General features: G+C 46.9%; 13 protein-coding genes and 2 long non-coding RNA genes across 29 annotated transcripts in view; 10 read left to right on the forward strand and 5 right to left on the reverse strand.

The window, feature by feature from the left end:
* The first annotated feature begins 3,109 nt into the window (after positions 1–3,109).
* On the forward strand, positions 3,110–4,575 carry sox32 (SRY-box transcription factor 32). The gene is made up of 2 exons (XM_029145513.2): positions 3,110–3,779; positions 3,935–4,575. Exons 1-2 carry the CDS (start codon positions 3,425–3,427, stop codon positions 4,573–4,575), a joined length of 996 nt encoding a protein of 331 aa, XP_029001346.2. The 5' UTR covers positions 3,110–3,424.
* A 14,049-nt stretch (positions 4,576–18,624) lies between these two features.
* On the forward strand, positions 18,625–20,845 carry sox17 (SRY-box transcription factor 17). The gene is given in 3 exon segments (XM_029149212.3): positions 18,625–19,231; positions 19,586–20,122; positions 20,125–20,845. Coding segments are annotated over 3 exon segments (1,197 nt in total). The 5' UTR covers positions 18,625–18,933; the 3' UTR covers positions 20,487–20,845.
* Positions 20,846–28,707: 7,862 nt separating this feature from the next.
* Positions 28,708–46,163, forward strand: LOC114852855 (oxygen-regulated protein 1-like). The gene is made up of 4 exons (XM_055508447.1): positions 28,708–29,817; positions 37,546–38,188; positions 38,575–38,731; positions 39,078–46,163. The coding sequence occupies exons 2-4, from the start codon at positions 37,556–37,558 to the stop codon at positions 45,320–45,322; spliced, it is 7,035 nt and encodes a 2,344-aa protein (XP_055364422.1). The 5' UTR covers positions 28,708–29,817; positions 37,546–37,555; the 3' UTR covers positions 45,323–46,163.
* Positions 46,164–46,711: 548 nt separating this feature from the next.
* LOC114853557 (titin homolog) lies at positions 46,712–58,392 on the reverse strand. The gene is made up of 11 exons (XM_029147072.3): positions 58,330–58,392; positions 57,733–57,783; positions 49,958–57,644; positions 49,768–49,870; positions 49,471–49,552; positions 49,280–49,388; positions 48,951–49,082; positions 48,607–48,696; positions 48,352–48,495; positions 48,093–48,277; positions 46,712–48,009 (listed from the first exon to the last, which is right to left on the reverse strand). The coding sequence occupies exons 2-11, from the start codon at positions 57,762–57,764 to the stop codon at positions 47,841–47,843; spliced, it is 8,733 nt and encodes a 2,910-aa protein (XP_029002905.1). The 5' UTR covers positions 57,765–57,783; positions 58,330–58,392; the 3' UTR covers positions 46,712–47,840.
* A 537-nt stretch (positions 58,393–58,929) lies between these two features.
* Positions 58,930–70,676, reverse strand: vps41 (VPS41 subunit of HOPS complex). The gene is made up of 28 exons (XM_029148604.3): positions 70,507–70,676; positions 70,123–70,161; positions 67,581–67,688; positions 66,078–66,155; positions 65,593–65,667; positions 64,592–64,654; positions 64,438–64,503; positions 63,140–63,259; positions 62,910–63,056; positions 62,755–62,821; positions 62,576–62,664; positions 62,305–62,434; positions 62,078–62,193; positions 61,863–61,981; positions 61,674–61,755; positions 61,471–61,563; positions 61,245–61,372; positions 60,945–61,089; positions 60,793–60,834; positions 60,655–60,705; positions 60,422–60,559; positions 60,271–60,325; positions 60,051–60,191; positions 59,820–59,956; positions 59,631–59,730; positions 59,492–59,536; positions 59,333–59,412; positions 58,930–59,258 (listed from the first exon to the last, which is right to left on the reverse strand). Exons 1-28 carry the CDS (start codon positions 70,522–70,524, stop codon positions 59,178–59,180), a joined length of 2,553 nt encoding a protein of 850 aa, XP_029004437.1. The 5' UTR covers positions 70,525–70,676; the 3' UTR covers positions 58,930–59,177.
* A 44-nt stretch (positions 70,677–70,720) lies between these two features.
* Positions 70,721–131,766, forward strand: pou6f2 (POU class 6 homeobox 2). Of its 4 annotated transcripts, none has more exons than XM_029148259.3 (11): positions 70,721–70,773; positions 71,668–71,769; positions 76,701–76,888; positions 89,204–89,301; positions 93,405–93,624; positions 106,710–107,017; positions 117,658–117,789; positions 121,997–122,206; positions 123,866–124,019; positions 126,314–126,482; positions 129,295–131,766. In XM_029148259.3, the coding sequence occupies exons 3-11, from the start codon at positions 76,717–76,719 to the stop codon at positions 129,800–129,802; spliced, it is 1,971 nt and encodes a 656-aa protein (XP_029004092.1). In that variant the 5' UTR covers positions 70,721–70,773; positions 71,668–71,769; positions 76,701–76,716; the 3' UTR covers positions 129,803–131,766. The 4 variants fall into 4 exon arrangements, with proteins under 4 accessions (XP_029004092.1, XP_055364208.1, XP_029004093.1 ...); XM_055508233.1 differs by having other exon boundaries at positions 129,403–131,766; XM_029148260.3 differs by having other exon boundaries at positions 70,749–70,805.
* A 6,719-nt stretch (positions 131,767–138,485) lies between these two features.
* On the forward strand, positions 138,486–139,755 carry otulina (OTU deubiquitinase with linear linkage specificity a). Its single transcript, XM_029149472.2, has 3 exons — positions 138,486–138,704; positions 138,850–138,971; positions 139,169–139,755. Exons 1-3 carry the CDS (start codon positions 138,591–138,593, stop codon positions 139,575–139,577), a joined length of 645 nt encoding a protein of 214 aa, XP_029005305.1. The 5' UTR covers positions 138,486–138,590; the 3' UTR covers positions 139,578–139,755.
* A 215-nt stretch (positions 139,756–139,970) lies between these two features.
* On the forward strand, positions 139,971–148,636 carry LOC114853599 (uncharacterized). Its single transcript, XM_029147164.3, has 11 exons — positions 139,971–140,307; positions 141,020–141,296; positions 141,910–142,539; positions 143,114–143,308; positions 143,553–143,804; positions 143,891–143,976; positions 144,058–144,164; positions 144,278–144,421; positions 144,694–144,825; positions 145,571–145,840; positions 146,592–148,636. The coding sequence occupies exons 2-11, from the start codon at positions 141,148–141,150 to the stop codon at positions 146,799–146,801; spliced, it is 2,175 nt and encodes a 724-aa protein (XP_029002997.1). The 5' UTR covers positions 139,971–140,307; positions 141,020–141,147; the 3' UTR covers positions 146,802–148,636.
* Positions 148,637–149,041: 405 nt separating this feature from the next.
* Positions 149,042–159,318, reverse strand: ankha (ANKH inorganic pyrophosphate transport regulator a). 2 transcript variants are annotated; one of them, XM_055508151.1, is made up of 12 exons: positions 159,099–159,318; positions 154,507–154,723; positions 154,204–154,322; positions 153,959–154,042; positions 153,707–153,877; positions 153,491–153,625; positions 152,917–153,009; positions 152,739–152,831; positions 151,283–151,412; positions 151,077–151,200; positions 150,861–150,960; positions 149,042–150,210 (listed from the first exon to the last, which is right to left on the reverse strand). In XM_055508151.1, exons 1-12 carry the CDS (start codon positions 159,117–159,119, stop codon positions 150,085–150,087), a joined length of 1,413 nt encoding a protein of 470 aa, XP_055364126.1. In that variant the 5' UTR covers positions 159,120–159,318; the 3' UTR covers positions 149,042–150,084. The 2 variants fall into 2 exon arrangements, with proteins under 2 accessions (XP_055364126.1, XP_029002998.1); XM_029147165.3 differs by lacking the exon at positions 159,099–159,318 and adding an exon at positions 155,633–156,446.
* Positions 159,319–162,386: 3,068 nt separating this feature from the next.
* Positions 162,387–165,712, forward strand: myca (MYC proto-oncogene, bHLH transcription factor a). 4 transcript variants are annotated; one of them, XM_029149027.3, is made up of 4 exons: positions 162,400–162,530; positions 163,010–163,307; positions 163,660–164,353; positions 164,711–165,712. In XM_029149027.3, exons 3-4 carry the CDS (start codon positions 163,693–163,695, stop codon positions 165,331–165,333), a joined length of 1,284 nt encoding a protein of 427 aa, XP_029004860.1. In that variant the 5' UTR covers positions 162,400–162,530; positions 163,010–163,307; positions 163,660–163,692; the 3' UTR covers positions 165,334–165,712. The 4 variants fall into 4 exon arrangements, with proteins under 4 accessions (XP_055364410.1, XP_029004858.1, XP_029004860.1 ...); XM_029149026.3 differs by lacking the exon at positions 162,400–162,530 and adding an exon at positions 162,636–162,879; XM_055508435.1 differs by lacking the exon at positions 163,010–163,307 and having other exon boundaries at positions 162,387–162,530; positions 164,714–165,712.
* A 1,017-nt stretch (positions 165,713–166,729) lies between these two features.
* On the forward strand, positions 166,730–196,029 carry LOC114854318 (uncharacterized). 2 transcript variants are annotated; one of them, XR_008694559.1, is made up of 3 exons: positions 166,730–166,884; positions 192,355–194,078; positions 194,555–196,029. It is a non-coding gene; the product is annotated as an uncharacterized LOC114854318 (long non-coding RNA). The 2 variants fall into 2 exon arrangements; XR_003785758.3 differs by having other exon boundaries at positions 192,355–196,029.
* A 19,467-nt stretch (positions 196,030–215,496) lies between these two features.
* LOC114854363 (uncharacterized) lies at positions 215,497–217,043 on the forward strand. The gene is made up of 3 exons (XR_003785766.3): positions 215,497–216,453; positions 216,719–216,820; positions 216,908–217,043. It is a non-coding gene; the product is annotated as an uncharacterized LOC114854363 (long non-coding RNA).
* A 3,939-nt stretch (positions 217,044–220,982) lies between these two features.
* Positions 220,983–241,797, reverse strand: fam49bb (family with sequence similarity 49 member Bb). 2 transcript variants are annotated; one of them, XM_029149461.3, is made up of 12 exons: positions 241,466–241,796; positions 236,061–236,149; positions 229,190–229,272; positions 228,181–228,302; positions 227,838–227,943; positions 225,471–225,610; positions 224,131–224,208; positions 222,734–222,850; positions 222,568–222,647; positions 222,358–222,484; positions 222,211–222,281; positions 220,983–221,748 (listed from the first exon to the last, which is right to left on the reverse strand). In XM_029149461.3, the coding sequence occupies exons 3-12, from the start codon at positions 229,260–229,262 to the stop codon at positions 221,685–221,687; spliced, it is 978 nt and encodes a 325-aa protein (XP_029005294.1). In that variant the 5' UTR covers positions 229,263–229,272; positions 236,061–236,149; positions 241,466–241,796; the 3' UTR covers positions 220,983–221,684. The 2 variants fall into 2 exon arrangements, with proteins under 2 accessions (XP_029005294.1, XP_029005295.1); XM_029149462.3 differs by lacking the exon at positions 236,061–236,149 and having other exon boundaries at positions 241,466–241,797.
* A 744-nt stretch (positions 241,798–242,541) lies between these two features.
* On the forward strand, positions 242,542–244,648 carry eef1a1l3 (eukaryotic translation elongation factor 1 alpha 1, like 3). Its single transcript, XM_029149460.3, has 7 exons — positions 242,542–242,810; positions 242,881–243,060; positions 243,129–243,425; positions 243,491–243,641; positions 243,747–244,003; positions 244,077–244,311; positions 244,391–244,648. The coding sequence occupies exons 1-7, from the start codon at positions 242,667–242,669 to the stop codon at positions 244,498–244,500; spliced, it is 1,374 nt and encodes a 457-aa protein (XP_029005293.1). The 5' UTR covers positions 242,542–242,666; the 3' UTR covers positions 244,501–244,648.
* A 273-nt stretch (positions 244,649–244,921) lies between these two features.
* Positions 244,922–252,917, reverse strand: part of asap1b (ArfGAP with SH3 domain, ankyrin repeat and PH domain 1b) — a 34,192-nt gene continuing 26,196 nt past the window's right edge. For 2 of the 6 annotated variants that reach the window (XM_029149455.3, XM_029149454.3), the window contains 11 exons: positions 252,318–252,403; positions 251,403–251,518; positions 251,243–251,310; positions 250,736–250,843; positions 250,073–250,301; positions 248,070–248,231; positions 247,370–247,448; positions 247,225–247,289; positions 246,602–247,149; positions 246,280–246,402; positions 244,922–246,210 (listed from right to left, as the gene is read on the reverse strand). In XM_029149455.3, the coding sequence (XP_029005288.1) occupies positions 246,136–246,210; positions 246,280–246,402; positions 246,602–247,149; positions 247,225–247,289; positions 247,370–247,448; positions 248,070–248,231; positions 250,073–250,301; positions 250,736–250,843; positions 251,243–251,310; positions 251,403–251,518; positions 252,318–252,403 (1,659 nt within the window). In that variant the 3' untranslated portion in view covers positions 244,922–246,135. Of the gene's footprint in view, positions 246,211–246,279; positions 246,403–246,601; positions 247,150–247,224; positions 247,290–247,369; positions 247,449–248,069; positions 248,232–248,810; positions 248,880–250,072; positions 250,302–250,735; positions 250,844–251,242; positions 251,311–251,402; positions 251,519–252,317; positions 252,404–252,917 lie in introns of all 6 variants that reach the window. The other 4 variants (XM_029149458.3, XM_029149457.3, XM_029149459.3 and 1 more) reach the window with 3 other exon arrangements.

The raw sequence follows: 252,917 nt of genomic DNA on the forward strand, positions 1-252,917 counted from the left end.
TTAAATAATAGGTGAAACTGCAGAAGAAGATTGATCATCATCATTCTTTACACTTTCTTCCGGTGATTCATTTTAAAAAGTGCAAATCCTGCGTTTGCTCTCCAGGCCGCACTGTACACAGCCGGCGAGTCTGAGTCTGGCCTGTGTTTGAAGTCTGGCTGAGCGCGGCTGCTTATCTCCGCTCAGAGGTGGGGGCATCATTGTGTTCCGCTAATGAGGCTACATTAAGCCTGTCTACACCAGGGGGTATGTAATCCCCTCAGCTGGCCTGATGTGGGGCCGGGCAGGGCGCTGTTTGCACGGGGAGTGTGGAGGCTAGCACTCGCGGCCCTGCAGGCCTCTGCTCAAACACGCGATTAGGGCGCTGGGGATGGAGGCGGGGGCTCAGAACGCTGCATAGAATGCTGTCTGAGTCCCGACAGGGTATATCTTGATGCTGGCCTGCTGTGCCCACACAATGCTCAACAATGCAATACGGACCCTCACAGCAAAGCTCGAGGTCACAGGAGGCAAGAGCGTTATATCCGCTTCGCACCTTTCGCCAGGAACAATGCAGCTCTTTATGGATGAGCCACTGTGAGGAAACTGGAGAGATGGCGCCGGAGGCCGGTTGGAATACAGTGCTTCATTACCAGAGAGTCAAGGCACTAACCCAGTGATCAGCGACGTCCCGTTAAGAGTCTCCTGCAGCATCCAACGTAAAAATCCCCAGCAATGACAGAGCCAGGTGTGCGACAGCGATGAGACGCGAAAAACCATCCACCACCAGGAAAACCCGCTGTATGAGACCAGTGGCAAAAGGCTCCAGAGTTCCACCCACGGCTCCACACGGTCCACGCTTTGGCAGGATGCACTCCTCTACCTGTGCCAGCTCGCTCATCACTGATGAAGTGAAGGAGGAGAGGAGTGTCCCATATATGAGTTCTGTCCAATACAATGACACATTGTGGTGCAGAGAACAATCCCCATTCAGAGGGGATCGCGTCCACTCAGCTGCAGCTCTGTGTTTGGCTTGGAGACAATGCGGTGATGCCCTACTGTCACCTCACAGATTAGAACCAGCAATAAGACAGAATGGAGGACAAGCTACTTGTAGCACAAACTGTTCAGATCGATAAAAAAAAAACGCAACCACAAAGGCCTGCCGCTAAAACCACACGGTCCAAACTCTAAATCCAGACTTGAACCCCTCCCTCACGCTAAACAACAACAGCAAACACTGTCTAATATTGAGTCGACTCAATCCACAGAGGTGAGCCCGGTCGAAACCAGCAGTTATTGTATTCACGCTGCGTCCCTTCGGGGTAATTGTTTAAATCCATTAGCGCTCTTCACAGCGCGTTGCAGCGCGCGTCCCGTTTGACACCGCGGATGTGGATTCCAGCTATAATTCTGACAACCTGCGAAGAGAAACGACACCACGCACCCCCCACCCCGCAAGTACAAACAACCCACAGACCGCTGTGGATCTAAATGAATAACTCTGCTTTAATGTAAAGGGCGAAGACGCCGTTTCTTTTTGGTTTTTTTGGCTTTTTGGTGATTTCTGGAGACTTTTGATGCTATCTTCTTCTCAAAGGCGCATGCCAGCTCATCGGTTTCGACTGGTACAAAGGGAGATGAGGCTTAAAAGCACGCCTTAATCACTTCTGCTATCGAATTCACCGTATTGCTCACTGGCGGACGGTATCATCCCATTAAAGTCTGATTAATTGGAGGTAAAGTCCAAAGTCCTCGCAGCAACAAGTTCTGGGTGAATAAAGTTGGGACGTGTGTGAGGCCTTTAAAGTGAGAGAGCGTGTTTTCCGCAAGTTTCCTCCGTTTCTTAAATTGCACAGAAACCTTTAGCTGACAGCAACGTGTCCCGGCCCCCTTGTGTATTAACCCCTCTCTGTTTAGACCGTATTGTATTATGCACTATTTACAATTTAAAGTGAAGTGGCTCGTCTGCCGGGGACAAAGCAGGGCAGGTGCAGGCTCGGTCCGTCCGTGGATTGCAGACTCAGCATTGCCGCTGTCTGCCTAATGGAATCTATTGTTTGAATAATGTTTGTCATCAATGCCAGAAATAGATCTTCATTGAAACCCTGAATCAGCTGTAATGAAGCCCTGTTGTATTAAACGGGCGTCACGTGCTTGAAATAACGTGGGAAAATTTGCTTTTTTGCAGTTTAAATATTTAAATACACATCAGTGTTATTTGGCACCACGTTTATTGGAAATATTTTGTTGTGTTCGTTGCTGTGGCTACAGTTTTAATTTGCATTATTAGGTGCATCAAGACTCAAGACTTTTTTATTTAATTTAATGCTTTAAATTAGTTTGATTTTATTTTTTTATTACTCGAGATAACTTAACAGATTAAAGACAAGCTCGACATTTATAAATTGAAGGCTAGAACTTTGCCGACTGCAGCATCCTGCTAGTTTCTATGGGTCTGTGTCTGCTGGAGTTTTGCCTGATTTCAATACACTTTAAACTCTTTGATTCAGCGCCAACGTCAGTGGCCGCTTCCCTGTACGGAATTTATAGTCATTTTCCTCAAACAACGACAATTTATAAATATGACAAAGCAAAAGCTGATGTATTTCTTTTTGCGTGAAGATGAACTCATCATGCACCTTGTACACACTTATCAGGTTTTGGGTCGAGCAAATATTTGTGCGCTGTAATCGCGTAATAAACGCGCCTTGATCATGTTTGTTCCAGTCCTGTAAAATGTACTTTGATAGAGACAGTGGACGGCGATAACGGCTGAAAGCCTCACGGTAATTAGTAACCAGCCCAGCCTCCTTCAGACTTTGATGTTCACCCATCAATACTGCCTTTCAGGTCCTATTGATTGGATTCCATTTCTCTCCCGTGGATAAATATGTAATTACATTTTCTTAATAGGTCTCGAACAGGGAAAATGTTTCCTCCTTAACTATTTCCCTGCAAATAAACATGCACGAAACTGTAGCAGATTTAAGATTTATAAAAAAAAAATACTTTTACAAACAAAATAAGTGTTGTCAAAACGTTTCATGCAAACGATGATTCAAGGATGAATTAAATCCAAAATCAATTTTTGCCGAAGCGAAACAAACAAATTTTTTTTTTTTTTCAAAATGACCTAATGACATTTTTATTCAGTTTATATTTGTATATAATTTGGTAAAATGGGTGAAAAATAAACGTGTAATTGCGCTGATCTTGCATTAATTCGATAGGTCTTGAATGTGTCAGTTGTTCAGGAGTAGTTTTAATATATTGAGGTTTATTCCAGACGTCCGTGCAAAGTTTCGTGGCGGTGGTTCGGGGCGTCTCACGGGCCTATCGCCGACCCGAGAAAACACCTTGAATTCACACCTTAAATCCACACCTCCTGACCTCCTATTGGCGGATCCGCTACATATATCCGTCACTCTGCGTCACTGGGTCGATGACAGCGGCCTTCGGCAGAGGCTACACAGCATCTCTAAAGGTGACTATGCGTTTCAGCGACGACCCCGCTCTTTTCCAGCTGTGCGCAGACAACATGTTCGACAACGAAGGCCCCGTTTGCGCAGACGTGGAGCAGCTCGCCGACATGCGCTCGCCGAGCTCCGGGCCCTCCAGTCCGCTGTCCGTGAACTCAGACTCCAGCTGCACCAGTCCCGAGGGCAAGTCCGGTGGCTCCGCACAGCAGAGAGTGCGGCGGCCCCTGAACGCCTTCATCATCTGGACCAAAGAAGAGCGCAGGCGGCTGGCTCAGCTCAACCCAGACCTGGAGAACACGGACCTGAGCAAAATACTCGGTAAGACAGTGAAAACAGTGAAAATGTTCATTCAAATTGTGTGGTTTAGTGTCCCGAGCAGAGGGATTCTAATCTCCGCAGATGAGAGCACAGATTAGATTTCATGGCATTGCTTGGTTTTGCTACAGATTAATAACCCCATTGTGTTCCACCAGGAAAAACGTGGAAGGCCATGTCCTTGGCTGAGAAGCGTCCATACATGCAGGAGGCGGAGCGCCTGAGGGTCCAGCACACCATCGACTATCCCAACTACAAGTACAGGCCGCGCAGGCGGAAGCAGCTGAAGAGGAGCTCCAGGGCCCCGACCCCCGAGGCGCCCCACCCCTCCCTCCAGCATTACCCCGTGCCCTACAACCTCACGTACCTGCTCCAGAACCAGCAGCACGCCTTCCAGGGCAATTACCCCGGCCCCGCGCCCTGCTTCGCCCCAGCGCACGGCGGCTACCCACACACGCCCGCGTTCCCGGACGCGGCAGCGGACCCCTTCTCCAACAAGCCCATGACGTACCCAACCCCCCCCACGCGCCCCGAGGAGGCCCCGCTGTACTACAGCAGCCAGCACAGACACGCGCCCCTCGATTTCCCAGCAGGTCCCCCCTTGGAGCAGGAGGAGTCCCGGGTGTACAGGAGCCCACTGGGCCCCGCGGGGCCCTCACTAGAGTTTTACCTAGAGCAGATACAGCTGGATATGCTGTATGACCTCGACCGCAGCGAGTTCGAACAGTACCTGGGTCCTGCTCAGCACAGGCCTGAGTCAGTGGATCCCAGCAGCTACAGCGAAGAACACTCACTGTAGTAAATGACCACAGAGTGGAAGTATTTATTTAAATCAATTCAGTGTATCACTGGATTACGTTGACTGAAAATGTTCAAAAGTCCTGTTTCTTGAAACCTGTTTTTGATGAAATAATAAGAAGACTCTATCAATAAATATGTTTATTCAAATTCTATTTTCCATCATTATTCTTATTATCAAGGCTAAAGAAAGAAGAAACAGATTCAAATCTAAAGCATTTTCTCTCTCTGATCTAAAAAAACATTGGTTAAAATCCCTGCAACACATCTGTAAAACATCTGGCTCTTTCATTTCCCATAATGCAACATATAGTACATATAAATTATAAGGGCTCCGTCTAAAAGCTAAAAGGTCTTTTACATTAAACAATGCTGCAGCTTTACTACCCACCCTTTGGCAGAAGCCAAAGTGTTGACACACTGTTTTATCTCCATCCACACGTCTTTCTTGGCTCACAGAGGGAAGTAGGGTGGGCGCCAGGGGCATAAACTTCCCAACTTCCTGTTTCATTTTAAAACATTTCACAAAGGCTCTAAAAATATGCCCAAAAATCGACATATCTCCAAATTCATTCGACTTTGGCTGCCAAATGTTTACCCATTTAGAGAAATGTTTACTTCCCTGCTTGGAAGTTTCTGTGTCAGTCTCTAGGCTGAACTTGGTAAAAGACCTGAGACGGTGCAAGGCCTAATTTATAGAAATACACTGACCTCTGTTTGTGTCTCATACACAGAAAACGATACACTCACATGATAAATAAATTATTCTCCTCACAGTTTAACGTGTATAATAATTTATCTTGATTTTGAAATAAAATAAATTACTACATCAAAAAAGTAATAGCAACAATAAACAGTCTTTAGTAATAGATTGTTTGTTTATTCCACTTAAAACCAATACCACAAGTTGAAAACAGTTTCATTAAACATTAGACAGAAATGAGCCTGCGGAGGGAAATGTTCTAACTCAGTGGAAACCTGATCTTGAAGCCTAAGGAGGAAATGATGAGTAGGGCAGCTGAGGGAATGACCTTCAGAGAGCACAGGGGCTGATTAGGAAAGTAAAGAAGTGTCACCTGAATCAGCGGAAGAAATCTGACGTCAGTCCAAATCCCTGGGCAATATTACAAAACACGGTGCAACGTGAAATGCAGAAAATGCAGCAAAACATTTGGTCCAAAACAAATTTCCTCTGTTCTTATTTTCCTCTTTTATTAATGTGAAATCGAACCTTTAGTTAAACTTGTTGTTTCTCAAACCTTTGCCCCTTTGCAACAGTTAATGACCAGTTGCAGGAACTTCCTGAAGGAAAAACACTGGATGATATCAGTGTTTCAGGTGAAAGTATCGTCAACAATAAACACGATGGATGCGGCTGCCGGACAAGTCGGGAATGCAAACACATAAAACCATCACAAAAAACTAGAAAATTATATTTTACATAAAAACATAAAAATATTTTACATTTGCCTGCTCTGTTTGGCTCCAAGAAGAAAAGCAGCATTGACCTGTTTATTCAGAGCTTCTACTTAAATTTTGATTTGCTTTGAGTATAAATATATAAATCTTTTTATAGGATACAAGAAATGTAACAGTTTCTGTTGTTTAATATTGTTGTTTAGTATTAATACTAAGTCTTAAATATATCTGTGATTACAGCTGAAATGTGTAAATATGCCAGTTATGTTGACACGCGAATAGCTGGAGTTTATATTGAAGCTAAAAATAGCTCGGCCTTCATGAACTCATCTCGATCTGCAGATTGTGTGAGCTATAATTAGACTTTTCTTGTCTTCGCTCCTGCATGAAGGTCATCAATAGTTTCCTGTCCTGAGTGCAGTTTGGGTAAATCTGAAGCTGCTGCCTGCAGATAATGCTCATCCGAGTATTATCCTGCAGGGACGTCTGCTCTGTCTGGAGCTGAGGAGGAAGCTCAAACAGGAAGAGCCCTGAAGTGGGATACTCCACAAGTCCTTATTCGAAATTCTTGTCCTCCGAAGCTGGAAAATGTAAATCCATAACTTTCAGGCGCGAGCTCAGACTCAGAGATTCTGGCTGAATTAAACACGTCTGTCTGATCACTTCATTAGTCAGTCAGTCTAATCAATCACTAATTGGGTCTATGAGATTACTATAACCTCATCAGAGCAGTTTCTACTGCATGTCTCACAGCTTTACATCCTCAGTAGCTGAGCTGCTACAGATAAGATCAGGACCACAGCTCAACACAATACGAAGCTACTATTGTTTGGCATAGCTGAAATTTGTTTTGTTAAATGCTAGAAAGAAATTAAAATCTACCTATGAAGGTGTGTAAAAGCAGGTGTAAGCCAGCAAAAATGAAAGTTTATTCCTACTTCTGTCTGTGTGCGTGTGTGTGTGCGTGCGAGCGCATATGTGTGTGTGTGTGTGTGCGTGCGTGCGTGTGTGTGTGCTTGTGTGTGTGTGTGTGTGTGTGTGTGTGTGCGCGTGTGTGTGTGTGCGAGCATGTGTGTGTGCGAGCATGTGTGTGTGTGTGTGTGTGTGTGTGTGTGTGTGTGTGTGTGTGTGTGTGTGTGTGTGTGTGTGTGTGTGTCTGTGTCTGTGTTTACTATGATCGCAGCCCAGAGACAGACAGTCGTGACCGTGACATGGGGAGAAGATGCTGGGAGGATACAACAGTCTGTCAGAGTGTGTGGGCGAGAGGCCAACGCCTGTTAGTGGACGCTCAGGTCTGAGTGGGCAGAAGTTCGTCTCTTCCTGTTTATCAAACGTCTCATTTACGATAACGTGGAGTTCTCAGGTCTAAGTCTGAGACACCTTCGTCACAGTGTGAATGTGGTGTTGTTCTGTCTAATTGCCATCAGATCATTTCATGCGGAAATCACGTCACAGCAGCTTCCTCAGTGTCTCCTGCTGCTGTGACTCAGTCTGAGTCTGTTCATGACTCTGCGTACGTGTTGGCACATATGGCTGCAGTGCGTAAATGACCATTCCAGATGCGGCGCACAGATAGGTGTGGTATTAAAAATAGGAGCGTCTTGATCAGTGCATTTCCTTTATCGTTTTTCATTTTCCGTTTTTTGAACATGGCCTTGTGTTTATTGGAGGACAACAACAGAGTCCTGGAATAAACACAGCTCGGCTATTGCTTTTAATGCTATTCTAATGATTTTCTTTGCCTTCGTCAAGGATTTTAAATTGTCCCCGTGTTTTAAATTCGCCACATAAATATAGCTGTGTCAACATGTGCAGACGTGACAGGCCTGATACATACTGTCCCTAATCTATTATTGGAACGTGTCCGCTCAGCCGAGGGATTTAGCAAATAAGCCACATGTTTTTACAGCTGTTAAACAGTTTAAGTTGAGAGAACTGTACTTCATCTTACAGTTTAGTATGTATATATCTATATATATGTGTTAGGATTAAGGTAGATACGACATACAGATAGGGTATATGTATGTGTTTGTGTGAACAAGCTGCAGGAGACTGCAGAGAAAACGTGGAACTGGAAGGTGTTGCTGTCTTTTGTATACGTAATGTGATGTACAGGGGACGTGACAGCGTTTGCATACAATGACAGCGGCAGCAGCGTCCATCCACCACCTCAGCGTTCTTCTGTTGTGTGGTGAAGACACGTTACCTTCATCACCTCTGCTGTGCAGCTCTCCAGGCTCCTCTGCAGGTGGAGGGGAGCGTGCGTGACGCAGACCGGTCACAACCAGAATATTGGGATGTGCAGCAAAAATCACAGTGGGAAACACATCGACAGATAATTAACATGATGCAAACGTGACCTGTGAAAAAGCATAAGTTGACCTTTTGGACAGAATGGAAGATGCAAATTTCTAAATTGTCAGGTTAGCCTGAAACACTGGCTGAGATGAAAGCAGATGCAGGTAGCGCTTGTGTGATTGGCAGGTTGTTGTTGAGGCTGTGGGGGTGTTGAGGAAGGTTGGACCCACTCTCAGGACGTAGCCTCACTTCCCCCGCTCAGAGGCTCTCGGGAGGAGCCGTGCGCCTTTTAACTTTTTTTTTTTTTTATTTGCGCTGTGTTTGTAAAGGCCACATTCCCTGAGCCTGGCTGCGACTCGTGTTATTCTTCCTGTGCTGTTTGCCCCACTCGCAGCTGGAAGGACAGGAAAAGCGATCTGGAAAACTAGTTCACGTATGTCATCGGTGATTATGGGAGGGGCCCGGCGCTGGCAGGCTCGCGCCTGGGCCCACGGAGCTGGGCAGTGCTGTCCCACGGGGACGAGGCTGGGCTCCTCACTCAAGGCCTCGCTTCTGCTTCCATTAAGGAACTGTGCGTCCCCATAGTCCTGTCAGCACTTTTCCTGTGGAGAAACTGCAAAGGAAGCTCCACCAGGGCACAAACCTCCACAACTTTCAGTTTCTTTCTTTTACCGTTGGACTGGACTTGGACTGAACACAAAAAAAAAATTCTAATGCACAAACTAGAAAACAAGCACCAGTGCAAATATCACTATGTGGGATCGTCTATCTCAGTTACCAGTTAACTCATTCAGATCTTTGAAACATGCTGACACAAGCCTTCGAGTAAACCTGACCCTTCTGCTATCAACAATTATACACTTCACTTTTAACCATGATATTAATCAGACCACATTGTTTGTTGAAGAAAGGTCAAATCAATTATCAGATCGATGTAACTTCTGGCCCGAGACACTGTCCAATATTCTAATGTCAAACCCTCCCTTCATTGCTTCCTCTTTCCTCTGCTGCCACTTTCCCAGGCAGAGGACCTGGAAGAGCAATCTACGGGGATCAGGAATGACAAGGCAGTCCGGCCTCCCATTGTATGTGAGCGTTTACTCAGCATGGGAGAGCAAGGACAGTGAGGCTACAAGAATACAATGGGCTCATATTTATTTACTGCTTAGTGGCAGCCAGGGACCCCCCACCCCCCACCTCCCTCCAATATCTGATAGTTTTACAGTATGAGACCTAATAAAGACCTCAGAGGGCAAGTAGAGGCTAGACTCACTGGCTCTGTCCTCAGCTGAAGGATTCAGATAACACTATTTTCTTATTACATCATAGTTACACAGACACTGTAACTGGTGCTCAATGTGAATATTACAAAAGTTGACAGTATATTTAGAATTTGAATTTATACCGTGTTTGCAAAACCTTTTAAATGTATTATATGTCATCATTTGAGGAAAGTGGATTATATTGAAAACCACCTTAGTTTTTCTTTAAATATGTCAGTGCATATACACAAGCTTTTATGTGTAATAAAGCGTTGCATTTTTTATTGAAACCCCTATTTTCCGTGCATAAAGTGAGCGCTGGGGCCTCCGGGTCTGCGTGCAGTGCCGCGGAGCTCCAGTGGAGGGCTCCTGTCAGGCTGCGGGTCCATGTGGGACTTTATGAAGCATCTGTGAAACACATGATGCACAGGCTTTGATAAATAAACTTGTGTTCAGTGCATTTCCTTCAAAACTCCCCTCGTACTGGAAATAATGCAGCACATGAGCTTAAAGCTTCCAGTTCCTTGGTCTAAAGGTCAAACGCCACCGTTGTTGTTTTAAAACACATCCTGACAGTAGCTTGACCATCGATCACACCCGTCTGTGTTCTAATCTGCCTGAAAAACGCCTGGAACCAAGCGAGCCATCTGACCTACATGACCGAAACCCCCGAGCCTGAAAAAAAATTAATTTTCCCAGATGCATTATGAGAGCGTGAGTCGATGCCTCGATGCCTGGCGGGCGTAATTGTGAGAGCAGGGGTGAAGCTGAGTGGCCCTGATGCCTCCCACCGTCCCCCGCTCCAATCCCTGAGTTCCAGAGATTAACTCTGACACTGGATTAAAATCTCAAAATAGAGAAATCCTTTTTAGATGAAGGGACTGATTAAAAAGGGGGGGGGGGGGGGGGGGACGAATGTGCGGTGCTGAGCCGCTCATATTCTTACCTGGCGTTCTCAGGCCGGAGCTGACAGCAAACAACTGCTTTAAACCAGACTGTTGATACAGATGAGCTGCATTTCTACAAGATTACACAATAAGAACTGTGACTGTTGAAATATTTTATTTCAAGGTGATGTAAACATAGTTGCAAACTAAGGGAAATGCACTTTTTTTGCTTTTATGCTGCACAAGCTCCTGCTCATGCACAGATACTTTCCTGAGCAGCACTTGCTGTAAGCTTTCTGTCCGTGTTTTACTAATATTTCTGCACAGACAGAAGCCTGATCCTCAACATTATCATAATCGTGTGCTTTGTACTTCTTGCGGGAAGCAGGTGCACGTTAGCGTGGCCTTTCAGACCAAATTTAGTCATCCACTCACTTCCCCCCTGGACCCCAGGTTCCGTCTGTGCTTCCCAGCAGAGCTTCGGCCCTGCCCCCCTCCCGCTTGTGTGCATGTAACTCAGCCCTGCATGCAGAGACCTCAACATATAACACAGTAAGGCTGTTCCAGATCTTGTGCTTTGTCTACTCGGCCCTCCTGCATCTCTCTCTGCCCCGATCCTCCTTCTCCACAGCTCCCCTCTCTCCTTCCAGGCCTAAGCTCTCTTCCTTCCTGCCCCTCTCGCAGCTTCCTGCTCCGGCTCTTATCACTCCACAAAACGTGACACAGTCTCAGGCCAGTCACACCAGCGCTAACCCCTGCAGCCCCCCCTTTTCCTTGGCCATCGCAGCCATAAATGGAAGTATCCTGGCCCCGCTGAGGTGTGGGTGCCGGCAGGGGCGGACTGAAGCCTCTGTCTCCCACCTGGGCCAAATCTGTTAATGGACTTATTTATTATAAACAATATAAACTCTACTTCACAGCCTGCAGAGGAACAATAAATCTGAAGTGGCCCGGCGTGTTTTTATTTATGTATTTATTTATCTGAGAGGAAGCCGTGGGCACAGTGGGACAATATCAACCCATTCTCCTCTGAGGGGCTTTCCTCTGGGCGGAGGAAATCATCTGCTTTGATTTGTTCTGTAAATCTGAGCCTTATAATGCAGCGATCGCGCAGCCAGGGCTGCCCTGGGCAGTTTGTGGTCAAATTTGCATGGTCATGTGCGATCTGCAGGTTTAAAATGTGCGTGTCACGGCTAAACGCAGCATGTTAATGAGCGTCGGCATGTTGTGTGTACAGTCGTTCTGCCAGATGTGCGCCTGCTCAGCCACGATAGAGGCCGTGTTATTGTGGGGCCATCTGATAAGGCCCCGTGCGCCACAGCCGGCAGCGATAACGCGCCTTAGCGGGTGCTGAGCCCGCGGGGCCGGACCTGCCGCCGCAAAGAATGCAACAATTGCTGCAAAGTTCAAAGTCCACACCACGGACGCGGGTCAGAATATGTGGATGGCGTTTTTCAGCTGCACATCCAACCTCGCGGGTCCCCATTGTTCGGCCCGCTGCAGCGTGTCAGCGAAGGTAGCCGGCTTTTGTGTAGATGCAGTTAGTGATGATATCAGGAGGGATTTTCCCCCAAGTTTCCTGATATGAGCTTTTCCCATGGCATCACATGTTTGATCACAAGTGGGACGATGATTATTGACAAGCCATTAGAAGCTTAAAATTACAATCACATATATTGATTGATGTAGATATAGTTATCCATCAACAATTAGTTACAGTCTTCATGTGGATTCATGGAACATTTAGGATGTGTTATATGACAAATACATAGCATGAACCCTACTACTTATTTCAAAAGCTCTGAATTCACTGGTAGGAGACTTAAATTCATGGATGTTTGGATGTCTGTGTCATGTTTGCATGCAGCAGGCACATTATTGACCACCTGACAAACGTGCTGCACATGACATTTACCCCTTTAGTTCTCGTTGCGCTTTGCTTATGCTAAAGCGGATTAACTGTAAAATCACTGTTACTTGTTTTGCAGATAAACATGAATGCATGTGGACTCGTTCTCCAGTCCACCCATACAGTATGTGCATATGCATATACACACACGCAGCAGCCGACGTTTCCAAGACGCCAACACCTGGGATCTAATCATTGAGATCCTGCAAACGGCTCCTGTTCTACCTGCAGCTGAGGGGAGGGTTTAACCTCAGCTAGAAGTCAGTAGATATTGACGATCTAGACCATTGTGTGTAAATGACAGAGGAGATAATCACCGTCAGGTGAACTCAGCCACGGAGAGGTCTAGTCAAACACAGCAACTCCTTAAAGTGTAGATAAGCCACATATGTAAGATAATGTATCCATGAACTGATCTTGTGGCTTACGTTTCACTACAACGTGGCCAATAGTTGTCAAAAGATTTATTTTAGTCATGTATTTTTGGAACAGTTGGCTCATGAAAAGGAAACTTAAAAAAAAGGTGAAAGCAAACTTTCACACCTGAGGTTGATTCTTATTCCACCTGGCGCCACCTTTACCCTGACAACCACTCATCTGCCTGATAATTTGATGACATTGTTTCACGGGAGACGCGCGTGAGAGAGGCGCTGGCGTTGTTTTTGTCGTTCCGAAGAAACTGCGCGACAGAAACGAGGTAAACGTGATTAAAGGTGCTCCTTCCTATCAGCGCCGCTCGTTTCTGCCCAACGTTAGTATAAAGGGAACAACGTGGGGAGGAAGCACTCACACACACAGTGCATTTCCTCCATAAAACCACAGCTGTGTGAAAACAACACGAGGTGCATTCCTCGGCCATTTCTCTCGCTTTAGCACAATACGGGACCGCGGCGTCTGCGGAGGGACGTCGCTCGTAATGCAACTGCCCCGGACCCGATTAAAAGCCGGTGTTTGTGCCAGCGAAACGCATGTGGAGGAGCTGGCGACGGCAGGAAGGCCGTATAACGGCGTGACGTCACCCGTGGCCAGTGTGGAGATCAAAGTTGATGTGGGAAAACAGTTGTAAGGAGCTTCGAACCACAGCGCGTTAAAAGAGAAGTTGCAGCACTTATGTGGAAGTTCCAGCTCTGACTTTTGGAGTGTTTGTTCTGTAATGTCCAGACGTGACAGAGCACTATTCCACTGCGAGACAACCCTTCGAAAAGCCCCATACCGGCATATCTTGTGATTTCGGTTCCACCACAGCTCAGGATGAGCCTCTGGATCTTTTGCCTCTTATCTTCTGCAGCTTCCTTGCTCACCTGTATTGATCCAGATTCTTGCCACCGATCACACGCACTGCTATTGATCGTCGCGGACGCGACTGTTAGCACCCTCGGGGGCATCTCCGCTTTACGCTTTAGCGCCTCGATAAGCCAAAGGCCACACATGAAAGGCTTCTGAGTGTTTGAGCGACTGCTTAATCAATTCACACCCTGATTGTCATATACAAAGGCCTCACTGTCTCTCTTGTGTTTCCAAAATCCCAGTCTGGATGGTCTGATCAGTAATTAACTCAGCGGTCGTCTGGAAGGAATCAAGTCATTTCCATTTATGTGGCAGTGAAAGTGCAGCTGCTTCAACCTGCATCATCGAGTCGCTGCAAAACAGATTAGCTGAAATGAGCGGCTTCTTCGGGCGGAGGGGTCAAATGCAGGTCAAGTTGTGAAGAAAACAGTAACTTTAACATCGTCTGTTACATATTTTCCCAACAAGCCCATGAAGCGGTTCATTAATTTGCAATCTCGCACTACACAATACAATAAATACTTGGCTCTTGTGCATGACTTGTTTTTTTAAATTTTCATGTTCATACTTATGTGTCAAGGGCAAAAGGGAAAGAAAGCCCTAAAATAGACGAGCCTTATCAGTTTGGGAATGGACATCGCACCAGTGGAAACAATGCCGTGGCCAAGATGGGAGCTGGGCCTGACCCCAATAACGCGACGGGCCTGTCAGGGAACCTGCGGAGCAGGAAGCCCACCGTACCCCTGCCTTCATGGATAAAGTCATAAAAATGATAAACACGGGTCTCAATTAGCCTCCGTCTGGACAATGTGCAGCGTGCCGTTGGGGTCAGCCCAGCGAAAGTGAGGAGATTAAAGAGTGAGACCTCCCTGTTCGCTTCGCGGAGGAAACCCGCTAACGACGACGCATCGCTCAATCAAGACGTTCTATAAACGGCTCATGAAGCGCGTCTGGGTCTGCGTGTCCCCGTGATGAACTGGAGGCCGATTGACCTTTGACCTACTACACCTACCACAATTAGTTGTGGCTTTATGACCAACACTTGTTTCCACACAACAATTCAACCATTTTAAAATCAACTTGCTTCTGACAATTTGAGGGGGCGTCTCAGAGGAGCGACGCTATGAATCATACTGTATCTCATAATTGTCGTCACCGTGACGTCTCAGTCGCCTCGGTGAAATTACAGCACCATGGACGTCCTCAGGAAAAAGACTCTGATTATTTTAGTTGTTGCTTCCTCTTTATTGTTGGCTGACCCCTGGCAGCGCGCGAACCCTGAGGTCGCTGCAACTCGCGGCGAGGCTCCCAAACATCCTCGTGTTAGTGCGACTAAAGGCACATCGGAGGTTTGTCCCGGCTTCTGGCTTCGGTTTAGTAAAACAGACGCACAGAGAGGACGGGACGGGGAGATAAGGCGGATGTGCTCATCCACGGGCCGAGCGGCAGAGGCAAACAAGGAACGGCGCTATCGCGGGTGCATCAGGTGGAGGCGGGGGTCAGGATGCCGCCGCGGGGGGCGGCGGGGCCGAGGTATCGCAGTGTCCTCCCGTGGAGCGAAGCGGCCAATAAACATAACAGGGCACGGCAGATTCCCACCTGATTCCCAGAAGATCTCTGACAGATTGACGCCTCCAGAACAATGAGATGAGAGCGCAGACGGCTTCCTCTGTCTCTGAGGCAGACAACATCTCGGTGCGACCCTTTTCTGCGGGACCGGGGTGTGTGCTCTCAGGCAGGAAAACTTTCCCAGCAACCCTTGGAGGGAGGAGGAAAAAGAGATGTTTACCGCCAGTGACACGTTAAAGAATGTGTGTGTGTGTGTGTGTGTGTGTGTGTGTGTGTGTGTGTGTGTGTGTGTGTGTGTGTGTGTGTGTGTGTGTGTGTGTGTGTGTGTGTGTGTGTGTGTGTGCGCGTCTCTGAGTAGCTCGTAGGTTTTGAAAGGTTCCACCCTCCTTTTTCAAGTATTGTCAGAATTTCAAGTCCCTAATTTTCGTGACCAAAGACTCTCGCACAGCAGCCCTGGAAACAACGCAAGCCGCCGTAGACTCTCACATCCCTCCAGCCAACCTAAGCTAAGCGTCTTAACCTGAGGATGATCTCTCACATCTTCAATCTCCCACACATGGGGTGATTTTCAGGTTACTGAAGTCCGTCCCCTGCAAAACCGCCCTCCAATGAGTGAAACTTTTCATTGAGACTTTTTATAGAGCAGGTTTCTGCGGCGCGTGACTGACAGCAGGCAGCACAGAACCGGCTCATTATGAATTCACTTGTGACACTAATGTTCACACTCCAAACCATCCAGCTGTAGGAAAATGTGTCATGTCTAATTGTAGCATCTCCGGCACACCTGCCACGTGCTCTCCTCTGTCACAGCCTCATCGAAACAATTAGTCAAATAAATAATGGATATTTATGAAAAAAGCTCTTCCAATAGGTGATATCTTGATTGTCTGACCCCATAGTGTTCCAGTGTAACGCATGGTTTAATGGCTATCTTAAGGTCGTGAATGCTTTAAACATGAGCAGCTAATTATCAGTATTGTTTAAGCTCGTAGCTCTTTGTCCTGTCCAGGCCTGTGCAGCTCCACCGGCTCAGGGGATTAGCGCAGAGTGCTAACACATATACACCTTCCGCCCCTGTGATTTAAACTAACATCGCTGCCTCGCCGCTCGGCACAAAGGAGCCGGCGAAAGCATTGTGCGATTCCCAGGAATGCCACCCACGGCAGAGAGTGGCGACCAGCGGCTCGAGCGCGTTTCAGAACTCGGTCGGAAGGCGGACAGTTTGTGCTGCTACGCCAAGGACAGGAAGTGCTTGCAGAGGGACAGGAAGTGCTCACCGCTGCAGTAGCCGAGGCTGGAACTGAGATAATGCCATTGTGTAAGCAAGCCAAGTGACCTCTCCCTGAGCACAGAGTCCAGAGGCTGGCGTCGAGAGCCCTGGCCCCCACCCAGCCCCAGACTCCCCAGGCACGGGGTGGAGGGACAGGGGGGGGGGGGGGGGGGGGGGCGCGTCACCTCCCCTCACCCCCCCACCGCCGCCGCCTCCATCGCTTCGCATTGACTCTGAACCTCACCTTGTAGAGGAAATGTGGCTGCGACTCCAGACTTTATGACTTCTCCCATCAAAAGCCAGGGTTTTTCACTCCCACACGGCAGGAGAGGGAGCGAGCGAGGCGGCCGGGGCACACTCATACCCACGCCCATGTCAACACACGCACACACACGCACGCACACAAACACTAACACACACACACACGCATGCACGCACGCACACACACGCATGCACGCACGCACACACACACACACACACGCACACGCACGCACACAAACACACACACACACGCATGCACGCACGCACACACACACACGCATGCACGCACGCACACACACACACACACACACACACGCACACGCACGCACACAAACACTAACACACACACACACACACACACACACGCACACACACACACACACGCACACACACACACACACGCACACACACACACACGCATGCACGCACGCACACACACACTCAAACACACACATACACACACACACACACACGCACACACACACACACGCATGCACGCACGCACACACACACTCAAACACACACATACACACACACACACACACACACACACACGCACACACACATGCACGCACACACACACACACACACGCACGCTCGCATGCACGCAGCATGCACACACACACACACACACAGAAACACAAACACACACACACACACGCGGGGCCTCTCTTTCTCCAGTCTTAGCATTGGAGGGGGAAAACCCTATCAGGTCATCGGCGTTAAAATAGACAATGACAGTATTATGGTCCAGATCCTGTCCCGTGCACCGCTCGCCCGGACCCCCATCCCCAACACTCTCCCACCAACCCCTGGAGGGTCACCCAGCGTGCGCCGCTGTCCCCCACTGGCGTAGGCGCAGGGCACCAAAGGGTTGCATAAGCATCGCTCGTATTTCTGTCAAGAGCGAGCGCCGACCGCAGCGAGACGGGAACGGTCAGAGAAAAGACGGAGCCGACAGCCCGAGGTCTGCAGGCTCTGATAAGAGCCTCCGCAGCTCGCGGGTGATGTTTGGATTCCTGGCCACAAACAGGGGCTTCGCTCTCTACTACACAAACAGTCTGGACGTTTGAGGTGTCACAGGTTGCTTCAACCTTTTACAGGTACAGCATGAACAAGAAAACAAAACATGTTCCAACAGCATTTATTTGCATACAATTGGACCTTATTACCTTAATTACGTTTTCTAAATGCAAATCAAAACGCTGAATAGATAAAAGGACGCAAATACTTCCCAATCTTCTCAAATATGTAATATTTAAATATTTGGCCTATTTCTATATATGCCTTAATTAAATCAGAGGTTTTCATTTAGAGTCCTGAATTCAATCGGCTTCCATTTAATCATGCAGTTTAATTTTGTTTATTGACATCCCAGACCAGTTCTACATCAGGAGAAACTGCGTTGACATTTGAAGGAGACAAAAGCGCAGCAGTGTCACAGCAGAGTTTTCGCGTTCGAGGCCTCATCCGTCTAAAACTTTGATTATTTTAAGCTTCTTCTACTCCTGTCTATGTCCCCTTTTGGAAATTTAAATCCTCAATTAACGCCCTTTGTCCCGCGCATCTCATTAAGCAAGTTTCCATCAACGAGACGCCCGTGCGTAAAAGTTGCAAACGAGGGCGCGTGAACCTGAAACTGGAGTATGAGGAGGTAATTACCGACCCAATACACACACTGGGGATCTAGTGTATTGGTGTCTGAACATCACTGATTACCGCAGCGGCAGAAATTAAAAGCCGCTGAGAAAAAAACCGCCGCTTTCACTTGTATGTGTTTAATTTAATTTAACACAAAAGACATAAAACACACAATCTTCATCTTCGCTCCCTCCTCGGAGGCTCTCGAAGCGCCAAACAAGGCTGGAGGCGGGTACTCCAACTTTTTTACACCTTGTAGTAGCGGGCACTCCCACCACATGGCGATTGGCTGTCTGTGAGTTTATAGCGCCGCACCGTTCACCAGCCACCGCTGAATAGTCGCTGTAGTTCAGTGTGCGCGGCTCCTGGAAGTGTTTAATGGATGTGACTAATTGTTTTCCCTTCCAGCTTGAGGACCACAAACATTTGAAATCGCCTCGATAAGTTCTTTCTTTTTTTTTTTTTTTTTATCTGTTCGTAGCCCGTTATCAGCAGCAGCGCGTCGTCGCCTCTGCGCGCTGCCCCGTGGCTCTCCGACCCTCCCAGCTGGACAGAGATGAGCAGTCCCGATGCGGGTTACGCCAGCGACGATCAGACCCAGGCAAGGTGCGCGATGTCAGTCATGATGCCTGGAATGGGACACTGCCAGTGGGCCGACCCCCTCAGCCCTCTGGGGGAATCCAAGGTGAAGAGCGAGCCGTGCGCGTCCGGCTCCGGGAGCCAGAACCGCGGGAAGAGCGAGCCGCGCATCCGACGGCCCATGAACGCGTTCATGGTGTGGGCCAAGGATGAGCGCAAGAGACTGGCCCAGCAGAACCCGGACCTCCACAACGCGGAGCTGAGCAAAATGCTGGGTGAGTCCTGCTGCCGTTTTAATTCGACCCACAGCTGTGCTTCTACATTCAGTTTTGTGATTAAATTATTATTATTATTATTGTTATTGTTATTATTATTATTATTATTATTATTATTATTATTATTATTATTATTATTATTATTATTATTATTATTATCACCCAGACAAGTGATTGTTGGTGCAGCAGGTGATGCTATTAAAAGTTGCTGTGTCTGAGTCGAGCTTCAGATGTAACCTCAAAAATCTGTCCCAGCCCCCTGAAATGGCAACAGGCTATTTTCGTGTGCACAACCAGGCCGCTCGCAGGATCTGCTGACGTATCGCTGATGTGCGCTCTCCTCTTGACCCGCAGGGAAATCGTGGAAGGCTCTTCCTGTCACGGAAAAGCAGCCCTTCGTGGAGGAGGCCGAGCGGCTGCGGGTTCAGCACATGCAGGACCACCCCAACTACAAATACCGTCCCCGGCGGCGGAAGCAGGTGAAGAGGATTAAGAGGCTGGACTCTGGATTTCTGGTCCACGGCGGCGTGTCCGAGCACCGCGCCGCCTCCATGCCGGGCGACGGCCTGGGCCTGGGCTACCACGAGCACGGCTTCCAGCTGCCCCCGCAGCCGCTCACTCACTACAGGGACGCTCAGGGCCTCGGGGGGCCGCCTTACGAGCCCTACAGCCTGCCCACGCCCGACACCTCCCCCCTCGACGCCGTGGAGTCCGACTCCATGTTCTTCCCTCCCCACTCGCAGGACGACTGCCACATGATGCCCGCGTACCCGTACCACTCCCAGGGCGCGGCGCCAGAGTACCAGCCCCACGAGCCCCTCTCCAGCCACCACGGCAACGCCATCCTGCACCGGCACCCCGCCTCGGCCCCGGAGCCGGCGGCCCCCGCCCCCCCTCCTACATGGGGTGCCCCAACCCCCTGTCCGTGTACTACGCGCAGCACTGCGGGCCCGGCCAGGCCAAGCGGCACGCCGGCGGCGCGGGCCAGCTCTCGCCGCCGCCCGACTCCCACCCCCCCCACCCCCACCCCCACCCCCCCGGCGACAGCGTGGAGCAGATGCACCACGCCGAGCTGCTGGCCGAGGTGGACCGCAACGAGTTCGAGCAGTACCTGGGCTCCTCGGCGCGCGCGGACCTGCCCGGCCTGTCGTACGGGCCGCACGAGGCCGGCATGCAGGGACCCGAGAGCCTCATCTCGTCGGTGCTGTCCGACGCCAGCACGGCTGTGTATTACTGTAGCTACAACAACTCCTAACCTCCTGCCTCGCCTGTCATCCTGCTGCAAGGACTCGTGACCTCGCCTCAAACCTCTGTAGCTAAATTTGAACTTTTTAAATATTTTTATAAATGTTGTTTGCCAATTACAGAGACGGCCCGTGAGATTCCAAAATAAAGCTCTGAAGGAGACATAGTACTGTATCTGTGTTAGGAACAGTTAATGAAGCCACTGAATATATTAACACAAACACTGGTTTTAACTTCCTCTCTTGCAGGGACATGAATTAATTTTGTGAAAATAAATATTGTACAGTCACTATTTTAACATTTGTGTATAGACCGAAGGTGTTTTTATATTTTTTGCACTTTTTGAAAAATAAAATCTTTTGCAATTACTTTCTTCTTCCTCTCTTGTGTTTATTTGTCTCATTCAACCCCCGTCTCTCTCTCTCTCTGTGTTTCCACTTCCACTCGGAGCTGAGCGGCTCCCAGCGGCACCAGTTGCTCACCTGGAAGTGGGGCGGCAGAGGGCCGTGACCCGGCTTCCTGGCCCGCACAGAGTGGATTTAATCAGCATCTGCATTACACACGGCGCCGTGTTTTCTCAGCATGGGAGCAGAGTTTATGGTCCGGATGTCCTGTCTGTAAATGATTTAGTATCTTCTGATTAATGTTGGGGGCCTTTCAAATTTACACGGTTCACCACATCACTTAAACACAGTTTTTACCTCCATCCTAAAAAACATATATACGGAGCTTTCTTTCTCTGGGTATCAAGTAAAACCTTGAGCACAACTCAACATATAGTTGAACAAGAGTCGTGTTTTATCAAAGGGGGTTTTCCCTAATTTAAAGGAAGGGGTTCCTCTCTGTCAGGTCAGCCACCCTGACCTTGTGATCCATTTTTAGTACTTTCACAGGAAACGTAGCAGAGGTGTATAAATGTCCATGCTTTGTTCACGCTGGATGTTTGGAAATATTCTGTAAAGTAGAAGAGATAGAGGTTGGACTTCTAATTATTTAGTCAGCTTTTCCCACGCTTATAAAACTGATGTCAGCCATTACTAAAGTTGGAAACTCGTTACAGTTAATATCTGATGTGTGTAGATTATTGCTACATCTCCTAACGTGCTCCAGGCGTATTTTCCTTCAGGGAGGATCTGCTGTAATTGGTGTGAATGTGTTTAAACTGCGTCTGCAGCTGAGTGGCAGGTTTATCCTCCTTGTTGTTACGGCTAATAGGTGCATAACAAGAGGCTCAGGCCATGATCCCTGAGGCAGCAGCAGACTGGGTGGGGGGTCACCTGCCTGGACGCACACCGTGATATTATCTGGGCTAATTGATGAGGAAGCGCTCGCTGAGGAGTTTACACATTTTAAAGTTGATCTCAGTAACTGGAAGTGAGCGTTTTGCTGTTACAGAGCGTGTTTCTGCTGAACTCATAGTATCATCTAAATAAAAAGTGCAATAATAAGATAAATATAACAAGGATTCAGAAATAGTTTGCAAAAGGAGACTGAAAACTGAATAATTAAAAAGTATAAATGCATAAAAATCATGGTTTGGTGCAAAAAGCAAAATGACAATATCACACTTCAAAAAGTATTAGTCAGGACAATTTAAACCTCAAAACTATCACAAACAATGAAATTTATGATATTAAATGAACAATCATTATTTTTGATTTGGCAGCATATACTTTACAATCAGTTTTATTTTAACAGAGCTTCAGAGGACCTCAGATGTGAGTCCTGTAGAGTGACGATCATAGTGACACTCCATTAATCAAAGCTTTAACCGCTCATCACCTGCCGCAACAGTGGCGGAAGCGTCATCGCATGGGACGGAGGAAGGCGAACGACAAACGCAGGCTAGTTCTTGAAGAAAGGACCTGCGACTCTTCCCCTTTAAGCCCAGTGTGTGTGTGTTCGCTCGTCCCGAGGCCTCGTGGAGGCTGCAGAGAGGCTCTGAGAGATTACAGCAGGGAGGTCGGCCACATTAACAGAGCGGCGCTTAATCGTGGCACTGCTCTAATCTGGTCTCAGGTAGCTGCCTTTCACAAACACTGGTCAGACTGGTCCACAAAACGCTCTGATGACAACGAGGACGTTACTAAGTGAACAACACTGGCCTCGTCTCCAGTTACAACACACTCATGAAGAGCTCTAACATGAAACCACCAAATCAGCATCTGTGCATGCACACACACAAATACACACACACACACACACACACACACACACACACACACACACACACACACACACACACACACACACACCCTCCCTGACAAGGTGAAGCGTCCCATGTCCAGCCTCAGACTGACAGAGAGGCTGCGAGGGCCCAAACTGATTAAGTCATTGATAGTAGATTGCAAATACTGCATGTGAGACAGCTGCAGGAGAGGGTGTGTCCCTCGTCTAAAGCGGGGCTGCTGGCTCATAATCCCAGGCATATGCTGTCCCTCTCTGGCCCGATCGCTTTTATGGTCTCTGCCTGTCACACCACCGTCCAGTTGTGTTCCCACTATATATAGTGCGGCAGATCCAGTCCATCTCCACTCAGCGCCGAGCCGCAACGCTTCATTTTTCGTCTGATTCCAGCTCTGTCACACGCGGCGGTTATATATAGCCGTCGCGTGCGCCGATAAATCTAACAGGTAGAATATCAAGTGTTGTGTCAAAATTCACAGGGCGTCTGCACAAATGCTTGCATTGCATACGTTATCGTAGGTAGGATGTTAATCCCCTGACACCTTCAGGCAAGGAGCTCGGTTCGCGTACCATTTCATGCATTGATGCAAATAGTTTGACTTTAAATTTAGATCTTGCACCTGAATGAAGTGTTTCATCAGTGAAACATGGACAACAGGTTTACTGCTGAATTATGTGATCGTTTATTAAGTTTTAATTTAAGGCAGTGAAATAATTCAGTTTAAATAACACAACATTTACGGTGCTGCATGTAGCAAATATATGGGAATAATAACTGTGTAATACAGGACTGTGGCAGTGGAGGACAAACAGCAGCCGGCTCTGCTTTTACAGTGGCCTTTAGCACCAGAGAACATTTTTCAAGCCGCTAACACATTTGTTTCACGCTCAGGAATTGAGTCAGGGAGCTGAATCAACTCCACGCCTCTCCTGATCAGCTTCCCTCTCTCCATTCTTTTGTCTGAATCCCCCTGTGGCATCCAGGACAATTTTTAGCTCGTGTCCAGGCGGGTAGTGAGTATAAGATGACTGTATCAGCAGTCAGCTTCCTCTCCGCCGTGTTTTTCTAAGGAAGGCTGAGGAGCGTGCGTGAGTCCGGCCGCACTTTATCCTCCTTAAATCTAGCGTCCCCTCGGTCTCACGCGGGCCCCGGCCCTCGGTTGTGAGCAGCGCTGCTTAATTAATACTGTGGGAGGAAACATGAACACTGTGACTAAACGACATCAGTGACGGTGACTAACTAAACAGCAAATGAGTCGAAATGAGTCAAAAGCTCGACGAAGGAGACGTGTCGTTCATTTTAGTTGATCTTGTAGTTGAAGCTGTTTGATTATTTGGCAAAAAACAAAAAGAAATCCACAAAACAAATTAAAAAAAAGGTTGGGAAACAGAAAAACATACCTAAAACTAATAGACACACAAAGCTGAGATGGTTCAGTTCAATCTAAGCAGCGAGTAAATTTTTCTAAATGGTTGAAAGCGAGCTGTTGATATTTCAGACAGCTCAGCTGGATAATCTACGGTGGCCCATGTCCAAACATGAGCCTGGTCCAATTCTTCAAACTCTGTCCTTCATCACAGACGCTGAGATAAATGTGGACCATTGTCTGCGCTTTGTCTCTTTGTGGATCTCTCAATCCACCTGCTGCCACTTCCTCGTCGCGGTGACTTCTGTTTGCTCCATCCATGAAAGATTGGCTGGGAACATCCTCTGTCCGACAGGAAGCCGCGCTCTGCGAAGATCACACCGCTCACGCCACTTTTGGAATCGACTTCCTACAAAATAAAAACACGTGAAAAAAGTCGGTTCTAAATGCAGGTGGGCGAAGGGCAGAGTGTCACGACCCGTGTCCGCCGCCTTTGTTGTCTGCTCGTATTGTGTGAATACGAGAAATCTGGATCTAAGCAGCCGAAGCAGCATAAATAGTTGCTGTCCATTTATATGAATATTAGATTAATTACCTTCAGTCAGGATCCATATTTATTTAATCGGCTTTATTTATAATTGGAGTAATCATTGTGGAAGATCCCAAACGCTCCTGTGTTTGTGTTGTTGCTCACTAAGTTCCTCCAACCTGTGGCAGAGCGGCTACAGGAACCCGTCTGCTGTGGGATATTTTTAGAGAAATGTTTAAATCCAGCAAAAGTACAATCAGAACAACGTCTAGACACTGTTTGGTATTTTTGTTTTTCAATAACACAACCAGTCCGAAACCTGTCTCTTATACAGGAAGAGCATTTGTGCTCGCGTTGTGGGATTATGAACTTCAAACAAAAATCAAACAGGTTTCCACTGAAACAGCAAACAGTGGGCTTCCAGTTCCCCGGGGTCCCTCCCTCTCCTGCGGCTCCGCGGCTCTGTCCTGTCACACTGGTTTGCAGCTCAGACATCACATCACGCTTCCACACAGCTTTTCTAAAAGTCGACTTCTGATTTCATGTTCTGTGGCCTTTGAATCGGCCTGGAGCGGCTGAGTGAGCTGTGGTGTGGGCTGCTGCCACCAGGGGTCAGCTGTGCACAGGCCTACAGGAAACTGGGAAGGAAGACCCACTGACTGCTGGTTAACAGTAAAACACTTAACACACTAAATAACTTACACTGTTGATCTAGAGTAAAACATGAATCCTTCACTTTATTTGACTTACAGTATGTTCTGCCTTATTGCTGCGAATATCTATTCTCACTTAACTTGTAATTGAGTTGTATGTGTAACTTGTTACCTTTTGGCACTTGGTGTTGTTGCAGCGCATAGTGAAGGAAGGTGAGGGCACGTGAGCCCGCGGGGAGTCCCGTTCGGATCCAGGTGAGGTGGAGCGGCCCATAATCCCTCACAGACGTCCTGCTGTGGACACGCACATACGGGTATTTTGAGCTGCAGCTCTGTGTTTCTCGTGACACTGGTACGACACCATCTGTTATTAATACATCACAGAATCAGTATAAATACATCACTAATATATATATATATATATATATATATATATATATATATATTAGGTTGGTGTATTGCTGCTTCTGTGAGGCTGTACTTGGTGATGTCACCTACTGTTGATCCTCAGGCTTGTCCTCGATTCCCCTGAAAGCTAAAGCATCACAGACATGTGTTTCTATGTTTACTGTTTGTTTTGTTGCAGTTTGCTTGCTCTGCCAGATGCACTATTGCTGTATTACTGGCTAAACCACATAATTAAATTGCAGGTTGTAACAACAAATAATTTAAACTAATTTAAACTCCAAGGACTTGGAAAAGCTGAGAAGAATAGGCTGGAAATTAAAAATGCATCTGTTGTTAATTATGTATTATATATTATTTAAATGTTGGTTAACAGTCAAATGTTGAGCAGCTTTTCATCACATAATTACTGTTGATTAAACAAGTTTAACAAATAAAAAAAAGCTTATATATAATAATATAAAAATCTGTACTTCACTTTAAAATCTGTGACTCTCATAATATAATGAGAAAAAAGTAAAGTAAATAATTTACAAAATGAAATATGTCATATAAACCACTTAATATGAACTGCCAACTTTTTTTCCAATGAGCCACATTAGAAGTCAGCGTAGGTACTTTCCACCCGTGCACATTTCCCGTACTGAGTCATGTACAATAGACACTATCTGCATTTAAATTGATGGAGGTGGTGACCTGCCTGTGAACCCTGGACATCAGTAACACTGATCTTTAACGGCCCACGGAGACGAGTCAAACAGTGGGCGACTCAGACTCACCACATCCTTTTGTTGTCGGGTGGAGAGAACGTCAAGGCCAACTCAATAAGTCTTTATCTGGGCTTTGGCGTGTGTATTTAAGTGTGTGTGAGCGAAGGCGGCCGCCGCGAGTGTGGAGAAACGACGGCTACGTGCACATTCCTGTGTGCCCGCTGGTGCTGGTGTGCATTCGGGGGTCAGGATGCCGGCGCTCCACGCGGCGAGGCCGCCTGTCTCGCTCTCTCCACTCCACCGGGCTCAGCCGCTGACCCTTAATCAGTGGAAGGCTGTGTGATGCGAGCGCAGACGGATAAATCACTCCTCACCCCAGGCTGCTATCTGCGTCGCGCGCAGCCAGGTTGTCCCGTCAGCCGACTGGCGCTCCGCCCGGGCCCTCCAAAGCTAACAGCCATGTGGTACTGGGCCTTTGGGTGAGGAGGACCCGCCGGCCTCTGGGGACTAATGCTCCGCATTCTGTGCATATCAGTGTTTATATTGCTGCCGAGAGGCTCGGCTGTTGACGTACAGTACAATATCCCCACAGTACACACACGCAACCTCAGGCTGCAGTTTAGTTTTTCTTTTGGTTCCTTTATTCTCACATTCACATTCATTTTAGAAATGTTCTGTATATTGTTTGTGTTTATGATGTGAATTTAAAGGTTCATTCCTGCTAGAGAGACTAAAATGTATTACAATCTGGAGAGACTAAAATTTATTACAGAAAGTGTTTGGGTGCTGAAGTCAGTGAAGTGGTCAGCGGGAGCATTTGGTTTTATCTTAAATGAATAAAATTATTAAAGGATTTGCTTTATTTCTTTTTTAAATGTGTTGAGATTTGGTGTTTTTCAAAATAAATACTAAGTACTGCTGACACAATAAGTAATTAAATACTACTAAATCAATGTTTTGGACTCAATTTAAAAATACGATACGACACAGTTTGTTTAATAACGTTTCATTCAATGCTTTGTTTGTGTGTGTGTGTGTGTGTGTGTGTGTGTGTGTGTGTGTGTGTGTGTGTGTGTGTGTGTGTGTGTGTGTGTGTGTTTTGACATCTTGACAATTAAAGCCAGCAGGAAAAGATTAAGACAAATAAAACATTGCGAAAACCTGCAGCGCCTGATTGTAGTTACCAAGAATTGTGCCCAGTGTGAGCGCCGTCTAATTGAATAATGGTCATATCAGCGAACGAGTGGGAGTGCGGAGTGATTTACTGCACCGAGGAGCGCGCTTATCTCTGCCTCTGTCCCATGCAGGAAACACTGGGATGTCACCAGGCAGATTAAAAGTTTGGCACAGCTGATCCAAAGCGCTCAAAATGGCCGGGTGAGGACCTCTGTGGAGGGGAGGGGACGGGTCGCAGCCTGACCTTACGAGTCCTGTTTGGCAGGGACTCATTCAAAACTCGGGAATTCCACTGGAAGTTAGTGCACGGGAGGAAAAAACGATGTAACATCACGGAGCTTGAATGGAATTTTGAATAGTCAGGCCGTATTTTTAAAGGGCGAAGTGGACTGCTCCCAGTGGGAAACTGGAACGTGAATGAACCTGGATGTTGTGCGTATTTGGACATTTCTGGGCTTTGGCTCCAGTGAAAGGTTCAAACAGATCATCTGCAGCCGCATCACATGTAACAGCGGTAGGCATGCACTTTAAGAGGCGACTAGAGACCGTGGCTGGACATCAGAGCAAGCGCTCTCCGTTTCCACGGCGCTGGGCTCTGGCCGACTGGAGACGCTGCCTCTGGAGCGGAGGGCGACACGCGGCCCGCAGAGAGGTGCTCGCTGGGAACACAAGCGGACAGATCTGAATGAGCAGCTGCACGGAGGACGCCGGGCCAAATATAGAAAGGGGACGAGGGCCAAAGCATATCACACATTTTTTCCCATTAACAGCATAGGTTTGAATCTAACTTGGCGCCAATTAGGTGCAGTGGAGGGTGTAAAAATAGAGCGAGGCAGAGGAACGCAGAGACAGATATTTCTGTCATGGCGGCGTGTGATTTCACGTGTAATCATGTGAAGGGAAAATGACAGGGTTCGTATCGGCAGCTGACGTGGACGCCTGTGTGACAAATGGAGCTTGGGACATTTGCGGTTGTTACCTGTCACTGCTTGGAGCGCAGGCGCTCAGCTCGGGCCCGTTGGAGCCGCCTGCCCCCGTCGCTGGGCCCGGCCGGGCCCTTATCTCCCCGGCGGAGGCCTGGAATGAGAGGCATGCAGGCTTCGGGCCTACCTGTTTACTCGGAGGGCTTCCTCCGCTGACGCCCCCCCCCCCCCCCCCCCCCCCCACCCCCGGCTTCCTTTGAAGGATTTTTCACATTTTTGCGCTCGCTGTTGTTTTGGGAGCGGGTCATGGGAGCCTCCTGCAGCATTCCTGGATCTGCCTCTGCTCCAGCTCAGCGGGAATTCTTTCCTACAGCACATTATGTATTGTCTGCTCCGCGCACACCTGAGGTGTTTTTTTATAGCACTGACCCGAACAGTAACATCACTTTATCCTTTTACACGGAGCAGAAACCCGATCGCTGCTGCAGGGCCCTTTGTTTCATTCAGCTCAGCTCCAGGTTTACTGTGGAATGAAGTCATCGCTGGTCGACTGATCCCCTCCACTACAGGAATAGACTCACTTCAGTCCAGTTTTGGTCACTGTTACGCAACTCGTGATGGTTCGTGGTTGAGTTAGCTAATACCTCCAGTAATATGGTTTAGCCTAACTGGACTAACCACTGGGCTCTAAACACCTAAATACAAGACATGACACTGTTCAATCACCGTGTGTGTTCACTCTTAACACAAATCTTTATAATTGCAAGACTTTGTTCAATAAATGCTAATTAGAAACTCTGATTTCTCTTCGTTAAGAGACAGGAACAGGTCACTGGTTTCACTGAGAACAAGCCTCTCCAGCGCTCCTGCGAAAGGCAAGCCCCTTAATCCCTATTATCTAAAGAGGTCCACAGCACGATTACAACCTCGCACGAATATTATAGCTGGACACGGGTTCACCATCTGCTGGACAGAGGCCTGCACGCGTTCCAGTTCGTGGAACCGCCGGCAGGTGCAACAGTGAGCGCTCACCTTTGTGTCTCTACTAAGAGCAAACTGTGGATTCAGTAGAATTTTATCTTAACAACAAAAAAAAGATTGTGATTGAGGAAGAATCAGGGATAAAATATTAAAGCTGCAGCCTATATTTCTGTCCAACGGGCTCATTAGTGCGGCGCTGTGTTCGACACACCTTTCTGAAGAGGATTTTCCGAGCCCCGCGCTTGTGGCGGAGATTAGCGCTGAGCAAAGATTAAGCAAATTAACGGCGATGTGTCTACTGAAATAAACAGTTGCTGTGCACTTAGTTCAGCGGCAGCGATGATGTAGAGGAGGGAAATTCATTCAAAATTCATGGATCCTGTTCACACCTGCTCATGATGCCATCGTAGGTGAGTTTGCTTTGAAATCCTTCTTCCTGTTAATAGATGTGTTTCCTTATTTCGCCTATTTTTATCAGATAAAGTATTCTATTACAACTGCAACATTAGTGTCACGGAACGGCAGATGAACGGACCCACATGCACAGCGAGGACTCGGTAGACAGTGGATACGATTAAAGAAGTATTTAATGACAGAATCCAGGTCACAAAACGGTCCAGGTCATTCACAGGAAGGCACAGATTAATAACACCACAGGGGTTAGGCGAATTCGGGTCCGAGGACAGGCGGGAGTCAAAACCAGAAAGGGCTCAGATCACAGGAACAGAATCGGCGGGCGTAGACAGGTCCAGAAACGAGCAGAGTTCAGTAACAGAGTGACTTACGAGAGTGGTCAGGATCAGACGAGAAGCAAAGATCAAAAACGTAACAGGGTCGATAACGGGGTAAGCTGAACAAGACGAATGCTGGAGCGTGAGAACAATGAATCAGTAAACAACGATCTGGCGGAGAACTGATGTGACAGGTGGTGGTAAAATACACGGAGTAGATCACTGATACAAAACAGGTGAGTGTAATGAGGACCGGGAGTGAAGCGGGAACTGCTGTGGTGTGATGAGAAACGGAAGTGCTTACAAAATAAAACCGGAAACTGGGATCAAAAACAGAAGAGTCCTTTCAAAATAAAACCAAGAACGAAAACCTGACAGTACCCCTCCCTCTAGGGCGTCTTCCACGGCGCCCACGGAAGCCCCCCTCCCCAAACCAGGGCGGGCGGAGGGCGGTCTCAGGAGGAGGGACCGAATCCCCCTCCCGCAAGGCAAACAAGCAGGGTGGGCGGAGGGAGGACTGGAGGAGGGTCAAAACGAGAGTCCAGGGGTCCCTCACGAGGGTGGTGGCAGGAGAGTCCACCACGACGGCTGGCGAGGTCCGGGAGAGCAGAGCTGAGCCCAGCCCCCTCCCCGACGGAGATGCTCCGGGGATCCCAGTATCGCGGCGGACGACGATGGCAGAGACCGCGCCATCGTCGCGGCAGGAGGGGACGTACCCCAGGCGAACGGCCGTGGCGGTGGCGGAGTCGAGGCGGACGGCGCCGGAGGAGGCAGCGCCATCCAATCACCAGGAGAAGCCGAGGGCGAGGCCACCAGTCCGGCAGCCGAGACCAGGACGAGGCAGGAACCAGCGGCGTCCTCCTTGGACCACCGCGACGAGGAACCGATGCAGGTGCGGCCAGAGCCGGGCCGCCAGGAACCGATGCAGGTGCGGCCAGAGCCGGGCCGCCAGGAACCGATGCAGGTGCAGCGGGGGCTGCGACGGGAACGACCCCCTCCTGGAGGTCCGCCGGGACTGCGACGGGCGCGACCCCCTCCTGGAGGTCCGCCGGTACTGCGACGGGCGCGACCCCCTCCTGGGGGTCGACAGGAACTACGGCGGGCGCGACCCCCTCCTGGGGGTCGACACGAACTACGGCGGGCGCGACCCCCTCCTGGAGGTCCGCCGGGACTGCGACGGGAACGACCCCCTCCTGGAGGTCCGCCGGGACTGCGACGGGCGCGACCCCCTCCTGGAGGTCCGCCGGGACTGCGACGGGCGCGACCCCCTCCTGGAGGTCCGGACTGGGCGCGACCCCCTCCTGGGGGTCGACAGGAACTACGGCGGGCGCGACCCCCTCCTGGGGGTCGACAGGAACTGCGACGGGCGCGACCCCCTCCTGGAGGTCCGCCGGGACTGCGACGGGCGCGACCCCCTCCTGGAGGTCCGCCGGGACTGCGACGGGCGCGACCCCCTCCTGGGGTCGACAGGACTACGGCGGGCGCGACCCCCTCCTGGGGGTCGACAGGAACTACGGCGGGCGCGACCCCCTCCTGGAGGTCGCAGGACTGCGACGGGCGCGACCCCCTCCTGGGGGTCCGCCGGACTGCGGCGGGCGCGACCCCCTCCTGGGGTCCGCCGGGACTGCGGCGGCGCGACCCCCTCCTGGGGGTCGCCGGACTGCGGCGGGCGCGACCCCCTCCTGGGGGTCCGCCGGGACTGCGCGGGCGCGACCCCCTCCTGGGGGTCCGCCGGGACTGCGGCGGGCGCGACCCCCTCCTGGGGTCGAGGAACTGCGGCGGGCGCGACCCCCTCCTGGGGGTCGACACGACTACGGCGGGCGCGACCCCCTCCTGGAGGTCCGCCGGGACTGCGACGGGCGACCCCCTCCTGGAGGTCCGCCGGGACTGCGGCGGGCGCGACCCCTCCTGGAGGTCGCGGGACTGCGACGGCGCGACCCCCTCCTGGAGGTCGCGGGACTGCGACGGGCGCGCCCCCTCCTGGAGGTCGACGGACTGCGGCGGGCGCGACCCCTCCTGGGGGTCGACAGGGGACTGCGACTGGCGCGACCCCCTCCTGGAGGTCGCGGGACTGCGACGGCGCGACCCCCTCCTGGAGGTCGCGGGGACTGCGGCTGGCGCGACCCCTCCTGGAGGTCGACGGAACTACGCGGGCGCGACCCCTCCTGGGGTCGACAGGGGAACTACGGCGGGCGCGACCCCCTCCTGGAGGTCGCGGGACTGCGACTGGCGCGACCCCTCCTGGGGGTCGCAGGACTACGACGGCGCGACCCCTCCTGGAGGGTCGCGGGACTGCAGCGGCGCGACCCCCTCCTGGAGGGCGCGGGACTGCGCTGGCGCGACCCCTCCTGGAGGGCGCGGGGACTGCAGCTGGCGCGACCCCCCTGGAGGTGCGCGGGACTGCAGCTGGCCGACCTCCTCCTGGAGGTGCGCGGGACTGCGCTGGCGCGACCTCCTCCTGGAGGTGCGCGGGGACTGCGCTGGGCCCCTCCTCCTGGAGGTGCGCGGGGACTGCGGCTGGCGCGGCCTCCTCCTGGAGGTGCGCGGGACTGCGGCTGGCGCGGCCTCCTCCTGGAGGTGCGCGGGACTGCGGCTGCGCGGCCTCCTCCTGGAGGTGCCGGGGACTGCGGCTGGCGCGGCCCTCCTCCTGGAGGTGCGCGGGGACTGCGGCTGGCGCGACCTCCTCCTGGAGGTGCGCGGGGACTGCAGCTGGCGCGACCTCCTCCTGGAGGTGCGCGGGGACTGCAGCTGGCGCGACCTCCTCCTGGATGTGCGCGGGGACTGCAGCTGGCGCGACCTCCTCCTGGAGGTGCGCGGGGACTGCAGCTGGCGCGACCTCCTCCTGGAGGTGCGCGGGGACTGCAGCTGGCGCGACCTCCTCCTGGAGGTGCGCGGGGACTGCAGCTGGCGCGACCTCCTCCTGGAGGTGCGCGGGGACTGCAGCTGGCGCGACCTCCCTCCTCTGGAGGTGCGCGGGGACTGCAGCTGGCGCGACCTCCTCCTGGAGGTGCGCGGGGACTGCAGCTGGCGCGACCTCCTCCTGGAGGTGCGCGGGGACTGCAGCTGGCGCGACCTCCTCCTGGAGGTGCGCGGGGACTGCAGCTGGCGCGACCTCCTCCTGGAGGTGCGCGGGGACTGCAGCTGGCGCGACCTCCTCCTGGAGGTGCGCGGGGACTGCAGCTGGCGCGACCTCCTCCTGGAGGTGCGCGGGGACTGCAGCTGGCGCCGCCTCCTCCTGGAGGCCGGCGGGCGCTGCGGCTCCGAGGGTGACAGGAACTGGAACGGCCGCAACATGGCCGACAGGGACAGGAACAGGGACTGGAACGGCCGCAACATGGCCGACAGGGACAGGAACAGGGACTGGAACGGCCGCAACTTGGCCGACAGGGACTGGAGCGGCCGCAACTTGGCCGACAGGGACTGGAGCGGCCGCAACTTGGCCGACAGGGACTGGAGCGGCCGCAACTTGGCCGACAGGGACTGGAGCGGCATCTACTTGGCCGACAGGGACTGGAGCGGCATCTACTTGGCCGACAGGGACTGGAGCGGCATCTACTTGGCCGACAGGGACTGGAGCGGCATCTACTTGGCCGACAGGGACTGGAGCGGCATCTACTTGGCCGACAGGGACTGGAGCGGCATCTACTTGGCCGACAGGGACTGGAGCGGCATCTACTTGGCCGACAGGGACTGGAACGGCATCTACTTGGCCGACAGGGACTGGAACGGCATCTACTTGGCCGACAGGGACTGGAACGGCATCTACTTGGCCGACAGGGACTGGAACGGCATCTACTTGGCCGACAGGGACTGGAACGGCATCTACTTGGCCGACAGGGACTGGAACGGCATCTACTTGGCCGACAGGGACTGGAACGGCATCTACTTGGCCGACAGGGACTGGAACGGCATCTACTTGGCCGACAGGGACGGGAACGGCATCTACTTGGCCGACAGGGACGGGAACGGCATCTACTTGGCCGACAGGGACGGGAACGGCATCTACTTGGCCGACAGGGACGGGAACGGCATCTACTCTGGAGCTGGCATGGCTACTTGCCGCTGCCGAGCTCGACGGAGCAGACGTCGGGCCTGATCGGGTGTGCATAGCACCTGTACGACAGGTGGTGCCCTCTGGTTGGGACACGACCTGCGCGTGACCGGACTGAACTGGAACCTGGACAGGAACGTGACCCGACTGAACTGGAACCTGGACAGGAACGTGACCCGACTGAACTGGAACCTGGACAGGAACGTGACCCGACTGAACTGGAACCTGGACAGGAACGTGACCCGACTGAACTGGAACCTGGACAGGAACGTGACCCGACTGAACTGGAACCTGGACAGGAACGTGACCCGACTGAACTGGAACCTGGACAGGAACGTGACCCGACTGAACTGGAACCTGGACAGGAACGTGACCCGACTGAACTGGAACCTGGACAGGAACGTGACCCGACTGAACTGGAGACTGGACAGCTCGCGGCTGGACTGGAGACTGGACAGCTCGCGGCTGGACTGGAGACTGGACAGCTCGCGGCTGGACTGGAGACTGGACAGCTCGCGGCTGGACTGGAGACTGAACAGCTCGCGACTGGACTGGAGACTGAACAGCTCGCGACTGGACTGGAGACTGAACAGCTCGCGACTGGACTGGAGACTGAACAGCTCGCGACTGGACTGGAGACTGAACAGCTCGCGACTGGACTGGAGACTGAACAGCTCGCGACTGGACTGGAGACTGAACAGCTCGCGACTGGACTGGAGACTGAACAGCTCGCGACTGGACTGGAGACTGAACAGCTCGCGACTGGACTGGAGACTGAACAGCTCGCGACTGGACTGGAGACTGAACAGCTCGCGACTGGACTGGAGACTGAACTGGGCTCGGCTGGACTGGAGACTGAACTGGGCTCGGCTGGACTGGAGACTGAACTGGGCTCGGCTGGACTGGAGACTGAACTGGGCTCGGCTGGACTGGAGACTGAACTGGGCTCGGCTGGACTGGAGACTGAACTGGGCTCGGCTGGACTGGAGACTGAACAGCTCGCGGCTGGACTGGAGACTGAACAGCTCGCGGCTGGACTGGAGACTGAACAGCTCGCGACTGGACTGGAGACTGAACAGCTCGCGACTGGACTGGAGACTGAACAGCTCGCGACTGGACTGGAGACTGAACAGCTCGCGGCTGGGCTGGAGACTGAACTGGGCTCGGCTGGGCTGGAGACTGAACTGGGCTCGGCTGGGCTGGAGACTGAACTGGGCTCGGCTGGGCTGGAGACTGAACTGGGCTCGGCTGGGCTGGAGACTGAACTGGGCTCGACTGAACTGGGCTCGACTGAACTGGGCTCGACTGAACTGGAGACTGAACTGGAGACTGAACTGGAGACTGAACTGGAGACTGAACTGGGCTCGACTGGACTGGAGACTGAACTGGGCTCGACTGGACTGGAACGTGGACTAGACTCGACTGAACTGAGACCTGAACTGGGCTCGACTGGACTGGGCTCGACTGGACTGGGGCTGGAACCTGAACGTGACAGGGCTGCACTAGAGCGTGAGCGTGGCGAGGCTGAACGGCGACTGGAGCCTGAGCGGAGCATGACTGAACTGGGGACTGGGCAAAACACGACTGAGCTGGGGACTGGGCAAAACACGACTGAGCTGGGGACTGAACAGCTCGCGTCTGAACTGGAGACGGGGGACCGCATGAATGCAGGGAATCCTCCCAGCGGAACAAACATGGAGCTGGGCAGGTTGATGCAGACACAACGGTCCGACGGGGCGGGGAGAAGGAAACCGAAACCTTCGGCGGTGCGACCGGCGCTGGCGTGGTGCGGAGCGCGTCGCTTAGTTCATCAGACCTAGCGCACAGTCGCTCATAGAGGCGACGAACACTGGGGCGCTCTAACACACTGTCATCGTCCTCCAGCGTCAATATCGCCACCTCCACGGCGCTGCGCTGGTTCTTCGGGGTAACCGCCCGTCGGTAATCCTCCGCGAGGATCTTAAAATAAACTCGTAGCTCGCTAGGTAGCTCGGCACAGGTGAACTCCATGCTCCCTCGGGTGGATTATACTCGCCGTTAAAAAAAAGGAGCGAGAAAAACAGTCACTGACCTGACCGGAGGCTGAGTGCTGGCTGGGTCCAAGTCTGGCCAGATCGTTCTGTCACGGAACGGCAGATGAACGGACCCACATGCACAGCGAGGACTCGGTAGACAGTGGATACGATTAAAGAAGTATTTAATGACAGAATCCAGGTCACAAAACGGTCCAGGTCATTCACAGGGAGGCACAGATTAATAACACCACAGGGGTTAGGCGAATTCGGGTCCGAGGACAGGCGGGAGTCAAAACCAGAAAGGGCTCAGATCACAGGAACAGAATCGGCGGGCGTAGACAGGTCCAGAAACGAGCAGAGTTCAGTAACAGAGTGACTTACGAGAGTGGTCAGGATCAGACGAGAAGCAAAGATCAAAAACGTAACAGGGTCGATAACGGGGTAAGCTGAACAAGACGAATGCTGGAGCGTGAGAACAATGAATCAGTAAACAACGATCTGGCGGAGAACTGATGTGACAGGTGGTGGTAAAATACACGGAGTAGATCACTGATACAAAACAGGTGAGTGTAATGAGGACCGGGAGTGAAGCGGGAACTGCTGTGGTGTGATGAGAAACGGAAGTGCTTACAAAATAAAACCGGAAACTGGGATCAAAAACAGAAGAGTCCTTTCAAAATAAAACCAAGAACGAAAACCTGACAATTAGGACCAGTTATGCTCTAGTTTTATCATCAATATGTTAATACAAATAAGCGTCTCTTTTATTTACTTACTAGCACTGTACTATTACAGTAACTGTAGTAGCTCTCTCTATATATATATAACTTTAAAGCTAGGGGCCACAACTGTGACATTTTCAGGTTTCACATTCAGTTAAGTCAGTTTGAAATCTGTGAAAATCTTCTGGAAGTTCTTGCCATTAAATAAATAACCTTTATTAACTAAAACGTAGTTTGTGATGCAGAAAGTGAGTGTTTTTTTAAATGAACCTTATATTTTTCTGTATAAAAAGCTAAACACTGACATGTGGTGTAGCTATTCTTTCCATACGCCACACAAAACTAATCAACTCTGCACAAACAAAGCTCTTCGTGCTGCTGTGCCGTTAAAACCCAGGTGATTGATTCATTCACGTGGCAGCTTTAAAGTCAGGTCAGGCCACCTGACGTTACCACGGTCAAATACAGTAAACAGCATATGTTCACATGATGTCACTGTTTACACATGATTCACAGTAAGTCGTTCTAAGTGTGCTGTTATTTGTCACTTGGCTGTTGAGCAAACTGAAGGTGAAGCGAGTATTTTAACCCTTTCTTGCCCCCCCCCCCCCCCCCGAAGCTGGTCAGTGATGATGAACGAGACGGGGCTCCGGCGGCTCCTCCCTGACCAGTCGTCAGGGAGCGGCCACACCGTTGGCACCTCGCGCCACCCGGGCATCACGGACCCCATCCTGTCCAAGCGTGTGTGCTTCTACAAGAGCGGGGACCCTCAGTTCAACGGGCTGCGCATGGTCATCAACAAGCGCACCTTCAAGACGTTTGACGCGCTCCTGGACAGCCTCTCTAAAAAGGTGCCCCTGCCGTTCGGCGTGAGGAACATCACCACCCCGCGGGGGGTCCACGCCGTCTACACGCTGGACGAACTGGAGGACGGGAAGTCCTACATCTGCTCCGACAGGCGCAAGGTGAAGCCTATCAACCTGGCAGTGGCCAGGAAGAAGCTGCCGCCCTGGTACCACGCCAGGCCCGTCAGCTCCCGGCGCCGCACCGTGCAGCAGGCCCGCTTCCACGCCCACAAGCAGGAGGCGGCGGCCGTGCGCACGCCCAAGAGGCTGCTGGTGTTCCGCAACGGGGACCCGGCAGCAAAGCAGACCGTGGTGCTGCACCGGAGGACGGCGCCCACGTTTGAGTCGGTCCTGCAGCACATCTCACAGCTGATCCAGTTCCACGTGGTGAAACTACACACGGTTGATGGCAGACGTGTGAGTGATTTAACACAACGCAGTCGCTTCAGAAAAGCAGACGCTACATGACGACAAACTCCAAAGGCACAGTTTACACAATCCTTTCATCTGCATTCATACTGGTTGTGTGTGTTTATACCATATTAGCAATAAGGAAAGAATGAACTAAAACATCCTCTGTAGAAACAATAATAAACACAAACAAAGTGTTAAGCTTCTTGCCAGCCACCCTAATACCCAGCAAGGCATTCTGGGATACTGTTGTGAGGCTTCAGGTCAAGGCTCTGTTGTAAATTTAGAGCCTGACGCTTTTGCAAGGAGTCATTTTAGGATTTTAATTCAAACTTGATGCAGGTTTGAGGTTATTTTTATAGAAACGCATTAAAATGCCGTGTCTGCCGCAGGTTGACAGCCTTCCGGGCCTGATTCTATGCTCCGGGGCCGTGGTGGCTGCAGGCAGGGAACCTTTCAGGCCCGCGGACTATAACGCACAGAAATCGCCGGGCCCGACGCGGCTGCCGACCAATCGGATGGGTCTCAGACGACTGAAGGCTTCAAATCGTGAGTTCAAAGGTCACTTAAGGTTTTCTGACAGAGCATTATGCAATAATTTCACAGGGGGCCATTCATAGTGGTAGAGTGTGACGTGCACAGTGCGCCTGCACTAATCCACCTGGTCCCACTGGATGAAGCCAGGGAAAGTGCTGACACAGTGATATCACACGTAATGCTGCAGATGACCTATATACACTGTCTGCATGGCTGCATTGTCTCTAAGCTCTGACTTCAACTTTCTTCTCTTTCTTCTTCCCTCATGCTTCTTCCATCCTCTTCAATCCTCACCTGGAATCCACGGATTTTTTTTTCATTAAACATTCTGTATTTTTCTGACTGACTGACTGCAAAGGTAAAAAGAAGTCCCTGTCAAACCTCCTAAAGATGAGGCACTTCTCGCCTTCGTCTGAGAGGTACATTGTGAATCGGATCCGTAACTCTATCGCCGAAAGTTCCGGCAACATACTCAGCAACCCCACCAACTCGGACGAGCTGGAGTCGGCTCATGTGCTGGAGTCGGTGGCGGAAACCGAGGAGGAGCCTGGAGCGGACGCTCTGCTGCCCACCGAGGACGACATTGAGAAGTCCTTCCGGGTGAACCAGGACGGCAGCATGACGGTGGAGATGAGGGTGCGGTTGACACTTAAAGAAGAGGAGACCATCCACTGGACGACCACCCTGACAAGGTCGAGTGCAGCCGGTCAACCTAATGACGCCTGTCTGCCCGAGCAAGAGGCAGAGCTGGAGGCACAAACCCCCCTCGCCTCCGTAGACGCGGCCACAGAGGACAGGAACAACAACAACAATGACGACGACGACGACCCGACATCGCTGAGCAATGGAGTCCTTCACGACAGCAGCAATGAGGAGGATCGCGTCAAAGCACAGAAAGATGCAGGATCCCCGATGAGAGCTCCCACACCAGGACGCGAACAAATCAGACGGCAGCAAACGCCTGTGGAGAGCATCAAATCGGTGACGGGCCGGAGGATTCAGGAAGGTGTGGTTGGCTCCTACTCCTACAGAGAAACAATGGAGAACGGGGCCACGACAGAGCAATACTGCGTGCTCAAACAGAGCACCACTAGGCCAGTACCCAAACCCAGGAGGCTTGGTTCTGTGGACGCCAACCCGGAAAACAGCAGGGACGTGTCCTCATTCAGATCAGCCGAGATCCTCCAGATTCAATCCGGTCACGAGGAGATCACGGAATCTGTTTTACACATATATGAGCAGCAGAGCTGCCAGGATAATTTCCTTGCAAACATTTGTGCACGGGGAGTGTCTGCTGCTGCTGTTCCTTTTGATAGACCGGCTACTTCAGACACTGGACACCTTTCCTCAAAGAGCGAGTTTCAACCTGAGTTCAGGAGACCCCGAACAGCATCAGAGTCCATGAGTAACTGGAGAGCAGAGAGCCTGTCATCAGATTTCACTCCACCCTCCCTGACTGGAACAACACAAAGAACAAACAGGCAACAACCACTGCCCAGAACCACAAAAGGAAATGATGTGGCAGTAAAAGGCAGTAAAGATAAGAGGGCATTTATAAAAGCTAAAGTTGTCAACAAACGTGTGCGTCCAGTGATGCCATCAGGCAAACGGCAAAAAGAGAAACGCACAAAGGTGAAAACCTTCTCCAGCGCTGGATTCATCAGGAGGATTTATGGGAAAAAACCTAAATCAGCAAAAAGAAGGCCCAAAAAGAAACTGACACACGGAGCAGGTGATGGTGTTGGTACAAAAAGCTCACAAACGTTGGGGGACAGAGTCAAAAGCAGCTTCAACGGCCCAGACGTACCTCAAGAAAAAAATACGAGGGACCCAAGTTCTCCAGAGACGAGTCAGATGAATGTGAGCCAACAAAAAGGAAAACTGACACGACAGGCGTCACTGCACCAGGAGAAAGAGATCCAAAATGAGCCACTTCCTGGATTCAACTCCTCCAGTTGTGTTGCTAATGAATATGTAGAGGAATGGCTGAAGAGGTCTCATCCTCACCCCACGGCTTGTTCAGAGGAAGCACTGACTCCTCTCCAGCTGGAGAACAGTAATGATGGCGGGTTAAAGGCAGAGGAGGCGAAATCAGAAATCAGACAATCGGTGTTAGAGAGCTTTCAGGGAACGTCTGTTAAACTGAGGGTCCAGTCCTTTGAAAACAAATCAGGTCAGCTAATGGAGGAGCACAGTCACGTTGACAGTACGAATACAGAAAACTGCACCAGTGTAGAAGGAATTAAACCCATCTCAAATGACATCTGTTCTGTGGAAATGAACCCAAGTCCAGTGGAAATCTCAGCTCCGCCCAGTTCACCAGACTTACCGCTACCGCCACCTCCGGAGCTGCTTGAAGACGGGGACCCTTCAGACAGCGAATGCTGCAGCAGGGACGTATCACCAGTGCTCAGCAGCCCATTATGCCAGCTCTCATCAGTGAGCAGTCATTTGCCATATGATCATCCTGCATCTGACAAGGCCGCCTCCCCCAGCGACCACACAACACCAATTACATCCAGTCACACTGAGAAAACTCCATCACTCCAAGAACCTCCATTACCGAGAACCCCATCCATTAAAAGGGCCCCTTTGGTCAGTAATCTGTCTCTTGAAAGAAAAATGTCTTTGAGAAAGGCGTGTCTGGATAAATATGCCTCATGTAGCGAGACAAGCACATCTTGTAGTTCGATGAACACACGATGTGATAAAGCGCTGCCAAATGGTAACGGCAGCAAAATTGTCCAGGAGGAGACACAAAAACGAGCAGTGGATGTGATGAGCAGCCTGTCATGTTGCACTTCTGAACCTCCTACTACATCAACATCAGATGAGAGAATGTCATCGGCCAGTATTTCATCAAATGAAACTCCAACACAGAAAAACCCTTCATCTAAAGAAACCAAAACACCACTGTCACAGCAGAAAGAGGCACCGTCACCTCAGACCACGGTTAAGAAAGTAAAACTCATGGAAAGTCCATCAACAATGAGGAAATCACAAACCAAAAAATTACCATCTGATCCTTCTCCAAAATCCTCATCATTACATAATCAGCCTCCTCATAAAACAGTGTCTCCAAATGTAATGCGAAAACATGCCACGGCCAATGGCAGCCTGCCGATGTATAGGCCCAAACTCCAAAAGAGGCAGTCTCCATATTCTCAGTCTCTGGACCTGGCATCTCCACCTGTCAGGAGCAAAACAATGAGAAAGACCATGTCCAGGAATCTGTCCTCAGATGATGCGTCTGAGGCTCCAAACAAGGCAGTAAGAAAAGCGTCAACCCAGCGAAAGTCAGCAAACGCAGCGGCTGAACTAGACAAGACACCGACCTGCGAGAACGACCCACTGGACGCGGGTGATAGGACCAATCCAACCCAAGGATGCCCTCTGGCCAATACACTAGCATTAAACTCAGACGAGGCAAACATGAAGCCCGTCCTCGACAAGATCTGCTACTCAATTAAGTCAATCAGACAAGTCACGCAGAACAAACGCCTCTCCTGTTTGGAAAAGTCCAACAGCATGCCTGACTTCTCCTCTCACGTAGCCTCTACGTTTGGCTCATCATCCAAAGTCCTCCTTGCTTTCTTGTCCGTCATGACCCTGAAGGAATGCCTCACTAACTTCAACATGGACGAGCTCAATGCAAACAACGTCAGCTGTGCCGAGGCCTTAAAAATGATCGACTCCCTCCGAGAAATCGCCTGCATCGAGGACTCGCAGAAGCTGAAGTGCAGTCTGACGGATTTACAGCAGTCTGCTTCCAAGCAGCTCCTGCGCAGTTGGAAGGGTTTTCAGGTGTTAAGCGACAAATGCAAGAGTCGCAGCTCGACACCGAACTGTTCAGAGCATGGACTGGTGGTGGAGGCTAGCCTAGAAAAGGACTGTGGTGTCGAAGAAAATGTCATCAACGAAATAATGGACAACCTCGACATACCTGAGAGGCTGAAGGAGGAGCTGGTTTCGTTATCAGCCGGATTTAAGAATGAAAGTGAGAAAGAGGGAAACATGTCTGTCAGGATTCTCAAAAAGCTCTCATTAAATGATGACAGAGACTCATCCACAGAAGATCCTGCTCCTACCAAGGATGTTAACCCAGATGAGACAGCTAATGTTGACGTCAGGTCCATTATTAAAAGATTTGCAGAAATCAACCAAGCAAAAGATACTGATGTGGTGAGTGTGTCAGCAAACCCGGAAACAGCAAAAAATCAAGCAGCTGAGAAGGCAACTAAAGACAGAGATGATGAAAATGTTTCAGCTGAATGTCAAACACATGAAGTCAATGAGAGAGAGACACCAAAAGAAGAGGAAGAGTCACCAGAGGGAGAAAATAAGGAAGTCACAAAATTATGTATGGATGTAGTGAAAGGTCACGTTGAAGACAAACTAAATGAAGGTAGAGAAATGACAGAGAAACAAGACGTGGACAAGATGTGTAGTGAAGAGAGGATGAATATCCCTGAAAAGGAGCTTAACTACAATGATGAAGGTTTAGAGGAGGAAGATATAATAGATTTAGAAGACCAGGGCAGCTGTAAGGACGGTGTATCAGGCTCAGACGCCTCCAAGCAGCAGAGTTTAGAAGAACCTGAGCTGGAAGGTGAGGACAAACATCAGGAGAGCAGCGAGGGAGACTTGTCAAACCTGGACAGTAACTCTGAGGAGGAGAACAAGCGATCGAGCTCCAACTACTACGTGGAGCTGGATTTCAGCAGGAAGGAAACCACCTCCAGTCCAGACAGCCGTGCTTTGTCTGACCTTCAAAGTCCATTCAACCAAGAGACGGAGCCGGAGGTCCAGAAACCATGTATTGGACCGAACCTCAGTGTTGAGGAAAGCACGGAATACTCAGATGAGCTGTGTTCTTTAGAGGAAGAGCAGGGAGGTGTTGAACATAAAGAGTCAAAGGTCACGACTGAGGAGAGTCTGTCTGTCCTTGAGGAAGAGCAGGAGTGTGTAGAGATGGAGGAAGACCCTGATGATCTGGTTTCTCATGAGGAAGAGTGTGAACCTTGGACAGAGGAGTACAAGTTTGACCGAGGCCACAGTCATAATGTTGTAGGTGAAGAACTGAGCGTGTTGATAGAAAATCAGGCTTTACACACTGAAAAAGAAAAGAGTGGCCTGATGGGATCAAAGGGTTATTTTAATGCAGAGGAGGACAGTGGGAACGACCACAGCAGCTGTGGAGACCAGGAAGCGGAGCAGCCGAAGGACAAACACCAACAAACGAGCAGTTCGGTCGAAGAAGAACTGAGCTACTATGACAAAGAGTCCGGCTCAGAGGAGGAACGTGACAATACACGCAAAACTGCAGAGGAGAGCTGCAAGAAGTCGCCTGTGATGAGGACAGAGTCCCACGCTACACAAGCTGAAAGAGCCGTGGACCAACACCAGTGTGATCAGACTCTATCCCAGTCTGTTGCAGAGAGAGTGAGTCTTCTAGAAAAGCAGGTGGCGGAAGCCCAGCAGAGAACAACATCTGCAGCTCCACGCTCATTACACAGACCTGCACATCTGGAGACAGATGCTGAGGACTGGCCTTCAGCGTCGCCCGCGTCGCAGCCGGCTCTCTGCTCCCAGTCGGCCCCTCAGTCATCGTTAGCATTCCGCTACGACTCCAGCGGCACAGTAACCGCAGAACCTGACGGGAACAGGGTCCGATCCATCAGGGAAATGTTCCTGGCAAAGAGTGCGGCGGACATTCAGCCGGCGAGCAGACGGTTCCCGAGCCCAAATCCAGCAGAACTGTCTGAGTTGAGAGCACAGACTTCAGGCAGCGGCGGCTACCAGTCTCAGACGTCCAGTGACGTGTCCAGTGGTGAAGACGATTCCGCCAGGAAATCTATCACCAAGGGCTTCGTGAGGAGAACAATTGAGAGACTTTATGGCAAGAAAAGCCCAAACCCCGATGAGGAAGCGGGGGAAAGGTCTCTGTCGGAGCCAAAGCAGAAGAAGAAGGAACATTCAAGCATTTTCTCTCCCTTTCACTCGGCTCGATCTAAAGCAGGGTCTGAGCTGTCCTACTTCAGCTCCGTCACTGCTCTGGACACCTTAAGCGAAGCCACGAGGTGCATCGCTTTCAACGCCCAGGTGGGACCCGGAGACGGGGACCGGTGGCTCCTCAGTGAGAACACGCTGATCAGAAAATCTGTGTCAGATCCCGTGGGAATCCACAAAACCTCAAGCTCCGCAAAAGGCGAGGGGACGTGCAAGGATACGGTCGAGGACACCCCGTATTCACTCTTCAGCACCAAGCCGGAGCAGGAGGACAAAAAGGCTTTGTCGAGGAAGTGCACCTACTTTTCAATGCCTCACGCCAGCGACTCGGACGCGTGTCAGGACGAACAGGGCGCCGTGAACGATGGCGGCGCCGCAGACGCGAAGGACAAACCAGAGGACGCCAAGGCGAGGGCCGAGAGGAACACCGTGCTGCCCGATTTCAAGTTGGTGGACAACAAGGTGCACCCGCTGGCCGAGGTGGTGGTGGTGCAGCCCGGGAAGGGTCAGGCCGTGGTCAACAGGCGGCTTCAGGAGCCTGACGTGTTGGACCTGCTGTACAACTTCTGTGGCCAGCATTGCCCCATTCTGTAGGAACCGTAGCCTCGTCTGTGAACTCCGTCTCCTGCAGCATCCGATCCTGTCTTTGGTGCCTATAAGCAGATGTTGCCATAGCTTTGGCATCAATCACATGTCCACTCACTTGCACTAACTGTCAAGTGTGCACCTGCAAATGCACAAGCCAGTGGATTAACCTTCATATATCTATGTGAAGAGAGTGTGATACTGCTTGTTGATCCTCCTCCTTGCTCCTTGTGATACAGTGACTGTACGATGTTGTTTTTGCCATGAGACCTTCAGAGCAGCTCTTTTGTCCTTATAGGTGGCCTGTAAACAGAACAAGCACCTCGGGCATTACTGTAATCTTGTTTTAAAACTCTTAAAACAGATCACGTCCCTGCAGATGTCAGGCAACCAGGCCAACACCCCCCCCCCATCCCCCCACAGGACTGAGTATAAGGATCAGTCTGGTGGTGCTGGTGTTAGGTCCAAACGCTGGTACATGTACATGACATTTATTGGTTTTCACTACTAATCGTAGCTTTACTTGTTTGTTTTAGAGTAAATGTTTTTATGGTTTACAATGTAGCGTGGGTGGATTAGGGGACATGCGTACTGGGCTGATTGGACCGAGCCTTCTAAAAGATGACTGTAAATAGATATGATTATTAGGCAGATACACAGAATGAACCCACAAAATGTTCAGAGTTAAAGATGAACCAAAATCAGACACGGAATTCAAGCAAATGCAAAATGATCACAGAGCTAAATAAATGCCCAGAAACGCATGTTCTCTAAAGCCGCCCATGCATCGTGGCAGCTGTTACAACCTTTCTTTCTGTAAAAACATGTGCAAGAATAAATGTGTGTATTTACAACACCTGGATTTTTTTGTGTTCAACTGTACCACCTCAAATCTGCAACATACTAGACAAGAAAAACCAGTGGAGAGCAAGACGATCCTGGTGTCGGTGAGGGTCAGAAGGCCGGGGTGAAATGTGTTGAGGACACCTTAGGAAGCTCAGCTCAGTCGTTTCCTCCCGCTGATCCGTATCAGATCTGCGTGGAGGAGCAGAGGCCTCTGTTTTCTCACTCGGCCCGAGGAAGTATCTGTGTTGTTCTAAGCTCATTTTGTTTGTCAGAAGTTGCCACTGAGCTGGTTTGTGTTGTGACAGGAGCGTCGGGGAATTCACTAAGAGGAGAGCGTTCAGATCTGCACCGGTCAAGACAAAACATGACAGAGAGCTCCTCAACACTTTCCTCTGATGAAGCTCATTTGTGCTGATGTGACATTTGCTAGATTAATGCTGTCATAGCTCCAGCTCGCTCACATTGGCCACTAGATGGTGCTGGTTATCAATACAGCATCCAGTAAACAGGCTTAAAACAATCACAGCTTTAAACATAAAACTGAGAAAGCAACACGTTTTCAGTCGTTTATTTAAATAAATATTTACATAACTTCGTATAAATCAAATTCCTTACTCAACACATCTGCCTAAATGTGACTGCTTTAACAAGAAGTAAATTATGGGTGGATAACAATGACACTTTAAGTTGGTATGTTGAGACAGAGGTCCATTTCAACCCCTCATGCTGATATCAGAGCAAATATTCCTGTTTGCAGTCAAAGGCTGCACCTGGTCGACATTTACCAACACTTAAATACCATTTAACACCTGAGCTGAAGATCTTGCTCGTGTTTCTTTATAACTTTATAGTATTCATACATCTACAGGATAATTTGATATACACTTTAATTTGTTGTTACTAAAGAGGATGTTCTACAGTAAATCAACAAGGAGCCAAACTCTGCTCTGGACATATGGCTAAAAAGAAAACAAATCAACATTTTAAGTCATTATTATTCATTCAGGCACAAAAAAAGCATTTAATATTAAAATACATCACACATACAGTTTAGGCTATAATGCCCTGCTAAATGGTGTACAGTATATGGCTCAGCCTGAAAACTGAACAGTCCAGGTGACATGAGTGAAGAAAACCAGAGCTCATATCTGAAATGAGTTCCCTAAAAAATCACCAGGTTGAGATGATTGCCTCGAAACGTTACAGTAAAACGTGACCAGCGCCCGATCGAGCTCAGTGCAGCTGTGACCTCCACGCGTACATGACCATGAAAACCCTTCATAGACACAGATCAGGCGTGAAAACACTGAAGCAGAAACATAAGACGAACCCTAAAATGTTTATTGAATGCAGCTGAATCAACTCGGGAACTCAAAAACAAAGAAAAGCTGTTTTCTATTGCTGTCAGGTCATGCATGTAAACTCTATACTTCTAATAAAACCAAGTGTTTACTTAAAAATGTATAAAGAAAATACTCTTCTTTTTTCAAAATACTATGCAGGGATTAAAGGGTGAATTAATCATTTTTTCAACAACACCTTGTTGTTTTCATCCTGAGATTTAAACCAATGTTTATCCTCTCTTAGGAGTAATTTACAGTTTTTTGTATAGTTACGTAGTGAGGACTGTGTCAGTGGGTCCACTTGTTCGGGGACGTCTTGGTTAAATCCAGTTGGACCGTCATACTGTACCAGTTTTGGGCTGGGACGTGCGACTGCCACTCACAAAGTTATAAACCAAAAACTGAGAAGTGCCGAAATAATGCGTGGCAAAGAGTTTCCCATCAGGAGTGGGATCAGAGAACGCGATCTCATCTTTGCTCAGGTACGAGCCATAGATGAAGTTGTTCCTGTTGCCCAAAACAAAAATACACGTTAGGCTCATTTTTGGGTGACGTGTGATCAAACTGTTGCCGCCTGTAGACGTACTGACCTGAGGCACTCCAGCATGCGGGTGGCGATGCCCTGGCGTCTCATGGTGTTGACCACCCAGACGCGGCTGATGCCACAGATGGCTGGTTCTGGTGTGGTGGAGCAGCACCAGGCTCTCTGGCGCTCAAACATCACCTTTTCACGCTCGGAACCTTCCGGCAGGGGCTCCTCGATCACCCTGTACCCCTATGAGCAAACGGGGACGAGTCAGTACAGTCGGACGAAAGCGGGGGTGATGACATCATCAGGCCGTCTCTCACCTCCTGGATGTGCTCTGCTATTAGGCATCCCGTCACTTTCTTGTCGCTGGAGATGAAGAGAAAGGTTTTGGTCTTGGAGGGGGACTTGGTCTCCACCTGCTGGAAGCCTAGGTCATTGTCCACCATCTCCCTGATCTCCTCCACCTGAGGAACAAACATGCTGATGTTTACACTAATACTAAGCCTGGAGCCCACATATTGGGGCTTTAATTTGATATGTAATGTAAGTGTAGGTTACAGGGACTGTGAACGCACCTTCTTCAGAGCATATTTAGGATCATCAGGCAGGACCAGAATGATTTTGCCGTCATGAAACTCAGATAGGATCCTCTCTTTCTTCCATCCCTAAAAAAAGCGAAAAAAAAAAAAAAAAAAAAAAAAACAACAAACAAGGTTTGAGCATTTGTTAAACAACAACAAATGTTTTTATCCATCGCTCTGCTCGTGAGTCATATTCTTCACTCTCTACTGGTAGTACCCCCGAGTAGTACTACTTTAAACATGATTATGTGTGTTTCTTTGTCTCGCTGCAGGGATGCACTCATGAGTCAACACAGACAGCAACACGACACCAGCAGTTTAAGGAAACATCCTCTCACCACGTATCTGACGGCGCTGACGAACTGATTGTGGAAGAGTAAATGCTGAGATTCATCCTCAGGGTTGGCAGCAGAGTAGAGCATCCCACACACACTGCAGGCCACTGCGCCAAAATGCTTTTGTCCCGCATCCTACGAGACACAAGAAAACAGCCCGTTCTCACGCCTCAACACGCTGTTCAAATATAGTCACACTTATTTAAGGAATCGAACAGACATAACCTCACTCTGTAGTGTCTATTCACAAGGCTGATGTCTGCACACATTAAACAAAGCCTATGGTAACAGTATATGTATCTGGTCTGAGCCTAAAGGAAGGAGTTACTTACAATAATGGTCTGTGTGGAATCTTTGTCAGCCTCCTTTAGTTTCTTGACTTCTCTTTGAAGACATGCATCAGAGAGAGGAGTTCCACTGTCTTGTGGTTTAGCTGCTCCGCTGTGATACCAACACACACCAGCTCAGTTTGCATCAAAACGAAAAGTACAACATATCAGATTACTTAAGAGAAACCTCTTACTCCTGACAAGCGTCATCCAGTGTCTTCTCGTCTTTCTTGGATAAATCGGTCTTGCTCTCCAGTGATGGCTCAGCATCGCTCACTGGAAACAAACGTTTCGTCTTTACACACAAATACTAAATCAAGTCATTTGTGAACTAAAAATACACTTTGCACTATATAAAAATTTATTTTAGCTACAGTGTCATCAAAACAGGAACTCAACTAAAGAATCTGAAGATAGAACAAGCTCTGCATTTAGAAACGTGACAACTTGAAGGAAACTTAACATCAAGCAAACTGCAAACAAACACATGCCTGCAGGCTTTTCTTCACGTTGCTGCGTGTCGTCAGGTGCTGTCAGGCTGCTTATGGAGGGAAGCGAAGGGGTGGGAGCTGACGGAGGTGGATCAGCTGTATCCTGAAGAGGAAAGCAAAGAGATAAGATTCGGTTTGATTCAATTAGACTCAATGTGACCGATGATGTCGTGTGCTGTATTTATGTTACCTTGCGTTTCCCATCTTCTAGTGAAGCCTCTTCAGCCTTGGGAGCACCAGACTTGGTGTCAGCTGCGGTCGGTGCAGCCTGCTGGGAGGTCGTGGGAGCAGATGGCTTTGGCTGAGCGGCACCAGCAGCGGCAGGTTTGGACTGACATGGAGCTGAAGCAGCCTTCGACTGCGGCGTCGCGATAGGCGGCTTTAACAGAGGTTTGGCCGATGCCGCTGCTGCTGCGGCGGCCTTTGGCTGGGGCGCTGCTGCAGCGGCGTGCTTTGATTGTGGATTGGTGGAAGAGGCGGGTTTTAACTGGGCTGCAGCTGTAACAGTGGGCTTTGACTGACCTGAGATCTGTCCAGCAGGTGTGGACTGGGCTTTCTGTGGTAACGAGGCGGTGGGTTTGGATGGGTGGGTGAGTCTGGACTGAGCGGAGGGCTGGGGCTGAAGGGGCTGTGCTGGCTGCACGGGCCGGGACTGAGGACTGGGCTTCGCTGGAGCCACTGGCAACGGGTCGTCATCCAGTTCAAAGTCATCGAAGGAATATTTGGGCCGGGGTCTGTATGGCTTGTACTCAACAGGTTTGGGCTTCTGAGCATTGAGCCCGTTGGGCATGGGAGGAGGATTTGCTGGAAGACTCCTCTTGGATGCTGATCTGGTCACTTTTGGGGCAGGACCTGCAGCAGTTGCTGCTTTAGGGGTCGTTGCCTTAGAAGCGGCTGCCTTCTCAGCGGCCGCTTTCTCAGCCTGAGCCTTGCTCTGCCGCGTTACCCTGCGGGTTTCAGTACCGGGAGACTCCGGTTTAGACGCTTCAGGTTCAGGTTGCGTGGGCTCTGACTTTACGTTTTCCGGAGCAACGGGTTCGGTTTTCACGGGCTCCACCTGGACGGGTTCAGCGGTGGGTGTCTCAGCCGTGGGAGCCTCGGCCTTAGGCGTAGCAGGCGCCCTCTCGGTGGCAGGACTGGGTGGAGACGCTTTGGGTGGAGAAGCTGCAGGCGGAGGAGGCGCCGTCGCCGTGGAGCCCGCTAAGAATGAGGAGGCGGCGGAGAACGGCGCCTGCCAGTCCATGTCTGAGAACATCTGGTTCACTTGGTCAGACTTCAGCTTCTTGACACGAGCCCAGGACATCTTCTCCCTCTGCAGCTCAACCTGTCTCAGTCTCTGATATCTAGTCAGCTTCTTCTTCTCGTGGGTTTTCAGCGGCACTGACACCTGAGAGATGAAGAAGCGTCTTTTCGGAGGCTCTGGAGCAGCTTTGGGCTCAGCTGAGGCTGCCGTTGAGGGCTGGGGGTCCGGGGCGGTGGATGGCGCCTCTGTGGGCGTCACTGAAGCGGGCCGCTGCTCTGGCCCGGCGGGGGGGTCCAGCTTGGCATCCTCGGCCTCCTGCTTGGTATCAGGTGGATCCTCCTTCTTGCTGGCTTCACCCTCGGCGGCGGCCGCTGTTGCCGCTGCGGCTGCAGCTGCTGCAGCTGCCGCCGCCTGCTTCTCCTCCTCGATCCTCTTCAGCAACATGCTGTCCGTGGCGATGTCCTCCGCGATCTCCTGACACAGCGCTAAGAGGTTCAGCTGCTGTCTGTTGGCCGTCCTCTTCGACTCCGCCGCCTTTTGCTCGGCCAGAGCCGCCAGACGAGCTTTGGTCCTGGCCTGCGTGTTCATTTCTTGCTTCTTGGGTTTTTCGGCCTCCTCTGCTACGACAACCTCCCGACCGATCTGCATGTCCTCCATAATCTGCACCTCCTGGACGTCCAGGCTGGTTTCCGTCTCCATCGCCACGGCAACAGGGTTCTCCTCTGCGACCTGGGCATGAGAGGCCGCCACATCCGCCACGTCAGACGACGGCTGCTGAGCGTCCTCCCCTGTTGATGTGTCTGTCGTGACTTGGCTCCCACTGCCCTCATCTCCACTTTTCTCTGTTGCTTCTCTGACCTCCTCTTCTGACTCAGCGAGAACAGTCTGTTCAGGTTGTTGGAAACCATTTAAGAGCTTTTGATTTTCCACCTCACCTTCTAAAGCACTTTCTGAATTCGCTTCCCCTAAAAGCGAGCACGACAGCCCAGACTCAGTAGCCGCTTGGGTGACAATATCAAACTGAATTTCACCCGGAGCCACCGGTTCCAGAGCCGCCGGTTCCAGAGCCGCCGGTTCCAGAGCCGCCGGTTCCAGAGCCGCCGGTTCCAGAGCCGCCGGTTCCAGAGCCGCCGGTTCCGGAGCCGCCGGTGTCGGAGCCGCCGGTGCCGGAGCCACGTGCTCCTTGGACGCCGAGGCTGCCGGCATCGTGACGCCTCCTGCGTCCTCCTGCGCCGCCTCAGAAGGCTCGGCGGCCCCGGTGCATCCTGGGAGGCCACTCCTTCCACTGTCTTGGGTTGCTGCTTGTCCCCGGCCATCTGGCACGCTGCAGTCATCGCTGGCGACGGCGGGTGCCGTTTGTCTCCCATCCGCAGCGTCGTCATTCTGCTCCGACGCAGGAGGGAGAGAAGCGTCTGCCACGCTGATGGCCTGAACTTCCATTTCACGCGGTTCTTGAAGGCCCTCCTTCACATGCCCCTCGCTGTCACGGGCGCTAGTTTCCGTGCTTTCTTCGCAGGAAGCTTCTTTCATTTCGTGGGTATCTGCGCTCTGTATGTCCAATACAGAAACACCGTCGTGCTTCTCAGACATTTCAAAGGCATCCCTATTATCAGGACTCTCTGGACTACTAATGGGCTCATACACTATCTGGACGTCCTTAGGCTCAGACACCGTCTCCATCTGCTCCTCCGGTGCCTGAACAACATCCGTGTCACTTGGTTGTTCACAAACAAAAACAGGGACTTCTTTGCCTCCACTTATTTCACTATTAGTAACGCTTTCATCAACCTTATCACTACAAATGGCTGCAGCCTCTTTTTTGGCCTCATTAGTCATTTGCCTTCTTGTTTCCGCATCCCAATCAGAATCTACTGTTTCTATTGATCCCCTTATTAGATCCATATCCTCTACTTCTTCGGAGCCTGTCTCGGCCACACATTTGTTGTTTTCCAGACTAGTCATCGGAGTTGTTTCATGAATTACATTTGAGTCAGCACTGTGTTGTTCACAAACATCTTCCATCTTGTGATTCAGCTGTTTGGCTGTTGCTGTTTCTTCAGTTGTTTGATTTACAGCTGGGGCAGTGGCTGTGTCTTCGTTTTCCTCCGCATCCCAACAACTCGTAGTGGCCTGAGCTCTCTGAACATCGGCGGCCATGTTGAGTTCACCTTTCTCCTGGCCTTTCTGAATTTGTATTTCCATTACAGAGTCCGGATCACAAATCTCCTCTTGCGTTACAGCTGTTTCCGCATCAATGTTCATCTGAGTCTCAGCAGCACTGACAGATTGAGTCATAGCTGATTCCATGTTTTCATTATTCTCAGTACAAGCCAAGACTGCAGCTCTTTGAAGTTCAGTGCCTTTGTTACGTTCAGGAACCTCCTGGTTCTCCTGGTTTTGTATTTCCATCATAGATCCTGGGTCACAACTGTTCTCTGGTGTTGCTGTTTTTTCTAGTTCTTTTTCTATTTGTGACTCAGTGTGTTCAAGGTACTGAGAATCAATCTCCTCATTTTCTTTCTCTTCAGTACCAGTAACAACTGCATCCTTTTGAAGTTCAGCGTCTGTGGTATGTTCACTGACCTCCTGGCCTCTGGGATTTTGTGTTCCAGCTGCTGATGGATTAGAAATCTCCTCTGGTGTTGTTGTTGCTGTCGTCTGTGTTTCTCTCTCTACTAGACTCTCAACAGCACCGACAAATTGTGAGACAATCTCATTCTCCTTTGCAGGAATCCGTAGACTGGCTTCAACCTCTTCTGATGTGTCTACGGTCGGCTCAGCGTCTTGTGTTTCTACTGCAGGGGCTGAAACAACAAGCTCATTTTTCATTCCCTCACTCTCTCGCATATTGTCTTCATGGCCACCCTGGCTCTCTGGGGCCTGTATTACTACTGTGGGTGCTCTGCTGGAAATCTCCAGTGATGTAGCTGCAGTCTCCATTTTCACTTCCCTTGGGTTCTCCTGACTTAGTACCATCGCTGAGGATGCTGGATTAGCAACATCTATGCATGACATAACATGTTTTTCCAATTGCATTGGATTCTCTGATACAGTCACAAAACAGTTGCCCTTCTTGTCCTCTTCCAAACTTTTACAGCTTTCAGTGTTTAGCTCCTGATGGGCGTCTTCCCATGCTCTCGCTTTAGCCTTGTCTTCCTGGGATTCCTCTTCTTTTTCAACGGTAGGCGATGTGTCAGAAGCCTCCTCTGATATCTGTGCAGTTCTTATGTCCATTTCTGTTTCACTTGCTTGCTCATCCACCAATGGGGTAGAGCTGTAGGTCTGTAGTTCCATTTCAGTGTGACTACCTGTTGCAGCTACAGCTTCAAAGCTCAGCTCGTTTTCCTGTTTAGTTTCACTGTCGTCATCAGGTTGGTCAGACATGATCGGGCCGCTGTCTTGTGGAATTCCCAGTTGTTGCATTTCTACTGTAGGTGATGCCCTGGCAGCCTCCTCTGGGGTTGTTGCTGTCTGCATGTCCTCTCCTATTTGACTCATTTGAATCTCTACCGAAGGAGCCGCGTCAGAAATCCCTGATGCTAGTGTAATCTGCATTTCCATCTCAATTTGTCGCTCCGGTGTAGCAACGGCCTGTAAAGTTATCTTGTTATGATCTATAACTTTTTCTTCGACTTTGTTATCATTGTGAAATTCATCAGAAGTGTCGGATGTGTTAGAAATCTCCTCGGATGACTTTAAAGTCTGTATGGTCACATGTATTTTATTTTTCTGTTCGTCTACTGATGTGTTTGTGTTGAAAATCTCTGATGTTGATGTAGTTTGTGGTTTCATCTCCGTTTCGCACCCTGGTGTAGACATGGGTTCAAAATTCTCCTCATTTCTAGTAATAACTAATTTCAAATCATCACTTTTACAGTCTTCCTTAACTTCATCAGACACATCCGTGGCTTGTTCCCTACCTTCCTGAGTTGTGTGGTTTTCTAATTCGACTGTAGGGGACGTGTTGGAAGTCTCCTCAGGTGTTTTTACATCCACTCCTACTTCACAAGCTCGCATCTCCACTGAAGGGGCTGAGTCAGAACTCTCTGATGTTGACGTTGACATTTCAATTTGATTTTCTGATGCAGCCACGGGTTCAAAGATCAGCTGGTTTTTATTTGAGGCGAATTTCAAATCATCAACTTTGGCCTCGTGTAACTCTTGTGAGATCTCTGTATTGTGCTCACACACTTCCACACTCCCCTGTATCGCCACTGCAGGTGCTGGGTTAGCGGCCTTCTCTGATGTGGTTGCAGTTTGCATATCCTCTTCATTTAGATTCTGATGAGAAGCAACACTGCCGGCGTCAAACCCACTTTCATCTTCCGTGCTCCGACAATCTGCAGCTGGATGTGAGGGAACTTCACCAGATGGGTCACTGCTGGCGTCACCAACTTCAGGACTCTCCTGAGGTTTTATTCCCATTTCCGGTGGTGGATTTAAAACTACTGATGGGGTTATAGCTTGAGTTTCTATTTTGCTTGGACACTTCGGTGCACTAGCACTTTCAGGGTTCTCGTTCTCAGTTTCTATCACATCTCCACAAATATCCGTTGATATTTCTGCAGTCAATTCTTCAAAGTCTTGCTCTTTCTGAGTTTCCACATCAGGGTTTGGCTGAAAAATTGCTGATGGCTTAGTCTCCATTTCCACCACCTTACAATTTTCCATCATATCGCTGTGAATATCAATAATTTCTTTGCTTCTTTGCATCTCCACACTGGCAACTGGCTGAGATGCCTCTGACGTTAAAGTAGACAGCATTTCCCTCATTTCAGTATTTTCATCCAGAATGCCATTATTCAGTTGATCAGAATTATCTGGACTTTTCTGGATTTGTACTGGCTCTCCTGTGGCTGAAGCAGGAATTTCCGTTTGACTATTTGCTGCAGAGGTGCACACAACGTTTGTCTCCCTTTGTTCTTCCATATGTATAGACACTTCAACCGTAGAATCTTCTCTAAATTCAACCATTGTTTCTTTAGTGTGGTCAAATACTCTGTGGTTTTGTCTATCGTGTCTTGGTGCCGAGTCAGACCCCTCCTCTGAAGTTATTTTCGGCTGCGTGTCCAAGTCTGTTTGACCTGCTGAGACCGTGACGCACTCCGAAACCACGTGTTGTTGCTCATAAGCTGCCTCACAATCAGGTGTTAATATTTCAGCACTGCTGTCAGTTGTACCATGGCTTGGTTGAATCTCAACAAAAGATGCAGCACTGGCAGCAGGCTGGGTGGATGAGAACTCTCCTCCCTTTCGTTCACCTACTTCAAGGTTTTCCTCTGACTTTTTAAGTACTTTGTTTACATCACATGAGTTTGTGATGGTGTCTGGCACTTGGTCCTGCATAAGTACAGATTTTGGTTCGTCCTTAAAAGTAACCTGAATTTTGACGCTGATGTCTGTTTCACTCTCTAGATTACTGCCTCCCATCAGGATCTCCTCTGGTGAGGGGTCGGTTTCTTTTGATGCTTTGTCTTTTACACCTACATCTTTGTGCTCCTCTGAGACACTGGCAGCTTCAGGCACTCCTTTAATTTCTGTTTCACACTCAGTAGATTCGGTTTCCTTTGTTTCATTTTCGTGGCCAACATGTGCCTGATTTTCTGGTCTGCAACCTAAAACTGTTTTATCATCTTGTCGTACTTCATTTTCACAACTTCGATCTCTTGTACCAGAACATAGTGTTTTCACTGACAATGTTAGTGTTTCATCTTCTACATCCTTTTGCCCTTCGATTGACTCTGCAATGTCCCTCTTTTCATTTTTCTCAGCCTCAGATGACTTGAAAGACACATCTGCAGCTGCTGCATAGTCTAATGTTTTACTAGACGATGCTAGTGTTTCATTATCTATGAGCTTTTGGCTTTCTACATCTTTAAATGCCTCATGTTTAGCTTCTTCAGGTGCACATTCAAAGCTGATGCTAGCGTTTGTGCTCCTTGTTACATTTTCTTTTGACTCGGCTTGTGTCCTGTTATCTGAGCTTTCTTTTCTCTCCTTTTCAGCGACAAACTCAGCAGACTCTTGTGTCTCATTTGGATACGCTATATCTTGAACACTTGGTGAATCTGAAAACCTACCATAGTTGTGGTCCATCTGTACAGGGTCCCCGGAAGCAGGCGGTAAGCCTTGGATTTTCTCCTGCAGGTCCGATGATGACTCTTCAGCCTTGCGTTTTGCACGGTTTGAGTACTTTCTGATGCACCGGGACTTGTCGTCATCATCTCTCTCTCTAAAAAGATCAATCTTACTCCCATCACTACTCAGCTCATCATCAGAGTCTGTGGATGCTGATCGTTTCAGCGAAGCTTTGGAGTTAACTTTTTGTGAGGGAGCTTCTCCACAGGAGGCACTTGTGGCATTCAGGAGCTTGGCTTTTTTGACAGGTGGGTCAGAATCTGAGTCCTTTTCAGGGGAATTCTCTTTAGAAGACTTTGCTGGTTTATTCCCATCTTCCGCTGAACCAGGCAGTTGTTGCTTAGTCCGTGGGGCTGCTGTCGTTTCTTGCATATTTCCTGTTATAAGCGATTTAGCTGCTGTAGTTTTGGATGGCAGATCCTGCCCGTCTGCATCCAACTTCGTCACCTTAGGCTCAGAATCATGAGGATCCAGTCCTCTTTTAGGGGCCGGCATTCTGTCGAAACAAACAAAAACAAATCAATTACAATAAACATGATGAAGTCAGCATGGCGTGTAACTTCAGCCAAAACACTTTTAATTACCCTGGCTGGGATGGACAAACTGTCCCTAGCATCTTGTGTTTGCCCTTCTCTCTAGAGTAAAGTAATAAATATTAAAGAATTAATAACATGGGTTCAAATTGTATCACATAATTTAGCAATATGCATTAGGTTTCAAATTCAAGGTTAGTATTTTATTAGTCTGAACTATATTGTGCATCCAAATGCATGAACTATTACCTGGTTTTCCTACAAGCAACACGGCAGCTAACGTTGGACACAAACACTGATAAAACGCAGTTAAACTAGATGACTACGGAGCAACACGACACACGATCCACATGTACTCATGCACAAATTATCTACTGATGGCGTAGCAGTCGACAGAGATCGCTGTGCAGACAGTCAGAAATATTCAAGACATGTAGCCGAGAGTAGCTGCTGTGCTAGCTGAAGTCCACGGTGATGGGCGCTAACGCTAGCAGCAGCCAACTCGCAACAAATGAGCGAAACCAGAATCGCTGCTCAAATCAGCCAAAAGAGGAGCCAGAGCCACCGGGCGGAAAGTTTACACAGCGCTCAGACCCGTACGAAATGCAGCGAAGACACAAAGGCACGACACTCGTCAATGAAACTCACTTTTTATGTTTCTCAACAACAGCTGTTTTTTTCCTGTGAATAAAAATTAACTGTACTTCCGGAGAGACGCGGCGGATGTGACGTCACAGTCCTCCAGACCGCCTGAAGATCGAGATTTATTATTAGACTATTTACGTTTTGTTTACTTAATAAAACATATTTAATATAGAATTTTCCGATTTTGCAAATGGTATTTATATTCCACTTTTACATCATCAGCAGTAGTTTATTATAATAAATTAGGAGTATTTCAGATTTACCCATATATGATGGAGCAAAGTAATACTGAATTTGACTTATTCCCTCATAAATCTGCACATTGAGCCCAGAATCTCTAAAAATAAAATATATGCTTATTATTATCATTTGTATTAATATGGAAATTTATGGTTATCTTTTACAGCAACTGTATAAGAAAACACTGGCTGGTATGGAAACAAGTGACACATTTATATATACTGTAATTGATTTTGGAGGATTTTCTTTGCATTTCTTTTCTTGCAAGAGTTTTACAAATCACAAAATATACTTGACTTTTATTAAAGCGACATCGCCGTGAATAAAAACAAAAGTAGACAGTTAAACCTCTAAGTCCCAAACCACAGTTTCAAAGAGATTTTAATTTTTAGACACCAAATCACATTAGTAACAAACACAAGCGCAGCACTTTACAGCTGTTAGATTTAAATATACAGACAATCCAATATATATATTTAGCATTTTTGCAAGTGTACATTTCAGTGACTGAGGGAAAGTGATTTTTATTGATCAGTGCAGCTCGCGTAAAAGTAAAAGCAACAGGGGGGGATAAAAGCATCAATAATAGCTTGTAAACACATGAATTCTTGTTATTTTTTCATCTCAAGTATTCCACTTCCTGGCCCGCGCCTCTTCGCACTGCAGATGTTACAAAACTGCATTCCAGGAAACTAAAACAAAAAAAAGTCAGAAATACTAAGAAGTGCTGCAAAGATGTAAAGTTCCATAATTTGTTGTTACTTACTGTCCCTGGAGATGGCAAACATTCTTTATGAAACATGTGTCTGCAGTGAAACACTACAACGCTGAAGGTTTTGGCCATGTCTGAAACACAGATGTGGAGGCTTACAGCACTGAGCACTAAACATCTGTCAAATTCATTATTAACATCTGGAGATCTTACCTGAAGGTAAGATTGTAGCATGACAAGATTCACAAATGTTCTCCTCTGAAAAGACAAGCAACAACAACATTCTGGAGTTCAGTTCTAGAAGTCATAATCAACACAGCTTTTGCACGATCAATGATAACTGTGAACCCACCATCAACCCTAACTCCTCTCATCTGTGTTCTGTGCATTTTCTGTAGCAACGAAAGTGAGTCGGCCACAAGGATCTTCTTACAGCCTTCCCTCAATAGGATCTAAGAATTAAAATTGAAATGGATTATTTATTATGAAACTCATGTTTGCTCTAGATCATACAGATTTCAAGTAAGCCAAATGCATCCACCTGTAGATTGTAGTCCTGAAGGATTTTTACTAGGGAATCTCTTAAGTTTGGGATCTCCATCCCCTCCTTTATGCGATTGATGAGCAGGATGGGATCAACGTGCGTACCAATGTTATTAAGGAGGCCAGTGATGAACGCTACACAAACACAGACGAAAAAGGTTTGTTAGAACATGCAGTAAAAAGGATAAAGTCAATATTAAGGTTAGGAGTCAAAAGAAGGCTTTCGTACGTGGCTTATCAATAGAGTAAGAGATGAGATCCTCCCACAGCTCTGCATCGTCCTGCTCTTTAGCAAACTCTATGGCTTTGCCCACGTCTTCCAACTCCTCCATGATCATCTGCAGTGCACGTCTGCAGTTACCCATCCTGCCTGCGAGCCACATACAGTACAACTGGTTAATCTCCCTTAATCTGTTCAGATAAATTAAAATGAGGCATTTATTTCTTACTAAGCAGGAAGACAGTCTCCTCCACAAAGTTCCTCTGCTGACAAATCTCAAGAGCCTGAGTGGCAAAGACAGAAATGATTAGATAATTCATAAGCTGTAGTGTTGAAAAAGTGAAAAGCGAGTGTGATGGAAAATCATGCAATCATTGCACCTTTTCAAGAGGGCAGTGAGTGCTGTCTCTCAGAAAAGGTAATAGATTTGGTCGGTCATATTCTGCATAAAGGCCGATCTGCCTCTCATGGTACTTTTGGCCCTTGTGGTGGTCCCGCTTGAATAGTTTATGGAGGTACTGTGGAAAAAAAGACCAGTCAAACACCAACGTAAATTATTAGAATTGTGAGCATTTATTTGACCATATTTAAAGTTATGCACAAGTTAACTCACCACATGCAGAAGTTCAGGCCTGTCTGCTAGTTCCTCCACCACTTTATCAGTCTGTCAACAGAGCAAACAATGCTTTCAGTAAATAGTGTAGATCCATCAGGACATGTAGAAGAGGTGATGGGTGAAAGTTACACTCACTGATATTTTGTCTTCATTGTCAAGAAGCATGTCAACAGCTTTCTAGCAGCAGAAAGAAGGACAAATAATTAGCTGGTGAACCGTGTGCATCACACGCGTGTTAATTAAGAGAGTAAATTGATAGGGATAAAGCAGATCTTTCAGTTTTTTACTTCTTTGTCAAAGTCCATGAGGAGGACGATCTTGTCTTCAATGGATGAGAAGAGATTGTGTTTGTGGATCAGTTGGTAAACATCTTTGTGTCTCAGTCTCAGGTAGATTTCTAAGGCTCTGTCATAGCGCTGGTCATAGGTGTACCTGCACCAAACATAAAAAGGTTAGATTGATGTCGAATAAAATAAATGCACAAAACACCAATTTTCTCATTTTGTCCCTATGTAGCATCCTGTAATCTAATATTTTACTTGGTATAAATGGATAAATACTGGAAAGCATATGCTGAAATCACTCACAGCTCAGCCAGTGTAGTGAGCAAGGTGCTGTTCGTGGGGTCTTTCTTCAGGTGATCGTTCACGGCCTGAACAATAGCCATGTTGTTGTAAAGTTCTCCGGGCCATTCTCGGATCAATGTGGCAAAACCCTGAGGAGAGAAAAGAAAGTGAGGTGTATTTTTAGCTGACATTTACCATCGAATAGAGCGGAGAGCAAAACAGGAGACGTGAAAGATATGATCACTACCTCATAATCAGTTTTGAGGAAGTCATGCAAAATCATTTCATAAATGGCAGGTCTGAGACGCAGATCTCCTCGGGGCAAATACTGACTGATGGCCTGGATTGAACAAGGCAAAGCATACTTCATCACAATTTTATAACAACAATCTTGTTAATCCTGGCATTAAAGTACAGGAGACATTTTGGTTAAAAGCTACTCTGACATACTTTCAACTGCCCAATGGTCTTGAACCTGTAGACTTCATTTTCCCATAGTTCCATGTTTTTCCCAAGAACCTTCTGACACTTCCTGCAGTAGAACAAACAGCGCATCAGTTCTCTAGAAATGCAAATGTCTCAGTTTTGAATAAAAGCGTTGCCCTTCATCACACACAGAAGTGATTGCGACAAAATTACCTCGCAGCCATGTCGTACTCTCCTTTCTTCACTAAGTGATTGATGTAGTCCATCCCAATTTTCTGCACATCATGTCGCTTGATGTTTTTGAAGCTGATCTCTGCAGCCATCAGTGCCTCCTGTGGCATTAAATCACAACAGCAGGAAACTGAATTAAACTCTGACACTGTCGATTGTAACCTTTTGTAACATTCGTGCAATTCACAAACACAAACCTCATATTTCTCCTTTTCAAGCAGCCAGTCGATGTGGTCATCCTGGTCTCGCTCTTTGGCCACAACGATGTCTTTGGGACTGATGATGTAGAAGAGCGATTCGCCCTCTGAATGCTCTGTTATTAAAAAAAACATTTATGTCTCCGTGCACTGTACATTAAAGATGACATTTGGTCATCAATGCATAATGAAATCAGAACACGGTGACATTTCTGTTAGAGTCTCACCCAGGCGGTAGTCTCTGCACTCATTGTCTTGGTATTTACGCACAGTCAAGGCGTCTGAGGAGATTTCCTCACAGCTCTCAGGGAGTGGCTGGATGATGTCAAGACGAGGCCGAGCACGAAAGGCCTCATCCTGCACACAGTTAGTAAACAATGAACTAATGGTACATTACACAGACCACCTGTAACCTCATTACAATGTAGTCCAGCACCTTCTACTTTGACCTAATTGAACAAAATAAGACTATACTGGCCTAATAAAGTGGCCACTCACCATGTGATCCTTCACAAAGTACAGGGTGACCAGTTGATCTGCCAGTGGTGCCAGGCCACTGATGTAAAACTCAGTCTCAAACGCTGACACTGTGACAAAAGAAACCCAACTCTTTGAACGAGTCTAATCAGTTTAAGTTTGCTTTTACAATTTGTTGTTTTACTAGCTGCATTTCATACCGATTTCCACATAACGGCTTGGCAGGTCTCTCATTTCCGTGGCATTTCGCTCTTTGACGACACAAATCTGAGAAGAAATCGGATCATTGCAGTGAAAAGAGCACAAAAGCTAAAAGACTGATTAATTTAAAAAAAAAAAACTAAATAAAGCAAACCTTAATGGAAGTACCCCACCCAACAATGAGGGTGGTGTTGTCTTTCCAACACAGGCTACACGGGTACATGTCAGGCCTCAGACTGACATTATCTCGCAGCACATTTGTGATGCGCTGTTTTGTACTGAAATCATAGATTTTAACTCCCTAAATGAGACAAAAGCTAAATCATTAAGTTTGCACTGACTTTTGTTGGTTTGATCATCATTTTGTTGTGAGCGATCACTCACCACGTTGTTGGCCCAGGCGATGAGATTAGCTCTCCACTGGATGTTCGAGATGGTGCCCTCGCCCTCATGTAGAACAGACATCTTCCAGCGATTCAACCAGTTCCTCTCGTAAAGAAGCAGCTTAAAAAAAAAGGAGTGAGAAGGAAATTTAATAACATCTGCAACAGCAGATTGGGAGTGCAAGTTGTCTCCTTCACCTATAGAGGGCAGTAGATGACCAGAAGATTACAGGAGCATAATCTGACGAGGATGAAGCAAACTTATAACTAATTATAAGGTTGTACGTGGTGATGAATCATAAATGCGACTACATAAGTTGCTCTTTCTTCATTAGTGGTTGAACAACAATAATCAAATGGTCGACACAAAGTGGACAATCACTGACGGAGCAGTGAGTGATGGAGAAGGATTTTTACCACAATACTGTACAATATGGCAACGACGCAGTAGGAGAGCGGCTTCATACTCCGCACGTTAATGCTCGGGCCTTGTGCTGTACATGCTGCAGAGAACGAAGCCTGTTGTTCACATTCCCTCCATTGTCGCTGCCCTCACTACATACACTAAACTAATACAAAAGAAAAAGACCCAGAAAGTTGTATTATTACCACGGAGGCTGATGGAAGGTTGTAGCGGCTCTTTAATTCAGCAGTTGGGCTATTTTAATAAACAGTTTGCTCTACAAAGAGATGATATGACAAAAGAACCGTGGAGACAAAATTGAATTTCCTTTGACAGGATGTGGCCCCCTTTGAGGCTTATTGATTTTCATCACAGGCACCTTGTGGAGGCCTTCACAACCTGGAACCGAGAGGAATCAGCGCCAATTGAAAGAAAATGGCAAAGTAACACTAACAATGGGGTTTCATAAAAAAGTTGTTTTCCCCTCACCCACGTTGTATAAATGTCAGTATATTTATGGATGGCTGTGCAATGTAAGTCCACAGTGACACACCTACCAGAGACAACTTTTACTCTGTATTGTACTGCACTTGGAAGTCCTAAGACTTTGTAGCCCCCTGATAATGACATCTATTTACTGCGCTTGTGAAGCATTGCTTTTCAAACAGTCGAGCAAACAGCACTTTGTGAAAATGGGCCGATCTTCCAAGAGCACTCCCGCAACAAGACAGAAAACTAAGAGCCTTTCACACCAGACGTGGGCCTGTGCTTTGAATTCAGTCGTGCAAAAGCAAAAAGGGGTTTGTAGGAGTTGGTTTCGACCAGACACGTTCGGGATAAAAACTTGTGGCAGGAAATGGCTCAAACTGTACATAATAACTGCATGTGAGGCCTACCTTGTTCCCGCCAGTCACAAACTGTTTGTAGTTTGATCTTGTAAACTGAGGGTGTAAAGCAACCACCTAAAAACACAATACACAGGTCAGAGATTAGAATAGTTAATAATGCAACATTCATGCTGAGGTACTGAGAGTTTACAGAAGCACTTACTTTAATGGGACAGTCGAAGTTCTCATGAAAGCCCTCCCTTGTATAGAGGCCAAACACTTGAACCTGAAACAGCGAGCAAAAGGTGAATAACTCTAAATTTCCTCTTTAATTGCTGCCTCTGCAACAATCGCAGGCCAGCGGGGGGAATTGTGTTCAGCAAAGACTTTGATTGGCTCCCCACTTGTCCGCTGGGTCACCAATTAGTGGACAAGATGATTCTTTGAACCCTGCAGGGTTTAGAAACAGGAGTCCTAATCTTGGACGAGACCACAGCCTCATCAGAGTACATGACACCCATGTTTCCTCCTCTGACCCAGAAAGAAAGCAGTTTTTTAAGAGGTGGAGCAATATAAAACAAGATTCTATCTCTTTTTTTTGAGCCACACCAGTGATTACGGATTAAGTTAGATTTCAAAGGATTAACAGGCAAGTGAATTGGTTGAGGGCAAACAATTGCTGTAGCATTGATTTTAATTGTCTCCACTGCTTTTTGTATGACAAGATCTATTTTGGGGGGGACTAGGGTGTCAGAGGTGTGGTGAGGGGGTGATATCAGGGAGCATATCTGAACAGCAAAATCCATGAAGGATGGTGGTAATGATGATAAGAGACAAGATAACGGCAAGGTGGGGAACATGGAGAAGGTATGCGTAGACGGATGATGCTCGCTGACAGCTGACTGACTGAATCCTTCTTTCTTCACTTCAAAATTGCTACAAGCTTTTTGTAACTCTAAAATTTGGGATTTATGTGTTGATGAAGTGGAGATAAAATTCCAGCTTAATGCCCCAAGTGTGACAGAAGTTCTCCCTAAATGGTTTCCTAAAATTTACAACCACACATCTGAAGTTCCACATCATTAGCATAAAGTTTAACGCCGATAAGGTGAGTGTTATATGAATCTGAGGCTGAATTATGAAAGATGAAGAACCCTGATTTCTTGATTCCTTGCTGCAGACCCAAGGATCAGTAACCCGCCATGATGAGCGGAGAGATCTCACCTTCCCATCCTCGGAGCAGATGCCCACATGCTCTCCACTTTCATCCAGACTGATCTGGTTGATCTTCACTGAACTCTGTGGAGACATAATATCATGGCATCTTTTTTTAGGCAGGTGGATATCTCTGTAGCTGACATTTTACCACACTAAGTGAAACGCTGGGAAAAGTAAAAGGCAAAAGTTTGAGTGTGTAATGGGTGCACGGTCCCACGTGTGTCAATGCATGGAGTGTGGTGTTAACGCTGAGAAGGTCAGAGGTCCCCTCACTGCTGATGCCTTCACATTTTTACGTTTATATGAAAAAAAAGGCAAGAGCTAAAAATTGCAGCAAGGTCAGTTAAGAACCACCCACTGAAAGATCTACTGGCCTCTGAAGAAAGGCAAAACGGCTGCTCTCATCACATATTTACTTCTATGATTAGTTACATCTTTTCCTTTTGCAACATTTGTCATCAGCAATTCCTACAAAGCATCAATGTACTCACAATTTCAAACTTCTGAGTCACATTTCCTTGGATGTCCAGCAGGAACACCTTCCCAAAGTGAGTACCCAGGGCAAGAAACTACAAAGGGACAAATGCGACACAAATTAAACCAGAAGACACTTGAAACCCATTCAAAACTTGGGGAAATCTTGTGCTGATGAAGGCTGTGGCGGAGGATAAAAAATATTTCCTGGAGCTGGAGCGACATGGGCAGAGTGGGGATTGGGTGGGCTTGGAGGCAAAGCTGTGAAATTGCAGGGGGTGGAAAAGCCCTATTTATTAAAGCAGACAGTGTGAAATGGCATTTTTTCCTCAAATTAAAATGCTTAAGCATAATAAATGCACTGCACATCTGACTTCCCCTCATGCTCCCTGTTCAACCCAATCACCTCCCTGCCCAGTACAGAGCTATTATTTCTCCTGAGCAGCAACTGGTTTCCGTGTTCTGAGCTCCAGCAGCAGTGCACATGTTCATACATGTGTGTGTGTTCGCGTGTACGCGGGTCCACTGGGACAAAAAAATTATAGAAACCGGAGGCTTTTGGCATTAGATTAAGTGTGTGTTCTTCCACCCCAGCCCCTTCTCCATTCCCTCCTCCTAATCCCCCTCCCTTCTACACCAGCATGTGGATGTGCGGCGAGCCCACCATGCTTCAGTGCAGTCTATAATGAAATGCTTATATTTACAGGCACAGCTGAGCATGTCAGACAGAGCCCCTGCAATCTCCCCAAATAAAATAACCTAAAATAAATAAATAAAGGGTTCAACCTTGTGAGGTGGAGCGAGTTTTAAAGGGATTTATCAGAATAGAATTGTTCAAATGAAATTCTGATTCAAACGCTTAAAATATAAGGCAACATAAGGCAATATGTGCTGTCGGTGGCTTTAAGGTTGTGGGAGTGTGCAGGGGTGGTGGGGGCTCGCGTGGCCCCACGCGTAGCTGGATGGCAGAAGGTTCACAAGCACAGTAAGACAGTCAGATCACATTCAGACTGTCAGCAAGGCGAGTCTCTTGCTGTGGCACGGCTCGTGTTTTTAAAAAATAAAAAAAGGTGGGGAGACCAAATCCACAAAGTAAAAATAAATAAATGAAAATCAATGGCCGTTAATAAAACATCAGTTGAGGAAACATAACAGGGTGTGACTTTTCCTTTGCTCAGGCGTGCATGGGTGCTGCTGGTGCCACGACCACTAACCATCTCGGCGAGAGTGGCCCTCTTGAAAATATCAGCATTCAAGAAAGTGCGGAGAAATATGGGAAAATGTGTAAGAGAGGGAAGAGAGGGAATAGAAGAAGACAATGGTGCCTGATGCCCTTTGATGTAGCTCCCTGGGAGGACGAAGATGCAGACGAAGGTGAGAAAAGAATGGGCTGCCTTTACACATTGAACAGAGGAGATGGAAACGGACTTTGATGAGAACATCTCTCAAAGAACACGAATTCTCCACCTCAGCCTGTTGGACGTGAAAAGCCCTTGTGGGCGGTGGATCGTAACCTCTACCTTGTCGTGGACGGTCATACAGCTGGCTGCATCCTTCTGGAGGATTTCTGTCACCCCATTGGAGAGTCTCTCATACTTCAGCTTGGGCTCCTCTTCACTGTCCTCCTCCTGGGTGGGAACACACTCTTGTTCATTTGTTTCATTTATGTACACGGGAGAGTGAATATCAGACACACATCATGTGAACATACATTATGGATTACAGCTGACTGATGCACAAAAGTGTTTCCAGTCTACGTGAGTTTACTGGTTTTATAACCACATTGTCCACGATCAAAAGAATGAGCTTTACACGTCCACGCACAACACAAACGGCCTTTTTCTTCATAGTCGCAAATTTGTTTTTCCCGGAAGACTGCACTTATAGATAGATATTTTAGTTTTCACTTTCTTACTGGCAAGGTGCCACTTTCTTCTTGACTTGAACTCAGCATCCCTGAACCACAAGAGGGAGATTCTGTTGTGTTTTATCTAAAATAGAGATGATTAAATACTGAGTAATCCTGGTAAATGAGAGGGTTAATTGTTTATGGTTATTTTGACATTTGTTTTTCTGCCCACAGGTCATACTTAAAAAAAAAGAAAAAAAAGAAAAGCTAAATAAATATTTCACAACACTGTGAAAAACAGCATAAAGTAATTTTTATTTTTCCATCAGTTCCTTCATCCCCAGTGAAATACATGAATTTAGTCTTTTCATAAATTAAATTTAAGGCATTCTACAGTGTTACACTTTCCAGTGTGAGCCAACATTTACGGCCAGTCACAGCCTGAATATTACTCCTAATTCAGTTTATAACCAATGCTGCACAGTTTGTGGCTGCCCAGAGGGTGCATCAACTCAAAACATTGTCTGCCATTATGTGCTACTGGGTTGGAGGTGGGGGACAATAGCGTGGAAAAAATGTTATTTTCAAAAACAATCCTTTTCCACTCAACAACGCCATATCTAGGCTATTTCCTGTGTATTCTGGTTGTGAGATTTCTGATGCGAGGGCATTTGTCATGGGTTTCAAAGGCGTATCAAACAACAAAGGCAAACTTCATCCTCAGAAAGAAACTACCCATTTTCAAACTTTAGCTTTTTCTTTTAAGTTGCTCTTTGCTTTGTCAACTAGCTGAGCTGACCATTGCCATTTTGATACTTTTGGAAGACACAATCCACCACCTAAAGGTGATGGAAACCGGTATATTTAAGGTTATGTATTAGATTTTATAATAATTCTGATCACACTTGAACCTAACCTTCACCTGAGGACATCATTTGTAAAACACGGTTGATATAGCTATGACTCTTCTGAATCATAATTAATAGAAGATCATCGTCACTCTCTTGCTCATTATCGCACCAGCTACTGAGCTACTTGGACAATTCTCTCTGAATATTTGCCATTTGTCTGACTGATCCACTCTACCAATTTACGACAAGATCCCTCTTTCAAATATACAGTCAAGTGTGTGTATATGTATGTTTTATGTGTTCATGCGGATACTGACAATGAAAAAGACTGTTTAACATCTTTCAGTTTCAGGCATGAAGTAAAAACTAGTATGTGCAATTTGTCTAAACATACTGTTTGATGGTTAGGCCAATGCACAACAAAAGATAAAATCCAACCTATTTCTTCATCTCTATGACTCAAGAAAACACCCACAACCCAGCATATTATTGTCCTTACAAGTATGATCTGTCTGAACAATTTCCAAAGGTTGCCAAGAAAATAGCTCCAACTCTTAAAATCCACAATTCTGACAAACTGTTATCTTGCTCATTTCTGTGAGAAGCAGACTGTAAAGCATCCAGGCCATCACTGCCTTCATTCCAGGAAGGCTGCTGTCGAACAGGTAGCAGCAGCAGGCACCAAACAAGCTACAGTATATTGCAGTTTTCAGAGTAAATAAATTCTTGCAGCCACTTGGAGGAGACATATAATTCCACAGACTTGTCCTCATTTTCCTGTGAGCAGTTCTGTCCAGCAGTACTGAACACAACGCACAGTCAGGAAGAAGGATGTAAGAACTACTTCTATGAACAAGTCTGGATTTTTTCTAACTTGCCGCTGCTTTACCGATGCAGTCGTCTACTTCAGCCTAACGCTGATATTTTATTCTTTTCACTGCTTCCTATAAAGACAAACACCCCTTCCTGTCAAACTGATGTGTAAAGCTATATTTTATTTAGCCTACTTGTGATTCTCAGAAGCGTAGGTGTACTGTAAAATGTTGAAGGTCAGTCGTAATATTGATGAATCTGGAGAGCTATCTGTAATTCATGAGTGTTTGACACCTTTCAAAATCTGACAAAGACCCTTGTGGGATCGAGCTGGGTTCATAAAGGATGGCTATGTATTATAGTCCTTTCAGAACGAAGCAAACTTTGTTTCACTTCATGGCTGATTGAACTATGCATACCCCTGATGTCGACGTTGTTGTTGATGCATCTCCAAACTGACATACTGGTGCAACTGTATGACACTTTTAACTCCAAATAAACATTGTTTCACTACTTGTCTTTTGTAGAAGTCAGGAAGGGCTAACTTACCTCGGACTCCTCTGTGGATTCCTCACTCGGTCTTCTTCCCTAATAGCAAAAATACTTTTTCAACAAGCGCACACAATCTAATAACCGCTATTATTGGTAGAACAGAAAGCACAGACTTTGAGTTTCGATGAATTTGCTGTTGATGAAATCAAATGCCCACTGTAATCATGAGTTTTAGCTAGCTACATTTCCCATTAGTGTAGCCCTATTATCATTATCTTTACAATTATTGCATTGTATGTCAAAGAAACAATACCGACTTAAGGAAACAAAAGAAATCTAACAAAACTATAGCTGAAAAAAAGCCTCAGCGCATTTCTCATTTGTTTTAATCCGCAAGAAACGTAAACATTTAGCCGTGCAACGTTAGCATGCTGCACTTACCTCGTCTAGTTCCGCCATTGATGAAGTGTTCAGAGTCCAGTGGGGAAGCTTCAATGTGTATGTGCAAATATTGTGTTTTAAATTATTACTATAGTTCCGCAATTACATTTTTCCTATTTCAAAAACATCCGAAATTCAACAGTGATGTTTGTTGTGGAAGCCTTGTCCTGTCACATGTCACATGACTGAAACAAAGCCGTGAGGGTTTCTGGGTATTGTAGTATAAAAATGACCAGCGCCGTAAAAAAGGGAAGAGGGAAGAACAGTGTGAGGATTTAAATGAATTTTCCGTCGTTTTGGTATTTAAAAAAGCAGTTACGCCTCTAAAACAAATTTATACGATTTTTTAATACTCTCCGCGTTTTCAGTTTGTACATAGTTAAGGCAGTTAACGTTAGAAAGGTTGTAAAAAAGGATTAATTCACGTTGTGACGCACAACATTAGCTAATTAACGCTAACAAAATTAACCATTAGCACTATTATAAGTAGCTAAATCAGACTTTGTCAGTTACTTTCCCGGATGATATTTTACATACAGAATAAAATCACAAATTAGCCACAGTAGTTAAAGACACGTCATATAGTATAATTTTGATGCTGGCACGTGCATTTTGACCTTTACTAAGGTAAAAATTTGGATGCACAACTTTTACTACAGTATTTTTACACCCCTCGTACTTTACTGTGGGACCAAAACATTTCTTTACTCTGAACTTATGGTATCAACAAGACAGCCTTGCATTCAACATAGTATTGTAGGAAATGAACCAAAAGTAAAAATGATAAACCCATCACATAGAATGGCTTCTTGTAGAGTAATAATGTACATTATTGGTGTATGACAATTAAGAAAATATATTTTTTATTGTCAGCTATAATGCATTTGCCGAGTAACTAGTACTGTTGTTAGATAATTATAGTTTGGTAAAGGGGAAAGGTTGTATTTAAACCAACTTTTCAATATATTTTGGTGCTTGATTTTCTGAGCTTGTTGCCTGTGCCACCAGTGAGAACCAAAACCTGTTTTTATTTTCTGTTTAAAAACATGTGGGGTTTGTTATAATGTTGGTATACAGTACGGTGATAAGCGACTGAAATATTTAAATAAGTGTGTTTGCATAAAAGCAGTAAATTAGATTGTTTGCTTTGTACGTTTTTAGACATTCCTGGAAATGGTGGCCAGATCCCTCAGGTTCTACTTGACTCCTGGTCCTTCCTCACAATGCTGACAGCTGCTTCAAGAGTCCAGACGAATGCCAAAGGTATGATTTGCCTCTTCTTTATTGAGATTGTCTAACACCCCCATCTTGCCTCATCCATCCTCAGGAGGATCCTAATGCACTGATACCTACGGGGAATAATTTTTTTTCTTTACAATCTACTTAGCAATGATTTATTGATTGCGGCTTCCACCCTCACAGAGAATTACCGATCCTTTTTGGGAAATCAGATTTTCACACCTTTCATGAGTGTGTATGTGGCACAGGTCCCTAGAGAGGCTGTGAGGGGAAACTGACTTTGAGGAGCAGCGGTGTGTGAATCTCTGCGGTGTCACTCCTCTGCTGTCAGTGGTAGGCCCAGTGGATGGCCCTGTGATTTTCTGCTGCTATCCCCATCTCACTCTATAGTTTTGCATTATTTATTAGTTGATAAATACCGTGTCTGAGCTTTATTTCAATATGTTTTCATTCCCTTTCAAACCTTTAAAACACATGCTTTGCTCCCTCTCATAAGCATGCAGGAGCCCCTCTGAGGTATAAGCATTTCATAGAAAAAAAGAAAATAATAAAAACAACCCTTGCCCTCATAGGAGGAGTCAGATTAGTGTGCTGAAAGCTTTGATGCTCCAGAATGTCAGTTCTGCGGATCGATCGGGCAAAAAACACACACACACCTGACCAATCAGAGGCGTCTATGTGTTGTGGACCTGCTGGGCACCGTGGTTTACAAGCTTCAAAGAGCTCCTTTTAATACACTGCTTTGATAGCCCTCGGCCTTCACTGACCCACAGATCATCCACTGGGGAGCATTTTAGCTTTAGTGGAGTCGGGAGGGATAACTGTTGATCATAATAATGAGTGCAGAAAAAAATCACCTCAGATTCAAACTACTTATGCTACTAGACTACTAATCCAAGATAGAGTGGGTAGATGAAGCAGATTAGCCTGCAATATGGCAGGTTGTCTAATCCAAACTACTACATATTTAATGAGTGAATCACAGAAAATATTACTTGCATTACTCAAAATATATTTCAATAAATACAGGTGTTTTGGTGAAATAATATTAATCACTGAAATAGAGGCGGACGCTAGAGGAACAGTTTTGTTAATAACCCTAAGGGGGAGACAAATCCTCATCTACTGTACCATAACGCCTTAGACAAAAAGCTCTTCAAATATTTCTCCATTACAGTAAAACAGCTGAAGATATTTAAATCATCTGTTCAAGTATGTAGTTATGTTGTCAATGATGCACTCTAGCTTTTTATGCAAAGCTATTAATCATTGTTTAGTCTTTGAAATAAAGTTAGAATTGTTTAGTGTGGGGTCAAATCAACACAGCCAGGCTTAAAACACCAGGATGTTGTTTTATTTCAACATAGAGTAATAGTTTTAAATATTCATTACGTTTCTGCAGTATTAGAGTTTAGTCATTCCCCATCGTAGTTTTGGTTAAAACCTACAGTAAGAGGAAGTTTACATTACTGCTGCAGTAATTAAAATAAATTTGTAACTGCAGATATTTGTTTTTGCTTTACTTGGCATTACATTACATTAGCATTACACTGACAAAGATCAGCAACAAATCAGTTCATGAACTGATAATGTTTGTTTCAGACCAGAGGCGTTCAGTTGTTTCCAGCTTATACTAGTTTAGAGTTACAGGTGTCTCTGGCATGTTCACGTATCCAACTCGCCTGCACACAGACAGTTCATATTCAGCTGTCATACAGTACGCACTCTGAAAAACAGAGGGAAATTAGTCTGAAGAAGTTATGAAGGTAATCGCATTTTAAAACTATACATATTGCATCTTTGTGGGAGGCTTGTGTCGTTAGAGTGTCAGTCTATGTCTGTTACTAACAACCGTTTTCATTATTGATTGATCTGCCAATTATTTTCTCACCTAATTAAACAATCTTTGTGCCTCTAAAGGATATGAAAGACTACAGGTCTTAAATACATTCTTAGCCAGTGTGACTGATATCCGTTCATCCATCCATCTTCATCCGCTTTTCCAGGGGTGGGTGGGGTGATATACGTTTTTTATACTTAAAGCGTACAACTATAACTATGGTGGGTAGTAATTATTTTTTGGTATTCAATACCAATTATAAGTTAAGTGAAGCCTGTCCTGGTAAATACCTCACCCATTGTCCCTGATCCTGTGACAGCGCTGATAAGACCGATAGATATTAGGTGATGATGGTCAGACCTCTCCGTCAACCACTGCTCCTCCAGCCACTGGAGGTGTTTGGTTTGTGGGAGGCAGGTGGAGATCAAGTGCTTTTTCTTGTTTCTGCAAGCTGTTCCAGACTGAACAGCGGGGAGATGAGTTGAGCCTTCTCCCGGACCTCTGCTTATACACATTAAAATTATTCACAAACTCACATTACGGTAATACTTTAATGCTCATCTACTGTTTAGAGCCTGTAATCTATTTTCTCATGGTAATTTTATTATATCCTTTTAAAATATCCCTTTTTATTACGGATTTTTACAATAAGATTAAACTTATCCCATTATGTCTAACTACATTACCCTCTGAGTTTAAATTATTAGACACACCCAATTTGGTGGAATGATGGAAAATGGGCAGAGCTAGCTGTTTTGAAATGAAGTAATTAACAGCTGCCTAAGATGGTGAGAGATGTGTTTGCCCCTCATCCCTGAGCCTCAGAGGCCAGGAGAAGATTAGAGCTCTGATCTCATTCCAAGCACTTGTTTGGAGTCTGTCAGGAAGAGAAATGCCGGCATTAGAGAGGTACCGCCACACTCCTGATATGATGAAATAAGGAGAAAAGGGGAACGGAAAAAAGATGGAGGGATGGACAGAAAGGACCCTGCCCTTCTCTGAAGTGTCAGTATCTTGTTTATTCTATTTTTCATCATAGCTGCTGGGGCAAAGATTCCCATTTTTCCTTTATTTTTTTCCCACCTCCTAACAAAAACCACTGCTCTCATTTTTTATAGGTCTTGCAAACTCTCATGCCCCAGTGAAAATTACATTGTGAAACGGTAGAAATTTCAGGGCTGCCTGTGCTCGCCGCTGTCCCTCTGAGCTTTCAAACAGTCAACAGACTGTGAAGAATAAATAATAAAAAACTATTGATTATTTTGATGACTGCAAGATTCAATTAGGTATTAATTTTGCCCTCCAGTGGACCTATCAAGCAACTCAAAGGAGAAGAGGTGGGAAGAGGGAATGGGGGGGCGTTAGACCCAAGTGCATGCAGAGTAAGGCCAGGCTCAGACAGAGGGGAAAATGTGTTTACCTCGGCGGGCAGAGAGAGGCATTGATGCACAGTATCCCACATTTAAGTGCTCCACAAATGAAGCCCTGATGACTAGTGACATTGTTACTGCAGATATAAGTATTGACCAGGAGCCTCGCGTATTTAATGACAGCTTAAACTATTTCTATTGATTAACATTTTCATAGATTATCATGTGTCATATCAAGGAGGGCTGCCTCCCGTGATGAGCACATTAAAAAGGCCCCTCTGGGCAGGAACTCATCGACCACCCTGATAAAAGTGTTTGTGGTTGGGGGGGGGGTGATGGTGCTGATGGGTGCTCAGGCAAGATAAGACTCACCATCCTTTTTCCTTTCTGTGCCCACTCTGTATGTGCCGGTCACCTGTTCTTTGCTCAGACATATTTAGGCTGGACTTCATTCATTCATCAGGAAGAAGGCCTGCTGCTCTGTGTCTGTGCTTAGAGCCCGAGGTGGGGTGAACACTGTCTGAGGAGCTCTCCAGTGAGAAGACACAAGGGGAAAGAGACAGAAGTGAAGGCGGGAGGGAGAGAGAGAGAGAGAGAGAGAGAGAGAGAGAGTGTGTGTGTGTGTGCGTGCGTGCGTGTGTGCGTGCGTGCGTGCGTGTGTGTTCGTGAGCAAGAGGGAGGGAGGAGGTGACATCTCCACTGCTTGTCTTATGAAGAAACCTCAGGCTTGAACCTGTGGTGGCCATTCAGATACGAGAAGGGTGAGGACTCTCTCCTGGTTCAGTAGAAATGTACCGCATGTACTAGCTGGTCTCTGCGTTGTGCTGGCATGATTGGGCTGCTGTGTGACTGATTTTGGACTTTAATTGGGACTTTCCGAAAACTCTTTTTTTATTTTTTTACAGTTTTCTTCTGAAGATTTGTTTAGGTAAGAACAAATTTACCAACAGCTTTTACAAAACGTTTATTTAAAAAATCAGTAAAAGAAAATCTGTTCTTTATTGTGTGTTTTCACCGTAAATGTCAGTGTTGTACGTTTTTTTAATTTTTCTCTCTGCTGAAGGCGCTCACAAATATAATACTCTAATCATGTCACACCGGGTTCATAGGCTTTATTTTTATTCCAGCGCCGACAAAAAATGAAAATAATTGGGAAAACATTTGGGAAACATCATCTCTCGTTTAAATCAGGCCTTAAGTTCTCTGCTGCAAGATGTCACCTTTGATCTCATGTTGTGTCCCCAGCTATGTGAAAATTGATGTAATCACTGGTGTGTTCATGTATTTTCTCTCATATCATCTTTTTTAGATGTAGAATTAGATTTATTTCATTTACTTATCAGCTCACAGCCCATGGACCTCTTTGTAGACTGCTGTCAGCTTAGTGTTTGCTGAAGATGAGGCACATGTCAGGTAGTAATGAGCCCATGGAGATGGATGTATCACCATTTTAGGACTGCAGGGTATAATGGTAAAGCCACGCGATCCGTAACAGTTCTTCACCAGGCAGCAGCCGGGAGTATTAGCGGGGTAGCACCAGCGTCAGATAAAAGAGAGAGCTGGGGAGGGAGGGAGCAGGAGAGAGAGAGGGAGAGTGATGAGTGAGCGATAGAAAGGAGAAGCTGGCTAGAAAGAGAGTGGGGAGAGACATAGTGAAGGAACTGGTGAGGTGAGACGCAGAAATACATCTAACCCGGGGTGTTTTCTCTTTTTTTCTCCTCCTTGTTTCCCACCTGGGCTCCCAGCTCCCTCCAGGATCCAATGATTACGGGGCAGCTGAGCAAGCCGCTGCTCTCCCTGCGCAGCGACATGAGCGCGGCGGAACTCCGAGCGGACGACAAAGCGGCCACTCCAGACAGTGATCTGAACGACGAGCCCCTGCTCCTGTCCTCCGAGGCCACGGAGAGAGAGGGCACTCCCAACAAGCTGTACGGTAAGTTGGCTCAAAGCCTTTATTTGTGTCCCCTCTGGTTAAGCTCCGGTGCAGGCAGCGGTGGGGGGCGAACGGAGGGCTTTCGGTGCTGGGACAGGTGTCAGCGGCGTCAGGCAACAAACTAAGTTTAAGTGCAGGAAGCAAGTCAGCGTCCGGCTCTGTTTTGATATGTGCTTATTGAAATTCTTGTGTGTTGAGATGCTTTATTCACCTTTACAGATTTTTAGAAGAGGCTGTGCTATTTAATAGCTGATATCATCACAACAGCTACTATAACGGCAATTATATTACATAAAGTACAGGAAGATACAGTTCTTTTATAAACACACTAAAAATATTTCTAGTTATAAATGATTCTGGTTCTTCTTGTTTGATACTATTGTGTTTTTGTGGCCATGGCTAAGCGCAAAACTTCTTGATCTGAAACCTGTTTAAAACTATTACTGACCTATAAAATAAATTTATATTATGCCAAAACAAACAACAATTAGCACATGTGTTGTGTATATATGTATATAATAGTAAACAAATGAATGGGAAATTATGCTAAGTAAAATTAAGACCTCAGGATTAATGCAAATCAGCACATCAGTTATAACATTGTTTATTCAGTTACACAAGGTTTTTTCTTTTTTATCATTTACTTTTGTTTTGTGTAGTTTCTCGTCGTCGAGCTTCTGCTGCAAATGATCTTTAAAATTAGACACTTTCTGTATTAGCATGCCTCATTATTTTCACAGTTAACTCATTAATTGAGTGTTCATGGTCTATTTTGGTTGTTTCTAAATGCGTGTTTTTATGATGAGCTGTTTCAGTCATGTGGACTAATTTAATTACTGTGCTTTGTCGTGAATCGATAAGCATAATGAAATGAATTACCATTTAGCACATTTTCTAATTATTGGTTTTAATAAGAAAGGTAATGTAGCCTTAAAGTTCTTTTCTCCTGTGATGTTTTTATTAGAGATATTTTATAATGATTAGAATTAGAAATAATTACAAAGTAAACACAACATTCATTTTAATTTTAATGTCCAGTTTCTGCAGATTTACCAGATTGGCTCTTGTGGAAAGAGCAACAGAAATTAAAGTTTAATTAGTGTATTTAATTCCTAGGAAAGTGTGTGCAGAAAGTCCAAAAACGCAGGACTTAATATACACATTAAACACATAAACACATTTACACACATTTTCTTCATTCATTTAACCTTTTGTTCAAGTTCTGATATTAGGTTATTTGTATGAATTGTTGATGTAGATGTAAGGTGACAAATGGCTTTGGATGTTGGTTCTGAATATTTATCCAAGGTGTCATGTCACCACTGCCTGTTTGATTTGACCATTTCTGATGTGTGTGTGTGGGTCGTAGTGTTTGTGGAATGTGTGTATCATAAGTTGTACATTCACAACCAGTTTTTGATTGTAGCGAGTATAGCAAGTGCCTGTGAACTGAGTTTGGCAAACATATCAGAGCAGAATAAAATGAGAATTTGGAGGAGGGGGAGCCAGATATTACTCTCAGACCTAATCAGCGAGAGTTTGGTTGTCTTTTAAATCCTTATTTCGAGAATAACCCGAGGCTAGAGACTTCTAAACAAGGACTGTGTACTGTAGGATTTGTCTCAAAAGTGTTGCAATTTGATCTAATAAGTATCAAGTCTCTCCTTCTTTCTCCCTTTCTGATCATTCTCCATCTGAGTCTGCTTCTCTCCTGTAGTGTTTTGCTTCTTGTTTCTTGCAGTGGATTCACTCTTAAGTGTTGTTAAATGCTTTATTGTTTATTTATAATTGAATCTACTTCATTAGCGTTGCACATTTTCAGTGAACAAAAAATTGTTGAGATCATAAGCCTTTTGAACATGTTGCTAATTTCTTGCGACCTACTCTTTTTTTTGGTGCTGTTGGCATGTCATCACACTGCATGTGGCTGCTCAGAGCTGCTCCTGTGTAACTTGAGAATTTTAGTCGGGGGTTAGTTTCTGTCTGCCCACTGGCGGAGCCCTGGGCTGTGCCATCGGCAGGTTTGGTTCAGAAATAGCTGCCCGCATGACCTGTCAGGGAGAAACACAGGGACCAGTGAGGAGATGTGGCACAGTTGTGTATTGTGCTGGAGGAGATAGGAAGGAAGGGAGTGAGCAGAGGGGTTAAACAAGTGAGACAGCTTTTTTCTATCACCGTAAACTCCACTGGAGTAAAGGAAAAGGTGTGTGATAGTGATTGGTCACTTTACTCTGTCATTATTACAGTACTTAGCGTTGCAAAGCCTGTTTTATTTGCTGCTGAGCAGAAGCTTTAATGTATATTATGGACAATGTTTTTTAACTGTACCTGGATTTTATCACTCACTATGAACCTAATCAGTTCTACGAAGCCTCTTCATAGTGTGTTTAGTGTTTAATTGAAGTTTATTGTGGTGAAACATAGACGTTTAGAACTTGTTTTTTATTTCAGTTGAGTTATATTTGTTTTAGGCTTGACAGTGGCAGAAGGCACAGCATTTTTTTTTCTTTACTTGTGGTAAAATAGCACAAAATGAAGGTATACTTTGAATTCCCCAGTTTCGGTAGAGAGAAAAATGAACAACTTTGTTCTGTTTTACACTGGTGGAATGCTCCAATTTCATGATTGACAGATGCACACAACATGCGTATCACCTGCACGGAAAACAACACAGACTAATATTTTCAAGCACATGCAAATCATGTTGGGACTTAATTTCTTCCCCCAGAACTTTAGTATGATTGTATTTACAATGCGGATGAGGATCGAGGACTCTGACACCCTGATACTTGTGTGCAATGTTTGAGTCAAGTTTCAAACTGTTCTACCAAAGGTTCTCTCCTCTGCCGAGAAGCGCCTACAGATAAAGAGCTAAAGAAAAGGAATTATATAGAGTAATAGACGTGTCTGTCTCTGGCAACCTACATTTATGAAAATGTTTTAGACTGTGAGGTTTCTGCATGAGCTGAGCTGCAGTAACATGTGCTGTGTAATCGTGTTTCATATGAGACAAGCCCTCGCTACAGACTCTATCTATAACTTTTGTTCAGTGATTTAATACTGTTTCTAGGAGTTTGTGCTAGTATGAGACGGAGAAGTCACTGGAAGACAATGACAGTAGCGGTCATGTTTGTCTACAGTAAATTGTCCACCTTCTCCACCGCTGCAGTAAGCATGTGGTGAAAGGGTTGTTCTCCTCCTAAAAGCTTGCCTGTGCAAATAGTCTTCCACTTCAGCTAACAGGGGCTACGAGGCACCACAAACATCCTGCCGCCTCGTATTTATTCCAAGTAGAAGTGGACATTAGGTGGAAAAGCTGTGGTTAGTAGGGCAAGCAATTTTTTTTTTTAAGGACGAGATGGTGTTGGATGCATACAGTTTCTGTCTTCTCTTCTCAAGCAAATCTCCCCCTTTCAGACATCAACAGACAAGATAATAAGACACTCAGAGCACAATTCCGTATTATATTCAGCAACCAAAGGCTCATCTCTTGTCAGTTTGCATTTACTCTCCCAAGGATGTGACGCTTCTATCATCATGCTGTCAAAGAGAGCCAGGCGGGAACGACAGGAGCACTCATTTCATACACTTACTGTCTACATGAAATGGTCTGCACTTATACGGATTCTGCCAAAATGGTGGGACATTTTCACAAAGGTCACCTACAGACCCCCCCCCCCTCCCCAAAAGAGCAAAATGAATCTTTTCATTGATTTCTGGTATTGGAGGTCATTCGGCACAAAAAGTTCACTCCAAATGCCACATTTGCTGTAACTCTGTACCTTCTTCTTATGTTTTTACGAGCTTCACTTACAGCCGGACTTTATGCTGGATCAGTCAGATTGGTTACATCCATTCTATTCAACAAATCACAAGAATCAGAAGAACAAACTTTATTGAGGAAAGAACTTTGATGTGAAAATCTGAAATATGTTTCTTATAACAATTTATCCATATTATATTTATTATTACTATTTTACTTGATTAACCTGAGGAAAATGTTTTCAGAATTTAGCTAACTTTTCAGTCACACAATTGATTGATTTCACACTAAACCTTTGTAAAGTATCCTGATCTGTTGTGTATCACTGATACTTCATTCTGTTATTACATAGCGCAGGTATGGGACAAATCTGTTCATTGTGCCCCTACCCACTGCAAATTCATACTCACATGTGCTGTAGACACACGCGCTGCTGGAGGCAGGGGCTCTTATTATTTTTGTGTAATCAGCTTAGTGAGCAGGATGCATGGTGGGATAGGCTGCTTGCTGATGCAAAGAGCCTCATAATGTTGTGTGGTGAGGTTAAGTAATAAAGTGGCACAAACCCAGTGTTGAATGGGCCACGCTGAGTAAATAGGAGTGGATAAAGGAGACTGAGGGGGAACAAGCCTCTCCCCAGGAGGTGGATCTCATTATGGGGATTTCAGCTGTCTATGCAAACCTGAAAACAAGCTTAATGCATGCCTACAGTATGAAGCAAGTGTAATACATTTGCTAATGTGCCCATAGTGCCCATGGTCACAGAATCACAGGGTAGAGGAGGATGAGCACAAGGTAGACTTGTTGTTTCCAATGCAAGCACCAGTAAAGGTCATCAGGTTTCATGGTTGCTTGCTTGTGCAGAAATGACATGTAAAACTTCAAAATAATTGACAACATAATGCCCCCTGCTGTCACTCTTAAAGTTAAAATAGATTATTTCCGTCTTGACTAAAAAGTATTCCAGACAAAAACATGTTAGAAGCTCTGTGGGTGGGCAGCTGTGGGGAGAATAAATTGAATTTCAATATGCACTTATTTTAGTTATATGTTTTCTTTAAGTTGGGAAATCATTTTCAGAGGAGAACTTACATGTTGTGTAGCATGCGCTCCATAACCAATATCAATAAGCCTTTCATGTAGAGCTAACAAAGAGGCATCACATCTCCTGGCACGGACACGGTTGGTGTTGTTGAGATGTAATTGAAGCTGCAAGGGTCACATTTTTGGAATAGAAATTACAGTCTTGTCTTTGACTTGTGTGGCGTGAACCAGAGATGCATCCCACAGCCCTTGTGTCCTTCACAAGCCTTTATTATTTATAACGCTCGCTCTTTGAGCAATGACCAGTACTAATGCATAACCTTCTGTCCTTCTGGCTGATTCGCTTCCTTTGAAACCAAAGATTGAGGCAGGAGAAGTGGGTGTATGGTGGATGAGGCAGGGGTGTGGGCGGATGATGGTGGGGGGGGGCATATAGGGCAGTGGAGATCCAGGCTATCGAGAAGTTATTATGTTTTTTTCCTTTATATCTGAGGATGTGGAATAACACTGTGATGCTTCTTTTCTCCAGAATAGAGTTATGGGCTTCAAAGCAATACTATTTCCTGACGTCCCTCTTTCCACTATTTGTCTGCTCCACCAGAATAATGTGCTGGGCGGGGAGGCTTGGGGTGAGGTGGGGTGTGTTTTAGCTACATGATTATTTGCGTGTTTCCACCTGTACCCACTCAGTACTGTAACTATCACCTCAACAGGGACTTGCAGCAGCAACTAATACAGGACTTTTCTCAGATAAACTCATTTCTAGATACTGTACAGTCCGTTTAGCTCAGGTTCTACACTCTTGTGCAGCCTGTATCACCTGATGTTATCCTACAGTGATTGAGCCAGTGCTGCAGCACTGGTGTGATCCATTGTTATTATACCTCAATGACAGAAGGAGCTGGGAAGGAGGGGCGACGAGAGGAGGCTTTGGGGGCAAGGGGTAGAAAGTGGGACATAGGCAGCATTACTGGCAGATCGCCTGGGGGGTCTGGCATGATGTGTCAGGCATGACATGTGGGTGTCTAGTCCCCCACGCACAGACACAAACACTGCACGCTGGTCTGCTCTCTGGCTACTAAGCATCATCATTTGACCACATGCTGGACAAAATATATTAAAGCTAATTAGTAGGGCTTCATTTCTATTTCTCATGAAAACGTGAGCTGGTTATGATTTTTATAATTATTAGTCGATAAAATGTCACACGTGAAAAGCAAAACTTCACAGAACTTATTACAGTAATAGTCTTAATCTAAAAGACACACAGCTTCAGGATTTAAAACACAGAAAAAGGAAGAATAGTCAACATTTTACTTCATTAACTGCAAAAAAGCGATGTTGTATCTGGTTGTTTTGTCATACTAATTTTATTGTCAGCTATGAAATTTAATCAATTAGTATTTTTGTTGTCCATTCACCGAATTGTATGTTTTGTCTGATTAGGCTGAAATTAAATTTGATGTGCAGAAAACCAGATAAAGCTTAAAACTGTGACTTTATATTTAATATTCATCTTAAATTACTGTAGTAGACACAGCATAGACACAGTGGAGGAAGGTCTTCTTCCAGCTCAGGGTTGCAGGCTACAGAATCCTATTTACTGCAAATATCATTTAAGTCATTTAAGAGGAGGAGCAACAGTGAAGCAGACATCGCCTAAAAGGCTTAGAGAAAGCTGGTCTTCATCGCAATGTCTGCCTGTAAAAGGATGAGGAATCATTTGGATTTTATCTGCCTCTTCCAACCAGCCGCTAATCAGGTTGACATTGCTTTGAGAATAAGGAGGACGTTCATGTGCAAAGGACCCCCCCCCCCAATGGATGCCACACAAACGCCCTCTCCTCCGTCATCTTGTCTTCGTCCATTTCCCTTCTGTTCTGCATCGTTCTCTCTCCATCACCCCATCCTTCCTTCTTGACCTTTGCAATGGGCATTGCCTCTTCTCACCAATTTACCTCCCTCTGGTGCCTCTTGTGCTTATGCTGCTTCCATCTCCACTCCAGCATCAAAGAGGAGACAGGTAAGAGCTGTGGAGCAGAGCACTCTCGTGTCAGAGAGCCTTTTGGTGGAGACCTGTGGCCATAAGTGAGAGTGTAAGTGTTGGAGCTCTGGGCCCTTACTGCTTTACGCATTGTTTACATGCATATTTCCCGACAATTTTAAGGAAACCAGAGAGTTATTCCACCAAAGTAAAGTGAACTATTTTCAACTAATTACATTTAAAATCTTTCTGCGGAGACATCTCTTAGTCTGTCTGCCCTTCTCCTCTCTCTGCCTGTAAATTGAGATGCGGAAGTAGTCGCTGAACTGCTGAGGTGTAAAATCTCGTCTGTTCGGCACACTCCACGGCACCGCCTTCTTTGTACTTCCTTAACTCCATAATGCCACTCATTGGCAGAATAATGAAAAAAAACTCCACACCCGTGCACAACGAGGAATCGGGCTTTAATGCTGGAGGCCTGGAGAGATTTCCGTGGCCTCCTCTCCCTCTTGCCCCTGAGCTGGGCTCTTAATTAAGGAAATGATAGCTCTCCTGGAAGCAGCAGTAGCTATAATGTAGCTAATAGTGTTACAGGCAGCCACTCAAAACTCAGTCTCTGGTGATTTTCTATCCCCAGAAACACTATTGACCTATCCCAAGCAGCTTCTCCACCCCAGCCTCTAAACAGAGTATTACTTTCCTGTGGGTCCGGAGGGAGCCATCTAACTAAGAGCACCTGGAGTTATTGGCAGCAGATTATGCCCTGTGTTATTGTTGAGGGCTTTGGTGGGAGTAATGAAACACTGAGCTAAATCACCGGTGATTTTGGCTCTCTTGCATTCTACAAGGAGTTAAGTAAATCACTATAAAGCCTGCACTTCATACTGTATTATAGGCTGCACTTTCCCGTACAGCAGCGCTGTGGGTGTAACATTAGTTTGTGGACTTTATCTCCGGCTGCTTTAGATAGAAAAGGGAGAGTGGAGTGGGGCTGCCGCTCTACAGCGATTTCTGTCTCTCCCCGCTCTCTCTGCCACATCAGCTTTCAAAGCGGTATTAACAAAATCAATGGTCAAACAATCTGGGACAATTGGTTGAGTATGGATGGAATTGACCCTCTTGTATGTTGTGGCTTGTTGTATTTCAGGATCCATCCTTTTTACTGCAGCTCACAGATTCCTGTGCAGCAGATACGGTGCTGAAAATCACACTGTATTGTCATTGTGCATGTTGGTAGATTAGTGTGATAACTCTGCTCAGAACACAGATTTAGAATGGTATTAATTTATAATCTTGGGCTGTTTTGAATGTGTCCACATCTGAAATTATTTTCCATGGATTAGATTTCAGTGGCAAGATGATTGACAACATCTTAATAGCGAACACATGCACTCAGCCAGACATTTTCAAAAGGACCATTATAAAAATGGGGGCCGGCTATTCAGAATGAATAGCCTGAATCGTTACCAGGCCTCTCGCGTACATTTGACAACTTACATAATGCATTTCCACTAAAATAGCTTAAGTGTTAAAGCTTCTTTTATGGGCAAAAATTGATTCATAAATGCACTGAGGCGAAAGCTAACATGAACACAAAGCTTTCAATAACACCCATTTTATTCAGACTGTCAATGTATGAAGCGGTTGCATTAGACAAGGTGGCATGCTGATTGCTTTATGAAATCCAGGCTAATTGTTTTGTGGTGTAGTCCTTGGGGCACCCTGCATAAAGACAGACAGAATAAAGTCAAATAAATATAGCTCTTTGCCCCCTCCAGCCCCCACCCCAACACTCACACACAGGCCCTCTGCCTTGTGTGGCATTGAAAGTCGCTCTCCAGTGGCCACTTTGGTGATCAATGAAAGAGAATTTATATAGTGGTGGATATTGGCAATATATCCATGACATAAGTCACATCAAATTCCACCCTGTGCCCTGTAATATATATAATTACTTTGCTTACATAAAAAAGCACTTCCACTTAATATCGCATCATTTCACCACTAGAATAAGTTTGGAATTAAATTATCAAGGGCATAAAGAAGATAAAGTTTGCATGTCGAACAGCTGAAAGGCTTTTGTTTTTGTGAATGTGATTTAACGACTTTCGTACCCTTAACAAGATAAACTGGCAAAGAAATTCTAAACAGGAAGAAGCCGGAGTCTGGTACATTAATGTACGTAAAGCTATGCAGGATGTGCAAGGGCTGTTTTTTATCTGTTTGGCCTTTTTCTTCACGTCTTCTCACATCAATACATCCATTCATTTCATTTTATCCATTGTGTGACCTGCGTTTAATCACAGCATTAAAGGACTCATCTCCTTAGTAAAAGGGTTGATCGAGGTATTTTCTCCCTTTTTCTGTATACAGTATTAATCTCTATCTAGAAAACCATTTAACAGTCATTCACATACGATAAGCAGATTTTTGAAAGGAAAGCAAAACACGTACAAAGATCCCAGTAATAAAAAGAATTGGAGATTGACTCCCTGGGTATCTCTCCTGTCAGCTATTTAATTTAGTTAAAGAAATTACACACATCCTTTGGGGGACGATGTGCATGTGTATTTATTTATTATTGATTTTTCCCTCTGCGATAAATGTGTTAACGTTGCTGATATTTGCAAGGGGATGAAGCTTTCTAAGTTATTGTGCAATGATGCAATGAAAGGCATCAAGGAATCGTTATTCAGTAAGTCCCCCACACTTTTTATCCGATAGAATGCATTATTCACAACCAATATCTTAACTACAGTCATGAGCCACAGTGTTTGGGGCTTATTGACCATGTCTTCTTGATATGATAAATTCCTCATTTAGTTAATTGGTTTTGTTATGTCCATAATTAGAAAAAAGTTGCTCAGTAGCATTGTTAGGTTTACTGTTGTTGTTAGAGTGAGAACTGCTTTTATCTTTTGCTTTTGAGCTGCATGGTATGGGTATGAAGCTGTAAATTAAAACTAGACAGTTTCAAGTCTCCAGAAAAGAAATTACTTTAATCCGATAACTTCCAAATTGAGAATTAATTGCTTAGAGACAATACCTCTGGTAAAATTGGGTAGAATAATGTATTTATGAGTATATATCATAATATCTACTCACCAGCTTTCTAGATGAATTTGAAATTATACCGCACATTTTGATGATTTTGTATTTTATCTCCAGCTATATTTGAACTGTGATACAGCCACAATGTCTTTACTGTGTGTTCACATTGATCTTAATGCCAGATACTGAGTGCACAGGGTGGGGCTGTGCACAGCGTCATCCATAATGGGTGAAATAATTGCTGAAAAGAGACTGGCTTGTCAAAATGTCCACTGCGTTGTGAGCTTGATAAGCGAGAGGATGTGGACCTTCATCGAGAGGCAGGGCGAGCTAGCCAGAGGTAGAGACCAGCTAGAAAAGCAGGCTTCCCCTTGGGCTTTCGCATCAACCATCAAATGCTTGAGGTTCATTTGTTAGGTCATGCCATTCACCAATTATTTGGATTTTATGTAAAGATGAAATGATTTTAGTTGGCGCAGGGGAGTTTAAAATGTAATGCATAAATATTCTTGACAGGCAATGAGATCTTGCTGGCAAGGCTATTCAATAGTACGTTTTGTATGAAGCTTTTATAAAAGGACTAGAAAACCACTGCATGCCCTGTATGTTTAACAAAAAAAGCCTATTCAGTGGCGAATCAAAAGACACAATACGTCAGGATTTTGTTCTTTATTTAAAAGCTGCGATATTCCTTTTAAGAAAATCGATCTTACAGGGGAAATGCGATTACATTTTTTTAATTCATTGCTAACACTGTGTGATTTAACAAGGTTCTGTGGCCTTCAAACATGTTTCCGCATGGTTGACTTGACTTTATCTGCAAAATCCACTTATTTAAGAGAGGAGCTGAGTTAGGAAGGTGACAGTACTTTTAAAAATGTTTTATTAACTTTTTGTTCAGGTATTTAAATCATTCATTCATCAGTACACAGTTTTGCTTATTTAATCACATGTAAGGCAGTACAGTATGCACGATACCTTCATGAAAATGATCACATTCATTTTTGTTTAAAATTAAGTTTTCGTTTGTTTGCAGTGAATAATAGGCATTATACTGTACCTAGTCACAAATGCAACATACTGTACAACAGTATTTACTACAGCTTCTTTTATTCCTTACAGTCATACTATGTTAATGCTTTTTAGAAATTGGACTAAAATAAGTTTATAATGTAGATTGAGAACAGAACTAATCAATATATTATATTCTATATCATAAACATAATTTGATGACCCTGAAAACTTGATGCAAGTCTAACATGAAAAAATCTGGGGCTCAGTGAACAATTATCTAAGCTTTTATTCTGAAATACCATGCTCTGCTATACTGTACTACTGTATACTACCACACTGCGTAACATTACTAGACATTAAACTAAATTAATATAAATGCAAGATTGACTTGTACAAGGACCCTGGACATTGAAAAATAAAGTATAAGCAGAAAGAAGAAAATATAAAATTACACAAAAGCATAATTTAATAGCGGTTTCACCAAAGAAAAGTCCCTGAAAGAATTGTATTACTTCTTGAAGGTTGAACAGAGCTATATGTATTTTCACCCAGGTGAAGGCTAAAAGGCTTGTTGTCAATGGCACATCACTGAGCAGACGTTATCCACTGCACCAACCACTGTCACAAGGGTCCTAATAATAGTCATACTGTAGTCCTGGAGGAAACGGTTTGTTGCAGCTCTATACCATCACCTTCACCACTTTATTAATTAAGCTCCAACATTTTACCTGTGACTGTATTTTAATTGTCGTGTACGTCTGTTCTTGCAGGCACTAGTCGTTGCGCTCCAAAAGGTTAATAATAGTGTTAATAGTGAGACATCATATGATCACAGTCTCACTGAGGTGTGAAGACAGAGGGTCAAAGCAGCTTTTTGGATCTCTCAGAGCAGTCCGTACTCTGTGCCCTGTTGGGGGATTCTGATTTTGTCAGATAAGGATTGCTATGATATCCAATTGTTGGTGCCTTTATTTTCCCTGCAGCCATCAGCAAGCTTATAATCATGTCGCTGTCTGCTCTATTCCACTCTGACCTCATAGCAAACAGGTCTACTTGTGTCTCTTAGCTGCAGGCTCAGCACAGAGTGGGGGAGTGGGTTTAGATGAGAGATACTTAGTGATGTAAATGGCTGAATAATATAGCCCCGTGTTTGTGGTGAAGCTCTGTCTTTCTGCTCTATCTAGGATCCAGAATGCATCATCCTCTATCAATGAGCCTCACCACTGGTTGGTAATTTATGCAGTGCAACAGCGGTTATTGATAAAACATTTAAATACAAATCACCCTCTTTTTCTGGCTGCCCTTGTTGGCTGAATGCAACGCTCTGTGTTGTAATATCACAGCGTGCTCTGTTTATATACACCGTTGTCTGTGTTGATCTCAGGTGGAATCTGTGTTTGTTACAGTACTTTTTAACACAACTCTCATCCATGTGGATTTCTGTCTTTTGCTCTTTCAGGAGCCCGTGACGGTTCAGTGCAGTCTGACGCCAGCAGCAGTCCCTCTGAACAGAGTCAACTGGGCCAGTCTCATCCAGGATACCCCATGGGTCCACAGGTGAGTGGAGGAAAATAAATGAATAAATAAAATCTTGGGCTGTTTTGAATGTAATAAATAAAATAAACTGAATAAACTAATCCAAATTAATGCATTCATACAGTTTAACTAGGCAGCTGCCCCAGTCTACACAGGTTTAATACTGGTTCTCACTAGTTTAGCTTATTATTGCTGGGGTAGGTCAGTCAAGTCAGGTCGATTTTTGGTCTTATACAGTAAAGGGCTTTGATATCTGCCATGTGAGCCTTGATTGACAGGTCTGACTGACAGGTAGTTGGGCTTTCAGAGCCCCTGTTTATATAACAATCAGATTCTTTCCATACAGACAGTCCTGCTATGGCTGTTGTAAAGGCGCTACACTACACTAAGCCTCAGAATGCCCTCAGAGCATCTTTCATATGTTTAACATTTCTTTATTATCAGTGCTGGTCTGGTGTCATAATTTATTTATCTCATTTATATTTGCCATGCTGCTCTTTTCTCGAATTCACAAGTTTCATTTGTCTCATTTGAGGATATCGATAACCACTGGGGAAACTGCACTAAATGCAAACACAGTTCGTGCTCGCTCACAGTCGTAATACTGTACCAGTAGGAGTAAAGCGTTTGCTCTGCAGTCAGTCTTTAACTGCATGTGATAAGTCAAGGCTGCTCTGTGAACCTTTTTCAGCTAAAATGTAAAACTGTAGTGTATTATGTCATCACACATTATCTTCAAATTTAATTGAGTTGTGGCACTAATGAGCTGACAATACAGGCCCTGTCAAAACAAGCAAAGAGCAAAGAGGCTGAGCCTGCAGCCCTGTTAATAGCTCAATCAGGCATTGTCCTATCTGATTGGAGTTATTGGCCTGGTGGCCTTGCGATGTTTAATGAACATCTAGCTCATTAGTGTTGCTCAATGTCACACAAGCACACACACGCACAGAGCATCAGGTTTCCTCCACCCTCCTTAATAAGGCCTTTCTCCCTGCAATCAGTGTTTCTCAATGACAGTCTATCCTCATCAAGATAAACAAAAGGGAAACACAAGAGGACAAGAGGCGCTCAGTTATGTCCGGCAGGTTTGCAGGGTGAGAATTCCCCAGAGAAAGAGTCAATCAGCTGCAAGTGCAGATAAAGAATGAGCTTAATTAAAAGCACTTTTCTGATTACACATGCCCTCGCCGGTTAAAGCCCCCGTTTTAGCAATAGATAAGAAATAAACAGAGGAGAAAGCATCGCAAACAGGCAGCAGTTAGAATCTGAGCCTCAGCAGGCGGCTCTCAACAGTCACCATCTAATATATTAATGCTGTCAGTACAGTCTCTGTGAAGCTAACACTTTTCAGAAACAAAGGCGCTCGGCATGCCATACCCAATTCTCTTGTTCCAGGATCAATATGTTTTGATAGATTCTCGCTCCAGAGCCGGATATTGTTCGAACAACCATTATCCGATGGTAGTTTACCCAACATGAATCCACCTTCCTTCTGTTTCCCACTCGCAGTTAGGATGACAAAAGTCTGCTATCTGGGTGATTATGGGCAATTTCTCAGTGCCAGAGCTGCCAAGCAGATAGAAAGGCCTATTCTCCCCTGATGGGCAGAGAGGCTGGGTACCATATCCAGTTCTGAGTGGGGCTGCTTCCCCATCCAGAGCTGAACACACACCCAGTTTCGTGCATCTGTGTGGCCCCTGGGAGAACACTTCTCAACACTCGGCTGTCAGGCCTGCCAACCACTGTACAGCAGCTTTCCAGCAGCACCTATGGAGACGAGGAGTGAGAGTACTTTATGAAAAGCATAAGGTGATATCAAGTAGACACATTCTGGAGCACGGGTTAAGATACTGTAATGATGTTCACCCTAAGTCAGTCTGATTTCTTATTTTGATCTGTACACGTGCCCTGTTTACACCTCACATTAAACTGGTGATCAGTCATAAAGTGGACCAACAAGCAGCCTAAAGGCCAGCAGCTCTTCCTGCTTTAACTGAACTATCCAAAGCTGCCTGAGTGCCTACAGTAGCTGCTGCCTGGTTCCCCGAAGCTGCCTGTAATGATAAATAAATCAGGGCTACATCTGATAATTGTGGAATTGTCTTTTAATGTTATTCCCTTCTATGTGAGGCCGTCTTTGCTGTCAAGCTTGGCAATCTCATTTTGTTTGACACGGCGATGAATTGTTCAAAGGGTGTCTTTGATAATATGCTGCCTCGGCTCAGGATTAAATTTAGTTTAAAAAGCGAGATTAAACATATGTCATTCGCAGCAACAAACGCATCTCCTTTGTTGTCCTCCTTTGAGGATTCTTTGAGCTCCTGGATTATTAATTCATTTTTAAAGTTAATGGCAAATGTCATTTTGAATGCTCTCAGAAGCATCAGATATTGTCATTTGTTATGCACTGCAGTTGTGTATCAAAGCAAATGTTGAAAAGTCGAAATCCTGCACTATGTATGTGATTACCCCTGTCAGCAACTATGTGCATTTTATCCCATTAACCGCTTCTAAACACAAGCAGGGATTCATTGAGGGTACTTCATCCTAAGGTCCCTCCGTGCGCGGTGCCTTGAAACCCACGTGACCACGAACTTCCTAAACTGTGATCGCATGTGTGTCGGAGCGGGTGCGGGCGTTCTGCACCATGCAGCGTTATCACAGTGACGTGCCTGTCACCTAAGAGCACCAGGCCTGGGAGTATGGTGGGCTCCTCACACCAGTCAGCCCGCTCTGCATCCTGTGCAAGCTGCACACACACCATGCAAAACAGAAGCAGATAGCTGACAATTGCAGTTAAAGGCTTGTGAACCTAAGTCACAGTGGAGGAGTCAACACAGTGCAGCCTGGCTTACGTAGCGATGTCTAAAGGCCGCTTTGCTGTGTACACAACACAAGCTGACAGTGTACTTTTATTATTTTATTCCAAACAGCTCAATTCACTGCTTAAATAGTAATATTGTTAGATTTTGCAGACTCTTCAGTGTCTCCTGTCTTGTACCTTCTGTGCAAATTCAGTTTGACGTGCTCCGATGCTGACATAATTTGAAAAAGGTTTCATGAGAATGAATAAAATTTTAGTTGCCATTGCCTCTGTGTTCATGGAGATTTCAACCACGGTACAAAGCTCTCCATGAAAAACGTGTGGGTATATTTCCAAACCCACTTCCTCGGAAAATACATTTGAAGAGATCTTCTACTGTGCAAAATATCTCAGAGCGATACCGCTGATAACATATCTCTTCCAGTGCAAGTATGACTGCACTGATTCCACTTAACTAATATGAATGAATGGATACGTGAAGAGAAGGGAGTGATGTGTTGTATCCTTCATCAAAAGAGTAAAGTACAGCTACTCCTTTTTTCAAAGAGCTGTGTATTTCAGGCACATCCTTGTGGTAGCAGGGATTTGTTCAACGAGATGAAACATGTATCACTCTGCATCTCTGCGAAGGGAAAATTCTCAGCTATTTCCCAAAGATTGGATTTGATCTCTGTCAGTACCGACGGCAGTGAGCTTTGACTGTCAGTCTGTGACACAGCAGTGAATTCTGCTGGAAAACAACCGCGTTCATCTAAACATGCTTGTTTGCGTTGCGGACAAACGGGCGACGTCTGCTTCATTAGAGGCATTACGTCGCGTAAATTCAGCAGCTAAATGTGAGCTTCTTACTCTGCTGTTTGCAATTATTTAACGTTGTCATTTTAAATCAAATCATGATTCTGAGCTGAAGTCCTGAATTTTTTATTTTTGCACAAAGAGTAGGGCGAATGTCATGTAATCCTTATCACTGGAACAGAATTCATTACTTACATTATTAATGTCATATTTAATTCATTTTCCCCCTGAGTTAGATTTGTTACTACTGTGTCCTTATTAATACTGTTCAATGAGTTTTAGTTACATTACCCAATGCTGCTGCACATATACAGTAGCATGGGCTCTAGTAAGAGAGTATTTACCAGTATTGTTGTTTATCTGTGTTCACATTTATACAAGTAAATTTCATTACAGTAAATTTAGACCTTTTTCTTTTTTCTCAAGTATAATATTAAAAAGAAACCCAACCTCCATTGATGCTATGTAAATTTCCCTGCGTCTGTGTTGTGTGTGCGCCCTGAAGTCTCTCCTGGTGGCACAGCAACTGGCCAACGCGGTGGGCGGAGTGATGTCCGGGGCAGGACCAGGCATGAACCAGCCCATCCTCATCCCCTTCAACGCAGGCGGGCACCTGGGCGGGCAGCAGGGCCTGGTCCTCTCGCTGCCCACGGCCAACATCCAGAGCCTGGTGGCTGCCGCCGCTGCAGGGGGCATCATGACTCTTCCCCTCCAGAACCTGCAAGGTAAGACATCGGAGCAATGAGCATGTCGTCACAGAAGGAATGTACAGGGTGAATAATAATCCAGGAGTAGGAAACTGAGTGTTCAAAAACAGGGTGTTTTCTTTATTCTACATGATGATTTGTAGGACATAAATAATAAGTAAAACAAATGTTGCTCTTAATGCAACTGTGTGCTGACTTGGAGCAGGTAAGAATCCTTCAGGGGTTTGTATCCCAAAAAGCTGCTATCTCCAACTTGCCCAGAGGAACTACCATATTAATTACAGGTCACCGTTTTGCAGTGCAGCGCAGAGGCACTTTATGCCTCTTTCCTCTGCATACGAGTGCACCATACTTCCCTTTTTATCTCCTTTCCACCTCATCTGTCCATCCACATGCCTGTACTTATCTTTGTCTTTTAAACTTTAATGGCCAAGTGTTCTCTTTTGATCATAGTTGTAAATGGTTTTCATTTTAATGTTTAAAACATTGTCTTTTTACCATTAGATTGAGGGATGGATGGGGAAACCGTCAGTCATAAATCTTGTATGAGAGCGCTGCACTAATGTGAAAAGATGCCAGGCTACATGTAAAGCAGTGTGTTTTTAGGATGGAGATTACAATAATGCCAGTGCAGCATAAAGTGCAGTGAACACTCCCTTCATGTGGGAAAATGGATGGACAGATGCCCTGAGTGAGGAAATGTGGAGGTAGAAGCCTAATGCACACAAACATGCATAAATAACAGCAGCCATTGCTGTGGGCAGAGCTTTTAATAAACCTGCATCTATCCAGCGAGCCCTTCAATGTATCCGTCAGCGGTGGATGATAATGGGCCCAGCAGGCCCATCTGACTCACACTTCAACAGATCTTCTTCCTGGTGCATGAAGGACAACCCAGAGGCTTCAGTGATCTGATGAACTGATCGACACACACATTGTCAGGGTGTCAGAACACGAAAACAAACAGCTCTCAGTCATCCTTATTGTTCACTGCCAAACAAACCAACAGAGTCTGGAATCCAATGTCCTGATAAAATTCCACATCCATGAGAGATAGGGAGAAAAAAAAGCCGTTGTGGTGAAATGCCTCTGTGGCAGATCTTTTTTTAAGCATGTGGACTGACAGACTGCCTGTTCGCACGTCCTCTTATCTGAAGGGGATGCATTGAAGGGACCTCCATGGAGAGAAAGTGACACAAGTCACAAGTGAAGCTAAATGTCTTGACTGTGTCCGCACCCCTCTGGCCACACGGCGCTCCTCCACTCTCCCCTGTCTGAGTTCATCACAGCTCCGCTGAATGAGGCCTGCTGGCACAGCACCTCTGTCAGACAACTGCAACTCTGGCCTCTGCCCCTGCATCCCCCCTCACATCTCCCCCCAGCCCCTCTGGGTCTCTAGGCCTGATTAATCACACATATAATACAGCATCGTGCTGTCTCCAGGGAGCAGTCAGCTCATTTCACGACCTCGGGAGCAAGTGTGCTTTACAACACTCACGCTGCTAGCTAATTAGTGTCAGATCAGACACAAGTGAGGCTGTGAGGCACAGTAATGAGACTCCAGGAGGAGCCCAGCCAATGGCTGTTTTTAAATGTAATGAGGCGGCTAATGACTAACTAATAAGGCTGTTTGTCTCAGGGAATCGGTGGTTGACGGTGGAGGAACTGTGTACTTAACATGAGAGTCAGCATGCTTGTAGTTTCATAGCTTGTTTATGTCTGCAGCTGCTGTAAATCAGGTGATGCAGATACTGTAGGTCTTTTCTCCCTCAGATTCCGATTTTAGTCAAACATTGGACAGACTAAAAACAACATTTGATGTATGTTATGATCTCATTGAGCTCTCTGGAAATATCTACCTGGGAAAATAAGGTTTCTCTTTTCCTCAGTCCAGTTACAAAAGCCAGGTGTCCCCCTTACACGATAATTAAGAGATCAGCTTACTGAAGAAATCCAGCTGTGACGTTACACCAAGGACTTCACTGTAAAATGTTGTCACGAATTTGTTCTGCATTCATATCAACTTTTAATTATGAAAGTAAATGAATTAGGGCAAGCAACCGTATCTTTGATCAGAGGTTTTGATTATGCTAATCAAAGAGTGCATGTTGGGAACTGGCTGGACTGCTGTGAGCTTCAGAAGGCTCTCAGCTCTCACAGACTGTGATGAATAACTATCACTGTAATGGGGTTGTGCTATAAAGTTGGAGCAGTTGCTTAAATAAAACCGAGCAGCATCTCGTGGCAGACTCAGTAAACACAGGCACCAGTGTAACTGGTTATTTGTCAGAATGATTTATGCCTGCAAACGTGCAGTAAAAACAAATTCCCATTGAAACTAAACAAGGGAGAAAGTTATCTTTTGTGACAGAGTGCACACAATTCTAGCTGACTTCACAGAGGCAAAAACTAGGTTGGGTCACGCTAGAGGTCTGTTAATACGAGGGCTCATATAAATAAAAACGTCATACACCATTCAAATGTAATGTAAGTGTGCACAGCGTGAGCAGACAAAACAGCCCCTGATCTGTGTTGTTAGATATTGTGCTAACTTTCTGCTGCATTTTTAATAGGTCTTCATTTCATATGATTTTATAACAAGCAAAGCATGATTACCATACTTGTAAAGCTAGTTGAATCAAAGCGCTGTACATGTAATGCTCAATGGCAGGAAGCAGAACAAAGTCCCATCTGTCTGCTCCTCTTCTCTATGACTCACTCAAAGGTAATGCAAGAAGCTAGTTTACCGGCGCGCTTTCATATTAATAAGCACATCCTATCTCATTTGCTCTCAGCAGAAAGCCAGGCAGCACATCACATAAGAGAGCTGAGTTTTAATGGTGAGGGTGAGAGCATTGTTCCTCTGTACTCCGCCACAGGAAACACAAAACAGCACTCAAGCTTCCTGATAAAGGTCGGCATCCCACTCACCTGCAGTAATGAGACCCGGCGTCAGTGCCAATCAAAGGCATGTCTGCTGTTTTGATGAAAACGCTCAGCGGTGTCGTTTGCAGGTTGCGGCTGTTGGCATGATACAAATTAAGGAAATCGCTGTGCTCATTACACCACCAAAGGCTGGGCTCCTGGGGGAAGAGCCAAATGTTTCCACACTAGTTAGACATGTCAGACTGCATCTCTTCTGCCTCAACTGACTGCTGCTCCTTTAAGAGGTTAGCTCACCGGGCCGGGCCACTGACTTAACCTCGGTCTGCTGAGGGAATGCTGCTGCGTCCCTTTACGCATTACTTTATCAGATAGAGGACTTAAATGTCCTTGCTGGGCTTGTTACAGCCATAGTAGTTGCACATTGTGGGCTTGTTTTTATTCATTTTGTCAAAGGAAAATAATAACATCCCTAAAAAAGTGACATCAGGTGGACACGGTCTATGATACCTCACCGTTACTATCCTGTACTGCTTAAACGTGACCAAGTCCAGCCCGACTCCCTTATCGCTGTTTGATTTGAAGCGTGTCCTTTAATGATTTAACTTTACCCCGGTTGTAAGACGGCTCACGGGGGAGAGAGCGGCATTAAATAAATAACAGTGATAAAATGTAGACCTCATACATTTCAAAGCTAATGCAACTAGCGATGCAATAGGAGCAGCTGCACACAGTCCTGGAGCAGTAATTTGATTGATTTGTTGTGACAGCAGCCAAATAATTGAGAGTGAGAGGTGCTGCTGGAGATGAAGCGCAAGCAGAAGCAGGTTCACCCGGCAGTCCCAGCAGATACGGCACCCGGGTGCTCATCTCTGCCATTGATATCAGCCACTGGTTTATTGTTTGTCTTCAATAAGCAGCTGGGAAACGTGTGGGGTGAGATGCGGTGAGCGTTGAACATATTCGCAGCTGTGCTGATGCACAGCTTTACTGTACGCGCACATATGCACATGCGGAGACGCTCCCGTGAGACTTCTGATTTATACTCTCGTGGCGTCTTTGAAGCTGAGACGTGGGGAAATTTCACCCCTTGGTCTTTCACTTGTTGTCGACGTGGTAATGATTTGTATACGCATTTCATAATAGCACAATAATCATACACAGTGTGGTTACATACATATAAATATGTTTTTTAAAGATATCTCCCTGGATTTTTTTTTTTGTTTTCTGTCTGCTAAGAAGCCGTAGTGCTGTTAGCTTTAACCGGCTGGCTCTTGTTTCTGTGCATGGTGGCCGTGTCACTCTGGCTCAGCCATGCCACAGGACAACATGCTGCCACAGCCCGAAATAGAAAGAAAGGAAAGAAAAGGGGAGGGGTGGGGTCTTTATGGTGGTGTGGAGGAGGACAATAATATTGTTAATCAGATGTGGCTGTGTCTGCTCCTCCACAGCAAACCCTGACATCTGCCCCCACTGGTAAACACTGAGGGAGGCTTTTTGCAAACCTCCTGCCATAAACACACAGTCTGTCCACATTACACACTGTGCATGTACCTGTCTGCACCAGAAGGCACACGGGACAATGCCGATTTTTAAGATTCAGATTTAAGTAGAAGTTTTTATATTTAGGACCGGGTGCTTCATAGTATTAGGCTCATTTTAAAATCACAAATTTCTACAAATTAGCATCAGATTATGTAAATAATTAAAAATTAGCAGTAAATTTCCTGCACACTGTCATCACTAATAAACATTCAGTATCTGACACGGTTACATCTATTGATTAGTTTTCCTGAATAATTATGCACAATCAATAGAGTTCATCTTTTCATCCCCACATAATCAGCCCATTGTTCCTTTTGAGTAGACCTGTCCATCACAAGTCTGAATGAGCGATACACATTATAAGTGCTACACATTACAATACGTAATACCTGATTGTGTTCACAGTATTTCAATGCCTGTGAACTCCTTCCATTAAATGCCTTGACCGCTTGGCCCTGGAGTTGTTCTCTAGAAATTACTTCTGACTTTTTTCCTCCCTGTTATGGGCAGACTGTTTCCAAAAGATTTGCTAAAGGTCTGCCATATTGCTGAGGTGCAATTCAGAAGCTTTCAGCAACAGCAAGCATCAAGCATTTTAAATGAAAATTGATTTGTGATTTACATGGTCAGTGAGGGGAAAATGAACTTATGAAATGTTGTAAATGAAATATTAGACAAGGTGCAGTGGGAGAGAGCAGACAGAGATGGTAATCTTGTGGAACTGGAATTCCCGCCTGGCAGAACTGGGTGACATTTTACATTTATCTGTGTTCTGCATGAGTTGTAATGTTAATGGTAATTTTATGGGACTGAACTGGAATGAAAATGGTCTTATCACTGATTGCTTCAAATGTGGAATTGTGTAAAGTAGCACAGCTGCATCCTTTATTTCCCGTGCCCCAATAACAAATATAATAAATAGTTAATGCATGATCTGTTCTGTAGAGGTGAATATGTGTATTCAGCCTGTTTTTATCAATCGCTTCGACTCGGAGCGCTTCACATCACACACCTTTGCCAAAGGAAGAAATACACCGTAGCAGTGTACATGCTTTTATTTCATGTTAATGGCTCTTTCCTCACGTTAATGTGTGTTATATTTTATAAACAACCTTATTTTTATATACCCACTCTCAGTAAAACTCAGAATAATATTGTAATGTAAACTAACATATTATCAATAGGTATCTATCACAGACTTAATAATACAAGCAAATCAGTGTAGCATTACGTTCTAATCAATACTACTTACTCTCAGCCTAGATGTTCTAATTTTGATCGATACCTTGTGCAGTGAACGTTTCCTATTCCCACTCTTGCTGTATACAACATGTATGGATTTTCATATAGCTCACTTTTCCAAGTGTGAAAGAGAAAAGAATTGAAGAAGTGAGAGGGGAAAAAAAAGCAGCGGTCCTGCAGCAGCAGACAGAGGCTGTGGGAGTCCGGGACCCCGTCTGGATCACACAGAGGTCACTTTTAAACACGGCTCTCCAGTTCCCCACGTGTGAAACCAAAGAGTCTGTGGTGACATTTGTCAGCAGATGGAGTGGAACCAAATCCTCCTCCAGCAGGGACGTCTTAGCCGCTGCTAAAAGCTATCTGTGGTTACTAATTGCTGACCAGGGCCTAATTACCTTAATTAATGGCAGACGTATCTGGGGGCCAGATTTGTGGGGCTTTTATCAGTATCAGTAAAGCTTAAAAGGTCCCAGAGGAGGCTTGAGGAGCATGTCATCCCCGTGGGTGCTATTCCTGAACTAACTGCAGACACGTCACAGATGGATCCTGTGGCATCAGTATAGGAGAGCGATACAGTATCTGTTACGTTCACATCATACAAAACCTCCCTAAGTACACCACCAACAGAAAAATGGCTTTTCTTGCTTTCCCTCCTGCACATATTTTCTACTCTCGTACACACAAGCCCGTTCCCTGAATTACACTACAGTAATTCACAATGACAAAGTAGACTTAGCACCTTTTTCCACAGACCGTGGGGGATTTTGTTCAGTGAGCTCTCACTGTGAAATTAGCCCCGGTACTTTCATTTTCCAGCTGCAGTGAAATGGTTAAAAGACACAGATCAGCCAGTATGAAAATAAAACTGATTCAACAAAATCTCTCGCTTCCCTTTGCTTGCTCCTCACCCATCCGACAAAAATCCCTCCCCTGCTCTCCCACTTCCGACCCTTTTTCTCCCCCGCCGTCCCTTCCTCGCCCCCTTCCCCAGCCCCGTCAGGCACCTTGTCCGCATCCAAAGAAGGCTTGTAAGTTTCAGGTGCATACATTTCTTTTGATGATATATTGTCCCGGTGCGGAATTTCATTTACTGCCGCTGCCCTTTGCTGAACCTGTTGCTAGTCAGTGAGCACGATAAGCGTATAAGTAGCATGCTACTTCATTCATCATACATCGTTCTGGGCTCTCAAATATCTCATATACGATTCAGGGAGAAACTACTAAACCGGCACAAAGGATCCCACCAGGATCAGCTGAGGTTCCATTAAATGTGTGTACAAAATAGAGCACACTGGGTACTTGTAATCTAATTCAGATTTTCAGTGTACACCAACAAAACATTAGCCTTCATTTCATGGTGTACACATTGTTTATGTGGCAAGGGAGAAAATGTATCTGAAGTGCAGTGCTCATGTACTACATAATTCCATTCACATTGCATTTTGAATGCATGCATTTTGAAATCTGTTTTCCCCTCAATCACAGTGGCTGCTCTGTGTTGTATTAAACAGCATTAATAATCACAAGAGGCTCAGTGTCACTCAGAAGTCTCCACATCACTAAGGCAGACAGTGTTGTGCTTCTGGGCATGTTGTGCTGTGTGAAAGTGCTTACACGCTCCCTCAGACAACCAAAGGGAATAATTAAAGACAGAAGATGGAGGCAGAAGAATGGAAAGCAAATCCCATTGTTTGGGGTTATTTCATCCCACTGAATTTCTTTTTCTCACTTACTTTCGTTCTCTTCTCACATTCTTCCCCAAATGCACTGTGGGTATGTGGCACGCTATCAAAAGCATATGTAAGCGAAGCAGCGGAGAACAAAAGCCCTATGATGTCCTCCTCATACCCACATTGTCTTTTGATTATTCTACAATCATTTTATATCTGTATAAGTTGGGAAGGAAGGGAAGCCTTAATAAACCCATAATATACAATACTGTAGCTGCTCAGAAACCGCAGCCTAAGATGTGAAAACAAGCTTGCTTATTCCTCATTTGTTCTCGTTTTGTCTAATGCTGTAATTTTTCAAGCTCTCCATATCCAGGTTGTTACCAAAATAATCCACAATGAAATTCAAATTTAAGGTGAACTAGACTATTAGGGTAACTCTACTCCACTCCATTTCTAGAGCAGTAAATGCAGCCCCTCAATCTCTTTCAGCTTTTACTGTCAGTCAGAGAGCACTCAGTCATCTCCGTGCATCAGGCCCGCAATATTGATTTTTCCACCCACTGAAACAGCCGCATGAACATAAATTTTGCATGAGGCTTTTACTCGCGGCCTCCGCTTTGGTCTGACGACACATGATGGGACCATGAACACGCTGTAATAACCCAGACTGTCCTGCCAGGCAGACTGACTCCTTTTTATAGGAAAGCAGATGGTGGTGCCGTATAGAACACTATAGATTTGTATTGAGTATTTTTGAAACCTTTAGCACTGCGTCCTCCGGCATAGACGAAGATCTCAAGTTTTTTTATAAAAAAACTATAAGAGGTGCTGTTAAAAGAACTTTAATTAAAATGTAGAGTGCTATTTAGTCTTCTTTCCACACAGTTTGACATTAGAGGTCACCTCTAATGTCAAACTTAATGGCAGAAATAGCAACAATCAGAACATAACCCCTAATAGTTTCCTGTCAAAGGACCAGGATATAAAAAAAACTACATCTTCCTTTAGTTGGGACCTGCAGGAACTTTGAGAAGGGCCCCTGGAGGTCCCTGGACCACACTTTAGAAATCAATATCCAAGCGCAAGCATCACCAAAAGTGCAACATTATCGAGTACACAGGGATTTTCGTGTGTGTGTAACATCTCCATGGAGAGGATTTGATTCTTTGAAATGCTTCCCCCAGAGTGAGAATTCTACAACACAGCTTGATATTGCCTTGCATCACAAAGTGAACGCATTATCTCTGGATTCCTACAAGCCATGTGGTTTACTCTGTGAAATCCTGTGGCTACGCGACTCTGCTCAAATCTTAAGCGTCTGTATTTTTTTTGTTGCAGCTCCTTGAGGTTCAGGACTGAAACACAGATGTTTCCTGCTGTGGCTCTGAGTAATGTTTATATTCAGTAGCTCTTTTAATGTTTAATTTTACTTGTATCTATTTCAGCTGTTTCCAAAGCAGAAATTTGGTCTCCACCCCTTTAATGTGATTCAGATCGTAAGACAAACATAAATAAGACTAAAGTGACTTAATCAGTTTGTTGGACAGACAAGTGTTATTGAAGTGATCTAGGTTAATAGTGAACTAAAGAAACTGTGATGTTATCCACTTCATCAGTGTGTGAGTGCTCCAATCTAATCTGTAGAGTAAAAATGACCTTCCTTTGACCACCTTCATAATTACCAGAGCTCATAGAGTCTAAATCTCTTTACCTCCAGTGGAGTAATTATCAGTGTGGCTCAGTGAAAAGGCAATTGAGACAGTGGTTTATGGACTCCCTTAGTGGAACGTGAGGCAGAGCTGTAATGGGCAGCTTGTTTGTCCCCTCTCACCTCCCTTGTTAGAGGATCCTAAAAATACTGACAATTTTATTAACTTCCTGTGGCCTCCTGCTCACTTCCTAATTCACAGTCCTTGCACTGTACTGTACGTTCAGCGCTGCAACAGTTAAGAATGATTTGATATGAAAATGTTTTTCTGTGCTCAGGTAAATTATGTATCTGAGCTGAATGGAAAAGTTGCTGTGCATATTTCAGCAGTGCGATAGTATATGAAAACTCCTGCAAAGCAGTATGTATATAAGGAAATGCTCCAGTTCACAGGTACACACACTGTACACACATTTCACAATCTATTTTCACCTTCACACTCTCTTCGTGAGGTTGTTGATTTAGGAACCCTGAATTCCTTTGACAGAATGTACTGTAGGATGGTTACAGAGTTGCCAGCTGACGATGAGCGCCTATTTATAAAGGCCGTTCAGATTAGCTAAACGCATCAAAGTGTCTCACTAAGGTACAACTGAAGCGTTACTCACACTGTGCACTTACGGCTGTTTTTCATCATTAGAGAATAGCCTTCAAATTAGCTTGAGAAGCAGCGTGACAGATGTGAAAAGTTTGACTTATAACCCAAACATGCACACGCGCAAACGATCTATGGGATAACTCATAGGGAATAGTTGTAGACGCAGGTGTTGGGAATTGACATGAAAACAAGGAGTCGTGCTTGAATCAGGCCCGAAGAGGGAAGCGCTGTAATAGGAGGGTTGGCAGAGAATATTGAGCTAGTGCTGGTAATGAGAGAGCAGTCTCAACACCCCCCAACACACACACACACACACACACACACACACACACACACACACACACCACACAGGAAACAAAAATAGCATTTTGTCTGACGAATGAGCCAGCTTTGACCTAGCCTTTCGACCCCTGACAATCAGTCTTGCTTCGTCCTCCAGTTCTTCAAGAGCCGGGGCCGGGACAGTCAAAGATAAAAGCTGATTTCTTCTGTGGCACTAAAGCAGAAAAAAAAGAACAAGCTCTGAAAGAGAGATGGAGACTCTTTCTCAAAGCACTAAGGTTGGAGGCCTGAGGTTTCTCAGTGCTGCTGCTTTTATAGTCTTCAAACAACTGTTGTTAAATGTTAAAAATGCCACAGTTCAGCTTGAATCTGATCGTTTAGCAGCATGGCTTCGTGCTACTTAAGGCTCATTCCTCATTATAAACATTAACATAGGCGCGTTGTGACAGCAGTGAAAGTGGGGCCCTGGCTCCTACACCCCTCAGGCGTGATGACTAAGTGGGAGCACTGCCTGCATCGCAGTCGGAGAACTAGTGAATATCAAACACAACAAAGAGACACTGGGAGATATAATGAGCACTATAGGATCCCGACACCCTTTTGCCCTCTCTCCATCATACGGCAAGTGAAGCTCCCGCTCTCATCCTCGGCCCTGTGTCTGCTGGAGTAAGGAGCACAAACAATTAGCTGAGACAAGCCGTTCGGATTATGTGCTCAACCAAAGCAATCAGACAGCTGTGGTTAAAAGAATGAGCTTCAAAATGCCAGTTGCCCAGTTAGAGGGGAAGGGAGGGTCAGTGGTCCTGACAGTCTTAACAAGATGACAGAATTTATAAAGCACTGCTGTTAAAGAATATAGTTACCTGCGGTGTAGCCCTTATAATAAGGCCACATGGGGCTTCTTCATATTCCCTCTGTATTTGTTTTCTTTTGCCTCATATTCTTTTGTTGTGCCTCTTGTTCCTCGGCGTAATGGTCGGCGCTGGAGGAAGTTCTCCAATCGTCTTTGATCTTCTCCTGGTTTCGATAATTTTCTGACATCTCATTTTAGCCCCTCTTTTGTTTTCCCCCGTCCTTGTTCGCCTTTATTCCATCTTTAAACAGGGCTCAACATTTTGTCGTGGCGAAGTTGCAAAGGAAGCGAGCCGGTCCTGTCAGGGGCTCGGCGCTCGCTAGACAACTTGCCCCAACATTTCAAGTGAGAATTGGGCGCTTGCCGTTTGCACAGATGATATATAATTCATGGTGGGGGTGTGAGAGAGGTGTCAATGTGTCAGGAGGTAGAAGAAATGTAAAAGTGTACTGTTTACTGGCCGAGAAGCGCCGGTTTCTTTGCCGAGGTTCAGCAGAGTGAGGAAAGAGGCGGATGAGCCGATCTTCATCAAATGTTCATCTGTGCCTGTCCTGGAGTCGTAGTGACCACACTAATCAAAGCCTTGTCTACCCTGATGTTTTATTCATCTTTTATGAAACAACCATAGTTAAATTATTTAAGTGCATTGATTCTGATGTATACAAGCTTTTGCAAGTGTGTGTTCACAGCGGCTTGGCTCCATCACAAACACACTTGTGAAGCAACATTTGTCATTTAGTGTAATTTTAATACTAAGCTGCTTCATGACAGATTTAAAACCATCTAAAGATTTACATGATAGTGGAAATTCTTGATATTGTAACATACAGTAGGTGCAATGAATTTAAAAAGCTGTCTGTTTCACCTGCACAATAGTGTAATTTGTTAAGTGAACCAAAAATGACTTGATGTTAGATAGAAAAGGAGTCATTTATTTCCTTTTTGTTCCTCTTAGTGATGAATGTCTGGAGGAAAAAAGCGTATTTCCACATTTATAGCTTTGAATTATTACAGTATAACATATAGCTGGATTTCCTATTTCCTGCACGCGTGTCCTCTGCACAAGTTTTGCAGAATTGTGTGTGTAATTTGTTACCAGTCCATTGCACAAATATCTTTCTATAGTAGTCAGGTATCAACATATAGATCAGGTCCTGTCCGTGCCAAGCCTGTATTATCCTTTAATCCACAGAAAGTCATGTTAGATCCTGTTATGGTTACCAGTATTCATCCCGGAGTTAAAGGGCAGTGATACAAACTCTGATTCACTGTGTGTGGATATAGAAGTCATGTACGAACAATGTATTTGAAAGTTGAAAGTTGTTTACGTGTTTTACATTCACAGGTAACCTTTTTGTGTCACTGTTTACACAGGACTGTGTTTTGATTTGGTGCTTTTAAGGAATTCCAGGCTTCATGATTGAAAAGACTTCCAGGATTATTCTGCATGTGTGCTCAAGTTTAAAAAGCCTGGCTATCAAAGGTGTGAATAGAAACTCTGTGTGTCCTTTCGTCTATTTAGGCTGTGAAGGGCAGCTTAGATGTTGTTTCTTAGCCCAATTCTCCACATATAGTGTAACAGTTGATACCCTTAGTGGACACTATTTGTTGTCGGTGTTGCATTATGGATTTCTTTCAGACATTCAAACACAGTGTGTGTGATTGAAGAGCCTTTGAAAAATGTATTTAGATGTTTTTGTGTGAACTGCCACAGAAAATTGTCTTATATCACATTTCAGATGGATATCGCGGGTCCGTGGCAGTATTTACACGCTCCGCTAGCTGCAGCTTAGCTTAGCCATTTTTTTAAACCGCATAAAAATTTATGAGCATTTAAATGTAGAAATGAGGTTCTAATGGTGTGCCATTATTGGATCCAATTAGTTAATGGGCTTATTTCTGAACTCTGCCAGTGAAGATGGATGTGTCTTTCCTCTAAGATTTTAAGCCATTAAACCAAAGATTCTGATGTTCTCTGAGCGACAATGAAGACTTTTGGCTCCAGAGAGAGCAATTATATCAGCCAGGCTTGATAGCTTTGTCCTCCAACTAGCTAAATTAAATTCACTGACTCTATCATGCTGGCTGAAACCCTGGAGGACCTTGTTGTGGCTCCATGCAATTTACATCTGTCTGTCACTATTCACCATATGTATCTCACGTCTACACCCTCTCCTACCACATATCCTTCTATCTAAGGTGTGGGCTTGTTCTTCATGTAACGAGAGCTTCCTGTCGATGTGCTAAAGCACTTGTTATCATGCAGTGGTATGTTTTGTTGGAAGGAGAACCGACCAGCTCCCTGTCCTTCTCCAACAGCTACCTCATCACTGAACTCCCAGCTCCAGCACTTGCAGCAGCTCCAGCAGTTGCAACAGCATCACCAGCAGCAACAGCAGCAGCAGCAGCAGCAGCACCATCACCAACAGACCCACTCCCACGCCCAGAACCAGTTGCCGTCTCAGCATCACATGACTCCACCCAGCCAGCAGCAGACCTCTGTCCCGTCCCCCGGCTCTGCCTGCTCCTCCACCTCTGGACAGCTGCAGCAGTCCCCGCCGCACCGACCAAACCAGTCACCGGCCCGCAGCCTGCCTTCACCAGTAACTCCACCCATGCCTCTACCGGTGAGTCTGACAATGAGCATAACTTTGGCTATAATCTGGAAAATGAAAACACTAATTCCTTTTTATCACAATGGTTATTATACTTTCATATGCCATTTATTTGTTTGTGTTTTTGAAATTTGATGAAGATCTATTTACTCAGCACAGTTTTACCAAATAAGATGTTTATCTCTTTTTTGTGTATCCCTATCTATGGCATGTTTAGTTCAAGTAATACACAACCCTGCAGAGCCCATAGATACAGTATATGTAACTTATCAAATGAAAAGATTTGAGGCTAAGAAGTGAAGTGGACATTTGACGATTTGATTTTCAGTCAGGTCAGGGCTTGATCAGTATATACATGAGCTTTATCACGTGCTCATATTTAAATAAAGATCTGCTGTGTGTCTGTGTGAAGCTATCAGAGTCTGCATCTTGTTTGTGAAGCTTTGAAGGACTTCAAACTTTACAGCTACTGCGAGCAGGAGCCACAATTTACATCTTTCTCTGGCAGCTTCAGTAACTATTCAGAGGTTATCTGTTCTTGGGGCTTTCCAAGTGTAATCAATCTCCTAATCTTTGCTGCTATTCCTACCTTTTTAGTCACTTTGTCCGTCCATCCATCTCTGGCCTTCTGTCCGTCTGGCTGTCACTGTGTGACGATAATAACCTATTTTATATCCCTGTGGTTTCATTTCTGGTGGAGACTGGCCAGGGTCGCCTTTCTGCCCCTGGTCACATTCATCAGCGTCAGACCCTTATTGGGTTGTGGTGCAACCTTCTTTATGGCCAGGATGAGTTGGACTATTTGTTTCCCCTCTTGCAGCCCTCTCCGGCCCTGTCACGGCCTAGTGAGACTCAGCAGGAAAAACAGCCTCTGGATTTAATAGGCTCTAAAGACTAGCCGCAACATCGTACCAGTGCACTGTCCACTCAGCCAGTGGCTGAGGGGCTACTAACCAACATACAGTTACACGTTGAGCCTGTGTTGAAAGCATACGGACGCCTTAAGTAACACATAAACCACAATCAGACAACCCTCCTTAGTAAAATGTATAACACTCTATGAATATCTGCTTCTGACACATAAGGGCACTCACACAGATTTATTTGAGCTGAGACTCTTAGCTTTGTATATATTATCTATTTCTGAGAGAATCAGCTGATTATGAAGACTGAGGACAGGCCTCCCTTGAGGGGTTGAATGGGCCACATCAGGTATCATTAAGATATTGCCTCATAAAATAGGATTATGGAAAGTGTGCTTGTGTGTGTGTGGTGGAGGCACAATGGCCGTAAAAGGTTTAGTTTCCCCCGGTCAATGCTGGGCTAGTCCAAAAGTGTGTCACCTGGCGAGGGCCTCGCCCAAGGACAGGCCGCGGCCTCATCACCCACTTAAGGCTGCAATAGGATTTGAAGAGCAGCTCCAGCCCGTCCACTGCCTGGGTCACTGATTGGATTTTAGGTCTCAGAATCGGTGGGAAGCTCACTGGTTTCCACACCAGTTTTAATTCTAAGCAAAGGCTTTGTCAAAAAAACGCAGGAGTTGTGGCTGTATTCAACCTTGTGTTTGTTTTAATTACAGACACAGGAGGGCAGCTTCTGTGTTTCCGTGCTTTCCCCCGAGGAGCTGGTCTGTGCAGTCGAAGTGCAGTCAAAGTCATAATTACCATAATATATTCAGCATCATGCAGATAACATTCCTATTTCCTGCTGTCATTATTCAGATGTGCAGAATCAGCCAGCCATTCAGCCATTTGCTGAAAATACAGCACAGAGCTGCAGAGAGACAAACGCTCATTATGTTCCAATTAATGTCCTGTTGTAATTCTCTTCTCATGGGAGCTGTGTAATATTCCTTCTAACTTGTACTGAGGGAATCCTTAGCATTCATTACATCCCTAGTGTTTTTACTGTTAGCTGCTTTTAATTTGTGAGACAAAATTCATTAATTGGCTCATTAATATCCCCCGTTAGAGGCCAAATCACACCACAATAGACTGGGTCCCCTTGAGTCAGTGGCCTAAACTCAGATTACCGCAGCTAATTTAGTTAAATGGAATAGGAATTTACCTTTCCACCTCTCCCAGGCTCTGCCCCCTCCCCTCTACAGTGAGATGCGTCCAGTGGCTGCCTCAAATAGCTGCCACAGTGATGACAAATACAGGGGGGGAGATTATAAAATTTGCTTAAGTGTGTTAATGGGCTGATTGTGGGAGCCCGCTGGATTTTGCTGGAAGTTGATTGATTAGAGCAGTGGGTTTTCGCCACGCCCGGAGAGCTCAGGGATTTGACGGGGTAAAAGCGCTCGCCAAGTCTGTTACACCGGAATTGATCTTAATTAGATCTGAAAGACCTGCCACAGCAGAATGGTCTCGGCGATTAAAATGAAAAACAGGAGAAATTACTGATCAAATTAATCATAATGTCGGGCTACAGCTGTAGGTCTGGTGTAATTTGCCACTCCAGTGAGTTACATCAGCCCAGGCAGGGAGAGGAGAGGCAGTACATACTGATCCGTGGCAGCAGGAAGCTTAGGCCAGTCTATCAGCTCCCCTATTCCTGCTTGTGTGCCCGGACCCTTCTGACCCCGCTGCGCCATCCAGTGGAGGGAGCCTCAGCATCTCCCTCTCGCTCCCGCTTTGATCTAATTACTTGCTTTTATTGCCGCTTTTCCCCCGATCCGGAAGCCGCATCCTCTAAACACTGCGCCGCCTCTCTGCCACTCTTGTCATGGCTGTCTTGTCACCAGCGTGTTGTGTGCTCGCTAATAGCCTCTGACCTTGGTCCACTGTCTGGCTGGCTGGTTTTCAGGAGGCCTGGCAGAGATGGAGGCGTCCTGTCTTCTCCCTCCGTCAGACTCCTGCCGTCTGTCGGCGTGTCTGCCTGTTCTCCCCTTCTCAGTCGTCTCCTTGATCGCTGTCAGAGCTCCACACTGGGCCTGTCCACTCTCCATCCGCACACTCATAGGGGTAATTACAGCCTAGGGGCCTGCCTTCTATCCCTATGCTCCACAATTTACCACCAAAGCGTCCACAGACATCTCTCTTCTTCCCCACTGCACCCCGACATCACAGGACCGCAGGGCCTCAGACCCACAAGTGCTGCAATTACCTGAGCCTCTCCTCTATCCTTTTCTCTCTCTCTCTCTCTCTCTCTCTCTCTCTCTCTCTCTCTCTCTCTCTCTCTCTGTCTCTCTCTCTCTCTCGCTCTCTCTCTCTCGCTCTCTCTCTCTCCTCCGTCTTCTTTCTCACTCTCTCTTGTTCTCTCTCCCCTCCACCCCCTCTCCACCCCTCGGCTCCCTCGCTATTCCCTGGCAATCAGCCTTCATTAGAAGCCTCTGGTGAAAACCCATCGTCGCCAAGGTCAGCAGCTGCCAACCACAACGGCCTTTCAGAGGCCTGGCTGCCTGCACTCTCCATCTCTCCTCACCTCCTTGGCATCCTCGTCTTATCTCCCCCCTCCCGTTCGCTTCATCATCCTCCTCAAGTATTGGCCCCATCTCTGCCACTTTTGTCTCCAGCTGAGGCCCCTTCAGACACTCATGTCACTGTTTTCCGCTGCAGTGCACTTTTACTTATGTCAACCGCTGTTAAAATCACCTCTGTCCAATTTGCTCCAAATGTCTCTTTTTTATGGGCGGTGGGTGTTTCTCCCATTATATTAACATGTGTATTAAATGAGCCTTGCACATCGATTAATTGATTTTCCAGATCGGCTCCACGTCTTTTCAATTTAGCAAAAGGGGCTGCCATCATTCCACAGGGTATTAAATCAAAATTAAAATGACATGCTCAAATATGGACCCAATGGCTCATACTGTGGCTTGTCGATGAAACTGGCAACGCTTTAGTTGAAGGAAGGCTCCATTATCTCTCATATATCTTCTTACTCAGAGCAGCGTGCCTTTCTGAAGAAGACTAAGGTTATAATAAAAGATTTCTGTAGATTTTGCAAACAGATTTTTTACAGTACGTTTTATGATATTTTTTATTATCTGGAATGATTTTACATAATAAAATATTGTTTATTTAAGGTTGGAATACTTTTATTTTAATACCAGAAATAACATGCTGGGTAATTCTAGTGGAGACACAGAGGTCCTCTTAAGTCTTTAAGTCTTACTCAGCTGTTTAAGACAATAAATAAATAATATTAAGCCAGAGACCCTTAGGGTGTTAAGTCCTAAAGCAGCTGGTGGGGTGTGAAATAACATCAGCATTTTCCAAAATCCTGCTTGTAACTGTCCTGATTAAAGTCCAATCCTTGTGTGAACCGAGTTTGTCCTCACAACAGACACAAATCTAAATACACTTAAGTTGTGAGCGTTTTTCCTTCAGACTATTATCTGGACTAACACCGGTTTTAAAATCACATTTTTTGAGCATACATTTTAAATAGGCGGCATGTGGTGCCAGGCTGCGTTGCAACGGTCGTGCTGCTGCATTTGGTGGTTTGGAGGATGAACAGGCCCTCGGCTCTCCAGCAGCTCAGCCCTGCCTCTTATTAATGCACAGGAGATCCGGCTCTTAAGAAGGCAGAAAATTGCCTTACATAACAAGCGCTCCACAATTTAGAAATACAAATGTGCACTGTTGACTGAAGCAGAAAATAAGACTGTTGCCCATCAACAGCACCACATTTCATATGAATAATTATAAAGCATGGGAGCTAGATGAGGAAAACAACCTGACCATGACAGCTCTACTACTTTTATTTACTTCAAATGAGGGATTAAGGCAGGAAGAAATCTACAGACTTAAGGAGCTACGATGAGCCCTGAATTTCTAAATAAGGGAAAAGTTAAATTTATCAAATTTTTGAAGAGTCATTTTAACAACTGTGAGGACCCTAACTTTTGAAATTACACCTACATGCGCCTCGGATTTACTTTTGACATACGTCTGGTCTTGCTGGCTTTCCAGGCTCCACCGTCTTGATACTTCCTCCGCTTTCTGAGCTCCGGTGATTCTTCCATACCTGGCCCCGTTACTCCCTCGCCGGGCAGAGGGCTTCCAGCTCAGACACGTAGCAGAAAGCACAGCTCCCTGATCAGCCCACATGCTCACGCGGGGCAACACGCATTAGACGCCCACAGGGGAGCCCTCGGATGGAGCGCAGAGCTAGGGCTCACCTAACAGTGGATAAGGAATAGGGTTTCTTTAATTATGAGGCAGGGCTGTGACATTGAGTTCCCCCTTCCTCCTCCAGCAGCCTCCCAGACACTGTCTAAGTGCTCCGCTCCGCTGAGGAGGCCAGTCCCCCCGCGGGGCGCGATTCCACTGCCTGTAATTTCTGATGCCCATTAGTGACCGCAAACAGAGCACCGGGCTCACACAAGCACACAACGCTGCCACGCTGTAAAAAGACCCTTTTAATGCAATGTTATTGCATTATGCCCTCCTCATAGACCAAGTCAAAAGTCCTATTTGTGGTCCCTGCAGAATATTATCTGAATTTTTTCTCTGCGGTATTTTCTCGGTGGCTACCTAGAGAGGATTTGCTGTATATTTTGCATTGAGAATTGAAATTTCTCCAAACTGCCCCGTGCTCATTTAGCATTTTTTCCATTTTCTGGTGGGTGATTTTATGCCTGTCTTTATTAGGAGAAGAAATGTGCAGTTGATGGTTTTGTTAATAGACTCAACAAAAATGCAAGAGCAGTGCATTTTCTCAAGTCAACTCTTCGAAGACAGAAGCTTCGGAAGTCAAATCCCAAGTAATCAATACAAATATGGCTGTAAATGTCATCAATTCATCTCCTCACTTATGCTGATTTAGCTTGTGCCAACGACTGTATATTTTTTTTGAGTAAAAGAGAGAGAGACAGTGGAGCAGAGAGACCAGGGGGGGGGGGGTTTATCGATCAAGGGTGACCACATCTTAGCCACGGAGCCCCTCTCTCATGATTAATCTTTGGGCTTAGAGTTGGCCAATGACACATGACAGGTCTCCCCCTCAAACTCCTCCATTTCTCTTCATTACTGGCCGTATTTTTGGACACCACAGTGGGGAGTAATCATTTACCTTTATTGTGTTTATAAAGCTGCGGCATGGATGACCCTTCCTATATTGAATTGAGGACATCAAAAGATCACTGGACATTGATTAGGAGGATATTAAAGTCATTCAAATGCTATATTTATATGTCAAACAACAGCCGAGTGAACAGAGATGCCATTTCCACCACAAGGAAAACGAACAGATTGTAGTTAGTGCAGTTGAGATAAAACTCTCAAAATCGCAAAATAGGCTTTATTACATATTGAATATTGTTGGTAATTGTCATCATCAGGCGAGCAGGGTTTTTTAATAATACGCCTAAATATTACTCTTCATTATATCTTTACAGTCTCACGTTCCGACTCTAATGATTTTATTTTTCATTTTCTCACAGCAGCTGAAAATGTGTCCACTTGAAAGCGGCAGTAGATTTACTGCAACGCTGCTTTAACGCCGCTGTGATTTCCGACCCAACACAAGTATGCTACAGAAATAACTGCACCAAATATGTCACATCATGAGCTGAGATGGTCAGCACTTTCCCGCAGATACTTAATCACCAAGTCGTTTCAAATATAATACATCTGGAAACAGCTAAATATTATAGATCATTCCTAAGGAAGAGAAATAGTGTACGAGGGATGCAGTATACTGTAACTTATATTTTTACTCAGGGTCTCACCTAACTAGAGGAAATATGCTGCAAGTGTGACTGATGACAGAGAACCCATTCTGAACCTCTGCACTTTACAATTAGCAAGAAATGGGCTCCCACAGATTTTATGTAATGATTAAAGCTGCTGTTAATTTCACATGAAGGTAATGAGTGGGGAGATTGACGGCCACTGTCCGACACTCCATCATCCCTTTATAGTTAGTTTAAACATTTTCACAACTCTTTCCCTTCTTCATTTCCATTTTGCCTCATTAGAAATGGCCATTTCTGAGGCTGCTCGCGATATCCATTTCCTGGAGTTAATGCATTTTATTTGATCAGCCAAACCTCCTCCGTTAACCAGCTGTCATCCTGCCGTTTAATATGACATCACTCCATTAGCAGCCGCCATGCCACCTCAGCCACCTCTACGTCCACACGCGCTGCCACTGTGATCCCTCCGCTGCCTGTAGCAATTAAAATGTCCAAGCGTCATCGGATGCAGCGTTATTGTGCTTTTCCGTGTTATCTGCCCCAGTCGTTCTATCCGTCTTTCACTTCCCAATATTTTTCCTCAAGAATGGCTGTTTTTGGGGTTTATTTTTCACAACGGCTGGAGCAGAGGCCCAGTGGTGAGCAATAGGAGAGCTCAGAGTGCACGACCACAGTGCCAGGCCTCGCTAACCATGGGACCAGAGGTGTTTTTGAGGCCCTAATGGCATTTTGATGTTCATAAGCACGGTGGATGTGAGGGTGGGGGGAGGTGGGATAGAGGCCGTTTTGGGGGAGGAAGAGGAGGAGGAGAGTCAGCAGAGGACTGTCAGTGGAAGACTAGCAGAGTCCTGACAGACACAGAACGTGTTTTCTCATGTCACAGCTGATTACATTCACTCCAGAGTGGGAAAAGAGCAGGGAGGAGACAGAGGCGTAGGACTGGGATGAATGAGGGAAACTTCCATGTTGTTTCAGAGATAAAGAACATTCTTCCAGTCTGAAAACAATAATGCCACTGACTGTAAAACATAACATCATACTTTAACATACTTCCACCTTAGAAGCGTTTCAAAATGGAAAAGGTGGAGTTTGAGTAGCTCCCCAGACTGTAGTTTATATACCACTGCTTTTATTGTGAATTAAAAACATCACTGGCCACTAATTCAGACAAATGCTTGATTCTGTTGTTGAATCAGATGAGCAGATAATACGTTTTACACACCACTGAAGCGAAGACAGTGGTGTCTGCATCACTTTGGCCGTTTATCTTTGTTCTTTTTTTCTATCTTTTTTTTTTTGTCCTGTATGGGCCCAGAGGAAAAAAAAGCAATTAAGTTCCAAACGGCCACATGAAAAGAGCAAAACGAAGAATAAACTCCAGTTAGTTCGTGTCAGACAATTTTAGCTTCCAGGGGCCTCTCCACGGTTTGCGTGGCGCTATTTTTCCCTCTATTCCTGAGATTACACGGGTTGCTGCACCGGATGACCCTCACGGTCAAACAGGTGACGGCGAGCCCGCTGGAGTTTAGATTCCCTCCCGTTCGCACAGAGAAGAGATGCATTTTTAACAATTTGCAGGGTTTTTTTTCCCACCAGACACTTTTATTTAGTGTTTGTTGATCCCTGTGTCCCAGAGTATTTGGTTATATTCGACTGTGATGCTGCAGAGAGAGTGGCAGCAGGTGCGCTGGCTTAAAGGTGACAAGATAATGTCACGTGATATAATTGAGGCTGTGGCCGAGCTAAATCTCATTTCTGACTTACTTTTATCTTTAAAACTCAACCATTTATTCCACAACACAGGCTGTTTATTTTATCAATTGTGCTCCTGTACGTTTGTGGCTGATCAAAGTGGTTTATGCTGCTGGAAATCCCCTTTGATGCCCTTTTCATGAGGATTGAAAAGGATGTAACACAATGGTTAACACGCAGGCCCTGCAAACTGGAAGATCACTGTTTATCTCCTCCAACACATGCAATCAGTACAAATGCTAGCAAAGGTCTGTCATTTTGTGCCTCCCGCCGAGGTGTTGAGAGGAGTCACCGTGGCAGAAAATCACCTGTTTAGGTGTCGAACACAGCCTCACCTCTCCTTATTCCTGACTCTCCTCGCAGCTGCCGTCCGTATTACCTGGTGCCACGAGACGCGGCAATAAAGCCTGCTTGCTTCTCACCCACATTTCCCAGAATAACATAGCATCTGAGAAGGCTATCATAGAGTGAAACACAGTGATAATGTTTCAAATAAATCTGAAAAGCTTCTCCAACAACCCGTCGCACACACAGTGACACCAAGCGCCACATGTTTTCAGGCAGAATCTGGCCATGCTCACCTGAGCAGGTCACATTTCAGTGTTAATCTGCAGCGTTAGTTTAGTCAGTATTTTCATTATATATATTTTATTTTTAAAACAGTAGTGAAAACCTGGTCAAATGACAATTCATGAGCTCTGTAGAAATAAATATCCCTCTTAGTTCAGAAATATATATAGATATATTTATTCAGGCTTTTATTATAATATGTTGATAATTCTCTTACATCTACTGCGGTTATGCAGACGTGCTGATGTATTTTCTCCAGTGATTTCAGAAAATGTAGCTTAATGTAGTTTATACAGTACAACACATGAACCTTAGTCCTGCTCAACACCCCAGTTGATTCTGTTGCCCCCGTTACCTTCAGAATCATACTTCGGACTTTTTCCCACATTTGATTAACATTTCTGAAGGACAACCGCTGGACACATAAAAGACAATCTGGCGATTATCGAGGAAAAACTGGATGACTTTCAGACGAGAGGAGGCAATATCAATCACAGCCAATTTGAGGCCACCAACATGAAATATGATTTCATAAGACAAATGCAGTGTCATTCTTAATGTGCTTAACCTTTACTGTCAATGAAAAAGTATTGATCGCTCTGTGGCATTTTTTCATCATTTGATTTCAGAAAGTGTAATAATCTATGGTGGTGGGGTAAGGTAAAAGATGAATGGCGACTGAATGATCTCAGATGAACAAAGCGGAATTCTCCGCAGAGTACAAAAAGTGCAAGTGTCAGAGTTTCTCTAGCAACTTAAAAGGTGAATTTGTAGAAACACAGGAGCTCAGCCTTAATTTCGGTCTTGTTTGAATATGTAGTCGGCCAGTATTAGCAGCAGGGAGCAGGAAGCCTGATTCTGAGCAGTGTTTCTATTATTTCTCTATTCTGTTGAGTAATTGGGAGGTCTCCTATCTCTTCTTGGTCTTTGATCTACTTACTCAACCTAATAAGACTTTGCTGTGCTGCACTACAACCAAATCAGCAGTGCATTTTCAGCCCCCTAATAAGTGGTTAGCTTGATTTATATGGGTAATCTCGGCGATGTGGCGGAGCTCTACAACCCGTCCCTGATGCAAGGAGCCTCTTTTCACAACCACAGGCCAGACCAGATGAGTCCATTACAGCGGGGATAAAGACGGTCATTTTAACTCTCCTCTCTTTCAAAAGTACAGTGTGCTAGTCCATTATGACGCAGGAGGAATTCTGAGTCGAAGCATATTGAAGCATTTGACGATACAGTGATGCATGGCCATGCTGCCTGGCTCTATTGTGAAAGCAGGATGCTGTTGGGCCACGGCTTCGGGTAGAGAGGCTCGAGTCGGTCCGCGGGGAGCCCGGGGGGCCAGAGGAAGCACTTAGAGTGGTAAAATGGCCACTTATTCACAGCCACCCTCCCGTTCCCACTGCTCCTCCCTACCCGCGAGCCTCCCACTGGGTCCAGGAGCACAGACCTGTGGGAACGCTGTGATGGACTGCATCGCCTTCAGTACTGGACGACACAGACCCCTCTGCTCCGCTTTGGCCTAGTAACAACAAACAGAAGTGTGACACCCCCCCCCCCCCCCCCCCCCCCCCCCCCCCCAACACACACACACCAAAGCAGGCTGAGCCTTGTTTATAGGAAATTCCACTAGCAAAGGACTACCGATACACTTGATGAGTGATGTCTTTTCCTTTTCCAGCTAAACCCTCTGGCCAGCCAGGCGGCGGTAGCAGCGGCCATGGGATCCATCGCCGGCTCTCAGGTGTTTGGCAACACCCTCTCAAACCTGCAAGGAGCCACCGGGCAGCTGGTGACCAACGCACAAGGACAGGTGAGCCCCGTCTACTGGACACTGTGGATCATCAATTATGAATACAGCTAATTTAATGCATTGATAACTGCTCTGTAACATGCATTTCTGGCCCATCTATCATTTGAGAATGTGCCATTCCTTATAAAAATGTTATAGTATTTTTGATCGAGCCTCATAGATTTCTAGTGGTGGCGCGCTGTGTTGTCTTAAAGCTGTTTTGTCTACACTCTAGTAGCCACCCTACCATATATTAAGCTTTTTGGGAATAAACAAAGGCCGTCTTTCTCTTATCCGCATGCGCCTGTCGCAGTAAAACGCTGACCTTGTCATATTTACAGGGTGGCTGCAGAATTGTTCCATCAGTAGCCAGAGGCTTGAACGATGATGCTTGTCATTGTGGGGCCCTATCTAATGAATCATCTTATCGCAGTTGCACACAGCACATATTAAAGGAAAATTGTATGGACAATGTGCCCTTTCATGCCACTCTGCTATTTGCCTTAACCCCTGTTTCATCTTTTAACACGTGCACTGTCCTCCTAAATTAAAAAAAAAAAACAGAGAGACCGAAGCAGCATGTTGTTTTATTACTTGAATGCTGAGCTGACATTTAACCCACCGCACTCAAGTTTCAGTACCACTGTGTAGCAAGGTGTTGTCCATGTGCAAGCGCTTGATGCTAAACACAGCTAATGAGACAGTATGGACTGGGCTCACGAGGTGCCTGGAGCACTGGGGACAGATCACTGTGGATATGGACTTGATGGGATGCTCTGTGCTTTTGTAGTGTCTTGGCGGCTGACACTCCCTGACATAATCAGGTCACAGAGACGGTCAAAGCCCTGGGCTACAGCCTTTGCTCCCCACCTTATTATTCCACAGCATTATTCAGACAGAGGGCTCTGAAACATGCACTGCCCTATCAGTACAGTAGGTCCCGCCCCCCTTCTGTCCAACACAGAGGAGATTGTACAGGCTAATACATACCTCGAACCAGGCTGGATGTCCATCAAACACACTGAGCATTCATATCTGTGTAGAGAGTCTACAAGAGGAATAAATACCCTTTTAAAATGTTTTAATATTATTTTTATTGAACAACTGTTAATATTCAATTTGGCTTCATGATGAGATTTTAATATTCACTGTTGAGCAAGTTTGATTTTCGCGGTATACTATCTTTCACCTCCTAAGTTCTTCTACAACTTTGTTAATAGACCTTTTTATTTGCAGCAGCTCTGGGGACCTTGAAAAGTGCCAGGTTTGATGGACGTTTTGAGTTTAATATGTTTTTAAACCTTAATTATATTGGCCCCAGTCTTTTTATTCTCCAAGGAGAATCAATGAGGCTCTTTTATCCCCACTGCCTTTTCAAAGGTTTTTAAGGCTGTGGATAAAAGCCAGAATAATGTTGTCACTCACTCCTGTTTTTTTTTCCTCTTATGAATGTGTGGCATTTTTCCCAAGCACCTTCTGTTCAATACAAATTCTTGCTATTATTGCAGCTTAATCTGGGAGTCAAAACACAGGTGGAAGTTAAAGGGTTTTCATGTAGCGATCTATACCTTCTAAAATGTGGATGCATCCGTGAATTGACCCCCACATTGTCTTTACTCTCTGCCTTCAGAGCCTCTTTGAAAACAGGTACGGAACACATGCACTGTTAACCTGCAAGAATTACTACGGCTTTAAAGCAGGCGAAGCTGAACCACAACTGCAGCTGTGTCCCTCGTATTGATAGATCAAGTGCAACCGCAGTGTAAACTATCATTGACCTCCTAGTTATAAATCTACTGTAGGGCTGCAACTATTGATTATTTTCATAATCAATGAACCTGTCAGTCGCTTGCTTTGTCTGACTAATACTCCACAAACTAAAGATGTTTGGTGAAATACACATCCAAGCTCCAAATGAGCTCACCCTGTGAGATTTTAGATTTTTTAATGCAAAGATTGTTTAGGTGTAATTAACTCATCATTGCTCCAGTGGACTACCGTACCTGTAATATCCTGTAAACAAAGGCTCATGACTTATTATTGTGCTCAGTGTGAAGTATGAAGTGCCTTCTGTCCTGTGCACCATTAAAAGACAAGGCTTGTAGGCTCTGCTCCGCTTTGAGCTGCATTTTTGGACTTGTGTGTTGACATGAGTTCAGACTTCTCAAACATTTTTTCCTCTGGGGTCTGAATTCACCGCATGGACAGTGGTGAGGAGAAAATGGGCAGATATATTGCCTGGCGACCATGGCTAAAGACACAGATTGCCCCGGCTCGAGAGATGTGATGACATTTCTGTGGAAACAAAAGGAGCATAATCTTAATGAGTTCTGCTGGATGGAGAGAGGCGCCGAGCTCGAGCGCTATATGAACGAGAGCAGGGAGCAAATACAGGAAGCCGGATTAAAGCAAATAAACTTAAAGACGCGAGCAGAGGGACCGCGCGCCGCAAACATGGCCAAAAGCCGCGTTTTGAGCATTACTAACACTACGGAGGTTCTCACAAACCTGTGCTCTCCAAACCTGGATATTACAAAATGTATTAATTACAAGTAGGTGCTTTTTTATGTGTTCATAAGTTGCAGTAACACAGCTCTTAACTCCTTTAGGATCTGTAGCCCTGTGACGTGAGCAGAGCTCTGTGACACGGCCACGAAGCATCTGCCTGAGATAGTGAGCTGGAGAAACATTGCCCAGTGAGTCAGGGACGAGAGCTGAGCTGTCAGTTGCCTGCTCTTTTATTATGCTTATAGAACAACCACTTAGTCCAATGACGATGAATAATTGAGCGGAACAAGTTCCCTGCCACCGTGGCATGCGGAGCGCTATCAGTGGGACTCGGGAGACACGCGCGTCAAGCAGGGCAATAAAATATGCTAAGTGGCAGGAGAGCATTACGGGGAATTTGAAATCCGCCGCGGAGAGAGAGATAAATTATCTCTCCTCTAATGCGAAGCAACATAAGCAAATGAGCCGTGGCGGGGATGAATTACAGATTGCCGGCCACCTTTCTCTCGCTGATCCCTCCCTATTATGTCAAAGGGAAGGGGAAGAGAGGAGGGGGGGGTGGGCCACGTGCTGGAGCACGTCAGAGGTGGTGGCGATACAGAGGGAGGTCAGATAATACTATGCAAAAGCTGTTTATAGTTCGGTTGTTTATTTGCGCTGCAAAGCTCGGAATAAAGAGACGATGAGACAAAGGCAATTTGAGGCAAAAGCGCTTCTTTGCCCGGTTGCCAAATAACAGAATTTAGAGCGATGGGCGCCACATCTGCGTGGAGCTGCTCTCCGGTGTAATGAGGCTTTGTGGAGGAGCGCTGTCAGGCGGGGCGGGGCGGGGTCGGTGGGTCGGGGGGCCGCGGCGGCTCCGGAGCTGCCCAGAGCCAGTCCCCAGATGACATTAACCTTCATCATGGTGAAGAGGCGCTAAGTCCCCCCTAAAGCGCCACTCTTGGCCACACTCTGGCAGCTCTGAGAGCTAAAACGCTGCAGTGACACTCTGCCGCCCCCTTTGATCTGCCCTTCCTGATTACAGCCACAGAGGAGAGGGGAGCAGGGGATGGAGGGAGGTGAAGGAGGGGTGAAGTACCCCTGGGACCCTGAGAGTTGAATTAGAAACACAGGGTCCTGTCTCACTCTCTGATGCTCCTCTTTTCTCCCTCTTATTGTTTTTTTTTTCTCCTCCTGCTCTTTCTTCCCACTTCTTCCCTTCTGTCTGTGTGTGAGAGAGAGAGAGGGTGAAATGGGGGTCTCTGTCTCTCAGCAGCCGCACTTCTCTCACCAGAGACAGACAAAGACACTTAAGAACAAACACACACACACACACACACACACACACACACACACACACTCGTGATGGATAATACAGTCACTGGTGTGCACCATCACACACACAGGTATTCAGCGCTGACCTTTGCAGTTCGCTCGCAGCAGTCTGCAGCGGCTGCGCTCGCTCCAGCCTGTAAAACCACCATGGTGACAGATGATCAGCGGACACTTGCATGTGTCTCTCCCTAAATCGCACACGGACCAGCTCAAAAGCTGAGTGCGCTGATTAGCCGCGGCGATCGGCTTAATTCTGTTTGGGATCTCTCCGGCGAGGCCGACATAACAGACTCACTGCGGCGGGGATCATTAAGACCGATACCTCCAGTAGCGTTTAGCCTCTCTGCTCCTCCTTTTTTTAAACTGCCCGGCTGATTTCGTCTCCTCTCTACCCCCTTTGTAGATAATTGGAACAATCCCACTGATGCCCAACTCTGCAGGGCCCTCCAGCCAATCAGGGGGTGGCAACCCAGCACTGCAGGTACAGCCAATTACACCTCAGCTTCTGACCAACGCTCAAGGCCAGATCATCGCCACAGTGATCGGCAATCAGATCCTGCCTGTCATCAACACCCAGGGAATCACGCTGTCCCCAATCAAGCCTGGACAGCAGGTAACATATACAGTACACTGATGCACAACACACACGCACTGTATAAAGGGAGATGTCTTGTAGAGCAGCTTATTATGAACTGGAACCGACAAAGATCTGATTCACAATCTCCTGAATGAGCAGCAGCTAGTGGAGCTCTGCTGCTTCCTCAAAGCAAATATCCCAGCGCTTCCAGCGAGCACTGTCTTATGCTAAGCAGCCCATATTTCCCCGCTAACGCGCGTTTGCGACTTTCCACTTGGAAAAATCGCAGCTTAGCGGCTGGTGAGTGTGTGAGTGTGTTCGCGTCATTGTGAAGGCACTTGTCAGCCAAGCTTTCAGACAGTCTCAGAGACTGCTGCTGCGCCCTGCAGAGCCTAACCCCCCAAAACAACACTTTTCATCATCCCACTTAAAACCCAAACACTCCTGCCTCTGTTCACCGCCTCCTTCCGTCGGCGCTCACTCTCCACTCTTACGATTTGTCCCTTTTGACCTGCATTACAAAAGCATTTTGTCGAGATTTAAAGTGAGGCACGTGTCACAACGTTCTTTTTAGCTCAACACATTTTTGTTTATACTGTAATTGAAGAAACCGGAGCGCAAACTCTCCCTCCCCCAATTTGAGGATCTATACAGTTTGCAAGTGTGGAGCCAGGCTATGAATATGTTATTGACTTGATAATGACAATGTCAGCGCAGAATTATATGGTGAAAGTTCACGAGCTGTGAAGCAATGTACAAATGTGCCAAATGGATGACCTCGCAGCAGATGGACACCTAATTGTGGCTCCCTGCAACACCAGATCATACTCTTGAATGAATTAATGCATTTGTAATAATGTTTATGCTTTTGTCTCCACTTCAAAGCCCTCATGTACACATTGTTCCACGGGTATAATTTACGGTTGTCAGAGCCTGCAGTCTAGAATATTTCCAGTGAAGCTAGATAATTCTCCAAGCCTGTCAGCAGTCCTGACAGTGTGTGCATCGCTGTTGACACCCCCCACCATCCAAACAAACACATGCCACAGAGAAAATAATTAATAGCAAAGGCGGAGAGAAGAAGCGGGGCCGGCTTATAGCAGAGACAGCTTTTTGCTTTAAAAGTGAAGACATACCATCTTGATCTTGTAAAAGCCATTCAAATGTGCATAAAACATGAAAATACATTGTTCTCCCGCCGTCAGAGCGCTAGCTTGTGCATCATGAATTATGTTTGATACGGGGAATGCTGTGTCCACATGTTTGCATATGCGGCTCACGCTGCTATTATGAGCATCCCCCTCCAAGCCGTTTGTGGGGAGCGAGAGGGCTCTAATTGTCACGAGCAGCGGTACGAAGTTGTGATGAAGCTCATAGAGACTGTGGAACCAGCATCTACTCGCATTAGTACATCCCAGCTGTGGTCTATTGAGCAGATTACTCTGCCGTGGCAGTAGTAATTAACGTTTATTCATTATTAGGTACAAAGTAAACCTCATTAAATGCAGCTTCTAAGTGTTTAATTTGATAGGCGTTGATTGGTTAACCGGTTTAATATTGTGACCAAATCACTGTAATGACATGATTACTGTGAATGCTGATTATTATGATGATAGGCAGAGGGAATAGGATGATTAATGGATGTTTGTCTCTGCTGCACATCGATATATTGTGTTTGCGTGTGTGTGTGTTCAGCTGCCTCAGGCTCAGCAGGGTCAGACAGGCCCCGCATCGTCTCAGCCCAACCTACTCCACATGCCCCACCGACAGAGTCCTCTTCACCAGGCCTCTTCCTCCTCCTCCACCTCCTCCTCTTCCTCGGCTCTCAGCGTGGGGCAGCTGGTCAGCAGTAAGTGTCCGACACGGCTCGCAGAGACACAGCACGCCTTTAAATCTGCACAACGAGGAAGTAGACGACGGAACAAACAAGCGCTTAGTAGTCAACAAACACTGCTGAACTCATTTCTACGGAGAATGTCTTATTTGGGGCAGTGACAGTGTCTGAAAAGCCTGATACAAAAATGCTTTTATTCATCTGTTTATCATGGTTAAATTAGCTATTCAAATACAGTCCGTCTCCATTAAGGCATAAAAATCACACATTGATGAATAAAGGTGGAGGAAACAACAAGCAATACTTGTCTAGGTGACTAGAAGCTCAGCACTGACTCCAACACATCCAGGTTACACTCCGTGTAGACAGCTTCTGACTGATCCCCGCCCTCTGTGATTGTTTTACTTTGCCTGACTGTCATTCCTCTGCTTTATTAGATGATCCAAAGTGGCGTGTGTTATGTTTAATGAACATAAGTTCCTCTCTCCTGATGCGTGGGCCTTTGGCAGAGCCTTATAAATCACTGGGCCACAGCCTGTCAGCATGCAGCCACTGCCTTTAAAAACTCTGTTTTATTCAGATAAATTTCATTTGTCAGAATCAATTCCCCTAAACTCCACCTAAACTCATTTCAAAGGCAGCTACAATGCTGCAGAATTTAATAAAAAACAAGTCGCCATTGATCAACTTGTTGTAGACATTGTGTTTAGTTTATGTTTACTTGTAGCCTGGAAAATATCTTATAAACCATTTTAGAGTCTGCACAAATGGTGCTGGTGTGGCTCAGCCTGGTGGTAAATCCAATTAATGCTTTATGCTGAGTATGAGCCATATCTATCACTCCCTCTCAATATTATTTAAAGCAACACACACAAGGAAAAACCCAGTGACAGAATTTGAGGCAATTGTCGAAAAATGTCATCAGATTAAAAAGCTGAGAAGGTTTTACTCTTATTTAAAGGAGTGTCAGCAAGATTCTTTTACACCTGGTTGTAACATTCACCTTGTGTCAATCATAATAAATAGGTTGAGCTTGTCCCAGTTGTTGTTAGTGACACATCCAGCAGCTGCGCATCCACTTTGTCTGTGCTGTGGAGCTCTGTAATGACGAGTGTAGCCTGTAATTCAAGTCAGGCCTGTTTTTCCTTCATTTTAGCAAACAGATTGATTGTTTCACTCGTTATTGTCCTGTTGTAATTATCAAGCACATGAGTTCCTCATAGATGTTGAGAATCAGCTTTCAAAGGCAGACACAGTGATTTTCACCATTGTTTCTCTTCAGACACAGGCACCGTTCAGTCATTAATGCAGAATAAATCTTAAAACAGACACGACTGAATGTCTAAAAACAAACACATATCCAGAGAGCGCACGGTTGAGAACTGCTGCTCCAGACGACCATTAGTCTTTCAAAACACTAAGTAATTCATCTCCACTGGGAATAATGAAGAGGTTCTCATCAGTGTGGAGATGATGGGACCCAAAGCTGTGAGTGCTCATCTCTTCCATTTCAGTCAGGAGTCTGCAGTCCCTCATCTTCCAAGTGTTCACACGTCTGGAGCAGGCCGCAAACGCTGCACGTCACTTATGAGGCACAAGATGGCAGCCCCATAGATTTTTGCTTAAATACGCTTGGAGGATTCCTTTAATAATTCATTGATAATGACCAGGATGAATAATTCAGAGGCACAAACTTTGCTTTAGTAAGCAGGATGCCAGGGCACCTGACATTGATGTACAATGTGAAATCACTTTTTATTAGCAGGGAAATTCTTCAAAAGGCTTCGGTGAAGTTCTTGAGCTCTGTTCAGATGTGGGGATTCACAAGCAGAATTTCTTTGTGTGAAGAGCGCGTCTGGCTATTGTTGGTGGCTCAGTGCTGGTTTAAAAGACCGAACTGTTGTCACTAGGGGTCAAATGGGTGAAATAATGTATTTACACAGACTTCGGTTACATGTGTGTTCAGCATCTGTCCATCAGTGCAATGAAAGGTAGATGTCGTGTGATTTGTCCATACGCTTTTGTGTGTGAGATTAAAGGTTTACATTAGCAGGATAAAGCGGTGACACGCCTGCATTCACACCTCAGATGAATCTATTCCTCACAATATCTCTCTGACACATGTAGTCCACAGCAGAAGGGCAACAAGAAATAATAAGCTCTGACCTGGAGCAGGAATATTTTTAGAGACGTGCGGAAATGATCGCCACCGCGTATGGCCGGACGTCTGCCTCATTCACTGTGGGAAATGCGCTGAGCGACGGGGGAGCAGGGGGCTAATAAAATGAGATTTGTTTGTTGCCCCGCAGACCCGCAGACCGCCCCCAGCGAGGTGGACGGGGTCAACCTGGAGGAGATCCGCGAGTTCGCCAAGGCATTCAAGATCCGCCGGCTGTCCCTGGGCCTGACGCAGACCCAGGTGGGCCAGGCGCTCAGCGCGGCCGAGGGCCCGGCCTACAGCCAGTCTGCCATCTGCAGGTAAGGAGGAAAGGAGGAGGAGGGAGCCAGCATCACGCCCTCATTCTGTCACATGACCCCAGATGGAGTCACGCAGCCTCCACCGCGCGTCTGCCGCTCATCGCCGCCGCCATCTATTTTTCATCTCATGTTTTAACAGGCATTAAGATATTAAAATACTAAACGGACTCTCAGCGCGCCGACAAACAAAAGCTCTCATGTCTGTATTTAGCCCTCGTTCTCACCCGCTGACAAGACAGCCGCGCGTTATTTATGCAAAATACACACCCAAGTATTACACAGAGCACTTAAAGCACTTAATAATTACTAAGGCCTGTTGCTGTTCGCTTCGTCTGAACAAGAGAGCGCTTGACAGCAATGATCTGTTAATAAGATTGTCATGTTTTACTGCCGCCACCAGCACAGTTTAGTCATAACGGCTGCGTTATATATTCATGAGACAATCAGACAATCAGTGTTTCATCCCTCCTGCTTTTCCCCTCGACTAACATTTAGCACGAAGACACCAATGAGACACGTGATGTAGAATAATGGGACCACATCATGTTTAAGAAAACCAAAGAGTAGAAGCTAAAAACTGATGCATATACGTTTATGTTAGAAAATGTAATTAAAAAATATGTAAAAACAAATATAAAACCTACAGAAACAGTTTCCGTCCTTTAGCATAACACTCACATTCTTACTATTAATTTTAATGTGTGCTTTACTGATGACCTGCACTGTTTATGTGACACGACGCTGCAACGCACTTTTAAAAATTTCATCACATCAACATCAAACGGCCGATAAAATGTGAAGCGCTACAGGAGCCGAGGTTCTTATGAGGCCCGGCCGTCTTAAAATCACACATGAAATATTCAACGCTGGGCATAATTCAAATATTTATAACATACATTAAAAGCCATTAGCTTGAAAAATAAACACTCTGCGGGCCGTTATTCGCGCTGTTAAGACAATTTTTTTGTTTGTACGACATGGGACATGACATTGTGATGTTTTAAGTAGAGGGGCAAACTTCACATGCTTTAGTTTAGTTAACATCAACGCAGACATGAAGTTGGAGGAGGAACGTCGCGGTAGCTCTGGGGCTCCGGCTCTGAAGCCAGACAGTGAACAGACACTGACAGATGCTTCCATCTTGTCTCCTTTCATTGCTCAGTATGCTCCCCGGCACTTTATTAGTTTATCTAAACAGGCACCGACATTACATGAGGGCACCATCAAACCAACCATGTGCTCGTCTTCAGCGCAAAAGGAAACAGTCTGATTGAAATCACAGGCAGTCCCATATTCAATTCACATATAGGTCCATAAAAACAACAATAATACACTTTAATTATCATCTTTCATACTGCACTAGATCAACACAACAACAGAAAACCTCCAGGTTTTACTGCTGAGCCCTGACATGAATATCCATGTTAAAATCAATCTATTACTTTATTTACACTTGGGTTTTAGGTCACATCATCTTAACTCATATTTCCTTCTGAATGGCTTAAAACCCACGGTAAGACTCTGAACCCTGAGGCAACTACTGTATAGCTCAGGTCAAACATACAGCACGTTTGGATTGAACTCCTCAGGTACTTTTAAGAAGAGCCAAAGAGGCTGGAGGTGCATTCGGGGCCATTTCCCCCCGCGCTGATGCACTAGAGGAGGGAGTGCACAGCGTCGCCGAGCAGCTCTCAGCTCATTTTAGTATCTGCGGTTCCTGTTGATCCATGAAATGTCCTGTCTCTGGTGACTCTTCATATCTACTAATGTATTCCCCGCAGTACAGAGCCTTCCTCATTCCACTGTTTAGGAGGACGAGGTTATAAATAATACCGCCTGTCGACGAGCAGAGATGCACCAAGCAGGTGTAGAAACAGAGGAAGTTCATGCATGCATGGGCATCGCCCCCGACTGCTGCTGTCTGCAGGAACTCACCACACCATTAAAACTAGTGTCGAGTGCGCAGTGTTTGTTCCACAGAGAGCAGAGCTTCCGTCTTCTGCTCTGATGTCTTTCCGTCAGAGCTGTCTGTCAGCAGCCTACTTTACTAAAAGCATCACGGCATAATCATTTTTGGGTTCTCGACGTCTGGAAGTCAAATACCAGGTCAGCTGCTGGGTTTCTACGTCACGAAGTTACATTTTTGCTGAGAGATGAGGCCGAATTAAACAGGGAAGAACGATCCCTCCAGAGTCCAACATCATCTTCATCGTATCTAAAATTCACATCGCACACAATAAGCAGCAGCGCCATCATCCATTCGTACTGCGACGCAGTAACAGAAGTCACATGTCTTATATGTTTAAATACCTTTTTAAATAGAAAATGAGAGTTTGTCGGAGAATGAAGTTTTAAATATGTACAGTTTGATAAATATTTCAAGCTTTTATTTGTAAATAAATGATGGTGCCATATTTAACTGCATGCATTACTGGACCTTTGTTTCATCACCTGAAGGAAGGAAGTGGATATCTGTCAGTGATTTCTGTCTCTCTGTTGTAGCACAGTATCTAGCTAGATATTTGATGTTTCTGGTTCAACTGGACCTGATTTTAGACATTGGCAATATCTCCTTGCTCCACTATTGCCAATCTGGGACAGAGAACCACAGCTTCCTCTAGAAAAGTACTGACACCTGTCGCCTCCAGCTGCTGCAGCTGAGGCGTTTGCAGGTGAGCTTTGGCTTGGATGTGTACCTGGTTATAGTCTCAGTCCCTGTGGCATTCTGGTTGAGGAGACCAAAAGACAGGCAGCGTATCCCTTGTTCTGGCAGGGCGCCTAAGTAAGATTCTTTTTTCTCAATTCTCCCCAGACACACCATCCTGAGAAGCCACTTTTTCCTACCACAGGAAGCCCAAGAGAACACTATAGGTAGCAGTCTGACAGGCAAACTGAACCCTGGCCTTTTATATCCTGCCAGGTTTGAGAAGTTGGACATCACCCCTAAAAGCGCCCAGAAGATTAAGCCCGTTCTGGAGCGCTGGATGGCCGAGGCTGAAGCCCGCCACCGATCCGGCATGCAGAACCTGACTGAGTTTATCGGCAGCGAGCCTTCAAAAAAACGCAAGCGGAGGACCTCTTTCACCCCGCAGGCGCTGGAGATCCTCAACAGCCACTTTGAGAAGAACACGCACCCGTCCGGACAGGAAATGACGGAAATAGCCGAGAAACTGAACTATGACAGGGAGGTGGTGCGCGTGTGGTTCTGCAACAAGAGGCAAGCCTTGAAAAACACGATAAAGCGCTTGAAGCAGCCCGAACTGGGCACGGCTGCGCCAATGGACCCGCTCACCGATTCTCTAGAGGAGCTCCCGAAATGAGCGAGCTGCCCGACGCCGGCGTGGAGGAGGAACGTGGAAGCCATTAAAAACAACTGGAGGTGGATGAACTCATCTTGAAATGAGAGTTGAAATACAGTATGTCCCCGAGTCGCCTGGATGGACACTCGTGAGTTTGCAAACAAAAACTATGTGTTGTCAGTGTGATTACCACAGTTATGTAAATGACCTTGGTGAAACCAAAAACAAAAGAGATTAATATCTGAGAAATATGTAAAAACATACGGTGTGCTGTTTAAGAGTTTTAGATTCTGGCCTTCAAGACCAGACTATCGCCCAAATTTTGGTTCCCGCGCGGAGGGATTTAGTAAAGAGATCATACCAAACCAAAACACTATTTACCAAAGTCTGTTGCATCTGAGTACTAAGAATAATTTTGTAATGTAAATGTGCTCTAAATTTTTACATTTGTACTGGCAAATCTAAACTATATGTGTGAGGATGAGTTCTACATTTTATCTTTGTCTCGCTTACTTTTTTCTTCATTGTTTGTATGTAAATATTTCAAGAAAAAAGAAAAATGCTGTCTTCGAACTGAAATCACACGCGATGAATTTCCTCTTTTGGACAAAAAAACGTACCTTTGCTGTTAAACAGTTGCATATTATTGTTGTTTGCCTCCGATTTGTGTTTCATCTGCAAATATTTTCAGTCACGGTGTAACTTTGTACAACTTTTACAGGTATTTATTAATAATCTGATGAGATTGTTTCCGAGGCCTGAGGCAGAGTGGACGGAGGACAGTGACGGTTCGGTGTCTGTTAAGTCTACTGCAGCTTTGTTCCTGTGTCATTCTGTTGCCAAAGCCTGATAGCCAAAGATCACATACGCATACAGCTCAAGGACTGGGGGAGGTTTGACCCTTTGATTTGTTTGTGCACATACAGTAGCTTTGACTTCCTTTTTCTAAAAAAACGTTTTACCCTGTGAATTAAGCTGAACAAGCGCGGTCGCGTCGAGCAGTTACAAGATGTTGTCGAGTGTAAATCCTCATCAAGTTCAGACAAGCATCCGTCTGCATGCGTCAACGCTAACAGGTCACATTTATTCTGTTCTTTTACTGGTATCACTGGAAGTAAAGGTTGTTTTACACCCTTTAATTATCCTATAATTAAGGTTATATTAAGGCTAATTGTTGCCACTGACCAAACTAGTGAGTTCATTCCAATTCAGCAACATTTCAGCTCAGATGTTTTCTAAATTAACTTTGATTAAATCTGCAGATTTAAATGAAAGGTGCTTTTCTTCTCACCATTATGCTTCACCTGGATTCAGATTCATTTCAGCCTGCTAATATGTCGATGAGTTATTCAGTCCAGACTCTTATATAGTATCACCTTGTCAGATCGTCACGTCCCAGGCGAACAGAGAGCCTCCCAGACGTCGCTCCACATATAAAAACATCCCTCACAGGACGGGATGGGGAAAAAACAAGGTGAATGCTGAAAATAAGTGTCACATGTCAGAACGAGTGAACTTAATTCGAAGTGAGGTGAAATTTGATGCAGTTTATTCAGAATCATGTGTCTGCACGATATATGCTTCCATGTCATGTTGGTTATCTCAGTCTCCCAGTCCCCTGTGCACTGCTGTGTTCGTCACTGCCTGGAAAATGCACATACACTCAGTAAATGTACAAAAATCACGAGTATCTTGACATGTCTGCGCTACGAAAGAAAGGAAGAGAAATTATGAATTCATCTGCTTGGACAGTAGAGTAATTCTAATTTGATTATAAATCATTTTTGCATTGATGCATTTACAACTACAGATTTTGTCCATTTTTGTTTTACTAATACGTAGTTATTTTCAGGCAAAACCTTGCCCAAGAGAGACCATATGTCTGCATCATCTGTGAGATAAATATATGAGACTCAGCAGTGGATCAGTTCTGAGGCTTAACAGTGAAGCTGTAACCAAAAACCAAAAAAAAAAAAAAAACAGAAGCAGACACACAAAGGAGTTTTGCCTTTGCTCAACTTTTCAATGCTGGACCAAAGCTCTATAGTTATGCACATTGTACAGAGACGTAGATCCACGATGTTGACAATCTTTAAAATCTGAAATACTAGAATTGAAGAGTAGAAGTGTACAGTAGTTGATCCAAGGTTTACCTCAGCACCGTTCTTGTGAGACTCATACTAACCCCCTGGAAGCAGCAGCGATCGGAGGAGGCGGACGAGCGCTCTGCACCGCTGATCTTCACCTTCGGCGCGGAGGGAGAGGCGTTTGTTTATGATGTGACACATGATTGTTTTAGTTTTGCGTTAATCTGTGCTCTTCTGTTCTTCACTAGTGTTCTGCATTATTTCTCTTAGGTTGTGACCTTAGTTTTCACAGACCTGTAGACCCGTGTAGAGGAAACGGAGGACAAGCAGATTACATTAATGTTGCTCTGAACCCAATTTGGACGACTTGTCGGTCAACTTTAAATACTTTTGTGAAATTTTACTAACGCAGACGACCTGGTTTGATGTTTTGTTAATAGTCAAAGAACTCGAAACCAAAGCTGAAGAGCCTGCAGAGGTTGGTTTTCATTTTTATAGACTGAAAACTGTACTTAATCTATAGAGCAATATCTGTTTGGTCAGTTAAGCAGCACTTTGTGTATTTCTAAAAAAAAAAAAAGCTTCAAGTCTGTCACATTGATTTGTACCATAATTAGTAATAAACAATTGTTTGACATGATCTGTGTGTTGTGTTTTCAGAATTTGGCTCTTTGAAAAATAATATAAAAATATTCATGTTTCTGAAATATCCACACCACAGCAGTGAGGACACATCAATTGGAGTAGAGGGAAAAAACAAACATTATAATTCTACTACTTGATTGTGTTACCTCTGGGCATAATTAAGCTGATTGAAATGTATTAAATCTTGAGATGTTGCGTTTCAAACATTACAGTAGTTTGCTGCATTGAACAAATTTCTTTTACAATCATGAAAAGTCCCAGTTTCTATATTCTGCGTTTCCAAACTGCGATATAGGCGTCACAGGTGGAGGCTGTTGTGGAGTGGAGTTCAAAGTTTTCAGCAACATACAAATATTCTATAAACACGACCGACATCTCTTTTCATCTTTTCAAACTAAACACAGCTACTGAGTCAAATACATTCAATAAAATCAGACTTATCCTGACTTTCTCCTCACACCGTGTCATGGTTGAGTGCATCTTAAACCGCTCCTATACAAACCTGTGTGTTTAAGGTGATCTACAGTTGGCACATCTGACTTGCTTTGGATGAAAAGATGAATGATCTTCACCAGCTATGGGTGTTTTTAATGAGAGACGCGTCTTACATTCAATACTTAGCTGTTTATTTAGATTTCCTGGGGGTCAGTGGAGAAGAATACATGTCGGGTTTGCTTCTCATCAAAGCTTCATGTGTTTGCTTCGCCAAATAACAACAAGACAAGTGTAAAGGAGGAGAAATATATAAATAAATCGGGAGAAAGCCTTTTGAAACTAAACTCAAAAGTTTGATATGGCTTCCCTGTCCATGATGCCTTTGAAAAATGGGCAGGCTGCTGAAAAGAAAGTAGTAAATAAATAAATAATAATAATAAAAAGCACAGACAACATAAATTATTAACATTAGACTGAAAACTGATGTTCAAGATGCTTTTTCGTCTTCCTTTCAGCTCGCTTCTCCCCCCATCGTTTCAAAACATTGGAGGTATTTTTGAGTGCTGATGGCTGAGGTGCACGAAGCTCCGGCAACTTATTTGATATTCCTTTGTTTCCTGTCGGCGCCATTTTCCTGGTCCGTGCCATTAACGGTGTAATTGTGCAGATGCAGCTCCTGACCCACATCTGTTTCCTCGCGCTGTTTGTCTCCTGCCGCTGATGAAAGTTTACTTTCTATTGTGTGTCTGCGGCAGCGCAGCGGCGTCTGAGTGAAGAGTAAGAGCTCAGTTAAAAGGAGCCCGAACGCACACGTTACACGCTGTCTGTGCTTCTCATGCCCAAAACTTTTGCTCCTACACGGATTCTATTACCATCCAGGACTCAGCGCCTGAATCCAAAGTTTTTACACTCAAAACAAATTGTGGATCAATTTTTTTCCTGCTATTTTGATATTCGACTAATAACTGTGGTTATGACATGCGGCACATTGTGCTGAGGCTTAAGAGGTGATGAACCAGAGGAGGTTTTAGAGAAAAGGCCTGTTGGTTTCTACATTTAAATCGGATCTGAGGACAGTAACATAGAGGCCAACAGGAGCAGCCCGGCTCCACTGGTGCCTCTTCAAATATAAACATATTTAAAGCGAATCAAAGCCTCCGCTTTCACTCCACTGTCTGACTGAACCACCTGAAATTGTCCTGACTGGGGAGAGGGAGGCCGAGTAGAAATATTATGACATGTTGGCGCCTCAAATGGATTATGTTTCAATATCAGTCAGGACACAGAAACGGAGAGGTGCAGGGAGAGAGTGCATGTGTTGGATGCAGATGGTTTTAAATTGCTGCCTTTGTTTCCCATCAGGCATGAAGCATTCACTTCCCTTATCTTTCAGACGACGCGTGGTGGGCTGATGTTCTGGGTAAATGAACTGTCTGCAGACGCCTCGCCCTCCGCTCCGCCGCCTTCTTGTTTTCACTTCCTCCCCAAGGTTGAGATGTTGGTACACTGGCGGTGAAGCCCGAGCTGCTCAGGCGTCTCCCACTTTGCTGCTCCGCACACCCAGATGCCTCTGGGGGTGCAATTACCAATCCTCACATGCAATCGAGGTTGGCCATGCATATGATCCCCTTTGCTTTCACCCTTGTTTCTATTTTTTCAGCGTTATTAGCAGTGACACACTGTGAGATATTTGCAGGTAGAGGAGTTAATAGCCTGGGTCTGTACAGAGACACCTGTCTACGCTGAGCAGCTGATTGCGTCGGCTCATAGTCCATTTAACTTTGGAGCAGCCGGGGTTTTGAATGCGCGTCTTTAGGCCGTGATGTCTCTGTCTTCCAGCCGTTTTAGCTCAGCGTGTTCCGACCACCCAGCTCACACCATCTACGCTCCACAGTTCCACAACCCAAAAAAGAAAAGCATCAATAAGGTTTTTTTAAAAGTTGACGTCCTCTTGGTTTTTTGGGTTTTTTTTTTGGTTTTTTTACAATTTGATGCCTTTTCAAAGCAGCGAATGCAAACTAAGAAACACAAGGACATCATCAAAACATGCATTTCTACAGCGTGTGCCAGTGAAGAGCTTTAATATTTAATAGTTACATAGCGTCTGTGCATATTCAGCCACTGTATGTGCTCATTGTTGCCTATAAGAGAGGTTATGACCGTCTTGTGCTGAACTTGTCCCAGTTTACGCATTTTAAAAGGAGTCTTGTCCATAAACACAAACGGACCCTTTGAAAGGACTCATGGAGGACGTTCATAGCAGGAATCTGTCGACCGCAGGAGAAACATTCCTGCTTTTTTTAACTACTGTAAAATGTTAAAAACAAACAGTAACGGTCGTCTGGTTCTGATCTGCTCCACTTGGACGTGTTGCCGCTTCGCGCTGGGCCTGTTGCCCACCTCACGGCCTTTGCCCAGTTTGTTGTTCTGTTGGAGGAACCTGAATTATTTATTGAGCCTAAAAGTATTCACCTTTAAACCGTCTGCGTGGAGTCGCCTTTGGTTTCACCTGGTGTGAGAATGGTTTTATACCGAAGCCGAATACTTCACTAATAACGTATCTTCCCCTGGTTAAAATCCCAAAGCCTGGCCTCAGTGTTTTCATTTGGATCTCCAGCAATTGACAGATTACTGAACAGGTCTATGATATGATATGATAATATGATTAGAATATGATTATTATTATATCTACAAAAAACTGCTCCGCCCACTGCTCTCAGGGCTCAGGGGCCTCTAGTAGGTGTGTGTGTGTGTGTGTGTGTGTGTGTGTGTGTGTGTGTGTGTGTGTGTGTGTGTGTGTGTGTGTGTGTGTGTGTTATTAGTATTAGTGTGTTCTAATATGCATAGTGAGCTGCATTGCCGTAACAGACAATTAGGTGTTAAAAGGCAGCGGATGAGAACTCGGCGCGGGTTGTTTGTAAGCAGTGCATGGAGAACCCTTTGGCAGAGTGCAACTCTCCTGCACATAGGTCATTGCAGCTTTAAGAGCTAGAGGAAAATAACCGGCCCTGCCCTCCATCATCCTCTCATCCCTCTGACCTCCACGCACGGTATAGTATACTTACAGCACATACCGAGAGCGAATCAAAGAAAGAAGGGGGAGAAAAGAGAATGATTGCATATCTGTAGGCATCAAGAGAGCAGGATATGGATGGAAGAGGAGTGACACGGTCGCACATGTCTTTGCTTTCTTATTAGCGAGGACCTGTACAGACACTTTGGGCCTTTTTTATGGAGCCATGATGAAACCCTTCTTCGTGCATTGGCGGAAAATGGCCAGGGGAAATCACAGATGGGAATCACTCAAAGACAGGGAGATGTCAACAGGCCCATAATGATAGCTGATGGCCCCCGAACACTCTCCTTTTTCCCTCTCAGCCGTACCTGCCCAAGTTGCACTATACTAGAAAACATAATTAGAGGTAAAACAGAGAGACAGAAGCTTTATCTCTGTGTTTTCTCTACGCAATGCTCTTTGTTTTATACATCTGGGAGTCCTTTTTTTCCCTTCCCAAGCTCTCTTTCACTTCATAGAGAGAATGAGGAGGAGAGCTCCCTCTGAGATGCCAAGGTGCTCCCAGTCCATTGTGCTGCTGGCTGTCAGGTTAAATTAGGGAGTACAGGCTCCGTGAGTGTAAAAAAATCAATACTTGATGGAAGATTGCTCCCCGGAAAATCTGTTTTGATTCCAGGATTAATTCTTGACCAAAGGCTCCAGCAAAATGACATGCCATTAGCCTGAAAATGAACACATTCTGCAGTGGAAATTGGATGGAAATGTGTCAGGCGATTGCCCCGGCTGGTTGTTTCGACTCTTTGAGCGCGGGGACTGAAGGTGTGGCTGCCGCGAATGAGGCCTCGGGGCCGGCCCCCGCTTCCAGAACAGAGACAACACCGCCGTGGCCTCCGAGTATTCTCAAGGCCATTGTTGTCCGGCGGCTGAAAATGCATTCCACCAAGGTGAAATGCATTTGCCGGGCGTCCGGTCTCTCTTGTGTTTTCCATAAAGCAGGGCATGAAGAATGGGAAAATCTGAAAATGAAACAAGGAGCATTTTTCCCTCTGTCTCTAGTCAACCGTGCAAGAAAGGGGGGTGAGATGCATTATTGATGAGTGAATAATGTGTTTGTCATGACGGATGACAGTTTCTTGTTTGAAAACTTAAACAGGAACCTGTACAGCTGCTCCGGACAGAGGATTGAACATCTGGAGTGAACGTTTGTGAAACTACTTTAGAACTGATCTGCTTCACAGCTATTAAATGAGTAAAGTTGTTAATACAAAACCTTTCATTTATTATATTAAACATTATTAAGCATTTACATGAAAATCACATGAATTTGTGCTATTAATTATGTTTTTTTTGTTTTATTTCAAATTCACAATAATAAACACACACTTGTTACAATAACAATGTCTGCAAACAAATAATTTTTAAAAGATTTAATAACAAAATAATGTCAGATTTTTAATACTTGTGTTTTACTGTTTATGGATCAAATAAAAAACAGTTGTTTCTCCAACTTCAAAAACTAAGAGAAACAGTCTGGTGTATTTTTTGATTTCATGTTTTTTTTTGACGTCATCGAGAGAAATGTTTGAGTCCAGTTATAATCAATTTATCCAAACACTAACAACAAACAGTTCTGTTATATCTGAACACTAAACTTTTCTTTTCAGTATGATGAAAAAATACAACTATGTGAAAGTGATTTTGTTTTTCTCTCTTATTTTATGAAAATAAGCGGTCCCATATAAAACACAATGTGATCTGAATGCCGATAATCGACCCCAAATGAAAGACAAGAGTAAATAAAATCTGAGGAATCGTTAGACAGAACGGATGCTCGAATAATCTTCAATCTATATGATTCCAAGTTAAACCTCTCGTCTGCTGCCTGTGGATGTTTGTTGGTCAATTCCTGCAGGAGACCTGAGGAAACCGCCATCAGTTTTACACTGAGGCGTTAGCGCCATCTGCTGCATCAAAATGAGTATTTTTGTCATGTTTCAGGTCACTGAACTTGGAATCTTTCAGCCTTAAAACCCCAGAAAAAAACAGACACAGAAAAAAAACACTATATCTAGCTCCTAATACAGTAAGAATGATACTTTAATAATAGAACTGTAAATGATATATGGACATCTTATCTTTGTGGTCTGAACTATGCAAAAGTGTAGACAATATGAAATAGGCAAATTTGGTTATTATTGTGCAACGGTTTTATGAAATGTGTGCAAGAAAGACTGTGGGACAATAAACATATTCATAATTATGATTAAATTAACAGGAGCTGTCTCTGTCTCAATGGTTTTAATGTGGAAGCATGGTGAGCAGCTCCAATTTCAGTTTTGCCAAATTAATGAAATGTCACTGGTCCAGGTTGTAATAAGTCCAGCTCCTCCTCATTTAACGCCTGTAATTATGGACCCACTGTGTGGCAGAAATGCATCGACAACAAATTCTCTACTTAAGCAGTTCCGTATCTGACCAGTAGGGGCAGCATCACGTCATAGCTGATTCTTTGGGTCTCGTCTGCCGGAAATTCAAGAAGAAGAGTTTATATGTATCCGGTGTTATGTTGTGCCGCCGCTAAACTACCATCACTCGTCTTTATAACAGGTTACAGTTTACGTCCACCATGTCTTGGGTTAAAGCAGCTTTATTCACTGGGGATGACGTCTTCGATGAGAATGCGGACGAGCTGAATCTTCAGAGTAAAGAGTGGATTTCCAACATGAAGAAGCGCGTCAAGGTGAAGCTAATGTGACTATTGCCATTTGAAACGTGCTCCCTGAATAAACGTGTATTAAGATAACTGCTGATGAGAGCTGCTAATCCCGTGTCTGGTGAAGCGTGCACATTGGCCGTGTAACTGACGGTGTGGCTGTCACGGACAGGATGGCTACGTGGACGGAGCGGATGCCGGGGAGGAGGCCTCTCTTCAGGTGGGCTTCAACCTGGGCTTCAGGGAAGGAGCAGCTCAGACAGCAGCGGTGGGCAGGCTTAAAGGCATCGTAAGGTAAAACCACATTATTTATTATTTTGGTTAACATTGTGAAACTAGGCAACTTGTTATGTGTTTACGCTTTGACAGAAACATCCTGAGTGTCTTTTGTACTGCCTGTTATTGAATCTCTGGGAGCGAGTCCTGGTCGCTTCTCATCGTTGTATGAGTCATTGTATTCTACATTGTTCCCTTTTTGTCTTTTGTCACAGTGCTATATGGTGCTGGTGCCAGATCCAGTGCTCGGAAAACCCTGTCCCAGCTTCCGTGACTGGGCTTCTACAAGAGGTTTCTCAGCATGAAGACAAAATAATGGACAACCTTCGAAAGGCTCTGGAGCATCCTCCTCCCAGCATGAGCGACGTCTCTGAGAGCATGGATGAGCTGGAGGTGGAGCCCGCAGATTCAGACTGTTGTGGTGAGGGGTGTAAAAACACGGGCTGCTGCAGAAGAGGAGAAAACATGGATGTAGTTACTCCTCACTCACATTTTACATGCACTGACTGCAGCTCAGAGGAAAGTTTAAACCACCTGATACAGCGCTGCATAGACGTGGTGTCAGAGCTTGGGCTGCCGCAGGAACTGATCGATCAGATACAGGCGCTGACAAGCACACAGTGACACAAAATCACAAGGACAACACTTGGAGGCCACAAATGAACTGTGAAAATACAGGAAATGTAGAATTTTTGATACATTGCAAAACATGTAATATTGTTTTTAAATTTTTTCTATCTTTATAAAGTTGTCAAAAATGGTGGAAGAGATTTGAAATTAAAATCTTTATTTATTTGCTGCATTTGTAGCTCTTGTCTTGTTCATTCACACATGAGAGCTATATACGGTGTGTCTAACATAGTTATTATGAGATTCGAATGACGTATGGGAACAAAAGTACGAAGAAAGTCGTGGTATTTGTAAAGGGCATCTGTGAATTGATTTCAGGTTGCATTTGACGGGACCCAGGTGTGCCCGGGTGTCCGAGCTGCACTTGAACGCAGCAGATTTGTCTGCGCACATGACGTCATGCGCATTGCTCGCCCCGTGCCCCGCTGCTCCGGCTATGCTAGGAGTGCGTACCTACAGATGTTTTAGCCGAATACACAGTGAATACCTGTTATTTAAGAAATGCGCTATAACACGCGGCAAACGTGCCGTTTTAAGGAGATGTAACAACTGTCCCCGCAGTTTGTCCGGACGCGGTGATCACCGTTTCGCGCCTCATGTTTGCGCTTGAAGATGACTGCAGTTAGCAGACGTGCTAACTTGTTTTCCAGCTAACCAAAAGTGAAACAGGAACAGGAGCTGCATGAAATCCAGCGGAGTTGATTCTCAATAAAACCCCAACAAGGTATGATTTTGCTGTCAATAATGCAGTGGCAGGTGAATGTGCTGTGACAAAGGCGCTGTCATTTTTGTGTTTTTTGTGTAGCTGTAATTGAAGCTAATTTTAGCTTCTGTTATTATGTGGCGTATTGTGACTACTAGAGGGATATTTAACCGCACAGACGGTACCGAACCTTCAAACCAGAAACCATTAGCTCTTAGTAATGTCTGTTTCCAGAACTGGTCTCACCTGATATTTTATTGTCTCACAGTTTAGACAGTGGTGCCAAATATTTCGATTTGACATTTACCATGTGTAGAGAAACTGAAACGACAAGTCACTAACAAATATGGTATTGTCACAAAACATTCGGTACAATAATTAATACATATTAATAGCAAAGGTTAGTGATTTTCTGTAGATCTTAATAAATCTGTGCAATTCAGTGTCTTATTCTCAATGTATGGCTTCACATAGTTCAAACTTCTGTATCTGTTTAGATTCGACTTTAATACAGTAGCACGTATTTTCTGATCCATTCTTGTTACTCTAAAACGTTTTGTGTCATTATTTTGCCCTAACAACTAACCTGCAACTAAGACAGGGCTATTTTGTCATTTATTAATAATTGTCATGTATTATTAATTTAATTATTATTTACAAGTAACATTTTACATATTGTGTTATAACTTTATTATAAGACTTAAACCTGTTTTTCTTCCTTTGGCTTAAACAGACAAAGTCATCATGGACGCCTAAAGTTAGGCTTCAGCGACTCATCAGGTCGCTTGGGGTTCTTTCTACTCTGAGGTCACTGTTCATTCTGCAGCATCTCTGACCTCCCAAACACGAGGGCGTGAGCTGATGGGGCTTGTTTGCTGTCGCGGTGAGAGTCCATGTGGTAGTGCGGAGGAAAGAAGCGGCCTTCTGACAGATGAGTCAAAGGCCAACATGCCCACTAGTGAAACAGTGGTAGTGGGCACTTGTGGTCTTGGAACAGAGGATGACATGAGGTGAGATAGTATCTACAGCAATCAGCAGTGTTGTCACATTGCTTTTCTTCCTACTCAATTCGGGGTTTTAATTTTGGAGACCAGTAAAGTGTTCTGAACTTTGTCTGTGGCTTGATGCAAAGGTCATTTACATTGAGAGGTTCATTAAAAACATTTCCCCTGTAGTGACTATATAAATAATATATAAACAAATGTGGAAAAACTGTTTTAAAATCTTTGCTGCCAAAAGTAAAATACAGAGTAACATCAACAAGTGTAAAAGATTTAAAATACACAAAGTCCTGATATTTCCCCAGAAGGTTTGTGTGGGTAGGGTTATGTGACCATGTCATGGAGACTGTTACCAATTGGACCAGGGGACTTCCAAAGGTCTTTAAAGGTTTCAGGAAGACAAAATGTGTCATTACACATAGTGGAGGTGATCATATTTCCAGCTTCCCCAAGACCGTACAGGAATCTGTCTGCAAAGTCATACCTGTGGTCACATCTGTATTTATAAACCACCCTACTCAGAATAATCGAGATTAGCTGCTTTGGGGTTTGTTCGTTTCTGAAGTTTGTTTATGCTGTGCTTTGTTATGTGACCTTGTTATTTTTTTGTTGTGTCTGTCAGGAAGCCCGTTGATGAGGCCAGTATAAAGGCAAATGACAAAGATGAAGTTGTGCAAATGACTCAGAATCTTGAGAATGGAAAACTGGAGTCTAGTAACACTCAGGAGAACGGACCCGTACAGAAGGAGAGCATTCAAACATCTTCTCCTCACAAAGGGTCTGAAATCAAAGAAAACCTCTCCACAGCACAAGATGAAAATATGAAGAAACCCCCAGGTGACAGTGAACAGGATAAACATCTGCAATGCACTTTAGTCCCCCAGCAAAAACTCCAAGCTGCAGCTGATTTGGACAATTTCACAACAACAACGACAACCACGGACGTGTCCGTAGAAGAAAATCCAGCCTTGGTCCAGGACAGAGTCCCGGATGGTGATTTGCTAAGAGCTGAAGCAGTCTGCTCTGCAAAGCCTTCCCACACTGAGCCAAACGCAACAAGAGAGCACAGTACAGAGAGCACTCCTTGTGATAATGATGATGAAGCAGGCTCCAGAGTTACCAATGACAATGCTGTAGACGAGCCATCAGGGGAATATTTTCAAAAGCCAAACACTTGGCTCGCCCCAGCAGCATGTCAGGTGTCGTCCAGCTCTGTGGTCAGTCAGGACATCAGCAAAGAGGCACAGAACCCGTAAGTCCCACCAAAACAAGATGCAGTTTCAGCTTTTGTTGTAGGAGCACGAGCACGGTAACAGTGATTTTAACAATATATCTTGATTTTTAGCCTTATGTGGAAAATGCATTTGCTTTAAAGAGCTCTTTGAAGCCATTTTAAACTGGAAAAGAGGGGAAATCAAAAGGGATCACAATGCAGCATTCTAAATTAGAATTGGCACAAGAATACAGAGATGAGCCCTAAAGGTCAATAGACCACGATTAACGTGCATATCCACATACATACATACATAACCACACTACTCCAGCAGAAACAAAGGGCACTGTATTTACAGTTTCGATCTGACATTTGACATGCGTTTACATTTTTTTTGGCAAATGGCAGCAGCCATAACTTGCTGACTGTGTGATGCAGTAAGTGCATGACACTGTTCTGTCACCTAATGGAATAATCTCTAAAAGGTGTTCTTGTGAAATACCCATTTTTTTAATTTAATTTACTGATTATCTTTCAGATAAATGATTCTTAGCATTTTTATTAACATCTCTGCTAAACGTTTTGTCTTCTCATCTCCCTGTTTTGTGTCCAGTGCTGTGACAGAGGGTTCAAGCAATGAGAGTTCTGCATTGTCTGAGCAGGCCAGTGCTGAGGACTTAAAAAGGTCCGATGTTCCCAAGTGTTCTGGACCAGAGCCTGCCGGTGTCACCCACAGCGGTGAGAGACAGGATTCTGTTAGCTCCGTCAGGGACCCACAGGCCACAGGTCTGGCAGACGCCAGTGAAAGGTCAGTGGGTTCAGAGTCACCAAAACAAGACACTTGTTTACATGAACTGCACTAGTGTTGTTGATGATGTCATTGTGACCACTAGAGGGTGTAGCGATACCGCAGCCTGCTCTATTGCTAAGCCTTTGTATTGTACTTCACTACTGTTGTTTCTTTTTCTGCTTTTGTTTAAGTTTGCTTAATTAATTTTATCCAATTAGTTTTATGCACAAATAAGAAACCTTCACTCACGTCCTCCCTTCAGCTTGAAGCCCACTCAGTATGCAAAGCCAGATCCTGAGAGCTTGAAGGAGGCCACTTCCTTAAAGAGCATCAAACAGGATGCTGGAGAGGAAACGATGCCGAGAGTGCACGACGAAGATGGAGACGCTTCCAAAACAAATGAGAGCGATTTGGTTAAGAAAAAGGAGCCAGGCGACACGCCCTCAGAGGATGAGGTTCAGGACGCAGAGGTGGCTGAAAAAGAAGACACGGCCAAAGATGACTTGAGAAGCAGGTGTGTAAAGATAATTTGTGGTTTTCAAAAGACACCATGGTTAAGAGGCCAGGTCACTGTTGGCATGTGTTTTCCATTCACCTCAGTGAGGAGGACCTGTATCGAGGCGCAGAGGAACTGGCAGTGTCACAAAATAATAAATCACAACCATCGCCTGTGTTGGAAATGAAATGTGAGTAAATCTACATCACACTGTTATTTTGTTGTTTTTTTAATTGATCATACACTGTCACTGTCTTTGGTGCCTGCTCAGATTTAAAGGTGGAGGACAGGTGCAGTCTGGCCCCAGCGATGGACATTCTGTCCTACAGTGAGAGAGAGTGGAAAGGGAACACTGCCAAAAGTGCTCTCATTAGAAAGGTCAGCGCCTGTGGCTTCCTGGAAAGATGTGCTTCAGAATACAACCTGTTGTGCTTTATTATGTGAGGCTGACGGCCATGAGACGACGTGTGGTGTCCTCTGTGCGGCTGCAGGGTTATAAAGAGATGTCGCAGAGGTTCGGCAGCTTGAGGAGAGTGAGAGGGGACAACTACTGTGCACTCAGAGCCACGCTGTTCCAGCTGCTGTCCCACAGCACCCAGATGCCCACATGGCTGCAGGACGAGGACTTTGTCATGGTAAAGGCACAAAACCACCCAATGGCCTCTTTGTTTTGTCGTAATACAGAACTTTGACAGAAGGCAATTGTTTTCAGCTCAAATTCCCACGGCGCCAGTAATTACACTTCTCCAAAACCACCTTGTTTTTTAACCCTTTAAACATTCACTTGACTTGTACAGCTTTGTGCTGGTAAGCAACAGTTGGGTGCAACAGTCTAATTACATGTGTGTGATGTGATGATATCAAAGCACTTGCTTCCTGTCTAACCCACTCCGTTCTGTGTTTTCAGCTGCCGAAGCAACTTGAGGCTGAGGATGGGCTGATAAGTCAGTGGACGTTTCCTGGAGACTGTCTCCTGGGAGATGGGACAGGAGATGCCACCCAGCAACTAAAGGGCTACATGAAGCTGCTCCAGAATACGGTACTGGTGGAAAAACCACTGCAACCCTCCAGACTATTTTTATGCCGTGCGTTTACACTGAGGTTTTTGATACAGATACAGGAATTTGGGCTTTAATTGCTGCCATTTGTTGAAGTCAAGCAGTTGTTTAAATGGTGTAGCATCCCTCGAGCCACATGTCATTATCGCAGCCTAGTAAAGCCCCAAGGGACTGGAGACACGAGGTTCCTGTGTTAAAAGGGTCGGTCACTGGTGTTAACTGCACACGCACACACTTGTTCTATGAGGTCACAGTGTACTGTGTCCTTATTTTGGCCTGTTCTTTGGAAACTAATTTGACTGATCATTTTAATGTGGCGACGGCAACAGTGAAAGGTTTAATTCACAGCGTTGTAGACCTGTTAGTGCTGCAGGGTGTGTTTACAAACTCACCCACGCTGTTTCTTGCCCCCTTCAGCTTTTGGAGCAAATTTGTTCAAGCAGATTTTGGTGTGACTCTGTGAAACTGTACCTTGAGTACACACCTCTAAGCTACACTTAAACAAACACGAGGAGCACAATTGATTACACAACGTAGTACAGTACAAGAGCTGGAAAAGAACCGCTCGATTCAACATCTTTTTCTTATCTTCCTATTTATGTCTTTGGAGGTATGACTCCATGAAAACAAACAATAGAAAATACCAGCGGACCGAATCTTCAACATTATCTGTGAACATAGAATCACTAAGATTGTTTGCATCCACTCCTCATTCACCCCCCACAGTGGCAGGAAGCAGTGGACTGTCCCTCGGCCGTGGAGCGGCAGCAGCTGTGTGAGCGCGTGTTCCAGGGCGGAGAAGAGGAGCTCGGGCTGCTGGAGGCGCTGAAGCTGCTGATGCTGGGCAGAGCGGTGGAGCTGCACGGCTGCATGCAGAGCAGCGGAGACGTCCCGGTCTTCTGCTGGCTGCTGTTCGCCCGGGACTCGTCCACCTGCCCACGCTCATTCCTCTGCAACCACCTCAGCCACGTGGGCCTCAGCGCGGGGCTGGAGCAGGTACTGTAGGAGAATCCTGTCCAGGAACCTGTGTCTAGAAACTGGGTTTCATCATCTTTAAACCACTGTTTTGTATTTATGTCATAGTTTTAACTAATACTCATCGTCAATATTGACCAGGTCACTTAAACAGAGCATAAGCAATCAGCCTCAGGCTGAAAACATACAGGTCTGGAGTTAGGAAACATGGAGCCTGAAGGTGTGAGTTAAACATTTTAGAATAAGTAGAATCTACTGAGGTGAACCACAACAAACAACGATCAAGACTTGAAAGAGTCAAAGGGTGAGATCATCATCACACAACTGGAGATGATTTGGTTTTGTGGCTGCACCCACTTCAAGTTGTTGGTGGTGCAGTATTGAAATCATTATTGATGTGCAGCAACGGGAAATTAATTCCAAAGGTCCGTTTACTTTTCCAGTTATGAATGTTTATGAGTAAAGACAGTTTCTCATTGTCTGGGCTAAAGTTGACAAGCGAGAATTACTCACCCTTTACGTAACAAATTATTGTCATGCTTCGTAATAGACAAACCCAACAATTAATGTTCAAAGTCATGACTGGAGCTGTTAATTAAACCTCCGGCTGAACCGTGAGGCGTGCTGCTGCTTGTGCTGTAGCGTGTTCGCATCATCAGGATGAGTGATTTATGGTCGTGAACTGTTTTTTTTCAACGACGTCATTAGAGAAAGAACCTCAGGACCTGCGCAATTATCTCACGGTGCCTTTTTTTTTTTTGTTTTGGCGCAGGTGGAGATGTTCCTGCTGGGCTACGCCCTGCAGTGCACCATTCAAGTTTACAGACTGTACAAGGCCGACACGGAGGAGTTTGTCACCTACTACCCCGATGACCACAGGGACGAGTGGCCGTCGGTGAGCCTCGTCACGGAGGACGATCGCCACTACAACGTGCCCGTTGTGGAAGCTGCAGATCCACACGAGGAGCTTAGCGTGAGCTGAGACGCCTCCCGCCATACGAACAAAACACTGCTCAGGTCGAACAAGAAGAATAGGTTCACACAAATTAAAGGGATGGCTCGACATTTGGGGAAGCGGGCAACATGTAGCCACAGACAATGAGCTGTTTATCACAAAGACTGGAGGGCCAGGAAGCAACCAAAGGAGACAAGAAATACTTGTTGATCCACGTTTATCTTGCGTAATTCTACTGAGTTGGACAAATTACAGGTTGTAGCTTTCTCATGTTTCACAGTGGGAGACTCCCTTATCGTCACTGTGACGCTAAACAGACATGATGCTACACGTCAATGGGTGAGCACGCTGGGTCTCATTGCTTTCCGGCCGACTCATCTCAGCTGTTGCCCCCGCTCTCCAGTGTCGGTGATAAGCCGCTCGTCCGTATTCACAGCAACACCGGCACCGCGGTTCCCCGAATGTTCGACGGCGCCTTTTGAACACATGCTGATTCGAGACCCTGTACAAGAAGTGACTGACACACTTTTGTACACACTGTACTGTACAGAGAGTTTTCTATTTGGGTACGTGAACATACGGTGGTGCTTGAAAGTTTTTAAACCTTTTCTCAGCTTCTGCATGAATATGACCTAAAACACAAGCAGACGAAGTTGAAGGGAACAAATACTTATACAAAATGAACTCAAACCTGTATGATTATCAATTAATTTAAATGGGAAATTGGAGTCGGGTGTTTCAGCCTAAGGAATGACAATCAGGTGTCAGTATGAGAGACCTCAGCATTAGCTCAGTTAGGATCAGTATTAGTAGAGCCTCATTTCAGCCACGTAAAAGTCACTGAACAACAACAACAGTGGGAGTGTCAAAGTCGCAAAGTGAAAGCAACAGCCAAAACGCATTGCAGCTTGCTTCCAGTTTGCTAAAAGCCATGTGGACGAACCCAAAGTCTACTGGAACCATGTTCTGTGGGCCGATGAGACCAAAATAGAACTTTGCGGTTAGAAGGAGAAGTGTTGTGTTTGGTCTGAGTCCCAGCTGGAGAAGCTCATCATAATCAGCCTGGACTACGATGATTCACCACCATTACTGTCCATCTTTAAAGTCATGCTCAAGAACCTAAAAGCCCTTGATGTTGATTTAGGTCATATTCACACTAGAATGGGGTTCACACATTTTCAAGTGCTGCTGTATGTCACTGCTGTGCCTCTAATATTGCAAGATCATCTCAGTTAGGTGTAAATTACATGGCAGGGTGTTTTGAGTTTCAGGTACGATGGTTTGGGTGGGGGGGGGGTCTAACCTCTTCGTTTCTTCTAGTAAATTGTTTCTAATCAAATGAAACTAGCGCCAAACTAAGTTTGTGTTTACACTGGAATTCGGGCACGTTGTAACTAATTTATTCTTTTTGATGTGAAACGTGGTTTAAATGAAGTCGACTGTCATATGTGAAACTGCTGATTTAGTCAATGAGGTGTTTTCCAAGCGCAGCGGCAGCTCGTGCCGCGTGGGCCCGGATGCCTTCGCAGGACCAGAGGGGATCTGTGTGCGTCTGTGTGCGTCCGCGTGTGTCAGATTATTGTGTAACACGTTGCCTTTAACCAAGCTGTTCAGAATGAAGGGGGGGGGGGTGCCAATGTCGCTGCCTACACCGGCAGCAGTGCCAATCACCAGCCGCTGGATTCAGTTCGCAAAGGCTCGCTTGGCTTCCACGTTGCCTTAGAAATAATGCACAATGAGAATGAGTGTTAACGGGGTCGCTGACTCCAGAACAGAAGGAAACGCAAAGGGGAAAATGATGCCTCTTGTTCTTGCACTGTCAGATTTTTGGATGGCATTTAAATAAAGTTAAAGTACAGGTTTGTTTGGTTCATTTTTTACACAATACAAGTTCATCTTATATAATAGGTGTTTCTATTATTTTGTCAGTAAAACACCTTTTAATACAAAATTTCAGCTCTTAATTAATTTTTCACTACGCTCTGATGAGTCACCTTTTATAAAAATGACACATTTGTTGTATTAGGCTGCGGTAACTGCGTTCACTGATTGAATATGTGCACACAAAGCCCGCATCATGTTCCTTATTTAGTGTAACAACACCGCTGTGGTAATCTGTGTTTTGCCATCTTCATTAAATGTGCAAGCTCACTTTGTAGCAAAGGGCAGTGTCACCACTCCAGTACTTTTCCACTTGTTGTGCTTTAATAAAGGTCATAGAAAATATTAAAGATAACTGGAGTAAGGCCGATGCCAGTAGAAGGATGTAATAAGAAAGCTATTTATTTGCCAAATAAGAATGCCTATACAGTATATACAGTACATACGACAGTCTGAACGCTACCAGAGAGATGCAAAACAAAAGGACTCCCAGACTGCATGGAGAGTGAACAATCATACGGTACTTTGTAACACACACACACAACAGTGGCTTCTCCAGCTATTCAGACCCCCACACTTTGTGCACAGACCAGCCGGTGGCTGGCTGAGCCAAGGCTCAGACTGAAACCTCGTGAAGCATGTGGAGACCTGAGGATGCGAGCTGAGACGCACACGTCGTATCAGAGCGGTCAGGACAGGCTTGTGGAGACTTATTGTATTTAAAAAATCACACAAGATGTAGAATTAAATGAGGGATTTACATTTCTGATTTAATGTTTGTAAAAAGGCTTTTATTTTGACATTCTGAATTTATATCGGCACAATATGAAGGGATCTGAATATTTCCTGAAGCGACTAAGACGAAGGATTCCCGACCCCTCTGGTCTATTAAATATACACATTGCATCACCTATAGAAAAACAACAATAATCTGTACACCCTTGTATGTAGAATACGACTGCACAAGCCAACAAGTCCCACAACGTGTCTACACTGGAATTCAAGCAAGGCCTTGCTGCTTAATCTTTACATAAATAATAAACTCTGAATTTTGGCAACTCGACCAGCACTTTACAGATGTTTTGCCGTCACTGCTGAGGAGGAAAGGTTCCCCTGCGTCGATTTCCCTTGTTTACCAGTAAACACGTGACAGTGGTTAATACACCCGCTGATGCCAAACAGTGAGAGATGTTGAAAAGGTCGGAAGACAAAGGTATTTACACAGACGGATGGACATGGGCACGTGCATGGCTTCCTTTACAGTGTGCGCTTGAATGGTGTGTAGGGTCGTGTGGAGACGACCTTGTCACAGAAAAGTTCAGTTCTTCTGGGAGAACCTCGGACAGGCCAGGTCCTCCCTCGTCTCCAACACTCCTCTTCAAAGTTTCTCGTGGAGGTCGGCTTTCCCGTCTCCTCCCACAACACAGGTTCACTCCTGCTCCTCCTCCTCCTGCAGCTCCTCGATGGCGTCCATGGGAGCCCTGGGGCACACCTCGCTCATCGGGGCCGAGTCCTCACCCTCCACCACCAGCTCGTTGGACATCTCGTTGTTTCTCTGCAGGAACCAGATGAGAAATGAGAGCCGCACAACCCGTAGGAGATGCTGTGCATCAGTGAATGTGCAAAATGCAAACTCTTTAGGCCAGAAAAGATGAGAAGGTTTTAAATCAGTCTAGAAATAAAAAGGAAGCAGAATTGTCTCAGTGGCACCTCCAAAGCTTATTAACTAAAACTTCATAAACTCCACATGAAGCAGCAATTAGCAGCTTTAATCGGTTTATCTGAGGTCGACCAGCTGAAGCTCTGGCACTTTAAACTTCTCATATTTGCAATTAAATGTTTGTATAGATTAAATGTTAATTAGCTGGAGGGCTAAAGAGGGCTCACCTTCATGTAAAGAACGGCTGACCAGTCTGTAGCTGCAGCTACGCTAAACGGATGATTAACTCGCTCAAACGTTGAACTGCTTTGTGCAATTTTGTTTTTCCAGTCAGAACAGATAACAATGAGAAGAACCGTCGCTAAACTCATAATTAAAGCCTTTAGATGCGTTTTCTCATGACTTAATTACACCTGCATTCAACCTTCAACGGGTCGATGGAGAGCGAGAGGCACGCCTGGATTAAGAAAGTGATGGGAATTGGAGAAAGCACAGATTAAGGTGTGTACTTTTACAGCTGCAATCAACTCCACAGGCGATCTCACCTGTTGGCGGTAAACATAGCACGCTGCTATGGCAACCATCGTAGACTCCCCGATGAACCCGGCCAGGAGGGACCCGACGCCGAGCGTGGCACCATGAACCCTGAATAACAACACAGCTCAGTCTGCTATTATATTTATAATATTATTATGTAATATTTCATCATAAGCGAGCCTGAGTCACACCGGTGACCTCCGTGACCCCGCGTGTTGACGTACCCCATATAAGGCAGCACAACTAGGCTGGTGATGAGCACGATGATGCGGAGGACCGAGCTGGGCGCCAGCACAAAGGTCTTTTTCAGGGTCATGAGCCATCCAGTCAAATGAGCCCGAACGGTGACTGTAAACACACAGAGCGGAAGCATCAGCCCGCTGGTCGGAGCTGGAGCCACAGCGGGAGGGGAGGCATGCAGACGTCCTACCTGGCAACGGGAAGAAGGAGAATATCCGGAGCGGCACCACACACAGCTCAGCAAAGGCGTAGTCCACGCCGATGACGTCCACCAGGATCTTCTCCGACACGTGTGGGGTCCAGAACACCACGAAGCAAAGCTGGACGGGACAAAGGCAAGCTCGCTTCAGAGTCGGCTGCACCACAATAGCCCTCATTAGCTTTCATTAGCTCGTTAACTCAAGAAGCTGCGCATGGAAGTGAAGCTCAGCAGCGAGCGAACACATGACGGACGGCGTCATTGTGTCTGGAGACAAAGGATCTGGAAGCTGCTACGACGTCGGAGAGCGTGACCGATTATTTCCCTGTACTTTGAATGTGGGACAAGCGTCAGAGTCATCAAAGCAGGTTCTTTACACTCTGACTCATTCTGGGGGTTTGTCACTCTTCTTTTTTTACATTTAAAGGTCATTTTGCTGCGAAAGTAGCCTCATCGAACCTGGGTTTCTCCATCTCACTCGCTCATTTTGGGAAACTAATCCTTGTGCTCTTGTGGGTTTTAACTCCCTGAACCAAAACAGCTGATTTGCCTCCCATGATTTCACTCCGTCTCACCTCGTCATCCTCGGTCATTTTAGCAGGACCAGGGCACGCGATAATGAACTTGCACTATTGAGACGAAGCCACGGATTTCCCTGACTCAGCTGCGGCTTCTCTCGGCACCGTGACACATCCACACTCACTGCCTCCACATTCTCAACCACGTCTGTTTTGTCAAACAGGCCCGGTCTTTCTCCTCTGTGGGACAAGCTCGGACACGAGGGCCGTCAGCTGTCATACGTGTTTACAGCTCCGGGACTCCACATCTGGCGTGCCACTCTCCTCCTCCTCCTCCTCTAAAGCCCAACCTTGGCCACCAACTTCCTGTTTTTCCTCCGACGCCCTCTGGAGCAGCTCCGCTGTGGATCGTTTAACCAGCGCGAGCAGCAGCAGTAGATGTAACGTGACGACGCAGAAAGCTACGCCTTCGAGGCGCCGTAGGAATGTGCTAACTGCTAGCTTTTATGGGCAGTGTCTGTTTTAATAAGCTCACAAACCTGCAACCCGACGCCGTCACAGAACGAAGAAACCAAAACAACATTACAGAACCCGTTTGTTCAGAACGGCAAACCTTTGGCCCGGTTCCGACAGTTTGTCCTTCAGCTGAGAAATATTTCAAACATGCATCTGCATAACACAGGACTGGTTGAGTCTGTGTGCTGAACCCTGACACACACACACACACACACACACACACACACAGAGTAATCTGTGCTACAGTCATAAAGATATCGCCGTGTGTAATACGAGCGGGCATAAAGAGCAACTTTGCAGCACCACTGGAGGAAAGAGCGGGTCAGTGAAGGCTGGTGAACACACGCTACGCGGCTGCAGCCTTCGCTGTGTTCAGTAAACAAACATCAGTGGATGATGCGGTGTCTTCTTACCGTGAGCGACAGAGCCAGGCAGCAGAATGTAAACTTTTTAATGTGCGACTTGGTGACGGGGCTGCCGGCGTTCATCTTGTTGCTGGGGTTGTTCTGTTAGGAAGGAGAAGAGGCCAGCGTTGGTTTTAAAAGGCACGAGCTGCACACGGTTCCCGCGGCAACAGCCTGTCGGCTTTACCTTGTCGAAGGCCGGGTACACCGCCCTCAGCTCGGTCAGCCACCCGTACGGCATGTGACCCACCGGGTAGGTGGCTGTGAGCACGGCCACGGCCTGGAACGACAGGGAGCAGCCAGTCAGTGTCAGAACACACACACACAGCTGCATTAGACACAGGCATGTGACATGAAAACAACACGCGTGTCCCCCGCTTTCACAGCGCCGTGTGGTTTCTCACGATGCTCAGCGGCCTTGAGCTTGTTGTTGTGACCCGACGACAGCAACGGGCCGAGTCGGGCTTCGCAGCCGGGCCATGGACCAGTGTTTTCATTGCCCGGAGCTTCACATGAACATGGTGAATCACCCCAACCACTGGCAGCCGCCACTGCTATTGGTTTCCAGTTGATTCTGGTAAACAGCTTTGTCTCTTGTCTTTTAGGGTCTCTCTAAGCTGGAAAGCTCCAGAGGGGGTCTGGTAGCATCTGGCAGATCGTGTGCAGTAACTTGAGGGGAGTCGATCCTCTGCCTCCAAATCTGTCTTAATGATCCACTGCTGTTGCTTTAATGATGTGGAAACAAAATATGTTAAACATACCTCGGTAGCGTCAGAGGTCCCCTTAAGGTCCCGAGACACAAAGAGGTTGACGATGGGTCGACTGATGCGCTGAGTGGCCAGGATCAGGGCCAGGGGCCACCAGAAGCTCAGCATCTTCTTGATGGTGGCGTCGCCCTGAGCGGCCGAGACAATAAATCACTTGTGTTACGGACGGTGAGGTCAAACCGACATCGAAGAGAAGCAGGCGACACTCACCCCGACGTCAATCCCACTAGAGTCGGGGATGTTGTCGTGGATGTTGCAGTAGTAACCCAGACCCACGATGCTGAAACGGACCAAGGCACCCATGTACAGGGAGAGGATGGGGATGAGCAGAGGCTCCACACACTCCAGGTTGCTGTGGAGGAGAATGGCCACGAACACGATCTGCAGGAAACAGCCGAGACCATAAACACCGGCAACCACCGTACGGCGACAGAACCAGGCGTCGGGACCGGGTCTCGTTACCTGGGCGACGACGTCTGAGATGGAGGCAGAGCCCACTATGACGCTGTACTTGTGCTTGAGGAGGATCCCTGCATGAATCCAGGCCTTTAAACGGGACAATGGCGGAGGCGTTACTCCCAGATGCCAACAAACAAAAAGTCTTGTCGGCCATTTTGTCGTGACCACAGCTGGATGTGCCCGTTCAGAGAGGATTAAAGCTTAATTCTAGGGCAGGCGTGTTGAAATCTGGTTTCGGACGCACTCACCATCGCGTCGAGCAGAGGGAACGCGGCCAGGTACAGGAAGGCCCTCCTCGTCTTGTCCCCCACAGAGTCGTCCACATGGTGGAGCTTATTAATGATGTAGTATCCTAAATCTGTGTAGGCTGAAAACAGGAAACCACAGGTGAGCGGCGGTATTTGGAGAAGCGAAGAGCTGGGAATGAGATTTACGCCCGATATAAAACTGTCAAAAAGGTGCAAGAAGAATGAGACCGCTGGGTCGGCCGCAGAGGCCGGGACGGCGCCGCAGCGTGTCATCATGTGTGCACAAACAACCCTTAAACACACCTATCAAGATGTGCAGGACGAAGGCGATGACGCCGGCCGCCACCATGCACAGCACCGCCTTCCTCCGGTCCCGCTTGCTGTTGACGAACACCAAGCCCACGTTCTTGAAGTCGCTCATGGGCCCCGTGAAGAACTTCATGAGGGAGTAGGCCAGGCCGTAGCTGGCCAGCATTTCCACCGCATCCTCCTTGACTGTGGCTATGCCCCTGTTGAGGGCCTGGAAACCGGAGCAAAAAAAAAAAAAAAAAAAAAAACAAGGAGAAGTGAGTTTGCTGGCGTGACTGTATCACATGAGCGTGACTTGGACTCGACGTTATCTCCTCTTAACGCAACACCTACACCTGCTTTAGAGAAAACAGTAAAAATAGACCTTTGGCTACAACAAAGCCCCGAGTGTTACAATAAAGTAGGAACTCTGCATCCAGCTTTATTTCCATCCGGCGTTACCTTTACAACAGCTGCCCTTTCCCTCTGCTGGACTGAGCTATTTATACCAGCGAACAGAGCCATTACATAAGCTTAAGCCTTATCTGCCAGGCTCAGTGTTTTTACCCACGGTGTCACTGGGGAAAGGCAGGAAATATCCAAGCGGCGGACTACGACGGTGGAAGGGAACACAAAACGACCATCACAATCCTCATCCTCACACACGGGCCTCGGTTAAGGCTTGCCGGTGTAAACGGCAGAACCGATTCCAGGCAGTCGCTGCGGAGGCTGAAGAGGAAGTAACAATGAAATAGGCAGGAGCTCGGTGCCTTGTGTTTTTTTTTTCCTGAGTGGAATAATAATCCCAGAATAAATCAGGGCCTTGATGTGCATGGGGTCCGCACGCGCACGCCCCCCTTCCTCTTAATAATGTATGGAGCCTCGCTGCTAAGCTAACGGCGCCCACAACACACGCCTGCCGCGTTCACCTGCGCAAACCTCCGCCGTCCGTGCGCGCACACGGCGCCCGCGAGCTCCGGCGCTGATGCTCGGCGGCCGCGGCGTCCGACGACCGAACCTAATCCTCCACATGGAAATAATAGGAGCGCGGTGAATCCGCTAGCTGGCGCCGCTAGCGGCGGCGGCGGCAGCGGCAAGGAGCCCCTGACCTAGAGAGAAAAGGGCTCAGCGGCGACGTTACCTGTTCCCCGAGGTCGATGGCGACATTGGTGATGGCCAGAGGCACCAGAAAGCGGAGGAGAGGCCAGTACGGGCTGAAGGATGGAAAGTCCACCATAGTACACGCCGGGCTGACAGAGCGACGGGCATCTGCCTCGGTCTTGGTGGGTTGGAAGGAAAATCAGAGGTGAGCGGCTAGAACGGCGGCGGCGGCGGCGGCACCTGTGCTTCTAGCGGCGCGGAGAGGCGAAGTGGGACGGCGGCAGGAGCCGAGGCTCCCGAGGCGGCGGCGACGCGCGTCACAAGGCTCCGATGCTGCTGCTGCTGCGCGCAGGCGAAGGTCGGCGCAAAATTCAGAGCGGCGCATCTTCCTCGCGAGTCATCGTGGACGGGGTGGGGAGGGGAGGGAGCCGCGGCGTGACATCAAACGGCGACGGATCTGAGCGGAGGAGCCGCTGCGTGTTTATATAGGAGCGACGGACCGACGCTGCTCGGCTCGGTGCCCGGGGCCGCGCAGTGGGCTGGCCTGCGCCGCGAGCACTGCCTGGCGCGCGGACCCTCCCCGAGGCTCGAGCCCGGTTGGTCGCACGTGGGCCTGGCGTCTCTGCGTGACGTCAGCAGCACCGGGCCGAACCCGGCCGAACACGACGCCGTTTGACGTACGGCTGCAGCTGAACAAGCCACTCGGTACAGGCAGAACCTGACTGGAGCCTGGCGCCATGGATGAAACGCAACAGCGGGACACGTCCAGCAAAAATATAAAATGTAATAAAAATATAAAAAAGGCTTAACGTTTCAATCTTAGATCTTAAATTTAATAAATTAACCTAACAGCACAATAATGACCGAATGTAAGTGCAGAAGGCATTAAACCCAGATCTCTCCTATGAAGATGTAAAGGAAAGACTCCCTTTAATAAAAAAAATCTCTATGATTAATAAATGTTTTTTTAAAGAAATATTACATCATAAACATGTCTCCTGCTTTGCAAATAAGTTCAATCACATCAAAGATAGACAATGTGGTAACGGTAGAAACGTCTGGTGAAACTGCGCCTCCTGGTGGACAAAGTCGTTTCAACGCTTTTTTATTATTTTATGCAAAAAAGCAACATTTAGTGAGAGAAGTACAAAGTGGTGACTGTTTGGACATTTGTCGTGTAGGTTGTGATGTCTGTGACGAAATAAAGATAAACCCAGAAGTATTTCGTCCTTGAAAAGACGAATATATTAATTCGCGTGAAACAGAAACATTTGATTCTGTTTTACTAGGTAGCGATTAATGTAATAGTAACATGCATAATATTTGTTATACAACCTTTGAGCCTCAAAGGTTATATTTGACTTTTTTTCTCCAGGTTTTTTTAATAAATACTCAAAACCAAAATTTTCCATTAGTCTTCATCCATTCGTTCATTCTCTCTCTCTCTGGCTATTGAACGTGCTTTTGTGGTGACTGTGCATGTTATCTGTGATACTACTGCAGCGTCACAGCTGGGAATAAAGCCTGAGTCAAACCACACAGTGTTACTGCCTGGGGCGTTAGGGAGTGTCAGTAATAATTTCAACGTTACGTCCAGTACCTTTGACTGTGAAACATGCTGCAGCTGAATATAAATGTTTGCTAAGGAGATCCTGAAGCTCTAGGCTGACTCCTTAGTGCCGAGCTTGTGTCACATGTAGTGTTCATAGGTTTTCCAATAATAGGGCAGTCTGTGGTTTTCTCATGAAAGTAAATGATTGACTTTTACTTGGGGTTCAGTCCAGTTCATGACAGCGTCTAGTGCAACATCAGTCTAACGGCTGGAACATGTTTGTGTGTGTGTGTCTGCGGATAACAAAGAGGGAGGGGTCCCCAGATGTGATATGTCTGATGCTCAGGCAGTTTGGACATTGTACGTTTGAGGACATGCACATATTCGAACGCATGTTTTGTTTAACATGCTCATGGCACCAAAAGGCTAAAAGGCCTTTTCAGCAGGAGTCATCTCTTATCAGAAGCATCTCACATTCAGAACAAGACACTTCTTTACACAGTGGGTCCAGCTCCAGAACGTCTGACAAATGTTCAGAGGTTATTTCATAATGTTCCCACACTGTTGATAGCAGATTAGGAATCATAACCTTGACATTCCTTTACAAAATAATTAAAAAGAGGTGTGAAATGTCTGTGGAAAGTCAAATGGATCCATGTACCCGTAACTAAAATATTAAGGCACATCCCATAAATTACAGAAAGAAACGTTTGTATTGATTGTGTATTTTTAGATTTTTGTATTCCCCAGTGATCACAGCAGATGGACAGAGCCCTCTAGTGGCGACTGAGCAGATCTGAAGCTCCTCCTAAAAGTACCTGATTTGTTTATAATCCTCTATATGTGACCATAATCAGTTCAATAGTAATGTGCTGATAATGGGTATTGACAGGAGGTTGTAATATAAACACACACGGAACATGATTATACATAGCTCTTTAAAAATAAAATTAAAGCCTATGTCCTCTGTGCATGATATGATACTATATATACTATAGGATTCAGATGGGGATGAACCCTGAACTGAAGCATCCTACTTCTGACCAAACTCTGTGCCTGACATGTTGATTTATACACAGTCTGTGTCTGTTTGTGGTCGACTGCGATCAAAAAACGCTTTGTTGCACCTATAAACACACTCAGCAGAGATGTTATTGGAACGTTCACCTGTAAATCACGTCTGTGACGGGAGAAGGTGCGTAAACTGCATGTGGTCAGCAAAAACAATAAATTAGCTTGAAGGTGGAACGATCGCCACCGGCATTAACAGAGACACAGGTAGTGTCACGTAGATGTAAAGAGAAGCCTGAGGTTAAATGCTGGAAATGCAAGCATAAAATAGTACTTACCATATTAACCACAATAATTAATAGTGGGTGAACTATTCAGACCATTTACTTTAGGTCAAAAGAAAACTACCACTGTGACAAAAAGAATTTATAGAATTACCTCATAATATAATCAAAGTGAATGAATATTGGATTAACATGTTCTATGGATTCATATTTTAACACTTCTATAGTATTTTTGGTATATAATCTGAATTACTTCATGTATTAAAAATAACTAGAAACTACACAAAGTACATTAGTAGTAATTTTTACTATTCACTTCAAAGTATCTTATTTTATCTGATCATGTTTCATCCAAATGGGAATCATAAGCCCATGCATCATTCGACAGTTGGTGACGGCTGCCGTCGTCATCTGTGATAGTGATTAAACCATGTCCGTGCACAACATTTTCCAGCATTGCCCAAATATCTAAGCGCAGCACAGATTTAGCGCAGGGTAAATAAAGCGGCTGATGCATCGGAGCACGCTGACGCGTGTCAGTCACTCATTGAACCGCAGACAGAGGAAACAGCAGTTTCTCAACAAAGACAACAGGGAAACAATCAGCGCGCAAAGTCCTGACACACACGCGTGGGCCGTGCGGTCCGCCGCCTACTCACATTCCAGGTGTTCTTCCTCATGTTCCACAAAGCGGGTTTATGTTCTCTGCAGAATATGGACGATCAGACGCACTCCTGCAGAACAAACTGCCATAATAAAACACCTCACATCCAGGAGGAAAGACCATCTCAGAGTGAAGGCTGCGCCGTGGAATGAATCCCTCTCTGCTTTTCTCAGTTACATGTTTCCTTCGTGCCCCTTTGTCTTAAATCGTGCTCTGTGCTTCAGGTGTGTGATGTGAGGTCATCATCCGTGGGACTTCTGGCTCTTATCGCGGACCCCAAACAAGACACGCAAGATCAAAAAAAAAAAAAAAAAAAAACCCGACGGCCGACGTTCCCCTCCCACCAATTTACAACACAAGCAGCGTCCTGGCTCAACATAACCATGACCTGTAGCTCGCCTCAGATCAAACCTGAAGCGCAGCTCCGGCCGTTGCCCCCATAAACAGCCGCCGACTCACATCCTCGCACCGCAGCTGACCCAGCTTTCTCCGAAAAGCGGGACTTCGCGGAAGCGTGAAGCCGCATCCCTCGTGTGCGAGGCCTTTACAGCAAATGGGCCTCGGTGCCGAGCAGGCAGCAGGAGATGCGGTCCATTCTAAAAACCTGACGGCTGGTGTCGTGTGAGAACACGGGAACATGTGAATCGATACCAGTGCTTCTACGTTTTGTATAATTGTCATTGCTTCCATTTTGCCCATCACTTGCCCAGCTGTTTTCTCTGCATATTTCTCACAGAAAGATCCAGCAGAACAACACATTAGTCCAAAAAGTAGGTAAATGTCAGCATGCGGTCGCCTGTAAAGGGGATCAGGTTGAGGCCCTTCATATTGTGCACCTGTAACGCCTGTCAGCCTTTCAGAGTAAAAGCCTTCAGCTTTGGCTGCGTGTAGCAGTTTCACACTGTCGATAACCAGCTGTCGCGCTCAATAATTAATGACACAATTAGCTCGGGATCAGTCCGACAGACCTGCCGTGGTCTCATCGCCCCGTTGGCACATACTCAGCTAAACAGTTATTGATTTCCTGCTCCGGGCCGGGACCTGGTGAGGAAGGAGCCCCGGCGCGTGTGGATGTGGACGTGTCCGTCCGGACGCTGCCGTGACTGATGGAGGACGCGCTCGATGCTCGTTTTAAGCGGCGTGAGAAAGTAAGCGAGGTGCCTCACATCAGTACTTGTGCTGACGGTTCACCGCAGCTGCGGAAGAAACTGCGTGTCCGTTTCAAAGACGAGATGAGAAAATAGTGAAGTGGTGTGAGATGACTGGGCTGGACGTACAGTAAGCAGCCGCGGCTGTCGAGACGTTGGATCTGCGGCCGCAGATTAGGGAAGTTCAGGAAGTCGCAGCCACGTGTGAAACCAGAGGCCGCCGTGGAACCGGTGCGTCACCGGGATGGAAGTGGTTTGAAAAAAGATGTTTGGATGCGTTTGTTTTGACTGTGATGAGTCTGCATCGACATTGACAGTGTATAAACAGCGCAGCAGCATCTTAGAGCAACACATCAAACAGCATCGATGGCACACGTACATGCATTTCCCAACTTCATCACTTGGCATCAATAACTCAGTTTAACATTGCTTTGTTTTGTTTTCTGAACTTGTTGAATTTTGGATGCAGTGTGACTGAAAGTCATCAAATTACTGCAGGCATCGACTTCAGTGCCAGAGCTGTAATAAGAAGTGAAACTTCCAAAATGGCTGACTTAAATATGTGTATTATAAATGTATGCAGCCGTCAGTAATAACATGATGTGTGTAAACACAACTTTTTGATAATAACAGCGAAGCCGAGCCAATGGAAATTTCTGCCCTCAATGGAAAATAAAGAGTGTTTCTGTAAATAGAAGCTCTGCACTTTAGCGGCGGCGGAACCAGTTCGACTGAGAGGGGAGAAGAATCACACAATCAGCCTCCACCGAGCTCCAGAGGAAACGATGCCAGCCGGGCTCAAAGCTCCCCTCTGTCTGCACGGGCCCAGTAACACAAGAAACTTCCGGGGGCGATAAACACAATGACCACAACACATGGATGTGGTGGTCATGAGCGCTATCCTCCACGGGGGAGAGAGGAGAGAAGGAGGAAGATACGGCGCAGAGGAAAGCAGAGAGGCTGTAGTTTCAGGCCTGGGAATTTCTCTCCCACTTCCTCTGGAGTTAAGCTGATAGCATCGAATGAAACTGATCTCTCCTTTGTTCCTGCTGTCTCCCACTTGTTCCCACTTTTCCATTTCCCCACCTGAATATTGATTTATTCCTTCCTCTGAAGCCTCACGCGTCCATTACCGTCTATCAGTAGGCCCATGAACGCCGAGTCTGCAGGGACTTAATCAAATACGATAAAACACATACATTCAATTTTGCACAAATGTCAAATTGCAAATTACGAAATCAACTTTTCATTATGGGATAAAATGAGCTTTAGGCAAACAAAATATAATTATATGAATATGATTACACACATTCTTGTGAGGTTTTACCTTCATATGCATGTAGTTTTCTTCCATATGAGTTTAAACTTAAAATATTAATTGCTTAAATGTTTCAGGTCTGTGAAAAATATCTACAGTCCTAATTTTTAATCCGTTTTATAATCCATATTATCCATATTATTTAAAATAATTATAATAATACTTGCTGCTGTATTTTTTTCTTCTTCTGTATCATACTGTGCTGTTGTAAAACGAAATTCCCCCCATTGTGGGACTATTAAAGGTATTCTTATTCTTATTCTTATTCTTAAGTCTTATTATAAGCTAATGAAACAAATTATTGTAAATTATGTCACCCTATGAGAGCTGTGATGTATCTATGTCTATGTATCATATATCTATATGGGGTTTAAACGACTCTTTGCCTGATTTTAAATAGCACAGCCTATTTTGTCAAAGAGCTCTAGGCTGCCACATTTGTCGTTTAATGCTTCTCCAGAGCTCTATTTTTTAATGAAGTGACCCAATAACCCCAATAAACAGCTCCATTTCCCCACCGAGTTGCGCTGTAGGCTGCTGCTGGGCCATTTATAGCTCCCCACTCTTGCTCTGAGGCCCTTTAATCCAACAGCCTTTAAAGTTTCCCAGCAGGGTCACCTTCAGGATGCGACCCTGCACCTACCTGGCTGTTGTCCAGCTCCGGCGCGCCAGCAGAGGGCGCTGCGAGCCCGCCCAATCCCCGCTCCCCGACCCGGCAGAGCCGGGCGCCGTCTCCATTTGATTCCTTTAATTGCTTCCTTCCTGTAGTTAATTGATGCCAATCTCTCCAACCTTAAAAGCCAGCTCAATTACACGGTCAAGAAAAGGTATTGCACTATTTCCTATCGCCTCGGTTTCAGTGTGCAGCCACGTTGCACGATAAAGTGCCGTTATATGGTGCGTGTGTTTGTTGAAATCACCTGTTTCAGTTCAGATCGCGGTTGCCTGCGCACAGATGAAGGTAAATTGCTGCACCTGCACCGTCATCACCACGGCTTGCAAACCTGACAGCGGCTGCTCGTGACAATATTAATGCACGGTGGCTCGAGATTGTGCAGGATTTTTTATGTAAAGCAATAAGCTCGTGCACTTTTAAGCTATGCGATGTTCATTGTGATTGATTATTTTGGCGTCTGCGTGATCAGATTTTTTTGTTTTCAGATAAGTTATGGTTCAATTTTTGGCGGGATTGCATCAAAATAATTCAGCCTATTTATCTGTCACTACTACTTACATTAGTATTTCTGCATCGCTCCAGTCAATGGACGCGCTGCTCTACTATGACCCCTCCCACTTCATAGATCCTAAAAGTAAGATCAAAATATATTGGTTAGTGATTGCACCTCTTTTAAAAGAATGTAGCTTTTTTCATTATAGAGTAAGAGAATTATTTTGTTGACCAATGTCTTAAATATATCTATGTTATGTTATATTTTTAAGACTGGCGAGCGTTTCGCGGGAAACTGGCGTAAGGATACAGGGGGGCAGTGCTGCGGCGCCTTCTTAACGCGAGCGCGGAGTACTCGACTGTGATTGTCGTGCCGCCGATGACAGAGTGCGGGTCGTTCACAGCGGTGCGGTGCAGCCTCTCAGCGCCCCATGCCTGCTCCACACAGCTTCACTGAAACCACGAAGGATTTAATGCCACTTCCGCACTGGGATAATTTTCCTGCAACCTTTTTGCATCTTGTGAGACGGTTTTACCCCGCCATTTGCCCGCGGCTGTTAAAATAAGAAGGTAAGGCAGGGGGGCGGTTCGGTGCGGCTTGCGCGTCGCCTTCTTGCGCTATTTTGGCCAAAATAACGTAGCGTATCGTCAAGTGCCGTTTATCGCAGGTTGTTTTTGCCGCTGCATGTCATGCAGCGCCAGTGTCCCCGGGTGCTGCAGCTTCACTCGTGCATCCATGCAAGGCGTGCGCTGTTTTGGAGTGACCATGTGATGTTGCTTACACTTCACGTTGCCGGCACATTCAGTGCCAAGCAGCTGCGCCGCGCTTTGCGCCCGCAGGCGTTTGAAAGCGACAATTAATCACCATTGTTTAGTTTTTTTAAGCCGGGTTCCCAATTAATCGCGGTTTGTTTTCACCCAGGTTCACAGCTTGGTCAGACACGCCGGAGCCACCATGCCGCTCAATTCAACTTTGGCCAGTAAGAACTATGACTACGACTACGACTCTCTCCAGCCGTATTTCTACTACGACAACGAGGAGGAGGATTTTTACCCACAGCAGCACACTCCGGCACCCAGCGAGGACATCTGGAAGAAATTTGAACTGCTGCCGACCCCTCCCCTCTCCCCGAGCCGCCGTCCGTCCCTGTCCAGCCTCCTCCCCTCCACGGCGGATCAGCTGGAGATGGTGACCGAGTTCCTCGGCGACGACGCGGTGAACCAGAGCATCATCTGCGACGCGGACTACAACCAGTCCTTCCTCAAGTCCATCATCATCCAGGACTGCATGTGGAGCGGCTTTTCCGCCGCGGCCAAGCTGGAGAAGGTGGTGTCCGAGCGGCTCGCCTGCCTGCACGCCGCCAGGAAGGAGTCGCAGTCCGACGACGGCGCGGAGCCCGCCGGTGCCGCCGCCGCCGCGGCCGCGTGGAGGGTGAACAGCAGCTACCTGCAAGACTTGAACACGTCCGTCTCGGAGTGCATCGACCCGTCTGTGGTTTTCCCGTATCCGATAGCAGAGGCGCACAAGCAGAGCGCGGGGTCGCCGCCTAGTAAGGACTTGGGGCTGGACACGCCGCCCAACAGCAGCGGCAGCAGCAGCAGCTGTAGTGACTCAGGTAAGCAGCGCCCAGGTCCTCAGCGTGCAGTCACACCCCTCGGTGCAGCTAGGGACCCCCCCCCCCCCCCCCCCCCGCTGCTGAGTGTGCAACAGTAGAGAGACAGTGGAGCTTAGTGACAAACGAGCATATGGTCGATGGAGTCGGTTACAGTGTGACCTCCGCAGATGGCCGTTCAGGCTGGAGGCAAACACATGCCGCCCTGTCATGTTGTAGATGCCTGAGATTAGCTGGAGCCTGAGGGAATGAGTGCATGCTCACCTGACAGATGTGGAAGGTGTGGGTTGTAGCAGCCCACTCCCTTCATGCCATGTGCTCAAGTAATGTGATTGTGATGTTTCTTGTGCCGTGTTGCAGAAGATGAGGATGGAGACGACGATGATGACGACGACGACGACGACCAGGAGGAAGAGGAGGAAGAGGAGATCGATGTGGTCACCGTGGAGAAGAGGCAGGCAGTGAGGCGCTGCGACGCCAGCCCGCCGGAGAACAGGCATCCCAGCCCGCTGGTGCTGAAGAGGTGCCACGTCTCCACCCACCAGCACAATTACGCCGCCCATCCACCCACGAGGCACGAGCAGCCGGCTGTCAAGAGGCTGAAGCTGGACAGCAGCAGCGGAGGAGGAGGAGGAGGCGGAGGCGGCCACAGTAGGGTCCTGAAACAAATCAGCAGCAACCGAAAGTGTTCGAGCCCGCGCACGTCCGATACGGAGGATTACGACAAGAGAAGGACTCACAACGTACTGGAGCGCCAGAGGAGGAACGAGCTCAAGTTGAGCTTCTTCGCGCTGCGGGACGAGATCCCAGAGGTGGCCAACAACGAGAAGGCGGCCAAGGTGGTGATCCTGAAGAAGGCCACCGAGTGCATCTACAGCATGCAGTCAGACGAACAGAGACTCCTCTCGGTCAAAGAGCAGCTGCGGAGGAGAAGTGAACTTTTAAAGCATAGACTTGCTCAGCTGCAGGCCTCTCGTGCTTGAAGAGAAGTCACAGACTTTTTTTGGGATGTTTTGTTTTCCTGAATGCAAGTTCAAAAGTTTGAGTGTACAGTGTTGTTGTTGCATGCAAATGCAAAGTGGATTACGTTGTTTGGAATCTCTTTTGATTTCCATGTTAAAACTGCCTCAATTGAAGTTATGGGTGGATTAAATATTTAAATTTTATTTTTATTAATAAAATATTAAAAGTGGGCCCACCTTGCTGAGGACCCACACTAAAATATAAATTTTTATGTTTTGTATATAGATTTCCTAAGAAAGTGTGTATTTTTGGATTCAATTGTCTGGACGTTCAAACCCAGTGTTTGTTTTTCATTAAGTTCATAGATTCCTTTTGACATATAAAACACTTCTTCTTTAACTTGTGTCCTTGTTCTTGTAGTGCACAAACACCTCAGAGCAATAGAAAGAACATGAGCTCTAAAAATAAAAGTTAGTGTTATTTTGATCTCTAGTTTGACAACACATCAAAAGACCTCCGACTACATTATGTTTAATCAGAACAAAAGTTCTTAATGCACTGAAATTAGCAAGATGCTAATGTTGAGTTATTATAAGGCTCAGATCCAGACGCCCGCTGTATCTTTGAAATAGGCCATCCCATAGGTTTGGGCTGTGATCCCTTGTTTAAAGGTTAGCCTAAGACATGTAAACATAGATGAGATTATAACAGGTCCATGATGCCTGGAGCTCAGTATAGAGCTGGTGCTGGTAATTCCCGATACTAGTCACATAGCTAAGTTATTCAGAAAATAATGAGTGATCTCACATGACAGCCAACACCAAATAGCCTCATTTATGGCATGTACCTGTTAGTGGTTAGCTCGTCTTTCCTGGATATTGACACATACTGAGAGTGAGGGGCCCCTATCAGATCATTGCTATGTCTTAGACAGGCCAAAACCTAAAGGTGTAAAAACGCGGTTTCAGTTGCCACAATGCAGCTTGATCACCTGTTTGAAACCCCAACACAGTTTAAAGTAACTACAGTGTCTTTTACAAATATCCATTACACACACACATCCACACACTTAGGTCTTACACAGACGAAACTTAGGATTTGATACTGTAAATGTGAAAATAATATTCTGAAATAATTAATAAACATACGGATCACTTTAAGGGTCTAATTAATTCTTTTAAATAAGAAACTGCATTTTATTATGATAAATTTAGGATATTTAAACGTAACTTTTAAATATGAAATCATTAATTCACTTAAGATATAACCTATAAAGCAAATAAACACAATGTAAACCTCACAGTTTTGACACATGTTGCTAAAAACTGTTTAATAATTAGCAATGTCGTACATATTCAGGATTAGTCTTTTGTTTTTGTACCGATTTTTCGCCCGGTCTCCTCGTGACGTCACCGCCGTATCCCGAGCTCTCCCCGGAGCGCGTGGTCCTGGTCGCGAGCACATGGAAGTGGGGTCGAGATCTGCGTCTCTGAGACGCTCGAGTGATAATAAGAGACACAAAAAGGATATAAAAACAGAGGAGACGCAGCAAGAAAGCATCGCGAGCAGCGGTAAGAGCTTCATGTTATTTCTATCGGATGATTTCATCACTGGTTGAATCAGACGTTTAATTGGACTCAAACACGGCTGCCTGTTTTATAAAGTAAACCTCCTTATTTTTCACTCTGGGTTATGAAAATCGGGTTTTAAGGGGAAATTGGACACCGAGAGATGAAACGGGCTTTGCAGAGGTTGAATGTGTTGTGTAATTCATGTGCTGATACAACCTGTCTGAAACTATTGTTCTCTAGTGTTATTCTTGTCTGGCTGCTCCATTGTCCTGTTGCTGCTGCAGAGTCCACAGCTGCAGATGTTTCAGGCACATTTTGTATTTTTGTGTGGTCGCTTATTGCTGCTGTTCTACGGTGAAGCCTGTATTTTACACTTTAAAAGCCTTTGTTCTTTGTGGGTGAGTCTAATGCTGCTTGAAGCCCTGTGTTATCTCAGCTGTCACTGTGCGACTACATAGTACATGCTGTTTGGATCATAACTAAAGATAACTGCAAGTGTCCGCTTTACAGTTTCAGGTAACGTCCCCTGATTTTGTTGGCTATTTTAAGCATAAAGCCTCTACACAAATACAGTATCTAGGCTGCGTGTGAAGGCACTTGAAAACACGAGGTAGAGCCTACAGTCATGTACCTCATGTCCAGGCTTGGCTCCAGGTGTGAGAAATGTTTTATATGGTGCTTATGAATGTCCACCATATAAAACCACATTTAGTGTCTCGTTACACTTCAACATGTGCTCGATCTTTTCACCTGTGTATCACAAGCATTCTGGCACAGATTAAAAAATCTGAGCGTTGCCAAATGTGTGAACGAGCCCGCCCCCCACCACCACCACCCCCACCCCTAAGCAGTGAGAGGAGGTCTAACCCTTTCACTCCCACATAAATTGTTTTCCACCCATTTATCACTTACGTCAACTGATAATTGATAGTAAAGAGTCAGTCCGTCCAGAAGGAACCTTGTATGTGCTTGGACTCAGCAACCGTGTTTGGTTCCAACGTGCTGTTGATGGAGCCACAGTGACGTCCGTGCTGCTCCTGGACTAAGGAAAGGAATTTAAATAATCAGCTCTCAGCTCGTCCGATACTTGAAGTTATACTAGAAGTCCTCGCTGGGACTGTGTTGCAGTAGAAGTTGTGCACACGTTCCAGTGTTTTCCAGACGTTCTGATCCAAGCACCTGTGCCTCACCGCAGCGACTCCACATACAGCACAGGCCCAGGAATACACGCTTATGTAATCTGTGTTATTCAGGGGTTGGAGGCTGGAATTGATTAAAGCAGCTGGAGTCGGTCTGTCAGACGTTTCTCTCTGGCTGCGTCTGCGTTTTATCGAATCAAAGGCCGGGCCTCACGTCTGGATGGCCTGTGTCTGCCTGCTGTCGAGCTGTCGGCGTGCTTTCGTTGGCGGCCGCCAGCTTTCTTCGGTCTTTTCACCGCGTGAGACTCCGGCGGTGAGGGAACACGTGGGCTCTTGGCTGCAGCGCCACCAAATATTTGACGTCTTGCTGAAATTCTCCTCGATGACGAGGCTGCTTTTTTTTTAACCAAAGCTAATAAAAACATTGTTGAACGTATGCGTGAAACTAGCATGTGGCGTCGTTGTGGACTGAGGTGTTATGATAAAAGCTTCTGGCCGCCAAAGTGTTTATGTCCAGTATGTTTGTACGTCTACTGTCAGATGTGGATTTAAATAAGAGAAGGAACGCGTCCACTCGGAGAGAGACTGTTTAAAGTCTGCATGTTATGTAACAGTAATGGTCCCTCTGGAGAATGATGTCATTAACCTCATACTGTCTGCTTTTCCCATATAGAAAGGAAAATAAAGGCATTATACAGCAATTTAGATGTAAAAAATGCCAAATGTACTTTTTAAGAGTAGATGTCCATGTAGTAAAACTCGTCCTTGAGGGTTGGAGTAATCTGACTGAAAGCCCCCCTGTCAACATGGCTGCTGTTTATAATGACATCAAATTATAATAAATAGAAGCAAGTGACTGAAAATGTCAGATCATGCTGTGGAAAATTTAGATGTAGATTTTTACTAATTCCTGACATGTTATGCACCACATAGCCGTTAATGGCTGTTCTGCACACCGATATTAAAGTCCAAACGCTCCATGTTAATTGGTTCGTTAACTGGCCTGGAGCCAGACTTTTGATTGATGATTCTGGTGCAGAGTTACGAGCCGCATGCTGAAGCCTGGCATATTGGGACTAAATATGAGAGTGTGTGTCTTGGAGCCTTAGTGATGTGGTAATGTTGGATTTAAAGGCTCAGGCAGGTAACGTACACACTAGTAGATTCCAACAAACCCGTCCACGTGTGCGCTTCTACACAAGCAAGGGCCAGTAACGGAACATAACGCTGCACCTTTGTCGTTGTGTGTTCATAATTTAGTGGATTAACTCCTTGACAGCTCTTCCAGCTTTCTCTGCTCGCCACGAGTCACGCAGCGCAGATTAAGTCACCGTTGACATAAAGCTATAAACAAACCCAGTCTGAGTTCACTATCAATCATTAAGATAAGGGAGAGGAAGTGTGTGCCATTGTTCTGCGAGTGAGTCAGTGCTCGGCGGAGGTCGCGGCAGTAGCTGGGAGGGCAGCGGCACCCACAAGGAGACGGACCTTGGTCCACACATGACTGGCGCTCTGCAGGGGGCGTGTTTGATTTCGCTGTCAGGCGTGCACGGAGGGAACACAAACTGTTTGACTGACCTACATATCGTGTTTACGCGTCCTGCCACTTGTGTTCTGGAGGGAAACACGCCCACGCGTTTAACACGCCGGCCTCCGCGGGCCCGTTGTGGCGCTGACCCGGGCAGAGGCGGGGCCTCCAGGCGCAAACGCACCTTTTGTTTGCGTTCGGCGGCGAAACGTGGATCCCACGCGGCGCATTGGAAGCCGGAGGCGATGCCGGCGCCTGCCAATTCCTTCCAAGTGTGATGAGTGAGGCGCCCGGTGCTGTCGCCTGAGCCCTCTCTACACACAGAGTCTGTGAGGAGGGTGGAGTTCTTGGTTCGATCCGGAGTGAATGGATGAGGAACCGCTCGTAACGACATAATGAGGGATCGGGACTAGATATTTGAGGCTTGTGAGCCTTTAATACAACACAAATAACCACTCCCTTTATCAACATTGCAAAATTTCTGATACAGTTTGTGATAAGAGAACGGACCGTATGAGTTTAAAGCCTGTTGTTCTAATTAATGACAATGATTAACACTGTTTCAGCTGAAGTGTCGCCTTCAGGTCGTTAATTATTAATCTGTTTACATCCATCTGCTTGTTTTTATGGGTCAGGTGATATAGTGACAAGTGGAAGAAGTAGTAAACAGGTTAATTTAAAAGTGTAACAATTGAGTTTGATTATCAGGGTATTTATTTATTTGTTTGTTTGTTTTTGTTTGTTTGTTTGAATCATAAATCTGCTGCTTATCGTCCATTCAGCAAGTTTCCCTGTTGTGGTTTAAATATTTAGCTAAAATCTTTGATCTATAGAAAGTTGTTTTTATTTTGTGCCACACAATTAAAACACTTAATGGAAATGCATTTTTAAAGACTCATCCAGTGTGGGATTAATGTCCTACACGACATGAAGCTCATTCACAGCCTTTAGTGGATTGGAAAGCAATTACGTTCCCTTCATGCTTAACAAATGATCGTTTATGCTTTTGCCTTTGCGTTGCTGCATAAAATTCAAATTTAGTCGAGATTGGTTCAAACTCCACAAGTGCTGTGGAAACGTTAGCGTGTCCGGTTAGGTCGCGCTTCAGCAGCAGCTGATCCAACGAATGTCAGAACATAAACTCAGGCTGTTGCCCCCCCCCCATCGTCCACACGCTCCTTGACCAGTTTAACCCACACGAGACGCAGACGGCACAGAACCAGATCACAGGTCGTTAGCAGGCTTCACGCGGCGCTTGGATGATCATTAAAGGACTGTTAATGAAATATTAACAGCGTTAGCGCCAACTCGCTATCGCCTGCTCGTCAGGGGTCAGAGGTCAATTCATTAGGCAAATTAAAAGGTTAACGTCGTCGGGTCGTTTTATCATTAGGCAGCGGCTCCGGTTCGGGGTCAACGCTGTGTTCTCGCCTTCCGTCCCCCTGTTTCAGGACGCCTCCGACACCTGGAGCTGCCAGGAGCACTGAGGCCGTCCCCGCGGCGGCGAGAGCGCGTTTACCGTGACATTTACAGCTCGTAGCTCTGCTCGGAACCAAGCGGCCAGATTGATTCGCGTTTTCTCATAGTCGGCTTCACACTTCAGAGCCCGGCCTCTGTTCCTCTCTCTCTCTCTCGGGCCCGACGAGGAGCCGTGGGCGCCGATGCCGCTCCCGTTTGATGTGCGGCCTGTCCGTCTCTGGGGGGGTTTTGATTGCCTCCTCCCTCCCCCCTCCTATGTAAGTCAATAGGGGCCGGTCTGCCATCTGTGGGAATTGATACCGCTGCTGAATCATACTATTAAAGTGCTCCTCCAGCTTCCTTGCCTCCGTCCCCGCCTGCACCCTCTCACCCTGTCCACCCTCCTGTGTGTGTGTGTGTGTGTGTGTGTGTGTGTGTGTGTGTGTGTGTGTGTGTGTGTGTGTGTGTGTGTGTGTGTGTGTGTGTGTGTGTGTGTGTGTGTAAAATAAACAAGGTCCACTAATGTTAAAACATCAATGAGTTTAAGATCCAGATCATGTGATGAACTAATAACTAGAAAATAAAAGTCCTCTGGTCTGATGTCCCTTTCAGTAACGCATGACTAATCATAACAGATGATCTCTCCCGTCATTTGGTCGCTCTGCCCTGAACCAACGTTTGTTTACCGCTGGGGACGGTGGCAGTCCATAAATTACGTCCCTGCTCCTCCTGTGCTGCTCCCCTCCGTTGTCTTGTCTCGTCGGTCCTGGAGGACAGTTGTGAAAACACGGACAGCGACACCAGAGGAACGGAGGCGGCGGGCGGTTGACACCTCCGGCTCCTAATGGAGATACAGTGTGAGGAGGAGACGCCGTCGCACCGCTGCCTCGCCGCTGCGAGCCCAGCAGGCTCATCCAGGCCTGATTAATGGAGCTGTCTTACGGGGCCTCGCAGGGGAAGAGCCGGCCTGTTTTCACATTCACCGGAGCACATGTGTATTTGGCCACAACAGATGGGCCCCCGAGGGCCCCCCCACGCGCTCAGCATCCTTTATCTTAATCAGGGAACAGGTTCCTGAGCCGAGCCACCTGACCTACAGGTGACCTCTGCGACTCGTCCACCTTCACAAACTCAGCAGATCCTTGTTGTCGGAGTTCTATCAATCTGCAGGAGCAGATCTGGAAAAACAGGCGAGGACATGATGTGGTCAGACTCAAACTGGGTCCTAAAGATTAAAGATGTCATTTTGATGTTTCTGCCATTGGTTTGTTATGATGATTAATTTGTTGAGACAATTTATTATTTTTTCTATTTTAGACTGTACAATATAAGCATAAATCTCATATTTGTCCGTGTCTTCATTAATTTATCCTTCAGTCACAGCTTTTGCGTGTGCCAGTTTTTTGCCTGTGTGTGTGTGTGTGTGTGTGTGTGTGTGTGTGTGTGTGTGTGTGTGTGTGTGTGTGTGTGTGTGTGTCTGAATAAAATTATTCACTTGTACTTATGAATCTGCCAAATGAGACAAATGGAGCACCAGACTGAAAACTCGCCTCGTCCCGGCAGCGTCTGCGCTCAGCCACGTCTCATGAGCCTTTCATTCACACAGCAGATTGTCTTTGTTTGTCTGAGATTCGTGATAAATTCTACATCTTGGATGAAGACGACAGCCTCCAAACTGGCTGTAAATTGTTACGCGTGTACAAATGGACTCTTTTGTTGAACCCCCAGATTTGAGGCTGAGCGCGTCTTATCCTCCGCGCTGACATTGGTCATTGTTTCACTCCTGCTGCTGATGGCTATTGTTCTTCTCACTATCGGGGAGGAGCAGGATGGGACTTTTTCACTTGCTGATGATTCACCACAGATTAGGTTGCTGTGAGTGTGTGTGTTGTGGGCTGTAACGCAGACAGTGGGGCAGGTCTGGTGGCAGTCTTTGTTACATGAAGGCATTTGTAGTTGGAGCACCCGTCCCCTGAAGTTGAACTCTTGCTCCTGTTTCACTGACCTCGGCACTTTCCCGACTTAGTGGGAATTAAAACAGATGCTTCATTTGGGGGAATTAGCTAGATCTCCAAGAGTAAACTGATTAAGGATTAAAATTTAGAGCGGAGTCAGTCTTGCTCTTGCAGTTTGTTCCTCTCTATATAAGTATCAGGGAGGGTTCATATAAAAATATTTTTATTTCATAATAATCCAAGATGTCCAAGTAGCATTCCTCCAACATGCTTTAGCTGCTTGGTTTCCTGTACGTCCCTGTTTGGATTTCCCAATTTCACCTTCAAGCTGATGAGTAAACAAGCTGACAGTTCATAGCATGTTAGGTTGTTTAATCTGTTTCCTACCGTTTGTAGATGTAATCTCTTAATGTTTGGTTTCAAAAGCAAAACATACCTATTTGACGAGTGTGGACTGGTATTAGTTTTAGTGCGTGTCTCATTCTTGTGGCGATGGCAGCTGATCAGGTGGCTCGTTGTCTTTGTCTGCCATGCCCTCACATGGTGTTCCAGCCCACCTCCTTTTAATCTCTTTGGGCCTGATCCAACTCTAAATGCACACATCGCCTCTTTTCACAGAGACAGCAGCGTCAGCAGGGCGTGCGCTTCTCCGCCGAGCCCCCGAGCGGACCCCCGGGTCGCGCTCTCCCATGCCCTGAAAAGGAGGTCCAGCCCGCGGGCCCGGCGCTGTGGAGTGGCCTGGTACTCATCAGCTGCTGGAGGTGTTTTGTCTGAAGATTTTTCATTCATTTACTCTGCCGCGCGAGTGTGCCTTTAACATTAAACAAGCAAGGGCTGCTGTGTAAATATTTAGCCGTGCGTGTTTGAGAGAGTTCAAAGGCGGCGGAATAAATGAATGGGGACGTGCTCCGACTTCTCCGGGGCAGATAAAAACGGAGCTGGATTGAACGTCCATAAAGGAACGCCACAGTTAAACCTGCACTTTCATTTAAATACCACAATTAATCACAAGCTGGACCTTAAGGCGCAGGAACCAAACACTTTCAGGTTCTTCCCTCAGTTTCCAGACAGAGTTGTAGAGTAATTCAGTGGCTCAAAGTTAAATGCTGCTAAGTTAAAATTAGTTAGTGGTTATTATTACTCATGAGAACAAGTCTGGGCCTCGGGTCAAAGGTCATGTCTGATTGGTGTGAAAGGTCAGTTCAGGCTCAAGCTTGTTGCTGAAAGATGATCCAGCACCAAAGAGGAATGAATTTTTTAAATCACTGGCGCTAAAGAGAAATTCTTGATATTAATAGTTAGATTTCATTATTTTTGACCTGCTTCAAAGCAGGTGAAATAATAAATACTCAAACAGATGTGTTGACATTTACATGTTTCACCCTCCCCCGGGTTCAATGATAGACAGTTATCCACAGCTATCGATCTGTGAGTAACGCCGTTTGATCTTCTGGAAGTTAATTCGTCATGTGTCACCTTGGTATCCTCCACCTACAAGCCCGGACGGCTTCTGCTTCATTAGCACGCCGAGCTGCGGCTGCTTCCCTGTGGGAACAAATACAGGGCGGAACGCTAGGTCTGCATTATTCACGGCATCAGAGGGTTCACGATCGGATCGCGTGGCGGAAAATGTCAAAACTCTCAGTAGAAAAAGAACCAAACTCCAAAGACCAGTAAACTGTGCTAACGTTTGCTCACGGAAATCCACGTTGCTCCTCAATGAAGCCGCTGCCAGTTTCACAGTCATTGTTGAGGATCTGCGGCCTGTTTTGGAGATCGATAATGGCGTCATTCTTGCAGCAGGAAATAAACAGTGGCCATCAGAATGCTAATGTGAGGCCTGCTTGTTTCTTTATTGGATTTGGGAGGAGGGGGGCGTTTCCTAATGACTGGAAGTGGAGATGAAAGGAGAGGGAACGGTGCGAAATTCCATAAATGTCACTGGGAACAGTCGGTTCTCCTTGCACCGCGGGCGAGTCATATGCCTGCGTCAGCCCCGGACGCCGCGGTCCATTCACACAAATGGGCTCTCATTTCAGAGGAAGTCAGTAAAACACTGTCTGAGTGTGGACCGGGCCGGCGCTTTGTGGAGCACGGGTACGACCTCCAATCTCTGTGGCATTTCTCGCTATCAGGTGACATTATCAGTGAGTCAGGCTCCTACAGGCAACGAGTGTTATCATGCCTGGTTGATATTTGTGCTTCAGTGGTGTCACATACTTGCTTTGTCATTGCTGATACCTTTTCAGCACTTCATGAGAATTACTTAGTCATTTTCCGCAGGTCCCACGTCAGCAGCTGCCATGTTTCCTCAACCAGGACGCTTTTCTCAAGCGGCCACGTCTCACGTCTGGGGCCTTCGGTGTTTAATATTCCAAACATAATGTGGTGTATCGCTGTGAGGAGCAGAACAAACTCACACAAGAGGAAGAATGGTGGATTTGTGGAGCAGCCAAATAATGTACGTTGGAAACAAATGAAGCCTTTATCCGTCATTCATGTCCTGCAGCCTCTGGAATGTACAGTCGTGCTCATTATTTCACTTCCAATAGATGCAGCTCATGTGATTCTTAACTTTTTTTATTGAGGAAGTGAAGAAGTGAAGTGGTCTGAGGACGCTCTACCTGTGGCTGTCATTTCCGATATCGGCTTGTTTGCAGTCTTACATTCACGCGTTTCTGTCCCGCTTCGTGACTTCATGAAGGAGCATCTTTGTTTGGTCCAGGGCCGCGTTACCATCGTAACGTGCTGCCGACTCGCTTCCCTCTCGTCTTTGTCCCCGCGTCTTCAGACGGGGAGGGGAAAAAAAGCGGATCGGGGTCTGCACCTGTTGTGTGCAGTGCACGTCTTTCCCGTTTTACATCTTTGAATTTACAGCCCTCAGCTGGAGGCTGACCTTTCACTCGTGCTTCTATGGGAACGTCGCGGCAGCTGTGACGACTTTACTGGCTCCTTGTGTAAAAGACACTGAGGAGAGGAGGCTCTCTGCACCTTGAACCTGATAGCAGCCTGATTCGACGCGCCGCCGCCAGCGGCTCTTCGTTTCTACGCGATTGAAGCTAATTTCAAAGATATTAAAAGGTGCTTTCATATTTCCTCGTGGTTGTGCTGTGGTCTCATTTGAACCTTTTCATGTGAATCAAAGAGAGGCAGGAAAAGGCCAATAGAATGTCTCCATTTTGTCACATGTGTGGTCCCCTGGCAGGAGAAAATTGACTTTTTATGATGCTGGCAGCTGTGTGAGCAGAAATATTAGCAACAGTGAAAGAGTAGCTGAAAAGTCTCAGCCCATTCATTTCTGGTTTTGGCAGTAACAGAAGCACTTTCACTTTGATACAGTAGCAGCGCCTCCGTCTCTGGTTCGTGAATGGGAGGTTTTGAGGAAGCGCCCCGTTGCAGAGCCGGCGTTCCTCTGGAGCAGCTGTCGGTCAGCGTGTCACCGGGGTGAATCGCTAATGAGCGCGGAGCTCTCGGGGCAGACCCGGCCCTGAACGCAGCACGGCGTGGTGCTAAGTGACAAGGATGCCCTGCTGACTGTGTGGAGTCCCTGAGCGTCTCTGTGGCGGTTCCTGGAGCCCCGGCCTCTGCAGGCGTAAGGCAGCCACTCACATGTTTGCAGGAAACAGTGCATTCAACACGTAAATATAAAAATAATGTGGTTCTGAGAGGGTGTAAAGAAGCAGCCATTAGTTAAGACCCTTCAGTGACACTGTGCTTGGCCGCCCATGGTAGGATCAGATCCTTTGTGAGAGCGGGTCCAGACCTTTAACCCCACTCTGGGATTGTTTCCGACTGTTGCCCTTGTGTTGTCAGCTCCGGTCAAGAGGTTCGGGGCCTAATGAGCTTGTTGTCGATGAAAGATGGGCCTCGCCGTCGTCGCTGGAGCCGCCGTAACCCGAACCCGGGCCGATGTGAAGCAGCTGGAGGTGACTCAAAGGGGGCTGACGGTGCCTTCGCTGAGTCCGTCGGACGCAGGTCGTCCTACGTCTGCAGTGAACCTTTGTGAAATTAGCACAAACCTCTGCATTTGAAAACTTTATAATAACAGCTTTTTCTATTTGGTTTAAGGACGATAAGGTTTTGTACATTTTGGCATCTGTCCAGTATAGTTATTGTCAAATCATAGTAGTCACAACCAACTAAGTGCTGTTTAGTGCTGATTGGTCAGTGTTAACATGATAACTCATTAATGATAATGTGCAAAGCCAAGTGTTTGCACAACTCTGAATGTGACAGCTGGGTTGATTTAACGTTGGACGGTGATTCCAGTTCGCTCTTCCTTCTAATCCTGCTGGGGTTCCAGTATAACCAGTGATCTGTGAGCGTGAGCCGTGCCTTCGCGCTCTGTCTGGGATCAAGTTCCACGGGCATCATGTAAATGGGAAGGTGTGCAGGAACTGGGCCCGAGCGCCGGTTCCTGTGTATAAATAGCAGCGCCGGCTCCGGGGCCGAGTCTGAGCCGGGCCGCGCTCACACGCCGCCTCCACAAATAGGGCGCGGTCACGTGAGGAGGCACCGGGGCACCGTGCCAGTTGGGTCGTGTGGGTTACAACCTCGCCTACATTCCTTTTAGTACTGTGTCAGCCTCCTGGAAATACATTTCCACTGACACACGGTGTCCCCTGCTTTAAAAGCCGCTCAGCTGCCCGAGCAGTCAACCTCTGCGTGAACCGCACACATGTCCTTAAAACACACGGGGGTTGAGGGGGGGGGCACATGCAGCGCGTCAGCAGTAAAAGTACAGGCAGGAGCCGAACGGCTTCACTATCTGAGCGCTTCATGGCTTCGCAGCGACTGTCGGTGGAAAATACCTGGGGGAGTTGATTTAAAGGGGCAGTCCCCACAAACGAGCACAACAAAGCTGGCGATAACAGCTGTATCAGATCGTTTCCATCTTTGGAAGCGAGGCTCGAAGTCAAGTGAGAGTTGCTACTGAGCGGCGTCGTGGCTTGGTGGGTTCAGTGGGAGCGGACCCACGCCAGTGAGTAAGAGCGTTTCTAACTTAGCCACCGCTGCAAACGCTGCTACAAAAGCTCCGGTGAACGGCGCGCTCTCACTCTTTGCGTCGTTTTAAGTAAGTGTTGACGTCCGCCGTTCTTTCTACTTTTCAGCCTACTGGAACGTGAGGTGACTCAGCGGCCTCGTCATTTGCGTTCGTTCATTCCCGGCTGACTTTCCCCACACACACACACACACACAGTGGCAGGAAGTGGAGGAGGATTCGAGCAGCGGCAGAGAAACTCCAGCTGCGAGCGGCGCTGCCCTTTAAGATGTCAGCGAAGCTGTGGCCCGACTGAACCTTATTGATGAGACTAACGTAAAACAGAGCCTCATTCGCAGAGATGAACGCTTGTCACCCCAGAGCTCTAACCCTGTCCCTTGTCTGGTTCACAGGTCGGGGGGGGGGGGGTTGTCGTGGACCCTCACACAGTCCAATATGTGCAGATACTGTGCGGACGACTGCAGACTGCTCATCTGAATGAAAAGGATGCGAAGGTGGAAGCAGACGGTGCTGGATTGAGTTTCAGTGCGTCTCAGTGCAGCACACACACACTGCAGGCGTTTTGATGCTGTCTACTTCCCCCTTTCTGTGAGAGGACACAGATACACCCTGAATGGGCCCCTGTGGCGTTTTACATTGTGGTCGGGAAGTACCTAATGTTACAACTGTCATGCTGGTCTGCTTAAAGGGACAGTGCTGATCAGTCATTCGGCCCCTTTGACGTTTGTCTTCAGGTGTTTTCGTCTGTATTTGCTGGGGTCATTTGCCCTGTTTTTGTTTGGAGCTTGTCTGAATAAACTCTTCCCTGGGGCAGATGTTTAGTGAGCGTCTGTTTTTCTTAGAGTCCAACCAGCGAGTGAGGCGTCCTCATTAGCAGGACTTCTGCATCACTGGCTCCTGTTTACAGCTGCAGAGAGTGAAAGTGTTCAGTCTGTACACATCTCCTGTCATTAACACACACACACACACACATACACACACACACACACACACACACACACTGCATCTGCATTGCGACATCCCAACAGCGATGCAGAAGCAGGTAAATGTGACTGGTCTGCCTGGAGCGGGTGGAGGGGAAGTGCCTTGCTCAGAGGCAGCTCAAGAACTTCACGCTGCTTCCTCCTCCCTACTGTCGGTTCCCAGCAGCCTTTGGATGTGGCCAACTGAGTGGTTAGTCACGCTTACTGGACTGGATCCCCCTGACATTGCCACATTTATCTCTCTTTATAAGCGCCCCCCCCCCTCCTCTCCTGGATTCAAACCTCCACCCTGAGCATCATTGGTAGTTCTCGTATTACAACCCGCTACAAGTAATCACAACCACAAAGCACGCCGGTTGACGATGTCGGATTTGCTCCTCCGCTTGCTTTCATGTGAAGGTTTGAAATAAGATGAGGTTAAACAAACAAAAAGCTCATGAAAATAAAGCTCCGTCACCTCCCACTCCCCGTTTCCTGACACGCAGGAATGCGCTGTCGTGCTCGGCGTCCTACGCAGAACTGCTGCAGGACTTCAGGTATGAATGAACGGGTGAAAGCCCACCAACCAGGAGACAAAGAAACCACAGCCCTCACTCCCAGACTGGTGAAGGCTGACTGGATTTCCCATAACCACCTCATCAGACAGGACAGGTTGATGCATATAAGCCCACACGTGCACACAACAATAGAGCATCGCAGGCGTTTTATTCTGACGGGACATGTGTGTGCAAAGACTACAGGAACCAGAAATAACATTCTGATCAATTCCCCAAAACTATAATAGCATACGTACTAAAAAGCTTTAGATCCCAAAGTCTCAAGCAGTGAGGTCGTACGTGAATAATTTGTTTATTTCCCTTTTGTTTAGCAGTGATTTTACGTGGGCTCGTGTTTCCAGGCACCAGAGTTTAGCGACATGTAAATCGGAGCGCGGCGACGAGCCAAACCCACGCAATCCTGAAAAGACTGATTAGCTGAGCCGCAGCCGTGGGCAGTGAAACTTCATTATTAATATCGGGAGATGTTTAGTAAACAAAAACCTAAACGTCAACGTCACGCGTCTGTAAGATGTGAAGTTTACTCCTGCTGCTTTACTGGAACCAGCTTCTTTTGAAAAGGGAAGAGGATGATGGGGAAACAAGGGGAGCAGGTAAGAACAGCAGACAAATAAGGAAAAAGGCTTAAATTATTTTAATTTATTCAGTAGTTTAGTTTGACTTCACTGGAATCAAAGGTTCATTATCCTGAAACAGAGGTTGTGAAAACATGCATGTAACTAAGTGAATGCTAGTGATCCAGCGTTTCCTCTCAGGAGCGGGTCCAGAGCGTGTGACCTTATTGCCGGCGGTCCTGCTCGGGTCACGCCCTCCGCCTTTTGATGTGGCTGCTCTGTTTGTTCACCAGCGCCGGCGGTCTGCCGGACCGGACCGCAGCTATGGCCTTGTTTGCGTTTCGCGCCGCGAGGTGAGCCGCCTGCGGCTGCCTTTCACGCCTGTCGGAGCTCTGCTCTCCTGCGCTGATCAGGTGCGTCTCCTACCTGGGTGCGAGAGACCCGGCTCGACCCATTCTGCTGCAGGAGCGGAAAGCTGAAACTCCAGCCCCCATTCACTCTCCCAAATCAGACTTTCACACTAGTGAGCTTAAGCCAACAAGCAACCTGTGTAAGTGTGAGGTGAAAGCTTGACACCTAAGAAAAGTCCTGTGTGAAATAGAAATGAAAAAGCAGATGTTGATTGACTGGTTTTTGACCAGAAATTATATATATATATATATATATATATATATATATATATATATATATATATATATATATATATATATATATATATATATATATATATAGATGATTTCCTTAATCCAGAAATCAATATGAGATTGAATACATGTGAATAGCCAGCTGCACTAACTACGAGGTGGAGGTGTATAAATATGAATGTAGGCGTTTGTATTTGGTTCAAGATGAGATGAAGCTGTCTTCAAGTGTCACCAAACAGCTGCTGGGTTTTTTTGTTTGGTTCCAACTTACTAGAACAGATGCTTTCTGACTCATCCAGGCAAAACTGAAATGTATAACAATTAGTTCATTAGAAGCACAAATGACCTGAAACCATGATTCACTAACTGCTGGTGTGCAGCCTTTATCACAGAACGGTGAGAAACGGTCACAATCATGGCTGAAGGAAAAAAAAGTGAAAGTAAAGAGGAAACGCCACTTATGAATGAGTCTCTTGCAGCAACAGAAGCCTTTAGAGAGAACAGTTACTGCATCAAACACTATAGTGCTACTGATTGGTTTTACAGACAATTAATTAATTTTTAATTAATTCAGATTCAGAAAACTATATTGATCTTAGAGGGAAATTGCTCTGCCCACTCCTAATAGAAAGGGAAACTACTAAAACACTAGACACACTAGCCCTATACAGAAGAATTGTCTAAACATTTATATGTTTTTAACTACAAATAGCAAATACCAATCCATTATGTAAACCTGCCATTGCTTGGTCACAGTGATCGCTACATTAAACCGGAATGAAGTTCTGCCGCGGTGGTTTTACACGGACACAGAGTCCGGGGTTGAGTTCCTCTCGTCTTGACAGCTCCACCAGCGCCATAAATGGAAGGCGCTTCATTCACAAATCTGCACCCTGTGAACCCCCGACAGCGACTAGTGGCACCTCTGACACAGAGAGCAGCGGGACAGAGCGGACGTCCGAGTCTGTGCACAGGCAGCAGCTACACTTCATGCATGAGCATTCACTCATTATTCCTCATAGTTGTGGGGCAGTGAGTGAGAAACTCTTATTTTCAGTTTGCATGAGGATTTTGTCCTACATGTGTGATTTCAGGGATTGAACTTGTTTAATGGTGTTGAAGTCAGTGACAGAGCTGCAGTGCACTATTTTTACCAGTAAATGTCAGTGAGGCTGCGACGGGCTAAATAAAGAAAGGCACTTTAAGCATGTCTCCATCAGCAGGTCTTCCATTAACGTAACTGTTCCTGCAACCACTCCTTTAATCCCTTTACGTGTGTGTGTGTGTGTGTGTGTGTGTGTGTGTGTGTGTGTGTGTGTGTGTGTGTGTGTGTGTGTGTGTGTGTGTGTGTGTGTGTGCGTGCACGTAAATGTGCAGATTCACGTGCAGCTTCATGTTCGCATGTGACTGCGTCCTCCTGTAGCGTTACGCTACACATGAGCTCATTCATCGCTGCTCCCTTCTTTTTTTTCCACCTCTGCCCCGTTTCCTCCTCCCCAGAGCCGAGTCTGTAGCTTAAAAAGTGTCCAGACACGCTGCAGGTGAGCAGTTAACCCCGCATTCCCAGGCTCGCTGCACAGCTGTGGGAGGTCTCTGAGTGCCTGTAACTTGGCAGGAGCGCGTTCAAAGGTATTCCTCCCAGTCAAGCACCAGCACAGGCTGCTACTTGCTCCCGTCCAACCGATCCGTCCGCCCACACATGGGAAAGCACTTTTCAGGAATCACGCTCCACCGGTCTCCATGCCCTGCCGGGCACCTTTATTTCATTTGGACCCATCACTTTGTTTGGGTTAAAGCGGTTGCTTAGAATAACATTCGGCGCGGTAAAAGGCTGCGCCGACTTAAACAGCGCTCTTTAATCAAAGACTTGGCTCCGAGTCGCAAATAATCATGATACGAGGGGAAAGTGACCTCAGCGCCGCCACACACTGTAAAGTGCTCCGGCGCTGTTGGGGGGCGGACGCTTTCTTCTCAGTTACAAATGAATGGAAATATGTATGATGTGATCAGAACACTTCTAGGGGAGCTTCTGCAGGCGGCAACAGCAGGACGGAATGACTTACGCGTGTCTCCAGTCTGTTGTTGGGACATTAACCGCTGCTTGAGCTAAACTGTATTTTTGGATTAAAGAGACACTGTGGAAAATGTACAGGCATATGGGTATTGAGATCTATTTTGTTCAGCGTCTTCACTCTGAGTCACGGTTAGGGGAAGTTGATTGTGCCTTTGAGAACGCTGGAGGCCTGCACGGGGGCCTCCCCTGGTCAGCCTGCTCTCAGTTCTGCTCAGCAAGGCGCGTACACACTCACCCTATCACACCATTAACCTCAGCCGAGCTGCCTATTGTACTGTAGGGGGGAAAACGCCGCCTGTGAGTCAACAGCCAGCGTACCAGAAATTACAATAGAGCGTCAGCTGGTGTATCCCCCAAAAACCACAGCAGATAGTATCTGTGAAGAGTATGTAACAGAAGCAGCTGATTCAGGAGGAGGAGCAGCCCTTGAGAGGATGCTCCTCACAGCAGGAGGCCGCCGGGGACTTATCCTCACGTTTACACAGATGTGAATCTATGAATCGGTGAATGGTTCAGGCCACTCACGCCTCACTTTCCCCCCTGGTGTCTGCTAATCGGTCGGACCACCGAGGTGTGACTTTTGGTTGATCAGTGAAGCCGCCGTCTCCCACCAGAAACACCAAAACAGACGACGGACTTGGATTCGGATTCATATTGAAAACGAATCCGAAAGATGAGAGCGGTGCCACCTGTCTTTACTGCTGAAGGTTATTGTACAGTATAGACATGAGCTTTAGCTTTTACATTGCACAAGACTATAGGAAGTTGCATCACAGTCTTTTTAGTAGGAAGTCACTGTGCATATTTAATTTGGTAAGCCACTTTACTCTGCAGCTTTAAATATCTGTAACTTGAATGAAGGCCATGAAGGTGCATGTTTCTCACCCGTGGACACTTCTAAGAACGATGCTTGTCATGTCTTCTCAGAATGTAGAGCATATTCTTTTGGTGCAACGCTAAAATTAAACTGCAGCTTCCTCTCGGCTTCAAGCGCCTGTTTACTTTGGAGCTGCGCTTTCGCTGCTGGCACATAATGAAGCAGAGGTTAATTTACAGGATTAACCTTAATATATGGTAATGCATTAAGAAAAGTGCATGAAATATGCATCAACAGAACACACAGGCCAATTTGTTGTAGAATAATTTGAGGGATATTTGTAGGGAAGTCCCGCGTGGCTGCAGCGTTGCAGGGAGTGTCAGCGTTTTGAGCTTTAAATCTGGGGGAAAAAAGCTGCATTACCCCAAATCGAAACCTCCAACCTCCTCGTTACCACCTCCCGTCCTCTCCCGCAGCTCAGACGCCGCCTATCAGACTTGCAAATATTAAGCAGACCTCCTCCTAAATCAGAATTATTAATGATCCGACTGTTTGAAGTTCACTCCGAGAGGATTCCCTTCAAAGACGAGCTGAAGACGGTGTCGCTTTGTGGGCTCCGTGTCCTCATGATGTCAGGTTTGTGACCAGCGTTCATTCAAGCTGATTTAAATTTGTAACTTTACTCATTGCATACGTTGAGCTGGAGAATGGAGCGATGCCGAGCTGAGCAGCCTGCAGGTGAAGCGGCGACACCTCTGCCCCTGTTTAATGAGAGTCTCTGTGAATTGGTGAGACCTTCGTTGCAGCGAGCTTTTCTGGGCCATGAGGGCGTGTGGGGTTTCCAGGTCACTTACCCAGTTTGTGTCCCGTAATTTCAAGCTTCTTCACTTCTTGTCTGAGTAGGTTGCCCTGATTCAGATGCTTCAACGTCTCTATGATGTTTTCATGAAAGCCAGAAGTACAGTACACTATACAGTATGGCACTGAGCAGCTTATTTCATTATTGGCTCCTGATTGGCTCGTCTGGTTTCTGCAGACAAGCTGCTGTCTCAGTCTTGGCTACTGGTTCGATGGGCTGAGACCTTGTGACTTCAGAGCACAGCTGAGTCCCTCCATCTCCCGCAAACGCGCAGAAGCCACAATTGGATCATAGCTTGTAATTTTCAGCACAGTGGCGTCGAGGCATCTCCCATCTGACGTCGCTCCTGCTGTTAGTGTAGCTCTGGAGAGGCAGCATAGAATCATGTGCATCCACAAATGACAGCTCTGACCCAGAACAGAGAGTTCAGCGAGTGCAGCTCCACGCCGCCTGCGATTAATTCACACTTTCTCCCCGTGCTATCAAGTGATCAGAAGCAGCAGCGGAGAATGACTCCACGCTTTGTAAACGACTCCGGCCCCAGCGATGACTCTGGGGGAATAACGCCCTTGACCTCACGAAGAAGCCTTTATTATTTGAACTGAATAAATCAATTATCGTCTTTGTGCGCGGACACAGCCACGAGACGAAGGGTCTTTTTTACACGCCGCCGCGTTTATAAATAGGCCAATTAGAACCACAGTGGGTGTGAGAATCATGTGCTGCAGTGTGACAGACAGTGAATGGCTGGCTGTGTTGGCTCACAGAGGAGGCGACTCGTGGATGCTGTGTACATGAAGTGCCCTCTGTGTCTCCGACGTGCACACAAGTATGCATCTCATTACAACTTTGGACTGAAATAACTTCACAGCTCAGGGTTCTGGGCTCCAGGCCATCTCAGCTGAGCCCTGACCTGCGCGGCCCACAAACTTCAACCTCCAGCGTCACTGCAACCCTCAGAGCTTTTACATGATGGGTCTAGTACTTGTAGGCATTCAAACTAGATCTAGACTAGTTCTAGACAGTTCTTTAATACATGATGTCACAGCAGAACCTTCATTATGTCATCCAGAGTAACTATCTGATTCCGTAACACGTCTCTAATTATAATTAACTTGGTTTTATCTGAATTTAATTGCAGAAAGTTACGGGACATCCAGGATTTGATGTCTTATGAACAAGTTTGACCAATTGATTTGTTTCATGCAGATAAAACTGAGTGTCGTCTGCATAGCAGTGAAGATTCCAAGATATACAGACTTACCACGAACAGTTTGGCACCTTGATGGATTCCTCAGTCAGTATTTATCTGTCAAAGGCTGTAGGCTCTGTGTACACTGTCTATCTATTAGTAACACTTGATAACTGAATGCCTAAAGTTGTTCCATTCGTGAATATTACTGCCCAGGTTTTAAAAGCAGCCTGATTGAAGTGTGAAGTGATATCAGCAGAACGTGACCCTCAGCTGAGCGGCCGCCATCCGTCGGGCAGATTGCAGGACTTTTAGACAGTTATCCAATAACTAGATGAAGGATAAGTGAAGAAATCAGACAAAAAGACGTTTATACACACTCACACTAACCAGAGTCAATAATTAACAAGGTTTCGGGGCAAATGTGTCCTTGAAGGTTCATAAAAAGGCTCTAAAATGAGGGGTAAAACGTGCCCCTGATGATTATGAGCAGCCTTTTTTGCATTTCAGCCGCTTCGCTTGCTTTTGATGAGTTGTCAGATATTCGTGTGGGGGTAAATCGATGTCCTCTGTGAACACTGAAGGTGTTTTTACAGGCTTTTGATGACAAACCAAGTGAGAATCCACGCTGAAGCATGGGACTTAATAAGATTATTGACCTTTGGGCACTGGACAATAAACAAACCCAATGCAGCCTGGTGGGCCTGTGAATTGGGCTGCCACGTATGCCAACTGTTACAGTATAATAAGTTCAAGAGCAGCAGATACAGCACATTCGCGCCCGAGCTTCCAGCTCCGTTTCATTTGCCGGGCCATAAATCTGTCCGGGCCCCCAGCAGGAAGCGCGCAGAGCCTCTCACAAGGAAGGGCGCCTCCACCGCAGCATCGCCCGGCGAACCCTCTCACATCCCATTCCTGCGTTGTGACAGAGGCCCACAGCTGCTGCGTGGACGCCCCCATCCCTCACTGTCAAAACATGGCACCCACCCAAGGTTCACCAGTAGCTGCTTCCTACCTGGGAACGCGGCCAAGGTCTCCGCACAGAGATGCTCGTACAATAGTTATTATCGTAGCATTTGACACCAAACCTCCCGCTCTGTCATGGCCGCGCATGCGGGATTTATCGTGTACCTGTTGGGTACGAGCTGATATTGTCGTCAGCGGATGCCCTGAATGAAACCAACCTGGATGGAGTGAATTAACCAAGTCTGGGAGCTTTTATCCGCCGCTAGCAGGTGGACTGGAAGCTCCGAGCAAAGAGCACTTATTTATGAGCCCTAATCTGTAGGAGTGGGGAGCAGTTATCGCTCGCTTTAGGGCAGCTCTTGCTAAATACCTTACTTTTTGTGAAACAGCAAAAGTTAGAAGACAAGAAAAACCCCTGTCTGCAGATAAATGACTGAGTCATATTTGGGTTTTAACCAAGCTTAACTGCTATTTTTAGTCTGTGTAGAGGTTAGTCAGTTTGAACGACTTCAAGTGAAGACACATAAAAAGTTCTGCTGACAAATGTACTTTTTATTTTACTCATTTGAAGACTTGTTGAAGCGTCTGGTTTTAATATAAGTTAAACAGACTTTACAGCAACTGCAACAATGGAGGCTTCACTGCATCTTTCATTATGACTCCACCATGACGATGGTCCCAGCTTTCTGTCTTAGTCTCTAGAGAGACCAGAGCTGTGCACAGTCAGAAAGGCTGTGTTTGAAACGTCTGTCTGCGCAGAGGCAGTTATTGCACCTATATACACACTTTATGAAATTAGCGCCGCCGAACGCAGCGCTGTAGGGCTGAAGAGTTCAGAGCAGTTAATGTTCAACCCCTTTTGATCTGTGCCGAGAAGCTGCATTCCCTGAATTCCTCGGCAGCGTTTCCGAGAGCGACTCGAGAGCCCGTCTGACATTTAACACTCCCGTGACATCTGTTTTTAGAGGAACACTGGAGTCGCTGCAGCTAAATCTGCACTTTACACACGTTTTTTTTTTTTTTATATGCATGCAGGTTTCTCTTTTTGGGATATCGTGTACCATCACCATTTGTGGCACCGACACTGATAAGTGAGCAAACAATCAATGGAAGCTTCCTTGGATTTGCCGTGATATCAAAGAAAACTCTATTAATGATTGCCCAAATATCAAAAGCTCATGTTGTTGTCATGAGCGTTTTTTTCCTCTTGTTATTTAGTTTAATTTGTTTATCCATCAGTTCTGGTCAGGATGACCTTATACTTTGAAGTGGTAAATTGAGCAATGGGTCAAATGTGGACTGGTTATCTAGAACAACCTACGCACCCGCGCTCCCTCCACGTCTGGACATTTACTGCCTGCAGGGTGTTACTGCTTTACAGCCTCAGCCTGTTTAATGACAATAAAGCCATCGCGCCCGTGGGGGGAAATGTGTTCGGCAATTTGCTTAAAATGTCTGCCATGTGGATGCCAGACTTCACTCTGGAAGATCAAACTCGGCCACGGTGAGAACGCAGATTGAATGAGCGAGATGTTTCCTATTGTTTGAGCTCAGGAGGTTTATTGTGAGGATGATTAACTAATGGAGGGGCGTAATCCTCTGTAAGAGTCACACACTGGGGCCCGGAGCACGTGAACCTTCACTTAACCCCAAATGCTGGGATTGTAACGCGCCCGTGGGCCTCGGGCAGAGGCGGACGTCAGCTGGTCTGAGAACAGGATGACGGACGACCAAGATGGCCGACGTATTTGGATATATATCACAATGTTATTGCAATGGTAATAAAAACAATAATGTCTTGTTTTTAACGATTTGAGTATGTACAAAATGGTTATTTCCAAGAAAAAAAAACCACCGCAGCCAAAAAAGGAATCACCTGCATCAAAGAGCAACTGGCTGACTAGCTGTACAGTATATGGCCCCTCCACTCAGCATATGGCCTTTTGTTTCCTGTGGGCAGTTCATCAGTTGTTCTGACAGTCAAACAGCTGGAGAACGAAACAGGCGCCTGAGCCTGTGCTGACGCTCCCGTCATCTCGGGCCCGAAGGGAAAGTGCTTGGAACCTGAGAAGTAATTTCCAGGTCGCGATGGGCGGCCTCGTTCGCACCGCCGGGGATGGGGGAGAGAGAGGGAGACAGAGAGAGAGGTGAGGAGGGGCCGGAGGAGGGGTTCACCATGAGGTAAGGCCTGTGTGGCTTTGCAGTGACATCAGGGGATTGGTGATATAATCCTCTTACTGTACAGCGCTTGTTGTAATGGCTCAGGCTCGTGCTGAGGAACGTTTCCACGTCGCACGCCCTCACACACTCGCCGCGTAATTATTCTAATTGAATGGCCGCTAGCAGCTGAGAGCTTCATGATCTCATTCACAGATATTGCAGCGCGGGCCGTGTTGCACTAGGAGCGCAGCGCCTCAGCATCCGTCAGTGGATTTCATCGTGTCCTCAGACGCTGCCCCAGGCGTGTGTTTGAAAATACATGAGGGGGTTTAATTCTTCTGTAAGTGGCCTCGGGTGGAGTCTGACAGTCTTGTATGTGAGCACAGAGGCACGCTACACTTTTATGAACGCCTGAATCCCAAGCTGTACTGTTCAGGAATGTAGTTTAACCATTTTGTTTCCAATTGACTCATCTGTTATCCTTAACAGCTTGTAAAAGTGCTGCAGCCGGTCCCAGATGTCACTGGGTGAAGGACAAACCCATCCACAAGTTCACACCTGTGAACAATTAAGAGTCACCAATTAACCAAACTGCATGTCTTTGGTCCTGAAATTACCTTTGACCTGTAGATGAGTGGTACTACCAATAAACAAAAACTGAAAAAGTGTAATATTCAGCAATGACTTATTTTTGACTCCATGTCTGACTATTAAACTGATGAGTGGAACATATCTGGGGACTAATACAAACTGATCCCACGAGAGAGATGACACCGAAAGGAAAAAACGGCCTCTGCCTCATTCTTTTGCCACATCAGGGCAATGAAAGCGAATTTAAATTTAGTTCGTGGTGGAAACTGCAGCGCGGCATCTTTCCAAAAACGCAGAGCTGATCCAGATGAAAGTCTGAGCTTCGCCTACTTTTATGGTGTTTATACCTTTACCCAACAGCATCAGAGAAATGATAAGAGGCCATGAAAGAAACCAGAGCCAATAACAAACACGCGCCTGTTGATTGGCCGCCGTGGATTCTGTCCCGAAGTCTCTTCAGCACCTGACCACCCAAGCTAATCCGGTAGGACACAACTCAATGGGAATATGCTGCATATTTTTGGTCACTTGGGTGAACTACTGTATATCATCCCATCCCCACAAAGACTCAAAATATTTTTAGGAGCTGCAAAATGCACAAAAAAAGCCAAACCTTCACTGTGCATTCACAGCCCCAAACGGCTTTCATGCAATCATCCTTCAGAGACGTGGGAGTGGTGGCGGTGGTGTGGGTGTTGTGGGCTGTGGGGGGGGGGATCCTGCTGGATCCTGCCTATTTGAGGACTCTTGTTGCTGCTGTTGCAGCTGCCGAATTTCTCACAGTAGCAATTTCAAGGACGCCAAAATGAGTTACGCACGGGGAGCCCGCGTTCGCTCCAAATCTCTAGGACTAATCCGCGCAATCCCGTCCTCCGCAGCTAATTCCAGTATCTGCAGCAATCCCCCCCAAAAAGCGATGGGCCGCACACCTGTGCACGCGCGCGCACGCCGCGTCCCCTTATCCCCTCGCACCCTCGCGCTCGTCCTCCCTCACAAAGCAGCTGCTGAGCCCCGATCTGTGATTTGCATGAGCAATAATTAGAAGGCTTAGGGATTAAAGGCACTGCAGTGCGTTTGACTGCAGAGGTGCAGGGTGGGCGGCGTTATTTAATCGACAACGGGCGCTCAGATAATAGGGAATAAAAAACAATAGCTCCTCGAGAGGATGTTGTATGATCTGCTGAATGTAGGAAGGACCCAGCAGCTATTGGAGATCTGCTAACGCGTGTGAGGAGATCGATAGCAGCCTCCGGTGTGTGCTGCACGCATGTGAACCAGCAGCCGATCTGCACATGGGTATCCTTCACCCTGCCCTCGTCCCGCAGGCCCTTCAAGGCTCCCTGTGCCGCTGGCGTCTTATCAGGTGACGGCCCGTCAGGGACACGCGTGCCATCGTTCCGACACTGACCGCGGGTCATTGAAACTCAAACACAGAACACACTAAACCAAATATTTGGCCAAAGCCTTTCTTCTCTGATGGATGCGGCCTGTTTGTGTCCAGGTTAGAGCAGAGGGCCCATTTAAATCGAATAAGGCCAATGATGCGACCTGGAGAAAGGCAGAGATCATTTAGAACATTTAATCTGCTCTCATTATAGACTAAAGAGCCGTGTACCTTAAAACCAAAACAGGGTGAAGTGAAGTCAGCGTGATGGATGCAAGACAGAAAGAAAAAGAGAAAGTCTGTGTTATGAAATGTCATCAGACCGTGGCACTTGGAGGTTCAATCACAGCCGGACTAACCACGGGAGAGGAGCTCCCTCTATCTACCGAAACCAAGAGAGAGCGAGCGGAGGTGAGGCTTGTGTTTTTGAATTCTTAAAGCTTTCATTTGACTTTGCTGCAGCTCAGCAGATATTCTGCAGCCAAGGATGGGGGCAGCACGTACCGACTTCCTGCCTTCACTCCTCGTCCTTCCTCCCTGTTCCTTTCACTCACCCGAGCCTTCACCTCTACGAGGTGCTCGACATCATCACTTTCACTATATGCGAGCGTAACCTCAACCCGGAGCACATGTTCACGCACCAGGCATCTTTTCCTGCATTCACACTCAACCACAATGATTGCACTAGACCTCCGAACCGCGGCGACCTACTTTCTGCAGAGCACCTGAACGCCTCGGGTTTGGACACTGAAGCGTCTCCTGTTGCTCGGCTACGCTGCTGCTGACGCTGCGCCACCTGTGTAGACGCCACATTAGCCAGAGGACCACAAACACGTAGTCTAGTCCTGGAACAGTTCCAGTTCAGTCCGGACCAGGAAGGTTCCGTGCATTGTTCCGTAGCTGTGTCATTCTGACATGACAGTAGTTATGAAGCGATGCTTTCCACCAGTAAGAGGACTTCAACTTGTTCATTTCCTCCTCTGAACCGAACCACATCACATCATTATTTCCTAAAGCTTCCTGTTTTGTAAAGCAAAGAAGGGAATTTCTTTGTTCCCCGACTGGCACCGTCCTCCCACAGACTGATGCCTTCATGGTTTTGAACAGTCATCAATAAAACTGGAGTTTAATGTGAAATAGAAACCGTGGACTGGAGCAGGAAGGCGAAGTCGTCTGCCAGCGTTTCAGCTTCTTTTACTCATCTTCACAGACTGACCTTTAATTCGAGTCACATCTGTAACTTTCTGATGCCATTCTGCAGACAAAAGTGTTTTTCTACAACTCCCACACGAATCCTTCAGGTATTTCTGAAGCCCAGTTTTGTCATGTTCAAGCATTTTCTGGACTGAAATCTATTGTGTTGGCTTGACATCGTCATCATGTTGGTTTTCAGACCTGAGAGCTTCTGTTGGTGCTGTTCCCACACTCTCTCTCTTTTACCGAAGGAAACAGAATGTGCAGCTTTATTATGTGTAAATGCAAGTTGATGTTTGGCAATAACATTTGCTGTACACACCCTCATCATCATCCTCATTTGAAAAGCTGTTATGATGTTAAGGTGATTGTTCAACAAGTTTAACACAAATTTCCTTAAATGTCATCTACAGCGACATAAACACCAGGAACCTCACTGGAAACCTGCTACAAAGCCTCAGTCATGATCCCTGTCCCCAAAAAGACAAGAATCCACACGCCTCAATGACTGCAGACTGCAGCTGACTGGGGCCTGACTCCATCTGCAGGTGGACCAGGGACTTCCTCACCCACAGACAGCAGTACGTGAGGCTGGGAGGAGATGACGGTTGACTTCAGTAAGGACCCCCCCCCGTTCCACCATCATCAGCCCGGACGTCAAGTGGGAGCAGAACAGATGTTGCTGACCTTCCACACCGCTATGATCGAATCCATGCTCACATCCTGCGTCACGGTCTGGTTTGTTGCTGCCACAACTCTACAGTACCTGGCAATAAAGCTCTTCTGATTCTATAGCGTTGCCATAAGTACAGCAGGTTGACGCCTTTGAAACCTTTAAATATACGCACTCATTATTAAAACAAGCACATGTTCATTACAACGTGTCCCTGAGGATCGTCTGACAGGTGCGTGGCCCTCAGCTGGCTGAGCACGCCTCTGTGCTAACGTCCCACCTGGCGAGCTCGGTTGGGATCCGACCGCCTCGTTTGCTGCGAAGCGATGCTTTTGACATTTATAGCTCGCAGCGCATCCATCCCTGACGCACGTCTTGTTTGCTCTTTGTTTTATTGAGCGCCGTGAGTCAGTCTTTCCCCTCTACTGTCCGGCCGGGCCCGACTTTGTTGCCACGGCGACATATCCTCCAGACAGCAGCGGGATCGATGGAGTGGTCGATGTGACCTGACGGCGGCGCGGCGAGCGGCACAGTCACTGCTGCGATTCCTCCTCCTTCAGATTTGATGACGTTTAGCAGAACGCTTCACCCGTTTCATCACTTTATAGAAGAACTTCATAATATCACCAACGCATATCTGCAAGTCTAATATTGTAATATAGCTGTTAAATTATGAAACTAAACAGCACCACTATGACACAAAGTACAAGGGTTCTATATTTATACGTATATATTATGAAATATTGTGCTTTTTCTTTCTGTAATTACGCTGATCCGCCCAATTTTACTTCCACCCAAACCTTCTTCTTCTCAGCTATGAAGTATTTTTGGAGAAGCACTTTTAAACAGCCGGACACAAAGCAGTTTTCTGGCTGAAGAACAGAGGTTCGAGCTGACAAAGGGGGCTGTGGCCTTTGTTTGGTTATCATCTGTACGCTTAATGAGGATACCACACACACGGCAGTATTTTAACAGGCTGTTTTAAGGCCTAATGAAGGGAGAGCCGGGTCGGGCCGGGCCGTAATGAGGCGAGCTGCTCAGGGACGCTGCCTTCGATCGCCCATTAATCAGCACATTCCTCTCAGCTTCTCACACTTTCTATTTTGTCCCTATCTATTGCTGTCTCTCTCATTTTCTCTCCCCTGTAATTACGCAGCAGATTCTGCCCACAGGCAGCTGAGCGCCGGCGCGCGCACACACGCACGCTAGCACGCGCGCCAGCACTTTCCCCTCATCCTGTCAAGGTGCATCAGGAAGAGGCCCTATTTCCTCGTCGCTCTGTGAGCGACAGAACAGGGCAGAGGCGGCCATTAGCGCAACAGCTTGGGAATAAGTGTGTCTCCACAAAGCCCAGGGTGTCGGTGTTTGAGCTTCCCTCTCACTCTAATCTCGCTGACGACTAATAAGTGGCACCTTGCTGCACAGATGAAGTGTTTCCAGCCTTGGGTTTGTGGCCGTTGCAGAGTGAGTGACTGCATTAGAGCGTTCCACCAAATGTTATGACCGTCTAGAAGCGGTTCTGAACCTAAACTTTAAGCAAGATGTAGAAAAACTGAAATGAGGTGTAAAACATGGTGTCCAATAATGCATTTATGAGCCTTTCTGCTAGAAAGAAGGTTGTGAGGCTATAAATGATGCATGTGTCCTTTGGGCCAGTCGATAACAAGATGCATCCTTGGGCCAACTTTCATCAGAACAGGAGCAGCCGACCTCTAAAGATCGATGCTTTGGTTTTTACATACCTGAAGTAAACCCTCCTTTTATGTGAAAGAGGTAAAACGAGTTTACAAGAAAACAACCTGGGTGAAAAAAAAAAAAAACAGAAACAGAAAAGTCAAGATTCCAAATTAAGATTTGTGAAAATATGGATCGTGTCATTTCTTTTTGTTTGCCCCAAATCTGAATAGAACCTGCTTGTTTCTGTTTGTGATCACTTCCAGGTACCGTGCAACACTTTGTTTTTCCCGGACTCATGAACTGAAGCCTTCTGTACATTTCTAAAACGACGTCTACATCAAACATACATGAATCACGTCCACATCAAGACTGATGCCGCACACTGAGGAGCGGCGCCTGGAGCACAAATCAATGGAACACGGAGCCGTTAACAGACAGATGATGACGTATGGTCTCCTGCTCCCTCATCTGACTGATGTGCGACATAAAATTTGGAGTTTATACATCATCGGCCCATAAACCTGTCGCTCCTGCTTCTACACAACTGTTGAGCACCAACTCATAATTAGAGCAGACATCAAATCAATATCCCTCAACTCAGTGACCTGGTGGGTCACTGATACTGAGACATGCACATTTTTTGTTTAAGACCAAGAGTCTTTGTTAGTTTGCATGCACTTACTGGGAGTGTAAATCACATCTAATGACCCTGCTCATTTATAAAATACAACTTAATCCAGCTTTAGTGGCCTGTCATCAAGTAACTAATCATGGCACATTAGGAGCAGAGCTGAAAACACAACAATTATATCTCCATTTGTCATTGTCCTAATGGTTCCGAAGCATCCGTGGTCAGCGTTTACCGGGGCTTCGACAGGTGTGACAGTTGGTATCGATTCATCCTCAGAGTCCGCTGAGCAGCCAATAGGCGACGGGGGAGCTCAGAAACACCCTCCAGACTGACTGCTGGGAAGCAGGTGGGCGTCAGCTGCCCTCGTACATCACAGCCCTAACAGCCTCTTCTGCAGACAGTGAGGAAGGGGAGGAGGGCTGGAGGCGAGAGCCGGGGGGAAAAAAAGAGAGACCGAAAGAGCGAGAACGAGAAAAGCAGAACCCGGGGGGAAACAGAGACGCCTGAAAAACAGATCAAACCCAGAGGAAGGTGATGTAAGAAGGAAAAGACGTCTGCGAGTGAAACAAAGGAGTCAGCTGCTGGAGTGGCGCGCGAACAGCTGGTGCCAAACACAGAGTCGAGGACAAAGTGGGTTCTGTTTGGACTGGAGCGCGGCCAGAGCCGAGCCGGGTCTGCAGCACCAGCAGAGGCCTGTGGGAAGATCGTTATATAACCGAGAGGGGAGACCTACCAGAGATGCTCTTGACTCCCTAATGATACGGCTCGGTTTAAACCCATGTCAAAGGAAAAGGCAGGGAGACGTTGAAAAGAAAGAAAGGCGTCTATAAAAAGACGAGGGGAGGAAGAATGCAGCCTATTGTTTATCCATTACGCGCTGCTGCAGAAGCCTCCTCTCCCACTTCAGAGGAAACCACATTCATATTGATTCATATGAATACATAATCACACTTTATGGAAAGTCTGCCTTTTTCTGTGCAGGTGATGGTGTTGGGATGGAACGAAATGCAAAAATCCATCCAGTTTGATTCACTTCCTCCGTTTTCAGCAGTCAACCTTAAATAAACGTGTTTTATTTTGAAAATAAATAGTTTCGCTTTCGCTTTATCCTCGTTATTTCCACCAAGGTGTCTCATAACATGTAAATGTGGGGTGAAAAACCGAAGCTACACTAAAGCACAAACACCGTTTTTTACAGTTCAAGACCCGCAGGGGCTCATTTTGCTGCATTTATGATGTGTTCAATCTCAGAAACGTTGTGTTTGTGAGCATGAGCGCTGAGCCTGCGCCGTGGCCAGGCCTCTGAACTCGCTCTCTCCCATTTTATTACAGCACTGTACTATGACACGTTTGTATCAGTACATGTAGTAGTACATCAGAGTTTGTAGCTGACTGGTCCTGTAGCTCAACGTTTAGATTGAGTTTTACATTTAGAATTAAAGGGTCGAGTCCCGTTTTAGGCCACAACATCAAGTCTGAAGTAGTTTTATTGCACATTCACATGCGTCACCTTGTAAACACTTTATTTTTGTCTTTCTTTCGAACTGTAGCCTAGTTCCCAGTTGTGAAGTTGGCCCAGTGGCAACGGACATCCAGCTTAAGCTACCATAAAATGAAGTTGTGGGTTTGAGTCCCACCAAAAGTATGTCTGAGTGTGACTGTTGGTCTGGGTGTAAAACAAAACAAAACTCAAAAATCAAAATTAAAACAAAACTTCAAATACCAAAAACTCCAAACCAAACTAAAAGGCCTCATTTCATTGAACTTGCGTCATTTCATTGTGGATTCTCCCAGTCGTCAGTACAAAGGTTTAAAAAACATGAAAAAAGCTAGCTTAGCTTGAAAACTTAGCAAATGTTTATGACAAATGCTAAAATATATATTTATTTATCGTACTACACTATGACACTTTTGACCAAATACTATAGGTCAAACTGCATTAACAGTACTGTAGATACAGTACAGTTAAGTATAGTTTGTTACCACCTACTATACTGTACAATAGGCATCCATCGAACGTCAGACCGGTGCGGAAGCACCTCACTCATCTCTGACTCAGATCTTTCTCTATGGATTTAAATCAAATCCTTTGTTCCCGCTTCTCTGAGGGCTGAGTTAAAGCCCTGCAGTTTGAGGGCACGTTTTCACACAAAGTCTCAACTTCTCTTTAAGCTCTGTCATTGGCTTCACAGGCAAAGAACCAGGTTACAAGCCGCACAACTACAAGGTTTGAGCGACACTGGCTCCTTCTGGGGCAAAAGATAATGAACGGCGTCATCAGATGGAAATAATGAGCCATTACGTGTCTTATTTCCCTCTCTATCTGTAGCGTAACCCCCTCGGGGTCGGGGCCCGTGATCTGATTGTTTAACAACAGACACTGATTAATGTCTTTCTGTTTTTTTCTCACGTGTTTTGATTCGGGGGTGCGTTTGAGCCAGCTCTGCCTCCGCAGCCACCGACCGCATCCCTGGACATCTGCAGGAGGCAGCTGCAGCGCACACTCCCACTGCTGTGTGCGCCACCCGCTGATGGGGTGGCATTGATGGGATGCACTTGCCAGGACATGCCTGGACTTGTTCTCATCAAAACCCTGCATAATAATTACTCCTCTCTCTCGTGAGCATAAAGGCTGGCAGTCTTTAAGGCCGCCGGTGTCACGTTGACATGAAGCTAATGTCAAGTGCGCGGTCAAGTGCACTCAGGTGCCTCTGACCTCGCGCCATCCCAACACCTGCTGACATACAGTAAATCAGCCCCGCAAACGGAGACAGGCTGGGACTGCTAAACACGGACGCGCACGGTTTGCTAGTCACAGCCGCCATTGTTGGCGACGCTGATCCCCTTTTATCTGCTGGAGCGTGCGGCGAGCGCTCGTGTGATGAGCTCTGCAGAAAGCGGGGCCTCGTTAGCGAGGATGCTCCTGAGTCAGGCTGGACCGGGAATACGAGAGCGGCGTGTGAGCGGTGACGCAGGGGTCGTCGGTGGAGGAGCACGTGCTTCAGAGCGTGATATTAATCATAGGAACCAATCAAGATGATGACGTTCAACGGCTGCTACTTGTTTATACGTCTATACTTTTAAATATTGGTGGCACAGCCAGCAGTTTGCATGACTGACGTGCTTCTCCACTGTCTGCTCTTGTTTTATAATATGGACAAGTCTAGAATTAAAGCATCTCGTCTCAATGGCCCCATCATCAATTTAAACCCTCTCTCCTCCTCGGTAGCAACTTCCATTCGCACTCACGACAACGCTGGAGTCAAAATTGCTCAAACCGCCGTAAAAGTCAGAACATCGTGGCAGCGGCAGCCATAAAACACTCTAATGACGCCAAACAGACTCATTTTGAATTTAAATTACCTGATGCCAGAATGAGAAATGTGTTTTGGCATTTGCTTTAAAACTCATAAAAACAACTGCGCGCGCAAGAAAATATATGAAGGCAGAAGGGTATGCATTGTAAATTATGTACGAATAAACACAACAAACAAACAAACAAACGCATTAGTTTTGTACAAGTTGGAGATGAGGATGTCGACGGCAGCTGCTCAGGCTGATGGACTGCTCTCAGGACAGATTTATGCACGCTGGCGTGAAGCGTTTATTCATGTAGCACCTTCCAAAAGCCCAGGGTGCAAAGTGAGCGGCAACAAAAGCTCCCAAACAAGCAAAACTTACTGTGTTTGATGTGAAGTGATCCAAAAGCGCTCATAAAAAAGTATTTCCCTCCAGTTTCCTTTTAAACAACCAGTTCAGCCACAACGCACAACCTCACGAGCCCTAAATGGCTCCTGGCGTGACGTGGGAGGAAGCCATGGTCGTCATTAGTTTCAGACCTGTAACCAAGCGGCTCTGTTTGTGTTGGTGAAAACAGGCGAAGGCAGATGAAGCAGAGGAGCGTGATTCTCTGAGACAAAAGACACACGCCGCTCTAAACACAGTACCTATAAAAACGCATCAATAAATATTTTGAATCATCGCGTCCAGTCAGACCCAGTTCATCAGCAGATAAAGTTAACATGATCTTCTTTTTTTTATTTATTTAGACGGCACTCATCCAATCAACCTCTCGGCCAAGTGGATAAAGGTCAAACGCTCAGAGGGGGAGTTTCCCTCCAGGCTTTAAGCAGCTACTTTCACTGTGAGCTGATGGGATGTGAGCGCTCTGATATTTTTACAGCTGATGGAAAAGAATTGACGGAGAACGTGTCCAAATTCCCATTCTGCTCATGCGTTTATGTCATTCAGTAAAGGTACGAGTCAGTTTCAAATCTGAATCCCAACAGGAGGCCGAGTAAACTGCCTCGTAGTATTTTCTCAGAACGTCTGAGCCTTTTTTCTTTTTTTTAATCATTCACGCTACACGCTCCTCAGTCACACTCAACACCTCCGGCGAGCTGCAGATCGACTGGGGGAAAAAGTTTCTCCTCCTCCTCTCGCTCGCTCGCTCGCCCGACAATCCCCGTCTTTGTTTCCTTTCCCTCTAATGGCTCCTTTATAATTTCTTCCTCTGTTCAAAGGGCACGCTGTACTTGACTGGCCGTAAATCTGTCTGGAGACTAATCTGCCACTACCGACCAGCTGCTCTCTTGGCACTCGCCAGGGTCAACATTCCCGTTGCCATGGCAATAACCAGTCATGCCAATTACACATAAGGCCTGGCGCTGCGCCGGGCGGGCCGCGTGTAGCGGGCATGTGTGCGCCCGTGTGCGCGCGCGCCGAGTGTGCCCGGATAATGCGCGCCTGTGTTATTAGCGGGCGAACCATGTGGTGCGTCAGCCGCCAGAATGCCATCACCAGCTGTTTGCGAGGCCGTGCCGGGGACGCGCCCGCACGCCGAGCGGGGCTCCTGCCTGCGCACGGTGAGCGCCGTGGGTCACATGAGCCTTTTTGTGCGATTATCTAATTGTAGAGCTGATCTGGGACAAGCGCTGAGAATCAGCCTCCGATATTTGAGCCAGTGGCTGCAGCTGCTGTTTGCAACTGTAAAGTAAATTCATTATTATTGTTCTGACAGGACGCCGTTGCTCCGCCTTTAGTGGAATATGATGGCGACGGGGTTTAATGTGGCGTCAGCGCTGCACTGGTTGAGCTTTAGATGTGAAATAAGTACACGAGAAGAATGTGTCTGTAACTGCTAAGTCTATTGTCCCGGGTCGAGTTTCAAGCGCAGCCAAAGAAGTGTCACACTTTTAAGTCTTTCATGTTTTAAGTAGGTGTGAGTGAAAATAACTTCTGCAGTGAGTCACACAGGAGAGAAGCTATTGCTGTCCGTCACCTGTGACGCGTGCCGCTCGCCGTCTTTGATGTCCCCGTGTTTTCTGGGTACGCGTGAGGCCTTTCGCTGAACGCGCCCTGCGACGTGCGCAGAGGGAGGAAGCTGCTGTGGTCTGGTTGCCGCGGAAACCAGGTGAGAGCATGTGCCGCGTGTGCTCTGGCGATGACATCATATGTTCCGTGACGTCACCGTGGCAACGGCGGGAGGCGGGGGGCACCTCGGGGCTCGATTGATCCCCCCTTGAAACGGTTTCGCGGCCAGAGGAGGGCTGAAACAACAGATCTGCATCTCTGTCGCTCTCACAGCAACGAACCTCACTAATCTAAGCCTTAAACTCGTCTGCTTCGGTTCAGCTTTGAATTAACCCCGTGAAGGCTCAGGACGGTAGTAGTGTCATTGTTTTAGGCTCCATCACACTGTCCTAAATGAATTAACAAACAAACAATGTTCTAAACCTAAACTCCAGGATGACTCATTGAGCACTGATTTAATCCCTTAAGCCCCTGGGCCCCTCCTACCTGTCACCAGCCTCCATCTTCACAGTAAAATAATAGGAAGGCCGCCTTTAAAAGACATTTTCCACATTTCCCACTTATCTGGAGCAGTGACATGAATTTCCAGCTGTCATCACACTCGGATTGAAGACGCCCCCTCTGGATGCTGGAAGGACAATTAGAGGCGCGCTATGTAGGTTCAGCGCCAACGCTCAGCAGGTACCGCTGAGGAGGAACCCCTTAAGCTGCTTTTCACAGGGCTAACAAAGCGTAGCATTACGTCCCGCGATGAGTCGATGAATCTGTGGTCAATAGATCTACAGGAGGCTTTGGTGCCTTAATCTCCCCACATTATCACTAGCATAAAGAAAACGTACAGTATAAAGAGGAAGAATGTGCTATTATGACGCATTGTGGACAGACTGAGGAAATCGTTAGCTGTAGGAACATTCCTCGTTTTTTTGTTTGCACGAATCTGCAAACGCGTTTACCTGCCAAGACTTTAATTGAATGAATCTGCGACAGCCAATGAGTTTAGTCACAGTCTTCTAAATAAATCTTTGCACGCTTCATTTACGGACGGATTCGGATGCAGAAAGAAGAGTAAGAATGCCTGGAAATGATGGATGGTGACGTGCCGGTGCCAGCCCTTCTCCTTAGTGTCCATTAATCCCCAGCTCCTGGCCTCGGGCCATGGCGGGAATGTGTGCTGGCGCACTCTCAGCTGCCTCCTAATCTTGCCCCCAGCCACAGGCCGGCGCTGACCCGACGGCCCGGCCTGTGAGGTCCAGCCAATCCTCTCCTCTGGGCCTCTCCTGCCACCTAAAGCACAGAAGGAGAATCAGCCTGCGACGGCCGGTCCCGGCGGAGCGCTGACCGCTCGCCTGCACCGGCGGAGCCGCTTGGCGTGGACGCTAATGCATTAACTATGCTATATATCAGGGTTTACATTACTAGAAATCGCTTTGACTGTAATCTTCCTCATTGTTGCTTGAATGCCATGCGATGATAGGAGAGGGACAAATAGCGCTTGGCAATCAAATATTCCCATGTCGCTGATGTGCTGGCGTGCTTCTTTGAACCTTCTCGATTCACATGCATTCCTCTCCCAATGGGAGCTGTCACTTTATGTGGACATTGGCCCTTCAGTGTGTGTGGCTATAGGGAGCGTCTGATGTCCACTCTGGACCACTTGTCTATGATGTGAATGGGAAAACAATGCGACCCCCAGCAGCTCACTCTCTCCATGACCTGCCCGGGCTCTGATTTGCCTTGGCAAGGGGGACAGAGGCCCAAAACAAAGCTGATGGAGTCTCTGCTGAAGGAGTGCAGAGGTCAGCCCCGACGCCCGACTAACAGGTCTGCCTCTAGTTTAGGCTCCTAAATAGGGAAGGGACACAGAGGCGCAGAGACAATGGGATAAAAGGAACCTCCAAAACCATTAAATTCTGAGGAAGTGATGGCCGTGAATGATGACAGAGACTGAATAGAGGCTCTTGAGGTGGGAGGTACGCTCCATTAATGACCATGGATGCTCCATTATGGCAGCACTGGGAGGTGGTAATGAGGTGGTGCATTTCTTCCCATTATGCTTCTCTTCTCAGAACCAGGAGACAACTTCAAATTGATGCAGGAATCCCGGCCAGCACGTTCAGGCCCCCTGCTGAGAACCTCGGAACCGGGGGACGACGCGGACGTCTTGGACGGTAGAACCTCATAGTTCTCCCGGAGGAGACTGATTGATGGGCTGCTTGTGATGATGGATGCACGTCCGCCTGCTACTGTCCTAGAAGTCGCCGGTCCGAAGGAACGGTGGGTCATTCTTTGGACCAGCTGTAGAACTGCAAGTAACATCTAGCAGCTGAATCTTTCTGTCCAGTGTTGGTGCTACGCTACGCTAAGCTAACCATCTGATTGCAGTCTTTTCATCAGACGTGGCAAAGAAAGCAAATAAAAGTACTTCCCAAATTAAACGGATCCATCAATCCTGGAGTCCAACATTTAAATCAGTTACAGCAAACACTTCCATTTAAGCAGCTGGGTTTTCCCCCGAATCTGACAGACAAGGCACCAGACGTCATGTTATTACTGCACAAAGCAAAATGTTTTGACGTTCCCTGTGTTTTCGTATCTGTAGATTCATACTGTATGTAAGTCAAGATTCCTGTTGCGAAGCGGGAGCGTGTCTAGACGGTAATTATGCCGCCACAAATAGCTTGATTTAAGGACGGCAGCCACATGTTTTACAGTAAGAGTCCTTAAAAGCAACACTTCACAGCTGGCTGTGACTGCTCCACGGGGCTGTCAGCGGAGCTTGGCTTCGCTCCAAGCGGCAGGAACGCTCCGGTCCCGCCAAAAATAGGCCTCGGGAGCGACGGCGGCGGCGCTTGATCTTCTGCAGCAGCTCTCCAGAGCCACACGCGGCCCAGATCCTGGGTGGTAAACCTGGACCCGATAAGGAACGCGGCTAAGCCGAGGTTTGGAGCAGACGGGAGCGCATGCAGCGATCCGAGCGAACACCCGTGCGCCGTCCTCCCGTCAGAGAGAGGCCACTGCAGACTAAAGTGCACTCCCAGCATCGTTGAGGAGCGAGCGGCCTGGTTCCAGGACCCATCAAAGCCAACCGACTAGCCCCTCACCCAGAGACCCTGCTGCTGACCGAGTTAAATGGCTGCTGTGGGAATCGCCCCACTGTTAACTAGCAATAAGCGAGCTAATATGCAAATGTTAATATGTTAATCACAATTCCCACATACTGTAGGCGCAGGGGTTCAGCCTGGGCAATCAGCTACTTAATGAGGGTCAGGTTTCCCCTGTGGGACAGACGTTAACAATAACATGCCTGTAGAAGAAGCTACACTTACTGATAAGTCTGTTTATATAAAGATGAGAAGCAATAATAAAAACTATTATGAATATATTTTATTGTATCCTGCTTTAGTGATCTGTTGTGAGAGGTCGCCCTGTGCTTTCTTAGAACTTCACCACAGTTTTCGCCTTTTGTTCTCCTGGATCTTTGTTTGTTAATTAAATTGGGGATTTGCGTCTGTGTCCAATGCACTGCACCATACATAATTGCATTTTCTATCTGTCACGACCCCCTCCCCCCTCCCCCCCATGACTGGTGTCATGGCTCTAGAATGAGTGAACTAGACATTCATTTGATTTGGCTGTAATTAAAGTGGACTGATGGACAATTAGTTTGCTCTAATTTCCAGAACGGCACCGAGCCACCAGGTTGGGACCAGTCTGACCTTCTGTGTCAGGGTCAGCCGTCGGGGAAAGGTCGCCCATACTTTGAAAGGCTTTTGATTTCTACAAGACTTGTTTGCATTGATTAGACAGATGCGCATTCACTGCTTTTGTTGTCTCCTAAATGCTTAATGAAGCATCAGTGACATGGGTGAGATTACGAAACACAACATGGAGTTCTGTGAATGTCTAATCTGCATAGACGCCTTTAGTGGCAATTTAACAAAGCACGCAGGGTTCACATCACTACACACTTCCTTTATGTGCCACTGTGAACATACACAGCCTGAAGACAGTGGCCTGCCCGAAAAATTATAAACGATAGAAAAAAATGCTAATTATTCCAAAACTGTTCCTCATTCATTCTTTTTAATTATGCAAAGACCCAGATGTGTGGAGTTAACCTCCAGACTATAGAGGTTAAACCCTCACTAGAGACACTGGAGCTGGAAGCTTTTCTTAATGGACCATGAATCTCCCTCAGCTTTGCACATTCTATTGTGCAAAGCCGTGTTTCTTCCAATTTGGTGCGGATCCCCAAACGCTAATGTTCAGTAATTATCTGGGCTGGTGTTGAAACTGTGAACGCCTCACGTGGCTCGTGGCTTGATTGCGTACGTGTGACACCCAGTGAAAGCGCCCTTACCAATAAAGGCAGCCGTCGTCTTCATTAAGAAACATGACCTATTTGTTTTCCTCTTTTGTTTGTAGACTAATTAAGGTCTTCATGTCAGCTCATCTCATCCTGCTGTAATTGTCTCAGGTCTGAACCAAAGAACTAATTTAATTGATCATCTAATTAAGATGATGATTGCATTAGTTCACAATAGTGCAGCTTATTAAGATGTTTCCTAATAACTCACCTAAAACATTTTAATGACATCCTTACAGGAAATCATCTCAACTGTCTCAAACCTGTGTTGTTACTACTAATACCCTGATATCTGTTTGAGCATCTTTTCATTTTGTTGTATATAAATATAAACACACCAACGGTCATATGACACAAACTCATACAGTATTGTTGGGAAAAGTGTGATTAGCAACGGCCCAGAGGGGATTTTTGACTGCGGGGGTATTATCTTGTTGAATCTGACTCTTTACACGATTAAAATAACGCAACAACACGTTCCAGAGAGAAGCTGGAGTTTATTCAGTTTGTGTGGGTCTTTCTTCTCTAAATCATGTCATATTGTGATTAAATGCTAAGATATGTACACATCTGGACAACAGCAGCCACAGCCGCCTCCTTCCTGTACAGTACATGAAGTCAGAGGCTCTGAATTCTGCTGTGATGCAACTGGGAGAATGACAAAGAAAACGTGGAGCCAACACAAACACAGACAATACAAATAAACATCCAGTTTTTGACTCCTTTCACGCTTTAATTTCAGATTATTTCATCACTCAGTCGAGATTGTTCCCACATTTAGCGGGAGGTAATCAAGCCGTGAGCATGCTAATATGCTAATGTTAAATAAATGAATCACAGGTCCCAAAGGGATTCAGCTTTAGCTCAGTGAATGAGCAAAGCAAGTAATGGTGGAGAGAAACTCAGATTAAGCCTCATTAAAAAGCTTAGAAGAGCAGCGTCTCGTACGTTTCTGCTGTTTTCAGCAAAACAAGCTTTTCTCCGTGATTTCAGCCAGTTTACAGACAAACCACGTCCAGCGCGTAGCGACACATTTGCAGCCACGGGCGCAAAGCGACCGCCTCCCCTCCGACCCGGCGAACTTCTCAAAGGGCCGCAAACGTTCTCGCAGTAGCTGTCGAAGCTCTGCCAGACTCCCTCTATTTTCCAGGAACGACAGCGAGGGCCTGACAGCCACTTCTCGTGGCTGGTTAGCTGACAAGCATCTGTGCCGCCGTCACGCGGCCTCCCTCACGTCCTGCACATTACACGCCACGCAGCTCCAGCACCTCCCGCAGCCCTTCGCTTCTCCACCGGAGGCTTTCGGTGCAAACCGAGGGAGTGTTTCCCCTGTGAGCTACGGTTAGATACCCCATTCATTCGCTCATCACTCATTCAGATGACTCTAAAACAGTCGGCGCTCCGGCTCGTCCGCCGCTTTCTGCGGGTTCTTGATCGCTCAGGCATTGAACGGAGGCAGACGTGCCTCACAGCTTGCCATTCTTCCATCCATGCCACTCTGCTTTCGGGACGTGGCCTTTGCGTGTTCGGTTTGAACAGCGGGGCTTAGATCCTGTGTGAGTCCTGAGAAGCAGCTAGTGTGCGCGGGCTGACAGCTGATTGCGCTATGGTTTAATCTTGTTAGGGATTTTCAAAAGTGCTGCGTCCACTCAGATGTGGAGATAGGAGCGCGGCTTTTGTGTGGGAAATTTCAATGCTCCCAAAAGGGGGGACAAAGGGCCCCCCCGGTGATGTCATTCCCCTGTCAGCAGGCAGGGCCCTCGCTGCGGGAGAGGGGCCAGGACAGGACATACTGTGACCGCCCCCCCCCCCCCCCCCACCCCCCACAGCCGTTCACAATGACCCTCCCTGAACAAGTTCAAGCCTGAAATCCGAGTCACAACGGCGTTAAATTCTAAATATTTCTGACCTTAAAGCCTATATCTGCCGACAGAAATCGAATCTGCGCAAATGATGCGTATATGTCATGTTCCTTATGCTATGTGTCACTCCAGCAAACTTCCCGGCGGCTTGGGTTGCCATCAGCTGCCCGTTTGGATAAGTTCCGTGAACTCCTATATTTATCAGGGCAGCGTCCACACGTGACCCGCTCTCTGTCCACATGTGATGCAGGGCAACAGAAGCCGCCTCAGCACACGAGCGACCAATTGTGTGAGCCGTGCATGCGGAGACGCCGCTCGCGTGTTGCCAGACAGTTCTCCACGTTTGGATCCGTGTTGACTCAGTAAACGTAACTTCAGAGGTTCATTTTCAAACAGTTGTATTGTGCCCTCTGGCACTTCCAGCATCGACTTTTAACCCAATATTTGTTCAAGGAATTTCAATTTTGAGGAAGAGTCTGTGTGTGTGTGTGTGTGTGTGTGTGTGTGTGTGTGTGTGTGTGTGTGTGTGTGTGTGTGTGTGTGTGTGTGTGTGTGTGTGCAGACAGATGTGTCGACACTGTCCTGGAAAAGTCCACCCACCGCGCTGCTTCTTGGAAGCAGTTCGTCGCTGCCGTCGTCCCACTTTTAGAGCGCGTATCTGGAGACGCTCACGTTGCAGCGCATAACACACACGGACACATATACGGAGAGGAGCCGGCGCTGCCCAGAGGCAGATGCGTTACACCCGCTGTCGGACCGAGCCTCCATCACCGAGTGTTTCTGTGTATTTATGGGCACGAGTAACATTCGTTCATCAGAGTCTTCTTCCTCCAAGTGTGTCAGCTCCCGTTTAAGGCGCCGCTGTAAATCACCTGCACAACAACAACCCACCAAGCGGCGGGCTGTGGGGAGAGTGGAAACGGACGAGCAGCCGCAGCTGGTGCTGTGGAAATACACACTTTGATGGATGGAGCATCCCTGTGGCCGTGAATGACACGGACAATGACAATGACATGACAATGCTAAGAAATGAAAAATGAGAACTCAGGTTAAACACAGGGTTAACTGTAGGAAGGAAGTCTGACCAGATGATGCTGCTTCCTCCACCATGAGGCCTCCTCATGGAAACCGCCTCTGCTCGCGCCGCGTCGTGGGCGAACCTGTCGACCACCTGTCACGCAGCGTCGGCGGATGACCTCACGGCAGCTCGGAGGCGGAGTCGGAGCCCCCCCCCCCCGTCCCTCAGCGGGGGAGACGAGGAAGTGGTGTCTCTGTTGTGGGCGGGTGCAGAAGGCAACATTTACCATTTTCAAACCGCATGGACGCGTTTGGCTCTTTAATACAACTAGAAAAGATGCGTGCGAAGCATCTGGACCGAGCGATAGCGACGTATGCGCTGAGCCGGGCTCCTGTTTGCAATAAGAGCCTCCCATTTATGTGAAAAACCAGCGGCTTTTGAAGTGGAACAAACGCCACCTCTGCAACGGGTTCATTAAAAAACGGATTATGTTTTTCCCTGAAAGTTCATCATCCGGGTTCTGAGTCAGAGCCGCTGGGAGCAGGACCCCTGCGCTGCACGTTCAGCCTCTACAAAGAGCTGCAATGAGGACAAAGCGCACGTTTTCTCATAAATACCTGAATTTGGCCAGTTAATGATGCCTGCACAAATGGCCCCCAACCAAACTAAATAACCCTGATTGCTGCTTAATTTATTAGAGACAAGCACCATGCTGAGATCAGACGAGTTGCTCTCACTTGTAGCACCTCGACTGCAGCGAATGTGCCGACCCCACAACCTTTTGTATTTTTCTATAAGGGGCGTGAGAGGCCGGAAAGAAGTAGCCCGAGGAAATAAGGGGTTAGCTCACATGAGGTTTGGGTTTGCGCGAAGTTTGTGCAGCCCAATAAATCAGCTAGTTTGGAAATTTTCTGTGCTCACACACAAACAGTATCTGAGCAACAGCCGCTCCAAAGCCAGAGCCTGGAAACGCGGCGAGAGGGAAGAGAAACACATTCAAAACAGACGCGCGGACACCGTGATATGTAAACATGTTGGTCCGAGGTTGCCGTCCCGAAGCATTCCACGGGGGAACGGGGCCAGCGAGGCTGTTTTACTGGGAATATGAGCTTGAGTTTCATTACCAGGCAGCTTTAAAGACCAGGTGAAGGGCTTGGAAGTCCCACAACCTGAAAACATGAGGAGGATTCGGTCCGGCTCCTTTGTTCCTGATATGAAACGCCGCGTTGTTAACGACGGCCTGAGGGCAAAGTGGGCAGAGTTCACGACTGCATCATGGAAATTCAGCAAAATGAGCCGCAAATAAATCAGATTAAACATCTAATATATGACAGGTGCTTTGTTGTAAACTAAATCTGGGCAAACCAGTTTTTCACTTGGATAATTAATCTGACGTAAACATAATTAGTCCTAATCCAGAGGTTTAAATAGGTCTGGATCCAACGTACGTATGTATTGAGTGACCGCTTGTCCAGATTCTGAATCAATAAACAGCCTCTCATCTTTGCTGAGTGACACTACAAGGAATCACACGGACGTGTCTCCTTCAACGCACAACAACAGACGTGTGTTGCTATTTGATGCGGGTGAATGTGTCACTGTCACGGTCAGGAGGTCTCCACCCTGCTGTCGATGGACTCCATTGTTAATGGGAGGCCCCCCTCTGTGTTATTGAGACATGCTAGTCATCCTCATTATGGAGCGTAATTAGGTTGTTGTGCTTATTAACTCCGATTATGAGCGGAGCCTTGAGATGTTCAACGCGGAGCCGGTGCTACGAGCTGCATGCGCTCTGGAGTCCACACGTCCCCACTTTTATCCCATTTATCTCCATCCAGATAATGTTTGTATCATGTACTGTTAGTGTTAGTCTCCTTGGTGATGCGTTCAAGGACTGCTGTCCTGAGTTAGTTGCTGTATCTGGTTTTTGGAAGACCAACACATTATTATTCTAAATTATTTTAAAAAATGTAAAACGTCACCCAGTTTAGGACCAGTTTGGTTAAATTTTGCTTTTACATCCAATTAAGACTCCTGGACATCAGGTGAGACTGAAAGCGTCAAATCTCCACGGCTCACGCCGTAATGACCATCCTGCTACGTTGGACTAATAATTGGAGGCCTTTGGTTCCTGCTGGGATAATTAGCCGAGAGCTGAAGCTCCTCCTGCTGTACAGCGGTGGTCCAAACATCTGGCTAACATCCAGAGAGGTCAGTCTTTTAATGCTCCTCCGTGCAATTAGAGGCAAACATTGAGTGAAGGTCACGGATGGAGCTGTAGGTGTGTGCATCAGGTCCATCTGCTGCTTCCTGTTTTCTTCTACTTGTTGTGAACAGTTTCAAACTTTTAGACTGAAGGTTGCCTGTGTAACACACTGCTGGTGGATGGAACTATAACCCCAGGTAATAGCTCACGGGCCTCGTTCAGACCTGAATGAAGTCATATGCTCTCATTGAGTCAGCGCGGTAGCACCTCCATCGGATCCAGGGGCTGAGCCCGGTGGAAGCGAGGGGGGGGTGGTCGGCAGGTGAGGCGACGAGTGGGAGGAGACATCATGATCATCGTCGTCTTCCTCACTCTGCATTTGCTGCTTGTCCCTCTCTCTCTCCCTTCAGCCCAACCGGTCGAGGCAGTTGTGCCTTGGCACCGCATGAAGAAACCGAACTAAAAGCACTGAAACCCACACACAATGCGTTTGTGCCGCCTCGTGCATCTGTTTCATCTTTTGAGAAGCATTACAGCCTGAAAGCAAGACGTTAATGTTGGAATATGATGTGCCTTCTGTCAAAACACCAGGCCCAAACACAAAGAGGCGCTGGTTTTCTTCTGCCTGTTTGTCCTAAACGTGACCTGGCTCAGGCCTCAACCTTAACAACGTTATTAAAAGCACCACAAAAGCAACAAAGGCCGGGCGGCGAACTGCCACACACGCTTCACAAAGGCAGTGAACACAACACCGCACAAACTGTGTCGTCTTCCACGCGCGCCGTACGCGTTGTTTCTCAAACAACATTCGAATGCGAATGAACCGGGGCGGCCGCTCTCCGTTTGATCCCGGGGAGCCTCCCTGTGAACCGGCGGCAGAGATTAATGCGAACCCACCGGGGAGCAGATGATGGAGCTCAGAGTGGGAGAAGTCAAGGTTAAAAGGCTGGTGGCGGGGGGGAGCGGGGGGGGGGGGGGGTCGTCTCCACCACAGGCTGTCAGTCAGTAAAGACGCAGACGCTGTCTCCACATCTGTCGCTCGACGAGCATCACTGCACAGGTTCAGGCCTTGAATGGAAACGTCAGGTGGAATCCTGTCTTGGACATGAACTGATTCTTGACGTGTGGAAACTGCCAACGATCCTGGAGTTTTTAGAAGTCGCAGGGTTCCGCTGTTCACTGCTCATTTCCTTTGTAAATCCGACTTTTTGTTTAGGTTTATACAAACTTGTTTCCATGATTTGTGTCACATTAAAATGGTGGAAAATCTAAAAGCAAGTTTACATTTGAATGAGAAGTAAAAGCAGTTTGTGCTGAGCATTGGGAGATTTAATAAATAATTCATGGTTCATGAAACTGAACGTCAGCTCAAGATAATTTATTTTTCTATAAGGTTTTTCTTGCTGTGCTTTGTTTTACTGGCACCGAACGAGCAGCCGCGAACCTGAAACCGACACGATTCCATCACACTTTGGATCAGGCAACAAAAAAGTCAATAAAACTCAAGTCGGATACAAACAACGCGATATAAAGGTTATTAGCATCAGAAAACAATAGGATCCATCCCAACACTCCCCCACACTCTCAGGCAGTCCATCCCAGACAAAAGCCTCCGTTACTGGATGAGACGCAGACGCTCCGACGCTTCAGGCTTTTACAGTATGTGTCTCTTACTTTCCCTACAACCCTTCGGCCCCGCTGAACAAACAGGCACACGAAACAAGGAGCGATGGCCAGCGGGCGCCTCCAGCCATCAAACACACCGTAAGTACTGTATCATCTGGCCCGGATCAGCAGACGCATCAAATGATTCCTGCTGGAGTCTGCCTGTTCATTCTCCCCATCCGCCTGACGGAGCAGCTCAAATGGAGCTGCCCATTGACCTGAGTGGGCTCGTAAATTACCCAGATGGCCTCCAGAGGTGGGTTCTCCAAAAGGTAAGCGGGTCATAAAATCCCTCAGTCCACGCTTTTAAAAACGGGGAAGCTACTGCGTTCTGTCGCGACTGTAACAAACCCCAAAGCGCGGTAACAGGAGAAATGTGACGGCCTTAATTGAATTCTTATTGTCAAACCATTTGTTGCCTCATTTGTGGTAGCATCTCATTTTCTGTCCGACTCACTAGCACAACTTAAATTAGTGGATAGTGATGGTTCTCAGAATAAATCTGCAGCATGTTTCATTTATAGACTCAAGATTAATAAGTGAAACAGAATATTTCCTGGCAGCTCTAGAACGTTGTTTTTACAGTGGGCTAATTATAAATATCTATATAAATATGTATCATTTGCCTCATTATTTATGTAGGAGGTGATATTTTTAGTTTGGCCCTCGTACCAGTCCGTCTGACGCCGGCGCCCACATGCAGCGCTGCCCACGTCGCCCAGCAGAAGGTCAGAGCTGCAAAGAGGTCACGTCTGAAATATGCCCGTGTTCAGCCTAATGACCCACAGCACAATTAACACTCTGCAGCTCAGCGGGTCGGCGTGTGGGTCTGGAGGTGTTTATTGGCTGTTGGCGTTTGTCCCCCGCTGGACCCCAGTCGGTCCAGCTGATCGTCTTCCAGACTGGAGCTGGACGGACTCCAGTCTGACACGCGCAGCGAGGGGCTCTGGGTCACGGTCTTAAGAAAAGTTTGCTTTTTTTTTACTAGTTCGACGGCGATGTTGGACTCAGCGGGTCGAGTCAGACGACCGCTGACCCGGAGCTGGTCCTTTTATATTGATATAACCTTACAGGACAATGCTATTTGAGATAAAGATGCCGTAAGTGAGCTGAACTGACCAGAAGAAAAGGTTATGGAGGTGGATATTATACTAAATCTCCTGCCATAATCCTACATTTAGAGCTTTTATTACCTTAACTCCCATCCCAGTGGAGATGTCGCTAAATAATGATGTGAGTGACCCATTTTTCAAACTGAAAGGTGTCTGTTGCGTCTTCAAAGAGTTGGCGGAGATCAGCCGTTCACTGAGTGTGACGGCTCCCGGAGAGGATGCTCTGTTTAGCTTCAAAGTCACAGGAGCCGCATGATTTGAAATCCTTTTGTCCCTTTATTGACTCTTTGGGCTCATGCTGTTTGTTTACTCGCATGCAAAAAGAAGAGAACGTAGAAATGCAGTCAAAACACCTGCACGCGGGAACATCTGCTCCTGCAGCTTTTACCCAGTTCAGCTGAATTATCTGATGATGACAAACAGCGCAGGGAGGAAGGAAAGCCCCCCCAGGTTGGGCTCGGACCGGTCCGTCCTTCCATGTGTTGAATGTGCAGACTGAATGTGCCAGAGCCCGTGAAGCAGGTGCAGCCCGTCCAAGCCAGATTTTAGACCCGCCGTCTCCTAGCAACAACACCAGAAGAGGACAGCGCCACCGGCTCCCATGGCCACTGCTATTTACCAAAGCGTGATCTGGCTCCGTCGGGCCGCCGGCCCGCGTGCGCGGCTGAAGAACAAACCGGGCCGTGCTTGTTTACGCTCGGCAGCGGGTGTGAAGCGTGGAGGAGCAGCGCGTGCTCCGCGGGGTTCTTCCAGGTGACGATCACGTCAGGGAGGTTTGTCAGGTCACGCGTCCTGCAGGCTGCAGCCATTCACGCTCCTTATTATGCAACGTGCACGGATCATCACAATGTTTACTCTTCCCGGAGCCTGTTTTGATTCAAAACGGTTGTCACCACTAGTGCAGAGCACATATTGATACTGAGAGCAACAATGTCCTGAAGCAGATTATCACTGCAGTTCATTGTGACTGCACCTTTTATCAGCCTTTATTAGTAGTGCTTTTTAAAATCGCAGTAAAGTGAGTGACAAAGTTTCAACAATCATTCTCAGAAAATTCATTATATTTAAAACCATATTTGGCCTCAAAATTCACAATCACGCAGTCAAATCAATTCAATATTCAAAGCACTGAAGCTGAATCCACATTCATAGAAATTCGGAGCCGTTCCAAGGATGGGTTTTGAGGAATGTGCGTAAACTGATTGTTCACTCTCTCGTTGCGTGGATAATAAATAGCTTTAATTAAGGAATTTAACAGCAACAAAAGGCTTAAAATGTTTTAAGATGTCATCTGCCTTCACTGAATGGTGAAACGCTAACCTGCAGTACAGTAGGTTTTAAAAAAAGTAAAAAGCAAAACGCACTGTTCAAAATTCAACGGATAAATCAAAGTTCTCACAGTGATAATGTCAGAGGAATGTGGCTGAGGAACACGTGAGGCATTCAGGGCCCGTGTTAAACCATGTCCACTTCCCCGGGCCTTTATTGCAGACCTCAGTGCTTCATGTGAGTGTCGGCCTTCTTTTCCCTTTGTGGGCTGTCCCAGCAGAGATTAGGGGCCGGGGCTGCTGAATGGAGAAAAGAGGCAGCGCTCCCTTTTTTTTTCTCCTCTGGATGCTTTCACTCATTGTGAATGAATGTAATTCTGGGAAATGTGCCCCACGAACAGCGGAGGAAACCTCTAAATCCAGCCGAGCTCCGGAGGGAATGTGTCTCTGACAAACGACTTCCCCAGTGAGCGCCTCTAATAAAACGGGTGAAGGCGCGATCCGACCCTCCGGCGCTGCGACGCCTCGGGCTCCTTCTGGCCATTTCTGGTTTCTAAGAAAAGGTCAATGAGCAGCGACGCTGCAGACAATTTATTCATGCGCTCCGCAGCAGCAGGCGCGGGAGGAAATGCATCCAGACAAGAGCAATGATCTCTTAGCACCTGGACGCTGAAGAGTAATGATAAAACAAACCGCGATAAAAGTTTTAGAGCATTCATATTTAAAAAGGTCAAATATCAAAAAGCTGCTGAATGACTGACAGTGACAGATGCTGTCAGTCCTGGGGGGATATGCTGTCGGTGGTTAGCAGAGGGGTGGGGGGTGGGGGGGGGGGGGGGGGGGGGGGGGGGTTCAGGATGGGAAGAGACAGCTGAGTGGGCCTGATGCTGAACAGCTGAGGCCGCGAGGGCCCGGCCGGCATCAGAGAGGGGCCTCTGGGACCCGGCTTTATGATGAGGAGAGCCCGTTGAAGAGGGGAGATGGGGTCTGTCAGCACACTCAGAGCCGTTGCTTAAGCTGAGTGGGAGCCATTACCCAAATCTCCACAGAATTGGCAAAATGCTGAGAGCAGAGGAGCAGGCGGCCGCGCGGCCAACAGGAGGCGAGCGCCGGGCGGCCGCGCGCGAGGCCGTATCTGGACCGAACACCGCACAACCGCCGCGCACTATCACAAACGTCGGTGCCCGCGTCCATTTCGCTCGGCAACGGCTCGCGCTATCTGCAGCAGCAAGCGCGGCGAGATTAGCCCCAGAGCGGCTGCGCAGCACCGGGCCCAGTCCAACGGCCCACATGGCCCAAACGGCCCAAACGGCGCGCGCTGGGTCGAGGGAGCGGCACCGCGAGGACCCCCGCTTCCTCCCAGGGGCGCTAACGGCGCTGCTTCAGCGTCAGGCTTCAAAGGACCCCGGAGGGAGCTCCACTCGGCTGCTTAAGGAGGCCTTGAGTGAATGATGGGAGCACTTTACTAAGAAAAGAGTCGGATGGACAGCGGCTCTATATTTTATGAAGCCAAACACAGCATTGACCTTAGAGGTTTCCTCTCTGGAGCTCCCGCCTGACGGTCACACCGGCACCCCCAGATGTTACACGCACAGGTGTCCTGGGAGGTCCCCGCGGACCAGGCCTCGCCGCCGTAGCTCACCGGGTCGGGTCGGGTCGGGCCGGCGCCGCTCCTCTCCCACCGTCCGGCTCCTGCACCGCTACCGGAGCGGCGACATCTGCTTCCAGTTGGACGGGAGCGGCACCCGGAGACTCCCGGGGCCTCGTCGCTGGGTCTAAAGGGCCGTTCAGCAGCCATAAAAGCAGAGCTTTAAGGCAAACGAGCGGCGTGATGAGCCTCCTGTCGAGGGGATATGAAGAGGACTTTCTCCTTCCGAGGAAAACACACAGTACAAGCAGACTCAGAGTCCACATGCTGCAGGGAAGAGAGGAGCCTGTAAACATCATCTCTGCCCTTTGACCCACTTACGTCACCTTTAAATCATTTTATGTCAACAGCAGCACTTCACACATGATATAAACATAATTGTAATGGAAGTGTTGTAACCCAAAACACATATTATCTGCATGTGGGCCGGGAAGGCTTTCTTTATAAAACAGATCGGGACGAGTAAACATCAGGGAAAATGTTCCATCAACATCAGAGGCTTTTAGACGTGAACTGACGATAATAGGAGCGATTCCGTCTTCTGCGCCAGGTAACGGACGCTCTGGGCGTTTAGAGATGCGTCCAAGGATAAAGCGGTTGCCACGAAAGACCATCTGGACACTGGACACTCAGAGGTGAGGGTTCATTTCAACGGGACGAATACTGATGAGAGACAGGGCGATCTGTGGGAGATGTGGCTAAAAGGTGCTCAGAGCTGCACGCAGCGGATCCGTCCCGCTAACGACGGCCCGACCGCGGGAATGCAAATGAATGATAAATCATGCAGAGGCGCGAGTCCCGCGAGGCGAGCGGCGCTCCCTGCTGACGCCACCGCCGAGGGTCGCTGACGCGTGGCCGGACCTGCTCAGGCCGCTCCCGGAGGCACCGAGCAGAGGCGATGGCACCGGCAGATAAGGGCGAAGCGCTGTGATGTGGCAACACGTCTGTTAGAGCAAGGCGAGCGTGCTGTTTTGCAAACAGGAACACGGGCGGTTGCTCCAGAGCGGCCGCGCTCAGACGAGACACAAAACGGTCGGATTTGGGGAAGATTTCACCTTCAGCGCAACTAACAAGTAAGTTCGGTGCTTCTTGACCTGGAGAGGCAAACAAACCGAAGCCGGAGCGCCTTTGACCTTTGACCTTTGGGCCGTGAAGTAAATACAGGTGAACCCGAACGAGGGAGCAGGTACAACTGGATCTGGAGACAGACGTGTTTGTTTAAGGCTGACCAGATCACTACAAATCACATTAAGTGTTAATTAGTTATTTCAATCACTTAAAAGCTGTTTGAATGTCAGCAGTTAAATTCCACAAATGATTGTTATTTCCATATTAAAGCCAAGGTGACCAAACGTTCCTATTTCACCGCGAGCACAGAAGAAGATGATACCGCCTTAATTAGGAATGCACAAATGCACAAACAACAGCGAGCAGCATCAGGTAAATGGAACGGAAAATGAACACCTGAATCTAAACATTCATTTTCGCCAGCAAACGACACAATTAAACCCAAATATTTGCTTCCAGCGGTGCTCCGCCGTCAGACGCCCCTCCTCTGCAGGGACGTGCGGGTCACGGAGACCAACGAGCAGACGCCGCGATGCCTTTGAGGACCGTCTGACTTTAGCGTGAATAAAACATGCCGCGGCATGTTGGGAGCGACTATCGAGGAGGTCTGCTGCATTATTCATGCGGAGAAGCAGGCGAGGATGAGGGGTCGGTGCTTGAGGAGGGAGACGGGTGCTGAGGGGGAGGGGGGGGGGGGGTACCCTCTGCAGGAGCATGAGAAGGTGTAAGGGTGTTGCCAGGCTGTAAAGAGCAGAGAAGGTCACGGGCACAGTCGGTTTTCATCACCTCCGGGCTGCTGTCACACACCGAGAAGCCACCGCCCCCCTCAGAGCTGACATCCAATCTGCGAGCAGCTCTTTAGGGTCCTAACAAATTAACACAGCCTTAACATCCATCGTCCTATAGTTAGAAAGCCTCCAGCATCGTGAGGAGACAGCTTTGATTACCTGCAGCTGATAAATACGTTCAGCTTAAAAGCCCATCATCGTAACATCTCGTGAGCTCCAGTGTGTCGGGGAGCGATGTGAGTGTTATCCCAACCCCGTTAACCCCAGAGAGCGGGTCCTCCCCGTAAGAGCTGAATCAGTGGTTTCCCTCCGCGGCGCAGAGCCGAGGAAATGTGTTTCAGTCAGCAGCTCGTCTGGCAGCGAGGGAGAGGCTGACAGACAGCGGCGTGAGCCAAACCTGATGCTACTGCACCACCTGCAGGCTCACCACCAGAGCCAGGGTGTGTGTGTGTGTGTGTGTGTGTGTGTGTGTGTGTGTGTGTGTGTGTGTGTGTGTGTGTGACACTCTAACGCTCATCTTCACTTTATTAGTCAATATGATTACGGGGCGGTGTCCATTCGTATAACGTGTCACAGCTGCATCTTCAGCCCCTACACACCCCTAACGTCAGGCGGTGCAAGTCGAGCATCAGACGGCGCAGTTAATTTTATTACTGATTAATAATTCATGAATAAAAGCAAAACAAAAATGCTAATCTCAACCATGTCAGAGCTCAAAAGTACAGAAATGATTCCATCTACTGAGGCGGTTTTCACACTTTAGCCCAAAATTGGCTGAGATGATCAAATGATTATGAGGATGGTTTCCAGAGCATGACACTAAAATAAAAGTAGCAGCAATGGAAACGGGAGCAACTGTCGAAGCTCACGCGCAGAAATCTGCTGCCCCAGTAATCCTATTTAAGCCGCACGCCTCTGACAGCGCCCTTCTAGTAACGGGAGGTAACTGAAGCCGGCGGGGAGCCGCGGCGGAACCGGTGCCAGCGGAGCTTGATTACAGTAATGTGAACGCTCAGTAGCAGCTGGAGCTTCACACACTCCGGCTCATAATTCAATATAAATACTCTGCCTCAGCCTGCGTGGGCCTGAGTGGTTAAAGTGGCTCAGGACAGAATGTGCGTTTGCATTGTACAGGTGGAGCCAGAGGCAATTTCCATCCAAACAGCAGATTGGGGGATTTACACCCAGTTTCATAAATGTGGCCACACATCATCGAACTGGAGACTTCCTATTACCAAGAAGCAAAACTCCAGCCATTTCACCACTTCACAGCGGCAGATTTCACATCTCACGTGAACGTTGTGCCCTTCTGTCGGATATTACTCAGTGACAGGATGGACGGACCCGGGTGGTGGAGACCCTGACCGCAGCTGCACAGTCATCAGGACTCCCGGCCATGATTTATGGGCTCACAGAGCCACAGAAAACCGTTGGCTCCCTTCGGGACCTTCGTCTGAGGAAATTGCAATAGACAGGATGCATGAAACGTGCAAGTGGAAGTGAGCATCGCAGTTTGATGCTCGAGCCGGTGATTAGGGCCAGTGCAGACGCGTGCATGTAAACCCAAGCGCACACACAGAACACAGCGACAAAGTCAACAGACTCAACTGGGTTCATCTGTTTTTTCTGCAGTCGAGGCCGCGCTGCTGATTTACACTCTCTACTATTTCAGATTAGCTGATTGGATAAAATAAATGATCTAAATCAGCCTGAAAGCCACTAGTTACCATTTAAAGCGAATTAATGAGTATGACAGTAAATCATATAATCGGCACAATGCTTATTACTGTAGTTCACCTTGGACTCATTCAGACCTCCTGGCATCAGCTTGTTCAGATGAGAAAGCGGAGGCATGTTGTCTTGTCATCCTATGTTTCCAGTCTCAACATGTACACAAAGAATTGGGCTCAAGCCGAGTCTGAATGTCATATTCATCAACAGAAGCAGCTGTGTGATGGTTGAAGTCAATGCCAATGAGGATTCAGCACATTCTCCAAAAAAAAAAGATCAAAATGACTTTCATTACTGATTAATCTGAACGATTTATCAACTGTTCTGTCTATAAAACACCAAACTCCACGAGCTGTTAAGGGGCCTGTCTTGTTTGGTGTAGCCAGAGGCAGCAGGTCCTGGAAGAAACATTTATTTTTATGCACTTTGTTTTTTCACGCTATCAGTTTGCCCGTGAAATAAATCGATTTAGAGCCTCCTGGATATTTTGGCAGGAAACACTTCTATTCACCGGTTAGAAAAATATAAATATATACAGTATGTTCCATCACACGGAGGCTGTAGCTTTTATATATATTAAAGTCCTGCTATATATATATATATATATATATATATATATATATATACACACAGTATATGAATGAAACAAATACAGTTTGCTCTTCCAGCTGCTCATGTCTGTTAATCTACACAAAGTCGTCGCCCTTCGTTGACAGGCTTTAAGAGGAACTTGACTGGAGCCCCCTCGCTCGCATGTAGCAACACTTTCACTGACTCCAAGTTCCTGATAAAGCTGTGATGCTCAAGTAAAGAGTCCTATCTGCCCAACGGACCGAGATTACGGCACCACTGGTTCAGCGTTGCTGGCACGAAACGTGATCCTCAGCGAGCCGTTAATGTTTTGACACGACTGATTAACTAAGACTCCCCCGATGAAAGCAACGAACAGGAGGAAGTGGGATTGGAGGGTGGGGGGGCTCCGCATCTGTGGCAGTGTGTTTGTGTGTGGGAGGGCTGGTGGAGTGGGTGGCGGGGGTGGTCTCGGAGGATAGCCGTTGTCTTTCTCAGAAAAGTGAACTTGTCTCACCCCAAGAGACGGATGAGCAACGTGTCAGGGCCCTGTGGTTTATGGACACAACGCGGTTCTCAGGCGGCTTCGAAGGCTTCGCTGGAATAAAGGAGAAACTCTCTACTCGGAAGCAACTGACAGTTGTGCCAGTTCACGTGATAGTCCACGCGTCAAACTGTCAAACGGCGCGAGGGAGACGCTCGAATCCGTCAAATCCTCGGGAGGCACAGTTCACCTTCGGGTTTTTCCCATCGGATCCAATTCCCTAATAAACATTTAGAAATCAAATCAACACACACACACACACACTTGTCACAATAGTATTTTCCTGAAGGACAGAATTCATTTCACATGCACCACGGCCGCAGACGCAGGGCAGCAGCGGTTCCTGGATGCAGGCAGCACGTTCCCCGCTTCATCCGCATCTCCCTCCAGGACTTTAAATCTCACCAACATCCCAAGTCTGTTCATGCAGCAATGCAGCAGAGGACACACCCAGCCAAGCGCTGCCTGCTTCGCTCGCTCCGACCCTGAAGTTCTCCAGTAGCTGCTCGGAGCGCTGCAGTGCCCTGCCAGCAGCAAACAGAGGCAGAGCCGGAGGCCGAGGAGGGAAGCGCACGGAAGGACGCGTCTTCTGAAAGGAGAAAGCCTTTAATGTGGAGGGAACAATATCTGATTCACAAAAGCTTCCTTTCAACCAAACGACCGCTGCAATTACGCTTTTACTGAACAGGAAACAAAGGAAATAGCTGCATGTTCATAAATTAATTAACATCCATTAATGGTGGAAGTAGCTTTAATCAAAAATATTCAACGATATGTTTGGCATCAAAAATCTAAAAGGCTCCTCCACTCTTCCAGTTTCCTGGTCGTGCACCTAAAACGACGCGTGATAAAACCTCGTCTCAGCCATAAAATGATCAATACAAGTGCTGAAAGCCGACAGTTGTAGAAAACCTCCGTTTAATTCCTCCATACTGTTCATTTACAGTACACACACTCCCAGTTTCAATTGAACTTTGCAAACATCACAGTTTAAAGTTTTCAAAAACAAAAAAACAAAAACACAACTATTGGGAAAAAAAAGGCCTATGCACAAAATGAAACCTTTAAAAATATAAAAGCAGTCCTCTTTAATCTCACTTCGATGAGTACCATTTCAATATCAAAACATTTAATAGAGCACAACAGAGCAGACAAATGAAACTGAACCATTTGTTTTTAAATAAAAGGAAATATCATCATTCTCATCATGCAGAGGATGTAATATTAAATAACAAATCAAACAAAATAATATATACTTCTCTATATATCTCTTAAATTTTCAAGTCAAAGCACTCTCATCCCTGATAAAGGGAACAAAAGTCCTTTAAAAACACCCGAGGATCCACAGCGCTCCTTAGCTGCCATTGTCACATGGCCTTTCATGGAAAACATTACAATAACATCTTTTTGGCACAGAAAAAGACGTTCATAATGGCAGTAGCACTTTGCATTAGAAAAGAGGGTGGAACTGTACTGTAGCTCTTTCCATTTAAAAAAAACACAATAAAGAAGCCAAAACCAACAAAACATTCTGTGCACCGACGTGAGTCGGGAGAGTGGCGTCTCCCCAGCGGGGCGTGAGGCGAGCGGTCCAGAAGCCGTCCTACTGCAGCATGTTCTTGATAGCCTTGTTGGTCGACTCGTCATTCAGATGCTTGGTCGTGTACCTGCAGGTGAGAGGAACGAATGTGACCTGGACAATGTGAGGCCGCGCAATAGGACGATATCATTACATAAGTGCTAAAGTAGCATAGCAGCACAGCCTTGAATTCTGCAGTACTCTGTACAGTTTATGTTTCAATGTGTACTTGTACTTTTCCCAACACGCCAGACTTGTGTCACATCAGACATGAGTCTACCAGCTGATGACCTCATCTAACCCGGGCAGAGCCGCGCTGCCGCGAGCCAGGCGCAGATGTGGGGTCGCCACGGAAACGGCCCGTGTCAGATCCGGCAGCTGTGCGCCTTAAAGCGAGCTGGTTGAGACGAGGGGCGAGGTGTCAGTTGCAATCGGCCTTTCTGCGATCACAGCTGATCAAACGTGAGTGAGACTGAGTCACCGAGCCGTGGGGGGGGGGGGGCTCTGTGGAAGTCTCACCTGGAGAGCTGCAGGACAGGAGGACACTCACCTGAGAGCGTTGAGCAGGCCTTCCACGCTGTTCGGAGGCTGGTCTTTGAGGACTTTGATGCAGCCTTTCATCTGTGGACCACAAACAGAGCGTGAGCTGTGAACACTGAGCGCCGCGGCCGACGCCGACGCCCGCGGCCGTACTCACGTCGATTTTGGACGACTTGGCGAAGGCTCCCACAGGATGGACGTAGTCGTAGAGGATGATGACGCCGACCATGACGCGCAGGCAGAAGGACGCCGTCTCCTCGCTGCTGAACCGGCTGCGGTACTCCCTGCGGGGCGCGGAGCGAGGATTAGACCCAGGACGGGGGCGACGCGGACGAGCAGCAGGCGAGAGACACTGAAAGCTACTCACGGCGTTTCCAGCATGACTTTACAAACCATGGCCATCGTGCTCAGACAGTCCGTCGTGTTCTCAATGGGGAGGTTCTTGTGCTGCAACGAGACGGAGGTAAAAATGAGCGGGGGCTCTTTTGCGTGGCCGCTGGAAGGAGTCGCTGCTCGTCGCCCGTCGCTTTCACCTCGGACACAAACTTCGTGGTGCCGTCGCTTAACGTTTTCAGCATGGGCGTGGCGTCGGCGTAGAACAGAGAGATCCGATTGGCCAGCTCATTGTTGACCTCATTCTCACCCTCCGCCTGAAAACGCATTCAAATAAAATAAGATTCGAAAACTCTTTCCATTAAGGTCAAAGGTCAAATACAGAACATGGAGCACAAGGCAAAAGCACAATGATGCACAATTTAATGATCACAAACAACATAAGGAGCAGGTTTGACTTTAAACATATTCGTGAAAGGGAACAAAAGCACATGATGCTGTCAGGCTGTTTTCTGCCTGCGCTCATCAACATAATGGCTTGTTGTTGTTGTGCATTTAATTAAAAAAATCCTGTCAGAAAATAAAGCCCGTCCCTCAGCACCTCCTGCTCATCCAGGTTTCCCTGCTGACTAACGCGTCCTCCTGCTTTAAATTCACTACGTCTTTCAGTCTGAAACTATAAACACCTGGCGGCTAACAAAGCACCGGCGTCTCTTGAACGGCGTGTTCTAATTTCGTCTGCGCCTCTAAAAAAGGAGGTGTCCTGCCGCCGCGAGAGCGCTGACAGAATATGAATAATCTCCCCCAAATTTCAAACCGATTCATGTCCCAACAAACGGTGACATACGAGCTCAAAGACTGTTTACCACGGGGACAGATTTGTTTCATCTCGGATGTCTGAATGATTCAGTCGAGAGTTAGAGCGGTGACTAAAGCGCTGCTGCTGCTGCAGCGGCAGCGGCAGCGAGGAGCAGCGGCCGCCTGAGAATCCTTCAGCGCTGACAGGTCCTAATGACAACTTGTCTGGACCCATTTGCCTAATGGTGTTTTCCGCTGGGGAGAATAAATCCTCCTGTCAAACGGGTCAAAACCAAGAGCAGCTTAGGTTCCTTGTCTGCTTGCACACTGGAATCACAGTTCAGGCAGTTCTCTGCACCGAATATCCTTTTGATGAGACTGAAAACACGGACCGAAGACGTGCATGAGGTGAAGTTCACATTTTTGTATTTTATACTGTACTGTAGTCGCCTGCTTCGTTTTTGTTTTTTTTTATCTCCTGCGTCACACAAGTCCACAGATTGAATAAAAATCCAGGAACTGACAACATTTCTATGAGCAATGGCGGGTTCAGACCGCAGAGCTGGAAAACCTGAAGAACAAACACATGGAGCTGGAAAACGGGAGTTCAGGATAAGGCTCGCCTCCAGTGTGGGATCAGCGCCTTCTGACTTGGTGCACCTGAGTCTGAGAGCTTCATTCATGGTTCGTCTGTGCTACAGCAGCAGCCTGAGATGAACCGCTTTAATGTGATCACAGTCAGAGCCGCGGAAATGCTAAACAACAAACTGCTGGAACAGCAGCAGAGGAGGCCGCTCACCGGTACGTTGTTGATGCGCATGCGGCTCAGGGTTCTCCTGTAGTAACTGAAGTCATTCTGGATGGCGGGATTCGTCATCTGTGGAAACAGAGCAGAGTGTTTCTACGCGCCTGCAGCAGGACTTCTAGTGGTGGTTCAAACGCGGCGAAGGCGGCGGCGGCGTGACAGCGCTTTAGCCGACGCGGCAGAAACGTGGCTTTGGGGTGGGGATGACATAAAAGAACAACGATACAATTACAATTTCATTTGCTGTGGTGGATTCGGATCCTCTGACATTCATCCCCTTCACATCCACAGCTCTGCTCAGCCTGTCAGGAAATATCTGGTCACTCTCCTGCACGTGGAGACAGCTGGTGACATGTCACAATTATACAGCTGACAAAGGCATTAAAGGCTCTCGTCGAGGAGACAATAGACGTTATTTACACTCCAGGCCTCCGATGAAAGCCTCAGTCACTTAACTTCCCACAAATACCACTAATGTGCTTCAACGTGAATCCGCACCAACCAACCAGCGAGAGCTCATCGTGCGGCTAATTATCCTCATTCCTATACGAGCCCGTCAGCGTGGAAGCTGCACTGGCAGCCTGCTAATCCCGCTACAATAGACTGGTGCTCAGTCTGTGTCCACTGTGTCCACGAGAAGAGACAGGCTGCGTGGTCAGGGAGGGGCTGCGCGCCGCACAGACACTTTAACTAGGTCAGACGCCCGTGCACGGACGTGAAAGATTGATGAATAGGCCTGGCGTGCCACCTTGCACCCCCTGCCTCCGTGTTTTCATCCTGCCAGCCTGGCTAGTGGGCACTAATTGGGACATCGCAGCAAATCGCCTCAGGGTGCTGGGCTGGGTTCCTATAACCAAGGAGCCGGGGTGTAGGAGAGCGCCGTCGCCCACTGTCTGACCAGATGAGTGCTCCAGAATTATGGATTTGATAACAGCCTTTCAGCCGACGCCCACGCTTGATTCCTGGTGTTAAGCGTTTTTTTGCACATTAGCCATTTATGTCCGAATTCAAGACAGATACGTCCTTGATGTTTCCTCCCCGTGTCATTAATAAAACCTGCCACATTATGCAGCAATCGGCTCAGGGCTACAACAATTTGCAGGCCTCTTATTAGCCGACACTGTATTATAAACAGCGGAGCGGCATTAGGATTCAAATTAAATGCTAAACATGCGCTCGCTGGCGATTTAAAAGCCAAAAAAAAAAAAATCCATTCAGCAGCGTCAGCAGCCTGTGGGTCCGGTCGGAATCAGCGGAGAGAAGAGCAGCCTCCATCAACATCTAAATGGTGAGTTTGGACTTTAAGCGCAGGAAGCGAGGAGCGAGCGTCTTACTTTAAGCTCATCAAAGCGCAGGGTGAAGTGAAGGATCTCGGCGAACTGCTTGGCCAGCGCCTGCTCGCGCTCCAGGTGCTGAGTGGGGTCGTTGTAAGTCATGCTGGTGAGAGCTCCCAGGAGGCTGTGCAGCGCCGCCTCTGTGCCAAAAAAAGGCGCGTGTTACAGGACTGACACACACAAAAAAAACACACATCAGCCTGAACTGTTCGCGCTAAGCTTTTTGGCAGCGTGAAATAGTCTTTGTACGGAGACACTTGTGCCGACGCATGTACACTGAATAATCCTTCAAGCGCCGACGTATCAAGTACCAGCACTTCAGGCAAAAGGTCAATAAAGACTGAACAACAGTGCGTTTGTCTCATTTATAAAAAGAATTTCTACAATTGTGAGGGCTTCTGGATGAAGCTTTTACTCATTACAGCAGCATTGGCCTTAACTTCACAAATCAAAACACAAATGGTGCCATCATTACAGGTGTGAGGTATTTGCAGACGTAACTCAAATTTGTCTCAATTGTCCCAAAGGTCTCAAATAGTGATCAGCGGTGGAGAAAGCGGCTCAGAGAGCGTGCAGCTGCGTACGAGGAGCCAGAGAGCGGCTCCTCTGCACGGCGGCCACAGTTGGACGCGTCAGCCGGCTGGAGCATCCTGATTAGGACGGAGGCAGATAATGGTTTGGTGCCCAAAGAGCCCAGGGCCGAGCGCCAGGCCGGGGGGAGACGGGGGCACGGTCCGGAGGGGGGGGGGGGACACGCAACTAATTATCTCATTGGCATTAAATTGGGGAGGGGCGTTAATTCAAGCAGGATTACACTCATTGTTTTGACAGGAAGTAAACACAAAGCCTGTGCCGTGCCGTGACATAGCATACCCATACATCCTAGTGGCTCTGTTGAACCAACACGTCTTCAAACTCCTAGATTTGGAGAAAAAAAAAAACAATAAAGCCCAGAGGGAGATTTTATTTATAGACGCAGACGGTGCTTAGAAGTCGGTCTAGACGCGGCAGCGGCGCTTCAGTAATGACATAACCCAGACAAGCTCCACGTCTGATGCAACTCACCAGAGCTCGCTGCATATTACCCTCAGCGCATTATACAATTCCTGTTGATTACATATAATACGCACGTCAACACGCCCCAGAGCGGGCGGGTTCCGAGCGCTGCGCTGGGGATAATCTCACGGGGATGTTTGGGAGACGGACGGAGCGCCGGCACAGTAAATTGAGCACGTTTGACATTGGGTAATGACTCCCATCTGCTTGGGCCAGCGTTCGCAGCGGAGCGGCTGATTAAAAACCGGTCTGAGCGGTGCAGGGTTGGCTTTTTTCCCTGCTTCCACGTACAAACAGAAGCTAAGACGCAGCTTCTTCTTCAGGGGCCTGCAGGAAGGAGCGCTCCGGTTTGTAGGGGAAGCCGGGGACGAGGGGCGGCGGGAGACGTCTGATCTCATCAGGTCACGGCCGAGCAGGCGAGCGTGGAGGCGCTTTACTCAGAGAGGGGAGGGCCAGAGGATAGAGGGACTTTACTCTCGTCTAGACCCAACAAACTAAGACTCCCCAGACAGGCTCCAATTTAAATCTGCTCCTCTGAATAGCAGAAAATCACAACGCATTTAGAGGATAAATATGATTCAGGGTACGAGAAGGCGATGCCAGTATAAACTCACCAACTGAGAAACCGTTTAGCTGTTAATGCTGCACAGTTCATTATTTAACAATAATTAAAACTCGTTTCATTGCTTCCACTGTCATCACTTGCAGTTTCCCAGATTCTGGCTGCTGCGTAGCTACATGTTAACTGTTCTGTCAGGAAATTTAAGCCAGATGAAGCCTGAGCAGCATCTTCATTTCAAATACAGTTTATTTCATAATCTTCTCTCCTTAATCTCTGCTCTCCTGAGCAGGGGATCCGTGCTGCAGATTGGCCAGACAGCCTCTAGTGAGAGACTCCTCCGTGTGCGTCTGGGCGGCGGCGGCCGAGCCTAAAGTCAAGACGGTGAAATGGAGCAGCAGCCGAGGTTGGTACAGTACAGTAGGTGACCTACTTTGTTACATAACGGCCATCACGGACGCTCCGACCCACCGGAGACACGGCGGTGAGGATGTGGACATGTGTGGCTCCACCCCCGCGCCCTCCGCCTCAGGGTTATAAGAAGATAAGGGAGCAGTAAGCCAACCCCCCACCCACCCTGTATCCATGCTAATTAGGCAAACTATAGCCTCATCCTACACAAAGGTCAGGCAAGAAGCCGCTTTTCTCCACGCTTCGGGGTGTTAACGTCTGCAGACTGGCTGAAGATGCACACGCAAACAATGAGAAAAACAATGAACGCTCCCGTGTGCACAGGACAGACGGCCACACACCTAATCTCTGGGAGAACTCGTAGAACTTCTTGAGTTTCCCCACCAGAGGAACCACGGCCGCCCACGCCTGCTCCTGTAGGGCCTCGTCACTGGGATTCTGGATGGCCTGGAAACAGTGAACACACGCTTTGACTGAAGCCTGGAATCTGTGTCTCCATTACACAACAGTATCCTCCCGTAAAGCCTATTCATATTCATACACGGCTGCAGTTCTTCCCAGCGAGCTCAGCTAACGCAGCGCCGTGCTCCTCTCGGCTTCTCATCGCAGCGGGACGCGGCAGACTCCCCCGGCTCTGCAGCGGCGCTGCGTGTTGTCAGAGGTGAGTGTCTGAACCAGCGTTACCTCTCTGATCTCCTGCCCCGCTCCCTTGTACGCCTGCAGCTCATCCAGGATCCCTTTGGCGTCCTTCAGCACCACGTCCACCTGATCCCACACCTCTCGCTCCGCATCCGTGGGCTGGGCATCTGCAGAGGACAACGCGGTCAGCCCGGAGGAAATCTGTCAAGTCGTCTGATGATCCAGCTTTCAATTATTTAACTTAAAGTTTGCTGAAATAATCCCTTCCGATTTTTTTTTTGCACCGACACCACCCACTTTCCTGGCGGAGAGGAGGGAAATGGAGCAAGTTGAGAGCAGATAAATGAAAAGGGTGAGGTACCCTCTCGCAGCTTTGTAACAGCTCTGGGTATAGAAGCTGTGAAATATCAGAATTTTGATTTTGCCTTGAGAGACGTGGCAGCGAACAACAGCAGCGCCGAACCTTTCCCACCACCTGAAGCAAGAACACCTTGCCAAGTGTGATGACTGCAACCCCCTGCTGCCAGGAGAAGAAACGGCTGAAACCCAGCTCACATCAGCCGCCGCCGCAGAGTCCTCGGCTGCGGAGCGCGCGTCTCATTTATTTAGACTGAGAACATCATTTAGATTTAGCTTGAAACGGCTTCGTGACAATATCGGCGTGATGAAAACTCACCGCGGCGAATAAAAGGAATGGGTTCACTGCTTTAATGTACAGGCACCTAGGAGCTGTGAAGCGCTCTTTTCTCTGAAGGTATGAGCGGCTCTCTGGGCTTGCCAACTGTGAGAACACCACAGTGCAGGTTCACGCCGTGATCAGGGGCCCTAGGCTACACAGCAGCTACACAGCAGCTAAACAGCAGCCCAGCTGAACCGCTCTGTATCTGAGGAGGGGGGGGCGCTTTGGTGCAACTTTGCCCTGATTGATATTCTGCACCAACTCTTGTGTGGAAGAGGCACGCTGATGGAAAAGCGTAGTGTAAATCATGAGTGGGGGAGATATTCACGTATTCAAATGATCAATATCAGAGGCTGATAAATTAGAACAACTCACTTTCAAAATCCAGGAAAAAATTTGGCTCCTGTTCCAAATCTGCGCACGTCAGAACTTTCAGTAGGTTCCCCATGTTAGGATACCTGCAAAAAAAGGTGGAAAGTGAGACAGAAATCATTAGGAAGCGAGTGGGAGAGAGCAGCTGGTGACTTCCTGCTGCATCCACGGCACCGCTTCGCTGCACTGGTGCCTGTTTGAACTCGGCGGTGCCCCAGATGTGCCCGGCGTTCCCCCCAGACCCCCAGCGTGCGCTTCCTCACCAGCCAGATGTCAACGCCAAACAATGCAAAAGTCTGTTTGGGTGTTTCTGCTTCCCAGAAATCACGAGTATTTACAGACGTTTGTATGCAAAACCGTCCGCTTTACAGGCCTCCACAGGGAAATCACATTTAGACTTGTGTCAGGCAGAACCAGACGAGGAGACAGTTATGGAGCCGCTTGGTCGTGTGCGAGTCAGACCTCGTCTGACACACTTTGAAATTCACCTCATTTCTGCAGAATCAGTGTCTTTGAAAAGTGCAAAGCAGCGTCTCATATTAATATACTATTAATATTTCACATGCCTCAGAAAACATGAGCACATACAGCATGCGACACAGGATCCAAGCCTTATTAAATATAAACACCGCTTATTAGAAAGCGCAAGGTGAAAACTACGCAAAGGCTATAAATGCTCCTTGATGCAGGTCTCACGTTTGACAGGAGTTGATTCATGACTCATGCTTGTTACTAGAAAAACGATTGAAAAGAGGAACATAATAAAAATATAAATACAGTATGCATAAAACTCCCTTAATTTATAAATAGGACAGATTATCACTCCGACGTTCCTCTCTACTGTAGCATACAGTACACATACTCCACATACATGTCAGCTGTGAACTACATGACCTGGAGTGACAGACTCCTAAAGCTTTTTGCTCTGATGCTCCTCAGACTCCCGGAAGGAGCGGCGTCCATATTTAAGAAGCCGAGGTCGGACATATGACAAGTCAAAGGTCTGTGACAGCTTATGGGGAGGAACGCCGGCTCCGTCCACATTAACGGAGACGCGGGGCGGCACAAAAGTTAGACTTCAGCAGGCAGCTGTCAGCCGCTGAGTGGCAGGTAAAAGGCCGAAGCGACCGAGGAGCGGCGGTGGCGGAGTGAGACGTGACAACGCAGGTAATGCCGGGCGACAGCGAGGTGCTGCGGCGCGGCGAGGACGGACGCCGCAGTCAGCAGAGGGTCAGACGGGGCCGTTTGGAAAGCAGGAGACAGAACCCTGCGTCTGGAGGAGGAGCGGGTCACGTCCTCGCTTCCTAAACCGCAGGAAAAAATTATATATAAAAAAAAAAAAAAAAAGTGAACTGCTGTTCAGTGGGGGTAAAAAAATCATCATAGACTAAAGACTAATTTATTTTTGACATTTCAAAAACTAAACTTTGAACTCATTAATTGACTCCGCCAGTAAAATTAATCCCCAGTTAAAACAATCAGCTTTTAATCTGTTTAAGTAATGTTGCTGCTAGACCAACTCCACATGAGGCGTGTTTTGACTTCAAAAGAACCTCTACCAACTTCAACGCTCCTCAGACCCAGCGACCACCTGCGAGGGCCCACCTGCCTTGTCCAGCCTCATCTCATTACCTGCCTCTAATCTGACCTGAATGTCTGACTGTGCCAGCGCTGGCACCTCGCTGGCTGTCGCCAAGCGCCACCTGACGCGGCCTCGGAAGGACGGGCGCTGTCACGGGCCCCGCCCGGCCGGATGATGCGGGCGCCGCCGCGGCTGGGGGCTGCCGCGGCCACGGCGCCGCTCCGATCCAGGTCGCTTTAAGGACGGGGATTTGCGTGGCCGCGTTTCAAGGTCCACTAGAGAATCTTGATGTGCACTAGAAAGAGACTACATTAAATCATGATCCCTTTAATATCTCGCTCACCAGCCCCACCTGCACATCTTACTGTAGGTGACCTTTCATTACGACACCTCCCCATTCATCAGACCTGAGTAAATGAGGTTTCTTAGTAATATTGTAGACAGAGAAGACGCAGCTGCCGGACAGCTCGCAGATGCAGATCCCAGTGACAGCAGCCCTTGTCCTGGACGCCGGAGAGCACGACGACAGCCTTGTTGTTGTTTTGAACCCCCCCACTGAGCCATCGCGTGCACACAGTGAGAGAGGGAGGGGAGGGGGGGCTGCTTCTGAGGCCATGGGCAGAATCTGACAAGCAGGAGCCCGCGTAGCGCTCCGATTGGCTGAGCTGATCTACCCAACAGCTCCCTGTATCCATGGAGCCCAAAAAAAATTTGGTACCATTGAAAACATTGCAACAGCCAATCGGGGACGAGCTCCGGGTGAGCAGCGAGTACAGTAATAGTAGGACTTGAAAGCACATGAATATATTAATACAGATGAGGTAATGCGCCAAAAACTGTGGATTAGTAGTGGAGTAAAGTCAAGAGGAGATGATGCAGAAATATTTAAAATCACTACTGAGTGCGTGGTGTTTTGATGCAGTTATGAGTAGCTCAGCAAAACCATGTCATAAATCAGCTACAAATGATTAAATCATGAATCATTAAATCTTAAATTTCAGCCGCAGCTGGTTTTGTGATGAGCACTAGATCAGTGACATGTTGCTGATGCAGGATCTTTGCAGACAGGTTGAAGCTTCCTTTAGTGCCACACCCATGCAGCATCCTGACCTCTGGATGCCACCGCCCTCGCCGCATCCCAGCCCGTTCGGCCGCATCCCGTCCGTCGGAGCGGAGCGGAGCGTGACGGCGGCGGCTCAGGGGCCGACGCTCGGCGGAGGCGAGCGAGGGATAGTGCTGACATTCCTCTACTCGGCTGCAGCATGAGGAGCCACGTGCCCCGCTGCTTTACTATGGAGGAAAAACAACGCCCTCCCCACCCTAGTGGGGGGGTGGGGGTTGTCACGTGGGCTCCGTCGTGGAGAGGATGAGAGCTCGCCTCGGGCTGTTAGAGGGGGGATGGGACGAGGCGGCAGAAATGTTGTGGATCTGGAAAAAAAAATCCATGGCTCGTTTTTGTTTTTAAAAAGGTAATAATGGTAAAAACGAGACTGGGTGAGGATATGCGCTGAATACTGTTGTGTGTGAGGAAGGGGAGGGATTTGGAGCGTCACTGTGGCGGAGAGGCGGGCGAAAGCAGGCGGCTTTAAACTTGACCTAGATTCTGTGGGTGACACGCCACATCGCATTAGCCCACTTGGCCAGACCCGGACCCGCCGGAGCTCGCTGACACTGGCCCAATTCGACAGGCAGAAAATGGGGGAGCACTTCCCCAAACGGGGGATGTCATGAGCCCCCCGTCGCCCCCCCCTCCTCCCCCCTCACCCTGCCCATCTCGTGCCAGCACAGCCCAGCTGACTAGAGATGGCTCGGGGCGCACATGGCGGCGAGCGGCGAGGGGGGCGTGCCGCGTGTTTGTTTATGGGGCGATTACCTCGTAGCCACGCCTGCACATTGTTGCACCCGAGTAAACATCAGCTAATGCCCGCTTCACCCAGATTCTGTCAAATCAAAACAAACCCGCAGGAAGACCGAGGGCGAAACCTGGAGGTGACACCCAGCATCAGCTGGCGCATCACAGAAATATTCCCTCCCTGATAAAAAAAAATACGAATAATACTCCTTCAAATAATGCTGCGCCACACTGCAGACATGATGAACCCAATCAGCGCACGGAAATGAAAACATGAAACCGGCATGAGGATGAAAAGCGGGAGCGCCTCATCCTCGACTAAGCCCCTCTCTTTGGACGGCAGCTGATGAAAGTTGGAAACCATGGCAACAGGCACATACACAAGAGTCAGCTAAAACGCTGGCTGTGCTGGAAACGAGCTCGCTGAAGAGGCTCTCCGCTCTCTAGTCTCACCAACAACACTTTACACCATCAAAACACACGGGGACGCAGACAGCGGGGCGCTGATTTCAGATCAGTGACTTTAAACTAACAGGCTCCCTGGGAATGGAAGGCCTGGGCTCCGACACCTCCCAGCCTGCGGCCACTCAGCACTGACGGATGAAAGGGACGTGAAACAAATTCATGCTCCTCAGCAAACGCGCTGCTTCCGTTCCCCCCTGCATCTGCAGAACATCTGCCTCAGATGGAAGCTGCCCTCCCTGTCCTTGAGAGTCCTCAGACTCCTCCACGGACGCGTTAGGAAATCAGTAACGAGGACATATTGTCATTGGCGTGAGCAATGCTTCCCTCGGGGCATCTGGCTCCTCGACCCGTTCACACACACCGATCTCCCCTTCTTCTGCTTAAACAGCCTTGAACCATCATTACTTGTCTGACCTTTTGACTGACTGAGTCACCAGAGTCATAGCGTCTGGAGGCGGCCCGGTTTACGTGTGCTGTTGATGAATTGAAGAAAAATGCAGTGCGGCAGCACTTTTAATGGGTTTTTCTCCTGCACAGTGCAGCGTCCAGGATTTTGGGTGGGGCACGGTGAAGATTTTGGAAGGATGAGTGTCAGCTGAACAGGAGCGGCCTTTGAGTTTTGTGAGAGAGGAGCGCCACCTGGAGGATGAACGCAGTTGTGCCCAGAACCCGTTCCATTCAAACTCCAGGGGAGGTTTAAATTAACAAACGAGCACTGACCAATTTATGTAACGCTTCGGCAGCTGCTCAGATTATCATTAAAGAAGTTCAGGCTCTGCTCACATCAGTTTCCTGGGATGAGGAGCAGCCGAGTCAACTGCTGCTGACTTGCAGTCATTTCAATTATAACAGAACCAAATCCACACACTTCAAGGAGTTCCTCTTAATTGTGTCGCTATGCGCCCAAGGTTCGCAAAAATGTGTGAGAGCAGAGCGACGATGGCCGCCAGACCGTGTCCTTTGGGGAACCTGAGCAGGAAGTTACACGTGTCAGCTCTCCTCCGATGTAAATTATAGATAAGCGAGAAGAAGCTGGGAGCTTTTAGCTGACATAACAAACCACTCTACATATTACACCCACTCAGACGTCTCGTCTCAAATGACCTATTCAACGGGCTGGGCTGGGCTGGGCTGGGGGGGGGGGGGGGGGGGGGGGGGGGGGTTCTCCCATCAGCTGAGTCATGAGTGGAGCTGATGATATTTCCATGCAATAAATCATAACTTAAGCCTTTGTGCGGTCACACTGGTTAAATGAGGCCAAGTATCATCTGTTATGTGACTGTGAAAATATGAAACTGAGTTTTTGAAATGCATTTTTGTGCTGTATGTACGAGCCACATGTCTGACTTGCCTGCTCTCCACCAGCTGAGGGCAGTGTTGACCCAATTACTCGCCCAGCAACAGAGGAGCTGAGAAAAGCGTCACCTCAGGCTACTGTAGCACACCTCCCCCTGGCTTAGTGAGGCTAATCCAGCCTCTGTATATTCACACAGAACTCAGCCCGCTGCATTATCTCAGCCCCATTCTCCATGTATAATGCAACACGCCCAACGCCACAGGGCCGTGTGCTGCGTGCTAACTAAAATAGCTTTGCCACTGTGTGTTGGAGCGGACACATAGAACATACACAGACAGACACCTGATGGGGACACGCTGATCCTATACGTGAACCACGTGAGCTTCAGCTGTGAAGCCATGCAGCGTTTCAGTAGTACGGCCTGGCCAATCATCTGACGGCTGTGCGTCATGGTAACGGTTTCCTAGGAGATACGGATGGAAAATACAACAGGGATAGGCCGACGTGCAAGCAGTGAAACGATGAGATGGAGAGCTGAGGAAATGTGGAAACGGCCAGCTTGGAAACCTGCTAACTGGAGGAACCAGCTGAAATCCTGTGCTCTGAAATGAGGAATAAGTCGGTCGATTGCGACTGAAGCCACTAGAGGTCGGAATGACCGACTGTTCAAATTAGAAACGCGAACCATGATCTTACGAGTCAGCACTGCCAGTTCAGTGACCCTGTGTCCTACAGTTACACAAACACACCTACATTAACCAACTGCTTTATGGCCCACAATGCACTTCACTTCCTGAGCCGCTGCACATCTCACATCCACCCACAGCACAGCACACAGACTAGAACAGGCATAGGTGCTAGTAGTACTGGAGTTTATAAAAAGATAAATGTGACACCGTCAGGGATAATATCTAACACTTTTTGGTTTATGGTTATTCTTATTTCATTAATTCGTCAAGTAAACCCTGAAAGAAGCACACACAAAGGGCAGGATGTGGTTCTACACAAGCTGTGTAACATTCCCACCGAGGCTGACAATGTCCTAGTTACATTTAAACCATGTGACAAACTTTCCTGCACTTGGACCAAATGTGTTAAAGGTGAAACTTTACGGCAGCAGCTTGTTTTTGGCCATTTCATTGTGAATTTACCATAGGAGCAAAGCAGCTCTGACAGCAGCTGCAGCTCCACCTACACCGAGCCCAGCGTGGAAAACACCCAGTGGAAAGTAAGCACAGCAACTGCCTCAAGTGGCATGTAGAGAAACCCATCCCTTCATTTCACCCCCCTCAGGCGGCACCCAGACCTAAATGACTGCGAAGCGAAACGTGACGACAACAGGCGCACAAACAGACGTCTGGCCTGCGACGCTCAGCTCCTCTCAGCTACCTGCTTTTCAAGCCCTGTGGTTAATTCAAATCAGGAGCAGTCAGGAGCTGCAGACGGATAAACAAATAACGGCTGACGCTAAATTTGGGTGCGAGACTGTATGAGAATAGCTGTTAAACTTTGCATAACTAACTAACACTAGTGTTCTCTGGACAGTAGACACACTGAAGCTTTCCAGATTCTCCAGCTGGAGCGAGCAACAGATGATTATCCCACATCTTCTACAATAAGAAAGCAACGCTGTCATTGGAAAGCTGCATTCAGGGACAGGACACGCACGGGAACTTACCGGCTGTGGAGCTGTGTGGCTGTGAGTCGGGAGCAGGAGGCCCAGACAGGCAGGTGGCCCCACTTCACAGTCCTCCAGCAGAACTCAGTCTGAAACAGCAGCGAGCAGCAACACAGCGTCAAACATGAAGAAAGGATCCAGTGACGCCATCACACACACACACTTCTCTCCTACTGTTGACAGCCCATTACACACACACACGGCACTGGTTCCCCCTCATCTGGATCCGCGGTAGGATACGGGAGCAGACCATCAGAGCTGTTCTTACGTTCTACTCTTTAATAAGCTAATAGCAGGCTTTTAAAAACAGGGAACAAACGCATGTATATTAAAAGAAAAGAAAAGAAAACACACCACTTCCTATTGTGTAACATTTCCTGTGATTCACTTCAGGTTTCGTACCAGGCTCCCTGCTTCCTCCCGCGACTCAAGTCGCATTTCATTGACAAAACAATCAGTTCAGACAGTCGTTTAACGGCTTTGCGTTGGGGATTTGAATATTTGCTCGAAAACGCCTTTCCAATCCCATGGCCTCGTTCTGTTTCTAAAGTCTAAGCCACAACCTTGTGGTGCAGCCCTGATTGAGACGGCCTCCCTCCCTGAGACAGCGTTAGCACCGGGGCGCCGCGCTCGGCTCCAGCCTGCATACAAATGCACCGCGCGTGAATGTGACCAGACTTCAAACCCACAAGGAGAGCGAGAGGCGAAGCGGGTCGGAGGAGCGAACGCGATCAACCAGCGCACAGAGTCGCTGGATGTGAGGCAAATGCAAACAGGAACTAAAAGACATTTTTGGTCTTTGCTGGACCCAGGAAGAGGAGAAGGCCTTAATGTGAGTACACCACAAGTCGCTCCTAATGCAACACAGCTGACATGTGCACGGGACGCTGTGGGTGATGTCTGCGCGGCGGCATCGTGGGAGTCAGCGATGCATCATGTCTGCAGCTGGAGGCCACCACACACAACCAATCAGACCAGCAGACCTTGGAGAAGCATGCAAGGGCAGAGGCCGGCGTCCGACCCACGGCATGAGAGGCAGCTCGTTAGGAATTCAAAGCTACAGAGCATCAGCGCGTTGACGCCGTGGTCGTACATTAAATACACAGCAGCGGGGTTGATTTTATCAAAGCCCAGGTCAAAGGGACACATGCTTTATGGCTGCAGGAGGGTAAAGACATCAGACCTTTAATCCACAGTAAAACCTTCAGGAAACCACAACACACACACACACACACACACACACACACACACACACACACACACACACACACACACACACACACACACACACACACACACACACACACACACACACACACACACACACACACACACACACACACACACACACACACACAGCTCTTTAAACGTTTCCACTGTAATTTGAAAATTCTGTGAACGAATGTGGGTTTTTACAGCACAAAGGAACTTCAGAGCAGGAGGTAGTTTTAACGTTTGAGGGTATTTGTGAGAGCATTAAGTCGACACAGCGACTACATTTGTTTTAATAAGCTCCACCACATGAACGCGTCTGTGGATGTGGGCCGACATGTGTGGGCCTGCTGCAGAAACGCACCGGAGCCACTTCTCACATACTTCACAAATATCCCCGCGAAAATGTGGCTTGAAATGTACACTTCATTTCAAGAGCCGGAAGCTTCCCATAATGTCACACTGTCTTTATGCAGCTTCTGTAGAGATGTAGAGGCCTGGTTTGACCAAAGGGCTTCAGACCCCGTTATTTCCCAGCAGAAGACGACGCTGCCAAACCAATGCACCTGATGGAGCTGAGGAGGAGACACCGGGTCCCAATGAGCGTCGGCTTCAACACCGCTGAATAAAACTTCCATTAAAGCTCAGGTTGCCATGACAACTCCTGTTCCCTTCCCTCGCCGAGGACGGGTATCGACTGGAGTTGCTGAAGCGCACGGAGCCTCGGTGGGAAAATCATTTCAAAGTGAAATGTCACAACAAACGAGTGGTGGAGGGCTCAGCCGGGATCCCAACGCGCCGCAGCCCGACTGTAGAGCGCTATGAAAGGGGTCCGGACGGGACCGGCGAACGGGCCGGTTCAGGTGTGCGTCTGAGGCGGGTGAGGATGAAGGGGGGGTGCGTGCGGGGGCAGCGTTCGTACCCTGCTGATTTACCATCTGCAGCTCCGCGTCCACGGGGGCGTGGGCGGCCGAGCGAGGACGTGCGTATAAACCACGCCGCCACCAGCAGACGAGGCCGCTCTGCGTCCACTCAGCAATAAACACCGCCTCTATAATAAAAGGACCAGCAGATATGGACGAAATCTCATTGTGTGCGATGCAAACTTCACTTTTATGTTTTCCATGCAGCAGAAGTCACGTTTCACAAGCGCAACGATCGACGTCTAAGTAGTGCACGAGCTTCGGCGCCGACCGGGCCCAGCATGTTCAGTCAAGACAATATCAGAAGACGTGCTCAGAAAGGAGCCGGGCCGGCCGTGAAGGGGGCACAGTCAGCCCTTCCTGCAGTGATTCAAGCATGTCAAGGTTTAAACTGTGGACAAGAGCAGGCATGCACCAGCGAGGGGAGGCCGGGAGTTGAGCTGGAGAAGTGTCGCAAACTCCAGCGCGTGTTTTATGCAGAACTGCTCTAATGAGCCCATTTAAAAGACATTTCTGTTAACAGAATCCATTTCTGGAAGCGGATTGATGCTGAAGCCACAGACTCACGATAACAGCCTTGGAGCTGAATGCTGAGCAAAAAGGCAGAAGGAAGTTCTTCCAGATAAATGCACGGACAGCATTATGCCACAGAAATCAATAGAGCTGGTCTGAGATCAGCATCGGATCTGAGTGTGACGCCAAAAGCCCTGCGAACGTGTGTGTGTGAAGCTACATCTGCAGCTTGGGAGGCTCATTTGTTGGAGAGGCAGGGTTATTTCAAGCTGCTGTATATGGCCACGAATATAGAAAAAATACACACAAGCTGGAATGATTCAATCACACCTTCTGAATTGGACAGATTCTCTATGCAGCCTGGCTCAAGGGTCATACTGCCACCAAATACGTTTCAGAGAATCAGCAAACAGTCACTGTATATTTAATAAAGCTGCTGCTTCTGGTGTAAAGCAAACAATGACCAATCTACTGCACAGCAGTAGCGTTTAGCATGAAAGGAGCTACAAAGAATCAGCAGTGCACCTGTCCACAGGACTGACCCTGAAGGCAACACTTCAGCAGCACGTGGACTCAACGTCAGCCCACTGTTATCAGACCCATTCCCTAAACAAGATCTTTCTAATGCCTCTCTGTTTACAGGATGCAGCGGCCCTGCCCTAAATGACTTTGAAAGGTCTGGAAAATTATTAATAATTAAAAATTAACCACCATTACAGTCGCCATGCTCACTCAGCCTTGTGCGATCCAACTGTCCAAGCCAAAGAACACATTTACTGGAGTAAGAATCTAGGAAATCTTCCCTTGGCGGAATTTGTCTCAGGTTTCAATGTGCGGTAGGTCCCTGAAGGCATCGCAATGGGTCAAAATGAGAACGCTCCATCCAAATTTAGCTGCATAGACAGAATGATTTATCGCCCAATATTGAAAAAAGGATCCTCAGAATGGAAAGGTTCCTAATCTGGAAGGCTGCTAGTATTTATTGTGCACTGTTAGAAACACATCCAATCCTTGGTTAATTTCTACCGTTGTGCCTGAAAGACCTGCACGTCTGTACCTGCAGCTGGATCAGACCTGGGATGCGCGGTGCCAAACGAGCCAGATCTTCATTTCGTTCTTGTTACACAAACAACAACGTCACTGCACTCTCAACAGCAGATTTCACATTCTTTGTCGCAAGCAGCTTTTCCTGATCTGCTGCTGAAACATTTACATGCAACATCAGTAAAAGTGGACACTCTTGCTTTTTTAACAGTTACTTTACCTTATTTTGTGTGTGCTGAGCTGCAAAGTAATAACCTGGGGGTGTTTTATAAACTTGAGGAACCACACCTTGACAGCCTCTATTCTGATGTGGACACAGGGGGAAGCGGTGCCAGTCACCTACACGCCGAGCACGTCTCCAGAGCCGCAGCGTAACAGAATGGGAAGCAGATTTAGCAGAGGAGCGGCATCACAGCGTCACAAGCCACACGCCACCTCCGAATCCGATCTGCGGGCATTTCACTTCCACTTTCGGGCCCAGCAGAGAGGGCTGGGCGGAAAGGAAATAACACGCTTCCGTGCAGACGGTTGATGCAAAGACAAAGCTTTGAACGTGCTCCACTCAGCGCACTATTTGAGCTAATGATAGGTTTATTATTGGAGATGCATGAAGCCACTTAAAGCCTCTTGTTGTATACCAGAACACTGTAGTACAGTGTAATTAAGTAGACTTACTAAAGGTACTGCAGCAAATACACATTTCTTTTTCTTTCTGGTCTTCTGCCTTTATTTACACAACTGCTGAGAAGATAAAATAAATATAACTAATGAAAAGCTGACTTATGACAGGGCTGCATTAAATGCCAAACATTCACTAGTTACGACTTCCTATGACAATTTCTGTGTCATGTACAGTCATCGTCCTTCCTACTATTTGCTGACATTTAACTGATCTACTATTATTCAACAGTAATTAGCTCTCTGAATAATGAAGCGAACCATAAGAAGCAGCCTGAGAGTTAAATTTAGCGCCGGTTTGACTGAATAGATTTTTAAATGGCTTTACTTTAACTGCATGAATAAGAAAAAAGCCAACACATGTATAGTCTGTTATTCTTATTATTACACTGATGCGGGATCAAAGCTACAGCACATATGGCAAATGTTGATTATTATTATTATTATTATTATTATTATTATTATTATTATTATTATTATTATTATTATACGCTGATAAGAAATAATATGATCAAAGGCAAACTTGCTGTAGTGTGGAAGCCGGGCCCCAGCTGTCACTGGCTGCGTTTCCCTTCACGCCGCATTCACGACGCACCGCTTGCTCCCTGCGTAAGAGCGGGGTAATCCGAGCCATACGGTTTAGTGGAGCTGTGCTGATCGTCCAGCACATGGGTCCAAACACAGCTGATAACCTGGCTTTAGCACTATATGGGTCAGGAGTGTTACCTTCACTGCCTCTGGCCAAATACAGGAAAATGTAGCTAGCAGCGTAACCCCCCTGAAAAAGGGGAAGTTAACGGCGCCTCGGTGAGGAAACCAAAACAACACTGATATTCTCACTATTTTAATGCTACATTAATTCAAGATAACATTAAAGAGGGGTTGGTTGTTTTTATCTCCACACATGTTCACGGCTCATCTTTAAGTTTTCCTCCGAGGATCACTCAGAAGCGGCTTCGGTGAATGGCAACCGGTGGACAGGGGCTGAGAGGACACGCGAAATGCGAGATAAAGTAGTAATTTTCTCTGTCTTACCTGGATGCTCACAGCAAAACGGCAGCTGACGGCGGGGCGCCACGCTACGAGCCAGATGCGGGGCCGAAAGGAGAAGAAAAGCGATTCGCGGTTGCTTTTTCCGGGTTAGTTACCGAGCGTCATTGTGGCCGTCAACCGAAAGGGGAGTTCGGTTTGTTCCACCTCTGAGCGCGGAGGAGGGGGGGGGGCTTCCACACCTTCTGCGCCGAGCTAGTGTGAGACCCGCCCGGCCCTGTCGCTGTGCTTCAACCTTGATTTGAGGCGGATAAGTTACTCGAGGAGCCCGTAAATATGTCGCAGCGCCGCTTTATTTGGGGGATAGCGAGCGTGTTGAACCGCTAGGAACCGTTACTGTAGGTTAACGATGCTAGTAGAGAGCCCGCCTCCAGGGGGCGCTAATGAGGCGCGCGCAGGAGCAGAGGCTCGGATTTCAAAAGCAGTCAATTTGTTAAAAGAGCTCAAGAATTAAACTCACATTATCCAATCTCATTTGCATATTTTGTTTTTCTTGTCGGTTGTCTTGTTTTATATATTTGCTGTAAAACTTTTTGCGTTTCCGTTTTTGTAGGTGGTGATTTTGTTAAATAAAATGCAACCTTTACTTTTAAATTACACTCAGATGCTCATGTCAATGTCAGCACAGTCACACAGTAGGGGCAGACATTTAAGAAGCTGCCTTTTTAATAACAAACCTGTGTTTATTGCCTGTCAGATGTCTTTTACTTTATTCGCTGCGCTTGGTCGTAGTATGATACACAGAGTCTACACCCTTCAAAGGCTGCCGTGTTCAAACGACACACCTGGTTGTAATTTGAGATCATTAGGTGATCCATACAGGCGGACTTGAAAGGGCTGTAGATGCACTGATGATGAAAGGCCACGTGAAAAAAAAAACATTTGTACCATTTCTTTCTGATCAGCATCGTTCAACATAAAAAAGTCGAGTTATTAACATTTTTAAGCCTTTTCCATGGTGCTTTTTAATTTAATTGTCCAACTTGCAGCGAAGCTGGTCTGATACCAATTAAGCCTAATTAAGTAACACACCTGTGTGCAATCGCGTCTCGTGGCAGCCGGTATAAAGTTAGTGCAAAACCGTTGCTCCGGTCTATTTGAGAAGAGAATCTGGACGAGTGGACTGTGCTGTTCAACTGCAGGAGCCTACGGAGAATTTGCTTGTTTCGGGACTCAGCGTTTAACCATGCCGAAGGAGAAGGCGCACGTCAATGTGGTGATTATTGGCCACGTGGACAGCGGCAAGTCCACCACGACTGGACACCTCCTCTACAAATGTGGCGCCATTGACCAGAGACGACTGGAGAAGTTCGAGAAAGCCGCAGCTCAGGTGAGACGAAGAGTCCAACTTTATCAATGTGTCAAGTATGTTTTAAATGTTGTTTAATTTTTTTTACTAGATGGGAAAGAGTTCCTTCAAATTCGCCTGGGTGCTGGACAAGCTGAAGGCTGAGCGGGAGCGCGGCATCACCATCGACATCTCGCTGCTGAAGTTCAACACGCAGAAATTCACCATGACTATAATCGATGCCCCGGGTCACAGAGACTTCATTAAAAACATGATCACGGGCACGTCACAGGTTCGGTTCGGGTCGGGGTGGATTTAAATGTGTCCAGACTGCGTCTTGAGGCTTGCCGTCCTCCTCAGGCTGACGTCGCCATGCTGGTGGTGTCTGCGGCCAAAGGGGAGTTTGAGGTCGGCGTGTCGCGGAGCGGCCAGACGCGCGAGCACGCCCTGCTGGCGTACACGCTGGGCGTGAAGCAGATCATCGTCTGCGTGAACAAGATGGACCTGACCGAGCCCCCGTACAGCCAGAAGCGCTTCGACGAGGTGGCGCGCGGCGTGAGCGTCTTCCTCAGGAAGATCGGCTACGACCCCGCCACGGTGCCCTTCGTCCCCATCTCTGGCTGGACCGGCGAGAACATGATCACGGCCACTCAGAAGGTAGAGAGCCCGGAGGCCCGAGACGTGGCTGTGTAGGTGTGACGTGTGAACGCGTGTCTGTGCAGATGCCGTGGTTCCAAGGCTGGAAGGTCAAACGACGGGAAGGGAACGCGTCTGGGAAAACTCTGCTGGAGGTCCTGGACTCGGTCCAACCGCCGGTGCGCACAATCAACAAGCCCCTGCGATTACCTCTGCAGGACGTCTACAAAATCGGAGGTCAGGGGACCGCAATCAGTGCCTAATTGTTTGAATTTGATTCCAATCAAATGAAATTTAGACGTCAAGCTGTTCTAAATGTTTAAAAATCTTTATTCCGTTCAGGGGTTGGGACTGTACCAGTGGGCAAGATTGAAACGGGTGTCCTGAAGCCAGGCATGATCCTGACCTTCTCCCCCGCCAAGCTCACTGCCGAGGTCAAGTCCATTGAGATGCATCACCAGGGTCTGCAGATGGCCCTGCCGGGCCACAACGTCGGCTTCAACATCAAGAACGTGGCAGTGAAGAACCTGCGGCGCGGGGATGTGGCTGGAAACACCCAGCAGGACCCCCCGTCGGACGTCAGCAGCTTCGAGGCGCAGGTTGGTCCTTGCGTGCGTTGGTCGGTCGGTTGGTTGGTTGGTTCCGTCCCGGTACTGATGTGTTTGTTCGCAGGTGATCATCCTGAACCATCCAGGGAAAATCAAAGCGGGCTACTCTCCCGTCCTGGACTGCCACACCGCCCACGTGACCTGTCGCTTTGCTGAGCTGAAGGAGAAGCTGGACCGGCGCACCGGCAAGAAACTGGAGGACCAGCCCCAGATCCTGGTGTCGGGAGACGCTGCAACCATCAGACTGGTTCCCATCAAGCCCATGTGTGTGGAGAGCTTCTTCACATACCCTCCCTTAGGTGCAGTATCGGTCCACTTGTATGAAAGAGACTTCAGCCATGTTTTGTGCAGTGTTTTAGTTTCTTTTGTGCCGTCCAGGTCGCTTTGCAGCCAGAGACCTGAAGCAGACGGTGGCTGTCGGTGTGATCAAGTCAGTGGAGAAGAACCAGGGGTCAAAGCCTGCACAGAAAGCCCAAGTGTGTAAATAGTTTTGTTTTTACCAGTGTTCTGGTATTACTGATTCATGTGAAGATGCTATTTAAGTTGACTAAATACGTTGTGTTATTGACACATCCAACAGAAGATGTTGAATTTTTGTTTATCATTCGCAAAATAAATCATTATTTGAGAACTTGACGTTTTGACTGTTTAATCGAGAAAGTGAACAAAATTTCTCAACTCAAGCTTTTAGGTTTGAAAGTAAAGGAAAAGTTTTAGTGGCAAAAGGAAGCCACTTCATTCAAACTTATTTTAAATTACTATTATGAATAATTACTGCAGGTAACTATTGCTGAAATCTAGTTGAAAGTGTCACTGGGTAAAATGCTTGAAGTTACAAGACACTAAATTTGAACTGCCCTGTTTAACACGTTAAAACCACATGGGATCATAGATAAGTAAACGTCAGGCTTAGGCTTTAAGTACAGCACTTTTAATAATACAATAGGTTGATGGGTTTGTTCCTTAACATGGGAAGAACTGCATGTCAGTGAGGACATCAGCAATACATCAGCTCTCCAGCTTCTTTACAAGTCCACCCTTTAAGACGTCTCTGCTTCACAGGCGAATCTGCAAATGTACTGAGTCCACGGAGTGATATTACAACCAAAAAAATTCAAGCATGAGGTTTTACAAGACACTAAACTGAACACAGGTTGTTGTGAGACCAGGAAATCAAGTTATTGCTAAACGTCCTCTGGAGTTCCCCATACCTATTTATAGTGGCTTCATCGACAGGATACCTTCTGTATTCCTGCTTAATTAATAGTGGCTCTTCAAACCCTGAGGTGAGCGTCCTTGAACGCAGCACTCTGCTCAATTCCAGTCATTGTTACACCATGCACAGAGAAGGTCAGACGACTGTGGAGATGGCGTCGAGTTCACACACACAGAGCATACATACAGTGAACAGTGTAACAAGGAGTAAATTAGTGACCTACAGTGAACCACAGGTTTTGATATTCCACCACACAGTAGCAGCAGGTTTCTATACTGTAAAACAACCATAATACATGTACACACAAAGCAAGCAAGAACAAGGAGTACACTTAATGAGATCCTTCAGAGGGACACCGCTGCCTCCTCAGTCAGTTTTGGTGGTAAACAGGGATGCAAGACACAAATCGTGACATGATCTATTTCACATTCCTTTTCTTCATTGTCCTTGTTTTCAAGAATATACGCTAATAATTACTTGAGGGCCGGTAAAATTAATACAGATAAAATTCAAAGTCCTCTGCCCCGATGCTGGATCTGACAGGCAGAGAGCATCAGTACATGTTTTGTACAATAAAACATGTATATACACTCACACACAAATATATATATTTACATACATATATACACAGTAACAGCATAAACATAGATTTTTAGGTAAGTGCTAGGGTTTTTGAGATTGGCTTTGTTGCAGCCGTGCTATAGGGTTAAGATAATACTGGTAAAGGAAGAATACACACATTCTTTGTACAGCATGGATGAGGCATCCATGGTTAGATAAGCCTTCTTGGGTTTCATCACCGTTGTTTTTCTCTTCATGACACTTGTCGTGTGACAAGAGGTGCTCTAATAGCTATTTACAGGGCTTCCCAATTAAGGGAGAGGCGTAGTGCAAGTCTTTCTGGCTGTCAGTCACTCAGGATGTGCACAAAAGACATGGGGAACACCCCCTTTCTCTCCGGATCGCCTTCAATGTGGCCGATCTGAAAGGAGAAGCAGTGTCAGAGGGGGAGAATGCGGCTGGTCGTCAGGGGCACTCCAGCTGAACTTACCCACCACTCCTGGTCCTCCTCTCCTGTAACTATGATCACCTCCCCTTCAACGAATGTCAGTTCGTCATCGTTGTCAGCTTGGCAGTCATAAATGGTCTTCACTCGACGGGCCTTGCTCTTCGCCTGGACACAAGGTGTGAAAACCGTTAACTTCCATTATGGCATTATGGGGCAGCTTTTTGCACTTGCACTGGTACATAACCACGAGTACCTTAACACAAAACATCTAATCTATAGAAAATGTCTGCTTGAGCCCAGGAAAGAGTAAAAAAATCAACCTTGCAACTACAACATGTGAGAAGTGTTTGATACGCGTTCATACTGTGTTGAGCTTCCTCGGCAGCGGCACAGGCGTCTCCGCGGTTCCCGGTGGAGTCCCGTTGGTGTCCTCAGCGGGCTGCTGGGAGGGGGCCGCTATAATCACTTGCTGATTAGGCGACGGTGAATCCTGAGGCTGCGGTTGAGGCTGCGGATGAGTCTGAGGAGGAGGCGGAGGCTGCGTTTGAGGCCTCGGCGTCGTCTCCCCGGGAGGCGGCCTGGGAGCCGACTCGGCCGATCCCGGTTTGGGGGGGATGTCGGCCAGGTGAGGCTTGGGAGGGAGGTCCTTGAGCTGGGGTTTGGGCGGGAGATCCCCCAGCTGGGGTTTAGGAGGGAGGTCGGAGAGCTGCGGCTTCGGGGGAAGTTCTCCAGGTTTAGGGGGGAGGTCAGACGGCTGCGGCTTCGGGGGCAGGTCTCCCAGCTGAGGCCTGTCTAGCAGAGGAGTCTTCTGTGGGGTGTCAGTTGCTGGTGGGGACTTCTGGAAGACCTCTGGAGGAAGGCTAGACTTATCCACAGACGGGTGGTGTATGGTGTCGATTTTCCGCAGTGCCACTGGAGACGGCAGCATAAAGTCAACTATGGCTTTATAATGACAGAATGTAATCAATACCACAACAAGGGCCGTACCTTTCTGAGGTAGTTTGGGTAGAACCCTTGGACCAAGTGTGGACTTTGTGTTGCTTGAAGTAGAGCTAAGAAGGGATTTTAGTATATTCAATGACACCGATCAATCAATGCTCAGATTAAGCTTGTGTTTTTCTTTTGTTGGTACCTTTGTTGCTGAGGAATGCCTTCAAACTTATTTGAAACAGGAGACATCTTGCTAACAGGAGGAGGGGTGGAGTCACTTCCTAAAATATTCACACCAATGACGACAAGCAGATTGTTCAACACCAAAACGGAGCAGTAAACTGGAGATTAATTAGATTTAAATGAAGAAATAAATTAACATGCAGTGATGGCTAAAAAAAAAGAAACAATGAGGGAGGCGTCATCTGGCTGAGCTTTCCATTAGCCCGTGTTGTTCGGAAACGAAAGGTTGTGCAACACAAAGTGTCATCGTTTAATTAGCGGGCGGGTGTGTGTGTAACACAAAAACCCTAAACACAACAAACAATAACAGGCAAAGAAGGAGAACTACATCCAACACGTACAGTGGTACAGTATAATGGATGATGTGAGCTTTGTTAAACAATAACGTCTTTCAGCATTAACTCATCAACCAGATTCTATTTTCCGAAATCTTAGGGTCGGTTTGCCAAATACTGGATCTCACTTCTCCTCTGAGGTTCAATACTCAAAAAAACCTCCTCACATGCACAATAAACCTGACTACAATCATCAAATAGTAAATAAGAAGGATGCTCAACTGTGTCATCTTGGAATTAAATTACTTCTACTTTTAATGAATCTCTATTAAAACCTTCCATGACAGTTTGGCTTCCCAGCTGTTATGTGTGCTTGTGTCTCACCCCCAGTCAAGCCCCCTTTACTGTGTGGACTGTGAGAGAGCGGGCTGGGTGGGTCTGACAGGGTGCGTTTGTGTCCAGGAGGGGGGGGCGGAGGCCTCTTCTTGGACAGGGTGGAGCTGCCTCCTGGTGTGAGTGTAGAGGGAGGGCCAGATGGGGGAGGAGCTGGAGGAGCAATACATACAGTAAAACACATGAGGTGATGAAGTCCCAAGAATCATTCCGTTACCCCCCAAAGAGCCAGAGAAGGAAAAGACGGGAGGAGGATGAAGCACAAAGAGGAGGAAAACAACGGGAGACGTGATAATGGAGTGAAACAAACTCTGCCGGGGTGGAAATGCAAAATAACAAGAAGGGGAACTATCACGTGAGGTGTGGGGACATTTATCTGGTGTCTATCACTGTCTGCAACTGACCATGTCTACCTGCGTCTAACCGGCATGAAGCTGTCACTATCCTGGAGAAAAATGGGTTGGAAGCAGCTAATAGAGAGCTCAGCCAGAGAGGAATCAGCTGTGGTACGAGATTACAGCTCAAGGACGGTGGGATGATTGCAGGAGCATTTAAAAAATCATGTAAGCAAGACATAATTAAGTCAGCTTGCCTACGTGGTCGCATTATTCACATTAAAAAACACCACCATCCTTCAAAGCGGAGCTGTAAGGGAAGGAACAACTGAGGGATAATCGTATATGGGGCACACAGCCGAGTAAAAGGGGGAGAACGTAAAAACGGGATATTCACTGATGTATGGTCGGGTGCCAGCCAGAGTGGCGTAGTGCGAATGAGAGCCAAGGAATGCCAAGTGTGGAGCTGAAAGAATAGAGAAACAACAAAAGAGAAAGAAAAGAGAACGAGATGAGGAGTGTGGGAGAGAATCTACAGTATGTCAGTCTGAGAACAAGCTGCTCCCACACACTGTAAAAAAATAACAAGATGAGATCTTATCAGTGGCAAGCAAAGCGAAAAGAGCAGGAGTAGAGTGAGGATCTTCAGAGAGAGAGCGAGAGCGAGAGTGAGAGCGAGAGAGAGAGAGAGAGAGAGATGAGCTGGAGCATTGGAACAGATTAGGTCTTAATCAGGCTTCTCATTTATGCATAAATTAACATAAACAACTCCAGAACTCAAGCGCTGTTATAAACCAGTTAACGTACATGAAAAAAAACATGTCAAAAATGGCAGAAGCTCCATTTTCTGTGCGGCAGGAACTCAAATCAGGGACTGAATTCACACCTACACCCTGGATCCTGCAAAGGCGAAGCTGTCTAGTTACTGGAGAGATGCTGCAAAGGGAACGAGCCTGAACGCTGATGATGCCCAGTATCTACTGTATGCGAGTCATCAGGTGGTGCTGACTGTCATAACTCAGGTTTTATCCACACACGCGGCCTGTGATGGACTGGTGACCTGTCCAGGGTGAGCCCCGCCTCCCGCCCCATTGGAAGATGGAATAGACTCCGGCACCCACGACCCTCACGAGGGGAGGTGGCCAAGATAATGAGAATGTCACTCGTCAAGACAAACTAAGACTTAAACCACAACAATGGAGTAAATTACATGTTATGGCCTTATCAGGCGGAGGAGTGTTTTTCTTAATGAAGCGAGCGCCTGCCCACAGCGCCGTACGCTGAGGCTAATGATGTGTATCCAGGCCCCTTCATGCATCGCCACCCTGTCCTTTCTGTTTCCTCTGTAAGCCGTCTTAATGACACCTGTTCCCAGCCTCCTGCAGTGTGCTGACTAACCGCATACCACTGTAGGGTGTGAAAACGCGTGCACACGGCGGCCGAACGTTCCCCGCGAAAGCGATCGCGAAGCACTCATCTGTAGCTAATCCCGTCCTGGATCTGATCAAACATTAACGGACAGGAGAGAGTTCATTTCCCAGGCTACGTTCCCTCCGCAGTAACCACACAGCCCAGCACACAGACAGACCCTAACACAACAGGGTCTCCTCCATTCATGATCATACTGTCTGAAAGTGAATGGGAGCAGGCAGGTCTGACCTTTGCCCTGGTTCCTGGGGGGCAGCGGGGGCCCGTCGGCCACGGGTGAGGAAGTGAGGTCAGTGGAAGCGCTGTACATCTGGTTGGTGAACGCGCTATAGGAAAGACGCTGCTGCTTGTCTCTTTGGCTGATGAAGCCCGGTAGGGAGAGCTTGTCGTGGGGGGAGAGGCTGGAGGAGTGGCAGAAGCTCTGGGGCCTCGGAGAGCGGTCCTTCTTGATGGGACTGGGCTGCGGAGGGACACAAACACATTTGCTCTTTGATTCTTCTGAGATGGCACCAAAGGACATGTTTATGTTGCCCGCTGCCGGTTGAGAAAGATCCGGGCATCTAATGGATTTTTAGATTATCTGCACGGCAGCAGTGATGAATAACACGCCATGCAGACATCAGTGGTGTGTGACAATCACCCAGTGACTTGTGTCTGAGCATACGTCTCCATTGGCAACTTCCTCATCTGTCAGACACAACCCTGTGCTGTGGTAAACTGTGACTCAGGAGAAGGCTCATTATCTGGATACTGCAAATGTAACTCTTTTATTTGGTGCAGTCTCAACCTCAGTAACGCTGGGAAATGCATCCATGCAATTATTTCATCATTATCCCAATAGAAGATTCCATCGTCTAGTCTCTCTTTCATGTGAATGCGAAGGTTTGCTCGCACCTTGTCGTCCAGGTCGTCGTCGCTCTCGTCCATCTCTTCCAGTCGGAGGCTCCACTCGTACTCTACGTGGATGTGAGGGTTGAATTTCCCCTCTGCGGCCTGCACAAGCTGATGAACAACAACACACACTATTCAGACACCTAAAGGGACACGACAGTAGCTGCAACTGATTGTTATGCTCATTTGTAATTTATTGGATCACAGCAGTCCAAGGGCAAAAAAATAAGGTTTACAATAACAACATTGAGTTATACATGTTGATTGCTTTTGCCTACATGCTCATATTAGCATTAATAATAAACATGCATTAAGCATTATTTCCACTCTGCTGTCCATCCTGCCTGAGGCTGCAGAGACAGACCTTTGACTGCCATCTAGTGTCTGATTAATCTGCCCCATAACGCAGCCGCTTGTTTCATTCTGTGGTTTATCTGTACGTTATCTGTATAATAGGTCAGTAAATTCTGCTGATGTCCAGAAGCAGCAGCTGAGTCCTTCTCTACTTACTGCCTCCTCACACTGAGTGTTCCTCAGTCGCCTGGCAACATCCAGCGCCGTCTCTCCGTTCTGATTGGCTGAGGGGAGCCGAGGATTAATCAACAGTTAGAGACTGATATGTGCGTACAGCTGACATTAACGGGAGGATGAACCCCAGCGCGTGACTCACTGATGTCAGTCGCCGGCTTCCCCCTCAGGAGTAACTTGAGGCACTCGGGCTTCTCGTACATGCAGCAGTAATGCAGAGCGGTGTTCCCGAACTCCGTCTGCTTGTCCAGGTTGCCACTGGGGGAGAGCAGACACATGAAGTCAAGCTAGAGCACACAACCCCGGGGGGAATCCACGATCCTGTAGCTATGGGTTAACGTGTCATGAAAAAAAAAGGCTTGTAAACACAAATCCATCTGCTGACCAGAAGACAGGAGTTCTCTAGAATGTCTTTAAAAACACATGGATCTATTTTAATGTAACAATGTTTAAGAAACACAGTAGACACTGTAAGAAAAAAACAGCAGGCTAGAAAATTCATTAAAATCAGATTTTGGATCCAAGTCATGATATAATGACAGAAACATACATTAAATTCGACCAAAGATGCAAAACATCAGTTCAGTCCTTTCTTCTAGATTCCTTTTGCAGCTGCATAAAAAATATTTGAAACAATGGGGGCTAAGCGTGACACTATGAGCGCAGCCGTTCATTTATGAGAGGGTCCCACTCGCTCTGTGTGGAAGCTGTGTGCAGTTGGAGCAGTGGTGGGTAAACAATTGAAAGGAGAGGAATAAATTAAGGCAGAGAACAAGTGCTTGACCCATTTCTCTTTGCCTTGTGGGAATCTGAGCGGCGCTGTGCAGCATTAGGTTTTTCATCTGCACTTCCTGCTTCATCAGAGACGGGAGGAAAAAGACTCGCATCAGACACAGAGATCAAATGTAATAATCGTTTTTACAAAGCCGTGATGTTTACTGTACCGCACAGATGTGCTTAAAGATGATTTGACACCTGTTTAACCCACACGAAAAGCCCACGACGATCCACGTGTTTGAACAGCTCAAATTCCCACACGCGACTTCTCAGAATGTACCTGTTCTGTACGAGGAAGTCGACGAGGTGCAGCGAGGTCTGGTCAGCAGTCCGTACGGAGTAGTGCAGCGCCGTCTCCCCAGCTTCCTGCAGGGGGCCGTCAAACACAGCAAAGACACGCTGAAACAATCCTGGCCAGCATCCATTCTGTATTCTCTCCCTCTCCGTCTCTCTTTCAGCATTTAAACAAGCTGCAGTAAACAAAATGGCCCCTAAAAATATTATTTCTTCAGGTCTGAAGCTGATATTTGTTGATCTTGGCATGAACCTTGTTTTGGTGTGATCTGATTTTAAAGCGATGCTTCTTTAAAAACAACATTAACAATTAATAACATCTGCAGTTCTGAATATTCGGTGAAACCTGAAGGGCAGCATATGGGATGTCATGCTGCGTGTGTGTGTGTTGAGGTTTTGGTGGTGGGAATGCGTCTGCTGTCTGCAGTCATTCACATATACTGACAGCAGCAGATCAGATATCAGTGAGTCAGACTTAGCGCAGGCAACAGCAGCAGCAGCAGCAGCAGCAGCTTCCTCTGTCAACACAAATATTCTCTTTTATCCCGCTGCAGGACTGTACACTTAATTTTTCATTAGGGCAAAC

The sequence above is a fragment of the Betta splendens genome, chromosome 4, assembly GCF_900634795.4.
Source record: "Betta splendens chromosome 4, fBetSpl5.4, whole genome shotgun sequence".
Taxonomy (NCBI): domain Eukaryota; kingdom Metazoa; phylum Chordata; class Actinopteri; order Anabantiformes; family Osphronemidae; genus Betta; species Betta splendens.

Coding starts and splice junctions, on each gene's coding strand:
- pou6f2 (XM_029148259.3), top strand. CDS start 76,717: ATGATTACGGGGCAGCTGAGCAAGCCGCTGCTCTCCCTGCGCAGCGAC. Junction 124,020..126,313: donor CGTGGGGCAGCTGGTCAGCA/GTAAGTGTCCGA, acceptor GTTGCCCCGCAG/ACCCGCAGACCGCCCCCAGC. Junction 126,483..129,294: donor AGCCAGTCTGCCATCTGCAG/GTAAGGAGGAAA, acceptor AATTCTCCCCAG/ACACACCATCCTGAGAAGCC.
- sox32 (XM_029145513.2), top strand. CDS start 3,425: ATGACAGCGGCCTTCGGCAGAGGCTACACAGCATCTCTAAAGGTGACT. Junction 3,780..3,934: donor GGACCTGAGCAAAATACTCG/GTAAGACAGTGA, acceptor GTGTTCCACCAG/GAAAAACGTGGAAGGCCATG.
- LOC114853599 (XM_029147164.3), top strand. CDS start 141,148: ATGGGGCTTGTTTGCTGTCGCGGTGAGAGTCCATGTGGTAGTGCGGAG. Junction 143,309..143,552: donor CTGGCAGACGCCAGTGAAAG/GTCAGTGGGTTC, acceptor TCCTCCCTTCAG/CTTGAAGCCCACTCAGTATG. Junction 143,805..143,890: donor AAAGATGACTTGAGAAGCAG/GTGTGTAAAGAT, acceptor CATTCACCTCAG/TGAGGAGGACCTGTATCGAG.
- LOC114852855 (XM_055508447.1), top strand. CDS start 37,556: ATGATGAACGAGACGGGGCTCCGGCGGCTCCTCCCTGACCAGTCGTCA. Junction 38,189..38,574: donor ACACGGTTGATGGCAGACGT/GTGAGTGATTTA, acceptor TGTCTGCCGCAG/GTTGACAGCCTTCCGGGCCT. Junction 38,732..39,077: donor ACGACTGAAGGCTTCAAATC/GTGAGTTCAAAG, acceptor CTGACTGCAAAG/GTAAAAAGAAGTCCCTGTCA.
- eef1a1l3 (XM_029149460.3), top strand. CDS start 242,667: ATGCCGAAGGAGAAGGCGCACGTCAATGTGGTGATTATTGGCCACGTG. Junction 243,061..243,128: donor TGATCACGGGCACGTCACAG/GTTCGGTTCGGG, acceptor CGTCCTCCTCAG/GCTGACGTCGCCATGCTGGT. Junction 244,312..244,390: donor CTTCACATACCCTCCCTTAG/GTGCAGTATCGG, acceptor TGTGCCGTCCAG/GTCGCTTTGCAGCCAGAGAC.
- ankha (XM_029147165.3), bottom strand. CDS start 155,728: ATGGTGGACTTTCCATCCTTCAGCCCGTACTGGCCTCTCCTCCGCTTT. Junction 154,323..154,506: donor CGTCCTGCACATCTTGATAG/GTGTGTTTAAGG, acceptor TCCTGTTTTCAG/CCTACACAGATTTAGGATAC. Junction 150,211..150,860: donor GCTATGTTTACCGCCAACAG/GTGAGATCGCCT, acceptor TGGTTCCTGCAG/AGAAACAACGAGATGTCCAA.
- myca (XM_029149025.3), top strand. Junction 164,354..164,710: donor CAGCAGCTGTAGTGACTCAG/GTAAGCAGCGCC, acceptor GCCGTGTTGCAG/AAGATGAGGATGGAGACGAC.
- vps41 (XM_029148604.3), bottom strand. Junction 60,560..60,654: donor GGCCTGAACTTCTGCATGTG/GTGAGTTAACTT, acceptor TTTTTTCCACAG/TACCTCCATAAACTATTCAA. Junction 59,537..59,630: donor GAGAGGAGTTAGGGTTGATG/GTGGGTTCACAG, acceptor TTGTCTTTTCAG/AGGAGAACATTTGTGAATCT.
- fam49bb (XM_029149462.3), bottom strand. CDS start 229,262: ATGGGGAACCTACTGAAAGTTCTGACGTGCGCAGATTTGGAACAGGAG. Junction 224,209..225,470: donor TGCGCTTTGATGAGCTTAAA/GTAAGACGCTCG, acceptor CTGTTTCCACAG/ATGACGAATCCCGCCATCCA. Junction 222,851..224,130: donor TGCGCATCAACAACGTACCG/GTGAGCGGCCTC, acceptor ATGCGTTTTCAG/GCGGAGGGTGAGAATGAGGT.
- LOC114853557 (XM_029147072.3), bottom strand. CDS start 57,764: ATGCTAGGGACAGTTTGTCCATCCCAGCCAGG. Junction 48,496..48,606: donor CTAAATATGCTCTGAAGAAG/GTGCGTTCACAG, acceptor TTTGTTCCTCAG/GTGGAGGAGATCAGGGAGAT. Junction 48,278..48,351: donor TAGCAGAGCACATCCAGGAG/GTGAGAGACGGC, acceptor GTTTGCTCATAG/GGGTACAGGGTGATCGAGGA.
- otulina (XM_029149472.2), top strand. CDS start 138,591: ATGTCTTGGGTTAAAGCAGCTTTATTCACTGGGGATGACGTCTTCGAT. Junction 138,705..138,849: donor ACATGAAGAAGCGCGTCAAG/GTGAAGCTAATG, acceptor TGTCACGGACAG/GATGGCTACGTGGACGGAGC. Junction 138,972..139,168: donor AGGCTTAAAGGCATCGTAAG/GTAAAACCACAT, acceptor CTTTTGTCACAG/TGCTATATGGTGCTGGTGCC.